Below are 259,208 nucleotides of genomic sequence, written 5' to 3'. Positions count from 1 at the left end.
CCCAGAGGCACACTTCATTGTCTCTTGAGACAGATGGATGCCAACAATAACAATAACACACAAAAACAGCCCACCAACTTTACTCGTTCCATGCAGCAATGGGAGTGCAACACCTCTTCTGCTCTTTAGAATGGACATCAACAATGAAACAGGTTCAGCCAGGTGTGGCTATAACAGGAGAGACTGGTCGGCTGGTATTGCCTTTTAGTCTGGTGTTCTGTTATCCTCTCAGCCAAGAACAGACATAGCACATGCTGAAAAGTCCTGATAGCAGTTTATTTAATTGAAAATATTGTTCATCCTGCCTTTCTGTCCCTCAAGACCACCAAGGCACAATATCAAAGCACATCCTCAAACAATTTAACAAAATAAAAGCAAACACAAATATTAAAGGAACCACAAAACAAAAGAGACACATCACTTTGGCAGGAACACCATAACAAGTGCCAGGAAATAATCCAGATCTATTTTCAAGGCTATTTCAGAGATTGCTGATTTATCAAGCATTCATCCTGATTTGCCTACATAAAGCTTACATAGAGGCTAGATTATATTGAGCAACTGTTTTGCTTTATTTGCAGGGCAGTTATATAACAATGAGAAGAAGAAGAGAAGAGGAGTTTGGATTTGATATCCTGCTTTATCACTACCTGAAGGAGTCTCAAAGCGGCTAACATTCTCCTTTCCCTTCCTCCCCCACAACAAACACTCTGTGAGGTGAGTGGGGCTGAGAGACTTCAGAGAAGTGTGACTAGCCCAAGGTCACCCAGCAGCTGCATGTGGAGGAGCGGAGGGTTCACCAGATTATGAGTCTACTGCTCTTAACCACTACACCACATTGGCTCTGAGCATTTGTCCTGCACTCATTCCGATTTGTTTGTGGGGTGTCTACATGGCAACCAAGCCTTTTGATCCACTTTGACTGAGCAAACCTAAAATTCCAGTACATGTTTGAATCCATCCCACAAAATAGTGACTGTCTCTGGAGACACCCTCAGTTGTTACTTACCCTGAAGACACCCTAAAACAGCATTTTCACTAGCTGGGTAAAAAAGGAGGGGGTAGATGGGGCTAAGTAAACTTCCCTTGGAAGGACATTCCAAAGGCTGAAGTGCCACCAAGAAAATAGCCAGGTCTCATGTGACCATCTACCAGATCTCTGATGGCAGAGGGATGCAGGTGGGGGAGGGTGGGTGGAGCTCTTATGTAGAGCTGAGTGCCCCAGCAGCTTCAGATTATCTACCCTTATGTCTTGTTAGAATGCTCTTTTTCATCCTCCTGGCATTTGCTTTGATCTTAGTGGCCTTTGCAATTGTGAGGGTCCCAATGCTTGCAAAGCAGCGTTAATAAGTGGCCCACATCTATTGCTCTCCAGGTGACAACAGATACCTGTGAATAAGGTGAGAATGGGTATACTGGGTGTGGAGAGTGCTAATGATATAGTTGGGCTGGTAAAATGTTGCTATGGTAGCTCACATAAATGGGCGTGGGGTGATTTTACTGGAGCAATCTGGGAAGAACGTCCCGGCAATAGATGGGAGGGCAGAAATAGGGTGGTAATGGTGGGTCAGAGAGATAATTTCTGCAGTAGAAACAGGGTAAAATGAGTGGTTTGATGGCTGTTCTCCCTGCAGGTGGAGAAATGGGAAAGCATTGCACGCTACCTCATTTTGAGCAAGGGCTTCTGGCTCTTCCTCCATCCCTACCTTGGACATTTTTCTATTGATTGTCACAATCAGGGCCCCTCCTGGAGTCTTTTTTTAAATTGCACATTGCTTGTGATACTATTGGGGCAGTCACATTGGATCCTGCTTTCAATACTTTTGTGCTGGCAAATGTTTTTGGGGCTGGTCATGCTGCTTCATTTCCAATCAGTGCCTGTTTGGATGAAAGTGCTTTGTCGCCCTAGAGCAAAAAAGAAGAAAGAAATGGACTTTTGTGGTTGGGAAAGTGACAGGGAGATTTGCGGAAAAGTGTGGGGTGCATAAACACTCCACAAGCAAATCAAGGTGAATGTAAGACGGAATGCTTATTGTCCTATAACCTTATTGAACAGTTACAATCTAACCTCCATGTCAGCTTTTTGTGAGCAAATCAGGATGAATGCTCAATAAATAGCTCATCTGGGGGAGCCTTTAACACTTCAGCCCTGCAACCTGTTTGGCCACTTAGCCTCTCTCTCAAATCTGGCCAGCATCCAATAGCTTCATTTGGTCTTTCTGGCCCTTTTACTTTCTGCTCCTTGCTCTGACAGTGTACCTACCTAGTGATGATGAATGATTTTTCATTTTGCTGGGAAAGTGGCACAAACAAGAGAGTTTACAAACTCGTTGCCTTTCGAGCCAAGACAATAACTCAGCACTTTGTCATCGCAGGAAATGGGGCTATGATATGGGCACTGATGATGGTTGTAGCAATATTTCTTATGGTTCCCCTGTCTCATAGCAAATCTGTTACTGGGGTATAATTTACCTGTTTAGACCATGGCTCAATAATAACACTGAACAGCTTTATGCATCTGTTGAGTCTCTCGCTCTGTGTGTACATCTGGAAGAACGCACAACCAGCAACACACTCTAAAAAAAAAAAATCAAAGCCAAGGTGGTTGTTGTTTTAAAATCACATTCTTATTCAGAGTTCATAAACAGAGTCCTCTAACCCCATTGTTCCACCATATTTATGGGTGTCTATAAAAACAACACCAAATCCATTTAGAAATGTTTGATCTGGAAAATGTTGGAATCATTGTGCCTTGTACATTGGAGGAAATTGCGTTGCAAGAATGTGTCTAATTGTAGAAATTTGCAATAAAATGAAATTTCAAGCTGGATTTTAAAAGGAAAGTCTCAGACTGATATGGAAATGTGAATAACTCGCTTTAGTACTGGAAAAATGAGGATCTGACAGCACTGAGAGACTGCAGTTGTACCCTATGCAGTGCCATAAGAATCTGCCTTGTCCCCTATGCTTTTTAATTACAGGTAGGTAGCCGTGTTGGTCTGAGTTGAAGCAAAATAAAAAAATTCCTTCAGTAGCACCTTAAAGACCAACTAAGTTTTTATTTTGGTATGAGCTTTCGTGTGCATGCACATGAAAGCTCATACCAAAATAAAAACTTAGTTGGTCTTTAAGATGCTTTTTAATATTATAGTAAAACTGCTGGCTGAGATCATTCAAAGGTCCAGGCTGAACCATCAAGCCCTCTGCAGTAATAGTAAAGGTCAAACTGTTTTGATGATACAAGGCTGTGTGTACTAGCCCTGCCTGCTCTACTCCCAACCTTGCTGCTTGTCGCAGTAGGCTCTGAAGGAGGTGTGCAAATGGGCTTGCTTAGACTTGCGTACCACACTCCCTGTGATCAGGAACCCTGTGCAATCCATGCTCCTGATCACAGAGAGACTTGTTGATGCACCCAATTGTTGGCAGGCACACCATTTCTTTAGCAAAAACTTAGCAGTGCTCTTCAAAACCTATAATGAGGATGGAGCCCTTTCATATTGTCCTGTCCCTGGTGGAAGCCTTAAGAGGGTGTGAGGTGTGGAATCTAAGACCTGCTGTGTCCCCTCAACATTTTTAGATCCGATAGTCATTGCGAAATAACCTGTCACATCTAACATAGGCCTAAATCACCTGTGACCCACCAAGGAATATTCAGCCCACCAGCTATATCCTGTGGAGTGGCTTGACTTTGCAGTCTCAGCCAGGTAACAAAAGCAGGAGGTTGCTGAAGCTCTAGGTGGGGGGGGGTCTCTCTCATTCATATGGGGGGGGGGAGGCTTTCAAGTTGTGCAGGTCTGGAATCGTAACATTTCCTCTCTTTCAGTTTGGTCATGGCCCTGAACTAGCCACTGCATGAATATAATCCTTTAGTGAACACCCCAGGAGTCACCCTGCCACTTAGAAGAGTGACTAGATGGTTGTCTCTACTCATTTTGCAACAGCTGCTCTAGGTCGGCAAGAAGGCAGGCAGGAAAGTGGATGCAGCACCCTATGGCACCAGGCTCACAGCATAGTCTCAGTGATTCCTGAAACTGCCCCAACACAAAAAACTTTGCATTTATACAGCTGCTTTAGAGTGCTCAAAGCACTTCACTTCTATTTCAGTAATCCTTACAACAACAACTTATTATTTATTTATTTATTTATTTATTTATTTATTTATTTATTTATACCCCGCCCATCTGGCTGGGTTTCCCCAGCCACTCTGGGCGGCTTCCAAGAAAATATTAAAATACAATAGTGCATCAAACATTAAAAGCTTCAGACCCACCATCTTTTAGTGGCTCTGCTACAATATTCTGCACTAGCCTTTCCCATCCTGGTAAACTCCACATTTTGGACTACAAGTAGGGATGGATAGGCAAATGTGCCACTTTCAGATAGTCTCTGTTGCTCATGTCTCCATTCTCCTCATTTCCACAACTGCTGGTTTTAAAGATCTCATGAAAATTCATCAGCACCTTAGTACAAATTTCTCCGAACATCCACATTTTTGTCTGTGGCTTTCCCTTACGCATTTTTACACTGTAGTTTTCCCTGGCTCTGTGTTATTTTTTACTATCAAACACACCTTTTAACCTTAGTAAATGTATTTCTGTACATGTTATTTGGCTGCATTGAAAAATTCAGAGAAGTGTGAATTGTGAAGTATGTATGAGTTCATGTTTCATACAGCATTAATTAGGTAGGCTCACCTTTAAATGTGAGCTGAACCGAATTTCTCCTCCATCCAAAACTACAACTCCCATTAGCCCGAGCCAGCTGATGCTACTTGGTGCTACTTGGTGCATTGGTGCCAACTACTTCCTGGGAGGAACAGATGCACCCCAAAGATGCCTGTATCCAGAATGAACTGAAGGAGATTTTTGCCTCTCCTCTCAGAGCTGAATACTAAAATTCTTTTTAAAAACCCCAAACAATTCCTGACAGAGGACGAGAAACAGAAACAAACTCTTTCTGAAGATGCAGCCAAGGAGAAATTGCTTGGAGCTTTAGTAGCCAGCAGAGGGAACTAGAGGACAAGGAAATGGTGAGCGATCAGCAATGTCAGCAACCCGCCCTTGTCTTTGTGCCAGCAAATCCCAGTTATCACATCATGTTCCTTATTATAGACCATCAATGGCCATATTTTTGGTCAGAGCCAGGTTACAATAACAGGAATAAACAGTCATATGTAGGTCTAGTTTAATTCATCGACCTCTCTGCCACTGCACCTCAGAATTTAAAGGCAAGAAAGCATGGATAAGGGATTAGTTGAACTCTGGTGCTAGCCCTTCTTGGCCATTAAATATTTGCTTGGTTCACAGATCATTCCCGTACTAGGCTGCCCCAACGTAGTTCTGAGGGTAGGGGAAGACGACGCCAAGGGTGGCTTTGACATCTTCTAACCTGCTACAAGGAGAACACAAGTACCTTCTCATCCTCACCGCTCATCTTTTTGTAGAGTAATGGATGCTGCAAGAAGATTAACACCTACAATGAAGCTTCTTCCATCTCTAGGCAATCCATGTTTTGCCTGCATCTTCTCTTTCCCCCTGCTTGTAGGTTACTGATTCATGGCAGGTGCCCATCTGTCATGACCTTGCACTTGGGACAGTCAGAAAGCCAACTGTATTAGGGGTTGGAGAACTGGCAGGGTAGAAAGACAATCCACGTGTGCACAGGCCTGCAAGGAAGATGATTTTCTACCACCCCACTTTGCATTTTGAGAGTTACTCTCTGTCCTGAATCCCAGGCCTACCTGGCAGTGAGCCAGCATGTGAAGTCCAAAGTTCAGGGAACGCAGTTCAGGGGTCAGTCCAAGTAAGCCAAGTCTGAAATCCAGCAGTCAGGACACAGTCCAGAAACAAAGCCGAAGTACAGTCCCCAAAAGATCCAGGAGCATCCAAGCCAAGGTCCATCAACATGGGCAGTTGAGCAGGCAAAGCCCCTCAGCTCTGCTTCCCTTTGGTACTTTGCATGCTGATTGCAGCATCTGGGCTTGATGAGGCAGGTGACCCTCCTCCAGCTGATTAGGCCCGCCCCAAAAGACACAACTCTTCTGTTCTCCATTTTGCATGCACAGGAAGAAGCAATGCATTCAGAGTGCTGCCCAGTGCCTACGTTGGGACGGATCCTGCCTCCAGGGGTGAGTGTTTTCAAGTCCTGTTCTTTCAGGTAATAAGAAGTGGACTCTTTGGCAGAAAGACAGGATAAAAATGAAACAACACAATCTAAGCATAGCCCATATTCCATAGACTTCTAGGGAACAACAAACCACCTCCTTTCATAGTATCCATTTAAGTAAGACTTCTGTTGCAAATGCCACAGAGCTTCTTGGTAAAACTGCCTTAATTTGGCCATATCTTATTATCAAGGTAGATTAGGCACAACTGTGGTTACTAATTAGAAGTCTCCCCAATACCTACCTCAGTCTTTAGTGTCATTCCTCATGATACTCACTCAGAGTTACTGCTAAGACAAGATTATGTTGGGGGACAAATTAGATTTCCTTTGCCCATTCCAGATATAATTACATTTCTTCCACATCCTTCTACGTTTCCCCCCAGGTAGTTTTCCCTCTTTCCAACTCTTGTTCTTGGGCAGCCTTTCAGCAGAAACTTCTTGCTGTGTCTGGGCTAGAAGCAGCAGAAAAAAGCACCACATTTTGTAGTGGCAATTTCAAAAGTAGGCTAGAAAGTGCAAAGGCCAAATGCTGGTTAAATCTGTGAAGCCAAATGGGAACTCAATAGGATTGAAGTGAGTAGGGGATTGGGGCTTTGGTGCATAGCTCAATACACTTTCTCTGTGACTAGCAGAAGCTGATGTGAAAAATGAGCAGACATACGCACATTACAGTATATCCATTGCATTCATCCAAATGAAAAAAACTAGGACACAATTTGGTTCACTTTCATACATTGGCTAGAAGTACAGGATTTAAAAGCATCTACAGTCCTAAGATTTCTCTGTTCTGTTTGGGCAAATTTTATTTATTTCAACACAATTTGGATACCGTAAATAAAACCTACATTGTACTGCATTGCAAAATCTGGAGAAACATAAATTTTAAAGGATGTGTGTTTGGGTTTTAGAATGCAAATTACTAAATTGGTTTGCCTTTAAATATTAATTGAATCAAATTTATCTCCCATCCTTAATTCTGATTATGACTTACACCCCGGTGTCTTTTTCCATACTTTGAAGTCCAGATAGAGTATTGTTTACATGTGGCACTGAACTGATATGAACTTACATTCTAAAATGGTTTAATGATGTCTTGATTGCTAATCAAGAAAGTGAGTAAGTAAATACTAACTTGAGCGCTTTAAACCCCATGAAGTCAACAAATTCAAAGTATTTCTGATCAATCCAAAAAGGCTCCATAGTCATGGTGTACTTCTTGCTTAACCCAAGAAAGTGATGCAATAAACTGGTGAAGGTAACTACCTACAAGTCCTGCTTGCTGCTCCCAATCCAGGGAAAGTGAGTTGTGCTTAACTCCCATTGGCCATTTTCTGAATTGCGGCCACTGAGTCTGCACATGTGGGATTTTGCAGAAGGAGCATTATCACAATAGGATGAATTTTTATGGCAAATATGAAACCTACCAGGTATTAAGGTTTATCACCAGAGACCACTGTTCTTGAGTTCTTTAGAGACAACCTGAATGGAAGACATAGAATCATAGAATTGGAAGAAACCATGAGGGCTGTCTACTAGTCCAACCCCTGCAATGCAGGAATCTTTTTGCCCAACGTGGGGCTCAAATCCACAACCCTGAATTTAAGTGTCTCATACTCTACCAAATCCCCTTCGACACATTTTCCTGTGGTGTGAAATACTTCCTAATGTTCGATGTAGGCTCGATGGAGGCTTCAAATATACCAGGCAAATGAAGGTCACCATTTGGATGTAATGTCAGGCTATGCAAAAGGGGGGCGGTATTCAATAATACATTATTCCATATGTTATCATGCAAAAGGGAGAAGAATGGATCTGGAAAACTCTTAAGGCGTTGCAGTTTGTATGGAATATGTTTCATCTGAATGTTCACTTGTAAAATATGTGGCATGGCAAGATGAAAGCATGTAAATGATGCTGGATACCAAATGGAAAGTATATTTTGCATGTTTATTAGAGGCATAGCTTAATAAATATCTGCAGAGGCTCATTATCAATAGTCAGCCAATTAACAGCACTTAAAGATGAGTGACATAAATTGAAATGGATGCAAATGGACAAGATAAGAATTCTGATATGTTAAAACTCTGGCTGTGCATAAAATGAGTAGTTTCCAAGCCAGCTGCTGAATATTAACAGCTTCATCTGCAAATTGATGCCAAAAGCATGACAGCAAACTGGTGACGACTCTGTTTGGGTTCACCAGACCATATGGCAACCCCCATCCCCAGGATCGGCAATTTGTAGCAGAGAAGACTCCTTTGCCATTGCCACAGGGTAGTGCTCTAAAACCACTGCCTCTCCAATCACCCATGCTCTTGCTGCAGCAGAGCTCCTCTAAGGTATTATTATTATTATTATTATCATTAATAATAATAATAATAATATTTCATTTATTAATTGCTTTCTATGAAGCATCTTGAAGCGATTTCATAATACAGTAAAAACATATATGAAACAATTGCATATAAAAACAGTTAATACTGTATATATAAACCTTGGCTGTGAGTCCTGGAAGACCTGTTCCCTGCCTTGCTGGTCTTTTCCCACCTGGCCGGGGAGGGCGGGGCCCAGACTGATTCCAGCTACAAAATCTGAGGCTGCTGATCAAGCTATTGGGCTGTGGTGTTGTTTGGGGATTTTTTTGTTGCTGTTGTTGATAATATTTTTTTTGTATCATTATTTTTCAGTCTTATGATTTATGTGGAAACTGTTCAATTTTGTTGTGTACCTCTTGGTGTTTTTTTATTTATTGTTTATTGTTTATGACTACTTTTGTAATTATGTAAATATTTTCATGTTGTAAAAACCCTGAGCATGGGTTTAAAGGCGGCATACAAATAAAATGATGCTGATGATAAGCCATTTCCAAAAAAGGCAAGTAGGGCTGCACGGGTACTCAAGGGAGGGGCAAGTTCAACCTGCTATTGCAGGCATCCCCAAACTGCGGCCCTCCAGATGTTTTGGCCTACAACTCCCATGATCCCTAGCTAACAGGACCAGTGGTCGGGGAAGATGGGAATTGTAGTCCAAAACATCTGGAGGGCCGAAGTTTGGGGATGCCTGTGCTATTGCCTAGCTCTGCCAAACCAGAAAGAGAATAGCCAGTGCGTTCTGGAATCCAAGCAGCAGACTTTGGACTGAGGGCCATTCTAAGGGGTTCTCTACTCAGCAGCAATATAGGTGGGTGACAGATCTGTGCCCTAGTGGCAGTGCCACAGGAGGCAGTTCAAGATGAGTGGGAAGTCATGGGACAAGTCAGTAGCCTGGGCGGCAGAACTGGTTGGGATCAAAGGGCACATGGCCAGGCAGTGCTGAGGAGCAACCAGAAGTCGGAGTGAGCAGAAAGTTTTGATAAGGAGGCAGGGACAAAAGGCAAGCCAGAGGTCAGGATTAATTAAAGGTCAAGGGCAGCTGGCAAATGAAGCCCTTTATTCTCTTTCCTGTCCTGAAGGACCTTGGTAGGCAAAGTCAGTCTAGCACCAAAAGAAGTTGTCATATGCTGTCCAATGGCTCACCACATCGGACATCTATGCACAGATCCAGCAGCCCCTGGCAGTAGCTCCAACAATAGTGCCATTGTAATATTTTCCAGTACTCAGAGCAACTGTTCTGAGGCCCATACGTCAAGCCTACCAAGAAAGTTGAGGTAACTTTATTCTTTTAACTGTCGTATGTTTTAAAGTATGGTCATATTTTTTTTGTGATGTTATTGTTTTAACTTTTTGTAAACCACTTTGAGCGGCGTTGTTTTTTTTACAATCAAGTGGTGTATGTTGTTGTTGTTTAGTCGTTTAGTCGTGTCCGACTCTTCGTGACCCCATGGACCATAGCACGCCAGGCACTCCTGTCTTGCACTGCCTCCCGCAGTTTGGTCAAACTCATGTTCGTAGCTTCGAGAACACTGTCCAACCATCTTGTCCTCTGATGTCCCCTTCTCCTAGTGCCCTCAATCTTTCCCAACATCAGGGTCTTTTCCAAGGATTCTTCTCTTCTCATGAGGTGGCCAAAGTATTGGAGCCTCAGCTTCACGATCTGTCCTTCCAGGGAGCACTCAGGGCTGATTTCCTTAAGAATGGATAGGTTTGATCTTCTTGCAGTCCATGGGACTCTCAAGAGTCTCCTCCAGCACCATAATTCAAAAGCATCAATTCTTCGGCGATCAGCCTTCTTTATGGTCCAGCTCTCACTTCCATACATCACTACTGGGAAAACCATCGCTTTAACTATACGGACCTTTGTCGGCAAGGTGATGTCTCTGCTTTTTAAGATGCTGTCTAGGTTTGTCATTGCTTTTCTCCCAAGAAGCAGGCGGCTTTTAATTTCGTGCCCTGCTTCATTTTGAACTCCAAGGCCAAACTTGCCAGTTGTTCCTTTTATCTCTTGATTCCCTACTTTAGCATTCCAATCCCCTGTAATGAGAAGAACATCCTTCTTTGGTGTCATTTCTAGAAGGTGTTGTAGGTCTTCATAGAATTGGTCAATTTCACTTTCTTCAGCTCCGGTAGTTGGTGCATAAACTTGGATTACTGTGATGTTAAAAGGTCTGCCTTGGATTCGTATCGAGATCATTCTGTCATTTTTGAGATTGCATCCCATTACAGCTTTTGCCACTCTTTTGTTGACTATGAGGGCCACTCCATTTCTACTACAGGATTCTTGCCCACAGTAGTAGATATGATAGTCACCCGAACTGAATTCGCCCATTCCCTTCCATTTTAGTTCACTGATGCCCAGGATGTCTATATTTATTCTTGTCATCTCATTTTTGACCACATCCAGCTTACCTCCATTCATGGTTCTTACATTCCAGGTTCCTATGCAATATTTTTCTTTACAGCATCGGACTTTCCTTTCGCTTCCAGGCATATCCGCAACTGAGCGTCCTTTCGGCTTTGGCCTAGCCGCTTCATCAGCTCTGAATCTACTTGTACTTGTCCTCCGCTCTTCCTCAGTAGCATGTTGGACGCCTTCCGACCTGAGGGGCTCATCTTCCAGCGTCATAACTTTTATATGCCTGTTGTCTTTGTCCATGGAGTTTTCTTGGCAGGGATACTGGAGTGGCTTGCCAGTTCCTTCTCCAGGTGGATCACGTTTAGTCAAAACTCTCCACTATGACCTGTCCATCTTGGGTGGCCCTACATGGCATAGCTCATAGCTTCTCTGAGTTATTCAAGCCCCTTTGCCACGACAAGGCATTGATCCAAGTGGTGTATAAATTGTATTAAATAAATATCACTGTGGGCCTACCGTTTTCATGGAGGGCAAGAATCCAAGCCTGCCCTGAGGAAAAGTATAGACATGTATGTCAAGATCCCAAGGAACAAATAATATGACACCACCTCTTAGGCTACCTTAAGGATATCTCGTAAGCATAGGGTTGCACCCTTTGAATCCGGCATGTGGTGGACAACAGTCCTTACATCACCAGTGCTGAATGAAGAGAACATCCAAGAGCTTATTGCACCACAGTGGTTCAATCACAGTCACATCATTTTAATTATTAAATGTAAAGCTGGAAATCAGTTTGCTAATACAGATATATCTTGACAGAGGACGTATCGATCCAGTCAATCAGAAGTGACATCACCTGTGATTTATCATTTGTGCGAAATTTACTGTTCTATGTTGGAATTTTGTTTATATGAAAAATAACTCACAAGAATACTTCTTTATCTCCCTCCTTCAAATGCCTCCTCAAAACCAACCTTATCTAGCAAATAGGCCTGCAGCTTAACCCCCTTGGGCCCAAGCTATTTGTGATGGTGGCAGGCCTGTGGCTGCCCCATCCTCATATAAAGCTGTAGTGTAGTGGTTAGGTTGTCAGACTAGGACCTGAAAGACCAGGGTTTGAATCCCTGCTCAGCCATGAAGCTCACTGGGTGTGTGACCTTGGGCCAGTTACTGTCTGTCAACCTAATCTACCTCAGTCAGGGATATTATGGGGATTTAAATGAGACAGGGAAGAAGGTACGCCACCTTGAGCTCCTTGCAGAAAAAAAGTAGAATATAAATGTAATAGCTAAACTATCAGAAATATGTGTGTGTGTAGGTGCAATTTAAAAGGAAAAAATGAGTATGACAGCGGTTTGTGTGCTGAACTCAGGGACAGCCTTGTGATGCAGTGAGATGAAGCACAGTGATGAGGCGATAGATAAAGGAAGGAATGGATGCCAGGACGATGCAGCAAGTGTTGAGCCTAGCCAGGCAGAGGCAGCATCTGGGCTCTGCTTCAGACACCAGTCTTAGGCTGGAACTGTGAATTCTCTCACTTGTAGCTCCCCCCTTTCCTTATCACAAGCCCCCCCCCACCAGCCATCTTATTTCTCCCTTCCATGATCACATGGGAAGAGGAGGGCCATATTTGCAGAAAGGAGGGGCTTAACCTCCTGGTGCCACTTTAAACTGCACATTCCTAAGGTTGTTGAGAGGAGACTCCAAAGTGGTTTAACCAACCACCCAAAGGCCTTTCAGGGGCTTGCAAGCAGGGTGGAAGTGAGGGGGGAGGGGTGTTCTTGTGGCACCCCACCTTTTGAACTTCTGTTTTGTTCAACTGTTACCCTCTTGACATTGATGGGAAAGATTCCAACCCCTGAGCTGGTCTAAATTGCTCCTCAGGTTTGGGGGCATGTCAGCAAACCGGGGTGGCTTTGGAACCTCTGGCTCATCCTAGCTGCTTCCACATCTACCCTGGCTTGCTCCTAAACTGCTCCCAGGCTGGGCATGGCCCCCCACTTTCAGTCCTTAATTGGGCCAGGGCATTGGCAGTTCCTAGTGGAGTGGGAGTCCAGAATCACATCTCCGTCTCTGAGGCTGGAGCTTTGACTGGCTTTAAAAGTGAATGTGTCCGGTTTGCATCTTAAGAAGCCCTGCATTTTGTTTGGGCTCCAGTCCTCATCGTCAGCTGAAATGAAGCCTGAGTAACATATTTATTCACATCCATTCCTGGATTGTTGTCATAGCTGCTGCTATTGCTGATTAGCCAGGGACGGAGGGATCTGTTAGTTTCCGTTCTCTGTTGTTGTTGTTTTATCTTAAATTCGATTGTCAACGTTTCTGCAGCAATCTGTCTGGGTTGGTCTTTAAAAAATCCATATGGATTTTAAAAATCCATTTATTAAAAATTATTAAGCACAGACCTGCTTCGCACATGCTTCTCTCCCTGCCCCTGCAACTTTTGTAAACACAATGCACATGCCCATTCATGTACTGAAGCTCCCTGGCTGCCTCTGAAACTGGAGGTTCAACTTAGCGATCAGTGTCATCTTTTACCTGCTCCTGTCATGTGGTCATGTGCATTCATTTATCATATTAAATATCTGTTCTTTTGGTGTCATAATAAAAATAGAACAGAGTAGAATAGTGAATTCATTCTTTTAATTCATCGTTTGTTATGCCTGTTATGTGGACATTGTTCAGTTTGGTTGTGAATTTTTAAATGTTTGATTGTTTATGACTCCTTTTGTTATGTTGTAGTTATGTATTTTTTCATGTTGTGAGCCGCCTTGAGCATAGAAAGGGAGCATACAAACTAAAATTATGTATGTATGTATATAAAGGTAAAGGTAAAGGTAAAGGGGCCCCTGACCATCAGGTCCAGTCGTGTCCGACTCTGGGGTTGTGGCGCTCATCTCGCTCTATAGGCCGAGGGAGCCAGCGTTTGTCTGCAGACAGCTTCCGGGTCATGTGGCCAGCATGACAAAGCTGCTTCTGCCAAACCAGAGCAGCACACGGAAACGCCGTTTACCTTCCCGCCGGAGCGGTCCCTATTTATCTACTTGCACTTTGGCGTGCTTTCGAACTGCTAGGTTGGCAGGAGCAGGGACCGAACAACGGGAGCTCACCCCGTTGCAGGGATTCGAACCGCCGACCTTCTGATCAGCAAGCCCTAGACTCTGTGATTTAACCCACAGCGCCACCTGGGTCATGTATGTATATATAAAACCCAATTAAAACACATGACTTCATAGAATCACAGAACTGTGGAGTTGGAAGGGACCCCAAGGAGGTCCAAACCCCTGCAACCCCCTGCAATTCAGGAATATCAACTAGATACAGAAAGCAGTATTCACTATAGCACACAATTAAAAACTGCATTCAAAACAACAAAAACATGGAAGAGTCTTTGCTTGGTTTGATTTCTTGTTTATTTGCAGGTGTGGGGTGTGTTACTTCATGACTTCCCCTTGCTCTGCGACAAGCTCCCTATATACGGGGCATAGCTGTCAAGTTTTCCCTTTTCTTGTGAGGAAGCCTATTCAGCATAAGGGAATTTCCCTTAAAAAAAGGGAGAGCTTGACAGCTATGATATAGGGGAAATTTATCCACCCAGCCAACCATTGTTCTGCAATTCCATTCCACCCCCCCCCCCCGAAACAATTAAAACAACAACAACACATGAGATCCAAATTGCAAACCACACATTTCACATCTAGCTTGATGTCCCCCATTCTCTCTCTCTCCCCCCCCCCCACTTCAAAGACAGGCAAGGACATGATTACTTTTTGCTGAGCCAAATCTCTTTTGGAGTTAGGCTATCCAAAGTTTCTCCTCAATTAGTGCTTTCTTCCAGCAGGTAAAACAACAAAATAGCTAGTGCTCAACTATGAGTTGTCTCCAACCAAGGCTGTGTACACAGTCTATGCTTAGAGCACAGTTGAAGCACATTCTTTCCTCTCAAAGAATTCTGGGCAATGTGGTTTGTTAAGGGGCCCTGGGAATTGTAACTCTCTGAGAGGTGAAAAGCAATGCCCAGGATTCTTTGAGGGAAAGAATGTGCTTTAAAGGTTTAGCGTATACACAGCCTGAGTCATACTCAGAGCACAGACCCATTAAAACCAATAGGCTAGGCTACCTTGATTCCAGTGGGACTACTTTATGACTTAATTGAAGATAACCCTCTATGTAGAATGCATTCTGTCTGTGTCCAGTGTAGTTAATGGCAGTGCAACAACAGCGGCAGTAATAATAATAATGAACCGAAATGAAAAGTGGCCAGATTGCTTGTTATCATCGCCCCAAACATGTTCTTACATGCATCTGAATGCTAATAATGTTTTGTGCATTCAGGGGATCGAAAGCCTTAACCTATAGCACTATATAAAGGACAGTATTGTTCTTTCTTTCTTTTATAATTAAACATACAATTAGGATCTTGCAAGAAAGCAAGCAAGCAAGGGTTAGGGTGTGTAGAAACAGGATCAGTCCATTTCCGAAGGGGCAGGCATACATTCTCCTCCTCGCCAACTAGGCCTGGTTGGTCACTGCCCGCCCCCATGTTGAACTATTTCTCCATACACATCCCAGCAATGTAAGATCCGTCCCCTCTCTGCCCGCAGACTAGCAAGGCACCTCCTGGAGGTGACACTTCTCTGAGAGAAGCCTCTGTCATCCTTCCCTCCCTCCCTCCTGCCGCCACCCCCTTCCCATCTCATTGCTATGGATGGTGGAGGCGATGATTTGATTAAGCTCTTCACCTGATGGAGACAGAGCAAGCCAGATGCAGTGGGAGCTGCCAGAACTGGGCCGAGGCAGGGGGATATATACAAACACATTTCCCAGGCCCATCTGTGCCATCCTTCTGTCCATTTTGCTTCCCATTATACCCTACAGTTCAGAACCCCACTTGGAACTGGGAATCTCTCCAGCCTCTGTGTGTGTATATATATATTTATATATATATATATGTCTGCTCCTTCTTCAAGGTGATCTGAGTCGATTAGTGCAATGTTGGCAGGGAAGGCCGTGTGTGTGTGAGCTTTCTGGGCCTCCTCTTCGCTCTCTCTTTTCTGCCTTAATTGGAACCCTCTGAGACCAGGCGAAATCGCATTAGCACCAGGCCCCGGCGTGCAAAGCCATCCATCTTTTTTTATTACAGCGTAATGGGGCTGCTCGCGAGGCGGCGTTCGATTTGTCACAGGCCTCGTTCGCTGATAACGGGCATTTGTCATCACTTTCTGCCTGTGTTAATGTCATCATCGGCGAGCTGACAGCCAGGCCCGTCGAGGGAGCCCCAGCGACACAGCACATCCGTCAAGCTAATATTTCCATGGCTGTGGGGACCGGGCGGGCTACGGACACACATTAAAGCGCTGAGGAGAGGACGGGAGAGAAAAGCGCCATTGTCATTAATTAAAATGTTAGGGTGGATATGAAGACGTGTGCCCGTGCTGCCTGCCCGAGTGTGCCACGCAGCGAGCGTGACGTGGCCCGTGAGTGGGCCGGCCGGCCTACAGTCGCACGTCCCCTATTAACAAGCACCAGCTTGGATCATGAAGTGCATTTAAAAGCTATTTGGGGCTGGGGAATCCAGAGCATGGTGAATAGGAAGGTCATTGTTAATAAGCGAGGGAGGGGCGTGCTCTTGTGTAACCAGCAAGCCACAGTGTGTGTATCTTATCCACTCCTCCCCCCCAGAGTCTGTTTGTTCCTCTGGCACATTGTGGTTGGTCATTCACAGACATCCTAGTGTCAGGTGCTTGTCAGCCATAGTGCCAATGGGAAGATGCCAATATAGGCAACAGCCATTTTACGTGCATTCAGTAGGTGTGCAGCTGTGCGCTCACGCATCGCCGTGAACCCGGGAGTGACTAGAAAAAGGGCAAAAACAGTCCTAAAAGAGTGCCGAAAGGGCAAAAATGGCCCAAAAACAGCATCTTGCAACCCCACAAGCCTTTACAAATGCAATCCCAGGAGCTTTTGCACCAACCTTTGAGGTCTGTCGAGACTTGGAGTTTGAGGAAGGAGTTTTGGAGGGAGCAATTGCCACCGTTCATGCCAGTCTGGGGAGTGCTGCTGGTTTTTTAAAGGGTTTTTCTAGGGTTTTCAGAAGTTTAGAGGTTTTTCAACGGGCATTCCCAGTATACACCATTTCACTTAAATGTGTGGTGTCTTGGAACACAACCCCCGTGTAAAATGATCATTGCCTGTACAGATCAAAAGGCTGTCAGCCCCAGAGTCCAAGGTGTAGGGATCAGGAGCAACTAATTCCCAGTCAAAAGCAAGCTGAATGTGTTACCAAGGCCATAAAACATGGGCGTACCCAGGATCAAAACTAGGGGGGGCAAGGGGAGGGGCCAAGGCACGGAAGGGGAGGGGCCACAAAGTGGGCGGGAACGGCGAACTCGCGCTCCGCCGGGCTGTGCCCCTCCCTAGAAGCAGGGCTGGTGGGCAGAGCCGGAGCCCAGCCCAGCGGAGCGCGAGTTCAGCGTTCCCGCCCGCCGCGCCGCGCTCTCTGGTTCCCCGCCGCGCTTGGCCTTGCCAGAGGGCGCGACGGGGAGCTGGAGGGAGGGCGCAGCGCGGCGGGCGGGAACGGCGAACTCGCGCTCCGCCGGGCTGTGCCCCTCCCTAGAAGCAGGGCTGGTGGGCGGAGGCGGAGCCCAGCCCAGCGGAGCGCGAGTTCAGCGTTCCCGCCCGCCGCGCTTGGCCTTGCCTGAGGGCGCGCCGGGGAGCTGGAGGGAGGGTGCGGCGCGGCGCGGCAGGAATGGCGAACTCGCGCTCCGCCGGGCTGTGCTCCGCCTCTGCCCACCAGCCCTGCTTCTAGAGTAGGGCAGCTGCCCTAACTTGCCCCGTGGTGGGTACGCCCTTGCCATAAAATGCTATGATGGGCTGTTACTGCTGTTCATGTCCTGCTTCTGGGCTTCCCTAGGTATCTGGTCGGCCACTGCAGGGACCAGGATGCTGCCCCTCTATAGGCCTTTGGTCTGTTCGAGTTGGCTCTTCCTTCACTCTTAATTTCACTCTTAACAGTGGTTGCAGGCAAGACAATGGGATGGGGGGCAGTATTAGGGATGCAGGTCAGGCTAAATGGCTCTTGTGGCAGAGCTGCTCAACAGTATACATGCTGGTTGAAATCTCAGCTCTGCCATTAAATGCACTAGGTGGCCTAAAACAAGCTGCTTACTCAGCTTCAGCAAACACTGTGATATGGGAATAATTATAATTTCTAACCTATGGGGTGTTGCTGGGACTCACTGGGGACAGCTAGGGCCGGGAATTCAGGCAGGAGCTGGAACCAATGATATCCAGAGCAAGCTAATTCTAGCATTGTTACCATCCTCTTCTTTGCTACAAGGGCAACACAGAGACTTTGAAGAGGGGAGCTGATAAGGGGCAGAGAGTAGTCCAGAATCGGAGGCAGGAGCGGAGGCAGGAGAAAGAAATGAGGCAGGCTGCTGAAGAATCCAGGAAGTCTCCTCCTGCTGCTGCAGCCAGCTTCCTTCCCTCCTGGTCTCCCAGAACACATACAATTGACATATTCCCAAAAAACCTGAACACGTTCAATCTTTCATTATTTTCACTATTACTTTTAACAGTCCATAACTAATAATCCTTTTCATAAATCTTCCATGCAATTTTTCATATAGTCCTCCTTACAAAACTTCTTGCAATCCTACTAGCATAGTCTGTTGCTTACAATTGATTTTCAAACAGTTCACATATTTACTCCAATCTTCTAAGAACCTCTGATCCCGCCAGTTTCGAATTCTCCCTGTCATCTTATCCAATTCTGCATAGTCCATTAATTTCATCTGCCACTCCTCTTTCGTCAGTAATTCTTCTTGCTTCCATTTCTGTGCCTTCTCCCAGCCATGTCATGCAGACATGGGAATTAGATTGTCAGTAGGCTCCTGGCTGCCGCACTGAATTGATACAAGGAGATGGCCAAGTTGCCTCATACTTCCCCCCTTTTTTGAGATGTATCCAGAGGTCCTGTCAGGCATCAGGTAGCTCCTGTTGATTGCTCCTTCTAAGAGTGTAAAGAGTGGGTCTCAAATTCTGCCTATATATATAGCCTATTCCTACTGCCTCCCCAAGTGAACCCTTTTGAGAATTTTCAATGTGTTAATGAAAGCTTGGCTGTGAACAGATGGTTCTGCCACGAAGGATTCTGAAGCATGTGATAGTGTGATGCACAAGACATCCCTTATGCATGGCATGAAAGTGCTGCAGCCAGGGAAAAGAGCAGCTGTTTAATCTGGTATCACAAATAGATTGGGAAATACTGTACAAAGTCAATTCTCTGTGAAAGGCCCAACTAGATGTGATATTAAATGTGTGTTTGTCTCACTATCAACCCTATATCTGCAGGGGCACGTTCAGTCTGTATTGACAGTCCCAACTGTAGGCTCACTATCACAAACCCTAACCCTGCTAAAATAAACAGGTCAGTTTATGAGAGGATACTGCTGGCAATACAGTAAGACTCAGACGAGTATTAAGGTAATTCAATATCAGAATGATATTGGCCATCTTTGCCAAGCAGGTACTCCATCCTCCCCATCTGAACCTGGGCCTGAAAGACTAAGGGAACTGTATCTGTTATGCCACATGTTCCAGTGCATTTCCCCCTAACTTTCATTATTGCAAGAAGTAGTATATTTTGGGGGAAGCAGGGTTTTGTTGCGCAAGACTTCCCAGTCAACCAGAATTGTGCAAGCTGGATTTACAGTACTGGTATATGATTGAACCCTACCCCAAACAGCAGGTCTGGAAGTGTCCACAGTCAGCAGGTGGCATTTGGTACCTCTTTCATTATGTAAACATCTTCTGATTTTCTGTCCCACAAAAATACAGTATGGTTTTATTAAGGCTACACAATTCCTTGCATGGGCGTGTTTCACTTGTGGGATGAGGATTATGGCCCGAGAGGAGCAAAATATTGTAGGCAAAGTAATGGTGGATTTGGAAATGGCTGCCAGCTTTTTGGGATCGGGATTTGGAAAAAATGACACCACAACATTAATCCCAGTAAGTGATGATTTGCCGTCACAAATATGGCTTATTATAACCTCAGAGGTGTCATGCACATCACCACATCATTTCATGTGCATCATGCCTGCAAACGTATAATTGAAGATGCACATTTTATTTATTCAATTACTAACCTGTTTCTTGCCTTGATATATCTTGACAGGACTTTGCTATGTGCTCTTTTCTATATGTTTGAAGTAGTCCTCAAGGCTAGTTATAAATACTTTAGTAACTATAAATGAGTAGTGTTTGAAACAGTTTTCAAATATTTGTCTCAACTGTGTTTAAAACCTCCAAACCAGCAGCCCCACAAGCCTGTTGACCGCTGGCACTGGGACATGGGCGTAGGCAGGGGGGCAGGAGGGGGCAATTGCCCCCCCTAGAAGCAGGGCCGCTGGCCAGCCTGCCCCACTGCCCGCCCGGTGCCATCTCCCTTCTCCCTGGCTGGCTGTGGAGCGGGCGGAGGGGAAGCCAGGCAACCGCTTTGCGCGGCTCTGGGGCTTTCCCTCCACCTGCCCCGGCGATTGCAGAGGGGGAGGAGGGGATAGGAGCAGTGATCCTGGCTCCCCCTCGCCCCTGCCGATCGCGGAGGGGGAGAAGGGAGTCGGAGCAGCCCGATATTGGGCTGATCCTGGCACCCCCTCGCCCCTGCCGATCGCGGAGGGGGAGGAGGGAAAGCTGGCAAGGGAGAAGGGAGCTTTCCTTGCCCCGCTGTGGCCCCTCCCCCCGCCCCTTGGCCCCTCCCCTTGCCCCCCTGATTTTCATCCTGGCTACGCCCCTGCACTGGGATGGAAATCATTTACACCTGGAGGCCCAACTAGCTAGAAAACAGCCTCCAAACCACACAGTCAGTGGGTGCAGTACAACCACTGTGAGTAATTTTGGTTGGCCCACCTGCTGGTGCTGTAATGTGACCTTGGGTGGTAGAGATGACAAATATTTAGGGTGGGATTCACCTAATGAACCCTGTTAGGGGACTTCTACTTGGGGTTTTCCTTTCTCTCCTTCTTTCATGCCCCCCCATTGGTTCAGGGTATGTGTGTCAGGAGAACTTTCAAAACAATGTGCTGGGGGGGGGGGAGCACTATTCCTTCTAGCAAGCTGAAATGCTAGTGCAGATGAAATGTTTGCAATAGCACAGCATTTAATTCCACCCTCATTTTGCCTACTGACGGACAGAAGCAAGATATCATGGTGCCTTTCCTCATTTATGATAGTTTGGCAGAGTCTCCGCTTAAAACACCATCTGAACCATTCTGTGTACCCCACACACCCAAAGTGGTGAGCTGTTTTGACCTAACTCGCTTTCCCCAGGACAATCAATCTCTTCTCATTGACTGTTTGAGCTTCACAGTCCAGTTTTAAGAGATAGGATAGCACACCAATTCATAAATTGAAAGGTAATTTTACTTCTCATCAGGCATGTCCATTTGTGGTACAGAGCAGCAGAGTAGGGGGGAGCTGCAGAGCAGTGTGTGTGTGTGTGTGTGTGTAGCCCTTCCAGTCCCCTCCTCTACCTTGCAGGGTGTGCTAACGAGTCCTCCCCCCTCCCCCTCCCCCAAACCAAATCCTTGGAGATAGTAAGCGCAGCATATCCCCAGACGGGGAGTGTAAATGCTTGTTCTTTGTAAATGAAGAACATAATTAACATTAAATTAAGGTAATACAAATGAAGACAACCCAGAGCCTGACAGGATGAGTGTTTGGGGAGGCAGTACAGAGAAGTGATTCATATTTTTAATTTACTGTGCAAATAGACTAGCAGGGCTTTGCGGAGTGGGGGGGGGGTAGGGGGAAGGGCGATCTTAAGTGGAGTGGGGATTTCCCCCCCTCCCCCACTGTTGTTTTGCTGTGCTTTAAGCACACAATGACTATTAAAGTCAACTGCCCATATAATGGGACATCTCCTACATGACTGAGCTCCGAGAGGCATCTTGGTGTAGCAATAAATCCTTTTAGTGCTGTTTGCCTGGTACACAACCTGGGGGGGGGGAGCAGCAAGAGATCACTAGGTAAATACACCTCCTTCCACCACCAGGATGTCCAGAGGATGGTGCCTCCGGCCTCCCATTGACTAGGATGGAGAAAGAAGAGACTCCCTACACAAGCCATTACAAGGCTCAAGATAGCTCACACAGGTAATGACTCGGAAATGTAGCGGTTCCAGAGATTCTTGGAATGGATACACGCCTAGCCTGGATGGGACTCTCTCTAGCTCCTGGTCTGTGGAACCCTAGCAGCAACACACGGCAAATGCCACCCTTCCAGAAAAGCGTGAAACTGTGTGAGAAGTAGCAAGATGTAGATGTGCTTACTCCAATGAATGGGGACGGAGGCACATTTTATGTGGCCCAGCTGTTCATGCCTTGCTTACCAAAGCAGATGTCCTTGTTTCTGTCAGAGAAACATTTGCAACCACCAGAGGTGCCATCTTTGGGAGAGGATTGAGGGGGCCCAACACAACGTCCCGATGTCGTGCGACATCCTGATGTCATTCTGCGCCTGGTTCAGCGTTCAGCTTCAACAATGCAGGGGCTGGCCCTCTCAAAAAAGTTTGAGGGGGCCCAAACAGCCTCGGCCCCCCAGAAGACAGTGCCTATGGCGACCATGCTGGCACCATTCTAGATGCCCCCCAAAGGTACTCTGTGGTTTAGAATAGTCTTCAATCATGAGCACATGGCAGTGTTTGGTTGGCATTAATACTAGGTAGGGAATATTCTGATACCACAGGAAGATCAAAGACTTATTTCAGACAAGGCCTTGGGATGTGAGGAGTCAACTGGCCTCCAGTGTTCATTTTGTCTTTTCTCTTTTTTTGCGCTACAAAGGAAATATTTCACACATATAATGTATTATTAAGCTTTCTCAATGCTCAGTAATCAAGCAACAACAAATAATATTGTTTTTAGTCATGGAAAGCAGTTATCTTCATTCATGGTTCGGCACGTTTTCTGGGTGCTGCTTCAGAGCACTTGCAACTGTCAAAACCACACATAAGTAGTTTTGCCAATTTGCCAGGAAAAGTTGGTTGGAAATTTTAAAAATATAAATACCAAGATAAAAGTATGCCAGCTACATTAAGTGTCAGCCAGGGTGTTCTATGGTGATTCCAGTTCTTTCCCACTGAGATGTTAGAGGGCAGCAAGGGGTCATTCTAAGTCCGGCTATTTTCCTGCAGTCAGTCGGTACCCTAAGTAGTGACCACTTCCTACCCTTTCCTCCTTCCGTTTTGCTTTAACTGTTAGTGTCCACATATGGATTTGGAAATTGAAAAGAGTTCATGACAGAGTTCACCATCACATATTCAAAACGTATTTGAGGAGGATGCAGGAACAAGCTCCACCCACATGTGTACTGATCATCCTCTTGCTAGCCACACATTCAGCAAGGACAAGAAAAGGCCTTATATTAGGCATGCCATACCAGGATTTCAAAGGTGGAATTGACGTCCGGGGGGGGGGGGGGATTTCCAAAAAGGTGGCACTTTGTCCCGGATCAATTAAAAAAAATATCACATTTTTGGTGTTTTTGTAAGAAAAAGCTCAGCGACGTTAGGATGTCCTGATTTTATTTTTTTGAAACATGGCAACCCTACCTTAAAAGGTAAAGAGACCCCTGACAGTTAAGTCCAGTCGCAAACTACTCTGGGGTTGCACGCTCATATCGCTCTATAGGCCAAGGGAGCTGGCGTTTGTCCGCAGACAGCTTCCGGGTCATGTGGCCAGCACGACTAAGCCGCTTCTAGCGAAACCAGAGCAGGGCACGGAAACGCCGATTACCTTCCCACTATAGCGGTACCTATTTATCTACTTGCACTTTGAGGTGCTTTTGAACTGCTAGGTTGGCAGGAGCTGGGACCGAGCAACGGGAGCTCACCCCGTCACGGACCTTCTGATCGGCAAGCCCTAGGCTCAGTGGTTTAGACCACAGCACCACCTGTGTCCCAACCCTACTTTATACTTTGTAAATATGTGGGATTCCTGCACATGACCAGTCGTGAGCTCTACACACACATGTGACTTGTGAGGGGTGAGCAGCTGGTGAATTTAAGCTACTACCACTCCTCTTAATGCATGAGAGGTGGACCATCTTTTTTTAAAAAAACTTATCCATTGTCACACGTTTATATACAAGTCCCATGGCCTGGTCTGAAGGCACACGATCTAACAATCTTGCAGAAATTAAGCATGGGGGAACATCAAACATGGGGGAAGAACGGGAGCTCACCCTGTCATGGGGATTCGAACCACCAACCTTCCAATCAGCAAGCCCAAGGCTCTGTGGTTTACTTTAGACCACAGCTCCACCCGCGTCCCGTTTTAATCTTACGGTAATCTCAACCAAATTACAGTACAATTTTAATCCGAAGACTAAGGTAGGACAGGGGATGATCCAGTTTTGGGGTGGGATTGGAGAAAACTTGTGTTAGCTGAGAGGATTTTAAGCAAATTCTCTTAATTCATTTGCTTAATTCACCCCCCTCAAAATTATAGATATTTCAGATTTAAAAGAATGAAGTGTTCATTAACACACTGCTTCAAAAAGTAATCAAGTTACCGGTACCAATCTTCCTGTGTTTAAGTCTCCACTAGTCACAATTCAAAAGCAGCATTTACAGTAACTATGTTCAAATTTCAAACATTCCACTTTTGATTGACTGATTGATTGATTCCCCAATTTCATTGCTGTCTAGTATCAGGGCTGCTGATAGAAGAGTACAAGGAATACCCATATACCAAGCCCTGAGCCAGCGGTGTTCCCAGATCCTTAGTTGCGTGTCGAGACCCCCAGAAATGTAGCAACCGAGTAATTTCGTTGTTTCCGCAATAAAGATGACAATAAAGATATCTTATCTTATCTTATCTTATCAAAATAAATTCAGACAAGACTCAAAATTTTGGTTTGGTTTTTGGCAGAATATAGGCCACAACTTTATTGATTACAATCAAGTGAGTGGTTGCATAGGCTCTGGCTCCACTAGCTACCTGCAGCCCAGCAGGCAGCAATGACTCTGGGCACCAACCATAAGTCAGCCTTGGGTGAACACCTGGGACAGTGGCAAGCAGGGGAGTCTGCTAGGCCTCCACCCAGATGAGCCCTGGACTCAAGCTCTGAGCACAACCCTGCATGGGGAAGACCAACCATGAGTCCGTGGATTCCTTCTTAAAGGAATACCCAATACATAGGGATGGCTAAGCATCCTGCCACCCCTATCCACCTGAACCAGAGCCTATCCGCAACTTTACAAGTTGTGACAATTTGCTATGTGGCAGGTGAAACCCAAGTGGCACCAGCCAATCGGCCAAGTGGGGACAATTCCTGTTGTGCCCCTGTCCCAATGACAGGCGACACACGACAGCATAGCAAGGTCAAGCGCAAGCCCTAAATATAGGGAGAGGTGGGTGGGTGTTCCGATGCACTGAGCCCAAAAGAGGAAGCTCAGGGACACATGCAGCGGTTAAATAGTGGTCCCTCGATTGCTTTGATTGGCATCCCTCAAGCCCAATTGCTCCCAAGATCGAGGGACCACCAATAGGGTGCATAGCTGCCAAGTTTTCCCTTTTCTCGTGAGGAAGCCTATTCAGCATAAGGGAATTTCCCTTTAAAAAAGGGATAACTTGGCAGCTATGATGGGTGTTGTGGCTGTTCCAATGTTCCCACCCACATCCCACAACACAGGGTCTGATTGCCAGGTCCCACCGCAACACGTGCCCTCTTGTTAGGGAGGACCCGATTTTTCATTTTAAAAGAAGTCAATTGGACACCTTTAAAGAAAGTTAGAAAACAAAATGTTCTAAGGCAGATACAGAGAAGCTGCTGTTGCTAAAGATGCCTAATCACCTAAGAAGCTAAGTTGTACTAGAGTGGATCTATTTAAATTAATGGCCCTATCTTAGGGATATTCATTCATTTCAATGGGTCTGAAGTAAAACTTAGCTGGATACCACTTTTAATCCCTGTTGCTATGCAATTACAGGAAGAAACACTGACCACCCCCACCTGGGACTCAGGAGGAGCATTTCCCAGAGCAGGAGGGAGACAGAAGACTGGCTGCTGCTGCTGCTGCTGCTTGTTGCTGCTAACCTGATGCTGGGTAAAGGAAGATAGCCTGTCCATGTACTGGGGTAAGTTTGTTCAAGCACTTTGCTCTGTGTTCACATTGTTTCATTTTGTGCTGTGTCTTCAGTGAAAAACACCAATGGCTGGCTTTGGTATGGCTTACTCAAAAGGAACTCCCATGAAATAAATGAGGCCTATTTTTTCCTGCTGAGAAAACATTGTGATATTGCTATGCTGTGTCCCTATGCAGTAACCATAAAGAAACATGTAATACAAAATAAATCAGAAAATATAACCAAAAAATCATCAAGCACCTTACAGCTGCAGCAAGTTAAAATTCCTATAGTGCTCTTTAACACAATACTTTTTTGTTTATCAAAGTTGGCAAAATGTGTCTGTGGGTTTGTGTTTTGCTGCGAGTTTTGTGAAACTGCACATAGTTAGAGTATTTATTGGTTAGAGTATTTATCTTCCTGTTGTTTATTAGTATCTTGCTTTACCCCCCAAATCAGATGCCAAAGTTATGAAACTACAGATACTTAGGTGGTGGTTTGCATCTTGCTATATTTATCAGGGTTGACAAACTTTTCTCTCGCTTTTTTGCTTTTTGCTAAAAATACCAGGACTGTGAAACGCGGCAGTTAAAGCAAGGAGGCTGCTTTTCTGGCTTTCTTTACATGATCTGTGAATTACATTATATATTTGTATATTGCTTTTGCTCCCATGAGTTCTAGGTTGGGCATGCTATCCTTCACTCCTGCCTTTTATCTTTGCAACAGCTCTGTGGGGTTGGCTTGGTGAAGTTTATATATGTATATAAGCAGCAGTTCTTGGCAAAAGATGGATTGTAGTATGTGTGCGCGCACAGGTGCTCATACAGTGTACCAGGATATCCTATTGATACCCCTTGCTTAGCATAGATGACCCTCCCTCAAAGCTGTAGTGACCCACTAATGAGCAAAGCAACTACCCAGTTGGCATGAGGCCTGGAGAAGTCTTGGAACTGAGTCTACCTCTGCCAGATTGGTCTTGTTTTTTAATTGCGAGAAGTGAGGTTACAGGGAACCAGACAGAGGGCCTTCTCGGTAGTGGCACCCGCCCTGTGGAACGCCCTCCCAGCAGATGTCAAGGCAATAAGTAACTATTTTACTTTTAGAAGACAACTGAAAGCGGCCCTGTTTAGGGAAGTTTTTAATGTTTGATGCTGTATTGTTTTTAATATTCAGTTGGAAGCCGCCTAGAGTGGCTGGGGAAACCCAGCCAGATGGGCGGGGTATAAATAATAAATTATTATTATTATTATTATTTATTTATTAAGTACTCGGTCTCTTAAGAGCTTGCCTCCCACTTCCACCTTCCTCAGTGGAAGGTATAAAGCACAGCCTAAGATCCAATAAGCTTCGGACTTGCAGGGAGGAGGAGAAGCAGGGAGGCGGCACCGGTTGGGAGGCAGCAATTTCCATTTTCCCCTTGGCATCTTTTACTGTGCTTGCTTTTGGGTGTAGAGTTCCCGTTTACAGGGGCTTCAACGTTACTAAATGGCAGCACAGAGAATGCTGGGCTCACTCTCGCAAAAATCAATAAATGAATAAATAAATAAATACAGGCAGCAAAGAGGCCTGAAATGATTCTCGTTTGCCGGGAATGAGAGACACCAAGTGTAATTTAGGGTTTGATATTATGAAAGCCTTGCTGCTCTAAAGCAGCAGGATGCTCAGCGGCTCATTAATAAAGGATAAACTTGGAGTCTATTTACAAGGCACTTTTTGGGATTATTTACACTCCATTATACATACGTAATGTTGTACATATTTACCGCTTGGCTTGGTGGTGAACAAAGGGATTTAGGAGAGGGGTTGCTCCTCTGGCACCCCACCCCTTCCCCTCTGAGCAAGGTCACGCTAGAGGGGACAGCCAGATCTTCAGGGAAGTATAGGCAAGGAAGAGAAGATATTAGGTCTATTTTCTGAACTAATATAGATTGGAAGCAGGCAATCTGGCTTGATGCCAGTCGAGCCAGTGGTATTCTTCAGGTACCTCTCTCTGAAGTGGAACAAACCAATTCTGTTGGAAGACACAGGCATTTTCTCCTTTCCCTATCTCATCAGCATGATTACCTAGGCATGCCAATACTATTGCAAATGCTATGTCTGTGTGATGTCATTGAAACAGGTTGGAATTTGGCCTAAAACGATACAAAACAGTTGTTTTGAAGGACAGTTCTGGTATGGTGGCACCAAGAACCTGGCCAAAGTTACAAATATGATCCTCGCCCCCATCCATGTCAGATTTTCCTGTGGATCAGTGATTCCCAATGCACATCCATGATGTGTATACTGTAATCCAGTAGCAGGATGCTATGGAGAAATAATAAGGAAAGTTTGTTTGCTAGGTGGGATTGCGGCTTGAAGGCAGCTGATTTCTATGGCCAGAAGATTGCTGATGTCTAGCAGTGGTCCTAACAGAAGCTGGCAGATGTCAGTGGGTAGATGCTGGCGAAGTTCACATTCAGAAACTGGTGGATGCTGCAAGGCTGAAGCAGGCTGATATCTGTGAATGTAAGCTGGTTGAAGTTCACCTCCGGGAGCCAGTTAACAGCAGCGGGTGGATATTTGTGGAATAAAGCCAGGGCAGAAAAGTAAATGAATGAGGGGTGGATGTGTTCACTGGTGTCATGGATGTTGGCTGGTGTATGTCTGAATGAATGAATGAATGGGAGCTTTCAAATGTGGTCAAGGTGAAATGCTGTGTACATGTGCATGAATGGGATGTGTGAAAGGTGGAAATTCATGAATAGATGAAAGCACTGGAAGTTGGCAGGCTGAAGTTAGCAGATGAAGTCACCAGGCAGAAGCTAGGAGTGGAGGTGCCTGGGCGATGCTGCCAGACAGCAGCTAGTCCACTCATTGTCCGTTTTTCTTGTTGTTGTTACAAAATCCCTTTTACAGGGATGTCTGAAGCCAGTGAGTTTTTTCTCAAGACCATCCATGAAAGCAATGTAGAGAAATGCAGGGCTTAAACAAGCCATCTTATATTTCTAAATGCATATACTGGTCATTCTATATTTTTCCTCGGGTAATGGGATATCATGCATTTGAGTTGGTATCATTAGACACGAGTTGGTATCATTAGACATGGGTGAGAAATAAATAAGAAATAAATAAATAAATCACTGTTTGTGTGCTCCTATGATTATCCACGTGGCCCACGGCGGGGCCTGACTGGCCTCATAAGGACTGCGGCTGCTGCCCAGCAAGGACTGGGGTACTTGGGGGCAGCTTTTGCTGTTGTTACTGACATTAACTGATATTACTGATGTTAACTTTTTGTATCTTTATTTTTATGTGGAAATTGTTCAGTTTGGTTATGTAGTTTTTAACGTGTTTATTTTTATGACTACTTTGCTACGTTTGTAATTGTGGAAATCTTTTCATATTGTAAGCTGCCTTCAGCATTGTTTTAACTGTGGAAAGGCGGCATACAAATACAATGATGATGAAGCCTGAGGTGGGGGGTTCGTAGTGATGCTTCCCCAGTTGTTGCCATTGACAGAGGACTGCCTGTGATCACAGAAGAACATGATGGCTGAGCAGGAAAAGGCAGTTACAGTAATAGTGGGAGGGAGAGTGAGTGAGGAAAAGGAAGTGAGTGAGGAAAAGGAAGGGGAAGTTGGGGCTGAGCCAACTATAGACACAGAAGGGAAACTTGGTTTGACTTCTTCCTGCTTGAGTTGCCAACCTTTCCCTCTCTCAGGGCTCCTCAGTGAAGCATGTGATAAGCCACAAAGACCTGGGTTTGGATGTCACTTCTGTTGTGCTCCCACGAAAAGGCCCCAAAGGGGAGAGGTGTTCTTCCCTCAGCTTCCATCCCATGTCCTGCCGCACTACAACATTAAGTCTTCCCTGACCCTGTATCTGAGATCCTTTCAACTGGCAGTGTTGAAGATTAATCCTGGCGCCTTGTGCACAGAATGTAGGATGCTGCCTCCGACCCAGTCAGGCCCCTGGTTCATTGACATGGGTACCATGGGTACCATGGCACCCACAAAGGCCCATCAAGTTCCCAGTCATGTTCTCCATCCTCCTGACACACTAGACGGAATTCAGGGTCTCAGGGCAAGGAATCTGTCCCAGTCTCTCCTTCCTGCTTGTCAACATCTCCTGAGGATTCCCCATTCTGTGCTGGCCACAGGAGAAAATCTGCCAGAATTCTGAATAGATGCTGGGGCTGGACACCAAGGTGAGGAAGCGAAAGAGGGAGAGAGCGCTGGGAGAGAACTGTAGTTTGATGCTTAGAGTTGTTAGGACACCCTATTCCCCTCAAAGACTTGGAATTCCCAGTCCCCTGTGAAGACGGATTGATTGTTAAAGCCGGAACTCGCTGGAATTGAGTTCTGGAATCTCTCAGGTGGGCCCATAGCTACCAGGCTTTCCCTTTTCTCGCGAGGAAGCCTATTCAGCATAAGGGAAAATCCCTTAAAAAAAGGGATAACTTGGCAGCTATGGGTGGGCGCCATTATGAGAGAACAAGGGAAGAAATCATGGTGAGTTTTGGCACCTCTTTTTCTGGAAAAATAGCACCGGGAATTGTAGGAGGTGGGCAAATAGGGGTCTGTTAAAGAGGTATGATACTGTTTTAAATGTATGGTGCAGGTGTAGGCTAGTAAAGTTAGGATTGCAGCTTCAAGCAGCTCAGTTTTACTGAAAGCATCCACTTGAGATTACTGACCAACAAGGACATCTAGTGGTCATTCATTGTAAATCTTTCCATTCTCTCTGTGTACAAATTATTTATTTACTGTGTAAAAGAAAGAAAAAACCACAAACCTACCCATCTTCCAGAGAGTGCAAAATGCCACATCTGGCCCGCCTTCCATTTTATCATCACACCAACCCTAGGAAGCAGATTTATATGAGGGAGCTACTGGCCCAAGGTCACCCAGCAGAACTTTGGGATTTGAACCTCCAAACTCCAACCACTACACCACTACACCACCCTCATGATAACATGATAAGTTATGATAAGTTCGGTTGGCCTCCATGAGGGACTGAGCCCTGTGGAACGCCTTACCTGCAAACTCCAACTGGAATTGTCCCTGCCATCTTTCAGGGGTCTCCTGAAAACTGCACTGTTTAGACAGGCCTTCATGACAGGATTTTTTTTCTTTAAATGAACCAGTATGTACTGATGTTTTTAGGTTGATTTTACTGTATTTTACTGTAAGCTACCTTGTTATATTTTATGAAGGAGTGGATTACAAATTTTCAAATAAAATAATAAATACAACTCCGGAAAGAGTTCATCTGGCTGAACTAGATGCTAAATGAACAATTCTACCTCTGGCTCCCACAAAAAAACCTGTTCTGGTAACAGGTGATATAAAGCAGAGAACCAGCAAGGGGAGGGTGTGCTTAACCCTTTCCCCACCCACCCCTAATTTAATTTATTAATAGGATTCCCTTCCATTCTTCCTTCATGGAACTCAAGGCAGCCTACATATGGTTCTCAGGTGATTCCATTCAAGCACTGAAAGGGCCCAGCTTAGAATAGAGAAGATATTCAATTTTGCTTGCATTTTAATGAAAAACTGCCTAATCTGCCATCTCGAACCAATTAATGAACCAAAGCACAGCTATCCTTCGAAATTCACACTTCTCAGAACACAAACCCAAAACATTCCTCTTTATTTTCAATCTCTAGGGCTGGGTTGGAGGGAAGCAACCTGGAAAACACGACTCCGGAAGCATTGTATAACACATCAGAATGAATCCAGCTGGTCTGGAAATAACCTCAGATTCTGTGGGGTGATGAGGGAACCTGTGGCCCTCCTGATGATGTTGGACTCCAATTCCCATCAGTCCAATCTAGCAAGGCCAAAGGTCAGGGGTGACCAGAGTTGTAGTCCAGCAACATCTAGAGTGCCACAGATTCTCCATCTCTGGTGTAGGCCATACTGAGCTTGATGGGTTACAAGTTCCCTATCCCTGGAATAGTTTTGTTATGAATGAATCAATCAATGTTGAGTGGAATGTCCCAGCAGTGTATTGCACTTGCTCTGTTAGGGAGTAAATCAGTGACTGAATGGGCATTTGACTTCTGCCTTTGCCTTTTGGGACATAGTGGCATGTGGAATGTGTATGTGCTCTTACAGATATGCAGGTAGGTAATGAGTTCGTCTTTAGGTGTGGTTCAGACATTGCTGTTTAGTTGCAGCACTGGCTGGGAAGACTTGTTATTGGTGATCTCTCAATAGGATTTTCAGCCACGTGTTGGTATGACTACCAGAAAAATCGGGAAGCAGGTGAAGAGATCTCCCAAAAATCCTCAAAATGCCTTAAAGGAAAGAGGATGAGTCCCATTCATGACATTCTGAAAAAAAACTGTGTGTATAAACCAGGTTCCTGAGGATAGCTATTCCTCAATGCTACTAATTTCCAGCCCTCAGAAGAAGACAGTGAAGGAGGAAGAATGGATTTGGGACAGAAGTGCACCCAAAGTACCTGGGGGCAGAGTCAGACTTCTTAGGTTTTAATTAGATGCTTCTCCCCAAAGTCTTCTCCCCGGTCCCTTTTGTACTGCTGAACCAGGCAAGATGAAAAAAGTTACAGGAAGAGAATCAATATTATTGTCTCCCTTTGCCATTTCACTGAGGCGGCTTCCCAACAATAGGAGAAATGAAACCCCCAAAACACTGAATGGGAGATCATCATGGAGGGTTGGATCCTGAGCCAGAGAGTTCCAGGGAGCTGTTCTCCAGGGCACCATAACCATTGAACTTGATCATCTTGACAGAATCTGGCAAGCTGGAGAGGAAGGAGGGGCGAGAGGCAAACATGTGGCTGATTTCCATAAACGTCTTGTTTTTGGTCTCGGGGATGATGAAATAGACATACAGTGCCACCAAAAGGCAGACGCCACAAAAGACCAGGTAGCAGAAGGCACCAGCAGACATCTGGGAATGGAAACAAAGAAGAGTTCAGATAAGCAGAGGGACGTGAACAGGCTCTACCCAGTCCTCATCCATTCGGTTGGTTCAGTGCACTCCAGCATTTAACCCTCTCTGTTAGCAAACCCCAGCATCTCCCATTCCTCATCATCACAGGTTACCTTACCTATTAAGGCCTCTTAGGAATATAGGAAGAGGCCTTACATCAAGTTCAGGCAATTGGTCTGTCTAGCTCAGTATTGTTTACACCCAGGGTTGGAGAACCCTTTTCAGCATTTCCTTTTGGAACCCACATGGAAGGTGTCGGGTGTGAAGAGGCAAAAGTGAGCGAAGCAACAAATATAAATATTGCCACTGTACACTAGGCTAGTTTCTGAACATACTTATACATCTCTCGCTATCCTCCATCCAGGCAACAAAAGGCATGGTCAGGGAATAAGCAAAAACACCCCAAGAGGTTGTGAAGCAGAGTTTGTGAGAGGCAGGGCATGGGAATAAGGGGTGTGGCTGGGGATCAGGTGCGGGCCAGGCAGAAATGCTTTGAGGGCCGCATTTGGGCCCTGGGACTAAGGTTCCTCACTCCAGTCTATGACTAGCAGCAGCTCTTCAGGGTTTCAGGCAGGGTTTTCCCTGAGCTCTACTTGGACATACTGCAGAATGAACCTGTGACCTTCTGCAACCAAATCAGTGGCTCTGCCACTGTGCTATGGCTCTTCCCCTTCCTCTTGATGTGTTTCCTTCTGGCCCCGAGGGGGATTTAATAATGTAGATCAGGGTGGTCCAATGCACGGCTCTTGAGGCCTTTTTTGGTGGCCCTCGGCAACATTTGATGCTCTCCCCCAGCCCTTTCCATGCCTTCTCAAATCCGGTTAAGTGAGGTGCTGGGCTTTGGGAAGGAGGTGGAAGGGCTCTAGGACCTGGCCAGAGCCTTGCACCTTATTCCCAAAGCCCAGTGCCTTGCTTAGCTGGCTTTGGGAAGGCAGCACGAGGGGGTGGGGCAAATTTTGGCCTCACTCCCCTCCCCCCATGCAACAAGGCAGTGTGTGGCCTGTGAGTCCCGTGTCAAACAACTATTGCAGCCCCCTTGCTATAAAAAGTTGGACTGCCCTGATCTAGATTACACAGTCCTAAAATTTAGTACCAGAAGACTCTTAATTCCGTGACTTAAGTGAATTAACATAGTTACATACACACACCTTCACCATATACCACTGGTACCTCAAGGAGTGCCAGATTACTTTTCTGGCCCTTCAACAGGAAATCTTCAGTTTGGCTTTCCAGTGCTGTTTACATAAGAGAAGGCCTGGTACTTTCAGACTGCAATGATTTCATGTCTTGGGGCAGGGAATGGCGTTTACAAAGCAATGGAATTGGTTTGCCATTTGGCGCATCCACGTGATCTGATTAGGGAATAACTTGTCAAGACCAGATGGCTTTGTTGCTGGTTCCCCCTCTCTCTCTGTGTGTAATGTGACGAAGAATACAACTGGTCTTGTGTTTCTTTAGAGCAGGGGGGTAGACAATGTGGTGGCCTTCCAGATGTTGCTGGACTACCGTTCCCACCATCTTGCTGGCCAGTGGCCATACTGGCTGTGGAGGGGAGTTTGACAACATTTGGAATATAGGAAGCAGCCTTTCACTGAGTCCAGCCATTGATTAATCCAGCTCAGAACTGTTTACACTGATTGGCAGAGGCTCTCCAGGTTTTCAAGTCAGAGCCACTCCTAGCAGGGCCAGCCTGAGACATTTTGCCACTGTAGGCAAAACACTCCACTCCCTCTTCCACAGATCCAGGTCCCCACCCCTCCCTACTGCCAGCCCCGTCACAGCAACAGCAACAGCAACAGCACCCTCACCTGCAGCTGTGCCCATGCTGCTGCCTCAATGCAGCAGTAGCAGCAAATGGGGGAACGACAAGGGGGTAATGGCAGCAGTGAGGACAATGGGGCTGGCAGCAGTGCAATGGGAAGGTGGGGAGGGCCAGGGGGTCGGATCCGCTACTTGAAGCAAATGGCTTCATCTTGTCTAATGTGTGGGCCCTCCCTGACTCTCAGCGCTACCTGGGACAGATCCTGAGACCTACTGCATGCAATGCACTACCCTTCCCTGGAGGACCACCCCTGCTTTATGCAATATATAATAAAGGTTCAATACTATACCCCTCTCATAGTTTCTTTTGGTACTAATTTTGTTGCTACCATGGGGGCACCAGCTTTGCGATGGCAGTCTTCTCCTATTTGGTGCCTCCCAGATGTTTTGAGCTACAGTTCCTGTCAGCCTCAGCCAGCATGGACCACAATGGTGGGAGAGCTTCAGTCCAAAATGTCTGAAGGGCATGAGGTTGGGAAGGCTGGTTTACTGCAACGTGTGTTTTCTGCCACTCAGAATGCTGGAGCATGACACCATCACCACAACCGAGAAAGTACTAAGCTCTTTCCCCATTTCTAGTAGAAAGTTCTAGGTCACGCAGAAATACAGCATGTGGTTCTCCTCTGTGCTGTGTCCTGCAACCACTGCTAGAAGGAACCTGCCATGAGAACCACTAGGCATTCTATTCTCTTGCCTTGCTGGTCAGGGGACCCTGGAGCCTACCAGCCGCTCAAAGGGGCCCAGTATTACCTGCAGGAAGGGAAACACAAAGCCAACAGTGAAGTTGGAGAGCCAGTTGAGGGACCCACCCACAATGTAGGCCGATGGCCGGTGCGATTGCTTGAAGAGTTCAGCTGTCATCAGAAATGGAACCCCAGCTGTATGGGAAAGACGACACTCAGAATCAAATAGGCCAGGCTAGGCTTTTAATCCAAGCTCCTGTCATAGCTGCCAAGTTTTCCCTTTTCTCACAAGGAAGCCTATTCCGCATAAGGGAACTTCCCTTAAAAAAAGGGAGAACTTGGCAGCTATGGCTCCTGTTAGTGGAGCCAGACTCTCAAAGCCAGGGCCTGCAAATAACCCTTGCAAGGGTGAATCTATTTCAAACCATTAGGTTCCCCAAAGTAGTTTATTATTATTATTTATTAAATTTGTATACCACCCTATACCCACAGGGCAGTTACAACATAAAAACACAAAATACATAATAAAAATAAAAACAACCCAGCAATAAATCTTAATTATTAAGATTGACATTGAATAATGTTGCACAGGAGGGGGCATTTATTTTGCTCATTGCTGCCCTCTGCAGGTACAAACTGGAAGATCACCTGTACAGACAACCACTTAAATTTAATCTGTTTTAGTATTTATTTATTTTTTTAGTATTTAGTATTTTAACTTTTGCATGTTTTAAAGCATGGTTGTGAATTTTCATCTAACATTTTTATCTTTTTATAAACTGCTGTGAGTTTGGGTTGTTTTTTTTTACAACCAAGCGGTGTATGGATTTAAAGAAAGAGAAAAAGAAAGAAAGAATTCTGCCGCATTTTTGCCCCCAGAACAGGGCAAAACACATAGTATACAGGATGCAAAAGCCATTAATCAAACTCCCTGTCTTCTACTTTTTGCACTTCTTTTCACTCAATCCATTGCTGCTTTGTCACTCAACTTTAAAAAAACACACCAAGCAATCTCAGACTATCATGGTTGATGCAGTAAAAGTGATGATGTTGGCTACATGGCAAAAACAGTGAGGAGGCCACACTAAGCTGCATTGCTCTAATCTGGCTCTATCTAGGCTGCCAGAAGTCACATGGAAATGTTTGTTTGAGTGCACATCCGACTGAGATCAGTTGAATAGGTGACATCCACACCTGAATGTGCACTTGGGTGCATACCAGGCAAGATGCACATCTGAGTGAAGATGTGGCCTGTCTGCACTACATTGCTCTCAATAGTAGGTTGCGAGCATGAATGCACATTCCAACACATGTTCTGGTGCATCCAGAGCTGGGAGAGGGCTTCTGAGTGAGGGCAAAGCAGCATAACTGCAGCAAAGCAGGATTGTCTGCCTAGTTTCCAAGGCAACAGAGATGTGGTCCCTCTCCCCCCCACAACCCATAAACACTTCTGCATGCTTTTGAGCACCCCCTCTAATTGCTGCAAGTGAAGGACTGCTTATCAAGGGGCATAAAGACGTTCACAAAACTGCTCTCTGGTTCAGCGCAGCCCTACACACTTGCATATATATGGTGATGCTGATGACAGACACTTCTTTAACAGAAGGAGCCAAGACCTTGTGCTCCTGCAACAGAAAGGTTTCAGATCTCTCTGCCCTAGTGCATCAAGATCTGCCCTCTTTACATGGTGGTAATTTATGCAGCATCACTTTCAGGAACACAAGGAACTGCTTCTTGAAGTAATAATAATATCTGTTGTTGCTGTTGTTAAAAATAACTACTAGCCTTAATAATACTGGGGGGAAATCCATCCAGGGATTGTTAAGAAAAACCCCTGATTGAGCATTGCTCACAGATCACCCAGAGTGGGAAGAGAGATATTTTTATTTTAAAAGTCAGATTCATCATTGTTTGTGAACAATGAGCCATTAAAATCCTAATTAAAGATGTAATTACAGCGAATAAATTCTGGGCCGACAATGAGTTATGTATCTGTTGGCAGCTGCACTAATACATCAATTGGGTAAACCAGCAGCCGCCTCGTCCATCATATTTAGAGAGCTCTGCTTTGGCCCTTTCGTTAGCAGAAATCGCAGGAGTTGCCTCTGAAATCCAAAGCAAGACACCGTTAGGCAATTCCTGCTGCACCAGTTTTAGGGCATGGCAGGTGGCGACAGGTTCAGATTCCCGCCAGTGGCCTGCGGACCATGATCCTTTGGGTACTCAAAATGCCAGAACCAAGCCAGGGTATGCCTCTGAATACCACATCCTGGGAATCAGAAGTGGGGGAGAATGCTGTGGTCGTAGCCCTCGGGTCCTGCTTGCGGGCTTCCCACAGGCATCTGGTTGGGAATAGGATGCTGTGAGAATAGGGTGCTGGGCTACATGGGCCATTGGCCTGATCCAGCAGGTCTCTCCTTACATTCTTAAGTCTATATTCTCATATTATTGGTTAAGAGCAGTGTAGAAGTGTTATCAAACAAACAAACAAACAAACAATGTCCTCAGCACTTAGGACAATTCAAATAATGGGGTAGGAGAGCTTTAAAAAAATCACATCTGGCAACCAATGTGCCCCTTTGGTTTCAGATAGTACCCAGGTAAAGGGACCCCTGATCGTTAAGTCCAGTTGCGGACAACTCTGGGGTTGCGGCGCTCATCTCACTTTACTGGCCGAGGGAGCTGGTGTTTGTCTGCAGACAGCTTGTAGGTCATGTGGCCAGCCTGACAAAGCCGCTTCTGGCAAACCAGAGCAGCACACGGAAATGCCATTTACCTTCCCGCCAGAGCGGTACCGATTTATCAACTTGCACTTTGATGTGCTTTCGAACTGCTAGGTTGGCAGGAGCTGGGACCAAACAATGGGAGCTCACCCTGTTGCAGGGATTCGAACTGCCAACCTTCTGATCGGCAAGCCCTAGGCTCTGTGGTTTAAACCACAGCACCACCCACGTTCCACTAGTGCCCAGGTAGACAAGTTTAAAAAGCCCAGGTGTCAAGTTTTCACGGCCCTCTAGCAGTTATGGTGGCTCATTTTCCAGAAGTCATGTATTTAGCATAAACACTGGAAGTCACCTAGAGCAAAATATACACCAGAGTAAACGCAAAATACATTACTTCTGGTAAATAAGCCACCATAGCTGCTAGAGGGCTGTGAAAATTTGTGTCCCCAGGCATTTTAGACTCTCAAACCAAAAGGGCACATTGGTTGCCAGACGTGAAATATACTGGCATAATATTCAGCTCTCCTACCTCGCTAAAAAGAAGAAAATTCATTGCACCACTCATTGCATCTCCTCTAGGGCCCAAAATAACTGAATTCTACCAGCAAATTTCTCGCATACATTCCCTCACAGTCCTGTTCTTGGGGCCCTGAAGCTCAGACCAGGTTTCCTGTGATCTCAGCCCCTCCACAGCTTTGCTGGTGCCCAGGGATCTTGAAGAGGAGCTTTGTCACCCTGTTATTTCTTTGGATGCCTCCGTCTGGCAGCGGAAACGTACCTGGTCCCATGCAGAATCCTGCAATGATGCCAATGACACATGCCACACTGACGTAACGCATCCAGGACACAGTTGCCTGTGGGAAGGACAGCAGGCTATTGAGAGAGTTTACACAAATGCAGCCGGGCCCCTTTGGCTCACTCTCAGCTCTGAGATTCCACCACTACATCCAGGCCTGCATCCTACAGCTCCATTGACCATACTCAGTCCCAGTCTGCAGGCTGCTAGCTGTGCCATTCCTGTGACCTTTGCTTGAGTAGGCACAGCACCCTGCTGTCATAGCTCCAAGCTTAGCTGTTTGCTTCCTAACTTAGCTGGTGTCCTCCACCTACCTACCAGAGATGGTAGTTCTCTTCCATCTCCTGATTCTCAAATAAACCTGCCCCCTTCATCCTGCCCCCTTGCACTCATCCCTGTTTCTGTGTGCGGTCACACCTGGAACTTGCACCAATTTCATGAACTAGGACCAAGCCTTGCCTATGTTTACACTTTAGCATTTAGGTGTGAAAAAGGAAACCAGTGGTATAGATAGAACAGGATAGAACAGGCACCCCCAAACTTCAGCCATCCAGATGTTTTGGACTACAATTTCCATCTTCCCCAACCACTGGTCCTGTTAGCTAGGGATCATGGGAGTTGTAGGCCAAAACATCTGGAGGGCCACAGTTTGGGGATGCCTGGGGTAGAGTTTCTGAGGATCCACCAGCACTCCTGATCCCACTGTGCAAACTGAAGCACAAAATCTTATATGCAATGGGGCGGGGGCGGGACTGCAGAGATGTTGTCAGCCATCCATGGGTATATAAGTGTCTATGGGGCTGTTCCTACCTGCAGAATCAGGGACAAGGTGATGCCCGCACAGCAGATGCCCATGAAAGAGAACCCAACTATGATGAGAGGGCGACGTCCCAGCTTCTCAATGGTGAAGCACTGTCAAAGAGAAAGGGGGAAATTGAGGAGACAGGTTGCTGGCTAGTTGTATTAGGGTTTTGCACGTGTCTCTGTCTGTAGTGAGATGGAGAATTTGTGACCCTCCAGGGCTGGTTCTACCATTAGGCAGAATGATGCAGCCTTGGCCTTTTCTTCTGTTGAAGGACAGAGTTGTGTGAGCCTTGCAGCCTGTACCTGCCTTTCTTGGAGGCAAGGAAGGACACTGCCTCATTGTTGGCATTGAAGTAAGATTCAGTTGCTGGTCCAGTTGGCCTCTGAACGTGGAATGGGAGAGGAAAACATTTTATACCTTGCCTCAGGCAGCAAAGTGTCTTGAGCCAGCACTGCCTGCAGATGTTGTTGGACTACAACTCCTATCATCCCTGACTATTGACCATGCTGTTTGGGGCTGATGAGAGGTGGTCCAATAATGTCTGGAGGGCCACAGGTTTCCATCCCTGGTCTCTGCGATTCCCCCAAATATATACACAAAGTATACAGACAAGCTTATTGTGTAGACACCAACAGTACTGCATGGAGCAGCAGCATCCTTAGCTACGTAGACAGTGCATGGATGCAGAACCATCTTGTCCCATTGCTTATACCAGTGGTGGCCAAACTTGGCCCTCCAGCTGTTTTGGGATTACAATTCCCATCATCCCTGACCACTGGTCCTGTTAGCTAGGGATGATGGGAGTTGTAGTCCAAAAACAGCTAGAGGGCTAAGTTTTGCCATCACTAGCCTATACAATGGGGCTGGAATGCCAACCATTACAAATTCTGGGTTTGGTTCCAGGACTAGGGGAGAGTGGAATCCAATATGGGATCCAGTATGCCCTAGTCATATGCAGGGCATATGTTTGTGCCCCAATGCAACATCTAGCCCCTGCCCCACAAACATTTGTTCCCTGCAGGTGTGTGAGAAGGAAGCCCCCCCTGCTCACGAGTAGGGGCTCCTTGTTTTTAGGGCACCTGGTTGTGCTGGTTGTACTGTATATAGGGCATAGCTTATATACTGGGCTTCTACACACAACATGTGGTGGTGATGGGGATCTGACATTTACAGCAAGAGATCTGACATTGTTGGAACATCCATGCAGTTGTTCCCAAGTTCACTTCCCAGCATCTCCAGGTAGAGCAGGGAATGTCACCCTGTCTGAAGTTCTGCCCATAGAGAACTGCTGCCCATAGACAGTGGCTGAGCAAGATGAACCAATAGCCTGACTGAGTATGTGTCATCTTCCTTATGCTTGGCATTGTCTCCTGCATTCTATCTTGCAATATCGAATACGGTAGTTTAGGTCAGAGGCAGCCAACATAGTACCCTCCAGATATTCTTGGACTCCCAACTCCCATTAGCCAGGGCCAACATGGCCAAAGTAAGGAATGATGAGATTTGTAGTCCTACTACTACTACTTATTATTTCTATACCACTTTATAATTTAAAGGGGGGGACAAAGCGGTTTACAACGTACATTAAAGCATCAAATAAAACAACCCAGAATAAACATTACTGAAGAAATTCAAATATAAAGAGTAACATAATTAGTAGGAAACTAAATATTATCTTAAAGATTTCAAAATACTGTAAAACATGACAAAGGAGGTCAACATATAGAAGGCACAGCATTAGCCTGGAAATGCACAATCCTGGTTTTATTCCTAGCTTTGGGAAGGGCTTTTCATCCACTGTATTATGAGGCAGCTGCCATTGAAAAGCAGAACCGTTAAGTTCATCCCTAAGAGAAGAAGTGAGGTCGTTTTCATTAAAGCTGATGGAAAGGGGGCTCAGGAACAAACTTTTGTGTATGTACCCCTGGCACTGCTCCAGCTATGGGAGCAGTTTGTGGAAGGAAGGAGGGTATCCTGGGAGCCAGAAGCCTATGGTTGTGATGGCGTGTCTGTGTGTGTGTGTGGAGAAGCTGCCAGAAGGAAGCCAAAGCAGGAAAGCTGCTGACAGCAGAACAAATGCCTGTAATTTTATAACCAACCTCAGTGCATCCATTGGGGGCCGTTTTTGTCGGCACTCAGGAGCAATCAGGCTGATGGAGCGATGAGCTTGCCGGAGTTAGGCATTGCTGATGGGCAGCAAAGGCGGTTGGTGGGCGGGTGAGCTATGTGCCTGTGTAATAGGGAGAGGCACAGGTCCGACATGGGCAGCCCTGGGTGATATTCAGCTGGAAATCTGCCCCAGCTAGGCTGAAATTTGGAGTCAAAGGGACGGTGACAGCTGGAGTGAGCACCCTTGTTGCAATAAGACAGCTACAGGATGCATTAGGTATGAGATCGTCCTGCCATTTATACCTCTCGTCTAACAAGCAAACCAACAAACCAAAATGCCATACTGGATGTGTCCTGCAAATCTGTTGTTTATGTAACTATGCTTGCTAGCGCCTCTTACACCCCTCAGAAGCCTTTGCTCTACCTGTCTGCTGTATGCAAACATATGAGCTATTAGCGATAATCAGAAGGGTCCTTTTGACTCATCTCCCAAGGCAAATCACCAGCGTTACAAATGCCTGGCTGTTGCAGGAAGCAAGCAATCTGATTAATAAATGACTTCTGTCCTCCTACAATACTGCGAGTCACTGTCCACAGACAGGAGGTGCCATTGATTATCCTCCTCTCTGTGATAAGATGACTGGGGGTGATGAGAGAAGGGGCTGTGACTAAGTCTGCGTAATGATTTAGCCCTTGAGTTTGAGAGACCAAGCTGAGGGAGGCTGGTTCTGTGATCCCTCTGGCCTCCCAAGCCACAAGGCAAAACGCCCCACTCTTCTGTGTGCTGCTCTTTAATCACAGAGAATCTAGCAGTGCCTTGTCTACTCAGAAGTAAGTCCCACTCTGTGCGGGACTAGATCAGCCTTTAGCCTGACCCAGCAGGGCTCTTATGACTACAACGCTCATCATCCCTGATTATGCTAGCTGGGGCTGATGGGATGTGGAGTGCAACATCTGGAGGTACCACACAGGCTGCCTCCATGTATAGGATTGCAGCCTATGGCCCAGTTCCCACATTGCCCACTTGAGGAAGAAAGGCATAGAACACAGTTCCCCTTTACCTATAAGTAGACTTGCTGCATGGTCCTCATTCCCTAGCTCCAGTGGAGAATGAGAGGCAGCTGGAGAGATCTTCCAAGCTGTTGCTTTTCATTCTGCCTGTGCCTTGACTGATGCTCTGTTAAGGAGAGCACTGCCACACTCGGCAGGAGAGGCCCAGAAGAAACATAGCTAGGACAGGAAGGAAAGTACTGCTAGCTTAGGCTGCGTACACACTGTACATTTAAAGCACATTCCTGCCATCCTGAGAATGGTAGTTTGTTAAGAGTTATGGGAATTGTAGTTCTGTGGGGGTAAACTACAATTGATGATGTACAAGTGATGTATGGAAGTGAGAGCTGGACCATAAAGAAGGCTGGTCGCCAAAGAATTGATGCTTTTGAACTATGGTGCTGGAGGAGACTCTTGAGAGTCTCATGGACTGCAAGAAGATCAAACCTATCCATTCTGAAGGAAATCAGCCCTGAGTGCTCACTGGAAGGACAGATCCTGAAGTTGAGGCTCCAATACTTTGGCCACCTCATGAGAAGAGAAGACTCCCTGGAAAAGACCCTGATGTTGGGAAAGATTGAGGGCACAAGGAGAAGGGGACGACAGAGGATGAGATGGTTGGACAGTGTTCTTGAAGCTACGAACATGAGTCTGACTAAACAACAATTCCCAGGAGTCCCAGGGGGTGCTTTAGATGTATAAAGCCTCATAAAGCAGTAAAGTGGAACCTCGGTTTATGAACACCTCGGTTTACAAATTTTCGGTTTACGAACGTGCGGACCCATCTGGAACGGATTAATTCACTTTCCATTACTTTCAATGGGAAAGTTCGCTTCAGTTTATGAACGCTTTAGTTTATGAACAGACTTCCGGAACCAATTACACCCATGCTTCGGGTTAAGTACGCTTCAGGTTGAGTACTCCGCGGACCCGTCTGGAACGGATTAATCCACTTTCCATTACTTTCAATGGGAAAGTTCGCTTCAGTTTATGAACACTTCAGTTTAAGTACTCCGCGGACCGTCTGGAACAGATTAATCCACTTTCCATTACTTTCAATGGGAAAGTTCGCTTCATTTTATGAATGCTTCAGTTTATGAACAGACTTCCGGAACCAATTGTGTTCATAAACCGAGGTACCACTGTATCTGGTGAGTGCTGGGGGCAAGTGAGCAGTTCTCTTCTGGTGGCTATGTTTGGCAACACAAGGAGAGCAGAGAATGAGTGCAAGAAAAGGCTCTTTGCTAGGACCAGGCAGTGACAAGCAACCTCATAGGTTCTCTTCTCCAAGAGCCCAGCTATGAACAATATCCTTCCAGTTGAAAATGGGTAGAGAGCATCCTGAAGGAACCAAGAGTATGCCCTCCACACTGGAAAGGAGTTAGGAAATTATTGCCCTGTCTCATTATGAAAAGTACACACAAATCTATTCTCTCAGTGCAAAAGGAAAGCAAAAGGATGTTGCCCTCTTAAAGGACAAGCCAAACTCAAACTAGAGATTTCCACACTTACGCCTATCAAGCCAGCAACAACCTCAATCGCACCCGTGCCGACCGTAGTGTAGGGGATCTCTGGGTCAGGGATGCCGGCATTCTCAAAGATGACATTTGTATAAAACCAGATCTGTCAATGAAGAGGAGAAATCATAAGCAGAGGGGGTAGATGTGGCTTAGAAGCGTAGGAAGGACAATGGCATACCTTGTGAGGCTGCAAGGAAATGCAGGGGACGGCTATGCAGGGAACTGCTGCAGAGTTGCTTGTGTTAGCACTCGCAGACCATTTCCTGCCTATCCTCTCCATTCATGCCAGTGGGACTTAGCAAAGACAGTTTGAGGGCCTGAGTTCAAATCAAAAATTAGCTGGAGGCATGCCACTTTTCTTCGTTCTGTAGCACACTTGTAAAATAAGAAAAATCACCTTTTTGGGCTGCTTATGGCTACCATTTGTATGCTGGTACTAACAGCACTTTTATTAAGATATGAGTGCCTCATTTTTAATCGCCCAACCCCTCCCTCCCGGGATTAATTATGCTCTACCATGAATTATAGTAAATCATTTTAATGCATGATGTAAAACATGAGTGGGGAGCCTTTTTCTGCTATGGGCTGTATTTGCTTGGGAGTAATCTGTTAAGGGCTGCATACCAGTGGTAGGCAGGGCTAGAGTGAAAAGTACACACGGGACCCTTCTCCCTCCCTCCATTTGCAAGCAGAGTGGGTGTCAGTAAGGCTCTATTCAAGGTGCACAAAACCTGGAACTAGCTTACATAACCCTAAAAGGCTTGGGACGAAAGTACCCAAGAATGTCAACCACCTCAGCCTGTTGGCAGTGCTGGGTGCTCCCTGTGACAGGGTCTCGGTGGTGGTAGCTCCCCACTATTAACGTTGTGGTGGAATTTTAAAACATTCCTGTTCCTCCAGGCATTTGGTGGCTGAAAAGCACTGTTTCCAGCAACCATGGCATTACTAGCTGTGAGGGGATATGACTGTTTTACAAGGTTTTAGATTTATTTGTTTGTTTATGCATTGTTTTTCTGTCTTTGCAATTTGCCTCCATTTTGGGAGGAAAGGCAGTACGGAAATTTAAATAAATATTCATGATTTGGGAGGAGCAACAGTAACTCTTGACTTTTGGCACCTAGCTCAGAGTTCTTTGGCTCCAAGCAGGGACATGGGGGAAATACGCCCACAGGTTTAAACAAGGGGAGAGAGCAGCGAGGTTGGAACACTGTTGTGCTTGAATGAAGGTGCAGGAGGCACAGGCCAGCCCAGCGGCCTTGTGGCAGGGGTGAAGAGCCTGGGCGTGATGATCGACCCTGCAGCCCTTACCGCGTCAATCCCCGAGAGTTGCATGCCCATGTTGATCACCACGACAGAGAGAAGTTGCCATCGCACAGAGGGATCCAGGAGCAGGTGCCACACAGACACCGTCTCCACAGAAGCCAGCGAGCGCTTCTCCTCCTGCATCTCTTCGATTACGTCCTGCACGTCGTACTTGCCCAGGAACCAACGCAGTGCTGTAGGGTTAAGACAACGCGGATGAGAAAAGTATCCGGGACAGGGATGGCCAGCCTGTAGGCTGTGGGTAGCTCTGCCAAGCAATGGCAAACTTTTCTGGCCCCTCATGGCCACCCCCCAAAATATTTCCAAGTGGTAAGGAATGAAGACCCTTGCACTTCCCTTACCATCAGTAGCTCCAAGGACGTTATTCTTCTCAATAAGAAGGTAACGGGGGCTTTCTGGAAACCAGTGCAGGAGGATCAGCTGCAGGAAGGCAGGAACAACCACCAGCGAGAGGAAGAGAGGCCAGTAGGCATCCTAGGAGAGATGAGAGGGGCTTTTGCAGCTTCTTTCTGGCAGCTTGTGAAACACAAAAGACTTGATAGATTAACGGCTCCTTTTCTGCAGCCCTTTCTCCATCTTTCTCCTCACAGGGTTATATAGGAAAGCCTACTCCTGAAGGGTAGGGACCCAGGTGGCGCTGTAGGTTAAACCACTGAGCCTAGGGCTTGCTGATCAGAAGGTCAGCGGTTCGAATCCCTGTGACGGGGTGAGCTCCCGTTGCTCGGTCCCAGCTCCTGCCAACCTAGCAGTTCGAAAGCACGTCAAAATGCAAGTAGATAAATAGGAACCGCTACAGCGGGAAGGTAAACGGCGTTTCCGTGTGCTGCTCTGGTTCGCCAGAAGTGGCTTTGTCATGCTGGCCACATGACCTGGAAGCTATATGCCGGCTCCCTCGGCCAATAATGCGAGATGAGCGCGCAACCCCAGAGTCGGTCACGACTGGACCTAATGGTCAGGGGTCCCTTTACCTTTACCTTACTCCTGAAGGGTATTGCTAGGGTTGCCATATTTCAAACTTTTGGCCAAAGTTGTTGAACTTTTTTTGCTGTTTTTGAGCTATTTTTATGGGAAATCGGCAAATAACACTGCCGACGTGGACTGCCATATGTCCGGATTTTCCCAGACATTTTCACAATTTCTGTCCGGATGCTGCTGCCGAATGCAGTATTCCAGATATGTCTAGGAAATTCTGAATGTATGGCAAACCTAGGTACAGTGGTACCTCTACTTACGAATAACTCTACTTACGAATGTTTCTACTTATGAACGGAGCTCCGCCCGCCATCTTGGATGCGGTTTAGATAGGATTTTTTCACTTACGAATTTTTAGATAAGGTTGATTCGACTTACGGATTTTTTTCTCCCAATGGATTCCTATGGGATTTGACTTACAATTTTTTCCGACTTACGAATATGCGTTCGGAACGCATTAAATTTGTAAGTAGAGGTACCACTCTATTGCATCACTTTGGCTGTGGTGGGTGCATGGTTAGAAACAAGAATGACCTGAGCAAGATACTCCCCTCCTATACCACATCTGTCTCCACACACATTCTCCAACATAATCCCTGATGGCTCCTATTTTCTCTATGGCAGAAACTTTTTCTCTGGTATAATGGCTGGATTTCTTTATAACATTGTTATGGTCTTGCTATCTGATTGCTGCTGTGGAGATTAGCATTTGTTAATGTTAAAGGAGGCAGAATGAGTTATTAAGGTTTGTTAATGGCCAAGAGGCCAAGCATACCAGCAGGCACATCTTCTGTTAGGGAAATTAGAGCTAAAATGGCTGGGAATGGCTAGGAAATAACTGGAGACACCTCTGGGAGGGGAAGCCCTCCATCTACGCCCCATGTTCACCTCCATCTATGGTCAACTTGAATATTTGTAAATCAATATAGCAGAAACATATTAACTCGCCATCCATCTCTTCTTCCCAAAGAGAATCAAAGATGGATAAGTCATTCTCCTAGAACTTCTCACCACTTGAAGAAGTGGGGAGCGCATTTAAAAAAAAACATGTTTGGATTCAAGATGGCAAAAGCCCACCTGCCTTTTCTAAACCAGAGGGATAAATGGGGGCAGTGGAATAAAATGCAGCTTTGTTGCTCTTTTTGACAGCAGAGGTGATGGTGTAATCTGCTAGAGTGGTATTTAGCAACAGTGTGAGCTCGAGGATTGGAGGACAAGTCTGTTAGGTAGGCTAGACTCAGACAGTGATTTGCCTTAGGTGATTCAGTGAACGTCATGTCTGTAAGTTCATGTCTCCCCATCCAAAGACCAACATGTTCATTACTACACCACCTTTTGCTAGCACACTCTTCTAGGACTCTCAGCTGTTCCCAGTGGTGCCCTTCCCATCCTGTCATCAGTTTACATTCTGACAGCAACAAAACTAGCAGGCCTGGGCATTCTATGCAGAGAGCGGCAGGCCTGGGCATTTACCTCTCCCAGCAGCTCTGGAAGGCCCAGGACTTGGGCAGAAAAGACCCCCAGACAGATGAAAATGCTTGGTACAAGGCCCAAGAATCCACGCAGGTTCTTAGGGGCAATTTCTCCCAGGTACATGGGCACCACACTGAGACAGATTCCTGGTAGGAAGAGGGAAGAAAAGGGAAGGAAGGTGGTGAATGACATGGCAATCAGCCAGCAGCCTCAGATATCTAAGGGCTAAATACCTTCAGGAACAACTAAATCTACATTAACTTCCCGCAAAGTAGCCATATGGGTTCTGTTGCTACAAAGAGGCAGAATAATGTAGGTAGCCGTGTTGGTCTGACGCAGTGGAAATATATATATATATTGTCCAGTAGCACCTTAGAGACCAACTAAGTTTGTTCTTGGTATGAGCTTTCGTGTGCATGCACACTTCTTCAGATATGAAGTGTAATTTTTTATATATATTTCTGAAGAATAATGTGTCATCTTAGCAACTAGTTTATTGTGGAACAAGATTTTATGGGCAGGGCCTAATTCAGAAAGTGCATGCAATGAATCCACATTCAATAATTTGTGAATATTCCCACTCACTCACTGTAGGTGGTAACTCAATTCTAATTCTCTGAATTAAAAAGCATGTTCTTTTGCTTTTCAAATCAAGCTCAATGTGAAATGTCATGAGCAAGAGAGGCAGCAGTGGCTCTAATAATCTATATATACAGTACAGATATGCTTTTTGAGATGAATACGTAGCTTTCAGTGGCTGTGCAATACCTGGACCCTAGAGGAGAAGGAACTACACTAGAGGAGGAGGAGACCCACACACAAAGTGAGGTAGTCTGGGCAGAGACATTTCTCTTACCAGAGTGAACGCCGGTTATGAAGCGTCCGAATATGACCATTTCAGGTGATTCCAAGTAGCGACTGAATCCCATTAACATGCCAGCCAGGAAGACGAGGATGTTGCTACGGACCAAGGTACCATTCCTGGTAGAGAGGTCATTGATTTTAGATGGTTTCATTGAATCATGGTACCATAGAATTGTAGAGGTAGAAGGGAACAGAGGGTCATCTAATCTCAACTAGAACATACATGACAGATGGTCATCCAACGTCTTTGATTACAAAAAGTTCCGAATCAAATATTTTGTTCCATCCCCACTCCTTGAGGACCAAGGCTGGCTCACACATGAGGCAGGTTGAGGTGGCTGCCTCAAGTGGATCCATAGGGACAGCTGATCCCGATGTAGTTTTTCCCTCCTTGCTCCTGAGGTAGATATTCACTCACCCATTCTTCCCTACCAGGGAGAGAGGAACCATTTTCTGGTTCGCCTCAGGTGCCAAAATATCTTGGGCCAGCCCTGCCTAGCACTCTGCTCTCTATTGCAACAAAATGCCCATCTGGCAGTCCCATAATTGCCCCTCTGCCCCCTTCCTTCCTTGGTGCTTCTAACTCCTTTCCCCATTAGAATTGCTTTGCCAGATCCTAAGGTCTGTAGTCAGAGGTGGACTGACTAGCCAAATGGGATGTAGATCAGAGATGGCCCTTCATACGTTACTAAACTATAACTTCCAGCATCCCTAGCCATTGGCTATGCTGACTGAGGCTGATGGAACTTAGAGTCCAGCAATGTCTGGAGGGCCACAGATTCTCCATCTCTGACGCAGATGATCACTGAGCAACCTCTCAGCTGGATGAATTGTTGTGATATCCAGAGTTTAAACAGAGACATGGTTGCTTGCTAGAGCATATGGAAATTGTTCTGATTACCATCAGAGTTGAGATTTGGCAAGTAGCCTCAACTCAAATTAAATCTGGGATGTGAGTTGAGAGGCAGGCACAAGGAGTGGATCTGTTTTTGACAATCATAGCGTTATCCCAGCTGACACAACTGTTCTACATTTCTTTCTATTATTTATACACCCTCTTTAACAAAATATGTTTCCAATGAGCTTCAGGGACAGTTAAAGTGTCAGCTTAACACATATTCAGAACAACCCACGGTAAAGAATAATCATGCTCCCAAGTGTTCATTCCTGATGCCCTAACAAAATAAATACTTTTAAAGAACATGTCTCAACTGAGATGTCAAAGAGGGCCATAAATTAACTGACAGTTTTTATATCTATCGTCTATCTTTGCCTTCCAAGAGTCACAGGTTCAATTCCCAGCATCTCCTGGTAAGAGACTGGGAGTGACCCTTGCCTGAAGCCTATGCTGCAGGCAGTGTAGACAAAACTGAGCTGGATGGAATAAGGCAGCATCCAATGTCTCACCAGTGTAACCAAAAGTCAGTCTAGTCAGTATCTTGCACTGTTGTAACCTCCTTGATCTTTTAACTGTTTGAATTCTAGAATCACTCCTCCCTTGATCGCATTATCCAGCTCAATTTTAGCTCTGTCCATAATTGTCATGATGTTGAAGGCTAATGAATTGGTCACATCCATGGGTGCTGCAGCTTTCAATGGGAAGAGAGAGGCAGTTTCTGGCTTGCATGCCAAAATGCAACTGGGATATGTAGTAGTACATTCATGCTGTCTAAACTCTACGGGGATTAATGTGTGTTTTGTAACATTTGTGGGGGGACTTGTGCATGATACCTTCTCCGGGCCTCCTCTCAGAGAATACCTATCTCCTCCTCACTGCTGTTGCCACTGCACTTTTGCTTGCACCTTCCCTTTGGCCACAGTCCACACATCTGTCCAGTGGGAGATGGGTCAATGTGGTCTAAGGCTGCTTCTTCTGCTCTTTCTCTTTCCTCTTTTGTCACTGCTCATTGGCTTAGGGACAGGAGAGCAGGCAATAGTGGCAAGGAGCAATTGCAGCAAGGCTAGGGGTTGTCCAGAGGGATGTGGGTGCTCAGCTGTGTGGAACTCAGTGCCAGCCATCCTCGCTCCCCTCCACATTGAATGGGTGGTGTATCTGTCAACACATCTTGGCTATGAATTGGAAATTCACTCTGTTTTTGGCCCTGCCCTTACCTTCCATATTGGGTTACCAGTATTCCCACAGGCAGGGATCCCACCAGGCCTCCCAGGGCAAAGACCGAGACAGTCAGTGAGTACATGAGAGTGAGCCGCCCTGGAGCCAGGCCCGCTCCATAGCGCTGCAACCATGTCGCATTATAGAAGGCTTTGATGTGCTGCAGTGGAGGAAGACACAACATGCAATAAAATCGTGGGAGTTCTAGATTTGTGTTCACCATCATCAGATTTTAACCACAGGATATTTGGAGTCTTGTGATGTCTGTGGGAGACAGTATCAACCCAAGTGAGGTCCTGGGAGGAAGAGAAAGGGGACAGTTCAACATGGCGTATCAGGCCAGGAAGTGGAGAGAGGGGCATTCTAGCTCAGCAGAGGATGGAAGGCTCTATGACGGTCAGTGTGTGCACTTTCTGTCTGAATCTTACCGCTGCTGGAGAGTTCACCACAGCCAAATTGTAGCCATACAGCATGGATGACCCAAACGATGACAGCAGCGTGACAGCCAGCAGAGGGAAGGTGAGGTGCTAGGAAGGACAAGAATACATGTCAGATAAGGAGGAGGTGGAAGTAGGTCATGAGACATACCAAGCATGGGGCATTGTTTTGCCACCAAGAGTTGCTATAGATTGCTATAGATACATAACATCAGTGGTTCAAAAGTTGGTGCAAAATTCCAGAGGTAGCAGAAGGCAGCAAAGATGCTCATAGGAAACCCTCCACTCCCCAAAAAGAAAAGAAACAGAAACATTCCTGGGCGATGGGCTTCGCGGGTTGGTGAATACTTCTCTCTGTGAGGGAGCCTTCCCAGACCCACTGAAAGAGGCGGTTATTAAACCGCTTCTTAAAAACCATCTTTAGATGCGGCCAATATGGCCAGCTATCGCCCAGTCTCAAATCTTCCATTCTTGGGCAAGATGATTGAGCGGGTGGTTGCTGAACAACTCCAGGCACGCCTGGAAGAAGCAGACCATTTGGATCCCTTCCAGTTGGGATTCAGGCCTCATCATGGGACTGAAACTGCCTTGGTTGCACTGGTTGATGATCTCCGGTGGGCTGGGGACAATGGTGAAAGCTGTTTCCTAGTTCTGCTGGATCTCTCCGCGGCTTTTGACACCATCAACCATAACATCCTTCTGGACTGTCTAGAGGGGTTGGGAGCTGGGGGCACTGTTATACAGTGGTTCCGCTCCTTCCTCCTGGGCCGTGTTCAGAAAGTGGTGGTGGGGGATGAGTGTTCAGACCCCTGGGCTCTCACTTGTGGGGTGCCTCAGGGTTCTGTCCTCTCCCCCATGCTTTTTAACATCTACATGCAGCCACTGGGAGAGATCATCAGGGGGTTTGGGCTGGGTGTTCATCAGTATGCGGATGATACCCAACTCTACCTCTCTTTCAAATCTGAACCAGTGAAGGCGGTGAAGGTCCTGTGTGAGTGCCTGGAGGCAGTTGGAGGATGGATGGCGGCTAACAGATTGAGGTTGAATCCTGACAAGGCAGAAGTACTGTTTGTGGGGGACAGGAGGCAGGCAGGTGTGGAGGACTCCCTGGTCCTGAATGAGGTAACTGTGCTCCTGAAGGACCAGGTGCGCAGCCTGGGAGTCATTTTGGACTCACAGCTGTCCATGGAGGCGCAGGTCAATTCTGTGTCCAGGGCAGCTGTCTATTAGCTCCATCTGGTATGCAGGCTGAGACCCTACCTGCCCACAGACTGTCTCGCCAGAGTAGTGCATGCTCTAGTTATCTCCCGCTTGGACTACTGCAATGTGCTCTATGTGGGGCTACCTTTGAAGGTGACCCGGAAACTACAACTAATCCAGAATGCGGCAGCCTCCTGTCCCGCACAAACAGTACTTCTATCTTGTCAGGATTCAACGTACTGGGAGCCAATGTAGATCTTTCAAGACCGGTGTTATGTGGTCTCGGCGGCCGCTCCCAGTCACCTCCCACTGAGACCACATAACACCAGTCTTGAAAGATCTACATTGGCTCCCAGTACGTTTCTGAACACAGTTCAAAGTGTTGGTGCTGACCTTTAAAGCCCTAAATGTCCTTGGTCCAGAAGGAGCGTCTCCACCCCCATCGTTCTGCCCGGACACAGAGGTGCAGCACCGAGGGCCTTCTGGCGGTTCCCTCATTGCGAGAAGCTACATTGCAGGGAACCAGGCAGAGGGCCTTCTCGGTAGTGGCGCCCGCCCTGTGGAATGCCCTCCTGTTGTTGTTGTTTAGTCGTTTAGTCGTGTCCGACTCTTCGTGACCCCATGGACCAGAGCACGCCAGGCACTCCTGTCTTCCACTGCCTCCCGCAGTTTGGTCAAACTCATGTTCGTAGCTTCGAGAACACTGTCCAACCATCTTGTCCTCTGTCGTCCCCTTCTCCTAGTGCCCTCAATCTTTGACATCTGATAGGAATGCCCTCCTATCAGATGTCAAAGAGAAAAACAGCTACCAGATTTTTAGAAGACATCTGAAGGCAGCCCTGTTCAGGGAGGCTTTTAATGTTTAATAGATTATTTTATTTTTCTGTTGGAAGCTGCCCAGAGTGGCTAGGGAAACCCAGCCAGATGGGCGGGGTATAAATAATAAATCATTATTATTATTATTATTATTATTATTATTATTATTATTCCTAAGCATGTTTGGTGAGAGCCAAGTTTGTCCAAGTGCTCGAGCTCGGTGAGATTTACTGAAGGATTGTTCAGCTGGTAAAAAAAAGTTGATGAGAATCAGTGGTGACTGGTGGCCCTTGGGATCAGAGGGGCAGACGGCAAGGGGGCCAACAAGAAACAGAGCCAGAGCCTATGACAGGCAGAGCTAGCTAAATCTCTATTCTCCTCCTCCCTTATTTCTACAAAGAATAACAGCTAACAAGCAATGCTGCTCATTGATTGGTTTTAAGTAAGAAGGCAGCAGGTGGGGGCTGACTGAGTCTTAATGGGCCAGCCTCCACTGATGAGAAGACATTGCACATGAACACACTTCTGGTAAGCCGAACCAGCGCTGGGGAGACTGTATCGCAAATAAATATAGGAGTGAACTAAGCAGCTTTCACCCCAGTGGTGACTAGTGAGGCATAATTATACTGGAGGACACCAGCACTGGGAGAGGAAGACCCAGCACCCCTACTGGGTGGCATTGCAAGGTAGCAGAAGGGTTATTACCACTGTTCCATGAAGAAAATCAGAATGACAGGTCACTCAGAAAATATAAAAAAGTGTTTCCAAATCTGCCTATGACTGCACTTTCTCCAGAGTACAGAGAACGGCACCACACCATTAAAGGGATTCAGGGAGTCGCTGTTTTCTTTAAGCCAACATTGTGCCCTCTGGATACTGTAACTCCCACCAGCCCCAGGCACTATGCCCAATGGTCAGGGATGATGGGAGTTGTAGTTCAGCAGTATCTGGAGGGCACCACTTTGGCTATCTCTGCTTTAAGCTATTCCCATGAATCATGTGACATCGAGGAATTATTTCCTGGGCTGCCTGTGGTTTGGAGCCGTTCCAGCCAGAAGCTGCCTTCCGCTAGGTATTGCAGAAGAGCCAGCAGGAAGAGAGAGAACTGGACTCCCCAGGATAGTTTAATAGAAAAACATTTACAATCAACATAGGGTTCTAACCACACCCATTAAGGACTGGAACCAATTAATGTTGCACAGTCACAGCATGTGAATGCCTATCAGATAAGCTTTTGCTACTACAGTGGTGCCTCGCTTAATGAATGCCCTGCTTAACGAAATTTCTGCTTAATGAAAGGATTTTTCGAGCGGAGGTTGCCTTGCTAGACGAATGTGTTTTACGAAAAATTCGTCTAGCGGATCGCGGTTTCCCATAGGAATGCATTGAAATTCAATTACTGCGTTCCTATGGGCAAAAAAAGTCGAAAAAAATTCAGTGCATTCCTATGGGATTCGCTAGACAAATTTTTCACTATAAGAAAAGACCCATGGAACGAATTAATTTCGTCTAGCGAGGCACCACTGTATGTGGATTTTGTAAGTCTTGTATACAAGAGAATATAAGCTATTGAGTGTCTAATAAATGTAGCAAAACAACATGGGGAAAAAACCCATCATGGAAATTAATAAAATTGTCGCAGGCTAGTCTATTGGAAAAAGGGTGGATTCCTTGGGGGGAGGATTTTTTAGAACAATTCATGGTAATTAAGAGCAACAGGACCATAATTAGCTAGCAGGAAGTGTGGTAGGAAGAGGAAATCACAGAAACAGATCCATAAAGGGATCTTAAAAATACTTCCAGCTTTGCTAGTCCAGGTAGGTCCTGTAAGGGAATGTGGATTCCAGAGAAAATGGAAGCTGGTAGGACATTAGAAATCAAATCATGGTGAATGCAGGCCCAGATTGTGACATTTAGGGTAAGAATATCCTGGGAAGGCATAATAAATTATCTGAGGTCAGATGTGAATGCCAAGGAACCTTTTTATATTTTTGCACAAGAGTTTATCACCCAGCCTCTTAAAGATTTATTATTATTAAAATATTTGCAATACTGACTTTCTATCACAAAAATAATTCAAAGTGGCTAGGCACAGACAGCAAAATGAGAAGACTCCATAAACACGCATTATTGAAAGTGAAGCAATAGGACAATACAGAAGAGCCCACATTGCCCCTGCGAAATAGCAGCATAATGAAAAGCGCAGCCCTGCAAGGCTGGTATGTTGTTGTTGTTTAGTCGTTTAGTCGTGTCTGACTCTTCGTGACCCCATGGACCATAGCACGCCAGGCACTCCTGTCTTCCACTGCCTCCCACAGTTTGATCAAACCCATGTTCATAGCCTCAAGAACACTGTCCAACCATCTCATCCTCTGTCGTCCCCTTCTCCTAGTGCCCTCAATCTTTCCCAACATCAGGGTCTTTTCCAAGGATTCTTCTCTTCTCATGAGGTGGCCAAAGTATTGGAGCCTCAGCTTCAGGATCTGTCCTTCCAGGGAGCACTCAGGGCTGATTTCCTTCAGAATGGATAGGTTTGATTTTCTTGCAGTCCATGGGACTCTCAAGAGTCTCCTCCAGCACCATAATTCAAAAGCATCAATTCTTCAGCGATCAGCCTTCTTTATAGCAAGGCTGGTATACAGGAAGCTTAACCTGGAACAACCATAGTAGCAACTAGAAGAGAAATTTTACAGCTACCTAAAGAGGAGGTAGATTCCCCAGAATTTCCACGCTGGTGAAATGTATTTTTATACGTACTGGAATAACTGGCTGGGATTCCCTAGCTTAGCTCATTCAAAATAGACCAGGCATTGTTCCTTTTTTAAGAATCAGGCAGAGAAATGAGAGGAGGAAATGACTGTAATCCTACAGTGGAGCATCAGAAGTTGCTTGGTGCCCACTGGGACTGGTGGGGTGGAGGGCAGAGAGCCCAACAGAAGGTGGAGCCAGAGCAAACTAATGGTTGCCCCCTTCCTCTTCCCTGCTGAGTTCTGTAAGTGCTGAGACCAGGGAGGAGGAAGCTGACAGCCAGTGCCACCCCTTGAACTGGTTTCAAGTAAGGAGGTAGGCAATTGAGGGCTAACTGAGAGCAGACTGAGTTTGGTGGGACAGCGCTCCAGAAACCCCAAATGAACCAACTTCCACTGCTATCAAGTCCATCCTCCTCAGTATTGCCAACACTGATGGGCAGTGACTTTCCAAGTTTTCAGGTAGGAATCTCTTGGTCCTTCCTGGAGATGCTGGAAATTGAAGTTGGGACCTTCTGAATGGATAGCAGAGCATTCTCCTATGGACCTTCAAGTGGTTCCTCCCATTATCCCTCTCTGTGTCATATGAGAGAGGAGGGCAGCCTAGTATGGATGGAGCTAAGCCATTAAGGAGAGACTTTGGGGTTGTTTCTGTGTTTACAGCAACATGCATCTCTCTCACACACAGTGAATGAGGGAGAAGCTGAGTTCCCCACCCCAGTTTTGGCCCTGATTCCTTAGGCCAGCAAAGCAAGCCCCATACCCTGGGAAGCTGGAAACTGTCACTCCACATATCCCAGAGCACAGTAGCTGAGATTATAGTCTTGGCCAGCCTTCTCAAGTCGTGTACAATTAAAATCCTAGCTAATCCCTTAAGGAATGCTGGACACTGCAGCACGCCAGGCTCAAGGGAGATAACCTTTGTGGCATATAGAAAGCTCTAAAAAAAACAGCAACCCACACTTACCCCAGTGATCTTTCTGTGGAAGTCAAAACGCAGGTTGTTGTCCATTTGGGCGATCTCTGTCTTTTATGTCCAGGCAGTACAATTAAGTTTCAGCAGGAAGAAGTGAAGTTGCCTGGCTGAGATCCACTTGCTCATTTCAGTGACCCATGATGGGATTGTCCAGGAGAGATGAAAAACTCAGCAAAGTAATACTCGATGCTGTAAGACCCTCTGGAGGTTCAAGCTACGGAAACGCAGACACACACCTCCCCACCCCCGCCAACTTACCAAATGACAGACAGAAAAAGCCACAAGCACATGGGCCAAGGCAGTAAAAGGAAGATAGGGAGAGAAAGATGCAAGAGACGGAAGAAAAGTTCTTCATTAAGCCCTTAGAGGCAGTGCTCAATCACATGATGGTTGATGTGATTCGCTTCGCTTGTTTAAGAAAGAGATACAGTACATAGTTCAGAACCTGGAGCTGCTAGGACCTTCCAGCATTGGCAGCTGCCCAGGGCACTGTTAACTCTCTCTGTACCTGGATAACGGTTGTAGGAGAAGGGATTAGCACATTAGAAATGTATAACAATACGGGCCATTGTAAAGTTGAAGGGTGGTATTCAATTCAGCCTTGTTTAGAGTAGATCCACCAAAATTAATTGGCTACCTTAGCCATGTTCATTCATTTCAATGAGTCTATGCTGGGGCTGATGGAAGTTTAGAGTCCAGCAACATGTGGACTTCCTGCCCTAAATGGAGAACATAGAATGGAATCCCTTTCTTTCAGGATTTCATGTCAGGTGCTAGAGGAGGAAGAGGTAGCAAGTGTGTGTGTGTGTGTGTACACATCTATATATCTATATACTGTATACAGATTTGGGAGAGATTTCAAGTGGGGGATGTAGTTTAACTCCTTGCTGATTGGGGAAGTCCACTGCTAGGTGGACTCTTAACCAATATCTCTAACTAAGGAAAGTTCATTGCTTTCCAAGGGTGTTGAACAGTTCATACCATCAGGCAATATTTATTAATGTGTGGTCTAAATCCACTCATTAAGTTGAACCCATTGGTTTTGATTCCTATCCCTACACTGTGCAGCAACAGAAGACAAACCTGGCTTCATCTATTTGAAGGTGACTTTTATATTACCTAATTGTGCTTCCTTCAGGCTAAACATGGCCAGTTCCTTCAGCCATTCCTCATAAAACTTGAGGTGCTTCTACGTGAGCTGCTGATTGAGCATTTATCCTGATTCATTTGTTCACAGAGCAGCTAGACAATGCTGACTTGTTAGTGAGCATTCATCTCTATCTGTGTCTCTATCTGTTTGCGGGGAGTTTGTTTGGACAATGTTGCATCAAATACTTTCCATAGTTTCCAGTGCATTTCCCCATTACTTTCCATATTTCCCAAAAATCTGATATTTTGGGAAAGTAGGTATGTTGTGCAAGACTTCCTGATCTACTACCCTGTTTCCCCCTTTTTAATACATAGTCATAAAGTAAGCCATGGCAGGGTTTTTAAGCATTTGAGAAATATAAGACATACCCCCAAAATAAGCCATACTTCCGCGCCATGGAAACCAACCCCCACAGGCACCTCCACTCACAGAGTCACTCCATGCGGCCAAGAGCTCTGCTTAACAGCTGATCGCGCTCCCGCCTTGCTGGCTGCATCCCCGTGCTCCGCTTGCCACCACCGCTTGCCACCACCGCTGGGCTCACTGCTTCTTCCTTGCCTGGCCCAGCCAAGGAGCTTGGAGCACCCTGCAGCGGCGGGGGGAGCGCCTGAGCCAGTGGCCTCCGCCTGGCCTGGCCAAGGACGCCTGCTGCCCTGCCGCCCGGAACCGGTGGCTGCTGCAGTGCTGAGCACTCAAGAGAGCACAGCAGCGCCCTGAGCCGTAAAAACCGTACCAGTAATTAAAAAATAAGACATCCCACCGAAAGTAAGCCACCCTGTGTTTTTTTGAGGAAAAAAAGTTATAAGACGGTGTCTTAAAAAGGGGGAAACACGGTATCACAACCTGAATTGGGTGGTATGTGCTTGAATCCCACCCCAAAATAGCAACAGTCTGCCTCCAGGCTTCTCAACATCTTTGCTCCTCTCCATTGTACCTGTTCCAGTTGGATGGTGTTGAAAGGAAGAGTCTGCTCTCCCAAACCTTTCCCAAAAGTAATAAAAAGTCCCTCCAACCACTAGCATAAATTTGTACCTCTCCCTACCCAATCACATTGTCCTTAAAAAAAAACAACAACACGGAGATTCATTTTCTGCCTGAAAAAACAAGTTGCCTTTTGTTCAAAAAATTATTTCTCCTGGTGTGATTAAATTTGCTCTAAAACCATGTTGGCACACCATACAGTTACACATCTGGAGAAGTGCCCATGTCTTTTGGGTTCACACCAGTAACAGCGGAGCTGTAAGAGTCGAAGGGCTGCAACTGACCCCAGCTTAAGCCTATAAACTTTGAGATGAGGCAGAAAACAGTCTAGGGAAAGGGGTTGATGGAGCCAGTATCTGGTGAACCTAAGATGAAATGGAGAATTTATTCAAGAGCATAAAAGCACTTTGAGTGGTAAATCCCAGTGCTTTGGAGAACCAGGAGAATAGTTCTGATATTTAAACCTAATTCCTAGACTCAAGAGTTCTTAAAGAACGTAGGAAGCCATCTTATACTGAGTCAGACCATTTGGTCCACTTAGCTCAGTACTGTCTGCACCAACTGGCAGTTCTCCAGAATTACAGGTCTTATCCCTTACCTGGAGATGCTGGCAGTTGTAGCTGGGTTCTTTTGTATGAAAAGTAGATGCTTTATCAATGCGCTATGGCACTTCCCCTGTTAATTTTCAGACAACAATCCTATACACATGTACTTGGGAACAGATGTGTCCTATTGAACTCAAGAGGATTTATGACTGAGTAGACAACGCGGGTGGCGCTGTGGTCTAAACCACAGAGCCTAGGGCTTGCCAATCAGAAGGTCGGTGGTTTTAATCCCTGTGACGGGGTGAGCTCCTGTTGCTCGGTCCCAGCTCCTGCCAACCTAGCAGTTTGAAAGCACTCCAAAAAGTGCAAGTAGATTAATAGGTACCGCTCTGGTGGGAAGGTAAATGGCATTTCCGTGCACTGCTCTGGTTTGCCAGAAGTGGCTTAGAGTCATGCTGGCCACATAACCCGGAAGCTGTATGCCGGCTCCCTTGGCCAGTAAAGCGAGATGAGCGCCGCAAACCTCAAATTATCTGTGACTGGATTTAACAGTCAGGGATCCCTTTACCTTTACACAAGTATAGGATTACACTGTAAGTGTATGTCTTTTGCACCAGGCACCAGTTGGTAGATCTTATGGTTTTAGTTATAAAAAAAACAAACAAAAAAACTATGCCCAGACTAGATCCTGGAACTCTGAATTCTTCCTACCCCTGTACTAGAATAATACAAGTGGCCTTAATTGACATTGGAAAGAACTGAACATTCTTACACAAAAAATATCACTGGTCATCTGTGGAGTATTTTCTCCTTTTGAAGAGTTCTGTTGATGCTCAGCACAATGCCTGTACCAACATCTTAAAGTCTTGAGTTACTTCACTTTGGGAGCAGTGGGAGATATGGTTATTATGCAAATATTCATCAATGGAGCTATTGTCTTGCCAATATTTAGGCTTTTAAAAGCATATTTCCTACAGGGTGTGTTCAGTATTAGTCTCCAGTATCAGGAGAAAACCAGTTGTGCAACACTGCCCATGTTACATGGAATAAAATTGGTTCATTCACTGCTTAGCAATGCCCAAGCAGTATTTGTGAACTGAGGAAACAGTGCCAGGGAAAGGTGATTTCTGCTCCTTAGAATCAATAATGTCAATTTCAATTCTCTTTGTTTCTCATTTTTCCAATCTTATACCCAGTTCTCCACATTTCCACAGCAATTTGCAATTTTAAAAAAATCCTCAGGAAAATTTGTCTGCATTTTAGTGTGAATTTATCCAAATAAAACATTTTTATGCCCTTTTGACTAATGCACACTTTTTTGCAGTTTCCTGACACAAGGCAATTTTGTATGTTATTTTCATAAATGTATTCATTTTTTATGCATGCTTACTGCCAATATATGCATATTTGTAAAACTTGGCTGGAAAACTGCATCGCAAAATGCATTTGTGCATTAGTTTGAGAAATGTGAATTAGTTTCACATTAAAATGCAAACAAAACCAAATTTCTTTCCCTGTTCTTTCCTACTCAGAACAAATACTTCCCTTTTGGAAAATGAGGCAGTAGAGCAGGTGAAGCAGAGACCTTCAGAATTTGGTAATGAACTGAGTTGGCAAGAGCAGCAAAGAGCCGGCCACAGTTATTCGATTTACGGTCAGAAGTCTTCCTTTTTGGGAGAGCTTGTGAGGCTGAGGCAGCCTACAAGGCACAAGACTGAAAACTCTTGGCAGCAAAAGAATCTTTTTTTCCTAGACTGGGTGGCCACCCCTTCCCACTAGCATGAAAGAACACTTTTGTATTCTTATAAGTTGGTGGGTGGAATTTGTTTTGCGGAAACCGGGCATTCTGCCAAGCTTGGATATTTCTTGCTGCCCCAGAAAAAGAATTTGCAGCACTTCTAGCTCTCCCACCTACCTGGTATACCAGCATTTGGGCGAAGATGCACAAGTATCTTCCTTCTTTTCAGTACCACACTAGTAACTGAGTGCTATTCCAGGTTCCAGGATCAATTATCCATAATGCCTTTCAACTCCCAGCTGACATGCTTCTCGCATTGTGGGCCAATTTCAGAAGAGGCACTTCATTTTCAAATTTTAATTTTCCCTGCATGATGACATTACACTCATCTGTGCAATGAGTTTTGAGCAAAACCCAAACTTTTGCATTCTGACATCGCAGCCACCATTTCTAGTGTGTAACATGAGACCTCAAGCAAGTCTCATAAACCTGTTGTGTCAATGCATTGCCCTGGCTCAAGGGATTGCTCAACATTGGATGTGCATCATGATGCAAAAGTAAATGAGATGCATGCCCATGGCTTTGTCCAGAGCAGATTTGGAAGGCGGTTGAGAGCAAGGAGACTCAGGACAATTTAAAGACACCCTCTACAATTTTAGTACAGCAATGCATGATTAAGGACAGCTCCAATGCATGGGCATCCCATAGCAGAGGGGTGGACAGAAAGTTGATCAGAATCTAGGGACAATCTCTGGGTGAGCTACTGCAGAGCTAAAGATTCCTGCATTGCAGGGGGTTGGATTAGATGGCCCTTGTGGTCGCTTCTATTATTCTATGATGTGCGGCCAGGAGTGTGGAGCTCCATCCTTCGTTCTGTCCAAGCCACCTGAAGTATTTTGTTTTGTTGGATTTATGTGTAGTGTGTTAGTTGAATTTTCTCTTTTTTAAACCAAGATTCCGAAAGGCCACTTTCAGTGGACTAAATGAACTGCCAGGAGAGCAAACTTTCTAATTGCAAAGAAAATCCAGGTCAGGGAAACAATGGACTGGTCATAAGCACAAATAAAAATATACCTAATGGGAAAAGTTAGCCAGAGGTGAAAGTGGCAAAGCAACATGGTGGGTCCAGTAAGAAGGTATAGTTTGAATTATTCTGTACGTCATCATCTTTGAACCAAAAACATTTAAATAGCTGTATTCTGTGCATCTTCTAATTAAGGGAAGGTCACAATTTTCCACTCAGATATCCTGTAGGATCCATTTAGGAGCCATTTACCCTTTTTAAATGCACTCCTTTTGCTGTCACACGTTTTGATCAATTTACAGTGCTTTAGCTAGAAGACATCATTAATGAATGGAACTCTTATAAAGTACGCTGAGATTTTATGAATAAGCTGCCCCAGTGTGAATGAATGACAGTCAATGCACTTAATGAGATGAGGTTGAAGTTCTGCACTACTAGTTCATTCACTGACACAGTGCCTGGGAAACAAATATTCATTTAAGATTAAAGAAACACACACGCTCAGCAGGTTCACAGCTTAATCTTATAATTGTATTTAAGTTATCTTCTGAACAGTTAAAATATTTTTTCTTTAAAAAAAACCACACATTACCATGACCCTAGCTCAAGTGAACATTAGTACGTTGTTAGCTACACATCACCAGAACATAATCACAAAAATTCCAAAGCACTCATTACTTTTAGAATCTAGAGAACAAAGAGAGCAGAGTTACAAATAAAAATAAGAGATCATGTGCTTTCTTTTTAACCTTCTGTGCCCACAGGTATCTGAGCTTCCTGCAGTTGCTAAAGGCATGCACTGGTCTACTGGGTGTTTGCTTTCAAAGGAGCAGCAAGCTGTTAAGAGAATAAATTGTCGTAAGAGCCAATTCAATTTTCCCAGATTTTAAACTTGCACCCCCACACACTAACGTGCTGTACAGAAAGATATTAGAATTAGCAATTTGTATTGTGAGCAATTCCTCTTGTATGGATTAACAGCTACCTTACTTTTCCCTACTCAACCTAAATTCATAATTTGGAAGTGAATTTTTTTGACCATCTATGACCATTTTAGTCCCAGAGAGATAAGGAGAAAAAAAAGCTCTGCTTTAACCAGTAAAGGCAGCCAATAACATGGAGAATTTAGAAAATGGTCCTCTGTGCCTTTCTGCTAAAGTATCTGCTTTGGGCATCATAGATTGGGCAGCGTGCACAATAATGATTTATGCATATTGGATTCCCGAGAACCCCAGCTTCCCTTTTTAAAAAGTAAGTTTCTAGCCCTCATTATAGTGAAAATACATTTGAAATCATGCAAGAACCATTGTGAAATGCTCAGGTCAAAACCTGAAGCTTTAGTTTCTTGAAGCCTACCCTTGCAACCTTGTTTCACTCACACAGCTTTTCACAACCCTCTTGCCTGTCCAAACTTTCATTGTCCATTTGATCTTGTGCAAGTGCCTAAATGCAGAGTTCAGAAGAAAGCATGCAAATCAATACAAATTAAGTGAATTTGGCTGTGTTTTACTGATTTGCATTGAGCAGTGAATTTTAGTTTTTTAACGTACACAAGTAGACCTACAGAACAGACCACTACTTATGCTTTCTCCAGAAAAGCTGCGTAGCACTTTAGGCAAAGCATTTCTGCATCTAGAATGGTGTCTGTAGATCAGTGAATTTGCACGAGCTCTAGAGCCAGGTAATAATGGTTTCTTAATGGGACTGACCTCATAGTTATGTTCCATTGTGAAGGTTATTGTCGATTTGTCAAAGGTCTACATCCTGAGCATACCTTGCATCACTGAAAGGTCACAAATTGCAAATCTCTGTATGATTACTGCCACTTTAGAAGACCTAAATTTGTGTGCTACAGCCCAATTGCATTTTGCAGACCGAAGACATCTCTCCAATGTATAACTATGCCCATGATATAGGATGCTGCAGTCCTGAAAAGAGCTCTAATTTTAACAAGCAGATTGAGGACTTGTTATCAGAATTTTGAAGGGGAGCCTATAAATAAAGCATGGGTCGCACCCATGTTTCATTCCAGCAGCCTTGTTATAAATCAGAAAGATGCAGAGGGTGACTTATAATACAGAAGTGGTGCTTCCAGTTCCCAGCATGCAGCATTTAAACCCAAGTGGAAACTGCCCGGGACATGATGACCTAAAGTGAGAATTGTGCTTCCACAACCAGTTGGCTCACTCTCAGCTGGATATGTGAGACTGATTTCAAAAAATGAGATTTACCCAGAAGTGCAGCTTGAGGAAAAATCCAAAAGGCTTCCTTCTTCAGGGAACACCCCTCCACCCAAAAAAACTCCTATTTGACCACTTGATTAAAGGAAGAGGAATGGCCTAGGGCACAGCTCAGCATTGTTAAAATGCATCATATATGTAGGCCACTTAGGGACAATATATGTGCCTTGTGCCGCCTAGAGTTTCCCCAATTCTTTCTTCCCGAATCCAAGAGAATTTGGGAAGGCATGCAAGCTGTATAAGCCTTTGTAACTAAAAACTACTGAATGTTCCTCCTACCCTCCTATATAGAATAGTTCATTCCTGGTATGAAGCAACAGCAGAAAACAGCACGCAAGTAGTCACTTCTTTTGATAACACTGTTAACTCCTAAACATGTCTGAGCATAGCAGGAGAGGGAAAAGACCCCCAGGACTAGAAGACCTCATTTGGAGAGGTACCAATCACATGAGTTCAAATTGGCAGATTCATATATGAAGCCAGAGAAGCGGAACACACATATGTACCACTCTCCTTTTCTTTTATGAAGTCAAAATAATTTGTTTTTTGCTGGCGGCAGCAGGGTCTCCCTCCCATCTTCTAATTTCAGAAGCAAGCGTAAAGTCTTAAAATAGTCATCAGAAGGTCCAACTTGTTCAGAAGCCTAATCAGGAATGATGAAAGTGGCTTACCGTTGCTGCAGGGGGGTTCCTATGCTACGTATTCAGCTGGGTGCCCAGGCTGAGCTTATGTTATTTAAACTACTCAATTGCTCTAGGGTTAGAAATGCAGTTTTACAGCAAGGTTCTCTCCTGTGGCTCAGAGCCAGTTGTGCGCTGCTTTTCCTTCTGTAAATACCTGCCTGTGGAGCTCTCTGCTCCACACCAGTGAAAGGCAAGGCTATTTGTGATTAGCAATTCCAAGTTAGCATTTCATTGCAAAGAAAGATATTAGGGCTCAGCCCCTCTTCAGAAACATAATTAAAATTCCCTTTTCAGCTTTCGCATCAGATCCATTTGGAATTACCCATATCAAATTAACCCTTGAAATGTCCATGTACGGAGATGCTTTTTAGAGCCTTTCTCTTCCAGTGAAGACCAAAGCCTTCCCCAAATGGTTGGAGATGCAGTAGGCTGTAAACTTCATGCAACTTGAGTGGGGTAGAAGTTGGAGGGAGGAGATCTTGCTTTTTGCAGTGGCCTTTCTCCATGCCAAGGCATAGTGGGTCCTCATTCTCTTGGAAAAGCACCGTTTCAGCTTCTTCCCTGAAATGACTTAACATGAAAACCTCACTTCTTTTCCCTTGGTGACAGGTTTTATAAATTAGAATTAATTCTCCAGTACCATGTTTGTACTGCCCCAAAGCAGTTAGGTGTGTTTGGGAACAACAGCAGGGAAGAGAAGGGTTATGACAATAAGGAAAGGCTGCACCAGAAATGACATTGTCTCTGATCTGATCTCCAACTCCACATAACAGAAACAACCCCCCTATTTGCTTGACAGAGCCACTGCCAAAGACACTTCCCTACCTACACACACACACACACACACACACACACACACACACACACACGGGAGAAAATACTGATCTCACAGCTCTGCCAGCGAGCAAGAGAAAATAACCTGTTGATGCTCCAGCTGTAGTGGATCTACAGTCCTGTTCCACACATTGTCAATACTGTACTACAAAGTATAAATGGAATCTGAGTAATAGTGATGAAACAGGGCTGGGGTGACAGTGAACTTTCAAACATAATGAAGAACTAGTATGCGGCAATCTGCTTCTCGTTTTCCATCTTGCTTTGCAATTCAGTGTGCAAGGCAACCTTTTTCATCCTCTGAAGGATAGCACAGTTAAGGAAAGCCTTCTAGCTGCAGCTCTGACTTCCTTTGCCTTTGCTCAAAGAAACACTTAAAAAGAAAAGCAGACTAAGATCAGCATGTTTATCCCTACCCCAAGAGAACAAATACCTCTGACTATGCCTTTGGTGCTAATGCAGCCCTGGATGATACACAGGCTGAGAATCCATGGGTAAGGAGGAACACTTGCACAAAACTATCACTTTTGAACCAGAGTAGAGAACTACAGGACAGAACCAGCTGCCCGTTTATTCTTAGTTTCCACTGACTTTCTGAGCCTGCCATGGCAAATACCAAACTTCACTGTGGGGAAATTGCTACTCCCAAGTGAATGAAGAGGACACAGGCCACAGAGGGGACCTGCTTAGCAGCATAAAAGTGAAGCTCTTTTCCCCTAACTTCCAAATTTAAATCTTGGCCAAAGAAGTTAACCCTTCCTTGTAGGAGACAAGCATTATGCTATTCCCACACAATGATTGGGGGGTGGGTGTAATTCTAAGTGTTTCCTAAGGTGGCGTAGGAGTTATGTAGTACCATGGGACAGGTTTGCTTTTGGTCTTTTCTGTCCCTAGTTAAGACCCCTCCACTGCTCTCTCCTACTATTATCTCTTCCATCACAAAATGACCTTGCAGCTTACAGACTAAGATGTGGAGTCACCAGAATCTCCCACTCTTTCACGAGTTCCCTTCCAACAGAGTATGGCAACAAAGCACAAATGCCAGCCAATGAATAATGACACAATCAGGTTAATAGGAGAAGTCTGAAGTCCTAGGCTTTTCACTTAATGCTGAGGGAGTAGTATGGTTGCTTCATTTGATACCATACTCTTCTTCGGGGGGGGGAGGGGGGTAGCAGAGGTGCAATACTGCACCATGTGAGGAGGGAAGGAAGAAGAACATGGAAATATATTCATATACTTTGATAGGAGAAATACTGCCCATCACCAATGATGTCACCAGTAAGTCTCACCTCTTAAGTAATATTAGACTTTGGCAGAAGAAAGCTTCACCTTTCATTTACTGGCATCCGCCGGATCAACTTTTCAGACAAGTGACTAACTGCAGAGGGCTTAGCTGAAATTATTTAGACTTCATCATTATCTCCTGACTGGTTTCTGGCCACCGGGGCCTTCATTTGGCATCAAGTTGGCCGTCCTTTAAAGTCCAAGGCCCATCTACAAAAAGTAGATGCGTCCTTATCACAAGTCCCTAAAGGTAGAGGCATCAGCCTGCTGTTCCCCACCTACCAACACATCACAAGGTGATTCTCCCATGGGAACAAATGGTGGCAAGGATTTTTCTCCTTAAGAGCGAAGCAAGAAATTCTGGCAACATGTTAAATATATTTATAGGACATCTGCACTCAGGACAAGAGAGGAAATGGGAGTGTGAAGAGGGGAGGTGTAACACATCAGTCATTCAGGAAAGATAAAAGGAATCTTCTGATATAGCAGCACTTGAGCAGTCAGCTGCGCTGAGAAGATCTTGTCTGAGATCAACCACATGCTGACTTGGTTCCAGAAGTGTGTCTGAGAGCCTCTCTCTTCAGTTATATCTGTTATGTGGATAATTCTTTTGCCCTGGCATTGGCAGGTAATTTAAATATCGCAGCTTAAATGAGTCCTAGGAAAGAAAAGACAAGAACTATTTGTCATCCACCTTTTTGCTAATGAAATTTTATAAACCATCAAAAGATGATTATAGGCAATCTAGATTTTTCAAAATGGATACATCTAGACTGGGTGTGTGTGTGTGAACCCTCAGCCTGTGAATGTGATCTGTTTCCCAAGTTATTTTTAACATTCATCTTATAGGACAGGGGGTGGCAGCAAGGAGGAAAAACCCAAATTAAGTTGGGGAGAGATCGTGACAGCACCTCCACATTGTTTATGTTGCAGGAGGCAGTAGTGCTGAGAAGTGGCAAGGAGCTGATTGGAGTGCCCAGGAAACTGGATGGAAAAGTCTGATGTTTCAAAAGTACTGGTGACGGCTGAGCACTTAAGGAACCTCACAAAAGATCACAACATTCCTTCCTGTTTCCTGATCACTTGTTTCTGCTCCTTGGCTGAGGTAGGAATATTGCACCTCTCAGGTAGAGTGCTAGAGTAGAGGGAAGAATTGGTTCTTCATTACAAATTTCAGTTTTGTTCTCTCCTCAACTTGTGCTCATTTACCTGCCTCCTTTAAATTCATTCTTGGTCCACTGCAGTTACACAGCCATTTCTTCCTAATGCTCCTACAGGGAAGGAAGTTCTGAGAAGCCAAAGGACAGAACCACCCTTGTCACCCTCCTTCCCTTTATCTGCAGTGGCTTTCAGTAATACTCTCTGTTAAGGAAGCAGCAAAACCTCCATTCACAAATCATGTCTATCCACCATGCAGTCTACCTGCTGCCTTAATGTGTTCTCTTCTTCTTCTTCTTTTTTACCTGTGCAAGTGTGAGGTACAGTGTAGTGCTATTTATCTGGAGATGTAAGTGTATGTTCTGGAAGGGGAGCGGTTAGATTCTGCTTGGGTAGCTGGATCATTCAGGAAGTCCCAGATGAGGATGGTGTCATCATGTGAGCTGCTAACTATTTGAAATTCGTCAAACTGGAGCCGGAAAACTCTGCCGGAGTGCTCCTGGATGGGGAAAAGGAGACAAGTCTAATTCAGAAGCATTAAGGGTTGCTGTGATCTTATCACTGTATGTTTCTGATTGCAGAAATGTGAGGTTTTAATACAGAAATATATACCTCCTCCTAAAGAACCAACTGCACAAACAAGCAGTCCTTTCATTACCTAACAAACCATTTCTGTGAAAAAAGCAGGAAAAGGTTTGTACTCATGTTCAACCTCTAAATACCAGAGGCTGGGAATACTTGACGGAGGAGGGCACTTAGAAAAGTTAGTTGTTGCTTTTTTGTCCCATTTGCGGCCATTCTAGACCAATCTGGCTGGCCACTGGTAAAAACAGGGTGCTGGACTAGACAAATCCTTGTTCTGATCCAGCAGAGCATTTCTTACTCTCTTATGTGAAATGAGTATGTATTATGTGGCCTTTCCTCTTATCATCTGGAAATTGAGAAAAGAAACAGCACACACTATGCTGCATTCATTGCAGAGACAGGTTTAATTTCAGACCCTGAGGAGATGCTTCAAAACAGCAAATGTTACATTTCCCCAGTTTGCAATCACCTAAAACTTGCACGTTTCTGCTCACCCTTTTGAAGGTAAGAGTATCGGACACAACTTTAATGAGGCAGTGAAATCTTAGGGTTTGTTTACAGTGGTGGTTTAGCCACGAGCAGCAGGATTCACAAGTCAGTCTCAGCTGAAGTGTGAACATAGTCACTCAGGGGTAATGAGCACTGACTCCCCCAGCACCTCATTAAGGCTTAATGAATTCTACACCACTTCATATATTTGGTCCTCTAGGATCAGAACAACGAAACAAGGTGGCTGCTTTTTCACTTATCCTCTGGGTCCTATGTTCTCTATAAAGCAGCACAACTGTATTTAGATATATATCAGGCAGAAGGGGTTGAGCTGGCCTATACCGCGTGAATTAGTTTGGAAAAAGCACAACTGCATTGCTACAACAATGGACACATTTGCCACAGTGCAGGCAAGCTCAATGCCACCATTAGAGTCTTTGTATTCTGCTTATTCTCCACTTTAAGGCATAGTTTTAAGGCAAGGCAAATTCAAGACAAACCTATATTAGGACTTCTTTTGCAAAGCGGCATTCTTTAATGGATTAGATTTGGTGGCATGGCTAAGGAGGAGCATATTTTAGTCTAACTCATTTGACAGTCCAGGTGAAGTTTTATTATGTATTAATACTGGGTAAATATATTCCCTCCCACCTGAGATCAATCAAAAGCCCTTACCACAAGAGTGCGCAGGCAGAGGGTTCCAGCAGGGGCACGAGGGTCCAGGGCAGCTACCAGATCCCACACCTTAATTTTCCTGGTGGTACGAAAAAGAAGGAAGAAGAAGGGTTTCATTAAAAAGAAAGTGCAAGCACTAAAGGTAAAGGGACCCCTGACCATTAGGTCCAGTCGTGACCGACTCTGAGGTTGCGGCGCTCATCTCGCGTTATTGGCCAAGGGAGCCAGTGTACAGCTTCCAGGTCATGTGAACCAGAGCAGCACACGGAAACACCGTTTACCTTCCCACCAGAGCAGTACCTATTTATCTACTTGCACTTTGACGTGCTTTCAAACTGCTAGGTTGGCAGGAGCTGGGACCGAGCAACGGGAGCTCACCCCGTCGCAGGGATTCGAACCGCCAACCTTCTGATCGGCAAGCCCTAGGCTCTGTGGTTTAACCCACAGCGCCACCCGCGTTCCTAGCAAGCACTACATGATATTAAAAAACTGAGTTATTAATCCATCTCAGCTGATCAATCTGCTTTATGGAGAAAAAAAATAGATGTGCATCTGTTCTTGCTACTTGGGTTTGCTGTTTTCTCTTGTGTTGGCTGGAGGTAGTATGGTTGATATAAAGATAACAGATCTTAATGGGAAGCGTACGGTTACATAAAGATAAATTAAAACTAAAGAGGTGACTGGGGGAACCCGGCCAGATGGGCGGGGTATAAATAATAAATTATTATTATTATTATTATTATTATTATTATTATTATTATTATCAATTATAATGGAAGGAATGATAAATGTTACACTGTATTGTACTGTGATATGACTTCAGTAATAGTAATAACATGTATAATTTGGTGAATCCAAGTAGTGTTTACCTCACCAAGCATGTCTTTTATTTTAGGTCCTGTTAATGGGACTTTTATAAGCAAATTCTACCTTCCACTAATCCAAATGAGGCCAGCAAGAAAGCAAATTTGATTGCTACTATAAGTGGTTGTTTTTGCAAAACCTGCAATGTATTTTAATATCTCCTCCTTTAAATGCTACTGGTATCTGTTCTTCTTGCATTTTATATTTGTAATGCTGAATGGGGAAAATTGATTCTCTCTTTCTTCTAAAAATCCAAATTGCATACAGGTTACTTGCTCAGTGAAGCACTGGATCTGTCAGAGTAAGGCATTTCTAATTTTCTAGCCTTCAGGGTAACAGTCAGTTTGGGGTGGGTGGGAGAGAGACTCTATACATCTCTATTTCATCACTAAATTTGTAAACTGCTCTGTGATCCTTGGATGAAAGGCAGGATAGAAATTTAATTAATAAGTTAATTAATAATAAATTCTCACCCATCATAGGCTCCGCTGACTATCCTCTTGGTATCAAAGCGAATACATCTCACCAGCTCTTCGTGGCCTTCCAGAACCCGCAAACATGCCCCACATTCAATGTCCCATAACCTAGAAGACAAGGCAAACAATCATTATGCAATTGCCTTAGAAAAATGTTTTGGAAATACAAATTGCAAATTGAACCTGCCTATTTATCCAGGAATGGGAGAACTCTGAAGAATCTCCCAAATTCTTCCTAAATTAACATTTTGTATCCAGAAAATTACAAATTTCAATGTGAAACTCTACTATTTTCATTTCCAATACTGTACATTTATGAGTAGTAGTGTTATCTCTGAATTACTGCCGGAATGTTGTTTGGGCTACATAAGAGACAACAAATTATAGATTGCATGGAGATGGGGGCCCATGTTAACTTGAAGAGATAAGATTGCTTGTTGCAGAAAAAATCAAATCCTTCCTATGACCTGGCTTTGCTATAGAAGAAAATCAGGTTGTTATCAGAAACATATTTCTTTCACATTGCATCTGAAATGTTAGCTTCTTAGAAAAAACCTGCCACTTCTCAACACATCTTGGTAACCTCTGAACACAGTTTACCAAAATGCACTAAATATGGGTATTTGTTAGGAGACTGTCATGACTGTTTAAAGTGCTATCATAGTGCCCTAAATGTATGGTATGAATGTGGCATAACTATTATACATGTGCCTCACTACTGCTGTAACATCTAGCTCAGGCACCCCCAAACTTCAGCCCTCCAGATGTTTTGGACTACAATTCCCATCTTCCCCAACCACTGGTCCTGTTAGCTAGGGATCATGGGAGTTGTAGGCCAAAACATCTGGAGGGCCGCAAGTTTGGGGATGCCTGGGCTAGCTTAACCCATAGGCAGCTGCCCCCCCCCCCGATTAAACAGGAAATGCCTCAGTCAATTAAAGCATGTTTCACATTACAGTGACAAAGCGGTTGCTAACAGAAGGTGAAAAATGTCCTTGCTTTTCTGTGTGGAAAGCACACATGATATAGGCAAATTTAAACAGTGTCAGCCCCTATCACCTCCAAAAGAAAACTGCACAATAATTTGTGAAGCCATTTACATAATTTTTTGTCATGAAGGTTTTGCTGGGCCCTATGCTTGTTCACCTGAGTTACAATTAAATAGGAACAGCAATATCACAGTGGGTTTCCCACCTATTGGTTACAGTTGCTATTTGAAATAATCCTACTTCATTCCACAGTGTCGATGCTAAAACTTTTGTGATTACCCACTGAACAAATGTGAATTGCTGTACAGAACACAGAAGATAGTTTGTGTGCAGGTGGTTTACACTCTACACTGAAAATACAGGAGGGGGGTGGGAGAAACAGCCACCCCAAGCCAGTTTTGAAAACTGATCTCTGGGAACTTGTGGGCCAACTGTGCACCTAACCTGCATTCTGCTGAGATATGTTGCCAACTACTGCAAAAAATCCAGCACAAGGATTTTATTCAGTGTAAGCATAAAAGTAATTGTATTCCTCTTTAAATTTATTACCATATTGACATTTATATTTGTTGGTTATTACTATGTGTAGTATTTGTGGTTGCTTTTCCAAGCTCTGCAGAGTTTAACTATTTCCTGTTTGGATTACTGTCAATGTTTGTGCTTTCTGAATTGTATGCTTTTTAGATTAGTTTTTGATGCTATTTCTTATGGAAGCAGTGGACAGTAGAGTGCTGGATCCAAGTTTAAGCTCATTTAAACTCAAAATTTTCTCAAAACACAGTTTGTCTTTTTCTTTCTCTGTCCAGGAGACGTTGACGCTGGCAAGATGGTGAACGTCCCCAAAACCCGCAGGACTTGCTGCAAGAAGTATGGGAAGCACCAGCCCCACAAAGTAACCCAGTACAAGAAGGGGAAGGAATCTTTGTATGCTCAGGGAAAGATGATCGCAAGCAGAGTGGCTATGGTGGCCAAACAAAGCCCATCTTCCGCAAAAAGACAAAGACCACAAAGAAGATCATGTTGAGACTGGAATGTGTGGAGCCCAATTGCAGGTCAAAGAGGATGCTGGCCATTAAGAGGTGCAAGCACTTTGAGTCGGGAGGAGACAAGAAGAGAAAGGGCCAGGTTATCCAGTTCTAGGCTGTTGCGGAACCCATTGTTGGTTGGTGTATGAAATGTTATAAAAGTCTTATTGGATCACAAAAACACCACCACCACCACAGTTTGTCTTATCTTTTGTTTAGTCATACCATGAAGGCACCCCCAACCCCCCAAATGTATGTGTGTCCTGGTTTTTCCCCTCAAGGAAAGCCATGGTGTTATTTGTAAATCTTTTGATCTTTACAAGGTCTTAAATAGAATGCAGCTGTTGAGTGAAGGTGATAATTGGCTAATGGCTTCAACTGTCCCCTTACAATTCCCCATGTCTCTCATTTAAATTGTCTGCTGCAGAAACCTGACTTGTTTGTTTTCATTACTCATGTTACTGCAATTACCTTCAGTAACTAGCTTTCTCCAAAAGCTACACTAGTCAATTACCAGCCTCTTAAGTCCCTTAATGAAAGGAATTGTTTCTTTGTTTTGTATCTTTATTTGGACACACAGTGATTCCCTACATTTGACCTTGGACCCAGAGAATTATGCACAACGGATGAGGAAAGATGATACCATTAATTTTGAGTGAGCTCTGTTGGTCTGATTAAAATGGATCCTTTACCCATTTTGTAATATCTGCACACTCACTAAACTGTATAGCTTTAGGAGTATGGCAACTTTTGTCTTGCTTGAATTGTTGCTGAGGACAATTTAAAAAGCAGGTCAATGCACTGTCCATGTGAGTCGGTGCTCAAACTGCTATGACCAAAGCTTTCGATTAAAAAAGAATGAGGATTGGGCTGACACATTATTTCTTGCAGGAAAGAAGAGCACATGAATGGAAGAAACCCTTTAAGCAAGTGCACAAATATTTGCATTGAAAAGAGGATTGAACCATGAAGCAGCTCATCACCGTAGTTCACAAAAAGAACAACTTGTAGTTTTAAATGAGTAAGGATGAGGTACACGGAAGAGTATAGGAAGACAGTACTTCGTACTTGCTCAGTTCTGATCAATCAATGGCTTTCAATGATATTATTATACTTTCCCTCTAAAAACTGTCAAATTTCATCCACCGCAAAAATACACAGTTCTTTGTATTATGGAATGGATCACTGCTTGGAACGTTTCCAACCAAGGGACAGCAAGCAGACTCCATGAGTCCAGGACACCTGTTACAAATGGTGCCTGAGGCTAAGCACCATGAGAAAAACTTGGTTGGCAAAACCCCAGCACTGTTTTGGGGTTGGATTAAAAACCCCTTGTTGCAAATCCAACTCTTCTAAGCAGAAACACAAACCATAAAGGGGAGCAGCCATGCCAGTGCTTTTACATATTACATTTTGAGAAGTTAAACAATTATTACCGTACTGTTTGCAAGTTCTTTGGCAAGTTCTTAAAGAAATGGGAGTGCCTGATCACCTCATCTGTCTCCTGAGAAATCTCTATGTGGGACAAGAAGCTACAGTTAGAACTGGATATGGAACAACTGAGTGGTTCAAAATTGGGAAAGAAGTACGACAAGGTTGTATATTGTCTCCCTGCTTATTTAACTTATATGCAGAATTCATCATGCGAAAGGCTGGACTAGATGAATCCCAAGCCGGAATTAAGATTGCCGGAAGAAATATCAACTACCTCAGATATGCAGATGACACAACCTTGATGGCAGAAAGCGAGGAGGAATTAAAGAACCTTTTAATGAGGGTGAAAGAGGAGAGCGCAAAATATGGTCTGAAGCTCAACATCAAAAAAACCAAGATCATGGCCACTGGTCCCATCACCTCCTGGCAAATAGAAGGGGAAGAAATGGAGGCAGTGAGACGCCTGCTTCTTGGGAGAAAAGCAATGACAAACCTAGACAGCATCTTAAAAAGCAGAGACATCACCTTGCCGACAAAGGTCCGTATAGTTAAAGCTATGGTTTTCCCAGTAGTGATGTATGGAAGTGAGAGCTGGACCATAAAGAAGGCTGATCGCCGAAGAATTGATGCTTTTGAATTGTGGTGCTGGAGGAGACTCTTGAGAGTCCCATGGACTGCAAGAAGATCAAACCTATCCATTCTTAAGGAAATCAGCCCTGAGTGCTCCCTGGAAGGACAGATCGTGAAGCTGAGGCTCCAATACTTTGGCCACCTCATGAGAAGAGAAGAATCCTTGGAAAAGACCTTGATGTTGGGAAAGATTGATGGCACTAGGAGAAGGGGACGTCAGAGGACAAGATGGTTGGACAGTGTTCTTGAAGCTACGAACATGAGTTTGACCAAACTGCGGGAGGCAGTGCAAGACAGGAGTGCCTGGCGTGCTATGGTCCATGGGGTCACGAAGAGTCGGACACGACTAAACGACTAAACAACAACAACTGTTTGCTTTTAGCTCTTACAGAATACAAAAATCTAAATAGCAGTTGTGTTAAAAAAGGAGATAAATAATTATGCAAAATAAAACTATACGTAGTACTATAAATGGATTATCTTTGCTCATTGATGATTTGGAAGCTTTAAACTCTGGAAAACTGAGGCAACGACAAAAGCTTCTTCTTACAGAAGCATTTTAAAACACACATTTTACTCTGCTGTCAGGGCTGTGGCCATTTTAAGAATACATGGAATAGGGTGCACTTTTGATTTTTGAAAATTCTACAAAGCTGAGAAATTTCTGTTCCTGGTAGCTAAAGAGAAAAGAAAATGGCAGAAAATGTTGCCTCATGGTTACTTTCTCTTGAATCCAAAGCACTTCCCCCAAATGTGTGCATTAACCTCCTTTCTTGGTTCCTTATGACTGCTCTTTCTAAAATACCCTTGGCAAAACATCAAATATTTAATTCAGCTGTATTATGTGAAATATATATATATATATATATATATATATATATATATATATATATATATATATATAATTCATTTTTGAACTCAGATTTTGGGCAGATCTTGACATTTCTAAGTATATGGCACCCCCTGCCTTTTTAAAACCTCATATAGTAACAATGAGGCCTGGTTTACGTACACCACAGAGTAAAGTGGTATAATCCTGAAGGGCTAGTGTGAGTCACATAACTTCAAACTGCAGGTGAGGGGTAAGGGTAAAGGTAAAGGGACCCCTGACCATTAGGTCCAGTCGTGACCGACTCTGGGGTTGCAGCGCTCATCTCGCGTTATTGGCCGAGGGAGCCGGCGTACAGCTTCCAGGTCATGTGGCCAGCATGCCAAAGCCACTTCTTGGCAATCAGAGCAGCACACAGAAACGCTGTTTACCTTCCCGCTGTAGCAGTACCTATTTATCTACTTGCACTTTGACGTGTTTTCGAACTGCTAGGTTGGCAGGAGCTGGGACTGAGCAATGGGAGCTCACCCCGTTGCAGGGATTCAAACCGCCAACCTTCTGATCGGCAAGCCCCTGTCTTGAATACTCCCCTACATTTAACCAAAAATAATAACGAACAATCTTCCCCCAATTTTATTTTATTTTAAAAACAGGGCAAAGGCACAGGAACAGGAACAGGCCTCTATCTGCTATACTAGTTTGTTTGTTTTTAAAAGAAAAAAAGCTTATTGTGTTTTGTATGCGGGGGAGAATTCAGAAGTGCAATCCTTCATCTGCAATCAGAAGCAGTACAACCTCAGTTTAATAAGTAGAGGGCACGTGGATGTGCTAAAAAGCCCATTACAATTGCATGCAACATTAGTCTAATACTGACTGCTTCTTTATAAATGATAAGATGCTGGAGCAGCGCCTTTGGAGTGGGAACAGACAAGAACATGTTTAAGTAGACCTTCACCACTGCTTTGTCTCAAATTGGCATTTTGTGAAAAAATGGCCATTTGAAAAGACTGCAAACATTGATGTGTAATGTATGGCTTGGCTCTGAGAGAGGCAGCATGCTGTCCAAGTAACGGTTGTGTTTCTTACCTGATTGTATTATCTGATGAACCACTCACTACTAGTCTGTCTCTGTACTGTAGACATGCAATACCGCGCTTGTGGCCGTTCAAGGTACGCACAAACTCACAGGTACTTGTGTTCCAGACCTGTAAGAGAGACACAAGTACATACAGAAGGAAATAATGGACAGGGATGTTGATGAGAAAGTAATAGATTGTTGATGGGAGACAATGTGGTGAGATTGTCTGAGTGTTGGATTAAAGACTAGGAGGCTCTGGATCACATTCCCACTCAGGCATAAAACTAAAAGGATGGCCTTGAGCCAGTCACTCAGCCCAATCTACACTAACAGCAGGATGATGAGAATCAAAGTGTGTGTGAAGAAGGGAACCATGCCCCCCCCCCAATGAAGGCAGTATAGGAAAGGTAGTATAAATGTATTGTGAAAAAGCAATAAATAAAATAAATGTCCAATGTCATCATGACTTCATGGTTTGCACCTTAATAGTTCTGTCCCCCGATGCTGATACAATGTATTTGTCATCGAAGTCTACCACATTGACAGCTGCCCTGTGTCCAACCAGTACCCTTCGTAGTGTGATGTCTGTCGGGGAGGCCATATCCCACACGGCAATGGACCGATCTTTGGAGCATGTCACCATCATGCCATTATTAAAACGTAGGTGCAGCACTGCTTCGCAATGATGGATCAGGGTGTTCAGCATCTCACCCGTATTTACATCCCACACTCTGGAATTTGTGGCAGAAGAGAGAAAAGCAGGGAAGGGGAGGAAAGAGATGTTTTAGGATTTTCCAATATTAAGCAGAAGGGGGAAATGTGATTCCATCGGTATAAAAACTGCCAAACATTCCTGTAAAAGATGTGCTAAATAACTAACTCTGTCCGCCTAATTTGGTAAATTCAAATTGTATTTCCATAAGAATCTAACTCTTCCTCCCAGCAACTTTGTGTGGTAGGACATTATTATATCCATTTTACAGATGGGGAACTGAAAATGAGAAAACGTGTAATTTGCTCAGTGTCACACTGTGAATCTTGGGCTTGGCTGCAATTTGAAGCAAACTGTCCTCCTTTGGGTTTAGTCAACAGCACAGCTACGGAGTCCAACAAACAAAAGTTAACACTGTAATGTCCAAACAGAGTAAGAAAAAGCAAGAACCTCAAAACAAAAGGATTTAACAGGAAAGAAGATCTGAGGACTGAAATCTTCTGCTGCATGTGTTGAGTTTCTGTGCTTGTGGGTGTAAGGCAACATCTAAACTAGTATAGAATTGAGTTTTAAAAATCATGTCTAAAAAGAGCAAGGGCAAAATTTATCAAAAGGCAGGGGCTTCTATGTTCCCTCCATACTCCCTAACCCAGGTCCTTCCTCAGCACATTTCACTCTTCTTAGCTTTCAAATAATCCATATTAACATATGTGTGTGTTGATATGTGTGTGTGTCGATAACCCTGGAATCAAGGGTTTAAATTGCTGACTCTGAAGGCTATTTTTACAAAAACTTATAGAAACAGCCTTCCATTCCTTGTGCATGCCTTCCACCGTCTCTGTTTTGAGGGCAAAATTTGAATAGGGCTTGCGGAGCAAATCCATCCTTCTTGCTTGCAACCTATTCTTGACCATAGGTAGCCAAGACACTCAGCATATAATCCCCCAATCTCAACATAATTTATTCCAAACTATGGTTTAACACTGCATGCAAACTGTTAACTTTTAGGCTTAATTTTCGAAAGCTATTAGAGGTATCTGATTGGTTAACTGCTTTCTGTTTATTTTATTTTATTTTTGCTTATTGACTGTTGGCTCTATTCTCTGGCTTTTATATATTTTTTCACTAAAATGGATTGTTTTAATTATGAGATAAACTGCCTTGGAGGCCTGTATTTGTTAGAAAGGCAGGAAATAAACATTCTCAATAAATAAATAGCTACCTGACAGTGGAATCCGATGATCCAGTGATGATCACCCGCTCATCGTACTGGAGGCAAAGGACTGACCCCGTGTGTCCAGTCAGAACCCTCTTGCATTCTAGCGTATTCTTGTCCCAAATCTAGGATGGCAAAAAGGGCACACATTTGGGATTTCACCACAAGGTAAACAAGATTGTATTGCTAGACTGGCTCTTTTGTTTTTCTGTAACACAGCATTTTATTTACTAAGGCGAGCAGAACTTCTTCTAAGTGGCACACAATGCACTTTGTATTCCACAGGCACTTTGGAGCAATATAAACTATCCTTAATATCTCTGTTTTTAATATGAACATAGTCTTTACCCTTCTCATTAGGGAACAGGAAGACTTTAATTACTGAAGGACCAATAATGTGGCTAGCACTGAACAGAATGCAAGAAAATGAAACAGATAATATAGATTTATCCTCCTTGTTTGGAAGAAAGGGAGGAAAACCAATGCAATTCATAGTCAGACTTGATGGGGGGCACGAGGGGAGGGAAAGAAAGACAAGGATTAACCTCATCCTTCTCAGTTTCTCTCTTGCAATAGTCCTCCTAAATGAAATTACACCTGCATTCTTCTGGGGAATGGATTTTGTGTTCAATCATTGCCCACTGGGGAGCTCTCACCTTGATGGTATTGTCTCGGAGGCCACTTACTATCTTCTGATCATCATATTGTAAACAATAAACCCCTTTGCTTGTTTCACTTCGGCAGTGGATTCGCTGTAAGCTGTGCCTTCCACACCGCCAGTTTGATTCTATTGTCTGGGGGAGAGAGAAACAATTATAAAGTGTGGAACAAACATCATGGAAATTTGCACCAATAAAGCCTGCTAGACTCCTGGGACAACAGAAGCAGCTCTTATGCTGAAATTATTTATCATTAGATAGTCCCAGAGCAAGTAGAAGGAAAAGGGACAAGCCCTTCTCCCTGCCACCTTCCCTAGCTTCTATAAAGTTTCAAATCCCTCCAAGATGATTCTAGTTATTACAAAGAAAGCAAATGCACATTGGATACAACCCAGTATGTTATTTCCCCTTGTGTTGACTGTCCATTAGGTAGGTTTTCCCCCTTCCCCCACACAGTTGGCCCTACAGGTATCTCTCCCTTCAGTGATCTTCAAGAATGCTGAACTGCCTGCAATTCGCTTCTCCAGAATTAAGGTCAACAGTGGGTACTGTAAAAAATGCAGGTGGCCTTGATTTGGTCTCAGTGACACTTGGAGAAGTTCAAACAGTTGTTTGAGTTGGGAAGACTTACAGTAGTAAACTATGCATCCCTCTTGATCACAAATGTGACACTGTGAGATGCTGTTTCAATTGAAAGGTTGACAAATTTAATTCAGTGTACTGTAATCATGGAAGTTGAACTGAAATGGAATAATACACTGGGATTTAATTGTGGTAAGATGGACAGACAGAAGAGTCCGTATCAGTCACTATAATCAAAGTGCCTGAACATTTAACTCCCTTCAAAGAAGGGGAGACTAAATATCAATGGATCTGGTACATATGACCCCTAAGTGTCTTTAAGACAGGCTACTAGTTTTTTTTTATAACAGGACTCAGAGGGAAAATGTGTACAAATATGTACACACTATCACATTCAACTTTTCTTTCATTCTACTGTAGATGCAGTAGGAAGCTATAACTGGCTGGCACCTGTGCAGGAAATTTGAATCGTTTCACACACAACAAAGGAGCTCAGATGAGGGTTTTACATACAATTGCATAGCGTTTTTTTCTGGCTTCTTACCTCTATATCCTGTATAATTTTGGGATAAAGTGCTCTGTAGAAGGAGTTGGGAGGGGCTATCCCATCGGGCGGCTTGTTCTTAAAAAGATACTGTCCCCTAAAAGAAAGAAAGAAAGAAAGAAAGAAAGAAAGAAAGAAAGAAAGAAAGAAAGAAAGAAAGAAAGAAAGAAAGAAAGAAAGAAAAGCAGCATTGCTCATTTACCCATGGCTATTTCATTCAAAGATGTGCAAGAGAGACTTGTAGAGCTCTTATGTTTGGTAGATGAAAATGGATGACTAGACGAGATTTAAAAGGGATGCTGTAGAGTCCGCATCAAAATACTGTTGCCTTTAGACATGTGGCAATTCATAAAGTAGTAGGCATCTAAATAAATATATGGCCCTTTTGCAAACAAAGGTGGGTAGATAAAAGGGTCCTTTAAAGGAGAGTGACAATAGGAGAGGACCTCAGCATGTTCCCCACGTTCTAATTGCTCCAAAACAAAAAGAAATCAAGCAATTCAAAGTATGAGCAATAGCATTTTACTGCTCCTCTAATCTTCTGAGTAAAATGCATTGGCTTCTTCCTCAACTTAGCCCGGTCATGGAATGCACATTTTTGCCAGAGAAAGGGAGGGAAACCCAGTGAACGGCAATCACTTCATGCTGTGTAAATTTTTTAAAATTCCTCATCCTAAAGTTAAGGAGCCACCTAACACTGTGCGGAAGCTAGTAAACCCCACCATGGGCGTACTAACAACTCTTCTGCCTGGCAACATTCCTTATGAAGCAGAAATGGGCACAAATCCTCCGAGTATAATCCTGGCATGTGAGGCATGGCATTTAGCCTAGGCCAGCTCTCTGCTCCCCCTTTCACTGTTGCATTACTTCCGACAGGTTTTTTCTATGCATTCCTTCCTTGCCACAAATCTGAAAATATACGCTGAGAAGTTTCCTTTTGCGTGAGGTGCCCTGGGCACGTGCAAGGTAAAACTTGCTTCGGAAGAGTGATTTGAATCAACAAAATGACTTATAAAAATATAGAGCAGTGTGATACAAGGGGGGAATATAGATACGATTTCAAACAAACATTTCTGGGAAAACTAAGCTCTAACAAGTCTCCCACGTTTTAAAATAGGGCAAGTATAATGCTTTGCCTACAAGAATGTTAAGCTTTGCAAACCTTCCCTAATTGTGTGTGTAGCTCAGCAACACCTTATAAGTAAGCAGTGGTACCCTCTGCAAACTAGCAGATTTGTGTCCCTAATGAGAAAAAGAACCCCAATGCTGAACTGTTAGCCAAGAAGGTATCAGAATACTCATTCCCCACTTTCTATCTTATGAGTAGGCATCATTTATCTCCCTGGAAGAGAACTCTATGCAGGCATCTTGAAGATGTTGGAAGCAGCACATTTGCATTACTGCCTACTGTAGACATTTTGTCAGTGTGGTGTTTGACATGTTAACTATGACCCACCAAGATATCCGGTCAGAAGTCAGTTTTGCTCACTACAGATTCTGAAGCGGAAAAAGTAATGTCTGTGCCTTGCTTCTGCCATGGGAAAGTAATCTGGGTACCTCTAGAAATCAATACTAAATACAGAACTGTATTTTAGGTATTTTTTGAAGCGCTGAAAGCATTACACAAACATTTTTCCTGCCCTCATAATCTATTAAACTGTAACATATTTCTAGTGCCAAAGCCCTTAATAGAATTTGCACTTGGCAAGTTTCTGGCCTTATTTTTAATTTTTGTTTTAATAGCAGCTAAAATGCCTTAGCTGTCACCTTTGTCTTGTTTATGAAATATTCATACCCATTTCCTCGCAGACAACATACGAGGGAGGCTCCTTGGATAGAAAATTATGTATTAAGGGGATTACCCAAGAGAGCGAAGCATCTAATGAAATGTTAACAGAGCAGCTCTAGACTTGGGGAAAGTCTTGCATAATAGAAAAAACTATTCCGTCTGATTAACTAATCTATCTGAATTTCTGCATGCTTGCCCTCAGTGGTTTGTACTCTTGGCTTTATGGCTAAAGATAAAACAGGTCTCTAATTGTGAAAATCTGCTGAGGAAAACAAAAGTGACCTAACACATTCATAACATGTAAAATGCACCTACTTTAGTTGTACAGCGAGTACGTAAACTTCTGAAAGTCTAATGAATTAATATATCAAAGACTGCTCTAAGTAATGGGAGGGAAGGATACTGTATCGTTACACAGACTTATGTTGCTTGTTCACCCACCCAAAAGAAGGGCCATCACTAGGTGGAGGGTTGAGGTGAAACAGAGGGACCACCCCGGACTCTGGACTTGGGCGATGGTCCACATCTGGCACTGGCAGCTACAACTGGCAGCCCTGCTACCTCCCACCCAGCAAGGCTTTGCAACTTTTCCCTTCATACAGCAAGGCAGGGAGAGAGGAAATGGGGTTGGAGGGCCTTTCCAGCACATCTGCTAAACCAGCAGCAAAAGAAAAAAAATGTAAGCCTCTCTCTCTCTCTTGTGTGTGTGTGTGTGTGTGTGTGTGTGTGTGTGTGTGTAGAGAGAGAGACTAAAGTCGCTGCAAATCACCTGACAGCAAAGAAAAAAGATTGACTTCTATTATCAGATGGCTCTGCCGTTTGTTTCAACTTTACATTTCAACCACTGATTGATATAACATTGATAAATGCTGAAAGGCATTGGGTTTATTGACTGATTGAGTGATTATATTTATATCCCATCTTTTCCTCCAAGGAGCTAAAGGTGGCATACATAGTTCTGCTACTGCTCACTTAATCCCCACAACAACCTTATAAAATAGGTTAAGGTTAGAGGCAGTGACTGGCCCAAGGTCACCCAGTGAGCCCAATAGCTAAGTGGGGCTTTGAATGCTTGTCTCCCTAGTCCTATCCTGACACTAATCACTACCCCATAGTGGCTCTAAAAACTCCATACAGCATCTAGGGATTTTTCTCCTTCCCTTTTTTGGGAAAGGAAAAACAATTTAGATGGGGGAGAGGAGGGGCTGGCACCACAACCACCGCCATTGCCATGAAGAGAAAGGGGGGCAGCAGAGGCAGAAGAAAGGTGAACACAAGTTCACCTGTGTTCACCGGATATATGAGAGGACTTATCCCCTGTTCCTGTGACTAAGCTTGGCCAGTCGTCTCTGGAGGTAGAACTAAATTACTGGATTGTGCTTCTGGATCAAGGGGAAGTGCCTACCTGCCCCAAGTTAGGAAATAATACCGGTATATACTCCCAAAAAACGGCCTCAAAAAAAATGGTAGAATTTAAAAGACAATCTTCAATTTTCAGATAAAATGAACTGTCATACTGATGACCTAGAGCTGTTTTCAATTTACTTGTTTTGCTAGGTCAAGTCAGTGCAAGGATTCCTGTTAGCACAATGGGACCTTTCCCATGCCATCCCCAAATCTGTTCTGGAGGGTCTGGAGAACCCACAGAACAGCAGGTGATGGGAGGCGATGGAAGATCGTTCCATCAGAGAAGTAGAAATTCTTGCACTGATGGAATGATCTCCTTAGCGTTACATTGAATACCATACCATTTAAAAACCATACCACTGTAAGTCGTAAATTACCAGCACCTACTCCCTCACTGAGCAAGGGAAAAGATGCATGAAAGATGCTCTCACCATCCTCTCCGCTCTGCCAAACCCCTCCACAGCGAGTCTGTCCGGACCATTCTCTCAATCAGCTTCTTCCACAGCATGCCGTCAGATGTCACTCGGTACCATTCCTTGCACACCAGCTCAACAGCACACAAAGACTTGGCATCAAGGTATGACAGGATATTCTCAGCGATGTGATCCAGGCCGCGAGCTGGGAGGGGAAAAGTATAGGCAATTAATCAGCACTGGAGAGTTCGTGAGAAGCCCATCTCTGCTAAGACATTTTCACCCCCACTGTTGCTCATTCCCTTCCCTGTAATGCAGAGCTGGGATGACTGGGCAGAAAATAGTCTCCTGTGAAGTTCTGAAGCCAGCAGCTTCTTATGGATAAGAAACAGCAAAGCATTAAAGATAAAAGTGGAAAGCGTTAGAGATGATCAAGAATCCTGGAAGTAATTTCCAATCTATTTCTATGGGTTTTAGCACTAGGGGGACGTTCTATGGAAGGCTTTTCTCACTTGATGATGCATCCCCCAAAATCTTGCTATATTAGGACCATTTCTCATTTTGCTACTACAGCTGTTCTTGTATTCCACCAGCTCAGAAAGCCACTTTTTGATGCAAAGAATGGAATAAAATGCGTATCTATTCCTAATACAGTATGCAGCCTGAAGGGTTACCTGTGTTCGTTCTCTCGCTCATTATATATGTGTGTTTGTGTGTGTGCACATACACACAGAAGTGTGCACACAAAAGAGGAAGTAATAAAGAGTTTTACTGGTGCCATTAATTTTACCCGGTAAAAGACATGCAGCAAAAACAGTGAAAATTGCTAATGTTTTCCAGCATTGCTGTTAGAACAGCCAGTGAGTCTCATCACAGCTGCCATTTAAAAAAAAATGGCATTGACTAAAATAGGAAAGGGGCATGGCAGTAATAAGCTGGTCAATACCACATAAACAAATAAGGGGTTTAACCTTGACTGCTTGAACTGGATGGGTTCCTCCATTAACTGAACACCTTACACTAAACCTCAGTGTGTGCAGTGGCCTCAGAAGAATAAGAGGACTTTAAAATAAGATGATTTCACTAAGAAAGCTTCACTTGGTTTTTACTGTAAGGCACAAGGGAGACTGTCAGGAAGACATCTCTTTTTGCCATCTGATTTTGGGCAGCCATGTAAAGAGGCAATGCATTAGGGTGGGCAAAAAAAAGGCTTTCTGTTTACTGAATACAGTCAAACCTCGGTTTACGCCTACTTTGGCGAGCGACCGCTTCGGCGAGCGACCGCCACGGACCCGAAAGTGTTTACATCCGGGTTCCGCAGCGTTGAATGCACAGAAGCGATCTGCGCAGTGAGCGTATGCACAGAAGCGTGCCTTCGGCGAGCGACCGCCTCCGTGGCACGGATTGCGGTCACAAACCAAGGTACATGTGTCAAAATCTCAGCATTTATTTTTAAATCAATTTCGAGGAGGAGATCAGACACAGTCCTGGAAGCAGAAATGCAACTGTTATGTTACAAATAGTGATCAAGAAGGCACTTGAGTAGCCCCACCTGCACCCTACTCCAAACACAGCTGGAGTAGACAGAGGTTGTCTGAAATGTAGACCCAAGTTTTATCAGACAAAAGTGGAAAGTAGCAACCCAGTCAGATGGGTGGGGTATAAATAAATAAATAAATATTATTATTAGTGAAGGGAGACTGGATATTCCAGTTACAGAACCTAAGAGGTCCAATTATCACTTACAAAAAAGGGGGGAGGCATTACTACAGGACTAAAAAGTTTTAGGAACAGTGGGAGTTGCCATATACATCATTGGGTCCATCTAATTCAGTATTGCCTACAACTCACAGTGGAGGGGTTCAGAGAAGAATCTTACCTGGGAGATGCCAGGAACTGAACTTGGCATCTTTTTGTATTCAACCTATGTGCTCTATCACTGAGCTACAATCCTTCTGCCATGTGTTGGAAATTGCTGGACTCTTAAGGCTTATATTATAACTCAGGCATAGGCAAACTCTGGCTATCCAGATGTTTGGGACTACAATTCCTATCATCCCTGACCACTGGTCCTGTTAGCTAGGGATGGTGGGAATTGTAGTCCCAAACATCTGGAGGGCTGGAGTTTGCCTATGCCTGTTATTACTGAACCAAGAACATAGAAGTGCTCCCACATTACAAATGCTTTTCATATATGTAGTTCATATCATAGAGCTGGCACAGAGAAGACCTAAAAAATACATGCACACAGATCAAAGTGCTCTTGTGGGATCTTGAGGGAAAGATCCCTCCCTCGCTCTCAAACTGGAGAGATGCTTCTGTCTAAAGTCATAAGGGATCATCAATGGGAATTGTGGGTAAACCATGACTTCTTGTGGCATCTAGTGAATACGAGCTACTGGGTTTTTTGAGTGGGTAGATTAATGTTCAATTTGCAAGGCTACTTTAGTTGCCTGATCAAATCCACCCCATCCCCAGTTTCACTTGGGAAAGAGTCAAGCATGCCAGATTAGCATAGCAGGCAACTTTTCTCTCTCCAAATAAAAAGCTACCAAACATCCAGAGAGAGATCAAATGCTTCATTTCCTGCTCTTGTTACAGCTGCCCCAAAGACTGAGCTTCATTTGTCAACAACAGAGGCTGAGCGTAGGAAGCCATGAATGCATTTTGGGATGGCTGGGGTCACATGTCTTACATTTAAGCACACTATGCAGAGTGAGATGCCTATCAGGTGATTCTGATCAGGATTTACAGAGGACACGCTGTACCAAGACTTTGCTGCTGATAAGCAGAAGACCTCATAATGAGCTTCATGTGTATCAAAGTAATTTTTCTCCCTCCATATTCTCAGGGCAAATTCATGAAAAGTAATTTTATAAAGAAATGTGATTTCTAAGAGACAACTCTTTCAACCCTGACACTCCTAGATGTGGGGAGAGAGTTTCCTAAAATGAAAAATAAACCAAGCAGCATAATTCCACTTGACAAGCAAGACTAACCTCAGCAAGCAAAAGAAATACTCAACAGACCAAACAAAATTTTGCTGTTACCAACACCTTTTCCAAAGGAGTGGGGCGCTCTCCCTTATTTCTGTTACATCTCGAATGCAGCACAATGTTAGGAGAGAATCTGCTCCTTTTTTCAGCTCTGAGTTTGGAGCTGGGGAGGGGCAGAAAGTAAGCTCCCGCTTGCCCACAGCTCATTGTTAGGACAGAAGCTTGCTTTCCAGTGTGTTCCTTGGGCGCTAAAAGCTCAGAGCACATTCAGGCACAGAGACAAGCTGATGGGCCTCTACCTTCCCACTTCATCTCATAGTTGAAGGCAGAGGCATCCTGACTTAATCTGCCTCTGTGTCCAACAGTGGCTTCAAGTTTGGAACACCCCTTGGGCGCAGAGGTAAGCCCATCAGCTTCTGCCTCCAATATCCACCTCCAACCTGAAAATGGAAGGTGAAGGCACATCAGTTTGCTTCTCCATGTTAGTCCCAAGTTTGGGCTCACCACAGCCCAATGTTCCTTTTGCCACAGCGAGGCAGTGATGGATACAGATTATTTCTCCAACACCAAAAGCTATTGAAGAATATACCTAAATATAAGCTGTGGTGCTAAGGCTTTAGATTTTCATCATTCACTATGTTAAAGCTAAATAAATTGGGCAAAATTCCATGCAAAAAAGAAGAACTGCCAAAACTTTACCGATGAGCATATGTGGCAGGTCCAGCGTGACTGCAGAACATGACAACCACCACCTTCTATAGAGCATCTTTCTTTTATACCACAATTTAGGGTGGTAAGAATCCCTTCTAGATGGCAAGGAGTTAGGTTTTACTTCCCTTACCCAGGAGCTTCTAGACCAGGGGTTGTCAACCTGGTCCCTACCGCTCACTAGTGGGCATTTCAGGATTCTAGGTGGGCAGTAGGGGGTTCTATGGCGCAAGCTGGATCCTCCTTCCATCGAGCACTGGTGGGTGGTAAGGAAATGGTTGACTACCCCTATTCTATACTGAAATGAACATGTTGCATAGGAAATAATATGCTATATAGAAATGACATGAACTTGATGACCCCCGCCCCCAGACCCTGCTAATTTCTAAGATCCAAAAGTCCAAATCCTGTTAACTGTTATGTGCCCCCAGTAAATGAAAGGCAACTAACCAAACATCACAAGTGCACCTAGGGGGAAGGGGACCATGAGAGCATACATTTTATGATAGGTGACATATCCTCAAATGGCAACTCCTTTCTAGGACTCCAGGGACAGAACACCCTGCTACTGAAGATGGCTGATCGAGAGATATGAGAAGTAGAGGTCTTTTTACACGTTATTGAAGCCTGCAAAGTCTGTGTGTTTGCCAATAGATTTTCAGACTACCTGGTAGTGCCGTGATGAAGTCTCTCTGTAACATAGGTTTGAGGTATGAGTTGATGTGCCCGTGCTGATAATGACACATCTGGGAGATGAGATGTTCCACAAATTCCACTTGGTCAGACTCCGACCACTGCTCAAAATACTTGATACAGAGCTCCTTCTCCTTTTCATAGCTTGCAGATAGCTTCCTTTGCTTTGGCACAATCATGCTTGAAGTGCCATTGGCAAGTTTTGTCTATGGAAGAAAAGAAGAAAATGTACAACACTGAATTTTTCAGGGCAGAGAATTTGACATCCTTAGAAGACAATACATTACACATAAACCTACCCATGTGATGGAACAAACAAATGCATCCAGCTCTTAATTACATGTTATACAGTGGCACCTCGGGTTAAGTACTTAATTGGTTCCGCATTCGCACCCCAAAAAGTACTTAATCCGAGGGGTGATAGCGTGCGTGTGCGAAGCGCCGATAGAGTGCTTCTGCGCATGCACAAAGTGCACAGATAGCTTCTGCGCATGCGTGCGTGGCGGAACCCGGAAGTAAACACTTCCGGGTCCGTAGACTTAAACTAAAAGTACTCAAACTGAAGCGTACTTAACCCGAGGTATGACTGTATAGCCTAAACTTCTGCCAGTTTCCAGCCACTTTAGTGCATAATACATGCCTGTCTGATGCTTCACTTCTAAAACCTTTTTAAAAAGTCCATTCTGGACTGCTACTAAAATTGTGAAAAAATATATAAGAAACAAAAGAGGAAAAAATTCCCCAATGCTTTTCAGCATCATGCAGAGTATGAAACAAATATGTCTTATTCAAAGACTATGAACATGCAGTAGTGAAACTTTAAAAATAACATTTTATAAAACTATGTGTTTTGACTTTCTGGTTTTATAGTGCTCCTCAAAGACAAATTTCAGGGACAGATATAAAGTATGAACCTCTTCTATGATAGTTTCAAGGAGGTGGGCTAATTCAAATGTTTTGTTATCAAATTTAAATAGATTTAAGTACCGTAACAGTATCTTGTTGCTATGGAGGACATCCTATGATGTCCCATATTGTACACTACCAAACTAAAGGTCCTTTAAGCATATGTTGTCTCAGACATTTCCTTCCAATAGACTGAAACCCATCTAGGAAGGACAAATGTGCATGTCTTGAAGACTTCCAAGAAGTTAAGGCCATCAAAAGTTTAGATAGTGCACATTTGTTATTAGACATAATTGTAATAGTCCATTAAAGAATAGTGCAGTGACTTGCTACAGACTGTTATGCATGGTGATAAAAAGAAATAACTCAATAGTCCAATCTTGATATTGTAAAGGCACTGCACCGAAGAGTAAACTCATAGGATCAAACAGTTCCCTCTGCAACTGCTGGGATCTAATCTGAATTGCAGCATTTGATCAGGCGAACCAAGTTATTGGTCTTACATGGCTGAGTGTGGAAAGAATATAGATGGGCACAAAGCTCTGTGTCCTTTATACATAAAGACTTGCACCCTGATAACTAGAAGCCTCACCCGTATGCCCAAATGCCTATCTTCTAGAAATACTTCTTGTTTTTCTAATATACAGTACTATATGAAAGTAGAGGATGTGGGTGTTTTTTGTTTGCAGAATGAGGGTTAGAATGAAAACAGATCTTACATAGTTTTTCATATACCACTAGGATCCGTATGCTACACAGGCAGATTCTATGCCATGCAGAACAATCATACCTATGATTGATTGCTAATGCTCCTTCAGCAATTGACCGACAAGCAAAATATTTGGTTGGCAAACCAAGAAACATCATAAACAAAATTGGATTCTCGCTCTCTATTGAGGCCTCAACAGTCTTTATGGAAATGATAAAACATAGCTCCTTGGTGTAGAAGTGCTGGGTTTCTCCATGCACAAATGTTGTTGGCGATAGCCTAGCATTAAAGCATGAAGGTTGGACTCTATTGAACACTGGCCTGGAGGGATTCTGTGGCTGTTTTCACAGCAGTTCAGTTGTTTGCAGAACGAGAAAACCAATGAAACGCTGGATTAAGATTTAGATAGTTGATAAATGGTGTATTTTATAAGCCTGACCTCATTTCATTTCCCATTTCATTTGCTGCACAGCCAATCTTACAGCAGGCCGTCTTCATCCAGCATGTTTTAAAAATCATTACCTTCTGCCTTTTTACCTACTCCCTTCTCAGAAAAACATTGTCTTTAAATTTTGAACACAAGTGAGCCAAATCACCAATCTGCATAAGCAGCAATGTTACAAGTTAGGATGCAAGGGTGACCTCTGGGGACCAGTCTATATACCATCAAACATCCTGAGATGATAACTCCCAAATTCCCTTAACCTCTAAACTGTTTCCATGCTGAAGTGCTCAATGAAATACTAATGTGCTGGGCATCTACAACACTGGGCAACTATTTTACACAGATTTAAACCATATAGTAATAAAAATAGAGCTATCTCAAATGAAGTTATCCCATCATTTTTTATTATTGCCCATGGTGGCTGGGGGGTGATGGGATTTATAATTAAACATCATCTGATGGATACCACGCTGGCCTTAAATTACTGGAAATCATAGGAATCCAGCATGTTTCAGATGATATATTTCCTTCCCATGTGTACAAGGTGGACTAAATATGAAGACAATTTTGTTTCATCAAAATAATCTGTGGATTTCTTGTGCATTCCAGCTGAATGCACTGATCTATTTTTAACCGAATAGAGCAGGCATCCCCAAACTTCGGCCCTCCAGATGTTTTGGACTACAATTCCCATCTTCCCCAACCACTGGTCCTGTTAGCTAGGGATCATGGGAGTTGTAGGCCAAAACATCTGGAGGGCTGCAGTTTGGGGATGCCTGGAATAGAGCAAGGGAGTGGCTTTGACTGCCTTGAAGGTGGTGGCTGGAGACACCCTAGTTGCTATTCTTCCCTCTTTAGATGATCTATATGAACAGATGGTAGCAAATTCCTGGATTATTTGGATTATCTAGACCCAGTTTGGGAACTGAGACTGCTTTCTTCACCTGGCTTGACTACCACAGTCAGAAGACAGGGGAGTGTAACCCTTTTGATTCTCTTGGACCTCTCAGTGGCTTTCAAATACTATTTATTTAAGTAGTTACTTAAGTAGTTACTTTGTCCTGTCCTAGCATGTCTCAGTGATCCCAGGAAGGCCAGGTCAAAGCAGTGGCACTTACTGGAAAAGTCAGCTCTTTACTGGAAAAGTCAGCTCTGTCTAGAAGAGTGGAGTCACATCTGGTGGGGCAAGCCTAGTTTGAGAGAGCAGTATCAAGACGGCTATGCATGAGCACAACTGACAAGACAAAACACCGTCTGTCAGGACCCTGGACAAATCACAGTGGCAGGATATGGCTGGAACTCACCCAAGGAGTGCTGTTTGTCTCAGCAACAACCTGAGGTATCCTGGTGGGACTGAACCTGTCTTTAAGCCTGCTCTCCCCGAGGCGACTTCTTTTTCTAAAGGAACCACTGCCCAATTCTGTTGACTGCTAGCTCCTACTGGGCAGTGAGAGCTGCAATGGAGGTATGCTCTCTGAAGTCTGGAAGGTCCTGAAACAAAGGACACCAGCTCTTTGAGTGACGTCTCCTCCCCTCAAGTTTTCATCTGAGTCAGAAGGAGAATTGTTTTGAGTTTGGCTCATAGGCTGCTGGAATGGTTTTGCATTTCTGTTCTCTGAACTGTTTTTTAGGATTTATACAATGTTTAAGCACCTTACAATTTTGGTTGGTTGGGATAGGTGAGAAATTCACAAGCCACTTTTACTCATCTCTACCTCTTTTGCAGTGGTGGGCTCCTTCCAGAAGGCAACACTTTCTTTCCCCTAGGATAAGCAAGTAAGCAAACAGCAGCATAGGAACACAAGCAGCTGCTTTAATACTGAGTCAGGCCATTCATGCATCTAGCTCAATACCGCCTACACTGACTCCAGCAGCTGTCCAAGTTGTTTTACCACTGAGTTATGGCCCTTCTCTACAGTCCCACAGGAAATAGCAGTGCTGTTACTTCCAACATGCAGTTCCACGGAACTTGTGAATAAGCCAAAACAGTCAGCATGGGATCACTAGTGAAAAAACCATGACATGCCTTGCATGTGTAAGGATTATCACAGTGTGGCAATATTTGAGCCTTGTTAACAAAATTCTTTGAGTACAGTGGTACCTCTACTTACGAATTTAATGTGTTCTGAACACACATTTGTAAGTCGGAAAAAATTGTAAGTTGAATCCCATAGGAATGCATTGGGAGAAAAAATTCGTAAGTCGAAGCAACCCTATCTAAAAATTCGTAAGTAGAAAAAATCCTATCTAAACCGCATCCAAGATGGCAGACAGAGCTCCATTTGTAAGTAGAAACATTTGTAAGTAGAGTTATTCGTAAGTAGAGGTACCACTGTATATATTTCCTTCACCCATAGAACCCCCATTTTCTGTCCCAGCGCTTCTCTTGCTCCTCCTTCCTCATTCCAATGTGCAGCTTCCTTCTATGACTTCAAATCAAACTCACCAATTGAATTGTAGCATACTCTGCTGCACAGTACTGAGAATGAGATGCTGGAAGGAGATAATAATTATATGGGAGGGAATGTATGTGTGAGTATGCATGCCGGAGGGGGGCAGTCTGGAACTGAAAATATCCCATTTGGTTCCAGGCTGTTCAGTTTGTGGCTTTGGGCAAGTCATTTCAACCCTCTCTGACTTAGTTTATGGAAGGTGCTATGTAATTTCTAGGCAGTATAACCCTTTATGACTACAAAAAACATCCCTACTCCTATACATATAAACTTCATTGCATGTCCTTTAATCTCCACAGAAGCTGTAAAGGCAAAGCTCCCCCCCCGTTCTAAAGCATTCAATTAAAATATTTTGAAGCATCTGTTGAAGTCTAGTAAAACAACAAAAACCTAGAATCAAGTAGTGATTTCTCAGAAACCCACTGATGACTAGCAATCGCAAAATCATGACAAAACTATTCCGTTTTCCGCTAGGAGAAAATGACTCCTGCAATATTGGGTGTACCAAACACCTGCATCCTCACTAAAGAAAGAAGAGGGAAGCTTGATTGTCAGGTCCAAACTATATGTGATACTGGCAAATTCATGATTGTAAAAGCAGGTCTGCCCATCCACATGGAAAATGAGATGATGTTTAGGGAAGTTTTTAATATTTGATGTTTTATCGTGTTTTTAATATTCTGTTGGGAGCCACCCAGAGTGACTAGGGAAACCCAGTCAGATGATGATGATCAATCATCATCATCATCATCATCTAGCTGTTTGAAAGAGCATAGAGGTAGGAATGCTGGCCCCTTCCCCACCTGTGTTTCATTCCACACATTTTCCAAAGCTGTGACAACTAGTGATGGGGTGTAAAGAATACACAGTTGCTCCAACTGTTGAGGGGGAGGAGTCCCTATGTCCTTACCAATGGATGTCACATGACAACCATGGTGGTTTTACTACCCTCTGCCTCCTGCTAGTGGCTGGCCCTGCCATTCTCTCACATGGGCTGTCCCAGGATGCAAACACAGCTACTAGAAAATGTATGGAGAGAAGAACTGCAGATGGAAGAGAAGTGGGGATAGGAAGGGGGCTTCAGGACATTCTGTCTGTGTAATCCATATGGATTTCCCTTCACTTTTCAATAGACACATCTCCAGAACCTAAAAAAAATAAAATTGGTTCCTCTAACCTAGCCCAAGTGCTTAGCTCTTTTCTGCTTCGATTTCTGATGTGAGAAAAACTTCTTATAATTTACCGTAACTCAACAAAATGCAGCTTTGCTTTATCTGAGTGTCTCAGTGGTGTCTTCTGGAGATCAATTGAACAGTCCTGAATACAAGGGCATTCTATTGATCTCAACGAGGGCACACAATGTTTCTGCTGAGCTGTCTATTAGAAGATCCTTTAGGTAAAACAGTTAATGTGGTGGTCGTACAATATTTACAATGAAGCAAAGGCTAAGATAAAAAAGGATAAACCCAATGTGCCAAAACTTTTGAGGAAGTAGTATGTTCTAATGTCCTGCTGTATCACCAAACTAGGACGTTCCTATTGGTAAAAATCACAATGATTTTCTGTCCCAGTATCATAAGCATTAAAGATGCAATCTTTGGTCAAGGTCCAGATAAGGGTGTGTTTCTCGCACTCTGATGCAATGGCTCTTTCCTCAGAAAAGCTGTCACCCATATTAAAAGCTGTTTTTGAACTCAGGAAACCTTCGAACACCATTCATTTGCAATGCAGCCTGGGTAGTGAAAAGTATGAATTGAAACTTTATTGGATGTGCAGAAGAATTTCCACGAGCTTACCAGGTTTACCCAACTGTTGCCAACAGCTGTAAAAAGGTAAAGTTAAAGGACCCCACAGTTAAGTCCAGTCACAGACGATTCTGGGGTTACAGCACTCATCTCGCTTTACAGGCCGAGGGAGCCAGCATTTGTCCGCAGACAGTTTTTCCGGGTCATGTGGCCAGCATCACTAAGCCGCTTCTGGCGCAAGCAGAGCAGTGCAGGGAAATGCCGTTTACCTTCCTGCCAGAGCAGTACCTATTTATCTACTTGCACTTTGATGTGCTTTCGAACTGCTAGGTTGGCAGGAGCTGGGACCGAGCAACAGGAGCTGACCTCATTGCGGGGGATTTGAACAGCCAACCTTCTGATCGGCAAGCCCAAGAGGCTCAGTGGTTTAGACCACAGCACCACCCGCACCAACTGGCTAATAGCCAACACTTGATGGGAAGGATTAAGGCCAAATGTTTCGCTATTAGGCATACAGGGCGTGTAGGATGTGTAATGGGAACTGGTGTAATGCAACTTATCTGTGGGCAGCTTACTTAAATAAACCCATACTACATCCACACCATAAATAGTATTAACAACAAACCCACACCATCCTCACTGGCAAGCACAAAATTAATAGGAAGAAACTGTGGTCAGTCAATTTGGTGCCCTATAGATGCTGCTGGAGTACAACTCCCATCAGTCCCAGCCAGCAAACGTTCATCACACAGTTCAGCTTTGTATGCCTGGGAGAGTATGGATTTGCAACAGAATATATGATGCTGCCATTTGTCCAAGTAGTCCAGTACCATCTACTCCGACTGGCAATGGATCTCCCATGTCTCAGATGGAGGTCCTTCCCATCATCTTTTCCCTGATCCTTCCAAATGGAGATGCCAAGAATTGAGCTTAGGACTTGCCATATGCACAGCATATGCTGTAGCACTGAACAATGGCCCCTTCATCCACCTTCCCATTCCACACTATTTGCTTGCGCAAATAGTGCCTTCCATTTTCCACCCTGCTCTGCAGCCATAGCATTCAACTAGGCAAGGTCAAGCTTGTTTGCGTGGATGCAGTTGACTTTTGCTTCCAGCACATACGGAAGATCAGCAGAAGGCCTGGGACTCAGGTGTTGTAAGGCTCTTACACAATGTCAGGGCAGGACGGCTATCTATGCAAATGCTAAGTGTTATTACCATCATCACCGCCACAGGGAAGCCGACTGCAGCACCCAGTGCTAGCTTTGAGACCCAATTAAGATTTGGCAGTATTCGTCCCTCAATGTCAGCATCAGGGTCGAACAGATTCATGCAACCCTCCCCTGCACTCCTCATCTATAGCTGCCTCTGCTCTTTGCTGGTAAACATGCTGATCTTTACAGAGCCACCTTAACAGAATTTTTGGTTGGGCCCAAGTGAAGAGAATTGGGGAGGGGAGGGGGAGAGGACATAATGTTTAATTATAAGAAATGATTGAAATAGGCACAGACATACCCCGGGTGCCTCTGCACTGCAGCAAGCTCTAAACTTGTTATCGTTAATGGTTTAAATTTCACTGTGCTAATCATTTCAGGACACAAGCCTTTCTTGATAATCTAATGAATTATTCCAACATCCTTCAGCAAAAAAAAAATCCTCCATGACAGCACTAATTACAAGACGTTTTCCCAGTGCTTATGTAAAATATGACAGAGCAGCAGCTTAGGGAATTGCAAAAAAACTGCTTCTAATTTCCACTGAGAAACTGACAAACACCTCTCTTGCATCTCTCCCAGCTCTCAAGTAAGATTTAACTTTCTCATTTAGTTAATTACCGAGTGAGGATCATCATTTTCCCGGATCGGAGCGGCACAGAGCCTTTATCGTGTTAACTTGTGAACTTGATCGATGGCTGCTGCTAAAACTTAATAACTTCACCCCCTGGCAAATTGTAAGATAAATATAATAGGAGAAACTCTGACAGTAAAAACCTGCCAGAAATGAGAGCTGTGTTTATGTTTCTTTGCAGGCAGGGGAAAAAAAATACCCACACCAACAAAACAGAAACAAAACAAAAAAACGCAACCAACAGCTTATTATTTGGTGTGTGTTACTTAAATTCAAAAGACTTGAGGCAGTTAACTTCCTGCGTAGTGTTCTAACTTTGCTGTGAAGTTAAAAGCATTGGGGACATTACCTAAGCAAAGGCAGGAGGAGGAGAACAGGCAAGGGCAGAGAGACTTGGGGGTGGGGGAAGAAGAGGCAATACAGTACTGAAATACAGTCAGACCTAAACACTGCTTTGTGGTTTGGCAACCAAAGAATCAACTACACTGAGTAGGTTAGCTGGCATACAAGCAAAGGGGGCTGATCATCCTAGAGGGAGCAACTTGAACACTGCAGCAAGAGAATGGGAGGCAGTGGTACAAGCGTAGCAACAGGTTTCAGTGCAGGGAAGTCATGGTAGATGAAAATACCAAAGTCCAATACCTTTCATGTGTATTCACAGTATGATTAGTACTGAATGGCAGCAGATTGGATGGTTCATGCTATTTGGGACAGCAGTGGCGGGGAGAATCAGGCATCCCCCTCACTGCAAGACTTTGGAACCCAACTGAAAGGGCTGCAGGGAGTGCGACATTAGATAATCTAGCAATGAAATGACCAGAAAGAGCAACAGGATACAATGTGATTGATGACAACAAGGAAACTCTGGTTTACAATGTTTCACCATTTATGATTAATCCGAACTAGAACACCTTGGTATCAATAATCCATGCTCTTGGTTGGACTATTGCAATGCACGCTACATGGAGCTACCCTTGAAGATGGCTCCAGAAACCACAGGTAGTGTCCGGCTATTATGTGGGGCAGTGAGAAGGTAAAGGGCAAATTCACCAAGTGCAATCCAATGTATTGTTGATGATGTACCAAGTTCTAGATGCCTTCTAGAAAGGAATACCTTCCTCAACACCAGCCAGCATGTAAAGAACAGGAGAGAGTCCCAGCTTGTGTTGCTGTCCATGGGCATAGCCCATAGGGCAATGACATGGAGCAGGGCCTTCTTGCCTGTGGCTCCCCAATCTGTGAAGCTCCCAAATGAAATCTGATTGACTTTGTTAATTAAAATCATATTTCTTTAGCAAGGCCTTTGGAACATAACTGAATTGGAAACTAAAAGTGAAAGCTTTATTGTACACTGGTTAATGTTTTAATTATCGATACAGATTTGGTTATTATAATAATTGTTCTACTATGTTTCTTATCTTGTTGTTGCTGTTGTTGTTAGCTGCCCTGGAATCCTGCAGGAGAAAGAGTGATATATAAAATAATAATAATAAATAAACTGCCAATGGAAAGAAGACTGCAACAAAGGCTCATAGATGGGAAGAACTCTAGGATGGTATCGAGGGCAGAACTATATCCCTCCAGGAATGGACGACAGACATTCATTTTTTTAGGGGGAAAGTAAAAATATTCATAAAGAATCACCACTGCAGTGGTAGCTAAGCCTGGAGTTCCTAATTTCTGCAACTGAAAATCAGGATTTGTCCTTTCTTCTTTGTGTCCTATATTGCAGTATGTTTATTTTATCCAATACAATTCAATAAGGGGGGCACACTACTGAAAATTGTGCCAGTCTCTATCAGTATACTTACTACACTACGTAACCTGCATTAATTTCATCTGCAGAATGGATCTGCAGAGTGGAACACATTTAAATTATGTCTCCAGATTTCAATTCATACATTTCCTCAACAACAGACACATACAAAATGGTTACTACAACAAATAAAAACATATTTGTTTACAACTAAGTAGAAGCTTTATATTAATTACACTGCTGAACTTTGTAATGATCTAGTTTGGACTATGAATTTGGCACTCCCAAAGCAAGTAGTATTCCCAACAGGGCCATGGCCCCCTCCCCCAGTTTTTGAAGGCTTGAATTTTAATCAGAGCCAGAAAAGGCCAACTTCTCCCTCTTCCCACTACTTCACTTACTTCGCAGCAACAGTGGGGTGCAGATTTGGTGTGGATCTGAAATTAACCAAGCTATTTCCCTTAAAATACAATTTTAAAAACTCAGTTTGGAAAGCTAAATCTGATGGGTATCATGAGATGGCAACTCTGCTCATCAGTGCTTTAACCCCCCACCCCAAGACCATAATCCAAAGTCTTTGATCATGCAGTCTATATGCTTTCTGCACTACAGAATTTATAATGACTTAAAAGGACAGATGTAAAATTCAGGATTGATTTCTGTTTGGTTCTCTCTATACTGATAAGGACACTAAGCAAGATCACTTACTTGAAGACTACGTTTCCAGAACTTTCACTTAGCCCGGCTGTTTCTGGACACATTAGCATTTCTCTATCACAGGGTTGCTTGGTTGACGGAGTCAAAATATTCATTATCTGAACAATACTAAAATAGCATATGATATTTATAATGCTTTTTAAAAAAACTATATTACAGTATTCTTTTAAACAGAGAAGAGAAGCTTTAGTTTAAAGGACATGATCCCACCAAAATCAATAGGATCCTAGAAAACAGATTTTCAGAACAAGGAAGAGAGAAAGAGACATGTTGGGAACCAATTTTTTATATGTAATACAAACTTCCCCTCCCCTGGCCTCTGTCTCATAACGACAAGTGTATCCCAATATAACGTTTTGGGATAGGCCTCAATAGCATTTTGTTTGTTTGTTTGCTTGTTTACAAACTTTTCCCAGGAACTGTAATACATTCTAAGGGACCAAGTGTCTTTGTTACCCTACTCTTTTATCTGTTAAACTCCAAGGCTGTTGTTAAGAGTGATTTTCTTAAAATGTAATTTTGAAGAAGGTACAGATTCTTCTGTTATATCCAAGAAGGACTGAAAATTTAACTTTCGGCTTGCGGAGGATTGCTGGGACGGAGTCTGAGAGCCACTAGCACTCTGCTCTGGGCAAACTACTGACTGAACAATATTAGCTCCCTATAGGGTTGCTAGACTCAATAGAGGACAGAACTTCTGTGCCTTTAATTGCCCTGCTCTCTTTTGAGTCTGGAAGCCTTAAAGAGAAACCAGCAGACCCTTTGTTTAATTTCCAAGCAAATGGTCTGCTGGTTTCTCTTTAAGGTTTCCAGACTCAAAATGGGAGCAGGGCAATTAAAGGCACAGAAGTCCTGTCCTCTATTGAGTCTGGCCACCCTAGCTCCCTAAAGATGGCATTCCCATACTTTAAAATGTTTAGGCCACACACAAAAAAGGAATCACATTTCTTGACTTTATTGAATGAATTTGTCTTGCTAACATGTCAGCTGGCAGACTCAAAGTGAGAGAGCTAGTTTTTCAAACCACTCAGTCCATTTACTTTTATTTCAGAAACTCAGTTTGCAAGCTACCATTTTCAGTCTACCTCCCTCTACCAGCCCAGCTTGTGCAAATTCATTCCAGGAGGTTAATTGATGAAGGACTTGCTCAACCAGTGCTGAATCACCCTTTCCACATTGTGAGCTCACTGAAACATCTAAATATCCAGTGCAACTTAGAAGTAAATCACCTGATAGTGTCAAAACAACCACTGTGAAAAGATGCTAAAGATCTCATTGCTATTTTATTTCAAAAAGTAAATACAAAAAGTTGCACTGAAGTTAATCTCACTCTCCCTACCGAAAGACTTATTTATTACATGCCCACATGTGGTTTCTAATTATGCAGCAATAAGTTTGACAAAAGACACATCTCAACAAAAAGGCTTGTGGAATTATGCTGAAATGAGCAACCACTCCAGTAAACTATAGGGACAGCATGGGTATAACGAGCTAGACCTCTTGCAGGTTTTAGCTTTCATTCAAAAAAGCAACTTTCTAGTCCTCAACCTGTTTTTGGAGGGGGCAGCATCCTTTGTATTTTGCCCACCACTACTTCAGCCTCTTTGTCAACAATTTCAGCTTTTGCAAAACGCCAAAACATTGCCAGGAGGTTATTTCTCAAAATAAACTCACCTTACATGTATGTATTTTTTTGTGATGGCAAACTCTGAATCTTACTCCAGTAGAACGTAAGTGACTACAATGAGTTCAGCACACAAGATAAGGAAAGGATGAGCACCATTTATTCTCCAATACCTTAAATCTTTAGATAGGAATATGTGAAATCCTGCTTCCATTACGTAAATTAAAAAAAACCTGAGAGTTAAATAATGCATTTTAAGCTTATTTGCCCTGTTTCTTCTAAACCTTTACAACAACATAATCAAACTTCTATCTGGAAATACAGGAGGATAAGAAACACTTTTTTTATGAAACAAGTCAGAATTCTTGCAGTTTTAGCAAACACCTATGAGCTACTTAAAATGTTTCTGGAGCCACATGTACTTAATCGCTGACTTAAGAGGAACAGGGCAAAAGACTTTCTTCGAGACTTTTGAGTCACCACATTTAGGGACTAATTTTTGTTGCACCCTGCAGTGCACTACCGGTACATGTAGTCCAAGAATACTTAGACCAGTGACTAAGGAAAATGCATTCCTGAAAGAAAAGAGTTGTGCCTCTCCCACACTGCTAAACAGTAAACAGCAACAGGGAGAGAAAATGAAAAACTATTCTTTTAAGAGGTACTACTTTATGTTTCAGACAGACAAATAAAGTTTAATTGTCTGGAATCTGGTGACTCTTACTGTATAACTTCCCTCTGATATAGGTCTTCCATTTGGATTTTAAATGCTGGTGAAATCACTGAAATAAAATTTCTGTGAGGTTGAGAAAGAATAAGAGAGAGGTTTTCCCAACTTTTAAACTTCAAGTTTATCTACAGAGGTTGATCTAAAATGGATTCAGCTTCTGGTGATAAAAGAGAACCATGAGATCGTGGCATGAGAAGCCTAGGTAGCTTAAATGACTAGATTAAAATCCGTAACCTATGATGCTTCAAAAACAGATAATGCTTTTAGTGAAAGGCTTTTTGAAAAGACTCAGGTGACCTGCCTGAAATGAGGCAACAAGGAACTGGACACTTGACTAGGGGTGTAAGGCCCTAGATCAGGCACCCCCAAACTTTGGCCCTCCAGATGTTTTGGACTACAATTCCCATCTTCCCCGACCACTGGTCCTGTTAGCTAGGGATCATGGGAATTGTAGGCCAAAACATCTGGAGGGCTGCAGTTTGGGGATGCCTGCCCTAGATGCTTCCAGTTTACAAAGTTGGTTCACATGGTCAAATTACCTCTATGCAATCCTGCCTCCAGATTCCCTGCCCCCATGGACACCATCTCTTCCTCTCTCAGGACAATTCCTATTACTGTAGAAGCAGAACCTCGCTTCTGCAAAGTAGCAGCCATAGGACATCCTCCATGGGGATGCATCACAGGAGAAGGGCAGGGAGACAAATCTGATCATGTCAGTCAGCCTTCAGATTTTGCACCTTTCTCAACAGTGAAGGACACATCCCTTTTTAATCTACTACAAACCAGAAGAGCAAGACCAAACACAACTAAGACATCCTGGAACAGTGCAATGCACCCCTGAGAGTGTCAGCTGGGATTGTAGGAATTGGGGGCGGGGGGGGGGGGACTACAATCTTCACTCATGCCTCCTAGTACAAATATGTTACCTGTCCAAAAGATGGTAACAAAAACATTTGAGTCTGAAGCATCTTTTACATGTACGGTACATAAGTCACTAGATACAAAAGATGCTAAAATTAAAACACCAGTTGTAACAATTATGCATGCTAAGTTTGTTGTCCATTCTCTATCAAGGACATATTGACAATGTTTTGCAGTGACACAACCAGATAGCTGGTTACCCACTAGATCATCTAGCCTTCTGAAAAATATATCAAAACCATTTCTTTGATACATCATAATTTCCCTCCTTGATCAAACTACTCTCTAATCATCATTTCTGGCTTTACTCTGTCAGTTATAAAGGCAGAAAACAGAATTGTGCTTTTGATTAACTTCCAAACAGTTCAGCCTTTTGGAAGTTAAAGAGCAGTTACAATTTTAATGTGAACTGAAATTAAATGTTAAAAAGGAAGTTCATTGATTAATTTTTTTAATACCCACAAAATTGTTATTCTAGAAAAGTTTTAGTGTTCCCTCTACCAATTTCTCTAAGAGAGAACTATATATACAAAAAAATTATAATTTACAGCTGCTCGTGAAATGTTACACTTCTGTTTTTATTTTTAATTTGCTTTTATTTTATTTTTTGTTGCCACATGAAGAGGCTATTCCCACTAGTTCCACTGAAGTTCAGGTTAACACAGGGTACTGCTGGTGGTGATAATAACAAAAGCCAGAAGCCTAATGATCAAATCTTGTTGCCTTGTCGTTCCAAAGATAGGGTACTTCAGAAAGGCCAAGCTTGGAAAAGCATCAATGCCACACAAAAGTCAATTAAAACAGGCTATTGATAGTTCAGAATAAAAAGAGTTATCTAAGGATTTCCAAGATAGTACAGTCATACCTTGGTTTAAGTACGCTTTGGTTTGAGTACTTTCAGTATAAGTACTCTGCGGACCCGTCTGGAACGGATTAATCTACTTTCCATTACTTTCAATGGGAAAGTTCGCTTCAGGTTAAGTACAGACTTCCGGAACCAATTGCGTACTTAAACCGAGGTACCACTGTACTGCAAAAGAGCTATTGCTATCCAGATTCATAGGGAATAAGGTGAAAAAAGAATAGGTGATATCAAAAAGTTATTCAAGCTTTTGAACAACATAAACTCAATGCCTCAGAGTATTATTAATAAAATGATTATAATTGAGGATTAACTATTTTTCCCAGCCTGAGACAAAGCAAAGAAATACTTCCATTATACCTTCAGTACAGTTAAATAGGCAGTTTTCTACCTGAAGTATCTCCATGTATAAAAGTTCAAAAATAACCTGTCTAGAAGAGAGAAATGTTTAGAAATAATTGTCAAGAATTAGTTCTTCAGCAATGAAGATTTCTGTAAATTTGAATGCTTGCACATTTTTGAAATCAACAAAAGCTGGTATCCTAAAAAGATATATCAAACAATGTTAGCATTCTCCTTCTAAGATTCCCAAACAACGGGGCCTTTTAAATGTTTTTTTTTTTTGCAAAGCCTTTCTTAAACTGTTATTCTTCCTGCCCCAACTCCTTACTGTTATTACATCCATACAGCTTTCCTCACCATGTTGATATGTGACCATTCTCTTCTTTCCCTCTCATTGCTTTCTCCACATTTCCCTCATGTGTAATCCTTGACTGTAAAATCATCAGAGCAGGGACCTCTCCAGTGCTTTATCTCTGTAGAGTGTTATGTTCACTGATGGCACCGTATAATAAAGTATTTCCCCACTCCTCTTAGTCAAGTTGGAGCACGGGCATTTGTCATGTACAGAACCAATACTAATAGCTCCAAGCTCCTTAACTCAAAATGGCAACCTGTATAAGGTTATACCGGAACGCATTATTTAAACTAAGCCAGCCAATCTTCTAGACTGTTGAGCAACTAAGACCTGATCTCTAAAAGCAAATGGCATACCGTGTGTTTTTCATTGCTGAAGTTCCATGATTCTTCCTGATAGACACACTACATTCTGACAGCTGCCTTAAAATCAATACCAATATGAAACCAGCTAACAAATTCCTGGAGTTCAGAGAAGTGCCCTAGAGAGGCAGCACTTTAGTAAAGTTACCTTACTTATCACAGCAAGTTCGATATTTAACCACCAGGGGATTTCCAAACTTTGCTGAGTTTTTGAAGTTAATGATTAATATTTCTGCCATCTGGAGACAGAGAGAAAGCGATAAGTACAATAGGTTGTGTTAGGATAACCACAATTACATTTTTCTTTTTTCCACCCCTCTCAGGACTTGCTAGGAAGGAAGACAAGTGACTGAAAACAGCAGCTAAAACCAAGCCTTCCAGGAGACATTGTGCTGGGTGGAGAGACAATGAAAACTTTCTTCCACAGCACTTAGTACTAAACTAAAAGCAACATCCTGACCCTTCAGATGATTCCACACCATCGTGCCCTGCAGATCTCACCCTCTATTAGTTTGCTGTAAAGGAGAGATTTAGTGGCACGTACATGGAATGTGAAGATGAAATTGCAGATGAAATTGCAGATGAAATTGTACACACTTGTCCATAGAGCAGATAGATGAAGCCAGTGTAGACGCCAATAGAAGCCATTATGCTCTTGCTCCCCCACACAGCTTGTTTCAATCCCTCATTGTAGAAATCACTCTTTGCATGAACACAATGCATACATTGAGGCTGGTGTACCCAATTGTGTTTTTGTTTTGTAAAAGATATGAAACAAAAAAGGGATATTTTTAAATATACCCACCATGGATGTTTGGAATTTACTGCCAGGAACCAACCAATTGGTTCTGCATTTCCAAGAAATCAATCTCTAAGTGTGCCAGTGCCTACACTTTGGAACAATTCCCTGGCTGCTGACATCAGGCAGACACCTTCATTGTACTATTCTTGATGCCTGCTAAAAACATGTTTGTTTAGGTGAGCCCACTCAGATATGTAGAATGTTCATATGCATACTGTTTTAATCTGTTCTTAGTTCATTGCTGATTTAATTTTTTTAAAAAAAAGAGTTGTTTAAGTATTTACTGATTATTTTGCTCTCTGCAAACTCCTTTGAGGCTTTTCGCAATCAAGCTGTATATAAATTTCATGAAATAAAATAATAAATAAACATACATTTTTTAAATGGAAAGGTCAAGACAAATTAATTGACGATTTTTACAGCCCATTCTTCTTCTAACCACAGGTTACTTGACCCCTTGCCAAGGGTATCCAAAAGCTTTACATTGTAGGAGCCCTTAGTGTTCAACAGGAATTGGGAGAACCGTACTAGTATACTTTCATGGTAAAGCATATAGAAGTTTATCGAGCTGGATGAGCTAACAGACCTCTTTCCCTTCTCCCATTTAGAAACAGACACGGTTTCTTGTATTAGAGGAGGGTACAAAGCACAACTCATTTCTTTTAAACATATGACAGTAAGAGCTGTTCGGCAGTGGAATTTGCTGCCAAGAAGTGTGGAGGAGTCTCCTTCTTTGGAGGTCTTTAAGCAGAGGCTTGACAGGCATATGTCAAGAATGCTTTGATGGTGTTTCCTGCTTGGCAGGGGGTTGGACTGGATGGCCCTTGTGGTCTCTTCCAACTCTATGATTCTATGGTCATTTTTACAGTATGGTTTTCTACAAATGTTCCTTGTGAACCAGTCCCTACACTCTGCCTGAGATACAAGACAACTTAGAAAACCAGATCACAGGCTAGGATGCATTAACTTACTGTGAGGTTTAATTGCATTTTTTTCTGAACACAGCATTCAGATGCATCCCAAGTAATCAATATTGAAGAATACAAATCATGACTTCAAATGGAAGTGACAGTCTTAAATTAACAGCACAGAGAAGCATTCTGGTTCAGTTCTTTGATTTACTCAGTTTTGTAAAACCCAAAGCTTCAAAAAGAACTCACACTGGCATTAATTAAACAACATTTTTATTACCTACTATCAAAGCATTACAAGGAGGGTTTACTAGTCAGCTCTGCTAAGGAATTACAAGCTTCACTCAATTAACAGTCTAACTTTTTTGTGGTGTCACTGCTAATTGAGATATTTTTCATTTTTATATCTTCTAAATTAATGTTGTACAGGAGAGCTCAGTCCAAGCACACAGGCAATCAGAGGAATCAACAGGAATCCTGAGGTCAGGAGAATTAACAGTGAAATATTTTAGTCATTAACTAAGTTTCAAAGATGCTGGCAATGACAAAGGGGGCTTTATTTTACCCTGTGATGTGAAGATCCTAGGTCAATAAGAGGTCAATAAGAAGTAACTATACACAAGAATATTTAAATCTCCAAATGCAAATCTATTCTCATAGAATTAGTCCAAATGGACTGCCATTTCCAGAAATAATGAAGCAGACATAAGAGGCTACGTTGCCTTGGGTATACAAGAAAATGTTTGAGTAAGTGGAGACATGAGTAATTGAAGACAATGCCCTAGATGTTCTTTCATTAAAGTTAGGCTGTATAGTATACTATATGATTGATTAATTGATAAAACAATGATAAAATAAGATATAGCAATGAATTATTTCAGTTTTATTTTCAACTAAAGGTGTTATACAATTTTTCAGTGGAAGTAGTCACCAAGCCGACTAGGAGCTGCAGGTTTCTCACCCCAGATATAAATGCTCACACAGCTCATGTTATTTATTTTGAAAATTTCAATATATGTATACACACACACACACACACACACACACACACACCTACCTTTCAAACTTCCTATGATATCTTGATATAATAGGATGTGTTGTATAGTATGACAGTCTTATATTTGTAATATCGTTTAGAATTTGCATGGCACATGCAATGTTCACAGTTTTAACATTTCACAGCAACACTCACGTTGAGTAAGTGAAGTCAAGAACAAAGGAGTCAAGTTCACAGTTTTTTGAAGGGAAAGTGTCTTAGATGAAGGCTTCCCTAAGTACAGATTCTTGCATTTTAGGCAAACCAGATAAGACATTGTTCACACAATTAGCAATTGTGAACGTGTCTTTTTAAAAATAAATAGTTGGTGGATCTGGAAAGTGGTCCTTGTAGGGGTATGTAGTTTAATAATCTACCATCTTCTGTAGTCCCAAGATATACTACTACTACTACTACTAAATTTTTATTTATACCCGCCCTCCCCGGCGAGGACCGGGCTCAGGGTGGCTAACACCAAATATAAATTACAATAAAATATAATAGAAAAAACCACAAACAAACAAACAAACAAACAGTTAATTAAAATATGTTTTAAAATGCAGCCTCATTTTAGTAGTAGCCCATAAACCAAGACCATAAAGGGAGGAAACATCAGATATTCACCTGAGCCAGCTATCCATGCTGGTTCTAAATGGGCCAACAAAAAAGCCAAGGGGAAATTTATACTCCCAGGGTGAGTCTAAGCCGAAGGCCAGGCAGAACAGCTCCGTCTTGCAGGCCCTACAAAAATATGTCAAATCCCACAGGGCCCTGGTCTCTTGTGACAGAGCGTTCCACCAAGTTGGGGCCAGTGCTGAAAAGGCCCTGGCCCTAGTTGAAAACAATCTAACCTCCTTGAGGCTCAGGACCTCCAAAGTGTTGTTATTTATGGACCTTAAGGTCCTCCGCGGGGCATACCAGTAGGCGGTCCCATAGGCACGAGGGTCTTAGGTATATTGTTTCCCCCTCCATTTTATTCACAGCAATAAAAGTCCCCCCCTCCCTGTAGTGCAAAAGTCATAGAATCATAAAGGTGGAAGGGATCTTGAGGGTCAACTAGTCCAACCCCTAGCAATGCAGAAATCTTGCCCACAGCCATCCTTGGGTGGGCTCAAACTACCAACCTTCTGGTTAATGCACTGACCCATTGCAGGAGAAACCTAATCTGGATTGGGACTGCAGCAATGAGCAAACCCTTTATAGAGTTTCAATCTGGATCTTCCTTTCTCTATGCCTGTTATTAACCTTTTAAAAACCACTCATGCAATTGCTAATGGTATGAATGGTGTCTAAGCGAGTTTGGCTCTTGGTATAATGACTTCCATATAAAAATCAACTAGATCGAGGGCAGTGGTCACCACACATTGCAATAAATTATGTATAACAAAAAGCCTATACTAATGATCACAGCAATTACCTATAACTTTAACTGCAATGTATCATGTGACCCACCCTGAGATCTACAGATGAAGGAGAGTAGACAAATGTTAATAATAATAATGATGATGGCAATAGTAATGATGATGATATAGCCACCCAGACTGACTTTGAGGAAAACATATCAGTTCCCTTAAGTACCAATTACAATAATAAAATACTTTTAAATAATTATTCAAGTAGGTTGTGCTAAAAATGGCACTGTCTATTTAGAAATAATATTTTTTTTCAAGGTATCAAAAGGGAGTTGGATCATCTTTCCTGCCCTTGACCACTTTTTGTTTAAGGTTCAGTATAGCCAGTTTCTTTCATATTTTGAATGCTATGCTTTTAAAGCAAGGCTTTGACTTTTTGATGCTTTCCTTTGCATTATTAATTTATTATATTTCAGATTCTACTGATGCTCTCTCTTTCAGAGAGAGAGGGGGGGGGAAATATGTACAGTTAAGTTTTGATCAGTGAAATATTAAATCAGTGGCACTGAATTGAGTGCACATTTGTTTTCTAGTATTATAATGAAAATTTTAGATGACCTTCAGCAATACATAGTGTCATTTGTTTATTAAACAGAGGGCTCAGAATTCCTCAAAAAGGCACCTAAGCTGAGGACTTGGTAGTGCCAAGAACAATGCCACTTCAACTGAGGTGCTGCCACTTCTGGGGCAGAACGTGTAATCACTTTGTTAGAGAGCATTTTTAAAAGCAGAAGTCACTCTCTCCAGGAGAAACCACAAAAGTCAATCTCTCTAGTGAAAACTACAAAAGTAATTTAGGTCGCAGAATGTAATCATCACGAGTTGAATTTGGCCAGAAGAACATCAGGGTTAATAACCTCACTCTTGCGATAAGCACCAAGGGATCCTTAATGACCAGTATAAATTGAACTCCTTCCTTCCTCTTTATTAACATACTATGGGGCTGATTCAAACCTACAAAAGCAAGAAATTAAGAAATGAAACTGCTAAACTCACCCTGTTGTGCTTATATGTTGAAGCTATCAAGATTGCCTGTTGTGAAGCAGCCCTGACACACAGCCTCTACAATACTAGTTCATGATGATGTGACATGGGGAGGAGGGAGATGATCTTTAAAGTTGGACTTTTAAATAAAGGAAGTTACTTTCTCTTGCTGCTTTATTCATGAACCATGTGTTCTTAACATTTTAGTATAGACTAACGTACATCTGATGATTGTTAACTGTCTTGAGGTCCCAAGTTGTATGGAAAAGCGGAACTGCCACCACAGCACTCATATGGCTGACTTAAAATCATGGCAAACGCATGAAAAATTAAAAATCCAGGATAAACTTGAATCACAGATGAACCAAAATTAAGAAAAGAACAAAAAAACAATGAGCCCATTTGTCAAAGCTGTGAAGCAGATTCATAACCGCTCTCTGGCTGCACCTGTGAGGTGAGATAATTGACCTAACGTATGAGAGAAGCCTAGTTATATCAGCATAAATGCACCGTTTAGCTAATTTTTAGTTGAATGTTATGCTAGCGAAATTGCTTCAGATAAACAGCTCATTACATGTTGGCATCTACTATGCAGTGTAGTTCATATTAGTGGCCACTTTTTGTGGCTGCATTCACATGCAGCATTAAGCTGGAGTTTGGGGCTGATTGTGGAGTGCTGTGAAACAAATGGCTTCCTGGTTTGTTTTCCCGTTATGTTGTAATGGTTGTTAGCCAACCTTCAGCTATGGTTTGTTGTTGCCTTATGGATCCTGGATTGTTAGGGAGCAACAAGCTACAATCTCTGGTTCAGACTTAATGAAAACACAAGGTGCACTGGTTTGTTTATCTCACTTGCACCAGGAGAGGAACAAATTGGGAGTGATTGGACAGCATGCACTACCACATTGCACAATAAACCACGATAAGCAGAGTCACTGGCATATCATTATATGCAAACACAGCCATAGCAACCAATTTTTTAAATTATAGGTTATTATACAGGGCGGGGGGAGGGGGGTCACCTTAAACTTAAGCCTTGTATTTTCTGACCTGACTATGTAAACAAGAATTACTTTCTCACAAAAGTGTTTTAGAAACTAACAAAATAACATTTTTCCAGACTGATACAAAACAGGGGGAAATGTTAATACCTTGCATTAAATATTTTATACTCATAGTCTTCTGCTACTTAATAGAAAGCTACAGCAATTATTTCCTTCTCAATTTCAAGCTAAGGGTAGGGAAGGGATCAGCCAAACAGAACTGGCATGGAAATAACCATGGATGATAAGAAAGCTGCATAATGCATCCTTCAGCCTCAACATACCCACTAACAAAAATAAATTCCTTGCATTTGAAAAGAACAGTAATTCTTTCAGAGACTCTTTACAGTCCCACACATGAGATGCCATGTTGAGTCTCAAAGAGCAATGCTTTCAAGCACCAAATTGGGCCCAAAGTCCAAACATGAGCAGGCAAAGAATGTATGCTTAAAGTTCTATTTATGTTAAAGAGTGGTTTCCCCATGAAGTTTTCTACAAGTAGTCCCAGGATAAACAGTATCACCAATCATGTTTCATTACATTCACTACAGAATTTAAACGCAACACCAATGTGTCAACAGCAAATGCGTTCAAACAGACATTTATTCTCCATGCCTATAACTTCCTCAAAATAAAGTTATCTGAGAACCGAAAATTCTCATTTAGCCACAGCCCACAGGTAAGTTGCTTTCTAAAGAATACAGTGATAAATTGGTTATTTTAGTTTTACTGAAAATAACTTTAAAAATACTGTAATAGAAAACTTCCATAAGGGGAGAACTCTTCATAAAGGAACATTTGAAAAATAATCTAGTGTTTGTTTGATGTAAATCTCCAACCTTAGGAATACCTTTGTATTCGTAATACCTTTAACCTTTTGAAGACAGTCAGTTTCTTAGACAGTATTTAGTCATGGTCTCCTGCATCAAGGACAAATGCTTCATTTGAGCAGTTAAGACTAGGCCAATTGAGTACACAACTGGTTGGCATTTAAGGACTTTGTGAAGGAAAGGTCCTGTTTTACTTTTACCCCAGTACTTCCAGGTAGCACACGATGCTCAACAAATCAAACAGAAGTTGTGTGCAAACCAAAGGAGGCAACCACACATTTACAGTGTTGCATAAAGTTTCAGTTCATTGTCCACAATTAGCACAGATGCTGGAAAAATCACCAAGCACTGCTGTTGTGTCATTTGAAGTCCCAATACAGAAAGAGAACGGGCAAATTTAGCAGATACAGAAAAGAAAAGCTATTGGGGGGGGGAATAAATGCTCTATGTGTGTGCATGTGCACACAAGAGACAACAAGAGCACCACTTTAATGCTTAATGATAGATGTTTGTTAAAATGCTGGTTGTTTGATTTCTTAAAAGAGTATTAAACTGTGCTTTTCTCCTCTTCCGCAACGCCATTCTCTCAGTATTGTCCTTTGCCTTCTCTGCTTCCTTCAAGCCTCACTCAAAAAGAGGACCTGGACAGGAAGTTATTAAACTTCAACCCGCAACACATCTTCTGCACACCGCGAGGCTGAACTTTTCACCCACAGCCTACATTTCTATGACACCCTTTAGCACAGCCATAGTGAGAAAAGGCACAGCAACTCGGACAGCAGGATAGTGCCACAATTCATCGCCAACCCCATTTGACACAAATAAACGGTGTGTCAGTCCTTTGAACGGGAAAGACTTATTATGAGGCAGCTGCTGAAAAAGCAAAAGGGGCACATGGGCCAGGTTGCTACCGAATAATGACCCCTCTCTGGTTCAAATGTGAAATATACTAAAACTTTCAAAATCTCATTTTCCCCACGACAGGAGTGGTCGCTGACACAAATGCTGGGGAGTGAGTGGTTTAGACTTTAAACTTTAGAGTATTCTAATAAACGTAGGCATTGTTTGCACAGCTCTGAGAAAAGGGTTCAAAACAAAGCTATGCTGGTGGTGGGCAAAGAGCACAGAGCAGGATAATTTAAAGCGTGTGCTTTTCCCTTCCCCTTTGCAGGAGGCATGCCTGTCACTGCGCAGCTGTGCTGCCGGCGTCATCACTCCCTCTGTCTCCCGTCTTGCTAATTAAAAGGTTGATCACAGAACAATGCTCTTCTCATTAATTTCAGTGTTCCGATTGGACAGGATCCCCGTTTGCTCCGCCTGATCTTTTCCATGCGGTTGAAGTTAATGTGACAGGAGTCCGAAGATGGATTACCTGCTGCCATATTGCCCATCGCCTCCAATCAGGAGCTATCTGTGTAAACTGATTGTTCTAATTTGCTCTCATTATTTTTACAATATCAGGAGAAAATAACGCACACAGCTCACTGTCAAAGCCATGAAAATCAGTCATTAGTTAAACCTAGACACTGAGTGGCTTTATTAGGACACTGCAGCTTACTGATGTGCAGCTCCAGCAAAGTAAGATAGCATTTTCTTTTCAAACGGAAAGAAAGAGGCTTCAGCTGAAAGGTAGTATTTATTAGACTAATTCCAGAAGCAGCAGAAAGCTTGCTGCCCTGACACAGTTAATTGGCATCTTGATGTGTACAGCAGATTAGGAACAATGAAAATGTTGCAGTTCGGGCATTAGGAAAGACCATCCAGCAAATCTAAATGTGAATTTGCACACAATACTGAGGGCGGACAACTGTGCAACCTTCTGACCAGATTTAACACAAATGTGCTTTAAAATTCAAATATGGCAATCAATAAAACAACCAACACAAAACCCCCGGCACTTCTGCAACTCAAAATATTGTATTAAGCAGTATCCTAGCACAACAAGGTACACAAGGCACATCAATAACGTTCTACATTCTCAAGAGCTGCTCCCAAGGTCAGACATCTTGTTCTGAGTACCCAGCAGATTCTCTGAAGGTCAAAAGACTCTACAGCTTCATTTGATCGATAAGGCAGCAAGTTCAACCAGGACCTTCTGCAGAGATGGCTTTGTGCTGCGACCTGGTGCCTCAACAATACATGGAATACATGGAAAGAGACCTTCTCAGAGATTAGAGGAGACTATAGTTCCACAGCAAAGCAAAGTGCTGATATAACTGACTCATGTTCTGTACCATGATTCAAAGCTTCCATAACCATATGACTAAATGAAGCATTTGTAAAGAAACAAAACAAGAATTCTTATATGCCAGGCATATCAGTTGCAGTAACAGTCTTGTTCTCACTGTGACAGACAAGACATGAAAATGAATTCTATACAAATATCTAAATTAGCTGTTTGTAAAGGCTCCGACAGAACAGGTAGCATGCACAATATTTCACTAAAAAAGTTAAATCCGACCAGAGAAATTCAAAGTTACAGTTCCAAATCTATGCACAGCAACGAGCAACAAAAATACAAATTGGTGGATTCCAGAGAGAGAGAAAAGCTCTCTTGGGCAGTTTTTACTCCTTTAGGGCACCGTCTCATTTTTTAGTAGAACATAGCAATCTCTTGTGTTAACCATGATTTTTAAGAAATAAGAAGGGAAAAAAATCTGTCCCAGGCTTTTCTTTGTTGTTTTTGACTAATTTCTTTTTTACAAGCTGTTTTGAGTTTTTCTACCATACGGGGTAAATCAGAGCAGTATGGTTCTCTGTACTGCTTGGCCCCTCCTCTCCTAATGGACTCCTCTTTAGAGAGGCTTTGCCAAGCTTTACTCCTCAGAATTCCTGCATGGAAAATGGTGCGCCATGCCACAGTCGGAGAAACGTGCTGATGGCACAAATTACAAGCCCCCAGCCGAATGCTCCAGCCCCCACCATTCGGGCAGATTTATGTGGGCTCTTGCCGACGTTATTACAAGTCAGAGTTTATTGGGAAATTGTTACATTATGCGGAGTGTCTAACAAATTGCTTATGCTGCTATAATTGGATTACAACAGCCGCTTGCTCCCACCGGTAAGATTAGGCAAGTAGGACTCCTGCCGATCTCTGAGCGTTAGCAGTAATTTTATTTGCCTTGCCTCTCTCTTTCCTAACAACATGCCTCTCTCCCTGCCAGCTGTCTGCTGAAAAGGCACAGGCTTGTTCCTTGGCCCTAACAATGCAATTACAGCCCTGCAGATCGCACTGTTTGTGCATTAACTACAGAGCCAAAACGAGGCGAATTGATCGTTTGACTTTTGGAGTGGTCACATGATCCCTGTGTGCGGGTGATCCGGCATGCATCAGCGGGCAATGCTGCAGTACATGCCTGATGAGGAACTTGCTTCTCATTATTACTCCTCCTAGGGACAAAGACACAAGAGCCTTTCTGAGCTGATCCAGACCAATGTAAACTTGCTCTCAACTTAGCCAAAGAGCGAGTAAGGATAGAACACAGTTTCCCTTCCAAAATTCTTCACTCAGATTTCTAGGTCTGGGTGATGTTCCTGCAGCACACTAGGCTGTTAACCAAAAAGGTCACTCAAATGTTGCAGCTTGATGACCTTACGCCAGGAAGTGGATTTTCGCCAGCATTTCATGAAATATGCCATTGTTCTCCCCACTTTACAGATGGGAAAACTAAGGAAACTAACAACGTCTCCACCCCCATCACTCAGCCCAGACACTGAGGTCCAGCGCCAAGGGCCTTCTGGTACTTCCCTCATTGTGAGTAGTGAGGTTACAGGGAACCAGGCAGAGGGCCTTCTCGGTTGTGGCGCCCACCCTGTGAAACGCCCCCCCCACCAGATGTCAAGGAAATAAAGAACCACCTTACTTTTAAAAGACATCTGAAGGCAGCCCTGTTTAGGGAAGTTTTTAATGTTTAATGCTGTATTGAGTTTTTAATATTCGGTTGGAAGCTGTCCAGAGTGGCTGGGGAAACCCAGCCAGATGGGCGGGGTATAAATAATATATTATTATTATTATTATTATTATTATTATTATTATTATTATTATATAACTTGTCCACTGTTAGTCCATGAATTCCACTGCTGAGCTGTGGTTTAAATCTACATCTGCAAGGTCAATAGGTGGTGTTCGGTTCAGAAGACCACAAATGGTACATTACCAATGAAACATGCATAAATATCACCCTTTTTAATTATGCTTGCTTCAAGGCATGTCGTTAAATAGACACATGATCGTTGCACATGAGGATGTGTATAGTTTCTCCCTATGATCACCAAGGAAAATCTTGACTGTGTTAAGTGACTCACAGATAACTGCATATTTTCCTAAGGGATAAAAAAGTGGGTTGAAGGAAGACTGAACCATTATATTTTTTTTATTTCTACCTCCAGCTTTATAAGGTTGAAAGCTTTAGCATGCCACTCTTTTGCTACTCATTTGTTAATTCAGTAGAACCATTAATGGCAAAAGTGGCTAGGTATCCCTAGCATTTAAGAGGTCCTTGGTTGAAAACAGGCTGGGGGAGGGTGTAATGGTTTGTGAAAATTGCTGGAGTGGGGGTTGGGGGTGGAGAGAACTATTTCTACCCTTATTTATTTCATGATGAACCCAACATGTAAAGTAGCTTCCAAGACAGGAGGAGGCTAAAATAAAGGCAACTGATATACAATGTGTGCATACTGGAGAGAGAAAAATGCCTGTTTACATGTAGTTTAGCACTCAAAAGAAACTCTGAACAGCTGAAATACCTTATAAATAGCTCAGACCCAGAGGAAGTGCAAACGTCTGCATTGTGAATTGTAGATCTTAATTACAGACAATGGCTGGTACAGCAAGTACTACAGGAAAAAAAACCCAGTGAAACAGTTGCAGTGTTCATGGCTGGCAATAACTCTTCAGGAAAATATTTACTATCAATCAGTTATGAGAAAAGGGACTCCGTGCTCATAAAACAGCACGTTGCTTCTCATACCAGCACCATTTTGATTCAGCATAATCTGAATTTAAACGGCTTGTTTCCTGCGGATATAATTTTGGAAATAAATAAAACAAATCTTCTATCAAAATCTGGAGAATGTGGGAAGGGGAAAGGGAGGGGAGACATGCACATTCTTTCTTCAATCCCTTTGCAAATAACTCTGACTAGGGGTGGGGGAAGGGGGAGACTGTGAAAATGTAAAATATTCCAGATTAAGGCAAAATAGCCTCATACTTAGATTATGACCAACAAGCCACTGTAAAGAAACTGAAAAGCCTAACCCTTTGGATGATTTTAATTATGTTTCAAGGAGGCAGAATACTTGTGGGTATTAAGTAAACTTCATCTCAGTTTTACATTACAGTGGTGCCTTGCTAGACGAAATTAATTCGTTCCATGGGTCTTTTCTTATAGTGAAAAATTCGTCTAGCGAATCCCATAGGAATGCATTGATTTTTTTAAATTGTTTTTTTGCCCATAGGAACGCATTAATTGAATTTCAATGCATTCCTATGGGAAACCGCGATTCGCTAGACAAATTTTTCGTAAAACGCATTCGTCTAGCGAGGCAACCTCCGCTCGAAAAATCCTTTCATTAAGCGGAAATTTCGTTACGCAGGGCATTCGTTAAGCGAGGCACCACTGATAACACTTTTTATTTCCATTTAAGAAATGTGTACTCTCTCCAAAAGATAGGTTTGTTTGTTTGTCTGTCACACACACACACACACACACACACACACACAGAGAGAGAGAGAGAGAGAGAGATTGGATTCTAATTCCACAAGTAAAAAAAACACACAATTTTGAGCCAAGTACAGCATCACGATGGAAATGCTTCAATTCCTGGAAGGCAGTATTAGGTTTGTTCAACCATAATTATAAAGGAAACATGAACCTGGGCACAATATAGACCATAGCAGAGTCCAACAGAAAGAAAAGCAGAAAAAATCCCAGTACTGAACACAGAAATGTCACAATAGATAAATGGTACTTCACTTAAGAAAAAGGTTGGCAAGACACCTCCAGGGAGATCCCAACAAGACTGGTCAAGACCTTATGTGCACATCGAAGGGCCTGAACATTTTCAGGGTCTGAAAAACTCAGGAGCACTAAGAGTTTCTCAAGCTAGTGTTTTCGATTTCAGGTCCACCTTCTAGTATAGTCTACCTTCTGCCCACCCACCCCCACCAGCCAACTACCTACTCAGAGCAGGGCGTGTGGAGTCATGTGCACAAAGCCTGCTGCGCATGTTCCAAAGATCTGTGAAGTAGGACACTAATTCAACACATGCATCAGAATGAATGACAGAACAAGAGATATCCAACTCCTCTGAAGCAAAGCAACTCCTTCCAATTCATATTGGGATGATGGAGCAAGTGGGAAAGCAGTGACTTCCTTAGAGTCAATGCTAGAGAGCATTCAACTCAGCCATGTCTTGGATGATGAGGGGAAGGAAAAGGTCTGTCTGAGAACCCCATCCCCTTTCTGGAACTTTTCATATCTGTCCAGGTGTTCTCCATGTCCAAAGTGGGACATTTCACTAACAGGCATTTTTAGCTGTGTACCATTCTACCAGATAGCTAAGTGATCACAATTGCCAATATGTAGCTTGAAGAGCCAAGCTTACTAAATAACAGAACAGCTGTCTGCCTGGCTAGCTTTCACTGTGCCTCTTCAAAGCAGCACCTTGCCTGTCCTTGAGCTCCAGTAAAAAGTTGTGAGGATGCCTTATCAAAGAAAGCTTGGCACAACAGCCAGTCCATACCGTTCTAAGGTGCTGAATTAGTAAGACAGAGAAGTATGCTGAAACGAAATGAAAGGATCCTTTAAAGGAGACAGAGGAGTCTACAACCTGAAATTCATATCTCCTATAATCCTAGGAAACCAGAAACTGGCTCTAATGCCTGGTCTACCTTGTGTCTGATGGTAGCTATAATTTTAATACTGCCAACATGCTGAAAGGCTTCTGCAGTTGACAGATGCATGCTGATGGTTAGATACCAGCTTAAACTCCATCTGAGATTTTATATCCCTTTTAAAAGATTTGGCAGACTGGGTTTGCAGATCATTACCAGCTATATAGCTACTTCATTCTACTTTAAATCTTCTTAGAATCTTCCTATGTCAACAAGTGTCAGGCATTAACTATGGCTGCCTTCAGACAGCACTTTATTCCCTTTTCCTTACCTGATAATTTTAGTGTTTTAGGTGATCTTTCACATGTCACTTCAGGAAATCTAGCAGAAGTTTAGCACTCATTTGCACGCAAAATGCTTCCAGAAAAAAATCTGCTTGTAACCCCATTAACCTGGATAATCACAGGAGTTTTGTGCTGAAATTTCCCTGTGGTTTTCACTGCTGCTTATGTGATGAAATTTAGGGCAGTATTCTGGAACTCAGTTCTTTCCTGCCAGCTTCCTGGGTGAATCACAGGGGAACAGAAGAGTGCATGCACATAAAAAGTGGTGGCATGTTTGATTATGTCCACTGTTGTGTCACACCATGTTCACTGGTGAATGGAATTTAGTGTAACATGGCAGTATATGGAAAGCCACAGTTCCATAACACAACAGGTAATGCAGTATAAGAGTAACATTAGAAACAAGGACGTAAGTGCTAACATTGTAACCATAAAAAGTAATGCAACAATCCCCACATCTAAATGTACCCTAAAGGTAAAGGGACCCTTGACCATTAGATCCAGTCGCAGACGACTCTGGGGTTGCGGTGCTCATCTTGCTTTACTGGCCGAGGGAGCCAGCATACAGCTTCTGACTCATGTGGCCAGCATGACTAAGTCGCTTCTGTTTATAAAAATGCATTATTTGGGGCCAGTTTTGAATATCCATTTTGGGGAAAAGCAGAGTGAGGTTGGGGGCTATAAAAGGGAACACATTCCTCTGTACAAAGGGAGGCCCACAAGAACTTTAAGTTTCAATTTACACCCACTGAATTTCACCTATAAAGCAAACTAGTGAGATATTCACAGATGCTACAACATTAGAATCTCTGCAAAGTGGTTTGTTTAGTTTTCAAGATATTTGACAATACATATCCCATGTCAACTCCACTTTCAAAAGGTTTTGAACTAGTAATGCAGTTCTCGTCTATACACACCATCATGAGAAATATCTACTTCCTATGGAAGTTCAGTGCTTCCCCACACATTTTAAGAAGAACACCACTCCCAGCAACTTGCAAAATATGCAAAATATGTGCCCAAGAATAAACACTCTGGTGCAGCAGTGCTTGGAAGGACCATATCTTTTATCAGAGATGAGGATTCATTACCTAATTTTTGTCTCTGGCTTTCTTCTCATAGATGTTTGTCAAGATCCCAGGGGAAATTAACAGAGTTCTAATTTTTGTGGGCAACCATTTTGAGGGCACACCTTTAATTAAAGGTGCTACAAACTACTTTTAGTAAGTGCAGCTCCCTCGTGATTTCCTGCCAGCCACACACAACTTCTGGTCAAACGAATGAGTTCTGCGTAGAAGAAAAGTTTACTGCTAGAGGAAGCACATGCAGGGAAAACTCTGCCAAGCTATTTTATAATCTCATGGTGAGAATTTGAAACCAAGAACCTGAAGGGGGTTTCCAAGAAGGCAGCTATATGCTTGCAGATAAAGGGGGGAGGGAGAAACACCCATCTGTAGAAAAATAAGTGTGCTGCTTGGGCTTGCCAATCGGAAGGTCGGCGGTTTGAATCCCCGTGACGGGGTGAGCTCCCATTCCTCAGTCCAGCTCCTGCCAACCTAGCAGTTCGAAAGCACGTTGACGTGCAAGTAGATAAGTAGGTACTGCTCTGGCAGGAAGGTAAATGGCGTTTCCGTGCGCTGCTCTGGTTTCGCCAGAAGCAGCTTAGTCATGCTGGGCACGTGACCCAGAAAAACTGTCTGCGGAAGCAGACGAATGCCAGCTCCCTTGGCCTGTAAAGCGAGATGAGAGCCACAACCCCAGTAGTTCGCGACTGGACTTAATTGTCAGGGGACCCTTTACCTTTTAAGACAGAAGTAAGAATCAGGGCATCACTTTGGATACAACACTACACAAAACGCTTCTCAACTAAGAAGATGCATTTTGCATTACAGAGCTGATGTCCCCCATCTGCCATAGAAGGACTGGACATTGCTGTATTTTTCAAAGTATTAGGGGAAAAACAACCACAAGGCCTCCATCCCCCCAAAAAAATTATGAGCCTGAACTCTGACTCTGTATCATCACATTTTAATTGTTCCACTGGACTCATACAGCACATGGAACAGGGACTGCAGAGACTTGGGCTCAACCAACATTTCCCGAGTCTTTCTGCAAAAGACCCACCATGCCACAAAATCACCTACCCTAGCTGCACCCTAAGCAATGCCCTTTGCACTCACTTGCCTGATATGTATGTCATAGCTTGCACACTCTCTCCTCATTCTACTGAGAACACAAGGACGGCACTGGAAATTTCTGTTACTGTTTTATGTTAACCACAGTTTTTGAATCACCTGAACCCTAAACCATGGTTAATCTTAAACTGATGGTCCGCAGAAATAAGCCAGCTTCACAAACTACTGGTTGTGCATTCGGTATTGTGAGTCCAATTCTGAGGAGCTCCCTCCAAGCTGAAATAGGGCAGCCCGCTCCCTGATGCTTGGTAAACATTTTATGCTTGGTAAAGACTTTCAGCAGGCTCCCCTCCCCCGAATCTTATGGTTTATTTTAACTATTTTTATGATGTATCCCTCCATAACACTTATTGTACACAATACAACTGCAGTATTAAACTATGTATAAGTTATTAGAATTAGATTAAAAATAATAATAAATAAGCCATAGTTAAAATTGACCACAGCTTCACAGAGGTTAGGCAACAAGGCAAGCTGTGGTTAATCTAAAACAGAAGCAAAAACCTTCTAAACTCTTCCTTGTAGTTGCCCCCGAGGAGAAGAGGGAGAAAGCAAGCATAAGGCCCGCTGAGGTTTGCTATCACAATACTAAACTATGGCCTAGTCTTTTGTCTGACCAGCTCGCTGAAGCTCCTACAACACTGAGCTGCAAACTATGCAAAAGCATACAGAGACGGGCACAGTTGTACAGAGGGTGTGACTCCATACATACCGCTTGGTCCTCCAGCGTAACATTATGCACACTATTGAATGCCAAAATTCAAACGGAGGTATCTATCTGGCCTTAGGGAGAATTTCATTCTGTCTGGGGTTAAGCAAGCTTCCCACAGAGTTATGCACCCTGAGAGATTGCTCAGACTGCTCACACATTGGCACCATACATAAATGGATGTTGGATTCTGTAGAATGACACACTTGAGGAGAAACATTGTATGCGACAGGCAGTTTTACAGAAAAGGTGGAGAAAATTTGCGTGGCATTATTGTCTGCCAAAGGGATTATTTTTTATATTCAAGTGAAGTTAAAGAAAGGTTTCTTGGACATAGCATGTATCTAGAGCAAGAATACATATTCTGGGGGAAAGGCATTACAGGAAGAAATGCCAAGGAATGAGGAGAAGAGGGTAATCATTTCTCTACCAGCCATTTTGTTGGGGGTGGGAAGAGGGGGGGGGAGAGATGCTGCAAAAGCGCCAGCTGGTTTTGCTAACAGATGGCTGCATGCACTGATCTGTCCTGCAGGGCTATCCTGAACTTCCTTCCAATGGAAACATGAAGCTTAAGCAAGGCTAAACATGCCCTTTTTATATACACTGCATCGTGGCTGGAATGTTTTCCAGTCATTCACAATCCCTCAGACACGGTTCTTATTTTATGGGAGTTATATTTAGTTGCAGGGGAAGCCAAAGACAGGATGCACATTTCCCTGAGAATGTCTCTTTTGATGTGGCAATGCAAAAGGGAACATACCCGACCCACCATCCCTTGGAAAGTGCTTTGTTTTAAAATCAGAAGCGTCTTCAACACTGCTCTTCTAACCCGCTGACAATGTCTCCATACTGCAGTAAGTATGTGAATCAAATTCCCCACCTCGGCTCCAGTTGTGTGACTTGAGACAGTGACCAGCAGGGGGGGTATGAGAATATCATATGCTCCCCTTCTAAAATTGCAGGGGCTTAAATTCAAACTTTCCTTAGGGAAAGGAGGCAGGGTTGCAGCCCTACAATCTCAACTGCCTCTCTCTGCTGGAAGCAAACATGGACAACTTGTTTGGACAAAGACAGCATAAAAATAAACAAACCACCAGTTGGATTTGCAACAGTTGAGTTTTGCATTTCTCATATGAACATGGCTATTGTCAAGCTACACCTAGTGGAAATTTGGAACATATTTTCCTTAGAAGGGCCCAATAAATCATGATACAGTATTTTTAAAAAACCAACAACCACTGGGATTTTCATTTCTAATATTTCACCATATTATCAACTTAATTTCAAAAACTAATGATTATTGTTATAATTATTACATTTATTTATATCCCACCTTTTTCCCTTACAGGGAGAGAACTAATGAGGCAGGGATTCTTAGGATTAAAACAAAAAAATGTGCATTACTGATAAAGGACTACATAAGTTCCCATAAGACCCTATGGACTCAATTAGGTTTACATGGATACATTCAGAAAGCACAGTATTAAATTGCCTCTCCAATGAAGACAGAATTTGCAGCTTATTGGCCTGGTACAAGAATGACAGTAGCAGCTTTACTTACTTTGGCCACACAGTTTTCAGTCTTCATAGCAGTGCTCCCTAAGCAAACTGCTTCCTGGTTGATGCAGAGCCTGGCACAGCTATTATAGGTCTGTGAAGAGGAAATGAAATAATGGTTTTTATAATGGAACTGTATTTATTCTAAAGGTAAGGTGTTTCATGTATTTAGCGCAGTTGATTACATTCCCGGGCTTCTACTTTTAAAGCAGACCATATGCATTATATAGTCATATATCATATCATATCTTATCATATCTGATGGTCAAGTCTGCCTTACAGGGGTTTGTACTGCTTAAATCAAGAGCCTTACATTTCAAGGACCATGAAAAAATAATGCACCTCCAAGTTCTTAAATTAAGAAATCTAAGGGTGGGGTGGGGGAATGTTCCCACTCCAAACTCTTCTACAGCAGTGGTTTAAAGCAGAGACCCAAACTCCCCACCACCACCTGCAAAAGCTCATCTTGTCAATTGTTAAAAATGTGGGGTAGTGGTAACACTCTGTTCTCCACATTTCCCTGGGGAAGAGAAGCTATTGTACTTAATTTCTACAAAGGTGTACATTCCAAAAGTATTTCAATGTGGTTTACAGAAAACTAAAACACACAATGGAGCACAAATTTACATAAAAACCAAAAAAGTAGTAGACCCTTTTTGCCTTCAACCCCCCAAACCCCAGCAGCAACAAGAAGCAAAAGTGCTTTTAATATTCCTGTGAAGGAGCAAACATTCAACGCATGAGGAAGGGTGCTCCATAGTGGATTTGGCTCCTTCCTATTTCACTCTGGACAAAAAGAAGCACTGCCACGTAAACTTTTCTCCTTCTGGGCTCAATGATTCTTGAGGAAGCTTAAACAACTGCTTATTTATTTACTTACTGCATTTGTATGGCTGCCCAATAACATATGTTGTCCACAGAAATTTAAAAAATAAAATAAAATATTAAGAATAAAATGTAAAATAATAAAAGTAGCATAAAAACATGCTTTCTCGAAGAGAAACAATAAAGCATGGATCCTAAGGCTGAGATGGCCAGATTGAACAACTTGTGTTTCTTTTTAATGGCCCGGATGCATAAAAAGGCTTCACATGTTGCCAAAAAGGCTGCAAGGCTGACACCAAGCAAGTCTCTTTATAAAGCATGTTTTATAATTGGGCGCCACCACTGAGAAGACCCTCTACCTAGTAACTGTCTGCCTCATTTCATTTGGTGACAGCATGAAGCACATGGCCTCTGGGAAGGATCAGGTAGGTAGGTGTATATATATATACAGAACAAGGAGATCTTCCAAGTAACCTGACCCCAAGCTGTTTGTGGTTTTATAAAATTTAACGGTAGCATCTCTATGAGAGTATGTCGTGAGGATAATATTGCATTTTCAGCCACAGTCACAGAGGAATAGACACGTAATTTGTTCTTGAAATTTGCCCACATATGTTGAAGCAGGCAATATCTTGTGCATCCCCTTCTGTGTGAAAGATTAGGAGGAATGCCTCTACTAAGACACAAGCCACAGTGTTTAAAAAGGCATAAAAACATTTTCATTAAATCTGCTGCCCAATTAATCAGGGGCAGCTTTTAAATTGATTAGAAGGGTTCAATTTTTAATCACCCAAACACTGCCACCCCTATCATTACCTCATGTTGAATTCCTTTGTGAGATTCACAAAGGATTGTTACACTATTGATCATTCTACAGAAGTCCAAACTCGGTGTTTTGGCTATAAAAGGATTTCTGATTCAATTCTAGTTCAGAAACCCGAACTGTCCAAGCATCTCCTCCCCAATCACCAAGAGAGGCCATTTCTAGGCCACAGGAAGCACTGTTTGAAATGGCAGCCAGATACTGAGCCAGAGGCAGATAGCTTTGCGTTGGAGTGCTTTAATACGGTTTTATACTGCATATAAAGAATGCAAGCATAAACCAGTTTGTTGAAAACTACCCTTTTGGTGAAAGCTGGCTATAATTCTGAACAAGTTTTCAATTTTCACACTGCTGCTAGGGTAAAACATTTTAAAGAGTTTAATTTTTACAGTGGCTTCAATGACACAGGATTATCCAACAAAGTAATGGCTAATCAATAGAGGGTTTAGTTGTCAGGTGAAACATATAACACACTAAAAGGGATTGATTGCTAGGCTCCTCCTTATTTACTGGAAGGTATATATTTAAAATGACACAAACTTGTTACCAAGCCACATTCCTTTAACCTTGCAAAAGCTGTTTGAGATGAGTGTTAAGCAGCCTATAGCAACACACTAATGGGAAAAAAATATCTACCGACGTATGACCGCTTCAAATCATGTCAGGAGCAGAAATGCAATGAGAGGAGCTTGGAGATGCAAAGCAGCGTCTATCGCCAGACAAAGGTCCAAATTACCACCTGCAGATGCAGCTATGGAGGTGGAGAGACTCTCTAGAGCAGGCATCCCCAAACTGCGGCCCTCTAGATGTTTTGGCCTACAACTCCCATGATCCCTAGCTAACAGGACCAGTGGTCGAGGAAGATGGGAAATGTAGTCCAAAACATCTGGAGGGCCGAAGTTTGGGGATGCCTGGTCTACAGTACCACTTAAAAATTACATGAAGTATAAAACATTGTATTTTCATTATCTGCAGGGGAAATCAGAATATTTTGAGGTGGACTGAGGTGGTAAGGAGGGAGTATAAAATACAGAAACAATGAACAAAGTATGAAATGGATCTTTCTTCTTTTCAATAAACACTGTAATGCTTGGCCAACCTTCTCTCTGCAGCCAGAAGGACTAAAAATTTACCTCCATAGTAAAGGGACCCCTGACCATTAGGTGCGGTCGTGACCGACTTTGGGGTTGCACGCTCATCTCGCATTATTGGCCGAGGGAGCCGGCGTACAGCTTCCAGGTCATGTGGCCAGCATGACAAAGCCGCTTCTGGCAAACCAGAGCAGCACATGGAAACACCGTTTACCTTCCCGCTATAGCGGTTCCTATTTATCTACTTGCATTTTTATGTGCTTTCGAACTGCTAGGTTGGCAGGAGCTGGGACCAAGCAACGGGAGCTCACCCCGTCACAGGGATTTGAACCGCCAACCTTCTGATCAGCAAGCCCTAGGCTCAGTGGTTTAGCCCACAGCGCCACCTGGGTCCCTACCATAGTAGGGACCATAACAACTCTGTATCTTTTTGACTGACAAACATCTTAAGGTCTCACATTTTTAGGTTATGCCCAAAGGTAGAAAGGATGAACATGACAAACATACACATCGTATCACAACATTCAGAGGACAGGAATTGGTGCAGCTCTCTGCTGAATGTGTTTACCAAGCCCAGCATCGCTTCCTATGCAATGAATAAAATGGTCCACAGGTCCTTCCAATGTCAGGAACAAGTGGGACTACTCTTAATCCTTTGAACCCCTGAAGGCTTCCAAGTTTTTCATCTATACCAATGGACGGCTTTTGCAATTGCATGGTCTAAATAAAAAGTTATTTCACAATTCATCCAAAAGATCCCATCTTTCAGCACACCAGCAGTTTAATAGGATAATCTAAATGTTCAATAAGATTTCTTTCCCACCCCTGTAGTCAATAATTACATGATTTATCAGAGAAAGAGAATATTGTAGTAAAAACACAACAACGAAATCCAAGAGCACAATCATCTTCCCCCAAGTCATTTCCAGAGACAAGATTATTAAACTCTTTTTTTCATTGTTCAAACAAGGGCTTTTGCAGCAAAGCGCCAATTGCCAAATGGTAAGAAAATAGTTATTAGACTCTGAAGAATTCAGTGGAAGTGGGAAGTTATACGAACAAATCACTCTTGCAGATTCAGAAAGATCGCTTTCATCTCACTTACAGGGCCTTATGAGACCTCCATTAATTACCCTTAAGGTCTTTCATACAGAGTATTTTTTTTTAAAAAAAGGCAATTTATTTATTTATTTCCAATGAGGTGCTTCTTCCAAAAGTATTAAATAATGCCTGCAAATTTAAAAGCGTTTTTATAAACAGGTAATTAAAAAAAGGAAGATGAGAATTAAGTCAAGCTGCAGAGCATTACCCAGATTATCGTTTCTATATTTAAAGTAAAATGTCTAGTCTCTGTTGCTCGGAATGCTTGTGGGAAGGGGAAAAGATCTCTGCAGGAAGTCAGCAAGAAAAAATATAGACTAGCCAAGCCAAAACCAAGAACATTTACAGAAACCAGAAACGTCCCCAAAGCTCAGTTTGTCATATTGCAATTACACCTTGCCTACTGTGGAGCCAGAGTCCCTAATTTTGCCACTAGAGGGAAGAATTGTCTCAACACATGGTGACGGTAAATGGGGGAATGGGTTTTCCTGAGCAATTTCCATAACAATGCTCCCTTGGCTGTATGTACCTTCTAATTACTCAGTACAATTAAAATAACTAACCTAAAAACAAATGGGGGGGAAGGAAATGCTCAGCTCGTTTCCAACATTTGTGTCCTCTTTTATCAATCAAAACAAGGAAAAGGACAATGCTACTTTGTGTCCCATTCCCGAGCCACTGAAACTTATTCAGTAAAACAATATTGACAAAAGCAAGGAGTACTGAATTGCTTGTAAAACAAAAACTGAAACAGGAAAAAAAAATCCAAACAAAAGAGAAATGTCATGGTATTTAGCCATCTGGTAGCAGCTTGAAAACAAATTGTCCTCCAAAGAGCAGAAATACAGTATGCTTTCTCTCAGTTCACTGGCTTATGAATATAGCTCCCCCTCCTGCCTTCTCCCCTAAAGTAGATAAGCTAATGCTGGATGTGAGGGGCTTCCGCAAACTTTTTACACTTATACCTCATTATTCAAAGGTCGCCCTAGCCAACTGGGCTAACTGCATCTTTCCCCCCCAAATGGCTACTGCATATGCAGCACCTCCTTAAAATGCTCTAGATTTTCTGCCTGCCAATGAAAAGCTTGCCCTGAGGTTGCTGATCTTCCGAGGCTTAAATCCTTCATTTTATAAGGCTAGTCATTAAAAGGGAAGATGGCAGGCTAGTCAGTCATTTTTCTTCCCCATTGACAATTGGTGACATTTCTCCAGCAGCGCACAAGGTGTTGAAAACCTGGCAGCTGTTACCTCCTGGGAAGGAGCTCCTTTTTTATCCTCCTCTTGACAGCTTAACTCAATGGGTCAGCACCTTTAAAGACTGCAAAGTATCAGTGAAGTAGATGGCCAGAGTTGAATTACTGCACCCTTCCTAATCAATGTAAACCCTCACTGCAGGTGAAACTCTTCATCTATAGAGGTGCATGGGGGAGGAAAATGTAATGCCCTGAGCCAGATGGGTTTCATCTTGTGGTTTTTTTGTGGTGGTTTTTTTTAAAAGAAAGGAACAAGCTAACAAGGGGACAGCTACTTTGTTAGCTTCTTGGCCTCTCTCATGGCTCCGAGGCCCCAGGGTTCCAGCCACACAAGAGAAAAGAATTCAGCATACACGTAAACACTTAAAGAAATATAACTAGGGAGATGGCAACATGCTGTTTTCAAAGACTTGAGAGTCCTGCTCAGAGCTTTATTTATCACTACCCACGTTCATTGGCCTGTAAGTGGACACGGAAACAAAAGGTCAGGACAATAGACAACGCAAGCAATTTACTCCATTACGGGGAATGCAGAAATGCCACACATCTGACAGACCCGATTAGCATTGAAGCAGGGAGAGGGGGCACTGAGTTTTTAGGCTGCAAGACAACGTTTCTGCTGAACAGTCAAGGATTTTAGCACAAGTGATATTTGGGATAATAACTGGCCTCAAGTACAAATGAAATAAAACTCTGGAGGATTTTAATAGTGGATAGGAAAACACAAAAGCAAATTACAAGCACATTTGAAGTAACTATTTCCCCTTCATACTGGGTCAGTTTTTCCTAACAAGCGTTCAAGATTGATACAAATTACATATTAGACACCAACTCTTTTCCTCACACAAACATCTACAGCCTACTCTACAGTAACTAGGAAGCAATGTTGCCTCTCTTTTGCTCTGGCTTTCCCATACTTTTAAGCATCCTGCAGCACAAAATGTCAGAGGCTTTGTATGTCCTCCACAACCTCTAAATGTTGCAGCTCTGTGTCAAATTGCTGAAGGAAGAGTTCGTGAAAGTGCTGGGTGGCTGGGACAGGGTGGGGTGGGGTGTTGTGGAGAAGGGTCTTGGGTGCCTCACTTTCCTTCCATCGGGAAGCTCTTAGGAGAGATGATCCCGATGAAAAGTGCAGTGCACATCATTGCAATCCCGCTGCCGTCAGCACATCCCCTTTTGACACGATTTCCTCTCCACAGAGATCCACCCCCAACTCACCCCATAGAGCAAGTCTTGACAGCAAAAAGGCACTTCATTATTACCCCATTTGAGCACAGGAGAGAGAAGCGTTCTTTAAACAACCTGCATTGTGCCAATATTTTTTAAGACAGTAGGGTAATCAAGTTCAGGGCAGCCCTGGACAGCTGCCCTGTGACCTATGCCTGCTGACCCTTGCTATTCATCACTTTCCTTTGGAGGATGAGGGCAAGCTCCTGGGGAGTGACCACTACAATAGACAGATACAAGCCAACAATAATATGGTTCCTACAAAAAAGAACGGGGAAAACCCAGATGGCACTGCAATAAATTTACAGATCTTCATTCATGGCTCTGTTTAACACAACCAAAAGCCAAAAGGCTCAAAGGTCCCTGGGGAGCTTCCCCCTCATTGGTTTCTAAAAGCGATCTCTCTCTCTCTCTCAGCTACTAAGCCCCAACTCTTCAGAAATGGAGACGAAGCACTTAAAATAACAAATGCCCGACCTAATCAATCTACCATTCGAATCCAACACTAAATGATGGCTACTGAAAACTAATTACAGTTTTTGGCAAGAATGTTGAATTTAAAATGGAAACATACAGGTTAAAAAGGCACTGAAGCATTTGAGGGTCTGTTTTAAAAAAAATGCACACATGCACAAAACAGGACTCAAACCAGGAGACTGATTCAATAATTCACACATTTATTTTTAAAATGAATCAGATTAGTCCCATGTGTGACCTGCCGGTCCATCTGTATTCACTGGACTTAATGGGCACTCTTTTCACACTAGCTTCAGTTTGAAGTATGAGAGAGATAAATTTAGTTTAATTTTCAACAGATCAAGCTATCCATTTTCCAAATGGACCATCTGGATCAGCCTATTAAAATTAATTTATAACTTAGCAGTGAGAAAATTCGTTTGTTAGCTTAAACATAGTTGCCAAAAACTTTGTCCCCTTGTCGTGGTTTTCCAAGGCTGCAAACACACATCCACCCAACTTCCCCCACCCACTGCCCCCAGCATTCAATTTCCCCCCAAGTCTTTATTCACAAAAAACTGTACATGCTAATAAGACCTAATTATATTTACTTCTCTAAATGGTACATGGCTTTAAATTAGGTTATGTTAGGTTATATTAGGAAGAGGAGTGTGGGAGGAGAGCACCGCCCCCGGCAGCGCAATCCCAGTGGGGTGCCATCGTGGCTGCCCCCCTGCCCATGCTGGGCCCCTGCCCCCGCAGGCGGCACACCACGCCCCCAGGATGCACACCACGCCCCTGTGGGCGGTGCACTACGCCCCCAGGCTGTGTGGCAGCCCTGCCCTTGCCTGCTCCCCCCCCCCCAGTGCCAGAGCATGAAGCTCCACCACTGCTTCTATGCAAGAGTAATGGGAAGTGGTCAAAGGTACACACTAAACCTTTGAAGTACATGACTTCCCCTAAAGATTCCTGGAAACTTTAGCTGTAGCTCTGTAGGAGGTCAGCAACACTTCCCAAGATTATCTGAGAGAAGTCTTACACTTTAAATGCACGGAGCCAAAATAAAGGCCACCATAGGTTACATCTCCATGTGGAAATGTGTTTTTATTCTGCAATGCATAATAAGCAGTGCTGTATACCTGCCATGTGTACACAGATCAAGCAGATGACGCTTCCAAAAGTTCTCTGCCCCATGTGTCCTTTCATGAGTGAGAATGATTGTTGTCAATTTTAGGGTCTGTTTACTAAATAAAAGGACAACACGGAGTTTAAGGAGTGGCTGGATGGCCATCTGTTTAGTTGAGATTCCAGCACTGCGGGGGTTGGACTAGATGGCCCTTAGGGTCCCTTCCAACTCTACAATTCTATGATAACAGCCTCAAAAGTAGGCTTTAAAATGTTGCTTTTTAAAAAATCAGAAATTAAAAACCACCATCATTCTTTCTTCTAGCTTGATTCCCCCCCCCCAACAAATGTGCCCTCTCCTGAGCAAAGGAGAACATAATATACATTTGTTTGCATTCAAAGAAGAAAATAGAAGTGTTTCTCAGAAAAGAAACACATTGCTTTCTCAATTCCTTCTAGGTCCCTATGGGACCATCCAGACAGGGGATCAATTTACCAACGGGATATTGAGATATCACAAATGGATCAATGGCAACAGCTTTATCCTTTATGCAATATTACATACACAAAAACCCCTAACATTGGATCTTTTCCAGAAACGGAAAATCTAGATTAAAGGGAGGGTGGGATAATAATATTGGTTGAAATGTTGGTGCCAGCAGTGTTGTGTGGATCCTGCAAAAAAAGAAGAAATAAGAAAATGCATATCTGAGGAGCATTGATTTCACAAATACATGGCTGGAAGCATAACTGATCTTAACTGATCTCAAAGATATATATAGCATGCAGGCCAATTTGGACCAACTTTGCTTTTCCAATGAGTTCAGCCAAGTCATACCTCTTCTTTATTTATTGTCCAAGAAAATCTCAGCTGCACCCTGTTGGTGCCAGCTACCAGGCCTCACTAACCAGAATGCTACTGTCTGCAAACTGGTAACAGCAGCTGAAGGTTAAGACTATGGCATAAACCATCAATAACCCTTGTATGTAAGGGAGTAAGCATCTAAATTCCAAGAATCGCTTTTTAAATTAGCAGCCAATTCTGTATTAACTGAAAAGCCTATTAGCTCACCATTCTTCTGTTCTGGTTCAAGTTTAGATTAGGCATGTAACTGAATATTTGTTCCTTTAGTTATGGCCACACACATAAGAATCAAGGCCTATTGGTCTGAAAGCTTGCCTGATAGCAATACAATCTTGCTATTCCCCAAGAGGTCAAGGGTGGTTGCAGAATACATGGATCTCTTGTACAGCGCATAACAAGGAATTCAGTATCCATGCATTACTAGCACAGCAAAGAATCACACCACCTGCTTGACCCACAAGATTGGACTCTAAGGCACATTACTGGAGCAATGTACGATACATAAGAAAGTAAGCTTGCATACTGCTCTAGAACGATGTAAATTAGCTCCAAGGTGCCTTCCAAAGAATGCCTGTTGTAACTTGAAAGCTTATATACTCTTTCAGGAAAGAGGGAGGGAGGGGGAGAGAGAAAATATTCCTTTATGTGTTTTGCATCTTTCCAAGTTGCAAGGGATGTCAAAGGACTCTAGGTCATTCAAGTCAAGGGGCTGGGTGGGTTTTGCACGCCTAAATTCAGTGCATACCTGCCTGAGTGCATTCTTCTCGGGAATGATCTTCCTGGGGGGCTCATCATTGTTACAGTCTTCTCTTTCAGATGAATTCTATGCAGATGAGAGGGGAAAAGGTGGAAATCATTAATTCAGATATTTTCCTTTCAACACTGATCTAAGAAAGCAAAAAATCTGATGTTTTCAGCAACATTACCTATGAGATTTCACTTCCTTAGAATTCTTTTTGTTAAGAGGGGTTAATATTTTTTATTTTGTTTGGCACACAATTGTATAAATTAGAATGAGTGTCCGCCATAGGCATAGCCTGTGACATATCCAGTATCATGGAAAACAGCAAGCCACTATAAACAGACCCTAGACATAATCCTTCATGACACATATCCGTATAATTAAACAAGACTTTCAAAATATTACAAATTCAGATTTTTTGGTATTCCTAGCATGTGTCCAAGCACTTGCATAATGCTGGATCTGAACTCTTCTACATAACTAAAGTGGGATGCCCTGGCTCACAACAATACTAGGGTTTAATACAGGCATTCCTAAACTGCGGCCCTCCAGATGTTTTGGCCTACAACTCCCATGATCCCTAGCTAATAGGGCCAGTGGTTGGGGAAGATGGAATTGTAGTCCAAAACATCTGGAGGGCCAAAGTTTGGGGATGCCTGGTTTAATACAATGGAATTACTTCCACCTCAATGACTTTGATAAAGAACATTAAGAACCTAAGAAGAGCCTGCTGAGCATTCAGCTTTGTTATGTATGAGGGAGGGAGAACAACTTTTCTCTATCTATTTATAAGCTTCATGTCACCTCTTATTTGCCTTCTCTCTAAACTAAGGTAAAGGGGCCCCTGACCATTAGCTCCAGTCGCGGACGACTCTGGGGTTGTGGTGCTCATCTCGCTTTACTGGCCAAGGGAGCTGGCGTACAGCTTCTGGGTCATTTGGCCAGCATGACTAAGCTGCTTCTGGCGAACCAGAGCAGCGCATGGAAACACCGTTTATCTTCCCGCTGGAAGGTACTTGCACTTTGATGTGCTTTCGAACTGCTAGGTTGGTGTGATTCACCCCGAGTTCACCCCATTGCGGGGATTTGAACCACCGACCTTCTGATCGGCAAGCCCTAGGCTCAGTGGTTTAGATCACAACGCCAACTAGAAAGTCCCAAATACCACAGTCATTTGGTTGCCTTTTTTCTGAAACTTTTCCAACTCTACAAGGTCTTATTTCGTGTGAGGAAACTAGCACTGCACACAGTATTCCAAATGTGGCTGCACCATAGATTTGTATAACCACCTTATTTGTTTTCGATTCCCTTCCTAAATATCCTTAGCATGGAATTTGCCTTTTTCACAGCTGCTGCACACTGAGGACAACATCTTCATTGAGATATCCACTAGGACCCCTCATTCCTGGTCAGCCACAGACAGATCCCATGAGCATATATGTGAAATTATGATACCCCCCCCCCGACTTTACACTTTGCATTGAACTGTGTTTTCCATTTCACTGACCATTCACTCAGTTTGGAGATGTCCTTTTGGAGCTCTTCACGTTTTCTTTTTGTTTTAACAACCACGAGCAATTTAGTATCATCAGCAAATTTGACCACCTCTCTGCTCACTCTAGATAATTTATGATCAAGTTATAAACAGGTCCTAATACTGATCCTTAATGTTTCCATTAAGACCAAAAAGCTTGGACAAATAAAAAATGTCCTGAAACTGTTCTTAACCTGAAGCACCTCTTTAGCTAATGGGGCTTCGTGCTGCTGCCGCACCGCCGGAACAAGATTTCTGTTCTCATCCTGAAGCAAAGTTCTTAACCTGAGGTACTATTTCTGGGTTAGCGGAGTTTGTAACCTGAAGCGTTTGTAACCCGAGGTATGGTACCAAAGTATTTTTATGGGATTTAGAAATGTACTATGCAAACAGCTCCTGAAAGCAGTGACTTTGTGGAAAGACCCAAATTAGTCCTGTGTGTTGCAACCTCAATACTAAGAGGAACACAGAGGAACTCCAAAATACCTGCCACTGTTACAATAGAGTTTAGTAAGCTGATATATTTGTTATGTACTGATGCTGTTCAAGAAGCTCTTTTACAGTTGAAGACTTTGGTATAAATAAAGAACATTATAGAGGATATAAAAACAGACAGGATTTCTACCAAACAGGTATTTTGGCTAATCCAAATGGTAAAGACTGAGTTTCCATGAATGGAGTCTGGATAGGAAAGGGTAGACAAAGCACCATCCACTGTCTTGGTCAATCTACTTATAGAGTACGGTATGTTTCAAGGAAGGATCTGAAACTGGAAATAGATTGACTAATAATGAACGACGTAGTCCATGAAAAGGTTAAAATATGGGTGGGAAATATGGAATTAATAACACTAGAGAAGAAGAAAAAGTAAAACTAGGACATACATTATACCGTACTTTTAGGGTGAATATTAACAAGTGGCAGCACCGAGTATAATAACATATATTTGAAGCGCATGCTCCCTTTTTTCTCTCTCACTCGCCTTCCTTCTAAGATAAACGCATTACCAAATGCCATGGAATTCAACAGCCTTTATGTTGCCTGTCCCAACATGCTTCAAGTTTACCAATTTCTTCCTTGAAACTAAAAAGCTAATTTGAAACCTTTGTTTTATTCATTATCTTTATAGGTGGCAAGACTAAGAGGTTGGCTGAACAAAGACCAGACAATGACTGCCAAGTGCATATGGTGGCTCACAGCTTGCCGTCGCCCCATTCTACTGCACCAACACAGCAGACTATTAAAGAGGAGCGCTGCTCATGCACTTTTGTCAGCAAGTTAAGTTACGCTTGGCAAAGGATGAAAACTGGAAAAGATCATGCTCCTTAAGAAGCAGCAAAGATGGAACCGATTGCTTGGAAACTGGAAATCTTGTTTCCATGTGGACAACAAGCTTTAGGACACAAAAATTCCTTGCAATCTTTAGATTCCGCTATGCATTTTAAAAGTGAAATAAATAAGTACATCTGCAGGCATCACTCCTCACTGAACTGCTCATCAGGTTTTCATAGCACTTTTTGGGGCCCAGGGTCTGGGCCCTTGGGAGCAAAAATTAGGAATTACTGGTGCCCTCTATTGACCAATAAAGGAATGTTTTGAGTAAAATTCTAAAGCAGTGAATACAGAATACATCAAGGAAATCAAAACTGCAGTAAAATCACATGGGAGGGAGAAAGCAGAAGCCTCTCCACAGCCTACCCCAAAAGATGTGGATGAAAACCCTGACAGTTCTTGATCGTACTAAATTGAATGCTTTCTTTTCACCAGGCCGCTCTCATTTGACAAATATTTTTACAAAAGCAAGATGTGTGGAATCTCTCTCACAAGCAGGCACGAAGCACAAGGCACAATTAATCAGGTCTTTTTTGAGACCAGTTTACCTCATAGTATGTGCTCTGGTAATCTTCCCCCACATCTAGCACTCAGCAAGCCAACATTTCCAGAATGACAGCTCAACCCACATGGTGTTAGTAGAAGGTAATGTTTGTAATTATCCCATGATCACCAAATGCTTATCAGAAAGACAATGGGATTATGTGGGGCAGTGAAGTATGGAGGGGACACACACACACAATCCCACAATAAAAATGCCTCCTATAAGCAAGCATTGGATATGTAACATAACTGTAAGGAAAGTCTGAAAGGAAGTATGAACTTCTCTGGCCTCTCTCGTGAAACAACATTTCCATGGAACTTAATCATGATTCTACATGATTCTACAGAATATAGGACTAAAGACAATAAACCACCAGAAAATTCTGGGAAAGCTGAACATGTGAATGGGGTTTGAAATGCTCATTCTTATCTTAACAGTTAGGCACACTTGAACTATCAGCAGCGAGGTAAAGATCACTTCTCTTTTACAAAGCTAACAGGAGCATGTTTTTGAGACAATCCTATGTTCTAATCTTAGACAGTCAAGAGACCCTTGACAAATCCCGTTTGTGTGAGAAGACTTGTAATTAACAGAATTCACTTGCATGGCAACATAGCTACCCCAACGCCCGGTACTACCCCTAAACCCAATACACAATTTATTAATATCAACGACATAGGAAACTCAGCCACCACCCCTACCTAAAATGTCCTCATAGCTGCACTGAAGCAACTTAACTGTGATATTGCAACTTTCATGCATATAAACCATCCAAACAAATGCTGGAATCAGATGTAATGGATGGATGAAAGCATTCCAAAGGACTATCAGCTGAACAGAACCACCTTTTAAGACAGCCCCTCATCTCACAACAGATATCACAATAACCATGCCAACTTCTTCTTCTTATGAGGGTGAGAGGAGGAAAAGACTGTACTTGCCAGCACTAATTATAAAGCCATACAGATGCAGCACTTTTTCAAATGTCTATCTGTGTGTGAGAGAGGAACCACGTCTATGCAGAGAGCACTTTTTATGCTTTCAAATCCTTAATCCTGTTTGGAGCTGTCAGTGGGGGTTAATGGAAGCTTTGGATAGGAGAATTCCAATCTGGTTGGCAGATGGATAGGTTGGTTATAGCTGCATAACTATGTCTTGCCTGCAGGCACAATTCAGAACACTGTTAAAGCAATATAAAGTCGCTGTCAAGCTGAACCATTTGGATCAGTAGCAAGGAGAAATAATAATAAAAGGAGTTCATTTCTGGGCCTTGTGCGTTCATGCTAGTATGCAGAAACTGATTAATTGTCGTCGTGTGCTGGTCGGCTGTACCTCCGATTCCTACTTCTGGAGTAGATTTTGCATGCTAATATAATCATTCTCCCTCTTGAGACATTAGCAAATAATCAAATGAAAAACAGGATCATAATTTACTGAGATTCGGGCAATTCTCTATGCAAATTTGACTTGTTATTGCTGCTGCCTCGTTAATCTGAATGCCTTTGACAAACTCCTTTGATTTATGAACTCATGACAACTCCAATGTGTATATATTTTGCTAGATTGACATTATCATTAAGAGTGGGTGGACTGAGCTCACATGAATGGCTGATTTTATTCGCTGGTGTCGGCTGCTCAACAGCTGAGCATCTCCTTTGCACAAAGCCCCCAAGCGCAAGGCTCTTTCCATCTACCCATCCATTCATCATCTCGATGTTAATTGGCCCAGGCTTTAAGCAAATTTTCAACACGATTTAAAGGCATGATGACACTGATTACTGACCCTCTGCCATACGGTGCCTATTGATTAACCTGACAGAGATGATGAGCTTGAGGGAAACTAGGTGTGTGGAGACCTCAAAGGAAAAATATATATTGTTTATGCAGGCAAAACACTTGTCATTATCCCAGAGGCCAGAATTGGTCTTTTAAACATCCTATTGCCTTTAAAACCTGCAACCAATAAGGAAAATTGCATGCTTGCTTTTGGGGGGGAAAGCAGTTACAAATGTCTTGTCATGTGCATTCCCTATTTTAGCAGAGCTCCTGGTGACAAACAAATCTCTTCCAAACAAGTAGGACTTATGCAAGCCAACGTATATGAATAGGCATTAGTTCAAAGACAAGGATATCTGGAACAGGGGTGGAGGGAGAAGAGAAGAGAAATGAAATGAGATGGTAGGGATTAAACATGTATAGCCTGACATGAGCGTTTCTGGTCTATAAAACTGAGACACAGCAGCAGCGGAGTCAGTTTGCAACTAATTTCGTAAGTACCTCAAGGACAATCTATAAGGTCAAACACAACATTCCAGGCACTTTGGCAGGCTCATGTTAGGTTTCCTGGTAGTCCAGGAGAGAGGTTTTTGTGCCCAAATTGGATTTCATGATCTTGTGGGACACTGCAGGGGGTAAGCAAGTAAGGGCTGAAAAATTCATTTGAATTACTTTTGTGACACTGCCACAGTATGAATTAAAGAGAAGGAGGGAAATAAATGCCAATCTAATGGTTGCAGGAGAGTAAAATTCCTATAGTCCCTTTCCAATAACCTTTGTAAGTGATAGATGAGTCCAAGAGCCTTGCTACTGTAAAGGGACCGTCAGCATCCCGATTTCATAAATGCAGTTTGGCAGATTATAAATCTCAGCTCCTTCAAAAAGCACTGGTATGAAAACTGACACAGCTCGTGCAAAAGAAATGTAAACTTCTTCACAAAACTATGGGCTCAACATCCAATTAAATCATTTAACAGACTCCATTCTCTCATCTCAAGAAAAATAACACACCTTTGGCCAAAACACAACTTTTGCAATGTTAAGGTTTTGAAGATAAGAATCAGGAAGCAATGCCAAACAGAAACAAACCTCAGACTAGTTCACCAAACTATAGAAAATGGCTTGACCCCAACAAGAGAAGTGTGTCAACGATCTGCTCTCTGAACATTCAAACACACTGCAACAAACCAGCAATGCAAGCTGCATTTTCCTAGCTTTCAAGAAGTTGCATGTTACTAAATATTTTATTTGTAAGAGGCTTATGTTTACACAAATATGGCACTAATTTGCATTATCTTCAAGCTATAAGCTAAGTATAAGCAATGGTTTTCCCAGTAGTGATGTATGGAAGTGAGAGCTGGACCATAAAGAAGGCTGATCGCCAAAGAATTGATGCTTTTGAATTATGGTGCTGGAGGAGACTTTTGAGAGTCCCATGGACTGCAAGAAGATCAAAGCCATCCATTCTTAAGGAAATCAGCCCTGAGTGCTCACTGCAATGGGAATGTAAAAATCTTTACAGGTAGTCATCTGATCCAGTGCTATAGGAAATGAGTTTGTTTCCTACAAATGAAAAATACAGGCACTCATTAGCTTTTAAGGCAAGTTTTAAAGAAAAAAATAAGCAATTCCTATAGGGGTGGTGGAAGGGGACAATAAGAAACTGTAATTTTCTTACCATACTGAATCATAGTATTGACTTCATAATATAACCTATCTATTTATTATTTTTAGCCATATCTAAAAATGCGACAACAGCATGTGTCACTGCAGAGATGACGATCAAAACTTCACCAAAACACAGAGCAAAGTCAATGCCCACTTCTTTTTCTTAATTTCTTATTATTCGTTTATTGAAAAGATTACAGTAAAAATACCGTACTGTACTTCAGTTTCATACAACGGCATGTATAAAAGCCCATGTGCGTGAAAATGATAAAAGATTTTCAAAATCATCTAAGATTAATATAGCCAGATTCTTTTAGAATAAAAAGAAGTAGCCTAGATTATTTTGAGAAGCAGTAAATTTTATCTATTAAACATACAGTAGTCTATTAAAGAAGGAAGTCCTCCTGACTCATATTTATTTCCTAGGAATTTAAAAGGAATCAAAAGTGGTACATTTTAAAATATTCAGTTTCGTACCTTGAAAGCTAGTTAACTAGTTCACTTCAGTAGCATCTTATTTATACAAGTATATATCCAGAGAGCCTCTGAATATAATTTCCCACATATTAAGTGAAGAACATTTGCTTCTGCTAATCAGGGCATCTGGTTATTTCTTTAACTCAGACATCTAAATTAAGCGGAGCTGTTTCTTAATTTTCCTAACAAGAAGTTAAGATTAGAACTACTGAAATGTTAAGGAATTGTTTGTGGGTTTCTTTTTAAATATGTACTTTTGTTACCTTTTTTGACTGTACAATTTTACGGCTAAAAGACACTAAACCATATTTACCAACACATTTTTAGAATAATATAACAATAGATAAACTACAATACCAACCAAGAAATGTTTTGTCAGGTGACTAAAAATAAATTATTATATATCAAAACCTCTATTTCTATTCTCTACATTACTCATATGTTCTCCCTATTGTGTTGTCCCTTTCCCCCAAAGTCACTCTTTAAAGTTTTATGTAAATACAGCTTTGGCTTTCTATAATTGCAAAATGTTAGAACGTACAATTTGTGGGCTCCACTTTAACTTGCAACAATACTACATCAAAGAGGGAAACCAGGTCACATGCAACTGGAATGAATCTTTTGCTTCTTTGGTCCACTTTCATTTCTTTGTTTAAAACACACAATACTTTTAAAATGCTGGATTCCAGCCTAGAAGAAGCATCAAATCCAATAATTGGTCACTTTCATTCTTCCCTCTACAATGTAATTTAAAACTTTCATGAGAAAAACAAGTTGTCTAAGAACATTTTCCGAGTAGAGAAAGAACAGCACAAAAACAGACTTTGAAGCAATAGTGATATGTCACAGGGGTATCAAAAACATATTTCTATCACTAACAAGAGCCAGCAGGAGCCAAAAGGTCTGGGGAGGTATTCTTTTTTAAACACTTTATTTATTAAAATTCTCTAGACACAGATTCTTCTCAATATTATGGCTTAATTTGCATGGGAGCTGTAGGCACTTGAAAAATGCATTATGAGGTAGGCTAGCTTCACTGTACATTCTGTATCAATCTTTCCAGATATAGCTTTCTAACTTCTACTCCAATATTTGCATCTGCTATACAAAGGCAGATCCAATGTCTCTTAAAAGTAGCTGAACCCAGAACTCTTTTACCAACCCTACCCCCGTAAAACATATCCAGCATTCCTTTTGACAACTCCGTAAATCTTATACTATCTTTACTTCCCCGTGATCTTGCTATGCCAGGCATCCCCAAACTTTGGCCCTCCAGATGTTTTGGACTACAATTCCCATCATCCCTGACCACTGGTCCTCTTAGCTAGGGATCATGGGAGTTGTAGGCCTAAACATCTGGAGGGCCGCAGTTTGGGGATGCCTGTGCTATGCAAACCCACTTCCCTGCTTGATGACCTAATGTCAATATCACCTTCAGATCCATGGGCATTAACGGGCCTGACCCAAGGCGACCCTTTGAAAACAGCAACCAGTAGGGAGAAAAGTGAGAGTGAGTATTCAAACTTAGATCTTGGTAAAACTAAGTGATGGAAATGCATTAACTGTATGATTCAAGAACATATGGCATCCTTTTGAAGCCTATTACTTGTTTAACCTCTTTCATTGCCTAGGTCTTTGTAAGTCACACCTAAGGACTTGCGGCATAGTCATCTGAAGAGCTGAAGTAGCCAAGAGAAATATTTTTTACAGAGCTGATCGACAATGTCTTGTGGCTCCTTGCTGGAAATAAGCACAGGGATAAGTTCCTCTTGAGGAGTTCCTGGTACAGAAGCTTAAACAATTCCATTTTTGTGAATTCCAATATGACCCGCTCTGATCTGCACTTCCTGGATTAATGTGTGGAATGGAACAGGATTATGTTTCATATTTTGCATGTCTGTGAATTTTGTAATGAAGTTCTCAATTCAAAAAAGTACCAAAATGCATCAAAAAGTATTTTAAAATAGCATACATTTAGAAATGTGCACACTATAATAAAAATGTATTTAAAAACTTATTTGTGATAAAATAAATATTTAAATTCAAATTTTAAAGCGTATTTAAAGAATTGCCCATGAATAGGGAATTGGGACAGATTTTTGAATCAACACCTGCAAAACTGATACGGACTTGAAAACAGACCATTCCTTCCATTCTAGCTTCTTGCTGACCCATAAGCTCCTTTCATTATTATCTGAACACTTGACCCACACCAGAAGCTACCCTCTATGCAAAAATATGAAGCACTCCATATCTTTCAGCTGTTGTTCCCAGTTTCTCAACTTGTGGTGGTCAAACAATGTGGGGTGGTCCAATTCCTCTCCTCCCACCCTTCTCATCCATCCCTCTTCCTAATGAAGCATACTACCTGCTTTCTGCACCAAAGTTACTGGCCATCACTTAAGTGTGTAATTATCACTCCTTCAAAGCTTGCAGTCTAGAAATCAGTCCTGCTCTTTGAAATAAGTACCGGTAGTCCATTCCCTACTGTATGCAACTCTATCCCATTCTGATGTGTGTGTGTGATGACCTAACACAGGAGAGCCACCTAAGAAGTTTTATAAGAGGGTGAAAGATCCCACAGTAATTTAAGATTAACCGAGAGACCTGCTATTAAGAATGGGGGACAGACTGAGGGGGAAGCTACTACATATCATTAGAGAACAGAACTACTGTTTCACCTTGCTCATTGCCCAGTGATTGAGAGAGGCTGCTTGCCCAGGTTAAGGGAGCAGCTGACCCCCACACCCAGCTACAAAGACAGCAGACTACTAATGCATTGTGCTAGGGGGATGTGGCAGATCACCACGGCAAAAGACACAGGTTTTTGCTTACAGGCACATATACAAAGCAACCACAGAAACTTTGCTTTGTTTCTTTGTTTTTTGTAGATTTGTTTGCTATGTCGAGTCTGGTTTGCATTTGCACAAAAACTCAGTAAAATAAATAATAATAAAAAAGAAACCACAAAACACATATGTTCCTGTTCTAACATACTGTACTCTGTTTTCAGGATACAGCACATGGATGATTCCAAAGCAAAAGTTGTGGGGGGAATCAAACATACTTCACCCAGCATGGAAAAAAATTCCATGTGAATCAAATCATGTTGCCAACTTATGATGCATCATTCCTCTATTGTGCTGTTTATCCATCACTATTTTACTATGGTGTACCCCTGCACATCAGTAAGATCAAATCCTTAAAAACAAGGGTTTCAATTAACAAAATCTAACTTTGGAAAGCAATCTATCTATCAAAAGAATGGTTTCCAAAGGAATAAACATTTCCTCAATGACTGAGACAGGGATGTTAGTTTCCCTTTGGTTCCATCAAACTAAAGCAACATGGAATATTTGCACGGAACAGCTCTTGCACCTAAAGGCCAGTCAGATTTTTGGTTTTTAAAGAAAACTGTACAGCTTTAAGCCAGGGTGTATTAAAAGCCACTATTCACACTCCCTTGCTTGGACATGAATGGCCTATTAAACCTACAACATATCTGTTTTAGTTAACTTCTGGGTGGGGAGGGGACCAGGAGAAACAAAATGTACTTAAATGCAGGGCTCCCCCCCCCTCCCTTGGGCTGAATGCCTTTCATCCAATAAGACATTCAAAGCAGTGACCCAGCAAATGGATTGAAAAAGCAATCTTCCGTCTGAGTGCCACATTATCCTTCCTATTCAGTATTCTCCAAGAGAGATCTCAATCAGCTGGGTGCGTGTGTAAGAGACAGCGCAGCCCATTGCTGGGTTAATTAAACATTTGACTTTAACACCCTCCCATCATTAAGCAAATAAAAACAGATAATTCAAACCACACTTCATACATAAGGTACACAACAGACGTCAAAAATTTAGAGAGGCCCAGGCCCCCAGGGGAGTTCCACTGGGGAGATAATCAGTTTAAATCTTAGCTGGTTTATCAATTATTCTATTGATTAAAGTGGAGTGATTATGCAAGACTCTGCTTTGCCACATGGGATAAACGTCAGAGCAAGACAAACTCGGAAGGCTCAAAACCGTTTTGGAAAGCCAAGAGACCAATATGAGTTCATTACAACTCACTTGAGGCACACAGAGGAGAAAACTGATTATGCTTTGTTTATTTTAGGGTGACAGAAGCATTTCTGATCAGAACACGTTCTGTGTGGTTATCTCAGCTGAAGCTTTACAAAAATGCATGTCATGGAATTTAGACATCTTTTCCTGCACATTCAAATAGAAAACTAATCCTGGAATACATTTAATAGATGCTGGTTCAATAATGAAAGATACAGAATTTCTTGTGCCCAAACAAGCACTTAAGTATCTTACAGCACTCATATGTACCTTATGGTCATTGGGATTCTGAATCAAAAATTCACATGCCTAATACTGCAATTTGGGAGCGGGGGAAACCTGAGCTTTAAAGTTGATCAGATTTTAGCAACAAAGTGACATCATAAAGTAGCTGGGGGCAAGAGCAAGGCAAAAATGAGAGCTATATAGTCACTGTACTGCAGTCCAGGAAAAAAGCAGGAAAAGAGGTTCTATTCACACCACCATTTTTCTGAAGGCCAAGGAGGGGTTGAGGGGGATTAAATTTAGAAAATCTGGAGAAAGCAAAAAATAAATAAACCAGAAACTGTGTGTCTTTCAATGTACAAATTCCAATCAGAGGAGAGATAATCTTCAAACACACACACACACACACACACACACACACACACACACACACACACACAGGTTCAAGATGACTAGTTTTGTCTGCAATTAGTATGACCATTACTAAGTGATGGCACTTTTTGTTTAAAAACTTAGTGTGATTGCTATAGCAACATTGTACGACAAAATATTCATTTAATGTGGTATGTTAACTCCTTTTCAGAACTTCTCCATGGCCAGATGTTTCTTTCATTTGGGCAAGGCCATATTGAGGTCTTCAGTCTATTTCTACAAATAAACACATACTGTATAGACCTTCCTTTCTGTTTATAACAATATAGATGACTTTCACTTTCTATTTTATTTTCCATCTTATTTTCTAAATGGTTAGATAATGCACTTAGGTACCTGAGGAGTGCAGAATTCCTTCTCTAACACTAGGTATATTTGTAGTTATTGTTCGAGTTTCTTAAAAAGAAAAACCTTAAAGAATCAGTATAATTTAAAAGAAATGAAAGATATCATGTGCTACCTAAATTATGCATAACTCATTTCACGTTCTTATTTGCAACATACGTTATTACTGTGTTAGATATACAGTGGTACCTCGGTTTATGAACACAATTGGTTCCGGAAGTCTGTTCGTAAACCGAAGTGTTCATAAACCGAAGCAAACTTTCCCATTGAAAGTAATGGGAAGTGGATTAATCCGTTCCAGGCGATGAAAAACACCCCCTAAAGCAACACAAATTTTACTGTCTTTTACACTCCTGGCAGAGGGGAGGCACTCTGCAGGCGCTCAGGGCCCCTCACCGTCGCTTGGCGGAGGGCAGGGCTGGAGGAAGCGAGCGGCTGCCCAGCCTGCCTCAAGCCGCTTAACGAGCCGCCCCGCCGGCCACAGCGCGCCCGATCAGCCTGCATCCTGGCCGGGCTGCTGCTGCCACCGCCGAGCTGTGCGCCAGGATGCGGCTCCTGCCAGCCCCGATCCCCTTGCTCTTCGCCATGCTGCTGCTGGCGGGAGAGCCCTGGGCCCGCCAGGCGTCAAGCCGCGCCGCCACCTTAGCACAGCAGCAGCAGCCGCCCCAGCGGGTGAGAGCGGCGCGAGATCCTGGCCCTGCCCGGACATGACTTTCCCTGACTGGCAGCAGCCCGGCAGCAGGCGGCCTCTTGCCCCCAGCAGCAGCAGCAGCTGCCCAGCCCGCCTCAAGCTGCTTAAAGAGCCGCCCCGCCGGCCACGGCGCGCCCGATCAGCCTGAGTCCTGGCCGGGCTGCTGCTGCCACCGCCGAGCTGTGCGCCCGATCAGCCTGAGTCCTGGCCGGGCTGCTGCTGCCACCGCCGAGCTGTGCGCCAGGATGCGGCTCCTGCCAGCCCCGATCCCCTTGCTCTTCGCCATGCTGCTGCTGCCGGGAGAGCCCTGGGCCCGCCAGGCGTCAAGCCGCGCCGCCACCTCAGCACAGCAGCAGCAGCCGCCCCAGCGGGTGAGAGCGGCGCGAGATCCTGGCCTTGCCGGGAAGACCTCAGCCCCAGACATGACTTTCCCTGACCGGCAGCAGCCCGGCAGCAGGCTGCCTCTTGCCCACTGCAGCAGCTGCCCCAGCAGTTCGTTTAAACGTGCTCCCGGTAACTGCACCTCCGCGAGGGGATAAAGCACATGGAGGTTTCCCTGAGGGGATCCAATTGAGCCGGATTCCTACAGCCTCTGCCGTTTCGTTTCTCCCTCGAAAGAATCCCAGGCTCTGCGCTTTATCCCCTCGCGGAGGTGCAGTTCCCGGCAGCACTTTTAAACGAACCGCAGCGCCCTGAAGAAGAAAGTGCTTCCTTCGAAGGCCACAGCCTCTGCCGGCGGAAGCTGCTTCAGGCCAGGAGTTGGCAAAAGCTTCGTGTGCGCCGCTTTAAGCTTCTGCGGGGCCCGAGGTATGAACAACCCCCCCCAATAAATAAGCCCGGCAGTTAAAAGTAAAGGCCCTACGCGCTCTTTTTTTCTTCTTCCCTTGCCGCCGGGGGACTGAGCAAGGCGGGCATGTAGGAGGCGAGCGCCAGGGTCGGCGAAGGAGGCGGCAGCCAGGCACGCCGGATCAACTCCAAGCAGGGCGGGCAGGTGGGCGGGTGGGCTCGGTGGTGGCGGAGGTGATTCGGGGGTCGGGGAGCGGCGTCGGGAGCAGGAGGGGAAAGCAGCTGGCACCCTCTGGGCGCGCTTGCATCGCTCCGTGCTCGCGAAGGCATCGGAGCACCTCCGCAGCTGCGGCCCAGGCCTCGGAAACCTCGGTTTACACTTCCGGTTTATGATGGTTCGTAAACCGAAAATTCGTAAACCGAGGTGTTCGTAAACCGAGGTTCCACTGTACTTCAATCCCACCCATTCCCAAAATGTTAATAGCTTCAACGTTACCAGAAATTTTACATCTTGATTCTGAAAGCTATATTTTAAGCTAAATAATTCATTGAAGACTCACACTTCAGCAAGAGGATATCTAGCAGATCACCCAACACCCAAATGAAGCTTCAATGTGATAACCTTGGCTGAGTCAGCCTCATTCTTTTCAGGCTTCTTCGTCTCTTTTTTCTTATTCTACCATTTCTGAATTTAAAACTCTTAGGAATAGTAAGCTTCCTCTGTTGATGAAGCATTGGTGCACATTTTGCTGTTGTAAATCAATTTAATCAGTCCAGATTAAATTTAAGAAATCTATAATCTCAGTAAGTCCCCATCTTCCCACTTGGAATCCAACGCTGAAAAGCACTGAACAGATGCAAGTGCAATTCATTTCTATAGGGATGCATCAGCTGATCACCTTGAATTGCCATGTGCAGAAACAAATGTGCGGGAAAGAAGTTAAATTAGCCAGCTGCAGCCAAAATGACAAAATTGTGCAGGACTGAAAAAATAAACAAATTTGGTGTGGCATAAGCATTTGTAGGCCATAGCCTGCTTCAAATGCAGGAAGTTTCCTGGCCACAGAGTGTATCTGATGAAGTGCAACATGAGCCTTTGTAGACTCCAATCAATGTCATCAGATGAGCACAGTAGACAGGAAACTTCCTGCATTGAAAGAAGGCTGTAGCTTACAAAAAGCTGCCACAATAAAGGATAACCTTCTAAATGTCTTGGTTAGGTATGTCTGAAGGCACATGAGACCCCCACCTTGCAAAGGAGGTCTGGGCACCATGGTGGAAGGCAGACAGTATAAATCTAAGAAAAGAAGGTGCTTAAGGTGCCTTTTGAAATGGCTGATACTGGGTACAAGATCGTCTGACACTGTTTACTTGCTAACCTTGTAACAAATTATATGTGCAATGTTGTCACTGAACTGATAAAAATGAAAGGAGTGTGGTTGAGGACATAGACAGATAGACACACAGTTGCCTCCATCCTATTCAGAAATACGAGCACACTTATCATGGTGCAATTTAATGTAGGCTACTGCTCACTATATAAATTGCTGTAGTGCTTTGAATGCTAAGACTATTCAAATCAACGCTCCACCCAAGACAGGTCCTACCACGAAACAATGTGAAGGACTCCTGCAAACAGCAAATTCTAGAACAGGTGCCATTTTTCTGCTTCTCATCTGTGTATATTATTAATGTACAATCACATTTCACTGGGGAGGGAGTAGGGAGCCACCAGGCAGAGAGCCCTGCTACAGGTCACTGCCACTCTTGGGAACTGGCCATTGGTGACACCACCAGTAGAGTCCCCCCCACAGATCTTAAGGCCCAGGCTGGTCTGTATACATAATAAAATTACTTCATGTACATTTTGGCTATCAGTTCGTTTTTTCATTCCAAAAGCTAAGCAGTTATTCAGAAGGCACTCAATGTCCACAAGACTAAACATAATTTATTCTAATGTATGAAATATGTGGTGGTAAGCATCTGGTTGGATACTGTGAGAGCAGGATGATGGACTACATGGGCCACTGGCATGATTCAGAAAGCTGTTCTTACGTGCTGGTGCTGTCAAACACCACTCCATTGTTGTTGCTGTTGCTGTTGTTTGGACATGCCCAAAACTGGAACATTGGAACTCAGTCTTGATGGAAATAAGAGCTATCACTGGATGCAAATGACCAAAGACCCTTCAGGCAGCAGTAGATGGCATCATTTGCGGGGCCGCGCCGTTCAACTCCTTCTTGCTGAGTCACTGCAGCATACCGGAATGGAAAAAGGGAGGCGTGCAGCAGCAGCAAGGTCAGTATACTGCAAACACGCCAGCAGGACTGGTTCCACTGTTGTGTTTGCACCATCATGCACTTGTCACACGCCTCATCCTTTCTGTCCTCATAGGCTGCAACAACTCAACGGGATGGAGGTCAGGTGAGTGGTGCAGTCCCACCACACCTTTAGGTATATTGTTTAGATGCCACACCACAAGATGATATTGAGATGACAACCCATCTATTAACAGCAGCCTAGATGACCATACATCAGGAATGGAAGCCCCAGCTCCAATAGAGGCATTGGTTACAAGAATCTGGAATACTCTTTAATTGTTGTTTTGAATTTTGAGTCACTCAGTTATAAATGCTTAATTACCATGATGAAATTTAAGAATGAAGTATTTAGAACAATTGTGAATGTAAATTAGATCAATGTATTTAATATGGAATAAGAGAGACTGGAAATTATCCTATACAAAGGAAATTATTATGTAAATTGAAGTAGCTGCAATTTATAATAGAGCTATGATGCCTAACGGATTGAGAATTATTATGTAAAAAAAAAAACACCCTGGAATTTTATGAAACTTTATTTAGGTATGTTATCAGTAGGCAAGATATCTAAGGCTAACAATGGTTTCCATCTTACCTAGCACCTTGCATTTTCAACTGTAGTTCCTATACAGAGCAGCCCACAGGCAGATCAAAATTTACTTAGCCACTGTACTATTCAACGTGATCTTAAAAGATACCCTGGTCTTCCATCCTCCAAATTACTCTTGCCAGAGCAACTAATTATACTGTACTCCATTGTACAAAGCAACCACTAGCTGCACTTTTGCCATTAGACCCAATACATGACTGAGTTTCATCTAGGACTAGCTGGGAACCTAGAGGAAAAGGTGTGACAATGGCAACACACAAACATGAGCTTGTGCTTCCTCATATAGAGAACAGGGTACACATGCAAGCTGCCTTGGAATTACATGCAAATCCAATTATACATTTAAGGTCTCCGTCCCCCTGCTGTTTCAGATCTCCAATCTCTTGCAAAGCCAACTTTAAAAAAAACCCCACACAACAACTTACATTAACATGCTGTATTTTACCCTCGCCACCAGAAATACTAAGGGTGCTATTTGTAATTGTATTCTTTTAAGAGGTTTGTTCTCTGCAGCTGTTTTCTGCTTGCAGTGTATTTTGTGTAATCAGCACATCATCATAAATACATTGGCTGTTCCCCTGAGGGGAGCTGTCAGTGTTTAATTTACAGAACAACCTGGCCAATGTGAATTCTAACGCTACAGCACTAAGGCAAGGAGTTACCACACTCAGGGAAAAAAAACAGGTTTCTATGAATTTTCATATCAAGAACTGGTCCCAGGACAATTTAGGTTCAGAAATAGATTATTTTAAAAAGCCTTTTGCAGTGTATGAAATGGATTCTTTACCACTTACAACTTAACTCTCCCCTACAGGCATTAAGGGGCCTTGGACTTTCTGTAGAAAATACTCATTTCGGCAGGAGGCAGTGAGGCTTCCTTAAAAAATAATGTTTCACTGAAAATGAATGATACCCATGCCAAATACTATTCTGCTAAATGATGGAGTAATAAGGTGCTTCAACTTTACAACTCATGTTTTACCTGTAGGTTCCACAAAATTAAGATTGTATTCTTGAAGGATAGCACTATAAATATACATTTCAGATACCCTCCTTTAAAAAACTGCTTCATGCTATTTACCGTATTTAGGATTGGTAAATTAACATTTCAACTTAGTGACACACAGGTTTTTCAGAGATTTCTCTTCCACAAAACCCTATGCAAATAGAAACCTGGAAACTGTGTTTGTTGATGCACCATTTGAAGGGAGGGAGAGACGTATAAACCTAAAGTAACGTTTGAATGTTGAAAATTAATCCAACAGAAATTTATTTAAAGCAAATTTGGGAAAGAAATCCCATACATTTAAAACTGTGGCTAGTGCCTAAGAATCTACACCCAAGCAAGTGTGTACAGGGCCTAGTTCTCACTAAATTGGTAAGCTTCTGCCTAGACCGTACGTACCATACTAAAATTGACTCCACATACGGTAGCAAATTAGATGTTAGGAGAAGGGTTTTAGCCTGACCTTTTCCCTGACATGCTTGTGTCCTGTGTGAATGGACGGGGGATAGAAGACTGTATAAAGTTGGCATGATTCAGTCATGTGAAGCCCACACTTGCAGTCTGCAGTGGTACGACCTCTGAAAGAACAAGGCTTGCAGTATTTACAGCCTTAGGCATACTTTATAAGAAAAAAGTACCACTGAACTCAGCTGAATTTCCTGTTTTTTAAATGTTTAGGGCTGGTTTGAAAAGGAAACCATCGAAAGTCTGAGTAATTCTGATTCTAGATCATCCCACAAAATGAATCATCCATTAAAGTTCTACTTGAATGAATATATCAGCAAAGCTCAATTCACAAAAGTTTGGAACTGCAACTTCAGATTTTCATTTACCAACCTTGTGGTAAACACAGAAAGGTTGTAGATTTACAATGCTTTATACTTAGGTAAAGGTAAAGGGACCCCTGACCATTAGGTCCAGTTGTGACCGACTCTTGGGTTGCGCGCTCATCTCGCATTATTGGCCGAGGGAGCCGGCGTATAGCTTCCAGGTCATGTGGCCAGCATGTCAAAGCCGCTGCTGGCGAACCAGAGCAGCACACGGAAACACCGTTTACCTTCCCGCTGTAGTGGTTCCTATTTATCTACTTGCATTTTGACGTGTTTTCGAACTGCTAGGTTGGCAGGAGCTGGGACCGAGCAACGGGAGCTCACCCCGTCGCAGGGATTCGAACCGCTGACCTTCTGATCAGCAAGCCCTAGGCTCAGTGGTTTAACCCACAGCGCCACCTGGGTCCCTTTCCATAATTATAATGTAAAATGTAAAACTTGTAGAAATGAAGCTTTACCATTGCAAAGCCTCTATTAGATCCATTGAAAGATTATTTTGCAAGAACCATTAATCCAAGAAATAGCATTGTGGGAATGAGCAGAATTTCCCATTTCACACTGCAATTACTCAATTATCTTAAGTAAATCCACAAATATATTAAGCTATTTTTGCATCAAAACCAACAGCTTTGAAGACACAGTCCATTAATAAGACAAGTGTGACTATATTTATACGGTAAGCTGAAAGGCTCGGGAAAGTATACTGTGAAGGGGTTCACTGACACCTAGATCTCATCTGCAAGAAGAAAGCTACAGTTTACCCACATTTATCTGTACTAGTTTGGAATGAGGCATGATGTCAGTTCTATATGGAACACTAAATCTGTAACCAACCATGACTTTAAAGGAAGGACAATTAAGCTTGATCAAAACTTTCAATTTGTGGTAAATTTAAATTTTTTAATCAGTTGTCGTTTCATCAAAGATTTAAGGAAAAGATACGCTTCCAATTATAAGCAATGTCTTTAGCAAACACGTTAACAGAATGTCCTGGCACTGGCTTTACTGGCAGGAGAACAGGGTACACCTATTTATGCATTTAACAGGAGTTTTCCATGTAGCACATGCCAAATCCATTTTCCGCTATGAAACATAAAGAACTGAGAGCATTTAAGGCGATAAATATTTGCAAGAATAGGGTAGTCTACAATCTAAGGAAGTACATGCAGTGCAGCTACATTTTAAAGGCAAGGGTTTTTTAAAACAAAAAACTGGTGTAATCACTAAAGCCCACTCTCATTAGTGAAATGTGAAGTTCAAAAAACTTGTGCTGGAATCATTGGATCATCAATTCTGCTACTCCTTCCTCATGTTAAAAGGACAAGGTACGCTCTCTTTCTAGCAGTTGCACAGTACCACAAATGACCATTAGGTAGCAGCACAGTACGCATGATCTCTCCACATGCCTCTCCCTCCATTCATTTCCTGCACAGCTTTGCTTTTGCTCATTTCTCTCTCTCTCTCTCTCTCTCTCTCTCTCTCTCTCTCTCTCTCTCTCTCTCTCTCTCTCTCTCTCTCTCACACACACACACACACACACACACACACACACACAAAATAGCTGGTTCTAATTCAATTAGCACAGTCTGCAACTCCAGAAAAAGAGTAATTCAATTAGTGCATTGTGGGGCTCTGCAATACCTCTAAGCAGATGTTCACCAATCCTCGGGAACTCGGAGCTAGCTTTAAGAGTACCTGTACCCCATCCGGTTGGCACTACATATGTCATTTGTCAGAATAGCTTTCTGACTTCTAACAAGGAAAGAAGGAAAATCCACTCTTGTGGACACAGGAGGTTTCCTTTTAAAAATGGTCAAGGTCCCCTACTAGCAAGCCCTTTGAATTCAGCATCTCAGGAAGAACAATGCATATTATACAAGGCTGGCAATTCATGAAGGGTTGAAACTGGGGTTATTCTATTGGAGAAGCCATCTGTATATTATTGGCTCTTTGTAATTTGTGCCTGTGCTTGTGTGGGTGTGGAGGATTTCCCTAAGAACAGGTCCCATTTTTACCATTACATTTAATGCAAAATTTGTAACATTAGAGTTGAATTCAACCAGGTCCTACTCAGCACAGACACATTGACCCAAACTTAGCATGTTCATTAACTTCTATTGGTCTTCTCTGAGGATGTGTTGAATACCACACTAGTGTTGAAGAGATAAACATGTGGAAAGTGATCTGGAACATGCTAGTTGGAGGGTGGGGCAGAGGTAAAAAAACTGTGAGCAAAATTTTACTTTTTAGAAAAGGCATAGCTTACAACTTTGATAATATAGTGCATGGCTGGTCACTTTGATAAGCTCCTGATCTTTTGGACTAAAACTCCCATCAGCCCCAGCCAGCATAGTCAATGGTCATGTCTGTGTTTTTCAACATCACACAATCCAGAAACAATTACGTCCCCCTCCTTCTTCCAAATAGCAGCTTATCTATCTTGGAATACACTACCTTGGCAAAACTGAACATTACAGAAGATTCCCTCACTATGGAACAACATATAATGTGGAATTCTTGGTTGTGAGCCAGTATACAGAAAGTAGTCAAGGTCAGGGAAGTAGCAACATAGATCAGTAGCTACTGTACGATTTTTGCATCTTGAGTTTTTGACACTAACAGATGCTATAGTAGGTGATTTTCTTGCAACATATAACAAGTTATGCCAACAGATACTGCAGGGTTTCCTGCACTTGTCCTAGCTTGGCAAGAATGAGAACTGAAAAGGAAGGAAGGAAGGAAGGAAGGAAGGAAGGAAGGAAGGAAGGAAGGAAGGAAGGAAGGAAGGAAGGAAGGAATCCCACCCACCCCACTAGAAGTGCTAGAAAAGCACTTGCTTGCAGTGTACCTTTCACATGTGTCATGTCTGCCTAGTGAATTTCAGAGAGGGTAAAAGTAAAGGGTATAAACCTCCCCCCCCTTTATTATTCTTTAAATAGCACAGCACACGCATCTCAACTATACATTCCCTCGGGCAATGTATTCATTCATTTTGCTCTATAAACTCCTGTACCTGTACAGCTAATCTTTAGCCACCATGGATGTGTTTAGGTACAAATATCAAACTGCTGATTTCGTTTCATTTCTGTCCTTCACAGTTACTACTTTCAGTTGTGTCAAGGAGGGAGAGGGGTTTGTGGGGGGGGGGGAGAAAAAAGAGAATCTCCCAGCCTGAAGAGTGTCCCTTTCAAACTAAGACCATTGCTTAAAACTGAGTGTCACACACTATGGCAGTTCAATATTTCATAGCCAATACAAGGAATGAACACCACCACTGCAACTTTAAATCTTGGTAAATCCCCTATGTCAGCCTCTCCCTCTCATTGAAATGCCAGAGGGAGCAGCAATCAGAGAGGAGATGTTCAACGTGATAGAGGTCAGGACACCAGTGGATCAACGTACCAGAAACACGACCTTGTTTATTTTTTTCTCCAGTATTATTGTTTACAGGGTGCTTTGTTCATGTACCTTGTGGTTCTTAGCTAAAAGATGAAATTACAGCCCAGGATGGAGCGCTCAGGCACATATCCAATTTGTGTTTCCATCTCAGAAAACAAAAAGCTTTGGAGGCCCTCAGGCTGCCATTCAAACTTGGAGAGGCTGACATTTTTAACAGCATGAACCAGAGACTGGCAGAGGGAATGATCGAATGCATTTCTAACTTGTCAATCAAAGATCTCACCTCTGCTGTCTTGTAAACAGTTGGGAGCCACCTAAGTACATTCATAAATGGGGGACAAGCTAGCCACCAGCTTGGGGGCTGAAGCCATGAGCTTTAGCTGCCAACCCTCAAAATTAAGATTTGGTTTTATAATCTCACTGTAAATATCCTGCAGGTACTTTACTAGAACCAATGGAGCAGAACCAGAGTTGGAAATACTCTATGGATTTCAATCCACTGTGTTTCTCCTAGGTCAATGGATCTTCTGACTATGGAGTCATCTTGCTTCCAATTATGGGCAGAAAGCATTCTGTTTATCACAACAGGTCACTAAAGAATTTCTTCAAAAGATGCTTCACTACTATTGGAGCCTTAGAAATATACACAGCAGAATATGGGGCTTTTTTTACAATCAGGTGGTATATAAATTTTATGGAATAAAATAAACAAACAACCATATGCCTGTTAAGTCTGTTATGTCAACAGAGATTTGTTTAATATAAATATGCACAAGAGAAAGTACAATAGCCAAATGAATATTCTACAAATTCAGAAGAAAACAGCTACATTTGAAATATAATTTAGTGCTGTTCCCTTATAATTCTGCTTTGCCACTTTCATAGTATCCACTATCAGATGGCAGGATGAAACCTTCCTCACCTAAAAGCCTGTTCAAAGCTCAAGAGCCCTGCCAGATCAGAACAATGGCCCAACTGGCCAAGCATCCTGTTCTCAGAGTAGTCAACAAGATAGGGCAATAATTCTGAAATCATAGACTGTAATCAACCTTTGCAATGAGGAAAGTCTTCAGCCTAGCTTCTCGGTATAGCAGAAACTCTGTGGATTTCACTTCCCCTTTGGGGATTTGAAGCAACAGGTGGAGCTCAAGCAAAGTCATCTGACAGCTGTGTTTCTAGCTCTGTTGTTTTTGCTACAGTTTAGAATCTCTCTGACCTTCCAAACTGGACAGTAATTTCATATTGCGTGCTACATATAAGCAGATTTCCCCTTTTAACCAGAATATACTGCTATTGCAAATAATGCATATACATCTAGCTTGTCACAGCCATCTCTGGAAATTAAAACACACATATAGTTTTGGCAGGAAAAACAAGCAACCCAACAGGAAAAAATTGTTATTAGCTTTAGCAGACAAGCAATATACTCACATGCTACCAAATCCCTTACCTCTGAATTCTAGTTTGGGGAAAGTATAACCTGAATTCTTTCAAACTGTACATATCAAGGAAGAAATGTACTGAGGAAATTTAAACTTGTCCTCCATTTCTGAAAATGAAAAAGGATACACCCTCTTCTTCCTATTCCCTACAGCTTTGCCAGATGTCCGGATTACTGAGAGGGTGCATTCAGAGTCCATCAATGCCAAGTATTGGCTCAACTAGGAGAGCTGCTGCAGAATGATCTAAGATGCGTCAGCACTATTTTCACATCACTCAAGGCAAGAAGCCAGATTTAAAATTAAGTCAAATCACAAGTTCTTGGCCACAAACCTACGGACTCATCCAGCTGACTGTCACGATGATTCATGAGCCTTAGGAGCATGCTGGAGCAGCTATTCCATAAGGTTCCCCCAGGTGCTGGTACTCTGCCCTGCTATTTCTACAGAATATTTATTGTTCTGAAGCAACAAACCATGCCTATTTTTCTTGTGAGCCTACATATAGTCACTTAGGTCCTCACAACTGGCTAAGATCAGCTTCCAGGATAGTCTCCTTACACCGATCCTTAAATAGTCACCATGGTATTTCACACATACCTCTAATTCGGTGTTTTCAAAGGCGTGAGCTGGGATTATGAAGTGTGGACCAGGATTAATATCATTTTGTAATACTAATTAAATGCCAAGTCTGGTGTAACTGAAAAAGTTTGAGATGAATTAAAAATATGAGCTTAGTCAAAACTGGTCCAGTGTTAATGCTGTGGGGAGTATTATAGAATTCCTAGTAGTGTCAAAGCCCAATAAACAGGACATATATGTGGTCAGCCTAGAAATTCTCTGTTCTTGTCTATGAGAATGATAATAAACCATTTTTTCTTCTGAGTAACACATCTGCCTCTGAGGGCTCTTTGCATGATCTGGGTGTCCATCTCTCTGTAACCATGAATACTGACCCCCTAAAAGCCATGAATTGGGAGTCTGTAACCCTACTTCAAGGACAATTGCCAACACTCCTATAAATTCTGAAAGATTTCAGCACAGGTTTTATATGTACAGTAGGTCCCCATGACTCAGCAGGATCTTTTCAGTTGTGATGAGGATGAAGAAATATCCCCCTGAGAGAAGGCTGCTTAACTCCCATCTCTGCTTTCCTTTTGACCAACAATGAAACCGTTGCCCCTTTGGCATTTGTATTTGCTGATCTGAAACTGTATTTTAATGATCTGTTTAAAGTATTGCTAGATAGGAAAGCAGGATGTAAATTCTTTGAAAATATGTCAGCAAGAAACCTGCTGTAAAGGATTTTTTTGTTTTGTTTTGGTGTCGTGGATTGGAATTGATGGTTGGAATCAAAGACAATTCCCATGGATTCTTCTTATTTTAAATGACATAGTTGCTCTCATCCTCTAATGCATATGATAATGTCCAAAAGAACAAGCCACACACATTTCCTGAACAGCAGAACAACTTGACCACCTATAGAACTAGTCTGGGTAAATCAAAGCCTGAATCTTTTTTTCAAAGAAAGAAAGAAAGAAAGAAAGAAAGAAAGAAAGAAAGAAAGAAAGAAAGAAAGAAAGAAGCCCTTGACCCTCAGTTCCAAGAAACAGAAAAGCCATCACCCCCCCAGAAGTACTTAATGTAGGTGGGAAGAAGCAAAAATTAAAAGATCAAAGTTTGCTGTTCTGCTTCTATTCCCCACCCCCAAGCCCTACTTTCTTCTATGGCATCACCACTTTTTCATGCAGCTAGTATGTGTACATGACAGCAGCAATAGGCCAGAGGCTCAACTGGCTTAAATACAAGGCACCAACTGTCAGTGTATTCCTATCCATATTTAATAATCAACTACATACCACCACCCCCACCACCCCCTAAATGTATAGTAAAATTAAGGCATCAACTGTAGTACATCCAGATCAAAGTGAGCAGTAATAACCAATCTTGCATTTTGGTCCAAGCATTCTTACTACGTAGAACTGAGCAAAAAGTTTCCAATTCTAATTGTATGTGACATTGTTGCATTAGGGGTCAACTGTGGTTCTATACAAGATGTGGATGGCATTTATTAGTCTGGACAACATAAAGGAAACACAACTATGAAGCAAATACTACCACTATTACTATTACTACTACTACTACTAACAACGGAAGAGTTAATGACAGCAAGCAAAAGCACAGGCAGGAGACACACCCAGAGAGAGAGAGAGAGAGAGTACCTGGAAAGCTGTGAGTGCGCCAGTCCCTGGGTTATAGAGGCATCGCAGCGAGGGCATGCTGTCCGCCAGGTTGGAGCAACCCAGCCACAGAGACCGGGGCATAGAGCACTGCAGAGAAAGGACAACTATGAGATGGGACTGTATGAAACAGGATGGCACAGATTACAGGAACTTCTGGGGCTGATGTTTTCAGAAGAGTTATAGCTGACTGTAAGAGATTGGAGTAGCTTCCACATATCCACACATTACCAACCTGAATATTCCCTTTAGAGAAAAGCTGGAAGGGAGGGTGGGAAGGCATAGGAAACACAACACACATGTCATGCTTAAGATCACATCAGCTCAATTAAGTACTGTATCTTGAAGACATGTTATACCATTGGTCACAAGAATGTCCTAATGTAAGGTAGTCAACTCAATGCTTTTAGTGGATTTTTAAGCATTTAACTAACTGATTAAAACAAGTTTTACTTTAGCTAATGTAGGCATTTATCATGCCAGTCCCTTAGCCATGGTGTACTACTTGCTCTCAATTGTACAAATTTGTCCTTCTCTTCCCATCCAGGTCTTAATCACAGCTGGTCACCATCATGTCTACAACTACCGTATTTACTCAAATCTAATGCACACCTTTTTTTGGCCAAATTACGTTGCAAGAATTAAGGTGTGCATTAGATTTGATGGCACATTTACATTAGTCAGCAAATACTTTTTTGGTTTCAAGGTTCTGAAAATTGAGGTGCGCATTAGATTCAATGGAGCATTAGACTCGAGTAAATACAGTACGTTAACTATAGCTAACACTAAGGTTTGCTCCAAACCAGGGTTTAAATTCAGCAGCACTGAAAAAAGTTAAGGTTTGTGAAGACATTACTGGAGACAGTTACAGGTAGGTAGCCGTGTTGGTCTGAGTCGAAGCAAAATAAAAAAATTCCTTCAGTAGCACCTTAAAGACCAACTAAGTTAGTTGGTCTTTAAGGTGCTACTGAAGGAATTTTTTTATATTACTGGAGACAGGCAGCAGAGGAAGGATGAGATTACTAGTTAGTCTGCAAAGGCTGCTCCAACTCTATGGTTCTACAAATGTAAGAAAGGGAGCAAATACCATATTTTTCTGTGTATAAGACTAGGTTTTCCCCTCTAAAAAATAAAGTCCAGAATTTGGGGGCATCTTATACAAAGATAGATCTTCCCCCATTTTCTTAAATTGGAGTCCCCCAAAATAGGGGGTGTCTTATACATGGGGGCGACTTATAGAAGGATAAATATGGTATATTCCATAGCCTGATCCAGCTTCCTTAACCACAGCCAAGGGATGGGCAGCATTTTGTGTGTACTAGCGCAATATGTCAACTTAGTTAATATTTTAAATGGTATTTAATGAAGATAATAGTTCCTGTTAACCAAATGTCACAGATAATTTACTCTTTGGAAAAGCGCCTCAAAGATATTGCCTATATAAAGAGATTCACGCAGCTGTCATCTGCCCTCAACACGCTGCATCCTTTTCTAACATTTACAGATATATCCATTCATTACACCAATTAATCGATTAATATTTTCTGCCCTGCTCTAAGCATAAGGGCTCCAGTTCACCTGCTTTCTTTTCCCATGCAGAGTCACTATTCAGCATGGGGTGAATAATTCTGCCATGTAAGCAGAATGAAGGGTGGAAACATCACACTGCATACAAAGGGAAAGGGGGGGGGAATAGAATGAATTAGTAAGGAGATTGCAAGGAACCTGCAGCAGCCATATGGTTCAGCTGGCCTTGCTTAGATATTTTTTAGCAAGAAGGATCTTCATCTTTCTATGCAAACTAAAAGATGTGCAAGACCACCAGAAGGGTGTGTGTCTATTTTTAAAGTTACATCTAGTTTTCAATAAACTGTACTAGTTAAGTGAAAAGTAAAACTTCGGAAATGACCATTTTAGCCCCGAAGGGACTTTAATATGAGAACCCTATAACACTTATTGGCCAAGCTGATCGTATGCTGAGCCATATGTGGAAAGATAGGGCCATGAGAGATTAATGACTTGAGATTTTGCCTATGAATCTTAATCTGAGCTGTATTTTTATATTTTTTTAAAAGGTATCAAAGGGAGTGGGAAACAAACAGGTTCACAGCTGTCTCTGGTCTATCCCAGGTGTACACCTGTCTTCTGCTCTGGAAGTCTTCCTCCCACTCCACCAACCTTGCCAGCCTAATGGTTACAGGTCATTTAAAAGGTGTCAACTGCTATCTGAAAATGCCTTAGAATAGGCCAGGAGAACCTGCTGACCTCCAAATATTGTTAGATTCCAACTCCCATCGGCCCCAGTCCGCATGGCCAGTGATCAAGTATGAGAGGAGTTGGAACCCCAACAGGACCTTGAAAGCCACAGATTCTTCAACCCTAACTTACAGCAAGTAGACACCACACATTTAAGTTAAGCTTCCAAACAAACATAATTTGTTTGGAAATTGTACCTACATCAAAAATGGGTTCAGAAAAATAAACAAATTCAAGGCCCATCATCTGCAGCACTGTGAAAAACTGAGTTAATAGATAAATCACTATTTTAGACAAGTACTATTGGAGCCTAATCTGTGCGGCTTACATGATACCAGGCCCTATATTTTCTTTGTCTCAATCAAGTAGGCCAAATTTTAATCATTAATATCAAATAATCTACTTAGGCTGCAATTCTGTGTACATTTACCTGGGAGTAAGCCTCAATTATCAGAGAGAAAAAATACATGCTATAAAGCTTGTAGCCTTACTTTGAACCTTGTTTAAAAATTAGGTCAAACTGGAAGACCAAGCCTGTCCACTCAAAAAAGAGGGTAATTTCCAGCATGCAGTTATCACAAATAAATTTCTCAAATTTCTTGGTGATGAGGGAAGTATGAACTACCCACCAACGATGTATTTCACAATCCACTCTAGGTCACAAGGCCTGTCAGCTATCAATATTTTAAAAGTTCTGTGGTTTAAACTTCAATTTGAGAATTGGCACCGAGTCACCAGTAATATCAATACTCCACAGAAAATGTGAGCAGAAATACTAGAGAGCCTGATGATCCCAAAGATTCAGTCAGAATCATGTGGCTTCTTCCTTTACAAAGTATGGCCTCCTCTCTTTGTCCTCATAGCAAAAATGCTGCTCCACACTGGTCATCTCTTGCCTTGACTGGTGAAAACTCCTCCTCTCTGGTCACCTTAATCTACCAATATCTACTGCAAAAATTATTCACACCATGCCTTAAATCCTCAAAAACTTCTGCCTGCTTTTTGCTCAAGCTTCTTATTCTTACCTTCAAAATTCACTGTGGCTTTGCCTCGCATTTCTCTGTGTGCTTTTATCCTTCTGTATCCATCTAAACCCTAGACTCTTCAAGTTACAACAACAGTCTTGCTTTCTGAAACAACTCCTTTTCTCCTTCCTGCCCCTAGTACTGGGAACTGCCCCCAGAACACTTACATGAGGATTCCCCACCACCCCCCCAATTTCTTCCTTCAGATCCATCCTTTAAACTCACCTCTTCTGTGAAGCTTTTGAGACAATTCTTTAGTCTTAATACCCTACTTAACAGACTTGTCACAGTGCTTTTTTTCCCTGAAATTCATTGCCATTTGACCCCCACAGCTTACAATTTTCCTCTGTACACCCACAGGCAAGCCAGAGAACACATAATACATTTGATCATGTGTCCTCTGGTCTACAAAAGCGTATGCGGTAATAAATCTGTTAGCCTTTAAGGTGCTACAAGATTCTTTGTTGCCAATACCCTACTGAAACAAATCCAAAGTGTGTGTGTGTAATCCCTCCATTTCCTTATTCTTCATCTGTTGCCTCCCTTGTGTCAATTTTGATACTGTACGCCCCTTGGGGTAGGGACCTGTCCTCTCATTCTCGGTACAAAAAATGTAAAATAGCTGACACTCAGTAATAATATGCCATAGGGAATTCCCAATCCTTTACTCCATACCACCAGCATATTTATCCACCCTCTCCAATCTTTTTCACTCTGCAAACACCTTTTTCTTGAGAATGGAGGCAGTTTTCCTCTCTTGCATTTTAAGAGTCAACCTAAAGTAACACAACTTTTTTGAGTCAGCTGGAGTTACCTGCTTTGCAAGCTCCTCACTTTGGTACACATACTCTCTGCTTATAACACACTGTGCTCTATAAGAATAGGTGGGTGAACGGACTGTGCCTTGTGTCCCAAATGCAGGGGGAGAACCAATGCCGTTTTAGTTTCTTTCCATGCTAAAGCTTCAGAATATGCACTTGTTCAAATATTCTTCATGGCTCTGTCCTTAGATGCATGCCACATACAACATATGTTTGCCGCCACCATATATACATAAGATGGGGAGCTGTGGCCTATCCAGCTTCATTGCACATTTATCTATATAATACATACGATGGGTGTATACAAATGTTTTTACATGAACATACAAAATGTGGCACGGCCCTTAAAGGAAACTGAATTCTGCTCACCCTGCAAGATACCCAAAATTTATGTGAAGGAAATCAGTATCACTACATGGAAATAATTACACAAGAATCCTGAAAGTTCAAGGTAAATACACATATATGTAGCATATACATTATTGGGTAACACTGTTTCTTCCATCAACTAATTCATATACTTAGGTTTGATGCAGTGATTCATAATTTTTGTCATATACGTAACAAAATTCATATTTACTTCAAGAGGTATGGCTTTTTTTCTATTTCTTCAAAGGAGGCAACATTTATTATCTTTTAAAAGACCAACCTATGAATGGAAAACATCATTCCTGTTCTTGCCTTCCACCCAAAGAAAGGACAGGCTTTAAATTGCTAGTGGGGTCTGAAAGAAGCTTATTCACAAACTCAAACAAAAGGCCTCAGGTGTTTCAACAGAAACACAATGTGTGTAAATTAGAGGAGCGACCCAACAGGACACCTTCATTTACTGCCTCAGTGCTAAGAAAGCTCAATAGGCACTTCTTAGAACTCCTGGTCAAGCTGTGTGCTTCAAAAACTCACTACTGCACTGACAGCTCCACAAACAAGGACCACATTGTTTATCACCGAAATAGTGATTGACAATATCTCCTGCTTGCACCTATGTCAACTACAGAGTAACACCCCCCCCAAAAAAAAATCCAGACGAAATAATGCAAGCCACGGTGTGGACAGAGTTGATCATCAGGGAAGAAAGATAATTAATCAGTGTTTCACCTGGTCTGAATGGTGCTGAGGAAGACATTGTGCCCTCCAGATGTTGACAAGCTACAACTTCCATCAGCCCCAGCAAGCATGGCCAATTGCCAGAGATTATGGGAGCTGTAGTTCAGCAACATCTGGAGGGCCATGCGTTACCCACACCCGAGACCCAAAGAGGAATCAAACTCTAGAACAGGGCGGTCCAACCTCTCAGACCAAGTGGGCCGCAAGAGTACATCAACACAGAACCCAAGGGCCACACACTGAATTAAATTTGAATATCGTACAGTGTTTGCAATATAGTTGATATTATTTAATACACACAATTAACATATATATGTGAATATGTATAATTAAATACCAATGTGTGAAATTCGCCAGGCACCAGGTGCACTTTGTACCTGGCTATCGACCACTTGCAACAAAGTGAAGATGCTCCAACTCCCTCCATCATATTACCTGTTAAACTGGAAGATGGCTGTTTGCAGCTGGGAGTCTGCTCTGATGTTGTAGGCTCCCTGCAAATGTTAGAACCCTGCCAGTGAGAGACGGTTGCCCACCAACTCACAGAGGACAACGGGAATGCAACTGATGAGGCATGGCACCCCACTTCCTCTGACACAATTAATATCATGTGGCAGAATGAACACCCAACAGGCCTCTTGTTGTCTTCTGCAACATGTGAGAGAATGAATACATAATTTTCACAAAACAACGATTTCTTTTAAAATCTTTTTATTTATTTAAGCAGGAACATATACTTCAGCAACATAAAAGAATACAGAAGAAGAAGAAGAAGAAGAAGAAGAAGAAGAAGAAGAAGAAGAAGAAGAAGAAGAAGAAGAAGAAGAAGAAGAAGAAGAAGAAGAAGAAGAAGAGACAATGCACTACAATTACATTAACATTAAAACATTCACACCCAAAAAATGCAAATTGGGTTGTTTCACTCACAACTCACAATCCCTGGGGAAAATAATTATTATCCTTGGTGTTGTGGGATAGTAACTTTTCTGAAAAGATTTGTTTGATATATAAATATCAGGATAATGCGCTCCAGGTCTTACAATACTGTCACTTAAAGCTGAGAAGTTACTAAGAATTCAGTATACTAGCATATTTCACAGGAGCTGTTTGAACATTGTTAGCATTATTAATGTACATAAAATCAATTCTTGCCGCACATTTGAAAATGAATCTTTTTTTGTTTGTCCACTAGCATATCTTAATTTTGAGTTAATTTTTCAGCAAAAGCTATGGAACAGATTTGACTATAACATAAATCCTGATTAAACCTTCTTGTGATAACAATCCTGGGGGCTAACAAAAAAATACAGAATCAACTTTTTGTCCAAAAGATCTTCACTTGGGCTCATCCCATATGCCCAGTAATGCGAACAAAGGGATTGATATAAATTCCTCTTTTGTTATTAAATTAATTTCTAGGAACACCATCTCCACAAAAGCTGCTAGGGCCAACACTCCCAACCTAAGTGGAAATATGTACCTTTTTGTTTTTAACAGCACCAGCATTTGGGGGATGGACTTGGGTCATTATGTGATAAAATCACTGATTTATTGTGCCACTAAATATTATTTTAAGAGCCTCATTAGTTTGTTCTGAAGTATTTTTTCTGTCAGCTTCTTCTTGTGCAACACACTATTTGCAGACTTCTTGCACTCCTTGAAAGAACACAATCTACATCTTCCATGCAGGAGTACTTTTCACTCTATTTTATTTTCTAAGCAAAGGATCCTACATGGATCCAATTCATGTAGTTCCAATTTCAGAATTTCCAGAAAGTCATTGAAGTTACTGTTGCAGCAAAAAAACAAAAGCTATGTAGCATCTTATAGTCTAGCAAACAAAACTGTTAGTCTTTTAAGGTGTCACATGGCTGTTGGCTTTTATAATTCACACTGTACTTTCACTATAACAGGCTAGCATATATATCAATGTCATTTCTATTTCAACCATGTTTGAATTCCAAGGAAAACTTCTCTCAGTCACTACAATGGTATGCAAGACATTAAATACAGTTACCAATTAAATACAGTTTTTCTTGAACTCCAACTATGTGCAAAATGAATTTAGTGATGTTCACTCATATCTCTACCAGCAAAGAATGCCCATTCCCCCACAAATTTTCCCAAGTGCCTGAACTAAACAGCAATTGTCATCTGAAATTTATTTTGTCACTGCACTGCTCAATTTCCTAATCAAAGGGTACTGCCAAAATTAATTTGGAGTTCAGACTACCCATCCAAACTCCTGTATCACTACAACTTGACCTTGTATTCTTTTGCATTCTCTCTGTCATGGGATAGATAAACCATGACAGGGCTTTTCCTTGTCTGACAAAATTACCCTGCCAGGCTTAGCTTATCAAATTAGTAATTATTTTGGTTCCTTTCAGCATGACTCTTCTATGCCAAGACATTTTAAAATATTATTAGTAAATTCCACTGAGGTAAGAGTTGCATCCCTTGTGTGTGAAGCTTCACGGGGAAAGGGAAAAGCAAAACTTTGAAGAGCATCTTGTTGTATAATTATAAACTATCATCCAAACCTCAGTTGCATAGAGACCACAACTTTATGCATTTAAGGATGTGGCCCTTTAGAGTCTTGCCTCAAAGTAAAACTGCAATCCTAAGCACACTTACCAGGGAGTGAGTCACATGGAACACAGTTGGTTGTAGAATCATAGGCTGGATTCAACTGAGTTCCACTAGTGCAAGCCAGCACTAGGTCTTCTAGCACCACAGGCCCTTTTGCTCTTCACTCCACCTCCATCCCTAAATTGGGCTGGGGGAACCTCCAGAACAGCATGCCAGGAGAGGAAGATTGTTCTGTCTGGAAAGCTAAAAAGATTCCACTGATGGAATCATCTCTTTAGCACTACACTGAATTCCTCCCATACAAATTGGAACAGAACTCGGTCATCTAGGCCAACAACTTGCGGATGAAGGAACAAAATGACTACAGCATCCCCAATAGATGGCAATCCAGCCTCTGCTTAAAAGCCTCCAACGAAAGGAGAGTCCAACAACTTCCAAGACAGCCTATTCCACTGTTGAACAGCTCAAACCATCAGAAATTTTTCCTAGTCTTTGGTCAAAATAGTCTTTCTTGCAATTTGTACCTGTTAGTTCAGATTTCACCCACTGGATCAATTTGGGAGTGGACGGAGTACCATAATCTACGTAAGAGAGCCCTTCAACTATCTAAAGAGGCTCTCTTTTCACCTCTTAACAATCTCTTCTTCAGACGAACCCAATTCCATTTTTCTTCATAGGACTTCGTTTCCAGGCTGTTTGTCATCTATGTCACTCTTCTCTGTACATTTTTCAGTTTGTCAAGTTGCTTCTCAAACTGCAGTATCCAAAAAAGGGGTGTGTATTCTAGGTGAGGTCTGACCAAACCAAAACAGATTTTACTTCTCAAGGTCTGGACACTATACTTCTATTGATGCAGCCTAAAACTCCCTTGCCTTTTCAGCTGTCAACCTGAATTGCTGCCTCATATTTAGCTTATGGTCTCCTAAAATCTCTAGATCATTTTCACATGTACTGCCATCAAACCAGATGTCATCCATGCTGTACTTGTGCCTAATTTTGCCTACCTAAATGCAGAACTTTCATTTAACTGTTGAAATTCATGTTTGTCTTTGCCCAATTCTCCATCCTGTCAAGTTCATCTTAAATTCTATTTCTGTCTTCTAAGCTACCCTTCCAATTTTTGTCCTCTGCAAATTTGGTGAACATTCCTCACTATTCCTTTGTCCAAGTCATTAATGAAGATGTTGAACAACAGTGGACCAGGGCAGAATTCTGCAGTACCCCACATGTTACTTCTCTCCAAGCTACTGAGGTGCCAGCGATGAGCATTCATTGAGTATGATCCATCAGTCAACAATAAATCCCTCTAATGGTAGCATTGTTTATCCCACATTTTACCAGCTTGCCAACAAGAATACTGTATAGAGGATACTGCCAAAATCTTTGCTCAAATCAAGATAGTCTATGTCTACAACATTCCTTTCATCTACCCAACTAGTAGCTCTATCAACAAACAAGAAAATAAGGTTAGTCTGGCATGACTTGCTCTTGAGAAACCCATCCTAGCTCTTTGTAATCACAGCATTCTTTTCTAAACGCTCACAGACTGACCACTTAATGAACTGTTTTAGACCATTCTGTGTAAACATGTACAGGATTATGCTGTTATTGAATGACAAATGTGAAAATCACAGGCTGAACTGCAGGCACAACCCCAGAGTGTTGTAAAGTAAGATTTTTAAAAATGTGCTACTTGGAACTATTGTAACAAGGAAAGCAATAGCTTAGTCAAGACAGATTTACACAAAAGAATTTAAGAAGCATGAGGAAGATCTATTCCATTTTTTATTTTAAAAAATCCTAAAATGGAAGTCAACAGTGCTAAATTTACAGCTTCGGAACAGGATAAAAACAGTAGCCAGTTTTTGGTGAATGGCAGAGCAAATCCTCAATCTATAAAAAACAAAAAGAGGAGTAATTTATTCATTGCTATTAAGTATCCATTAACCTTGAATGCAGAGGTGGAAAAAATACTTCAAACACTTCAGTATCACCAGAATGAACCCATTAGGTACCTGGGTGACAAGGTACTTCTGATTCTCCTATTTTAATCAATGTTAATTATTTTCTACAGAAGCACAAAATCAAAACATATATCAGCAGTATTAACAGAAGTAATCTTATAAAACCTAACAAAGTCTGAAAAATCCACTGTGGTGCCTAAAAGTGGGAAATAATTCTTTAGTCCTCCAAAAAGTTGTATCTAGATATCTAACAGTGAGATTAGGCTTTTCAGAAGCAAACATCTAGAATTATATACAGCACATTTAAAGACATTTAAGAACCTTGGCAACCCAATGCAAGTGGAAATAGGATCTGGTGCAGAATTTAAATGCAAGGCTTTCAGAATGGAACTAATCAACAGATAGCTAAAAATGAAACCCAATAAAAAGGGAACCCATAGAATTGTGGCACCCCACTTTCCTCCCTTGTCCTTACAGAGAGATCACACCCTCACTTTGGCTCTTCATGCTATAAGCATCACCCAAACAAGCTGTGTATACTCTATATAACACTTCTGTGATGCAACAGGGGTCCTTCTCTTGATCACCTTTTAACTCTTTACTAGCTTAAAAAAAACACAGAACATTAGGATATGGCATACGGTAATCTGAAAAATGCTGTATGTTAGTGGGGATTACAGAAGAAAACAAACAAGAACAATTAAAGGGCTCAACTGGATGATGCTAAACAGGAAAAAGTAAGTATTCCTATCTAGTCTTTTTACAAAAAAATCCTTTTTATTCTATACTGGTCTCTGTAGTAACAACCGGGTGCCTATATTATTGTTATAACTGCCTTTCCCTTTATAGAAGGACAAAGGTTAATTGCTTTTCTGGAGGTCACTCGGCAAGCCAACATCAGAGTCAAGAACAAGACCCAAACTTCCTTATTCCGACACATTATTTAACCATTTCGTTACCACTCCCTTTCCCACCAGTGCAAAAAGCTTCAGGTTCCATTCAGATTCTTGAATCCAGTGAGATTTACTTGGTCACTTAACCCCCATATGCCACAAGAAGTAACTAAGAGACTTCAGGTAATTCAGTGTGGCTTTCAACCCATCCTTTAGGAATACGATTGTTTATGTAAGTTACTTTGAGAACAAAAAATAATAAGAACCAACAATAAATACATCAAGCAGCAGCATCTACTGTTTCGCAGCCATTTCATACCATAAAGTCTTGTGTGTGTGAACAGGTATCTTCATCAGCCTCTGGAAAATGGCAATGAATTCCAGAGGAGACACCACTTAGAAAAGGATCTGTTCTTGTAGCCACCTAAATTAGAATACGTTTTTTTTTATTTAGGAACTACTGTAGATCTCTTTTTCAATTACTTCTGGCATCATCCATTTATGATTTCAAAACTGTCACGATGTTGAATTCTGCTGAGAAACTGGAAGCCAGTTCAGTTTTTGAGTCCTCATATTATGTTCTCCCCCAAACCAGTTCTTAATGTCACAGAGAAAAACAACTACCAGACTTTTAGAAGACATCTGAAGGCAGCCCTGTTTAGGGAAGCTTTTAATGGTTAATAGATTATTGTATTTTATTATTTTGTTGGAAGCCGTCCAGAGTGGCTGGGGAAACTCAGCCAGATGGACGGGGTATAAATAATAAGTGGTAGTAGTAGTAGTAGTAGTAGTAGTAGTTGTTGTTAATACCCTGGCCACCGCATTCTGTACCGGGTGAATTTTCTGAATGAGTAAAAAAGCCCACAAGGATTGCATTACACTAGCCCAATTTAACACCCACACACCCACACCCAAGGATCAACTGCCAAGCCAGATAGAGATGGTAAAAGGTATTCCTAGCAATAGATGCCACCATAAAGTCAAGAAGGAATGCTTTGTCCAGATCTCCTGACTGCTGATCCACCCCCAGAGGGATGCTATCTGGTTCACAACAGGTCAATCACCTATCCCCCACATTAACAGAATCATCCATACCAGCATCTCCAACTCAACTGGTCTGAACATCAGTTTATTTGCTATCATCCAATCCATCAGGATCACTGGGATTGAAGGAAAAGAAGTAAAGCTGGACACCATCAGCATTACAACATGGCAAGCAACCTCTCCCTGTGATTTTACATAGTTGTTATATACACTGTATAATAAATAGCATAAGATGGATACTCCACAATATCTCTCTTTATATCACCCTCTGGAACAAGTTAACCATTGCAACACAGTGCTGCTGACCCCCAGTCCTGACAAGTGGTCCAGAAGGATATTAAGTCAATAGTATTAAACACTGCTGTGAGATCCAGAAGAATCAAGATCAAAATCCATTAGCTGGCAAACATTGTCCGCCAAGGTGACCTCAGCAGTCCGAGTGCCTGTATGGGTCCTGAAGCTAGACAAATTCTAGCAAGTCTGATGATCAACTGTGAACATCCTGCAGACTTCTGGCATGTTTGAAGTCACCACCCAGGAATAAGCTTGCTAAATAATAATCTATGAGGAAGAAGTCACCAAACCCAGTTTTAACTTGGGCAACACATTTTTCCTTGGCTTTTTTCAAGACTGGACACCTGCTATGTAAACATCAATTAAAAAACTGACAATTTTATTTAAAAATTAAGCAGGTTAGATTTGCACAATTTCAGCTGCTTAAATTGGGGATAACAATTGAACAGAACCTGTGCAGAGTTGCCTACATTCAATATTATAACCTTTTGTCCTTAATAGCAGACTGTGTCCAGTCTTGTAAAAAATCCATCTTCCTTCATCTCATTTGTAACACAAACTGTTTTAAGATCAAATTAATAGACTTTCACAAGGGCATTTTATGCATTCCATTTAAGCCAGGCACAAGATCAAGAGTGTGCAATACAAAGGGGAAACTCCACAGCCATGACAAGAGACTGCTGCGATGACACTGGGGTTTGCACACAAGCCAAGGTTTTCCAACTGCTAAAGGACCAGTCAAGGTTAAGAAAGAAATGCTAACTCTCTCTATACTTTCAGATGAAGTAAGATAAACAATCATATGCATCCAGTTGAGCTGAAACATCACCCAAAATGTTTAGAGTGGGATGATTTATCTCCATTTAAAATTAAGGTGCTTTTAGGCAGTGTAAGATGTACCATCTCTGTTATTCAGGTGCACTGTTAAGCAATTCAGGTAACATAAACAGTTGACGTTAGTCCTATAACCATTTAACTTGACAAATGCTGCCACTGCACTGTCAGAGGTTGTATTACCACAGTTAATACTTCAAGCAATGTAAACCTTTCCCACCTAGGGCTGTTTTAAATATTCCACTGTTTCTGTTTTTGAGCTGAAGACAGCAAGGGGAGGGGGAGGTCAGGAAGATTTCCTGACAGTCCTTTTAACTGTGATAATATTCACTCTTTTTCAATATTGTTTTCTGCCATTTTTTTCCCTTGTGACCAACTATATCTGTTCACATGACTTGGGGCAAACCAAGCCAACTGAGAGAAAGGGAGGTAAGGTAAGGTAGGTAAAGGACACCTGGACGGTTAAGTCCAGCCAAAGGCAATTATGAGGTGCGACACTCATCTCGCTTCAGCCGAGGGAGCCGGTGTTTGTCCAGAAGGCTTTCTGAGTCATGTGGCCAGCATGACTAAACTGCTTCTAGCACAACGGACCACCATGACGGAAGCCAGAGTGCACAGAAACACTGTTTACCTTCCCGCCACAGCGGTACCTATTTATCTACTTGCACTAGTGTGCTTTCTAACTGCTAGGTTGGCAGAAGCTGGAACAACAGGCAATCATAGAATTGGTACACCTTGACCATGAAAATCTAGCTGACGAAGAATTAACGAAACAGGACCTTGTCCTGGAGTTTATTTCAACTGGAATTTGTCTCATTATCATAAAAAATAAAACTGCTTGAAGACTAAAATTAATCTCTCTCCTGGCACGAGTTCTTGGAACTTTTGCATTTGATTTCTTGATATCACCAAGAACTCCAATTTCTACAGAAGCTGGAACAGAGCAACGGGAGCTCATCCCCATCGCATGGATTCGAACTGCTGACCTTCTGATCGGCAAGCCTAAGAGGCTCAGTGGTTTAGACAACAGCGCCACCCACGTCCCTAGAAGGGAGGCAGCCACCCCATTGTAGAATAAGGCTACATGAAAAGAAGAGATAAAAATTTGTTTGGCATTGCTGATAAAATAGTCTAAATAGCAGGCGGAAGTTTTCAACACTACTGAAAACATTCCTGAAATACAGCAAGTAGTTTCATCCCAACCCATTTATTCCCCACATTTTCAACCAATATATATATACAAACTCTGCAAGTCCTAAGGGTGCAACTGCCTCTGTGCCTGGAAAAATAATTCCCCAGTAAGTCTGCATTTAATACCTGGTGATGGTAGATGAGTCACTGCCTTTGCTGGCTGAATGCCAAATCCTTTTTAAAAAATGGGTAAAGTACATATTCTGTTCTAAACTGTGCACTGAACATTGTATTAAGCACTTTTAAGGTATTAACTGTGCCTTGAATATTGTATTAAGCACTTTTAAGGTATTACCACAAATCCAAAATATGTATGCAGTACATTTTAAAGGGGAAATGGTTATATTACAGTGGTTACCTCCGGTTATGAACTTACTTCGTTCCAGAGGTCCGTTCTTAACCTGAAACCGTTCTTAACTTGGGGCGCACTTTTGCTAATGGGGCTTCCTGCTGCTGCGCAACTTCTGCTCGCATCCCTGGGCAAAGTTCGCCACGAAGAGCATCTACTTCCGGGTTAGTGGAGCTCGTTACCCGAACCCGAGATACAAGTTTGGGCCAGCAACTCATGCACATTGGCAAAGCATTAAAGGAATGGATGGAACTGAATAGGTCCCTAACAGTTTTCAACAGAGAAGAGGGAGGGAGGGAGAGGGAAGCTAAGTACTACCCATTCATATATTTCAATATAATACTGCCTGGGCAGAGAGTATGGTAATTAGGTCAGTAAATGCAAAGACAACATGAGTACTTCAGTCAACATGAAAATTAATGAGCAGATTGAGGTTCTGATTTCAAGTGATAGTGGCAAAAGGAGCCTTTAAGAAAAAGAGACGGGGAACTACTTAGGACAGAATGTATTTCTTAGCAGTTCTCCTAGCCAAGGTCCTGCACAGAAAAGAACAAATCTATTTCAACAATGATCTTGCTTTCTATTGCACTAGGGATTGATTCTAGTATCCTCACCTGAGCTCTTGTTGCAGTCTTGTTTGTTACTAATAGTTTAGAGAAGTGGTATGCAGATGAAACTAAAGACCTACTATAAGATTTCCTTTGTTATTTTTCTTCAAGATCTTTTCTGCTGATCTCCTCTCTGTAACAATCCAAAATGTTTTGTGCATAAAATAAACTAGTCCTTGAGCTGCTGGGCTGCTTGCAGAGCAAAGAAAATGAGACACCCCAAGATTCTCTCCTCCCACATAAAACTTTAGGTTTCATTATTTTATTTCCTCCTACTCAGTTCAAGGAGTTCTTTATCCATTTGTTTCATTAGACGCAGAGCACCAGAGAGACTTTCATTCTAACAGTCGCCTTCAAAACTGTAGTTGCCACAACAACCAGATGCAGCTTAGCTGCATTGTTCTCATTTGTTAGTACCGTGACACAATCGTTCCATCTTCCTACAATGGAGCAACTTTTCATTTCAACTTTTCAAGGATGTTACATTTCCCCACAAAGATACAGATGTGCCGTGAGTGTGCATGTGTCATACATGCAAAGTTGAAAACAAGATTCTTTTGGGAGAATTGTTATACTAGATTTGTTTTGAGATGTTGACAGCAATTGCTAGAGCCAGGCTGCTGAAACATCTAAAGCTTGGCCTTTAATAATCACCAAAGTAATATAGCGCCAGACCACATCTGAGCAGGGACTCCCAATAGTGTCAGATTGTGTCAAACTGCAGGATTGTTATGGGATGCGAGCAAATGTCCACACTTGTTTTACCCAATCAAATCTGAATTAGGCTCTAGATGCAAGCCTCCTGTGTATTAACCCACTGGCCTCCCTGTTATTACCACCACCACAGACCTTCACATTTGAAGGCTAATTTTAATTCAGCAATTTGAGTTGTTGCCGCAGATCTTGCTATACATTGCCCCACTCTCCCTTCTGATGATCCTTGTTTGAACTTTTACTCACGAGAAGTGCAAACAGGAGATGCACACAACATGCAGACATACAACACTCACAAATATATAGATGTAGTGAATATCTGATTACACAGCAACATGAGGGTATTGAACTGTATGTGTACTTGACCAATGAAACAAACACAAGTTTTCTGGTGCAAGCCCTCACAAGAGATGAGAAACAGTAACACAGTCCAACCTGCTTTAGCCATGCTTGGTATCCAGAAGATGTAAGTTGGAATCCATCTTTAGGCATGTGTATTCTGGGCTAGGAGAGAATAGACATAAGAGACCTCCTTTTACATTGAGACCTGGCTAGCCTATCCTTATTTCCAGGAGAACGTAAACACCAAACACACTCTCAGCCATACACATAAAGATGCATTCTTCAGGGGAATTGCAGGGAGGCTGCTACTCTATATAGCATAAATAGTAGAAACTTAGGAAAAGAAAGATTATAAAGAATGCCCCCAAGTCACACAGGATTTTGCACAGGTAAACATCTCTAGAACAATTAACCAATGTAATAGAGCTATAGCATGGCCCACCAACACCCGAGATCGTCCATTAAGCTTTTATGAGGAGATTCTTTATAGCAGCCATGGGAGGATAGGTAGTGTGTTGTTTTTTTAATAATAAAAAATCCTGTGCATTCACCATCCGTGTATAAGACGACCCCCAATTTTTGACTAAAATTTTAAAGCAAATTATTAAAGCAAAAATAAGCAACAAAAAAATTGGCTTGTGCATGGAAAAATACAGTAATTCACATACCATGGGTGGGGATCATTGTATGCACGCTACTTAAGGAGAATTTCTTAGGTGATGGCCATATCCCCCCAATCTACTTTATACACGTACAACTTCGTCTTCAAGTTCATCTTGAGAAAATCTGACCTCTTCCCAGCCTACTGCTGGAAAGGGTAAGGGGTTCAAGCAGCTAAGTGCTTGTTCCTTACAGCCTTTTTTGTTAAAGGATGCATATATGAGCCTATACAGCACCAAACCCCTTCATTTTCTTCTAACATGCCTGATCTAAAACTCTATGCAAACAGGATAAGCACAATTAGAGCCACTTTTTGATGTGGGAATTCTACTTGAAGAGCACAACTGCCGTGTTTCTCCAAAAATAAGGCACAGTCTTATATTTATTTTTCCTCAAAAAAAAACAAAACACGGTGGCTTATTTTCAGGGGGTGTCTTTTTTTTTTTATTAAGTACAAGGTTAAACTGCCTATCACTATGGCTTATTTTCGGGGTATGGCTTATTTTCGGAGAAACACGGTACTCACAGAGCATCAGTTTAGAACAGTGATTTTTCCAAAGATGTTCTGAAGAACTCTGAGGGTTCCTTGGAAGCTTGTGGGTGAATTCTCAATGAGAAGACCAGAAAAGACAGGCAAGCTTCCTTAACAGTTTCCCCCACCTATTATTAATTATTACTATTATTATTTATTAAATTTATATCCTACCCTTCCTTCTGAAGGAGTCCAGGGCAGCACCTTCCCCTAAAATGCACAGCCAATAGTTATATGCATCCAGGGTGCACTGTAAGTTCAGGCAGGGCAATAATAAGGCTTAGCAGGTTTATCCAGCACTCCACAGGTATTGATTGTAAATTCTAAAATATATTCCAGATGCTCAACAACATACAGAGAATGAGCGGGCATTAAAACGGCGAACACAGTTCAGTGTAAGCAAGTGTAAAATGATGTACAATGGGACAAAAAAACCCTAACTTCACATATGCACTTGGGACAGAATCGGCCGTGGTCGCTCAAATGGATGATCTTCTTTCTGAGAGGGACTGAGGAAGTTTACCTTTGTTGCTCTTGTTGGCTAAGGTATCCTCCTAGATACCAGAATATCAAAGGGTGGTGAGCAAAATATGGGCATTTTCTGCTGCTGCCCCTGTTCTGTGGGTTGCCCTTCCCTCTACCATACGTGAAGCAGCAACCTCAGTTGCTTCACACATCTTTTTGCTCAGGCTTTCCCTGACCCATGAGATTTATGTATGCAAGTTTGTGTTTTTGGTTTAATGGCTATTGTTTTTGTATGATATGCACATAGTATACATCACTTAAGAGGTTTTGAAAATATTATGCTGTTTAGAAAAACTTCTAAATAAACAAATGCACTCATGTGGTCTGAACTGGCAGCAATGGACCAGGAAAGAGAGTGTCGGGACTTAGCAGATAACTTGATGAACATGTCGACCCAGTGTGTAGCAGCTGTGGGAAAAAAAAGGTGCATTCCGTGTTAGGGATCATTAGAAAAGGGACTGAAAATGAAATGGCCAACAATAAAATGCTGTTATACCAATCTATGGTGCAACCACATTTGGAACACTGTAACACAGTGTGTATAGTTCTGGTCACCACACATCAAAAAGGATGTTGCAGACCTGGAAAAGAGGTTTTAAAAGGGCAGCCTAAAATATCCAGGGGCCAGAGCAACTCCCTTGTGAAGGAAAGTTATGATATTTGGAGCTCTTTTTTAAAAAAATGCATGAAGGAGGTATATAAAATTATGCACGGTGGGTAAAGTGGATAGGCATCTCTCATAATAGCAGAACCAAGAGTCAACTACAATCATACCTCGGGTAAAGTACGCTTCAGTTTGAGTACTTTGTTTAAGTAAGAAGCAATCTGCACTGTTCACACATGCGCAGAAGCGCTCTATTGGCGCTTCGCGCACTATCGCCGCTCGGATTAAGTACTTTTGGGGGTGCGAATGGCACCCCGGAACCAATTAAGTACTTAACCCGAGGTACCACTGTAATGAAGCTAAACAGTTTTAAAAAGCATCAATATTGTGTCTGATGCTGTCCATATGTGACTGGTGCAGACTTACATTCTCACAATTTCACCTTCTCCACCCTCAGCAAACCCTCAAAATCTGTTATGGAGGGTTAAGATCCCCTCTGGAGCAGCTTTCGGGAGCATATGGGGGGCTGCAGGAGGAAGGAGAAATCCCGCTGCATGCGTGGAAGTACTTCTTCATACAGTTCACAGTTATGGAATTTGCTACAATATGCAACCTTTCTATACAAGTTTTACAAGCATAATCCCATGGGAACCCTCCCCACCCCATCAGGCAGTGTATTACCCAGCCTAACACCTGCCAAATTCCAAGTCTGTAATGTGCTGCTGCAACCCAAACATTGTATTTAATATGTAGCTTACTTCTAGGGCTGCCTTCTCAACGGTCTCCCTCCCACGATGTACTAAAGTCATTAGCTTGTTCTGATTTCAAACTGGCCATCTTTTCCCTGCAATCTTTAACTGACTTTTTGTTTTATTACCTTCCTTTACCCCTTCTTCCATTTTTAACTTAATGGATCTAGCAGTCTCTAGTGAGGTCTGAAAAGGCTGTTTTCTCAGAATGAGTCAATATTTTAAATTCTATGGAATGCATTTGTTTCCCCCCTAAAAAATAAATATAAAAAAGCAGCCTTTAAAAGACAGCCATTAAATTACAGACCTCAGTTTCTATTTTCTAAGCCTAATACAACCCCTGAAGGCTTACAATATTTGAATCACAGCTGGAGCCATGGTTACCATACAGTTTAAATATCAGCTTCTTTACTGTGCAATTTGTTTTAAAAATCAAATCAGAGGCTGTGTCATAAACAAGTGCTAATTAAGTAGCAAGCAAGAAGAGGGCTTTCTGTGCAAGAAAGGTTCTTAAATATCTGCCTCTCCAATCTTGTAAAAAAGGATAAATAAAGCCAGCTGGGAAAATTATGGGCCAAAACTAGCATGAGACATACACACACAAACAAAACTGTGGCTGGCACTAACCCTCCAGTGTTATTCCTTCAGATGAGAGTCAGGAGGCTACAGATTATGGTAAACGTCTTGCTTTAGGTGAACAATGCCAAGTTAGCATGGCAATGTGAGTTTGATCACATAATTCTGTGAGGGCATAAGCATATTCCTACGCAGCCTCTATGCTTCAAGCCACTCAATTCTGAAACAATAGAAATCAAAACTGCAGCTCCCTTTTGGCACCACAGAACTACTGCTGGGATGGCAGAATATTTATTATTTTTATGTAGTCCTTTGGACAGATGCATTTTGTTAACAACAAGAACCCTGTAATTTATTACAATCCCCTATTTGGTAAAATTCATTTATTCTTAGCTAAATGCTTAGCTAAGAATAAATGAATTTTTAATACAGTTTTTAGAAACACTTGTCACTGCTTCAGCATTTCCATTTAGTGAATAGGACTGATGTTTCTCTCAGCAGGGGGTGATATTTTAATGATGCAATGCTGCACTTCCTAGAAGACAGACAAGCCTCATGAGGCAGATTATAGGACTAAAGAAACTCAGATCCTATTAAAAGCAGACAGCTCCAGACCATTTTTAAAATTAATTTTGTTTAATGATAAAATGTGCTATAACAGGTGGGTAGCCAATTGTAAAATTAACCAAAACATAGTTAAAGGAACAGAAGAATGTTAGAAAAGCAAACACAATAATGCTCCCACTACCAATTTACCAGATGCATCTGTGGAAATATTGGCACTTATCAATACCTCATTTTCTCTGTCTACAAAGCAGGTTCAGTGCCTACATTCCTTTAAGCTTACATCAAGTCAGACCATTAGTCCATCTAACTCAGTATTGTCTACACTGACTGGCAGCAGCTCTCCAGAGTTTCAGACAGAAATCTCCCCTAGCCCTATCTGGAAATGCTGACAATTGAACCTAGGACCTTTTACCACTGCACCACAATTCTTCCTTGCTTTATCAAAACTTGAAATGTTCAGAAACATTCACAGCAAAAAATATATTTGAATGAGTTGCCTTCAATGAAAGCTTGATGCAAAGAGGCTTTTGCTTTTAGTTAACCATGGCTTCCCATTTCATCCAAACTGGGAATCATGATTTAATATTAACTACAGCTGCTTCAGTTCTTAAAGAAATGGGAGTGCCTGATCACCTCTTCTGTCTCCTGAGAAATATCTATGTGGGACAAGAAGCTACAGTTAGAACTGGATATGGAACAACTGATTGGTTCAAAATTGGGAAAGGAGTACAACAAGGTTGTATATTGTCTCCCTGCTTATTTAACTTATATGCAGAATTCATCATGTGAAAGGCTGGACTAGATGAATCCCAAGCCGGAATAAAGATTGCCGGAAGAAATATCAACAACCTCAGATATGCAGATGACACAACCTTGATGGCAGAAAGTGAGGAGGAATTAAAGAACCTTTTAATGAGGGTGAAAGAGGAGAGCGCAAAATATGGTCTGAAGCTCAACATAAAAAAAACCCAAGATCATGGCCACTGGTCCCATCACCTCCTGGCAAATAGAAGGGGAAGAAATGGAGGCAGTGAGAGATTTTACTTTCTTGGGCTCCTTGATCACTGCAGATGGTGACAGCAGTCACGAAATTAAAAGACGCCTGCTTCTCAGGAGAAAAGCAATGACAAACCTAGACAGCATCTTAAAAAGCAGAGACATCACCTTGCCTACAAAGGTCCGTATAGTTAAAGCTATGGTTTTCCCAGCCGTGATGTATGGAAGTGAGAGCTGGACCATAAAGAAGGCTGATCGCCGAAGAATTGATGCTTTTGAATTATGGTGCTGGAGGAGACTCTTGAGAGTCCCATGGACTGCAAGAAGATCAAACCTATCCATTCTTAAGGAAATCAGCCCTGAGTGCTCCCTGGAAGGACAGATCGTGAAGCTGAGGCTCCAATACTTTGGCCACCTCATGAGGAGAGAAGACTCCCTGGAAAAGACCCTGATGTTGGGAAAGATTGGGGGCACTAGGAGAAGATGACGACAGAGGACGAGATGGTTGGACAGTGTTCTCGAAGCTACGAACATGAGTTTGACCAAACTGCGGGAGGCAGTGCAAGACAGGAGGGCCTGGCATGCTATGGTCCATGGGGTCACGAAGAGTCGGACACAACTAAACGACTAAACAACAACAACAGCTGTTTCAAAACAAGCTGTTTCAAAACTGTGGTGATGATGACCACAGTTCCCAGTCCAGACAAAACAGCAAATACAGTAAACTAGAAACTGAAGCAAAAGCTTCTGAACTCCTCCTCTTGGACATGTATGAAGATGAAAGGGGAGCAGGAGAATGTGTGATCCCGGAGGCAGTTAGGCTCGTTCATCATAGTGCTAAACCGTGGTTACATCTGAATCTTGCACTGTCTTTTTCATCTCTATCTTCCCATAACTCCTATCTAGTCAAAAACTTAGCAGCTAGTATTGTTTTGATTTACTCCACTAACAAGAACTATAATTTAGCACTAACTACTCATGAGGAATTATAACGCTGCTGGTTGGTGAGCAATTTGCCCTGGAAGACCAGTTTAGCCACTTAAAATAAATATCCACCTGCATATACTAGCACTAATCAGGGCGTGAAATTAAACTTTTTATTCAGTAGAAAATAACTGCTGCAAGGCGGCGATTTAGTGGAAAGCAAATATTAAGGTCAACCTATTCTTCCCAGTGCCTACAGTAGATATGCTAGGAGAGAGGGCATGGAGCACCAAATTCCACTTTTCTAAGTCCATGAAGCTAAATACTTCAATGATGCGTTAGCAAATTTACCATTTGCTTTTACTAATTGCATATATTTAATGAAGCAAACAAAGCAAAAAGCTAAAACAAAATGCTGTTAACTTGAACCCTGCACTCTCCTTGCATTGCCCCCCTAAAGCAACTAAAGAATTGAGTCCATTTGCGCACCCCTAAAGCAATTAAAGAATAGAGTCACATCATGAGGACTCAAATCATTCATTTATGTACCAAATTCACAATATATTTATTTCTCTTTCTCTCTTTTTTCCAAAAAGGCTAACACACAATGGTATCCATCGGTACAATGTGCACATCTCTTGAAAGGAACACTGATTCATCATGTGTGAAGTTCCTTGACCCCAGAGAATTTCCCTTCCACTGCAATAAAGAGAGCTGGTCCTTGCACACGTGCTAAACAGCTCCCTCCTTTGAAAGAAATACAGGGATATGGATTGAGGTGACGATTAACGTTGCCTTTCAAAAGAACAAATGTTCAGTTATTGAATACAGAGTAGCATATGCTCATTAGATATTTGCAAAACATGTAGTGATAGAGTGTGATATTTATTCAAACCCAACTGTTAAAATTTATATTTACAGCCCACTCTTTCCCAAAAGCTTGGGGTGAATAACAAATTTAAAAACAAATCTAGAATTCCCATTAGAAGTAAAACAACAAAGTAAAAAAGACTTCCTTGCTCTGAGAATGTAAAATAATATTCCTCAAAATATGGTTTTTTAAAAATGAAAAAGCACATAAGAGGCAAGCCAGATGTTGTCTACAGAGAGACGAATCTATTTTGGCTCACAGCAAAGTGTTATGACTACCAAGGGAACCCATTTGCTCAACTCAGACATTTTGTATAGCTTAAGCCAGCCTTGTATTTAACCACTCGCCTGGTCACCATGGATGACAAGGAATTACATGCAGATAAGTAGGCTGAAAGCTGCCAGAGGGAGAACAAGCAGAACATGTGTTCATCTGACAGTCCCTGCATTTCTATGCTGGGTGTGAGGAGAGAAAACCTTCTCCTTCATGCCCAGCATGCAACACTTTTTGCTAGCCAGTATTTTACATACAAGTGGGGATGGCAGAGGAGAGATGGAGTGTTCCATCCACCAGTCCTTCTCATGACTACAAAACAGGCTAGCAAATTTTTTTTTGCAGACTAGTCATTTTGGTGGCCTTATTTACAAGGCTGGCTCAAGTTCTAAGAGTTATTTATGACCCAATCCTTTCTGTTGCTGCATGAGCAAACAAGCAGGTGGAATCAGGCCCCACACCTCTTTATGAAGCAGTGCCTACACTATGAGCTGACTCAAGACATCAAGCCAACAGTGTGGATCAACCTAATTGTTGTAAACAGGCACCGCTGTCAGGTGTGGTTTAGTGGCAGAGCACAAAGCCATTACTGAGCATGGAAAAGGGCTGAGAGGCATCAGAACTGGGAAGGCCTGAAGACAGCTTGCATGCTACTGTAAAATCCGTAACAGAACCAGCTACACTGGTGTAGTCCTACCCATCCAATACCCTGTAGTAACTGACAGGCAGCACAACAGGATAGACTTACCTCACTTCCATCACACAAGTGCAAGTTACATTTTTAAATGCTAATCTCTGCACACACACAAATACACAAGTCTATAGGACCACCATGTCAGTCTATCAAGCTGACTTACTAAAGATCAGGTCATCAACTCAAGCTGCAGTGCCAGTATTTTCAGCGATGCAGTGAGAAAGCTCTCTGTTTTGAAGAAAGTGGGAGCAAAAGAACATGGCACATTTCATAATTTGCACTAGCTGAGTCCCTGAAAGGAGACTCCATGTCTTCTACATGGGGGGGGGGGATACTCTGCAACAGTGGCTATAAAGATACTGTCTATGAGCTGGTAAAGAAAAGAGAAAATTTAAAAATTATGAAAATAAAATATTCTAGCTAAACTCTGTTTAGATCAGGCTTCCTCAACCTCAGCCCTCCAGATGTTTTCAGCCTACAACTCGCATGATCCCTAGCTAGCAGGACCAGTGGTCAGGGATGCTGGGAACTGTAGTTTCAAAACATCTGGAGGGCCAAGGTTGAGGAAGCCTGGTTTAGATCACCAGGATTTAAATCTCCTGAAATCTAAGTTCCTGAAGAGTTGGGGTTTTTTTTTTAGAATGATACCCTATAAGATTTAAGTGCTTTGGGTGAGGAATGAAGGGATGGCACAGAGTTAATGTCTTCTCATTCATTACCCACAGCATAACTCTTTTGGCAAAAATGCTGAATATTCAAAAATGCCAAATTAAAAGTAACACAAGGAAAAAAGGGGTTAGAAATGACTTGCAAAGGTATTTAATTAGAACTCTATAATAATAAGGTTTAACTCCATGCACTGGTAATTAGATTAAGCTGAAGTGGTTGCTAGACCATTCATGAAAACAGATGTTGCTTCACAGAACCTTGATATCTTTCTTAAATACCTTTGAAAACAAGGATCAGAAAATATGAACTCTTATAAAAGGGGCTTTATTGTGTTTTTATAGCATATTACATACCTTGTAAGAATCAGTTTGTTAAGTGTGAATGTCAGTTTTATTCTCTGTCCCCCTTTTTCCTGGCTATTTACAAGCTTTGTAAGAAATTGTTCTTTAATTAAGTCTAAACATAGTTTTATATAAATGGATTCCTGGAATTAAAAACGTTCAGACTTAAGAAATGATTGTTACAGAGACTGTAAGAGGCCGTAAAAAAAAGAATGCCACTTTAAACAAAGATTTCTCATTTTAATTAAAAAGATAATCATCAGAACATTCCTACATTTAACAGAACCATTTGAAGCTACTTTGGGGGGGGGGACCCTTCTTTTTGATGCAGGCATATGTAGTGTAGTTTAGATGATATTTAATCAAAGTCCCAGCCAAGGCTATTCTATTGTGTTTTTAAGGACTGTATCTGCAATTTTAGTAGTTTAGTCAAATACATACATTGCTTATTAAACTCATCCATTGTATACTTGCAAATGGTTGCAACATAATCCAAAACTAATTTAAAGAATCATCTTGGGTTTTGTGGATTTCCTAAATTAAAGACTTCAAACAGAACATTTGATTCCAATATAACAGTAGTATTCACCATCCAAGCCACAGACTTGGTTTACAGCCCACATTTTGGCGGTGGCGGCTTTTCTATATTGATAAGCATCCATTGTTTGGAGATGTGAAAATCTAGCAAAGCTTTAGGCAACTGGTACTCACATAACACTTATTCTCCCTTATTCAGTTTCCCCTGAAAGAAGCATCAGTCTGGCTTGGTTCACATGTCATGCTAACCCAAACCATGGCTTAGTGTGACCACACAAGCCCTCAGAAAGAAGCTCAAAGCCATTTTTCTCCTCACCAGTCATTTTAGGCTGCTGCACCATTGTTTGGCTTAGTGTGTCATCCAAACCTGGGCTCATGATTTAGCTCTCTCAGATTAACCATGAGCTATAAACTTTGAATGCAGCTTGTGGTTAGTCTGGAGCAGTGGTTCCCAACAGGGGGTCCGGGGACCCCCAGGGGTCCGCGAGCTATGCCAGAGGGGTCCGCAAGATGCTACTAGGAAAAAAAAATTAAATATATTTCGTATGATAACAGATTTTTTGTTTTGGCCGCTTCCTGCATGAGCAGAGTCTAGCGCAAAACTAGAATTAGATAGAGGCAGTAGTTCTGCTGTATGCCGTTAGGTGGCGCTTTACAAACACTACTGTTTTGCAAAGAGGCAGTGTGCGCATTCTACTAACGCTCACCTCCCCAAGATGCTTTGCGTGTGTCGGCTTCATTTGTGCGCTACTGCGCAGGTACACTGTCTTCTCCATTCCCCTCCCTCCTCCCTGGTGCACGCTGCCTCTTTGCAAAACAGTAGTGTTTGTAAACAAAGCGTTGTTTTTCGCGGAAGCTACAGTTCGTGTAGTTAAAAATGGATCGTTGGTTAAAAAGTGGTTTGTTAAAACGACAAAGGCCTACAGATGAAGAGGAAGAACTGTAAAAAACGTATAAATATAAAATATAAAAACTCTTAATTTGGCTCTCACTTTTTAATTTTAGGATTAGGAATTAATGGGGGTCCTTGTCACAATAGCGGCTCGATGAGGGGTCCTCGAGAAAATTTTGTTGGGAACCCCTGGTCTGGAGAGAGGAAGAGAGTTCTGATGACCAGGAAACTGCAAGAGAGAGCTTTCTTGTGGTTGTTTGGGGAGCAACGTAGCTTGTGTGGGTATTATTACAATCTATTGCAAGCCGCCTTGAGGATCATTCAATCAAAAAGCAGGGTAGAAATTGTCTATATTAAAAAAGTGGACTCAGGATGCTGCAAGACTATGCAGTATAGGAATGGAAACTATGATTGACTTTTCTTACCAACCCAAAATGTTTATTCTGCATAATATTGAGCATCAACACTACATCCTCAGAGAGTAAATATGTACTCTTTTTTCCAGTTTCCAGCTAGTTTTAGTAATTTCATAGTGTGCATTGGAATGATTTCAGACTATTAATGCCCTTGATTATCGGTATTTCCTGTGGTGCACTGGTCTTCAAATAGTGGGTCAGGACCCACTACTGGGCTGTAGTCTAATCAAAAGTGGAGCACTACCACCATGCAGATATATAACATGAACAATTAAGAAATAGGGCCCAAATCTCTGCTTGGGTTAAACATGGGTCCCTGGTCTGAAAAAGCTAAAGACTAGTCCTGTAGCATAATTTCAACTACTCAGCGGCAGAATCTAAAAGACAAATTTGTTGAAGTAAAAAACAAAAAACAAATTTACCAAAGGGTGAAGTTAATTTTACCATTACAACAACAGATTTGTGGCTATGATGTTTTCAGAAGGTTCTAACACATTTTGCAGAAGACAGTGCTCCCAAAGCTACACACAGAATGCAAGGGAGCAAAGTTACAATTATTAGACATTCAGACCTTATCAGAGAACTTTTGTTCTCTCTCCTATGGGACAGAATCTCCTAAGGAGAAACCAATACAACTGGGAAGTTTGGGACCAGTGGCCTATGGCATCTATTATCCCTTTCCTATTCAATGTGCAAAATACTTCCAATGCTTCATAAAGTCCAGTAATCTGAAGCAAAAGTATAAATCTTATCTATTATGCAATCTAAAAATTAGCACAGCCAGTTAATACACCCATTGTGTTAACTATACACACACACACACACACACACACACACACACACACACACACACACACACTATATATATATATATACACACACACACACACACACACACATACATATAAACATTTCACCAAATAGGTCTCAAAGTGGCTTACAATAAAAATATACAATTCAACTCAATTTTGAGTGATTCCTCAAACCAACATCTAGATCAGGGTAGCTATAATGTGGTGTCCTCCAGATGCTGTTAAACTACAATTCCCATCATCCTTGGCCTTTGGCTATGCTAGCTGCAGCTGATGGGAATTCATGGCCTCCAGATGTTGTTGGACTACAGATCTAGTCAGTCACGGACTGGTGGAGGGAGAAAGAAACTGGAGGTGAATCACTACAAGACAAAAGGGTGCTGATCTTATAGATGAGGAAAGGGAAAACCAGTGGCCCTCCTACTGTTGTCAGTCTACAATTCCCATTAGCCATTAGCCACAGCATGGATGGTGAAAGGGAAGGGAAGATACTGTTGTAGCCCAATATCATCAGAAGGGCCAGAGGTTCCACACACTTATTATAGACAACTTCATAAAGGATAAGGCTATCAGTGACCATAAGTGCATACTACTGTACTTGCAAGATCAGAGGTAGCATGCCTCCAAATAGCAATTGCTAGGGGACAACAGCAGGAGAGAATGCTATGGTCCTTGTGTTCCGTGTCAGAGTTTTCCAAAAGAATCTGTTGGCCACAGTAGGAAACGGCACGCTGGATAAACAGGTCTTCAGTATGATCTGGCAGAACACTTCTTACATTACAGTATTATGGTTTGCAGACCTCTGAATTGAGGGAGTTCTGGGACCCTTCACTGTTGTGTCTGGATTCTCAAAAGGCAGCAGTGGCTAGGAACTGCCTTTGTTCACTTTGGCTGGCAAAGGACTCTTGAACTCATCTTGTAGCTATTATTAACATATTGGTATTTCCCAACAGGATTATGCAAACATACTTTGCATGAAACTGCCTTTAAAAAACACCTAGAATCTTCAATCAATGCAGAATTCTATGGCTTGCCTCTCAATGGAGTAAGGACCAAAATAAGCATTTAACAGCAATTTTAGTTCACCTGCAGCTGCCTCCAGTGCTGATTATTACTTTAAACTCCAATCCTTTACAGACATACCTGGAAATAAGCCCTGCTAATCACAGTAAGACTTACTTCTTAGTAAACATGCAAAACATTGTGGTTTTTTAAATCTGTCAGGCCAGTGCATATCTTTGATTGTCTAACACTCCTAAGAACACGTTCTACCACATATACCTTCCTACTCCTTCAAATTAGGGGATCATTGTATCAAATTTTATTTTGCCTTTAAGTCACTTTATGTGCTCCTTACTGGAGCAGAATCATATATAATAGGTAAATGAATAAATAATGTTTACTACCTTTTGAAAGGCAGCATAACTTTTGCCCAAGCTTTCCCTGGCTCATAAAATAATACCATGTTATTAATGAAATTCTATTTTACCTGTTTTTATAATACTATTTATGTCTGCATCTCCATTTTTATGACACAGTTTTCTTGTTTTTATGTTGCAATCTTGTATGCTGCTTAAGAGGTTTTTAAATATCAAGTGGTTTAGAAATGCTTTGAAATAAATATAAATAAATAAAATTCTACTCAAGTGTCACCAAAGCTTCACTACATAATTAAATAAATGCTGGGTTAATCAAATTCTATGATGATGCTGAATGCAGATTTCTGCATTACAGAAGTCATTAATCTATAATATCCATGCTTTAGCAAACATGGCCAGTCACTGCAAATGTTATTTATTATTTCTTAAATTTTTAATTTACTAAATGCTATTTATACTGTTCTTCGTTCAAGGATCACAGGTCGGTTTACAATATAAAAACACAAAAATATATAACATAGTAACAAACAAAAACAATAAACCCACTTGAGGAGGTTAGGATACATTTTTTATTACTAAGGTAAAGGTAAAGGGACCCCTGACCATTAGGTCCAGTCGTGACCGACTCTGGGGTTGCGCGCTCATCTCGCATTATTGGCCGAGGGAGCCGGCGTATAGCTTCCAGGTCATGTGGCCAGCATGACAAAGCCGCTTCTGGCAAACCAGAGCAGCACACAGAAACGCTGTTTACCTTCCCGCTGTAGCGGTTCCTATTTATCTACTTGCACTTTGACGTGCTTTTGAACTGCAAGGTTGGCAGGAGCTGGGACCAAGCAATGGGAGCTCACCCCATCACAGGGATTCGAACCGCCGACCTTCTGATCAGCAAGCCCTAGGCTCAGTGGTAACCTACAGCGTGCCAATGAAGTTGGTATTAAGCACTTGCTTGAATGGGTGTTATTACTCTTCAGCATAGTCAGCTATGCTTAAGAGCAGGGGTCCCTAAACTTATCCGGCTTCAGGCCAGTGCCCGCTGCGCCAATTGAGCGGTGGGCCAGAGCGCGCGCCCATACATGATTTCCCGCCCACTTCCGGGTCAGAAATAATAATAATAATAATAATAATAATAATAATAATAATAATAATAGAATAAATACTAACCTCACTTTTTTGTGTACACTATGACAATACTCTTGGACATTTAAGTTCAAAAACAGCTTAGCTGGAATCTTTCCTGACTTGGCATTCCAAACTGTAGTATCTAGGTAATATGGTAAAATTCTAGTTTAGATAAATATTAGTTTGATAACTTTGTGTTTCCTTCCTAATCCTTGTGCTGCTGTTCCCTTCAGAGACTGAAAAGGATAGATCAGGCATCCCCAAACTTCGGCCCTCCAGATGTTTTGGGCTACAATTCCCATCATCCCTGACCACTGGTCCTGTTAGCTAGTAGGCCAAAACATCTGGAGGGCCGCAGTTTGGGGATGCCTGGAATAGATAGTCTCTAGAAAGGCCCCCTGACCCCTGTAGAGCTGGGGAAAGAAAGCCTTCATTCCTGCCTTTGCTCTCAGATGACACCATGATGCACTTATTCTATATAGAAGTCATAAACTCGCTTGTATATCTGACAAGATTAAACCACTATAAAATAATAGTCACTGGATCTTAATATAAACCTACCAGGCCTAAAAGGGTAATGCTTGGTCACCTTTCAACTGTATAGTGGAAACAGAGTTTGAAATCCTAACTAAATACTAACCTCCTCCAGCCCGGAAGTGCACCGGAAATGACGCTTGCGCTTGTGCATGCGCAAAAGCTATTTCTGGCGCCTTTCCGACCAGGAAGTGGGCTGTCGCGCCGCGCCAGTGAGAGCGAGTGGCGGCAGTGGCCGGTGGGAGTTGCAGGGGGCCTTAGTTTGGGGAACCCTGCTTAAGAGGAAAGTAAAACTAAGGTTGAAATAAGCATAACTCCTCACCTCACTACAGCTATTCTCTTCTAGCTGAATCTGAAGACTGTTCTCCATTTCAGTGTTCTAAAAATACAGTCAAGGCTATGTCCAATTTATGGGCCAACGCAAATGAAATTCAAGGCCCCCTTCTGTTTAACAGGCAAGTAAGTAGAGAGCAAAGGGGTAACTCATCCACCACCCTCTTTCTTAAAAGAAGCTGACTCATACAGGAAGGGTATCATCAGGTCTAGAGTAAGAGGGAAAGCTGGAAGGGGATTATTCATCCACCCAAAGGAAACCCAAAACACACCAGTTCCTAGAGCCTTAAGAGACTGTGAGAGAATGCCCTGGGGCAACATGTTAGAACTGGGGTCTAACAGGGCCAGGGGAAACAATGGGAGCATCTCTGTTCCAGCTAGATCACACCAACTTGGGGTCCCAATTGGGGACTGACTTGTGGCAATGCTCATGAGTAGGTCACCATCTGCACCTGCTCCTTCCACATCCCATGGATTTTGAACAGGAATGTGAGCCAAAAAGAGGAGCTGGTCTCAGAACTGGAAGAATCTAAGTGATTGGCAGAGATAGTCACAATGTCCATAGCCACTGATTGGTTGTTCCACCAAATGAAAAATTGTTGGAGAATTTCTTTCCCATTAACTAGAGGCAAATGAAGAATAGAAAGAATCTGGGTCCCCAAAAACTACCTCTTGTGTTCAGAGACATCCAGCAGGGGAAGCCTATTCTGTGTGATTTGGGAGGGGCACTAGGGTGAAGGAGAGAAGGGAAATACTGCTGCTTTGAGGGGAGGGGAAAGGCATTGGCTGTGCTCCCAGTTATAACTTGGGAATAGCAAAAAGACCCTTCTCTCTTTTCAAAAGCAGAACCAGAGACCTGAAACTGAGAAGGTTCTCTCCTCCAGATGAGCAGTCAGTTTTGCTACCCCTGCTTTCTGTTGGTGTTAACCCTTTGTTGCCTGCTCTCCAGCCAGCTGAATAAGAAGTACTTTTTCTAATTATTATTGAAAGCAGATGTTAAAAAAAAAAGAGCGAGAGTGCAATCATATGACAAGAAACCACATCATAGTCCCCTAAATCCAATCACATAAATACTGTTCCAGAGGTAAAGCAAGTCATGTGTAGCAGTTGATGACACAAAACTGCAATGACAGTATGTTGTGAATCAAGATATTATGTATGGTGAGCAACCAAATGCTTCTTATGTCAAGTACCAAATGGTAGCTGTAGATAATATTCTTTAGTAAATGAATAAATATTAAATAGATTAGCCACTGGCTATCAATTATTGTCAAATAATTAAAGCTTTACTTTTAGAACAATTGAAGAACTGGGAGAATTTTGCCAATTGCAGAAAGTATTGCTTTCCAAAACAATCCAGTTCCTCCCAGACATTTTACACCACCCTAAGCCAGATCACATGGAGCTCCCTCCTTCCCACAGCAAAAGCAATACTCAGTAGGCACTTATGAGCTATGCCATCTTTTGTAAATAAACATTATTGACCCTAGGGCTGAGTACCTCTGATCATATGCTGACTTCATTGCCCCCCAAGAGGAATAAAGAATTTCAAAAATAATGGATGTGAGGGGAAAATGTTTCCTGACATATCTAGGACGAAAAAAGCCAATATTCCATGCCTTGCCTTCAACTTGCCTACTTAAAGTGCGATGAAAAATGGAACTTCATGTGTTGCTTGCATGGAGCCAAGCAGTCATTCAACTGAAGTTCTCTACTATCTGGGGGTTCTGCTTTGGAGAGATGTGTGAGACCACTACAAAGCCTTGTGAAATGCATCATACAAGATGATGTCAGCCACCACCTTGGTTTGTCTCTTATGGCTCAAAGCTGCCTGAAGCAGCATGTGTTGGCATTTGCAGCACAAAGCTTTTACACAATATTCTTATGGGTCTAAAGAATCCTGCATTGCAGGGAGTTGGACTAGGTGACCTATGTGGTCCCTTCCCACTTGACAGTTCTATGACTATGTGTGCTAGACTACCAGCCCCACGTCTTTTTTGTGTACATTATGACAATACTCTTGCACATTTAAGTTTAAAAACAGCTTAGCTGGAATCTTTCCTGACTTTGCATTCCAAACTCTAGTATCTGGGCAATATGGTAAAATTCTAGTTTAGGTAAGTATTAGTTTGATAACTTTGTGTTTCTTTCCTAATCCTTGTGCTGCTGTTCCTCTTCAGAGGCTGAAAATGATAGATGGTCTCTAGAAAGGATAGATGGTCCCTGACCCCTGTAGAGCTGGGGAAAGCAAGCCTTCATTCCCGCCTTTGCTATCAGATGACACCATGGTGCACTTATTCTATATAGAAGTCATAAACTCCCTTGTATATCTAACAAGAGTAAACCACTATAAAATAATAAGCAGTCACCTGATCTTAATATAAACCTACCAGGCCTAAAAGGGTAATTGCTTGGTCACCTTTCAACTGTATAGTGGAAACAGAGTTTGAAATCCCTCCCATAAACAGGTCCCACCTTTACTGCAATGTAATGTTTCAAAGCCTCTGGCACTCACTAGGTCTCCTTGCATTTACTAACAGAAGCCTCCATGTAATTATTCACTTTGGAAACTGAATTCTCCAGGACCCTTCCCACTAACTCTCAGCTTACTAGTTACAGGTAGGTAGCCGTGTTGGTCTGACGTAGTCGAAACAAAATTAAAAAATTCCTTCCAGCAGCACCTTAGAGACCAACTAAAGCTCATACCTATGACAAACTTAGTTGGTCTCAAAGGTGCTGCTGGAAGGAATTTTTTTATTTTGTCTCAGCTTACTGCATACTTTTGTGAGAAGACCTGCATTCTTCAAAAGTGACCCAACATAGCTACCCTTGCTAGCAAAGTCCGCCTTTGAAACCAAAACCCTAAGCCTACTCCAGGCCTTTAAGAACACCTAGGTGCCCACCTACCACCATCCCTTAAAAAAACACACAACCCAATCTAGTCCAGCTTTTCCTAGACCCTCCATCTTTTCCATCAGTCCCTCTATACAGGCCTTCCCTTCAGCGTTCCTTAAGTGTGTCCCCAAGCCTCACAATATTTTCTCCCCTCAAAAATTCAGTCGCATTCTTAAGCCCCCCCGTTACCCAAATCCCTCGGGTTGTTTTTTTTTAAAAGGCATCCTCTCTCTTTCGAAATCAACCCCACATAACAGAAGCTCAAAAAAAAAGACCCAACCCGAAAAGGAAAGGTATGACTCGCCTGCCCCCCTTTCCTCCCCATACATCCCGCAGAATCCTCAGCTCTCAAAATGTATGCCTTCCCTGGTCCTCCCAGTTACCTAAACCCATTTCGCAGATATTCTGGGGTTGCCAGCGGGTTCCATATACACCACAGCCTCCGCTCTCCCTTTCGCCATAGAGCTTCCCTTTCCGAATATTCCTGCCCCCCGCCCGCCATCCCCCTCCCGCCATCCCCCTCCTCTTCCTACCACAGCAACCAGCAACAGTCACCGCCAACTCCCCGCCGCCTCACCGCATCCCCCCACCGCCATCCTCTCCCCGTTCTTTCCCTCCTCACCATGAACTTGAGGGCCTTCTCCTGCACCACCGCCTCGGCGGGGTCCATAGCCCCCCCGATCCGCCTCTGCTGTGGCTGCTGCTCCCCCGCCAGCTCCGGGCCTCAGCCGGGGCCTGGCCGCCCCCCACCCCTTCCCTTCTCCCTCCCTCAACGCAAGGCCGCAGCCACCGCAGAGTCAGGAGAGAAACCTCCGTTTTCCTCCGGCTCAGGTAAGTGGGAAATGTAGTCCCCGGCCGTTCTCCCGAGAAGTGCCCGAGTGGACATCGCGGACTACAATTCCCAATAAGCCCCGCGCACAGGGAGACGGCGCACCCGGCGCTGTTGCTTCCGAAGGCAGCGAGAAGACGGGGGAAGTGGCGGCGCGCTCGGGTGGGCCGAGCTGAGCTGGGTTAAGGGGAAGGGGGAGCAGGGAGGAACGGCTGCCTCTCCCAGCTGGCGGGAGAAGGGGCTGATGGAAGCTGTAGTTTCCGAAGGGCTGCAGGTGGACGAGCCGCAGTTGCTTTTCCTTCTTCCTTCTCAATCTGGGAAAGGAGAGCATAGGCTTGCAACCCGATATGCAAAAGATGTCGCTGCTTATTAAGACACTGCTGTGATTTTAGGCGTGGAAGTTTGTAGGTTTCCAGATCGCAGCAAGGTATGCATCTTATGTGAAATAGGAACCAAAGAATTGTGCGGTTGGAAGGAACCCAAAGAGTCATCTAGTTCACACACCCCTGACCCCTGCAATATAATTTTTGACTGATAGCATCATACTTTCGTAATAAGGGATAGGGCTGCTGGGGCCAGAGGTCAGATCCTTTGGGCAGCTGCTGAGGGTCCAGCATTCGTGGGGTGGGGGGCACCATACACTTAAAGCACCATATATCACTTTTAACAGTCATGCGTTCCCCAAAGAATCCTGGAAACTGGGAAGAAGAATGTCACTCTTCCAACTTCCCCCTTCAGCTGTATACATTTTACAGGGGAGAAAAAAGTAATTGCATTTTCTTCCAAGGGAGAATCTGTGGCTTTGTGAGCACCAAGGGAAGGCCTCAAGGGCACCTTTGTGCCTGCGGTCACCATATTGGCAACTCCCTGATATAATACATTTCTGGAATGCATGCTGATTTGCAGCATTATATTACTGAATGCTAAACACTGGAGAGAAGGGGATTAAGAAGTTTGCGGGGCTTTGTACCCTATGTTTATCATAGGGATTGCATCTGACTGGGAAAAGCCTGACTAGTTATTTTGTTTGTTTTGTTTTCAGTCTTCTTGCCAAGATACAGCTCTTCCCACCACTACCCCAATTCATTTTAAAGGTATATGGCAGGAGCAGCTAACTTCCAGATGTTGTTGGGCTCCAACTCCCATCAGCCCCAGTCAAAATGGCCAATGATCAGAGATGATAGGAGCTGTAGTCCAACAATATTTGGATGGCCACAGTTTCACTGCACCTGCTATACAGTACGTATAGACATTTTGTGAATAGACAGCTTCTGGCCATGGCTCTGTTCTTCATGTGGCAAAATCAACTGGGCTCCACAAAGCACTAGCTCTGGGCTCCACCTCAGACAGCAGATGTTTTGATTTCAGGAGTTGGTAACCATAGATTAGAAACATTGTGAAATATGAAATAGACAGTACAATTAGGTTTTTTTATTAGTAGCCATACTCTTCTCAGAATATTGGACTTCATGTGAGCTTGTATTATTAGTGTTATTGTTAGGTTTGCAGCATGACAGTAGATGGCACTCGACAGAAAATGATAACCCATTCAACAAAAATGTGCAGGTCCCTGCCCTGAGGCGATTACAATGTAAATTTCAAATTTCAACAACGGAATACAGCAGAGGAGGCTAAGGAGAAAGAAAGTCAAGTTTAGCCAAAGGAGAGAGCAGAAATAACAGTTGCACAGTAAGGAGGGGTTATTGTAAGCAAATTCAGACACTCATACCTTAACTTTGTTTCATCTGGCAGGTGCATCTAGAGAGGGCCTGGATACAAACCTTAACACAGCTATGTACTAATTGACTGGCCTTGGGCATGCTGCTATCTTTCAGCCTCAGCCCATCTGTCAGATTAGAGAAAAAATGACATGCTGCAGGAACAAGTCTATGAACAAGATAGACTGTAATGATAGACTGTTGAGTAAAAATGTTAAATAATACTACCATACAATAAATAGCCTCCCAAAGTCCTTACAGTCTGGTTAAACTATTTAAGTTGCTATCAGTTTACCCTCTGAGTTTCAAAACTGTGATCATGTTCATCCAAGACTCAATCCTATTTGTGGATTTTTGTGTGTGACATTTCTCTTCCTCATATCATCTAAGTCCCCCTGGCAGTTTAGAAATGGACCTTGTAGCAGTGGAACATTTTTGGAGATCAGTTGTTAATTTATATCAGTTTAACTAAATTAATTGAGAGCAAGTCTAGTGGCTAGGAGCATGACCCAGTCACCCTTCACATCCTCTCCACCCCTTTCCATATATAGGATTGTTCTTCTGCCAATCACCTCCCTCGCTATAGCGGTCATCTAGCTGGATGCCTGCCTCCTTCCCCCACCTCCTCTCTCTCTTTCATGGAAACATTCCTGCAGGGCAGTTGATGATAGAAGGGAGAGGGAGCAGTCCAGATGGCATGTGCTCTGATGTGGGCCACAGTTTTCACCCAACAGCTTGCATAGGAGACTGAATTTGATCTCTAGAGTGTCAGCTGGGAAGCCCCTGGTTCAAATCTCAACCATGAACTCACTAGGTAGGCTTTGTCAAACCTCCTGTCTCTCATCTGCATAATGGGGATAATATAACTGATATGCCTTACCAGTTATTATAAGGTTAATTATATCATCGATATGAGGCACTTTCAATATTTAGAAATTGTTGTGCAAAGAAGCCAAAGAAGTTTTTCTTATGGCACATACACGACAAAGAAACTTGACTGAGTATTCGCTCCTTTCCAAAGTCTTCTTAAGAATTCCAGGCCTCAGGTTGGAAGACCTGCTCCTTCTCCAGAGAAGTAGAATATCTGCTTCTGTCTAGAAGCAGCTGTAACTGGTCAAGATCGCTTGCGGTAGTGCTGAAATGTTCACATGGAACATCTGTGACAAGAAGCGTCCTTGGATTAATCTGGGTATATCTCTGCAGTGACTGGCAAATACGTTTTTTATAAACAGATACTTCTATCACAGATTCAGGGGTGGGGATAGTGTAATTTATAAAGCCATCCACACCCTGGGATTTCATAACCTTTGAGATTAACTCTCCCTGCGCTCATCTTTGGGGAAGTGAAAACGACCATTTTCCAAGATAGGCCCGCATCTATGGAATTCCATGCTTCCCCAAGAGAAGTTGCTAAGTACAGTATGTACAGTATGTGACCCATGGGGTCACGAAGAGTCGGACACGACTAAACGACTAAACACACAGTATGTTGTTAAATTATCTTGCTTGTGCAGATAAGGATGTGGGTGGCGCTGTGGTCTAAACCACTGAGCTTCTTGGGCTTGCCGATCGGAAGGTTGGTGGTTCAAATCCACACAACATGGTGAGCTCCTGTTACTCTGTCCTAGCTTCTGCCAACCTAGCAGTTCGAAAGCATACCAGTGTGAAGATAAACAGCGTTTCTGTGCACTCTGGCTTCAAAACATAGCGCTAATTTGCCACTTGCATTTTTCAATCATCTGTGCAACTCAAGAAAAAGGCTATTCACTCCTATAATTGTCCCAGGAAAAATCCATGTACTGTAATGTCATTGTCTTGGTGATTTTTGCAATAGAATATCACTCACTGCCTCCAAGACTTTATCAGCCAGTATCATCCCTGGCGTGCTCTGGTCCATGGGGTCAAGAAGAGTCGGACATGACTAAATGACTAAACAACAACAACATCATCATCCCTGGGGTGAATTCAATGTCAGTAGATAGTGGCAATAATCAATTTAACAAGGAATAGTGGCCACTTGATTTTCAATGAAGACTACCACGTTTCTCACCCTTGTTATGCCTCCTGTTTTTACATTTCTAGTGACTCTTTGGGGAATCTGTAGAATCAACCCTTGAAATAATGGAGATCTTCCATAATTTCAGTTCCTTTGGGCATTATCGCCTGAATTATAACACTTTAAATAATAAGAACGATGTGTTTAAATTAAATTTGCAGGGCTGGCAGCTGCATGCATTCAGACTTATTACTATCCTTACTGACAGCTTCTTGGGCTAATTCTTTCCAGGCTGAAATGAGAAATGAAGGGAGTAGTTTGTGGTGGAAGAAGAAGTTAATAGGATAGTTTCTTGCAATGCATATTGTGAGGGGGATGTGCTAATTGTTCTGCACTTGTAGTCCGTACTAACCATAAGATATAGGGCTTTCTGGATTATAAAGAAGGCAAATTATTTAATAATGTGGGTGATTTGAATAAACTGGAGGGGGATACATGTCACTTTCACTTTTCAAGACACAGCATAAAGATAGAAGACAAATGCAAATTGAAGGGACAAGCGTAAATGTAATGGGAGAAAAGAAGACGGAATGGACTCTGATGACAGGGAGGTTGTGGTTATGAAACTATTAGGGCTTTAATGTTTAGAACTGGAGTTTAAGGAGGTGAGTACTGTACAGTGTAAGAGGTTCAATGTTACCAACTTCATCTCGAATCCTGTTTTTCAGCTATATCATAAACACTCTGCAGTTTCTTGCTCTTCTATGAATAGCCCATGACCTTGTTACAGAACGCCATCTCCAAAATCTGCTAGAATCCTTGAGTCAGTATAGCAGAGAGACTAAGAGGCTGAGCTGTAAACCTCAGCAAGTCTGAATGTGCCATGATTCAGTAGCTTTAGACCATGCACCCCCAAACTTCAGCCCTCCAGATGTTTTGGACTACAATTCCCATCATCCCTGACCACTGGTCTTGTTAGCTAGGGATCATGGGAGTTGTAGGCCAAAACATCTGGAGGGCCGCAGTTTGGGGATCCCTGCTTTAGACGCACCACTCATTATCAAGCTCGCACACCTACAACACAGAAATAGCAATACCTACCCTACAGCAAAGATCATATGCACATCTGCAAAACAGAGGATGTAATGTGGGTCACACACACACACCCCTTGCAACCTATTCTAATGGCTGTAATGGAATGTTTTTAAGCCGTGGAAAAGGACCCTGTTGATGCTAGAGAAGGCCTCTATAGGTGCATGGGGTAACCCCTATCTGAAGCCAGATAGAGCTCTGCATGTCAGAACAAGCACCTTGAACTTGAGCGGCCGCTTTTCTCGTTTGCATTGTGCATGAATGATAATGGGCAGCCTTATGTGGAAATATTTGGGATTTCCAGTGAGGGCAGCAGGTGTGCAAAACTGGCTGTAGCCCTACGCTGTCACCTGATGAGGGAGTCTGGCCCACCCCACATGGAGTATTGTTTGGGTAGGATTATTATAAAAGAGTGTAGGGTATTTAATATTTAGACGACCAAATGGGAGTGGATGAAACAACATGGAAATGGCAGAAACGGGGGAAATGCTTTGCTTTCTTTTAAAATGGAGCACAGGAAGAAGAAGAAAGAAGCCAGCTCAGCCCAACAACTCAAAAAACAACCCCAACAAGTCCCTTAGAGTCAGAAGAGGCTTTTTAAAGCCTCATGAATATTTAGCTTGTCCTCATGTAAAATATATGACTTTGTGTAAGGATCAGGCGAAGGAGGTGCATGATTTTTTTCTGATTTATGGGCCCAGTGACGGATTATTCATAGCAGAGCAGCTGTGTGGAAAGATTCATCCACTGCAAAATGTGATTGTACATCAGGCAGTCTGAGGGAACGGAGCTATGACTAATGGCTACTTTACATATAAATGAGAAGGTTTGCGCTAGGAACTGTTAAAAAAAATATAGTCGCTCTCGCTGACAGGGCCTGGCCTCTCTGATCTGCACAAGGCACAGGGGCTAAGATCACATGATGAAGGGCAGGGTTTTTTTTTGTTTTGTTTTTTAAAGCTTCCTAACGTAACTAAAATAAATAATGTCTGCCTTACCTCCTCAGTAGTTGCCACGTTGCTAACAAATTAGGGACAGAGCCGGTCACTTCTTTTGGTAATGTGCTTCAGAAGATGCTCAGCTGTGGAGGAATGCAGAGCTGGCTGGTCCCCTTTCTAGCCAGAGCAAGAGGAGCCGCAACCACATGGAGCTATATTTACAATTTACGCACTGCGGGAATTATGCACGCCAGGTAAGCAGGCCTAGTTGTTCATAGGAAACTGCCTTAAACTGAACCAGACCTCTGGTCCATCTAGATCAGTACTGTCTACACTGACTGGCAGCCACTCTCCAGGGTTTCGGGCCAGGTTCTCACTTACCCTATCTGGAGATGCCAAGGATTGAACCTGGGACCTTCTGCATCGTAAGCAGGTGCTCTGCCACTGAGCTATAGCCCTTTCCCTTCAGGTGAGAGAAGGTGTGAAGGGGTGGAAGAAGAGGTGGTAGCAGCAGCAGCGGAGAAGACTATGCTAAGAGCTTATTATGCTGTGTTGATTAGAGCATTTAACCTTGCCTGAAAAGCCCTGGGTTAAAATCCCCACTCATTTGTGCCCTTGGGCCAGTCACTCTCTCTTAGCCTAGCCTACCTCACAGGGTTATGATGAAGATAAAGTGGTTTAATATATATCTATGCCAGCCTATATTATGGTGATGGGAAGAGGCAGCTTGTGTTGGGAAGAGTGTTTTAAAGTAGTGTCTATTCTGGGAGCATTGTAGTGACAATGTGGCTGTGCTTGGGGTTTTTAAATGCATTGGCATAGCACTGGGGCCTATATTGATCAATTGTTTAAATAACTTTTCACGTTCTGAAAACCCTCTTAAGCAGCCTACAAACCTGCCCAGGTTGGACAGGAACTTCATCCCACCAAGCAAGAACAGAGACGGGTCTTAATTTTGGATGGAAACTGAATGTTAAATCCATGGGGAGTCAAGCTTTTTGCATGTGTGATCCTTCCTCCCTTTTAGGCCCTCTCCCCAACACACTCACGACCCTTTCCACACTCTTATATTTGATACAAACTGTCTAGACACTGCAGATGTGGGCAGATGTTGGGCCCGTAATTTATAACAACGGCCTCCAGAAGGCAATTCCAATTTGTTTCGCTAATGCTTTAAGTTACAGACGCTGAGATCTCCTGTAAATACTCTTGGCTTGCATATTAACTACCATTCTGGGTTTGCTCAGCAAATGCTAGCTAACTACATCTCTCTTTTAGTCTCCGATGGAGGTTGTAATGCCATACGGTACTACATTGTCAAGCTCAAAGTATGGGGAGTTGGAGATGTAGACTGCAGCCCACAGGACACTGATATTCACAGAGAGTAGATCTACACACAGAGAACCCCATGCCTTCTGCACAAAGAATAGCATTTGGGGGCTTCTGCTTAGCCCCATGGTATTTGTGCTCTGGGTTTCCTCAGGGTTCCATTCTGTTCTACATAGTTTTTAACATCGATAATGAAGCTGTTGGGATAGGTCACCTGGGGATATGGAGTGAAGTGTCATTAGTATTCCAATGGTTCCAGCTCTGTCTCCTCATTCCTTGTATATTAGGTGTGGCTGCACAGGTGCTGGACTAGAAGCAGCAATGGGCTGGATGATGGCTAATAAACTGAGATTGTGTGCTGAAAAGACAGAGGCGCTCCCCTTGAAGGAACAAGCATATAGCTTGCTGGTACTTCTGGATCCAGCATGGCCATCGGAGGCTCAAGTGGCCACAGTGGCTAAGGGTGCCTACTCCCAGCCCAAGCTAGTTTGCCAGCTGTTGCTGTTCCTGGACCAGGACAACCTTCCAACTGTGATCGACTTGCCACTGTGATCCATGCCCTGGTAATCACATGTTTAGATTACTGTAATGGAATGGGGCAATCCTTGAAGATGGTCCAGAAGTTGCAGTTGGTGCAGAATGCTGCTGCTTGGTTACTGAGTTGCACACTAAGTAAGAATCGTATTTCATCTATTCTTTGTGATCTGCCTTGTCTGCCTGTTTGCTTCTGAACCCAAGGTAAGGTTTTAAATGCCTATGTTGTTGTTGTTTAGTCGTGTCCAACTCTTCATGACCCCATGGACCATAGCACGCCAGGCACTCCTGTCTTTCACTGCCTCCCGCAGTTTGGTCAAAGTCATGTTCGTAGCTTTGAGAACACTGTCCAACCATGTCATCCTCTGTCGTCCCCTTCTCCTAGTGCCCTCAATCTTTCCCAACATCAGGGTCTTTTCCAGGGAGTCTTCTCTTCTCATGAGGTGGCCAAAGTATTGGAGCCTCAGCTTCAGGATCTGTCTATGTATAAGACCCTAAACAGCTTGGGGCCCAAATGCTTGCAGGAATGCATCTCTCAGTATATGCTAGCCTAGATATTGCACTTCTAGTCCCACCACTGGACAATGCACAATACATGATGACCAGGGGAAAGGCTTTTTCTGTAGTGGTGCCCTGTTTATGGAATCTCCTACCATTGGAAATGTGTCATGTATCAACAATAGATCAATTTCTTTACCAGCTTCAGATGCACCTGTGTATCCTGGTGTTTAAGAGCCTGTGATACCCATTTTCTGAATAGTCTGTATCATATGTGCTATTCTATGGTGGCTAGGAATCTTTCAACTGCCACTTTATTTTTATAACCTGTATGTTTTAATAGCATTTGCTTAATTGGGTGTTGTATTTTATGCTTTTACTGTGGAAACTGCTCTGTGATTGCTGTGAAGAGTGGTATATAAATTAAAATCATCATGAATTAAATATTTTTGGAATATTGAATGCAATGGAGCTTTTGGAGTAAAAACAGAACCAGAGTTGCAAACCTACATATCACAGCAGGACTTATTCCGATGTTCCTGCTAGTTTTCATTATCGAATCAAGCTTCAAATCTGGGTTTTGTAGCATGGCCACGTGGTTCCCCAACCCTGTGAAAGACTCGTGAGCCATGTCGGAAAGAAAGCTGGTGAACCAAGTGGGTTTCTTGGTCCCTTGCTGCAACTTGTCTGTGCCTTACTCTCTGATGTCTCTGATGTGCCTTATTCTCTGCCTATTGAGAAGCAGCATATTCTCCAAACTGTCCCTTGAGTATGTAGGAGCCACCCTATAATTCACTCTATGCCTGGATTCCCTGCACCACTGTGGGAGTTGTGATTCATGCATTTGCCACAAGCCTTTTGTGCTTCCCTAATGTTTTCCTGGGAACGGAAATCTCTCCTGTTTGGGTGGGAGTCTAACACATCTCTGTGGTATTTTTTCAAAGCATGACTGCTGGCATTTTGGCATGTAGCCGTGGAATGTGTGGGCTCTTTGACAACAGTGCTGTGTTTTAACATTCATGTTCTGTGTATTGCACTGCTGCAAGAAGTCCTGGTCTGGGCATTGTGGATGTCAACATTCTCACAGCCTTTCCGCACTTAAAACACTACCCGCTTCTGAGCTGTAGAAGAAGGCAAAACTGCACTATTTGTGTCCTTTGAACAGATGCAACATCAGAGTTGTATACCAGTGCTGGAACAAGGTGAGAGACTAACCATATTGTGGCAGCATAAGGACAGTGAGAGCCCAATTCTATGCATATTTATTTGGAAACAAATCACATTTAGTTTGTTGGGATTTGCTTTCTAGTAAATACACTATATTATTCACACTTCGCTTGACAGCATCTCACATTAATTTTTGTAGAGATGCAAATGCCTCCTGTATGAATCACATCTGTGACTAAAATACAAATGAAATGAAAGATATTACACAGCTATATCACCAAGAGATGTGTGTTAGGATTCCAGAATTAGTGGTCAAGTTATCTTTTGCCATAATTAATAGTATTCTCTCATATCATCATAGGCTGCATGACTCACCTGAGGCTATCTAGGGTGGCATACATTTAAAGCAACCACACGCCACTTTAGTTAGTCCCAAAGATTCCTGGGAGCTATAGTTTGCTAAGGGTGCTGAGAGATTTTAGGAGAAATTACAGTTCCCAGGATTCTTTGGGGTTAGCCAAGACTGTAAGCAATATAAGAGTGCTTTAAATGTATGGTGTGGATGTGACCCAGGTTTTTACAAGGTCACGTGGGAAGTGATGCTCACACCCCGATCCTGAAGACCTATTCATTGATTTTGGTGGAAGCACTTCCAAGTACATAATAATAATAATAATAATAATAATAATAATAATAATAATAATAATATATTATTTATACCCCGCGCATCTGGCCGGGTCCCCCCCCCCAGTCTGGGCGGCTTCCAACACACATTAAAATACATTAAAATATCACAGATTAAAAACTTCCCTAAACAGGGCTGCCTTTAGGTATTTTCTAAATGTCAGGTAGTTGTTTATCTCTCTGACCTCTGATGGGAGGGCGTTCCACAGGGTGGGTGCCACGACCGAGAAGGCCCTCTGCCTGGTTTGCTTCTCGCAGTGAGGGAACCACCAGAAGGCCCTCGGCGCTGGATTTCAGTGTCCGGGCTGAACGATGGGGGTGGAGTTGCTCCTTCAGGTATACAATGGCAGTAGCGGAGAAAGGTGGGTGTGGCCAACCTGGGTACCATCCTTGAGGGGGTGGTGACATTGCCGCGGGCAAACATTGCAGCTAGCTCCGCCTCTGTACAGTGGTACCTCGGTTGTCGAACGTAATTCATTCTGAAAGACCGTTCAACTTCCAAAATGTTCGACAACTGAGGCGCAATGGGCAGTCGGCAAGTTCCATTGAGAAAATGGAGAAACACACCTTGGAAGCTGTTCGACTTCCGAGGTGCGTTTGAAAATGAAAACATTCACTTCCTGGTTTTCAGCGTTCGAAAACCGAAACGTTCGGCTTCCGAAGCGTTCGATATCCGAGGTACCACTGTATATCAATGTTCATAATCCTACTTACTAGGAAATAAGTTCCATTAAACTCACGAAGCATGTTTGGGAACAGGCTGCAAGTATGTTTAAGATTACAGACCTGTTTAATTGGAAAATTTAATAAAAAGTATTATAAAAAAATAAGATTACAGATCTGATGCATATATTGGCCTTCACAGTTGCTAATTCAGGATGAAGGGATTACAAAAAACTAATTGAGTGCATATGCTCCTCATACTGTAGGGTGATGAAACAAGATGCTGCTCACCTTATCTGTTTACGCTAGCAATAAACCCTTTGGTTGCTGAAACAAAAGGTTGCAACAGATAACTTTCCTGGTGTGGATTTAATATTCTTGCCAAATTTGGAATCCAGGTTTTGTTACCTGTGTCGGTGCATGAAAGCATTAAAAAGCAAAATGTAACAAATCCATTTTAAAAGCCTGAAATGGCCCATACTTTTACTACGGTACCATGAAGCGATAAAAGAAAGCCAGAGTTCAAAATGTCTTTCACTGTTAGTGGAAGGCATCATCAGTTAATTTGAAATGTTACATCCAAGCTCATAGCATCTAAGTAATTTTTCAGTCGCAAAGCTGCCATTGCGTAGGAATGAAATCAGGGAGAAAAAAATGCCTCCTCAATTCATTAGGGGCTGTACAAGATGTGTCATCAAAAAGCAATGAGAAGAAGATGTGCCAGACTGCGGAAACAGGAGATAGATGATAATTTACTAGGTCAGAAATGTGCTATGATGAACAATGGAGGCGGAGAATGAAACCTCGAAATATAAAGAAAGCCAAATTGATCCAGTGAAAATAGCTTCCCTTTGAGTCCAAGAAACCTGAGTGCAAAGGCTTATACAGTTACGAACTCATTGGGTGGCCTGTATTTATTTTTCAATCAAAAACATTTTTTTAAAAAGGATTTCCATCCTGTTCCAAAGAACAAGAGCTGCTAACGTGACATTATATAAAATATACACTTTCCTGTTGCTAAGGGACTTGTAATCCAGGTCAGACACTGATAGAAGAAAGGGAAAGACCAAAAAAAAAAGTGGCAGGCAGTTTCAATTATTGTTTTATTTATTTATTCACTACATTTTAAAACCACCTTTCCTTCAATGCACTCAGATCAGTTGGCAATATAAAAAAGATATCTTATAGTCTAATAGACATGATACACCACAATACACAAAGATAAATGGAAAGCAAGAGAAGAGAAAACAAGCAAATTCAGGTACCTAAAGAGCTATGGTGGGTATTGCCCTCTTCAGACAGGGTATGATTGATTCTGGGACCAATTGATCCATTATATTTTATTAGATTTTTATATATCCTGTCCTATTGTGAAGGCCCGGAGCAGACAGTAGTGTCTCCCCATGACCTTTTACAGTTAGCACCTCTCTTTCGGTTCCAGCTTGTCTCAGTTTCTAATCTGAAAAATGGGAATATTGGTGTTTTAGGGCCTTTCTTCACAACATGGTGAACAATAAATGCTCATTTGTTTCCCATTTGGCATGCGCCATTCAAATAGCTCCCCTCACTCTAGGGGATGAGTGATTTGAACTCTTGTAACCCTACATGCTTACTGACATTTTTGGGATTAAAAATCATTTTGTTAGAGGGGAGTATACTCCTCCAGTGCACTATTCATATGCAGGGGAAATAATTAAAGCTCTCATCCTACACAGATTTACTTGAGAGTAAGCTTCATTGAACTTCGGTTCTCAGCAAGGCTGCAATCCTTACCCCATGCACCTGGGAGTAAACTCCACTGAATTCAATGAGTAGACACAATTAGGCTTGTGCCGTAAGCATGTATAGATTGTACTAGCCCTGTAGCTATTCACATGTTTTTAAAAATGCAATTGGCTATCTGTCCTGCATGAACCTTTAACTTGATTTTGCTGTAATTCTTTGGAGACTGTCCACTTCTTCCCTGCGCAACTTTTACTGGGAAACACAGCTCTAACATGTCCCTTGTCAGGGGGAGAGTGACTTACATACACTGAGAAGGGATTGTGAAATCAATGTGACAGAAGAGGCCCCTAAACACAAGTAGCCTGACATGTTTGAAGTTAATTAAATACTTTTCATGTAACCAATCAATAATTGCCAAATGCTCATCAAATATGGCAATGACTTTCTCATTCACTGGTCAAAAACCAAACAGGAACCCCAACCAGATTTAATCCTTATTGACCTATTGGCTGGAATTGTGTTGTGCCTGAACATTTCCCCTTAAAGTTCTATAAAGTAGAAAGGCTAGAAACTTATTTTTTTAAAAAAACAAAATCTGAAAATTCAAAGAAGGGGCATGGAACAAATATTCTAGAGAAGATTGCCTGCCTCAGCCTCCCCTTGGCTACAGCACTGCATCTATTCAGATTGTATAAAATCTCTTAAATATAAGATGGATATTATGATTTCATTGCTGTAAAGGACTTTGGGACATATTCAGATATATGGGAGACATCTAATATAATACTTGTACAGAAGAGGGATTTTTGACAGGTGCCCCTTGCTGCGCAGAGGTGAGAAAAACGGAGCCTGCTAAAATTCCCTCTGCTACGCAAAAGTTAAATGTACAGGAATCCTGCCCTCACCACTGCATCTAGTATCACTCTATATGTGGCGGCTATAATGCCCTTGTAGCATGCTGTCCATGTTTATATGTAAAGGACCCCATAGGTGACACTACTGTTGCAGGGTGAATGGAGAAAAAAAATGTAAAGGCCTTCACTATGATTAAAACTATAGGGCCACAGTTGTAATAGCGGAATTTGGCTGAATTGCAGCCTGCCACAATAGCAAGAAACAGGCGGGCAGTAAGTTCTACAGCTTATAAAAATGTTCAACAGACTGATTTGAAACTTGGCTGTATAGGAGAGGTACATTGGTTCAGGCTTAATTTGGGGCTATATTCACTGCCAGTTGGGCACTTGTAAAGTGGAATGGTTGTGGCCTTTTAACAGCTGTAATTTCCCAACATTTTGGAGCTTGTGTGAACATGGGAAGTCCTTAAGACAACATGTTAAACTGAAATGGGTTTCCTCTTATTAATTAAACATTTATTACACTTAAAATATGCAGTCGTGGGTCCTGAAGCCACTGGGAATGTGGCACAGCTGCCCATATGAGCCATCTGAGGGGTATTTCTTCCTTTTGTATACATTTTCCTGCATCGGCTTTAATAATCCAGGCAATAAGGCCCAAACCTACAATGCCTTGATCTCCTCCTTGGAGTCTTGCTCTTTGCAACTTGACCTCCCATGGAGGAGATGGGGCGGTGGGTAAGGGGTTTTTAGAGGAACTTAGCAGGACCCTCTTTCACCCCCTCTCAGCTCACTCATGCTATTTCAATTAAGCGCTGCAGAATTTAATCTCCTGCTCTTAATAAAGTTTATTGTTGTCTTGCCAACTCGCCTCCGGACACCAAAATGCTATTACTCTGAACGCAACGGGAAGGGCTATTTTACTGCTGCAAACTTTCTGACTGAAGAGTCAGGGAAGAGAAACTCCCATCCCACAGCAGGCTGCAAGCCATTTGGATCCCGGGGAAATTAACGGCAAGGAAATGTGCAGAAGGCTGCAGGAGTGAGCCAGAGGGCAGAAGGGTACTGCAAAGGCACACGCATCCCCGTGCCATGATGCAAGTGCGCAGCCAGAGAAAGACACACACTCCAAATTGCATGCAAATGGTTCCTCCTGCCATCACACCATGTCCCAATATGCAGCCATGGAAGCAAACTCGCTGCAAGGATATGTCATGAGAATGAGAAGATATTCAAGATATTCAGGATTCTCCTTTCTTGTGGGGCAGGGCACACTAACTCCCCTCATTGATCGGGATGCGCCATTAATCTCCACTCCTTTGAGGAAATTCCCAACACTTCCACAGAAGATGGAGGCAGGCAAGGGCATACTTCTTTGAGTGCTTCCACCCAGCAGCTTATTGTGGAAGCTTTCTATAGCGTCTGCGTTACTTCATTCTCTTCAAAATGCCACCTCACATTTCCTTCCATTTAATCCAAATGTATGTTGCCAGCGTTATCTTGTAAAAAAAAACACAAGCAACCTTATCCGGGGCAGGCGGGGTGCAGTGGCGGTGGTGGTGGTGAAAAAGGCAAACCTGGAATAAATGAGGGGAGGGGAAATATGGGGTGGCATTTTGAAGATGACAATGTTACAGGGATGCTGCACAGAATGCTTGTTTGTGAGCAGCACCAAGTCCACAATGAACTGCTGCATAGAAGCATCCTTGGTCACTTTCACAACACCTCTCCGATAGTAGTTGCACAGGTTATATATAATGGATAGGTTATAGCTGTATTGTGGGCTAAAATTTACCGTGCGAGAAAGCAAGGTGGGTGTAGTTATGCCTGTTTTGTCATAACAAAATCTGCAGATGAACAGCTTCCTTTTTTATTTGAGTGGAGCGTTTCAAGTTTCTATCTTTATATTTGGGGTGCAGGGGGAAAGTATATTTCTCTGGTCCTTCTCCTCTCTTACTGTTTATTCAGAAAAGAACAAGGACCAGGGGAACATACTTTCCCCAACATCCCAAATAGAAGCAGCAAGTTGCTTGCTGCCTTTAAACTTCATTTGCTTAGAATCATAGAATCATAGAGTTGGAAGAGACCACAAGGGCCATCCAGTCCAACCCCCTGCCAAGCAGGAAACAGCATCAAAGCATTCTTGACATATTCTTTCTGGATTTGCTGTTAAGTGTTACACACACACACACACACACACACACACACACACACACACACGTATTTATACTTTTTGCACACCACATGAGCTTTTGTGACATGTCTCAGTGATACAAACCCGCCACCAAGTTGCTAGACAACCCCATACCTGGCTGGTGGGTAGGTGTGTTTGTTTGTTTGCACCATTCTCACAGCAAAGAGGTTCTCTGAATCACTTGACAGAAATGCAAAGCACTGTTGCTGTTTTTCCAGGCCAACACAAACCTTCTTAGACGTTCTGAATTTTATTGTGGCGTCCAAATCCATCATTCATACGACCTGTTCTCTCTACCCTGTTACCAGCCACCTTTCATTGATATGTTATTGGTAGCTTTTTTATGTACTGTAATTGTGGTAAGATCGTGTTCTTAAGTTGCACATCGCCTTGCTAGACTTGCTAGATGTGTGGTTTGTGAAAATAGTGAAACAAATGAAACAACCAACGTTGACCTGGTCAGGAACTGTGGAGGATGGAGAAAGCGTCTGTCCATGCTGTCCATGGTTGTGTGAACTGCCCCCCAATCATATGTGCTAGCAAAGACACCCTTTTGCACATATCTATGTGCACACGGGCACCTTCCATTTGCCTGCCCATCCCCTGTGATGAACTCTCACACCCGCTTCCCCCCACCCCACCAGCCCCAAGTAGCATCTATAAAATCTGGCTTTTCCCTCCGCCCGCCTCCCCTCTGCAGGCCCCTGCTCAGCAAAGCAGGCCCCGCTTTCCTCGGCTCTCCTCTGCCTGACAGATGCCTCAGAGCCCGGGGCCGCAGTTAAGGTGACAAGATGCAGCCATTCTTTATGAACATTTCATTCCCGCTCGCTACACGACGTAAATTAGATTGGTGTGTTACATTCGGGCTAGAAGCAAGCGATGTCACCGCTGCGCCGGCCCATTGGATGGAGAGGCTAATCCTGCCGTGAATTTCATTACTGCTTTTATACCCTCGGAATTAGCCGGGCGGCGGTGAGCCTGATTGCCTTTCGCTGGGGGTTTGCTGGGGAGCAGAACGGATGCCACTTCCGACGGGGAGTGACCCCCAGCTCCCCAGCCACGTGGATCCCAGGGCCTGGCCTCTCTTTTGGGCAGGGTGCGGTGGGGGTGGCAGGTTTTATATCCAACCTCCCCTCCCACCCACATCACCCGCTGCCCTGTAATGGAAGGGGAAATGGAGGCCCTCCGTGAGAAACGGCCGAGGCCCAGACAGCAGTAATTGCTCCCTGTGGGGTGCAATATGTCAGTGGCTCCTCTACCTTGCACACTTGCAGTCTTTAACTCTGGAAACTCTTCCTCCGCTCCTTGATTGTTTCTCAATTACACCTTGGGCCCAGCATGGTAATTTCGCTCAAAATGCTCCGCTTGAGAGGGGAGAGTCTCGTCTCTTGAGACGCTGAGGTATCCACACGGACTGCAGCGTCTGTCACACGGGTGGTGGACACCAAAAGATGGCTCAGCAGGCGAATAAAAATGAGTAAAGTAAGAATGTGTGTGGTAGGGGCACTTACGGTCTTACTCCAATAAAGGAGGCTGTTGTCCTCCTCCTCCATTTCCTTGTTGACTCCTGGCTCCCTTTCTGACCTTCTCCTCCTTCCTCAGCTCCTGCCTTCTATACTATTTCCATTCTATACTATGTGCCAGTTTCCAGGCTCCCTTACCTTACATATGCGAGGAGGCTCTTTCTTGCAAGCAGGCCCTTACTCCAAAAAGCAAGCAAGCAAACAAAACGAAAACAGGAAAAGTTTCCAGCCACCAGAGTAGGAAAGTCTTGCTCTTTCCTTCCTGAGCTAGCCAACAAAACTAAATACTGTACCTGTCACCTCCAGAACAGGTTGGCTACTTCCCCTTGTGGATGTGGCTAAAAAACAATTTAGCTGCACTTCCCTCCCTGCCCCTCCTGCTTTCTATTTACATATGGATGATGGCGCAGGCACGTTGGACAAAAGATTCCTGTATTGCAGGGGGTTGGACTAGATGACCCTTGTGGTCCCTTCCAACCGTACAAGTCTATGATTCTGTGCTTTGGTAAGTCACCATGACTTGCAACCTTAGGGCAAGAATACCCATGGAGGGTGCAAAATTGTCACAACATTTTCAGGGGAGGAAATACACAAGCAGAATGCACATTTCCTTGTCCTGTTCATAGATATTTCTTGCAAAACCTTCATAGATCTTTTTCATTCTGACATACTGCTTTTCAAGTGTGTTCCTCCACAGGTATTCTTCCATGGATGAAAAACAAACAAATATGGAACGGAGTCCCAGTTCAGGCACTTCTCGGAAGTAATGACTGTCTAGCAGAACCCAGGGCTGCAGGTGACTGTAAAGTGTGGTCTCAAAGAAAACAATTTACCAGTCACAGCAGATAGAACACTATGAATGAGCTCCCAGTGTAATGCTGTGCCAAGTGCAGCTAATATGATGCATTATTAAAAGGAAATTATGTTCAGGGATGGAAAATGCTTGCACTGAGGTGCAGAAACATAGCCGAGAAGTTACTAGAGTCATGTGCTCCATTTGCCTGCTCACATTTATGGAAAAGACATCAAATAATGGGTGCGCAAAGAAAGAACTGTGAGAGTGATTCAAGGCTTCATAAATAACATGCTGCAGCTAATGGCTTATGGCTGCTTGGCATGATATTGCAGCAGCATGGATGTTTCCCAGTAATGCTTCTGTGTGGGAAATGCTCTGGCTACTATGACACATGTAAGGAACTCGCCACATGGGTCAGTGCTTTCAAGTGAAGGATTTTACCCACATCAGCAGTTCCTGTGAAATTAGAGAGGTGCTGGCATGGAGACAGTTTTTTTTTCAAACAACAGTACTTAACCACAGTATGAGGTCTTTGCACATGTTATGAAAGCCATTGCCACGTGACGTGATGATGTTCGTTGATGGAAACTGTGACACTGTGATAATGTAAGAAGTGTCCCTGAGGTCTTTGCATGGTTATGCATAAAGAGAAGCCACTTTCAGTTCAGAACTCACACATGCATAGGCAAGGTTGCAGTTTCAATGGGCAAAATCAGTTCAGTTTGCAAACAGGGGTAAAAGAAGAAATTAGAAAAAGAGATGACATAATGGATGCTGGCCAAACTAATATGGAGGAATTAAGTTTCAACAGCTGGACAAATTCCAGCTAGAAAATACTTATTTGTTTGATGAATTTTCATCCCATCCTTCAGGGCTTACTGCCCTTGCAAGGCAGTTTAGAGTTTATTTTTATTTTTCAAAGAAAACATCAAAACACAATATCATTAAACAACAATGCTACAAAATATCATTTCAAAATTTTAAAAAAGTAGTGGTTACAATTTCCCAGCCCGGCAGTTAATTCCCACCACACACACACACACTTCAAATTAGTTGAAAGTGAGCTGGTCTAAAACCCAGCAATGAAGACATACATCCTTGAGGAGGAAGTCCCAAAGATGTGGGGCCGTCACTGAAAAGGCTGTTCCTGCTACCCACCACCGTAATAGTTTGATAGCTCTTACTAGGAGTTCTGAGAGCAAGGCATCCAACGCTGATGTCAGATCTTGGTCAGGCTTCTTCTGGTGTGGCTGGTCCTTCAGTTAACCTGGTCCCAAGCCATTTAGTGTTTGAAAGGTCAAGATCAGCACCTGAAAATAGTCCTTGAAATGAATAGGCAGCCAATCTAATTCTATATAAAGAGCTGGTGCTATATGATATAAAACACACTTAACACTGAGGATCATAAATGCTGTGATGGAGTCACTTAGAGAGGTAATGTATATCACTGAAATAATGCTAGACAACATTCAAGTAAGAATGTTTTAGCCAAATAGGTGAGTGGATTTATGGAGTAAAACATTGAGAAGATTCCTCTCAGGCTGGATGATGGTATATTGGGGGTTCTTTTGCTCCTTAAATGAATGAATCCAGATGTCTCCTTTAGCTCATGAAGGGCTAATTGGCACCCATGGCCTGAATGTGGGCCCCAATGCAATTTTTTTGGCTCTTTGTGGCCCCCTGAAAAATATTTCCCAATTGAAAGAAATAAAGATTCCACATTTTTTATGTTAAACTAGCTGACCCGGCCACACGTTGCTGTGGCGTTGTGTTTGAAGTTAGGAAAATAGGAAGTAAGTTAGTCAATGTTGGATAGGCTGTTGTTGGGGTTAGCGTTTCTTCTTTGGATGTTTGCCTTTGTATTCTGGTGTTTTGTATTTGTACGTGGTTGTTGGAGTTCTTGTTGTGGCTGAATTGTCTTCGTGGTAGTCTTAGGATGGCATTGTTGAAGGTATTGTTTGAAGGTGATGGATGTTGTTGATGGTCTAGGAGTCATAGTTTTCATTGTGGTTTTTGATACTGTACAGTGGTACCTCGGTTTATGAACACAATTGGTTCCGGAAGTCTGTTCATAAACTGAAGCGTTCATAAACTGAAGCAAACTTTTCCATTGAAAGTAATGGAAAGTGGATTAATCCGTTCCAGACGGTCCGCAGAGTACTTAAACTGAAGCGTTCATAAACTGAAGCGAACTTTCCCATTGAAAGTAATGGAAAGTGGATTAATCCGTTCCAGACGGGTCCGCGGAGTACTTAAACTGAAGCGTTCATAAACTGAAGCATGGGTGTAATTGGTTCCGGAAGTCTGTTCATAAACTGAAGCGTTCATAAACTGAAGCAAACTTTCCCATTGAAAGTAATGGAAAATGAATTAATCCGTTCCAGATGGGTCCACGGTGTTCATAAACCGAAAATTCATAAACCGAGGTGTTCATAAACTGAGGTTCCACTGTATATGAAAATATAATAGAAGAGAAAGAAAGGTTAATAATTTGTTTAAGGAAAGTTTGGTTGTGTTCTACGAATAGTATAGTGTTGGTGTTTTGTATTGTAAGGTCATGGCAGTTTGTAGTTGCGTATTAAGAAGGAGAAAGTGGATTTGTTAAGGGGTGTTGAATTTGTTGGTGGTGGTGGTGGTGTGGGTGAGTGGGGGTAGTAGGTGATGTGTGGAGTTATGTTGGGGGGTTTCCCATTGATGGGGAATTGGAGGTGTTGATGTTTTGTAAATTTTTATGTTTTCTGTGTGTGTGGCTGTTTAGGGGTGTTGGGTTTATTGTGTAATGTGAATGGAAGCAGTTATGGAGGGTGTTTGGTGTTTGTGACTGAAGGAAAGATGGAGATGGGAAGTTGTATGGGGGTTGTAGGAAACTGTGTGGGTGTGGTGTGTGGTGTGAGTGAATGTAATTGAGGTTTGAAATGGTTGTGCTTACCTGAAGAAAGAAGTAGATTGGTGATTTGAAGAACTTGGTTGTTTTCTTGTGTATGTTGTGGTTTGTCCAGAGAAGTGGTTGTTGTTGTTGAGCGGCGGCAGGGTCCGATCCAGCATTCGGCAGAGCTCCAGAGGCGTTGGGAAGTTGCTAGTGGCAGCGGTGGGGTTCGATCCGGACTTGGGCAGAGTGTTGGAGGCGGCGGGAGGACAATAGTGACGGCGGGAGCCTCGATCCAGCCTTGGGTTGAGTGCTGGAGGCTTTGGAGATGGGGTGGGAAGCTGCTAGTGGCGGCGGCGGGGTAGAGCGCTGGAGGCGACGGGGCCCAATCTGGTCTTGGGGGAGTGACGGAAGCGACGGAAAGTCGCTAGTGGCGGTGGGGGGGCCTGATCCGGACTTGGGTGCTGGTGGCGGTGGTGGGACAGTTAACGGATTGGAGGGTGGCGCTGTAGAGGATCTGGGTGGAATGGGTATTGAGGGCCTGTGGGGGGGATCTGTGATTGTGAGAGGATAAGGATGGGAGGATGGTGAGAGGATTATGAGGATGATTGAGGGAGTGTGAGAGGGAAAGGTTTACTTTTGGAAGATTTAACGAAGCTGGTAGGAGGGAAGGACGTTGATGTCGTGTGTCTCTGCTGAGGTCTTCGACACCTCTGCCGGATGGATATATGTGAGTGGTGGATCTCATGGTGGAGGCGGGGTTTGTGGGTGTGGTGTAGATTTCACAGGAAGGGAGGGGGTGTACTGTGGAAGGAAATCCACTTGAGGGTGCTGTTTGACTTTGTTGAAAAACAGGTTTTTACCCATGGAGGTGTGAGATGTGTGGGTTTTCTTTTTCTAACAACACTCGGGGAGTGGCCTGGATCATTGTGTCAAAATTTCAGGGCGATCGGTCAAGGGGTTACGGAGAAAAGTAGAGCCCGCACTTTCATGATTTTTACATTTATATATATAGATAGATCAGTGCTGTGGAATCTCCAGCCAGCTCACCTAATTAGGCCAGCAAGACATTACCCCATTTGGTCCACCAAGCCATGCCCACCTGCCAATCGCTTAACATCATATATGACATTAGGTATATCAGGTTTTTTAAAAAATAGATTTCATTAATTTTCTTTCTTTTCTCCAAACAATCGCTCCAGCGCGGAGCTCGCACGGAGTGCTGCTGTCGCAGAGGCGGTAAAACCGGAAGTCCCAGGTATACAGTATCAGGTTAAAAGACAACTGGGTTGGGCTTTTAAAGCGCTGCTGGCCAGCTGATCATTTGTGCTTCAGCAGCCCCACATGCAGTCCTTCTTAAGTCCCAATAGTCAACTGATGGGTGACATTTCAGAAGCCCCAAATGCTTGCAAAGTGCCCTGCTTGCAGACAGCCCTGCATAGCACTTTGAAGTTCCAACGAACAGCTGATCCTTAGGATTTCAAAGTGCTGTGTCACCTGATGTGGTTGTGACATCGGTTTATTGTCAGATGGGTGGGCTTGCCCAGCTGTCAATTTAGGGTCGTAGATGTGGCAGGGGAGATAAGAGATCTGGCCGTTTCGCTGGAGCCATATATATTAGTACAATATGTTAATGCTGGGCCTGAGCACATGTTGAGCACCAGAACAGCAAAGTTCTTACAACTGCGCGCTTACATGATTATGTAACCACTCACTCACTCTTTGAGACTACGGCAGTTGATAATCTCTTCCCTAAAATACAGAACAATTTTTTCCCCTACATAGCTTTGTTCTTCAATCTGGAAAGTTTGTTCTGAATACAGGGGCCTGCATTGAAACTGTGCAGAAAGAAGCTACAAAACTGCAGGAACTCACCATATTACCTCAACAACAACAAATTCCAGAGCATAGCATGGTTTGGGTAACTCTGCCTGCGCACTGCACACTGCACACATCATCCTTAACATTCAATATTTGCTGCTTAATCTCCTCCACATCTGTACTGACGTTTAATGCCCTCTAAATGACAGATGTGTGCTGAAACACTGAGGGAAGAGCCCCAAGGGCTTGGAAAAGACACATACAGTAATACCTGCAGGCTGGGACTAATGGAATTTGGAATCCAACATTTGGATTCTACTCCTGACTTAGACCTTCAACATGTGAATCAGAGATGGATTTGGAGCAGCGTGACTGATTCCACCTCACTGGGCACCGAGCCTAGGGGATGCTACAGTGTGTCACAATAATTCACACGATGACGTAGTGAATTGAGCCAAACGTAAGGCTGGGGGGGGGGGACGCCAAATTTGAGCCTTGCACGGAGCATCACTGAAATCTGAAAGCCCAAAGTCTGCGTGCGAAGAGTGCTTCTAGACATGTGTTCTAGACATGGTGCTGCAGATTAATGGTGGAAGTTCTGGAAAGGTTTGTGGCCACCGACTTAGGTTACAGAATGTTCTGATGAATGTGCTCCTCAAACCCTCCACTCTGCCCCCCCCCCCGCTATGTATGAGGAGACAAGGATGCACCAGGAATCCAATCAGCTGTATGTGGAAATGGAAATGGGAATTTGAATCTGGGTGTCTAAAAGTGGATGTGGAACTTCTGCTTAGAAACAGGCAGGGTTGGCCTATCATTAGATAACAGGCAGTTGCTTCAGGGGGCATGTGCAGCGGGAAGAGAAAGACAGCAGCTCCCTTGTCCATTTCTCCTGTGCTAAAGCTCCTCTGCATGGATAGGATCAGGCTGCACAAATAATTTCCTATATACGTAAATTCAGGAAAAAAAGGTGGGGGGGGCAAAGCATACATAAACCCATAAGTTGTACTGTACCTTATAGCAAATATTCATCTCTGTACCCACTTTGCTTCTTCAGGTTTGGTGGGTTCATATATTTAGCCCGATGGGAAGAGGCAGGCAAAGCAGTACTAGATACTATTCTGAAATAATGCAAATGCATTCCTTTAGAGCCAGTTCTATGCATGATCAAATGCAGTGCTTTTTTTCCCTAAAAAAAACGTTTAGGGGTACTCTCATTTTGACTCAAGAAAATCACCATTTTATAGTTTAATCGGGGGAAATAAATACAGTAAATGGACAAAAGTACAAAGATTCACAAAATGTTTAGGGGTATGTGTACCCCTACGTAGTAGCGGAGCTTTAAGCTCTGGTAGGGGGGCAGAGAGCAGGTAGGGGCATGGCTGGCATGTCCCGGAGGCATGGCACGCGTCCCAGGGGCGTGGCACACTGCCCGCAGGGGCGTGGCGCCCAACGTGGGGGGGGGCAGCCACAATGGCAACCCATCAGGATCATGCCGCCGTGGACGATGCGCTCCCCCCACCCCTATTCCTCCATCAGTGCCCCTGCGTCCCCCCAGAAAAAAAACACCTATCAAAGGTATTATGTTCCTTGACTGTGGTGGGTAAGGTTCCATTTGCTGTTCCACCCTGGGCAGCAAAATGTCTTGAGCCAGATCTCAAGTGGGTTAAAAGCATCATGTGGCGCAGGACAGCATGACATGGCTTTGAGGGATGGTTGGCTGAAGAGTATATCTGCTTAGTGCCAGGACCAGTGGAGAGAGAAAATGTATTTTGAACATTCTTTTCTCATTTCAAGTCACGGGGAATAGTAGCCAAATGAGAACAGAACAAGTACAGCCAGCCCTTTCCCAGCTCCCATTATCCTTATTAAAGCCGTCCATTGTTAACATTGCTGTTAATTCAAACTTGGTTCAATAGAAATACACTTTTGAGGATTGTGGATCAAGATTTCCAGACAGCAGCCATTCAGACTTGCCCTATAGAGCAGTACATTATTTGCATGCAGAAGGTCCTATGTGTAATTCCTGGAATCTGCTGCCAGTTAGAGCAGATAGTACTAAACCAAATTGACACATAGCCTGAGCTGGTGTAAGGCAGCTTCCTTAAAAAATAAAAATACATTAATGGGGGGGGGGGCAATAATGTGTGCATAATCACAACATGTGAATGCAGGGCTAGCACGAGCATTTGCTGCCCAAGGAGGAGGACTAGATGGTACACACACACACTCCACATACAGAAGCCAGCTAGACTGACAGCTAACTCTTATTTCAACACCAGGGATAGTGTCTCCCTCCATACATGAGGGCAGTAGGCTAGCTTTGGTAGGGGGTGCAGGACAGGACTCTCCATCACTCTCCACTCCCTCTTCTCTTCCCAGCATCTTCCCCACTCTAGTTAATGGTAGAGCCGGCCCTGGATAAATAGTGTCTGGACAGCCTATCTGTCTCTTTGCCTTAACCCCACTATGAATGCAATGTGCCTGACTTCATGGAATGGGCATTCCTTAGCTTCTTCATGTTACCTCTGTTGGAACTGCAGGGGCGGAGTTCCTGTTTATTGCTGTTACAGTGGTACCTCGGTTTATGAACAACTCGGTTTATGAATTTTTGGTTTACGAACGCCGCGGATCCATCTGGAACGGATTAATTCACTTTCCATTACTTTCAATGGGAAAGTTCGCTTCAGTTTATGAGCAGACTTCCGGAACCAATTGTGTTCATAAACCAAGGTACCACTGTAATTGTATTGTGTTTGTGTATGTTGTAACCCCTAGTAAAGTGTGGTAAGAAATATAACCAGTCAACCAATCGATCAATAATACACCCAACTGCAGTCCAGTCTATGATCAGGGGGGAGATGACTTGTTTTTATTTTTATTTTATCACATAAGCCTGCCCAATAACTTAGTCCTCTGTTCATAAAGCAGCAAGATACTATTTAAAAATATGGTATCATAAAATCGCTGGTTTGGTTTTTTCCAGCATAAACTCTCTGTCTCAGCTCTTTTTTTCCTTTTTATTAATTCTCAGATTTTCACTTCTACCTTTTCTTCTCCGCATCACAGCATTACCCTTGCATGACATTTCTTACAATTCATTTCTTATCCTTTTAGAAAAGACAACAAGGATTGCTGGAGCACCTTAAATCATAGCTGCCAAGTTATCCCTTTTTACAGGGATTTTTCCTTATGCTGAATAGGCTTCCTCGCGAGAAAAGGGAAAACTTGGCAGCTATGCCTTAAATACAAGCAAATTTATCACAGCAGAAGCTCAGTTGTTTTTGCTGCAACACTGAGTAACATGTTTCGGCTATCCTTCTTGGAAGTTGCTACCCATTAGTGAACGAACTTGTTCAAACTGATGAACAGAAGGAGGAAATTTACTCTGCTGGTTGGATTCTGAAAGAGGCTTTATGGGAAATCCTCAAAGGGAATGAGCCACCAGAAATGTATTTTGCCCAGCTTAGTTTCTTTACATCCAGCATCCTGAGGAAATAAGAACCACAAAACTGTATCTGATTAAGGATATGATGACTTGATAGTTTTGCATGAGAGAGTGTTGATAACCACATATGTCAAAAAAGTTATTGCCTGCCAATAATTATTTTCAGACAAGCTATCTTAGATCTCTCAGATAAGCAATAATTAAAGCAACCTTCAGCCACCCTTGGATTCTCCAGATGTTTTGGACTACAACTCCCATCAGCCCCAGCCAACCACACTTTGAATGGTAATTTGGGCTAGAATAGATTAGGAAGCACTCAGACAGCTGAGAAGCACAAGGGTTGACCTTGAGTCAAGGATAGCCCTTGGCATCTGAAGATTTTACCCTATGGCGGTTAAAAAATATAATAATAAACTATGGCTGCAGTCCTAACCCCACTTACCTGGGAGTAAGCCCCATTGAATTCAATAGGACTTGCAGCACAATTCTATGTTATTAATATTAGCACTCTCAAACACAGCTCCTCCTGCCGTGCCTTGGAAGAGCAACCATCACTCGCAGAGAAGGAAAGCGAAAGAGAGATTGCAGAAGCCAGCACTTTGGAAGGGGGGGAGTCTAGAAGTCATCACTTAAGGGGAAAAAGCTTCACAGTTGGTCTTATCGACTCTGCCCTGCTGCTGTTCTGTCATCTCTAAGCTGGCTCCAGGTGAGATGTGCAGTGCTAGCAGATGACGCCCCTCTCTCCATCTGGGGCAGGTAAGAGCCGGAATAACTCTCCAGTGTAGCTGAGCGCTGCTGAGCTGTCATTAGTATGCAAAGAATGTGAGGGGAGTGAAAGACAGAGAAAGTGAGAGAGAGAGGGAGCCAGTTGTTTTATTCATGGCTGGTGATATTACAGACTGAGTGAAAATCACATTATCGTAATGGGAAAGTTAGAGTTGCTGAGACGATGCCCTGAAGCCTGCACGCTGATTGGGGTGTGATTGCTATCTGTATTTATATGTAGAAAGCAAAGTTCACTCTCAGTTCAAGATGGTGGCGCCTGCTTCCCTTCATGCTACATAATTCTTTTGCAGGGAGAAGGCAAGAAGAGAGAGGAAACATGAGTGCCTAACCAGCCGTGTGTGTGTGTGTGTGTGTGTGTGTGTGTGTGTGTGTGTGAGAGAGAGAGAGAGAGAGAGAGAGAGAATTTCCAGAGTGCACAGCAAACCCCTCCCTTTCCTTTCCCCCTCCAACATTCCCTCCCCAGTTCAGTTGTAGTTGCCTTGATACACACCCACCCTAAGGAACTACAGGAGAATGGTAGGCAGCTGATGGTAGAGGAACGCTGGAGAGAGAAGAGCAAAATTATTATGCAGCAGTTCCTGGAGAGGTGTTTGGACATATTACATAGCTAGATGCAACTCTGAGGCAAGATGCAAGCGGTCTACCCTTGATACTTTCTCCGACAAGAGGATCCTGATCAAACTTCCACAATATTATCGCAAATCAGTATACACCTGAGACTTCATAGAGCCTTCTCTGCCCTCCCCTAAAAGTCATCCATAGGTATAAAATTCCACAATGGCCACCTCTGAAACCAAGAACTGTCACCTGGAGCTTAGAGCCAGGAGAAGCAGCTCAGTTTTCTGTCCAGAAGAGGGCACTGTGGCACTAGGTAGCCAGGGTGTGGCCATATAAGAATAGCCCCTCACACAGAGGTGACAAATGACTCACTGGCATCACAAGGTTTGTATGTGATGGAACGGAGAATGCGGTCTCTTGCTTAGGCTAGGACTTGCACTGGCTGTCTTGGTATGCCCCACAATACCATTTTTGTTACCTTCAGGTTCAGGTAACATGCTGACTAGCATTTGTCCACCACTAAACACACCACTAGGGGACGTGGGGTGGCGCTGTGGTCTAAACTACAGAGCCTAGAGCTTGCCGATCAGAAGGTCGGCAGTTTGAATCCCTGCGACAGGGTGAGCTCCCATTGCTCGGTCCCTGCTCCTGCCAACCTAGCAGTTCGAAAGCACGTCAGAGTGCAAGTAGATAAATAGGTACCGCTACAGCGGGAAGGTAAACGGCATTTCCATGTGCTGCTCTGGTTCGCCAGAGGTGGCTTAGTCATGCTGGCCACATGACCCGGAAGCTGTTCGCTGGCTCCCTTGGCCAATAAAGTGAGATGAGCTCTGCAACCCCAGAGTCGTCTGTGACTGGACCCAACAGTCAGGGGTACCTTCACCTTTACCTTTAAACACACCACTGCTGCCTATTCCCACTTGTTAAAGGAATGCAGGGACGGTGGGAATACAAGGATGATGGAAATTAGCACAGGTTCATTTTCCTGCTGCTCCAGAGGACAAGACCCAAACCAATGGATTCAAATGGCATGAAAGGAGTTTCTGACTACCGGTAAACATAAGGAAATACTTTCTGATGGCAAGTTGCTGGACAGTGTTAACAAACTGCCTTGGAAGGTGGTGGACTCTCCTTCATTGGAGGTTTTTAAGGAGAGGTTGGGTGGCCATCTGTCATGGATTGTTTAGCTGTGATTCCTGCATTGTAGGCAGTTGAATGAGATGACCTTTGGGGTCTCTTCCATCTCTACGATTCCATAGGTCTTGCACAAGGCAGAAACATTTCCCCCAGAAAAGAATCCATAGAGCCTTCTTGCAGTACCCCTAACCTTAGTGGTCACCCACAAACACCAGCTCTTTCACCAGATGGGTTTCTCACCCCTTGATAGTACAGGTGCAAAGAGCCTGCAAACAACCACCCACATGGGCCCCTCCAGGTGTCTATTTCTGTGGTGTATCCATAATGATTTGTGCTCATCGTTTGTGCCTGCAAAAGTTTCAGGGTGGACTTTCACGGGGGTATTTCATGCTAAACCACCTCTTTTGCGGGCAACCCATCTATACCATTGTTGGGGGAGAGGGGCCAGGCCCTGAGCAAGCACAGGCTCTCCAGATAAGAACATAAACAGAGACCTGCTAGATCAGACCAAAGGCCCATCTCGTCCCGCATCCTGTTCTCACAGTGGCCATCCAAAGGCCTATGCGGAGTTTGCAAGAGGTGTGGGGATTACACGAGGAAATTGTGCAGGCATGTGTGGGAATGACTGAGATCTGGTGCTGGCAAGCCACACCGATCTGCGAGAGTGTGGGCATTAGCACGGCAAGCCGGCTAATGTCAGAATGGGAGACACGTGAAGAAGGACAGGTCAGAGGCTCAGGGCAGCAGGGCAACAGGTCACAACAGAGCTAGAAGGATCAAGGAGGATCTGGATGGAACTGGATGAATCAGGACAAACCAGATGGGTCAAGCCAAGGAGGGTAACACAATGGGAACTAGGAGGGGGTGTTTACAGAGTGACATGTGCTTGGAGCATGGACAGAGGGCATGGCAAAACAACACATGGGCTATGGAGGATGTCTTAGGGAGTGACCGGGTGTGACGTTACAGGAAACATCACCTTGTATGGGACTGCACTGCTGTAATTGGCTAGAAGTTACACTGTGTTGTAATGATTAACTGTCATCCTGAGCTTTCAATAAAAGGAAGCCCTCGAGCTCTGCTCTTGGTCGCCTTCCCATTGAGTTCAACCTGCCTCGAGTCGTGCCGTCTTTGCCCCAGACAACAAAGAGGGACCTGAACACAAAAGCTTGCTCTCCTCCTGCACTTTCCAGCAACTGGTTTACAACTTAGTCTACAGGCACCAAGAGTGGATCTTCCTGGCTGGTGGCCATGGATAGCCCTGTTTTTTCATGAAATGGTCCAACCTCCTTTTGAAGCCATCCAAGTTGCCAGCCTCTTATGGGACCAATTTCCATGGTTGCCCTGGGTGGAGAAGTACTTGCTTTTGTGTGTCCCGAATCTTCCAACATTCAGCTTCATCGGGTGGCCCCAGGTTCTAGTATTATGAGAGAGGGAGAAAAACTCACTTTCTAGACATTTATAGTCCTAAAATTAGAGCGTTGATGACTTCGCTTTTACATTGAAAGCTGCTCTTATAGACTCCACCTTGGGCATTTTATCCATTTCCCCAATGGTGCATTTCTCATGGGCTGAATCCAGGTCCTGGAATCAGTTTGCTTTTGCACCAGCCAGTGGTAAATTTGTATTAGAACAAGCCAGGTGGGCAGTGTGCGTTAAGGCACAGGCAACCATGGGAAATCTGCATGACTGAACACATGGAAATGCATGCAAATTAGACATGGCTAAATACTTCCTCTCCTCCCTCTCCTCCCTCCCTGTAGGGTGGCAACCCTAGCTGTGTGCAGATGGGGGATAAATGTGGATAATGATTAACCCTGTCTGTGCTGGAATGTGTTAGCTCATATTAGCGTGTTGAGGCCTGCATTCTGTTAAAGCCTATTATCACATCTCCCTATCATAGACTATTTTAGCCATCAATCATGGACTTTTACTAACTTGCTACTGAGTGCTCGATGCAATCTCTCTTTCTGATGGTCAAAGTTCTTATGGTCAAAGTTCTACCAATTCATCTTCAAACCTTACTCTGCCCTATATGGTAAGGAAGGAAGGAAGGAAGAAAAGAAAGAAAGAAAGACATGTGGCTGGCTATATTGGCTACCACAGTATTGAACAGGGTAGATGTATCTGTATGCACAAAGGTAGCAAAAAGCAGGGCATCCTGAGCCACAGTCCCTTGGTATCCAAAAAGTGCAGAGGTGAAGAATGGAGGAGAGCATGGTGCGGCTCCAGTGGCTGGTTCCTTCTTCTCCTGCTGTGGAGGGGAAGGGGGGTTGAAGCAGCCTCCCACTGATGGCAGCACCAGAGGAGGCAGAGCAGGAGCCAATGAAGCCATGTGGCCCCTGCCCCAGGCTCTGCCCCGGCTCCTCCCAACATCCTGATATGCGTGCGATGTTGTGCAGCCCTTGCAAGCTGGCGCCTCTAGCACTCATTATACAGTAGTCAAACATTAGAGGGACCATGAGAAAGTAAAAGACAGATAAGGCAGATGATGGAGAAATGAATGGTGCCAGCTTTCTTATGCCAGTGAGACACAGGTTTGCTACCCTTGAACACTAGGGCTAGGGGTGCCATATTTCAAAAAGAAAGAATCAGGACACCCCAAAACAGGCACCCCCAACCTCGGCCCTCCAGATGTTTTGGGACTACAACTCCCATCATCCCTAGCTAACAGCACCAGTGGTCAGGGATGATGGGAGTTGTAGTCCCAAAACATTTTGAGGGCCGAGTTTGGGGGTGCCGGCCCCAAACGTTGGTGAGCTTTTTTTTTTAAGTGCCAAAAGAACCACTCTGATTTTTTGATTGATACAGGATCCAGGACAAAGTGCTGCCTTTCGGAAATCCCCCAAAGCCATCAATTCCACCTTTGAAATCCTGGCAATGTCCTGGAAAATCCGGACGTATGGCAGTCCTGGCTAGGGTTGCATCTACAGTAGACACATCAAAGAAGCATTTCAGTTAAACACATTTTAAACTTTGTATGAGAAATCGCATTGCCCAAAACAGAACTCCATAGCGCCATCTAGTGCCACAGCGTTGTAGTGCATATACAATGCATGCAAAACACCTTTTCTTTACCAATCTGGCTGAGTCCTGGGACTCTCTGGGTGGAAGCAGCTTGAGAAAGGAGCTCAAATGATTGACTAAGTTAATGTGGCTCCTATGGTGGGAGGTAGCTCCATGCATAAGGAGCAGGACAAGAGAAAGGGCAGAACCTGGAGGAAGAGGTCTTCAGATAGTTCAGGCTGGCAGAGAAAGATGAGTGAAAGCCACAGGGAGAGGATGTGTTGGGATTGACCAACGCTGCTTAGAAGTGTATTATGGCATTAAGAAATAAATAAATAGAGAGTTAAGGCAAGTAAAGATGAGAAGCTTGTTCAGGACCTGGGGATAGGAAGCCAGGGTAGTGATTTAAGATTACAGTATGTATTATATACAGAGTAGCCAATGGAAAAAGAAAATACCTAGTTATGCATCATTTCAGCAAGGGCCCATTTCACCATGCTACAACAGAGGAATTAAACTTGTGCTTGTACACATTACACTTTACATATGTGCACCATGCTAATTCACATACAAATTTAACAAAGAAGCAAAAGAAAATAGGAATAAGGAGAGAAAAGGAAAGGGAAAAAAAACTCCAATCAGCTCACATTAAAAATACAATAACCACCAATACAGTCCTTTTAATTTAAATATATAAGTTGATATAAGCCACCCACATGTCCCTATAGGTATCCTCACAAGCTTGATGTTTATATGAAATATGTTCAAATATAGCAAGGGTGTTAGTGCTTTGAACTATTGTGCAATAGATGGTGGGTGTTTATCCTTCCTACCATGCTAATTCCTGCATGGTATACCATCTGCATCTGTATTTTGTAATGTGCCAAGATGCCCTCTGAGCATATATCTTACTAAGCCCAAATACTACAGAAATATCCGAGCTATAACTGATTCAGAATAGGTGTTATGGTGAAGCAACAAGATGCACTGTAGCTCAGTGGCTCTGCCTTTCCCCAGCTTACCTTTCCGAACAGCCCATCTATAATGTTAAAGCAAAAACTGAAACAATTTACATGGAGTTTAAAAACCACAAAGCACTTTACGACCATTATCTCATCAGTCTTCACTCCTTTTGCCCCTTGGAGTATATAGTTGCCACCTGGCTGGTTTTAGGCTAGCCTGACTGAGTCTCTCCCCTCCCCTTTTTTGTAATTAGACTTATTTTTTTAAATCACTGTCTGACTGCTAGGCCATGGGCAATTTTAAATGTGCATATGTTTAAAGGAAGTAGCATATACAAATGAGTTTGCAATCCTATTAAAAGCAGACTCCGGGTGCTTCCAGACGACCTGTTTATTGAACATTCATCTGGATTTGTTTGCAGGGAGATTAAATGAAGTTGGCTATTTAAGGAGCATTCACTCCTGCAAACAAATCAGTCTGCAGGAAGGCTAGACGGCGTTGTGGCAAAGCAAGTGCTATATACCTTTGCTGCTTTCTAGTGTATTTTCCCTGTCATTTACCTTAACGCAAAAAGTCCTGATATTTTGGGGGAACAGGTTTGCTGTGAAAGAGCTCAAAATCAGCTTTAATTGCACAACCTGAAATTGCTGGTATGCGACTGAATCCTACCCCCCCCAAAATAGTGACAGCCTGGAAGCACCCTAAGTCAAAGTGACTGTTTTTAAAGATTTTTCTTTTTGTAGTGCTGAAAAGTGTTTAAATTTCCCAATTGTTTGGGGGATGGAATGCCTAGCGTTCTCCCAGGAAGGGGATTCAATCAGCTCATGGTGCTTGTTTTCCTTTGTCCCATGTGGCAATATTAAGATATCAGTGTCTTCATGAACAAATGTGAGCAGAAACTCCAGTCCAGTCCACTTTCAGATCTGTTTAATTTTTTTCCTAGGGAAGGGCCTATATCAGGGGTAGTCAATGAGGTGCCCTATAGATATTGTTCAACTCCCAACATCCTCAAGTCTATCGGCCTCGCTGGTTGGGGCTGATGGGATTTGGAGTTCACACCACACTGGAGAGCACCACATTGGCTATCCCTGCTTATACATTCCAAATAAACTTGCTGCAAATATTTTTCCTCCCTTTTTTTGGTCACCTCATGCAACTTTTAGAGGAAGATTGCTGCCCACATGGGCCAGTTGAGGCACATGTAGAGGCACATGTAGGTAAAGGCACATTGCACTTCTGTGCCACATTGCACTTATTTTTCAGACAACCTCACCTACATTTCCAGTTTGCTACTGGAGCACTGAAAGGCAAATTCCCCTGCAGATGTGCAACTCAACTCATTGCTCCGTCTTTTGCAGGGATCAACCAAACTCCCCCAGCTTAGCTCAGTGGGCACCCCCCTCCCAACTTCCCTTCTAACTTCATCTCTGCTTTCCATGGTGTAACCAGACTCAGCAGCTTCTTACACCTGCTGCTACCTGCTTCGCTGACTCCGCTGGAGCCCACAGATGTGCGCACGTGATTAAATGCGAGAAATGGAAGCTTAGTGGAGAAATGCCACTGAGGGGGCCCTTATGGTTGTGGAGCAAGCACTACAGCTGGAATGAGATTTTCCCCTGCTCTCCTCACTGATTTGCATGATCACTGGAGGGTTGGGGGAGGGAGGAGAGATATTAAAGAGGAAGATGCTAAGTCAACTTGGCATGAAAAAAGAAGATACAAACAAAGGTTTTGCACTTTAGCAAAGGATGGTCTGAGTTATTCCAGGTCAGCGCAATATCCTGCAAGGAGTAGAACCTGGAAATTAAACTGGGGAAACTGTGCTGTGGAGGGAAAGAGCTGAAGTTAATAATTCCCAGGCTCACTCATTAGCAAATAAGTCCTACTGAACGCAGTGGGACTTGACTTCTGCATAAACATGGTTATGATAGAGTTGCAACCAAAGGTTCCAAGAGAAATCTGCGCCCTGTTGCGGAACACTTGGCAGAGTGGAGATGGGGCTTTTAAAGACATTCTAAACTAAGGGACTGTTGCCCCCATGGCTCTTGCAAGCTACACTACACACACTCATATACGCAGTGACCTGCGAGTCCATCCCATTGAGCTCAATGGGAACGTACATCAGAGTATATATGCCTAGGACTAGCATCTCTGGAAATTCAGGGCACTCAGTGGAAAAGAACCAATCATCACCTGCTTCGCCTCCAAAGACAGCTGCATTGGGGCAGGTTTGTGTCAACACCTTGCACATGGGAAGACAGAGGCTGAAAAAAAGGTGTGTCTTACCAAAGACTTCATAAGCGAGCTCGTGACAGAGACAGAATGCATACTGGAGACTTCCAGATCTGTACCTCAGCCTCTTAGGCTCAATGCTCTACTGTCTCTCTTAGCCACTGCCATCATTCTTTGTGGCTGGTCCAATTGTCTTGCACTGGGACATGGGTCACCAGACAGCCAAAGAACGTGTTAAGCCTCAGCAATGTACATGGTGTGTCACAAGTAGCATGGAGTGCTGGTGGTGGTCAGAACCTATGTTTCTTCTGTGGGAAAGGTGATGGAAGGATGGAGAGGTAAGGGAGAGAGAAAGGTACTAAGACAACAGAGAAATGGGAGGAACAGGAGAAGCAAGGGTAACAAGGCAATTGCCATCCGCAAGAGGACTGGATCCAGTGGCCTCCACCAGCAGCCCCAGAGAGGAAGCAATAAATTGCAGAAATGATAAATAGTTTAATGTCCATATGTCTGTGAGCATAAGGCTTCAGAATTCCCAATGCCACACACCTGCTCCCCCCCCAAAAGTCCTCTCCTTACCTCATTAGCAAAGGTTATGAGTGGGGGGGTCAGGATTATATATCAAAATTCAATAAGAGATTTTGAGGGTGGGGATTCAGACACGATCCCAGGCTCCCACACTCTTTCCCAACCACCTTGGGAAAGGGCATGAAACTGGCAGCAGGTCCTGTATTAAGCTCATTCTGAGAGAGCCTCCCCCTTTTTCTTTTTCTTTTCTTTGGGGAGCGTATGTGGCATTCAGGTTCCCTTTCATTTCATCAAGAATTAAAATGTCCATGTCATGTCACCACCTGACGAATATTTCAAAAACTGATTTGGTGATGATCTCTGAGCATGTACTTCTCCTCCAACATCACCCACGGTCCAGACCTTCCCAAGAAAGTAAGCAAGGATCCTTTATAAGCAGCTGCCAATCTGTCATCTATCCGTACAATTACTGTAGTGAGATGTTTTCTTCTATTGGTTTCATCCTCTCTTTAATCCCTGCAAACGCCCACACAAAGTCCTTCAATTTCCACCAGCTTCAGGTGCCCTTCTGCTTATACCTTTTAGCACGAAAAGTTATTAAGCTCTCTAATCTGCCTCCTCCTCTCATCTCCTATGTCCTGCATCTTCCCACCCTACCATAAATCTTAATTGCATCTGTGATTTCCCCCCCCTGCAGCATTAATTAATCATATTTAGGCCTCTTACCAGCTGTTGCTACAAACCAACCTCCCCCCAGCCCAAGGCAGGTGCCTATTACTTTGCATAAGCCCAATCAGAATGTGTGTGTGTGTGTGTGTGTGTGTGTGTGTGTGTGTGTATGTATGTATGTATGTAGGGGGTGCTCTCTCTCTCTCTCTCTCATTCATCCACCTTACTTGTTAACATGCTGTCTTCTCTGTCTTGAGATGGGTCCTCTACCTTCAGTCTGCTCGCTCAGGATTTCAGGTCATGTGACCCATTTGGAAAACACAGCAGTGGAAACAATACGTTTGTCATAAGAGCAAGTGCTCCAAATGATGGAAGCAAGGTTTTGAGTGGCACAGAACTCCTCTTCAGGTGTTCAAAGCAGATAAACAGGGTATGGGGAAAGGAGCTATCACATATTCAAACTAATGTTTACCTGGGTAAAATGAAGGATTTAAAATGTTTAAATGTTTATAGCCAATGGAGTGCACAATCCATCTGGCTTTGCTGGAAGGAACAGTTTACATCCTTTCGGAAGGAAAGAAGGGAGCAAGCAATTTCAACAAGAAAATAGCACGAAAACAACCAGTTGAAACAACCACATCTGCTGAGAGCGAAGGCAGAAAGATTCCCAAGACTATAGATCTGTGCTTTGTTCCTTTTTTCCATATATCCAGTTGGAAATTATTACAGCCTTAAAACCAGCCTTGAAATGTGTGTTGCTGTGATTGCACTGCAAAATCTAATGACTCCAGAACCCTGTGAATTTCTTTCTTCCGGCCTGTAACTGTCCTGAATGCCCAGAAAGCCCTGGAATGACATGGGTGGTGCCTGCTAACATTGTAGAAACCAAAGAATGGGTAGCTGGGGACAGCGGGAGCTTCAATAGTCGAAGAGTCTATCCTGATGATTCCAGCCCCTTGCAGCTATGCTCCTCTGCTACTGAATATTTGGTAAACTTATAACTGTACTATGAACAGAGGGAGCTATGAGCAGAGGTCAGCAAATGTTTCCAGCAGGGGGCCGGTCCACTGTCCTCAGACCTTTTGGGGGGCCGGACTATATTTTGAAAATAATAATAATGAACGAATTCCTATGCCATAAAAATAACCCAGAGATGCATTTTAATCAAAGGACACATTCTACTCATGTAAAAACACGCCGATTCCCGGACTGTCCGTGGGCCAGATTTAGAAGGCAATTGGGCTGGATCTGGCCCCCGGGCCTTAGTTTGCCTCCCCATGGCTATGGGTATTTGGGACTTTGAAAGGTAATGGAGGAAGGTGGGTTGAAGAGATGGAAAATCATTGTTCTGAAGCAGGGCTGGCCTCGGGCGGCAGGATCTACAGGTGTGGCAGTTCCAAGGAATGCATTGCCTACTGCCACTACATGCTCCTTAGAGGCCGGATCTTCCACCTTCACAGCAGCTTCTCAGTGAATAGGAGGTGCTGCTGTTCTCACCCTAACCCTAGAGAAGAAATGGTGGCAGCTGCCCTCTCGGGTCTCCTGGACTCTGCACTTGCCTTGCAGGACTCATAATGGGCACATTTCCCCCTGTGATGGCCTTTGATTCCCAGTTCAACCATTGGGTAAGGTTGATTTGATTCCCTGATGTAGATCTTCGCTTCCCCTTCTTCGCTGGCAAAAGGGGAGGGCGCCACTTTTGTGGTTCGCCTCGGGTGCCAAAATGCATTGGGCCAGCCAGCTCTGTTCTTAAGTCACAACAACCTGTCTTTCCCGATTTGTAGTGTACCAATCCTTGGAAGAAATGATAAAGCCAAAACTTTGGGGAAAAGGAGAAAATCAAAGTTTGTCTACTGGGACAAAACTTAGAAATAAGAAATAACTTAGAGTTTTCTGTGTACTAGACTCTTGTTGCATCCCTGGATTTAAATTCATAGCAGTTCACTCTGAGGCAGACATGATATCCTGAAATGCATCCTGCTTACACCCCCGTGTAGCACCCTTCATAATCCTTCCTGCTCTTGGCTGCTAATATGCTATAAGATATTTGTAGCCTGCTGTCATATCCCACACTGACTCATTGTTCCCATAAGCAGTACTTAAAAAAAATAAATAAAAATCTATCTTTGTAAGTTATCCTCTCCAGCCCACTCGTCCACTAGATGATCTCTTCGCTCCAGCATCTCTCACTCTGAAGGACACCAAACATTTGGCAAATCTGTACCTACCCTAGAAATGTGGAGAGTTGAGAAGTGGGTTGTGTGGGCTGAGAGCTATATGTGAGCAAAAGGGATTTTTGAAAGGTAATTAAGGAAGGTGATTAGAGCTGTCAGAAGGATGGACAATCAATGGATGCTTTCTCTCAAAGCGAGTGGAGCCAGCACTAATGCGCTGGTATCTTTCTGGTAAACAGCATGGAATGTAACCCAACATTCTAAGTTTAGCAACAGGGAGGCTTAGGGAGAGGCTGGGGAAACCCAGCCAGATGGGTGGGGTATGTTGTTGTTGTTTAGTCGTTTAGTCATGTCCGACTCTTCGTGACCCCATGGACCATAGCACGCCAGGCACTCCTGTCTTCCAATGCCTCCCGCAGTTTGGTCAAACTCATGTTCGTAGCTTCGAGAACACTGTCCAACCATCTCGTCCTCTGTCGTCCCCTTCTCCTAGTGCCCTCCATCTTTCCCAACTCAGGGTCTTTTCCAGGGAGTCTTCTCTTCTCATGAGGTGGCCAAAGTATTGGAGCCTCAACTTCACGACCTGTCCTTCCAATGAGCACTCAGGGCTGATTTCCTTCAGAATGGATAGGTTTGATCTTCTTGCAGTCCATGGGACTCTCAAGAGTCTCCTCCAGCACCATAATTCAAAAGCATCAATTCTTCGGCGATCAGCCTTCTTTATGGTCCAGCTCTCACTTCCATACATCACTACTGGGAAAACCATAGCTTTAACTATACGGACCTTTGTAGGCAAGGTGATGTCTCTGCTTATTATTATTATTATTATTATTATTATTATTATTAACATACATGTGGAATGCTCTCCCCAAGGAAGTTCGCCTTGTACCTTCATTATACACCTTTAGGTGCCAGGCAAAAACATTCCTCTTCAACCAGGCCTTTGGTTGATCTGATTTACATCCTATGCCCTTTTAAAATGTGCTTTTTTGTAGGGGGAGATATTGTGCTGTTGTTTTTATTTTTATTATGCATTTTGTGGTTTTATATCTTGATATTATGCTGTGAACTACCCTGAGACCCCCGGGTATAGGGCGGTATATATTCAAATAAAACAACAACAACAACAACAACAACAACAACAACAACAACAAAGTATTTTCCTTTAAAATTCTAGAGCAGTTCTTGTGCACTGCCTCCCTGGGTTTTGCTTCAAACATTAAATGTTTTATGGCTACATATGCAAAACATATTATGTGGTTCTGCAAAACTGTAACCCATGCACGTGACAAAGGTCTGTTCTCCACATGCCACCACGAGGGGTGGCTCTTAAAAAGACTGAATTAACACCGGTTAGAAATTTGTTGCATTAGCTAAAGGTCAGAGCATCAGAAAGCCAAAGAATATTGCTGCAAAATGCAAGATAGAAAGTACACAAATAGCATTAAGAGTCCTGTCCATTAACAGTGGCTTGTTCTGTTCAATAAAGCTATTGAGGCTGTGAGTGCAGAGGAGGCAACATTAACATCATTTGGAAGGATAAAATACAAAGGCTGTTCACCAAGCGATGATTCACCATTCAAGCACTGAGGGCAGGAAGAGAGACAAATGGCTCCACTGCTTTCTTTGAGAGCGAAAAATGGATGAAAAACCTCTTTTATTATTTTTTCCAGCACTGGCATGTACTCTTAGACATATACTTCCATGAGCACTCAAAAGAGGGATCCTGAGAAGCAGAGAGATTGGCAGCTGAGTTCTTGGCAAGTCTTGGTTCCAAGGCTTTTGGACTTTATAGAGTGCAAATGGGAGCTCTGTGGTTAAGGCAGAGAAGATTTTTTAGTGTTCTAGCATTACAGTAGTTTGAGTAAGTTTGTTCCCTACAAAATGAAGATGCTTTATTCTACCAGTATGAAATCAGATAAGATGGTGGTATTTATGTATTTATTGATCATTTGATGTATATACTGCATTTTAGCTGAACTTGAGCTATTAAAACATCAGCATTATAGAACTACTCTACTGAGGCTTGGGGTCCCAGGGGAAGTGGCAATAATTGATTACAAAGACCTTGCCAAATCAGGACCTGGCATCTCCCGGTGCTAGCTAACATAGCTGCCAAGTTATCCCTTTTTTAAAGGGATTTTCCCTTATGCTGAATAGGCTTCCTCGCGAGAAAAGGGAAAACTTGGCAGCTATGGCTAGCTAGCTTAAGGGAGATGCTGTGTTCCATTTGGGGACCAGCCTCATCTAAGGGCTTAAGCAGGCTGGCAGGGCCTTCCCTTCCAGTGGCCCCCTTAAAAGTCCTAGAAGCAATACTTAAAGAGCCCATACCCTATTTTGCAATAGGATGTGTCTGCATAGAAGTGGAGCAGGAGAGACTGAAGGTGACTGGTCCCCAAACTCTGAAGATGATGGGGAAAGTCCGTCTTCAGGCCAGGGCCCCATAGATGCTGATGCTGATGACTCCTCTCTTCAGTGCTGCAACTAATGCATCATATGAATGGGCTTTAAAGAAGACTACAGTGCCTTCTGAAGATCAGTTTGGAGATGGAGACTACTCTGGGTTGCACCAGTATGAATTTATGGGAGGAGGATGCTGTTTCGCTTGACTATTGAAGCTGAATACAGTTTTCAACAGGTCTCTGAGCTTTAAATGAAGTGGATGTGCTGCCTGGAAGATGAATCTCATTTTCCAAGGTAGAAAGTGCCGTAATTTGAGTGTTGGGAAAATGCAGTATTCCTGCATACAAAGTGTGACCTCAAAGGACTGACGTGGGGACTATGTGCAACAAATTAGTTGCAAGCGTGTATTTATTGTACAAAACGTCCCATGTGGAAAGGAGCCTGAGCAGGGAGCCCAGGGTGACGCAGCTTCCACTCTTGCTCAGGAGAAGCCAGCCCTTGAAATTGCACCACACTTGGCCTCCTCCAGCCCCTCAACATCGAGGGGGCTTGGCCCTGTGCCAGAAAATATTGAGGGGGGTCCTGCATGCCTAGGAGTTGGTGCACCTGGTTCCCAGTAAACTCAGACTGGGCTGGGAGAGTATCCTGTTGACCCTCTCCCAGTCTGTGCGGACAGTACTAAGCTAGATGGCCAAGTGGTCTGACTCTGTACAAGGCAGCCTACTAGGTTTCCTATGCAAGTGTGGTTAGGATTGCAGCCGTGGCTGTCTTGTTTTTAACTGTTTAACCAGCTAATTAAAATATTACAGCAGTTAAGCCAATTTGACATTCTGAGGCTGTAAAATAAAGGCTGCAGTTTCTCTGTACTACGGCACATAGATTAGTTGTGTGAACAACCATCTTAAACTGCATTGCCTCACTCAAGGTGCGAACCTAGTCTGTCTGTCTGTCTGTCTGTCTGTCTGTCTGTCTGTCTGTCTGTTTACTACTGTGTCTGAATCGAAAAGCTTTTCCAGGGGGCAAGTCCAATTAGAACCTGAATAAAACTGGTATTTTAAATTTGTGGTGAGTGTGTCTAATCAATAAATAACACTGGTGAATAAATAATTCGAGAAAGATTCCGTCCGTTTCCATCCATATGACAGATAGCTCTCTCATGCTGCTTGTGATAAAATATCCTGTTTCACATTATTCAAAGCATGCTGGCTATGATGACTATGCAATAATATCAAATTAAGAACATGGTGGGTACAAAACACCCAGGGTAAGTTCTAAAGATGTGACAAACCAGAGTATCAGTATCAATGCAGCTGCCATTTTTGGATGAACTCTGAGGAACCAAGTATGTTTGGCGAAGAGTTTTCAAGCCTGCTTTGCTGGCAACAGACAAAAGTCAATGATCACACCCACCCACACCCCTTGCCTATTGTTTTTTTGTGAAAGTATAGCTATATTCTGGTTCTAATGTAGCCATCTAACCATGTGTAGACATAGTTCATCTCTCCTAGAAACCTACAAATCATTGTCCTTGAATTCACCCTGAGGCAGCGAATCCTTTTAGCTAATTAACACGGAGTCTGAGAAAGTAAAACCTGCTAATTCACTTAATTTTTGTGCAGGCCTCTGCTCCTCAACAAGCAGGGATCAATGGTTTTTGTTAGGACCAGATACTCTTGAGTGCTTTTAGGCACAAGAACAGCAGAGAACAGGATGCTGAGCTGGATGGGCCATTGACCTGATCCAGCAGGTGCTTCTAATGTCTGTATTTTTTTAAGGAGAAGTTTGGGTCACTAGGTGCTATGGAGAAGGGATTCAGCCTGGATCTGTGCTAAGGGACTGGAGTTTTAGGGAAGTGTTGAAACCCTGTTTATGGGCACTGGAAGTGTGACCAGAAGGAGTCTCTTAGTCTACCGCCCCACCTTTAGCAGATTCTCACAGATTCACACAGATTCACACAGAGCCAATGTGGTGTAGTGGTTAAGAAAGTTGGACTCATAATCTGGGGGACTGGGTTCGCGTCTCCGCTCCTCCACATGCAGCTGCTGGGTGACCTTGGGCTAGTCACACTTCTCTGAAGTCTCTCAGCCTCACTCACCTCACAGAGTGTTTGTTGTGGGAGAGGAAGGGAAAGGAGATTGTTAGCCGCTTTGAGACTCCTTAGGGTAGTGATAAAGCAGGATATCAAATCCAAACTCTCCTCCTCCACCTCCTCCTCCTCCTCCTCCTCCTCCTCCTCCTCCTCCTCCTCCTCCTCCTCCTCCTCCTCCTCCTCCTCCTCCTCCTCCTCCTCCTCCTCTTCTTCTTCTTCTTCTTCTTCTTCTTCTTCTTCTTCTTCTTCTTCTTCTTCTTCTTCTTCTTCTTCTTCTTCTTCTTCTTCTTGTTTCCTGCATCCAAGTGTACTTTTCAAAAGAATGAAAACAAGACATTCCTGACTCTCTGAAGTGCACTATGCTCTGTGGTTGGAAGATTGATTCTGTGTTTCGCGATGTGATTGCGCCAACATTTCTTTCTAGATTTCCCTGCCAATAGTATCTTGAGGACAGGGCGATGTACAGATGGAACGGTGGCGGGGTGACTGATGACCTTCCTGACTTGACTTGTACCACTGTGGGCAAAAAGACAGGTGTGATGACAGGGAGCTTAGATGGGAGGGTGGCAGGACTGCTGCAAAGGGCAGGGACATCAGAAAGGCAGGAGATGATAGACGCTGGTGTCATCACCAACTTTTCCTCTTAGCCTCTTGCTGAACCCAATTACCTTAACTGAAAGGAACGTGTTGTAATATGACAGAGTTTTCACTTTGATTAAAGACCTCCAGCCTCTTTTGCAGGTGGCACATCTCATAATTCATGGTGGAGATGGCTGAATCCTATAACCAATGATAGGCTGGGCTTGCTCTCCTTTTATTCCCTCCCCTCCCCTCTCTCCCTCTCTTTCTCTTTCTCTCTCTCGTTCCCCTCCTTCATCCACTTTCCAGTCAAGACCAAACTGGGTTTAACTAGGCCTGAATAATTTAAGAGAGTTATTATGCTCCTGTGTTTTTCCCTTACTGTCAACTGTAAAATCCATACAGTAGCTTCAGGAAATGGGGGTAATTTGAATTGATAATAGGAAGCTCTAGAAAAAGTCATCTATTGCCGCGCAATGGTGGAGCAGATGCGTGCTAAATCTTGTATAATGAAAGAATATGCCGATGTCAATTATGTAAGAAAACGACTTTACAGTGGTTTGAGGCAATGGGTTAGCATTCTGCCTGATATTATCACATAAAGAAACACCCATCAAAACCTCTCATAAATATGGAACGGCAAGTAAGATTACATTATAAATTTGAATGTTATGAATGTGTATGAGCAAGACAGATAGAGGCAAGGAAGGAAGCCCACCTCACAACTGAATAGTAAAGGAGGGCTGTATTTCAGAATTTACATAGAGGCATTAAGAAGAGCACAGAGGAGACAGCAAAAACTCCAGTACTGCGATCTTCCAGCGTTACCAAAATACATTGCTTAAAGTTGGCGTCTTTAAATAGACTGAAGTCGCACCTTGGTGGCACACGAGCAAAAAGTAGCGGGAAATTAACCTGGCGAGCACCATTGCTCAATTAGACGGATGTCTGAATCCGACTTCCACTGCCGGTGTTCCCTTTCTTTCATTTTAAAATGCTCTGACATTGCCTTTCATCACATTGGCAAATCGTTGAGAAACTCCTCTGTTGGTAGAACCAATCTTTCACTGCACGAAGTTACTTTCCAGGAGGGAGAAGGACTGTGCACTGCTTGATGTAATGGCTAAATGTTAAACTGATGCTCTCGCAGTGTAATGCTATGTAGGTTTTCCTTGGAAGCCAGTCCCACTGCATCCAATGAGGATTATTCCTGAAAGTAAACCCACTGAACTCAACTCAACTCAACTTAATTTTGAGTAGGCATGTGTAGGATTTGCTGCCAGAGCATTAGGAGAGGGTAGAGCAGGCATCCCCAAACGTCGGCCCTCCAGATGTTTTGGACTACAATTCCCATAATCCCTGACAGCTGGTTCTGTTAGCTAGGGATCATGGGACTTGTAGGCCAAAACATCTGGAGGGCCACAGTTCGGGGGTGCCTGGGGTAGAGCCTAGGTGAAATGTTTTGGAAAATTGTTTGTTTCTTTGCATTAATAGCCCACGTGTTTCTCCAAGGAGGTCACAGTGCCATGTACATGGTCCTCCCCCTCCTCATTCAATCCCCACAACAACTCTGCGAGGTCGGTTAGGCTGAGAGGCAGGGATTAGCCCAAGGTCACTTAGTGAGCTTTATGGCTGAGTGGGGATTTGAACTCGGTTCTCCCCAGTCTTAGTCCAACACACTTAGCAGTACACCACACTGTGAACAAAAGATGGCAATTCCAGGCAAAATGGACACACTACACCAGTGTGGTGTAGTGGTTAAGAGTAGTGGGCTCGTAATCTGGTGAACTGGGTTCGATTCCCTGTTCCTCCACATGCAGCTGCTGTGTGACCTTGGGCCAGTCACACTTCTCTGAAGTCTCTCAGCCTCACTCACCTTGCAGAGTGTTTGTTGTGGTGGAGGAAGGGAAAGGAGAATGTTAGCCCCTTCGAGACTCCTTAGGGTAGTGATAAAGCAGGATATCAAATCCAAATTATTCTTCTTGTGTAGAAGCAACCTGAGTCAGGCACCCAATCATATAGCTGTACAATCAGGCGTTATCTTGGGCAATAGCTAAAATCAAATTTGAGGGGAAAGCAAATTTCTCTAGCAAGTACTTGCCCTCTGCTCTAGGCAGCCACACAAGCTGCAGCCAGAGGGTCTCAGGTCACATGAACTAGATCAGGGTTAGCCAATGTGGTGCCCTTCAGTGGTTGTTGGTTTTTAACTCCCGTTATTCCTCACCTTTGGCCATGCTGATGGGATTTGGAGTCCAGAAATATCTGGAGGGCAGCACATTGGCTAGCCCTGATTTAGACACATTGAATTCTTGTGCCCTTCTAATGGGTGCAGTTTAAGGATTTTGCAATTGTGAATCTGGGGGTGTGAGATGACGACACAACCTGACAGCTCATCATACCTTTGAATGCTTTATGGCTTCAGATTGCACCTGCCTTTATGAAGATAGGGGGAACATGGGGTAGGAGGGAGCTGTTTGCATCACAGCAGAAGGATATTTAGGGCTCTTCATACCTGGTTCTTAAATGGTATACACACCATATATTCAGTGCACCCCCAAGAATCCTGGGAATTATAGTTTGTTAAGGATGCGGGGAATTGTACTGCTATAGGGGGTAAACTACAGCTCCCAGAATTCTTTTGATGGGAGTGGGGAGAAATGTGCTTTTATTGTATGGCATGTATCCAGCCTTAGGCCCATTACAATAACAGTGTTTTCAGCTGCAATCCTAATTCCACTTACCTGGGAGTAAGACCCACTGAATTCAATGGTTAGGATTGCAGCCTTAGAGTGAGTTAAAGAGTTCACTGAGAAATAATTTAGTTCAGTTCTCTTTTACTCTGGTTATAGACAGTTTGCCATAGGAGATTTCAGGCCTATCATCACAACAGGGGACTCATTGCTTATTAGTAAGTCCAGTGTGAGCAAGCACTTTAAGCCTTAAACCTAACTACTCAAAAGAGAAGACCATTAGTCTATAGCTCTACAGACACTAAAGGTGGCAAAGGAAGTAGGACACAGGGGTGAGTTATTCTCTCACTTATACACAAGTCTTCTGTCTGCTGTGGGGCAGTGAGTCCTCAGGGTCCCTTCATACATTTTAAAGCCAAACACAGCAGTGACCTGGTCTAGAATATGTTGGATGGAACTGGTTACATGGCTCTCCTGAGCACACTACTCCATAAGCTGCTATCAGCAGTGACATTGACCCAAGTTGCTTTTAGGTTGGTTAAAGGTAACACGATAACAGGATCCAAGCCAGGAATTAGCCTGTGAGACTGTTTCAGGAACTCACTGCAGGGTAAAAATTTAACATTAAAGCTGGTTCCCATCATTCTGTCCCACCTTGTCAACAATATGCCATGACATGACCAAGAAACAGCACCCAGAAGGTCTATGTAGATAAGAGATGCAGAAGTGGGGCAAACTGAACATGAGACTGAAAAAATTAGAATCGGAGAGAAACTGAAATTGCCTGATCTTTCCATTCTTAATGTAGAAGAGGGGACAGGTTTGATTCTCAAGGAAGTCTTAGGTAGATCACCAAGCGCCTACCTAGAAGCCACCAGCTTCACCACACTAGATGGGGGCACATGGAGCAGGGGGTGGAATGTAATTTTGCAATTTTTGTAAGTTGCTATGGGCTGCTTTTGTGAGGAAAGCAACAAAGAAATAATAGATGATAGATAGATAGATAGATAGATAGATGATAGATATAGATAGGGAAGAGAAGCTTCACAACGCATAACTTTGAATTAAAATATACAGAAGGGAGGAGGAGGAGGGGATTGCTTTGAACTCCCAGCCAGGTTTTGTAATGCAGATTATGTGGGATGGAACACTGGGGCAGACAAGTCACAACAGTTCCTAGAGTGTCCACTAAAGGAACTTACCTGGAGGGACACCTGATTAAGTTCCTGTTCCTAAAGACATGCAAATGACATGGTTTAGCTGGGACAAAGCCTCTACCCAGTAGCCACTCTCTCTCTTAGCCTTCTATCCTTCGATGGGAACACATCTCCAGAGAATCTCCAGTTAGGATGGTTCTCCCTCTTGGCCTGCTGCCAAGAGTGAGACCAAATGGAGCCTTACTTTACTAAGTAGTCTCCACATGTATATATTAGTAACTTTTCTAAGCAAGCCTGCCTTTCTGAGATTATGCTGTTAACTCAGGATGAAACTGTAAGTAAACTCTATCTTATTTTATAAACCCTGTGTTGTGTATTTCTTTTAAGAGGGACAAAGGGGACTTTGCCAGGAAGTATAATATTGAAGTATAATATATAATATTGTTGTAGAGGTTCTAGCGAACCTAACGCACACGCTTTGCTGCACACAAAAGGGGAATGTCACTCTGCTGATATTGGAAGCTTGCTAACACAAGCTTGGATAGGATCTATCTAATAATATATCCTAATCCACATCCCTTACATTCCCACAGATTAATCTTCTGCTTGCTGCCTGTTTTGGTAAATTCATTGTCTGTATCCCAGTCAAGATAATTCTGCCAGTGCTGCACAATGAGTGACCTGCTTATGTTGTACTGATAGGCCAGCTTCTCTATTTTGCTGCATTCGGGTTAACATGAGGTCTGTCTGGCCCTGCAGCCGTCTTCTTTATTCCATGAGGAGCAAACACGGGACATCCTATATAAAGACATTTTGGACTGACTTGGGAGATACCAAACATCATGTGGACTGCTATCATTAAATGGGAATGCAAACATCTGTAAACACACAGTAAACTCTGGTGTGGAAAAGCCTGTGGAGGATAAATGCATGGCAGTTCTTTTGGCACTGCTTTTGGGAACTGGCAGTTGTTACACAACATAGGATTGACAAAATGTGGTACTGATGCAACCCAGCTGTGCCCAATGCAAAGTATTCAAAATCAACAAGAAACTTGAAATTTGGAACATGCATTTCCCAAGTCTTCCTGCTTTTACGTCTTCTACATCATTTACGTGAATGTTGGGCTCTTCCGATGCAAAAGTTAACTGTCTCCCATGATAAGTCCTCAGAATGAGCATCACTTCCTGACTCCTGGAATCATGCCGCTTGTTTATGGGCTGAGTTTGCACATCTTCAGTAGCCACCCGTTCAAAGCAGGAGCCCTCCATTTCTCAGCAAGAGCCACCAGCTCTTCCAAGACCCAGCACCGGCCTGATTTGCAAGGCTGGCAAACTGTGGGGGACTTTAATCTTGGCTGTGACAAATGCAATAAAGGGAGCCATTTGATGATCAAACACAAGGAAGACACATTTACCAACCTGCAGCGGAAGGAAGGTTGGATGAGACTGTCAGAACGGCCGTGATTTGTGCCAGCGATTGGAAGGGGAAGAAAGACAGCTCTGGCTCCCTCTGGTCCTCTCCTGTCCCATGTCTCTCTCTTTTCTCAGATAAAACAAAGATGTTGGCTCTTAAATGTAGCTAACTTCGACGGAGAATGACAGCTTATCTGTCAGGCTAACATACGACCTTGTGTAGCAGTTATTGCCGGCAGCACAAAGCTGGATAATTTAATATTCTAATAGAATTCGAACGGCCCTTAAACTAACAGGGATAACAGCTCTATTAGCTGGTACACTGAAAGGAGGGGAACAGCAAAAAGGCACTGGGAAATAACCAAGGATGCATCAAACTGACTTTGATCAAGGGGCTCCCCATCACTAAGTTTGTCCCCAGCTCCTTTTCGCCAGTACTGTACCTGGAGAAAGGACAACCTTAAGGAGTAAGTGCCACAACACAGTTGCAAAATCAAGAGTCAATATTCCGGGTCCCGCGGGCAAAATGCAGATGTGGTATAATACTGGTGAAACCTTTCCAACTTCAATTAAGTGGATGTTCTGAGCCCCACAATCCCAACTGCTCTGAGTTGGCAGCTGCTGTCTGATGATGAGGAAGGTGTGGAGGATGACATAGATGAGGAGCCTGAGAGGGAGGGAGGGGCTCCCATACTTTTCCTTTGGAGATCAGGGAAGGGAAGACAGTCACACTTGCTTTCTGTCCTGCCCCATCCCCTAACTCAGTGGTTCCCAATTAGCTAATTACTGAGAACCCCCTATTTTTCAAAAGCCAAGCCACGGACCCCCTACTTTTGAAAGTTTTGATAACTCTATGGTAGTTACCTCTGCAAAGCAGTTTTTTGAACAAAATGGGGGGTAGCCCTTAATAAGCAAAGGATTTTAGGTATATTGTACTGAAAAGCAGACTAGGGTTGAGTGATCTCTGGTTTTCAACACCGTGATGTATCAACAGCTAAACATCACAATATTCTGATATATCACAATGTCTGAAATTGGAGATCAGGTGTGGGGATAAGGGAAGGAGCAGCCGTGGAGATCGGACAGGTGGGGTAGGGAGAGGAAGCAGAGTCGCCTCCACAGCATGGTTTGAGTGGAAGGGGATGGGTATGGGGGCATAGCTGCCAAGTACCCCATATTTCCCGGGAAACCCCCGTTTTTCCTTACCGTTTCCTGGCGGTCTCCTGTTTCAGCTCCTCTCCCGTTAATCTCCCTTATTTTGGCTCCTGTCAGTGGCCATTTTTCTGGTGCCGCTTTGACCATCTATGGGCACCGAAAATGGCTGGCGCCGGCGCCGAAAGTCGCATCTATGCATGTCCGGAAGTGCGTAGACGCAACTTCTGGTGTCGCTTTGCCCATCGATGGGCATCGAAAATGGCCGGCGCTGGCACCGGGAGTTGCGTCTACGGACTTCCGGACATGCGTAGACGCGACTTCCGGCGCTAGTGGCAGCCATTTTGGGTGCCCATAGATGGGCAAGGCGACACCGGAAGTTGCGTCTACGCAACTTCTGGTGTTGCACAGCTGCCGATCCCGGATTTCTCCACGAGAGACTTGGCAGGTATGTTTGGGGGATGCATCAAGCCACCGTCAGTGGGGCAGCCAGTCATGGCAGCCAGTGAAGATGCACGTCCACTGTGGCTGTTGCTGCTTTCCTGCTGACTGAGAAAAGCTGCTCTGCCTCAGTGGCAGGGGAAGTAGTGCCACGGTGCCTTGAAATGAGGGCGATCAGCTGCCCTGGTCTCCCTCAGCATGAGGGAAGGCAGCCCAGATCAGTAGCATTATCGGCTGAGATCACTGTGCAATATGGGCTGCCCTGCTACTCCTCACGTGAGGGGCGATATATTGCTGCCCTAACCACTGCCCTAACCAATAGGGGAAAACATTAAACAGCCAGGAGAGGCAGCTGGAGAGATGGAGGATGAGGAGCCAGAGGATCTCACCCCTTTCTTGTTGCTGAGAACTCAGAGCTGTCTCTGTGGTTGGCAGAAGACCATACCCCTCAGAGAAGCATGTGCCTCCAAGCACACCAATCTCACAGGGAGAAAGAGTCCCATGAGTGTGTGTGCCTGTCCCACCTTTAAAAGCTGATGGGAGGGGCATGACTCATCATTGAGGTATCTATGTAGCTTTCATCTGGTTTTGGACCCCTGATGTTGTTCTTGAACTCAATAGCCATGCCTTAGTTCAGGATTGTCTTTGTCCATTGAGTTTTCTTGGCAGGGATACTGGAGTGGCTTGCCGGTTCCAGCTCCAGGTGGATCACGTTTAGTCAAAACTCTCCACTATGACCTGTCCATCTTGGGTGGCCCTGCACGACTTCACCGCATTTTCCCAGTAGTGATGTATGGAAGTGAGAGCTGGACTTTTAAATTAGGGTGCTGGAGGAGACTCTTGAGAGTCCCATGGACTGCAAGAAGATCAAACATATCCATTCTTAAGGAAATCAGCCCTGAGTGCTCACTGGAAGGACAGATCCTGAAGCTGAGGCTCCAATACTTTGGCCACCTCATGAGAAGAGAAGACTCCCTGAGAAAGACCCTGATGTTGGGAGAGATTGAGGGCACAAGGAGAAGGGGACGACAGAGGATGAGATGGTTGGACAGTGTTCTTGAAGCTACGAACATGAGTTTGACCAAGCTGCAGGAGGCAGTGGAAGACAGGAGTGCCTGGCGTGCTCTGGTCCATGGGGTCATGAAGAGTCGGACACGACTAAATAACTAAACAACAAGTTCAGGGTTTCCCAAAGTTGGATCTCCAACTGTTTTTGGACTACAGTTTCCATCATCCCTGACCACTGGTCCTGCTAGCCAGGGATCATAGGAGTTGTAGTCCAACGGCTGGAGACCCAATTTTTTGAAACCCTGCCTCAGATTATCAGTAGCCGTCATCTGACCCATACTGTTGCCACACAGGCTTCTGTTAATGCTTTGGGATGGGAGTCTGAAGAGTGTTCCTTCTCAATAATACAGCAGCAGCAGAGGAGTGACCTGGGGAGCAGGTGGACAGGCGAGCGGGCTCCTAGCTACTCTAAGCCAAAGTGGAGAGGCACAATTTTTGCACATGCACACATGTGCCTGTACCCTTGGTAGGGGCCAACCTAGCCAACCCTAGGCCAGCCCCTGCGGCCAATGCTGAGCAAGATGGACCAAGGGTCTGATTCAGCATAAGGCAGCTGCATTCCTATGATCACTATCTGGATGGGAGATCGCATGCTGAATGCTTTGCCCTCTCTAGAGGAAAAAGCATAGTGTAGGGTTCTTAATGTTGGGAATTGGTTGCTGAGATATTGCAAGTGGCTTGTTGGCAACAGGTTTAATTTATTGGATTTTCTCCAGAATGGGGAAATTCAGATTAAATGTGGTGGTGGTGGTGGTGGAATACAAACCGGTATTTTTATAACATTGTGTGGATTCTGTGAACAAACAAACTTTGCATGCACAAGGAGCGCTGCTCCACCATTTAACTCCCATCTCAAAGCACCCATAATAAATAAACATATTTGTAATCTTTCATATTTTGCCATGGAAGCATGAAATGTGCTGTAGAAGTTCCCTGATGAGTCTTTCTCTCCCCTCCTTCTACCCTTCCCTAGTTCTCACATTGTCAAAGAGAGAAAATAGGGACGGCCTTTACTCACATTCCCCTCTGTATCACCTGCTAGAAGTCCACATTGTATAGGAAAGCTAATCAAAGAAGGAGCAGCATAAACCATACAAAATATAATTTTACATAATATTCTTTTGAACCATGAATTTGGATTTATGGGTCACAGAATTTGGATTGGAGGTGGGGCTGTGGGCTGTCATTATGGAGGAAGAGGTGAATTAAAAGCTCTTTGCACCTGAATTTCCAAAGCAGGATGCTGCTGGCAATATGCTGTAAAGATGTGGTGTTCTTTTGCATAAAGAATAAAATTGTTAGCAATGTTAGCCACAGTGTCATAATCTCTGAGCATCTGTATTAACACTATTATGGAGATGAATGGAGCAGCTTATGCCCAGAGATATTGCAACAGGCTTTTTGAGGACACACACATTCTAGGTCAAGCCCATTAAACTAAATCACCTCTTTTAGCTTTGGTTTGCAAGGTGCAAGTGATGGAGAATCTATTCCCTTGGCTGTGCCAACAGTTAATCAGTGTCCCTGAAAAAGAGAGACAGGGAGAAAAGTAGCCAATGCCACTTATTTGGACAAATTCTCTTGGTGATTTTGTTTTTTAATGCTTGGGATTTCACCAGACTTCATGGGAATCTTGTCAGACTCACACTGAGTTTCAATTAAAATCTATCCGCTTTAACTTCCAGATTTTGCTTCCTTCTATTTGAGTCCTCTATACCAGATACCCACCCCCACTATGGCTGGATCTAGACACATAAAAAAAAAGATTCCGGAAAATGCATTATACAACTCATTATGGAAAATAACATTGCCAAAGGATTGAACTCTACAGCACCATCTGGTGTTATGGTGTTATAACACATTTAGAACACTTTTTAAAAAGACACCTAATGTAGCTGAGTCCTAAGTCATAAAATCATGTTTGAGTTTGTTTGTGCTTTCTCAGCTGCTCTTCAGCCTTCATGTCATTCCTATATTTAAGGAGCGGGGAATCTTTGGCTCTCCAGATGTTGCTGAACTACAATTCCCATCACCCTTGGCAATTGGGTGGGAACCGTAGCTTAGCACCAGCTAAGGGTTCAAGGTTCCCCTCCCATTATATTTTCCCTGCCCCCTCTCCAAATTTTCACAAAATACTATTAGAAAAACAGAACAAAATACTAACTGAGGATACTATTCAATGGAATTTTACTGGTGCTATCTGCAGAAGTCACTTCTTCTATGAATTCCTAGAATTATATTAGACCTCTCTGCTGTATTCTTTCACCAGGGCTTTGTGTTTGGCAGTCCACCCATTAGAATACCAATCAAACAATCTTTATTGCGGTTGAATGCCCTAAGACAGGGATGGGGAAACCTGTGGCCCTCCAGCTGTTGTTGAACTCCAAGTCCCATCAGCCCCAGCCAGCATGGCTAATGGTCAGGGATGATGGGAGTTGTAGTCCAACAAGATCTGGAGGGCCGCAGGCACCCCATCTTCACCCTAAGGCCTTTTCGGGATCAGTGGGTTCTTGGATACAGCAGTTTCAGTTGTTTCACTCTGGGTTAATTTTTTTGTACTTGAATCCCAATTATGGTAACTAAAAAACTCGCTAGAGTTCCCTAATGGACAGTGCAAAAAACTGAATCTTCAAAGAGCTAGGAGGCAAGTGGTTCTTCATTGAAAGCCTACAACTTTGGAAGTCTTTGTCTTCTTGGTCTGTTGGTATCCTGATCCAGGCCCGGCTCTAGGTATAGTCCCGGTGGCGCGGGGCGCCAGGGCGACGGGCCGGCAGGGGGGGCGCTGCGCGGCAAAGCCACGCGGAATCCATGCTGCACGCTGCAAGGGTGGGGGCGCCGGAGCGATCTCCGCCCCTCAGCGCCAGGGCGCCCGACCTGCTTGAGACGGCCCTGTCCTGATCTTCTTGACCTTCAGAAGATTGTCAAAAGCTTTCTTAGAGTAGCTTGCACTATATAGTAGGGCAGGGAATCTGAGGCCCAAGGGGGTAGGCAGCCCTCTAGTCTTCTCCATCTGGCCCTCAGGACTCTCCTCAGGCCCCTGCTGCCCTACTTCACATCTTCCTTAAGTGTTTTTGCCTTACTAAAATTTGTCTTTGAACTCTGATAATGCCTCTTGCATACCCGTCAACTGTCCTGGAAAAACCGGAACTCCCCCTTTCTCCCCACAAGAACATGGTGGCCATTTTTGGCGCTGCAATCTCACACAACTTTGCACTGGAATCTCGGTCCAAAAAGTGTTTTTTGGGGAGTCGTGATCTCGCATGGGTCATGTGATTCACACAGGAGTGCAGCCCTGGAAGATAGCATCCTGGGTTTTTTTGTCGCAACATGTTGGAGGCTATGCTCCTGGATCCCTGGCTGGAAGATGCAGAGAAGCGTGTGAGTATATGTAGAAACTCTACAAAGGAAACATTTCCATTAATTGCGCCTCCCACTTTTCTTCTGCATCCCCACCCACCACTGGCATGTGCCCCCCAGAAGATTGCCCAGAAGGCAATGTGGCCCTCAGGCTAGAAAGCATTCCCCACCCCTGCTGTAAGGGCTGGAGCTCTATTACAAAGGTCATCTCTGATGTTCCATATGCCATTGTAATGGTGCATGCATGAGAGATGGTGGAGGCAGCGGCAGCAACATCCATGGCCTAAAAAAATCCTTTGAGCACAGCACAGGATGTCAGGGGACCACCTCCAGGGGTCAGCGGAGAGCCCAGCCGAGTGGTGCCAGGGCGAGATGGTGCAGGAGGAGAGGGATGCTGAGGATTAAGAGCAGCCACAGGAGAGGTCGGGAGCATCAGAGCGCAAAGCTGCGGAAGGGGAGGTTCCTGGGGAGAAGCAAATGAGCAGCTCAGGAGGGGAGGGGAATGTTGTCCCTCCACCCCCCCAGTTACTCGGGTGGGGTGGGGTGCCGGGAACAGAGGAGGAGATTTAGGGCATCAAGGATGCTTTGCTGGAGGCGGTCCCGACAATCGGCACTTCCGGATTCTGACTCGGACTGAACGGTCATGGACTTTTTTGCTCTGCCTTGTACATTATGTATATAATAAAACTCTGTAAAAATCAGCCACCGAGTTTGGAGCCTCTTACTCGTGTGAAGCACCCTAGTATAAATAAATGAAATATCCTAATTGAAACCACATGATTTTGGATTGTGAATCAAAGCAGGTGCAGCAGAAGCAGCAAGTGAAGGTGAACAAGGTCCCCCAGCAGGTAGGTGGCAGAGCCAGGAAGAGAATCCAGTTGCTTAGTGTCGGAACCTCCCATGCTGCTAATTGGACCCCCACGGAGCTCTCCTTTGCTCCTTTACAGGCACAGCGAGTGCTTCTGCCTGCAGTTTGCATTGCAGAAAATGTGAGATGCCGTCTGAAGGTTAGAAAGATGCAAACTCGCACACAGACAGATCTCTAGGTGTGTGCACAGCACCCATAAATAAGGGGAATGCCACTGGATGTGATCATTGTTGTGCCCCAGGGAGGGAACGGCTATTAGAGCACTTACTGACATAGCACTGTGTTACCTTGATAAGCCTGCTGGAGCTAGCGGTGGCTACAAGAACCAGAAAATTGCTGATTACTTCCTTCCCGCTGGGGCTGTTTGGAATTACCTGCCAATGCATCCTTGCAGTGCAGAGGGAGCGCTGCTCTGCATGGGGAAGGAGAGGTGTGGTGGAAGGAAAGTGTCTCACCACTCCTGCACTCCTGTGATGAATTGCAAGCGAAGATTCTCCCTTGCTAATACTTCTGTTTGGCACCGTGGCGTCGCTTTCCCCCCTATAGGGCAGTTGCAGCCCAGCAGCTTTGGAGGAAAGGAACGTATCAGCGGCGCTCACCTGAGGGGAGATGGGTGGGATCTTCCTAAGGGGCTTTCCTCGTGATTACAAAAGAAAAAGACAGAAAGAAGGCCCAGCCAGGTGCTATTCCTAGTGTGATACTCCTGCAGGCCCCAGTCTAGCAAAAATAGTACAATTTCCTAGCCCTGTGTAATAGATGGAGAGAACAAAACTAATTACTCTGGGAGCTCAAATTCAATAAGTAGCTTTCAAGGAAAACATGCTTTCCAAAACCATTTCCTTGTATGTGGATGTCTGATGGGGGAGGAAGAAGGATGTGCCATTGGTGTGCATTACTGAGAAGTTCCTCCTCACTGATGGCACCCATTTTTACAGACTCCTTTGACACAAGGCCAGGACTAGATGTTGTGATATTTACATAGCTGCCGCCAAACAGAGCACGTGGTTCTTCTCCCCCTTTGTAATGTCACAAGGAGCTTAGCCATGTCCTGATCTCTGGTCATTGTGTGTTTCCCCACACCCCACATGTCATTGCCGAGGGTGCAAAGCAGGCCACTCCTGAGGTGTTGCTGAGATGGCATGCATCACCACCAACACAAAGTAAGTGTCAGCTTGTACTTCAACACTGCTGTTCAAACAGCATCCGCCACGACACTGGAGAGCAGCAAGCTAGCTTAGGAGTTGCAGAACAAGCATCAAGGGAACTTGGGAACAAAGGAAGTGACCTTACATTGAGCCACACCAGTGGTCCATCTAGCTCAGTATTGTCTACACTGACTGTAGTGGAGGCTGGTCTGTTAAGGCAGATGAGGTACGGCCCCACTAACTTCAGGCTGTCTTTAGCCAGTCATGCACTTGCCTGCTTTCTTAAGCACCAGTCTCCTCATTAAAAGCAATCAGTTCCCAAAAGCCTATTACCACCTCTAGCACCAGCCTCCTGTGGAGGCCACTTCACTCTTCCTAATAGTAAGGCCAAACCTGGTACAAGAAAGCCCATAACTGCTTGACATCTGGAAATGGGTAAGTTGTAGTAGACGTTATTGAAAGTGAAGGGGAACGAGAAATATGGGCTTTGTTTTGATGGCAGCTGTACATATATATCATAGCATCATCTACTTGCAGCCTAAGTCTTTTTGAAATTCGCCCTGTCTTGGTGAACAAAATACTCTTGAATGGGCCCTGCAGATACAAGACATAAGTTTTATGAACAGACAGGAGATACCACAGGAGAAGGGGGGCCCAGAAAAATATTTCATTACTGCTTCATCTTGATACTACTGTATCCTGACAGACGGTCAGAGGGAAGAGTTTGCTGCAAGGGCTAAGAAGAATGTACCAGCTGGGTCAGAAGGGAGTTTAGATTTGCCTGCCCATAGTTCAGAACTGAATGAGCAGGTTCTCGGCAGGACACCTGGAAAGCAAAGAGTGTGCATGGTGGCAACAGAAACACCCTTGGAAGCAGGCTGCAGGTGAACAAATAGCTGGGCAGGGAAGCTGGTCTCAGTTTTGGAACTGGTATCCACAGGATAATAGATCTCGATGTGTGGTGTGGTCCCCTCCAGATGTTGCACTACAACTCCCATCAGCCCTGGTCTTTCGCCATGCTAGCTGGGGCTGATGGGAGTTGTAGCCCAGCATCACTTGGGGGACATCACACTGGCTTCTCCCATATAGAGTGATGGGCTGGGACCTGGGAGACCATGGTTCAATCCCCGTCAACCATGATGCTCCACTGGGTGATCTTGGGCCACTCACTGTCCCTCAGCCTAACCTACTTCACAGGGTTGTTGTAATCATGGGGAGAAGGAGAATTCTGGATGCCAGCTTGAGCTGCTTGGAGAACAGGTGGGATATAAATGTAACAGTAATAGCAACAACAACCATGATTAATAATATAGGGAATATTTACTGGTAAGTCTTGAAAGCTGCCCATAAAGGCCAAGGGAAATGATAGAAAGGCCATTCTGTGTCCAGGAGCAAAAAACTCCCCTCCCCTCCCTATCCACTGATAGAGCCAAGTGTCACTTTACAGGCTGCCTAATCCCTTTGGTCATGCTGCTCAAGTCAGGGGCCACTTGGGCCAAGACCAAGGTTTTGACAGCTCCTTGAACGTCATGCACTGTGTGCATCAACCCCAGGGATGCCTGATTGACAGGGGCTTGGGACGCCTGCACCTGGGACCTTGCACCTGGGATTCTCTGAGTCCTGCCTCCTCTTTTCCAGATGGACGTCTTGATTTCTGTGTGTGGAACCCTCCACAGTTCTCCTTCTTCCTTGTTCTGGGAAGGACAGCCTGTTTTTTCCCCTGAACATCTTGCACCCTGACAGGTGTCATTCTCAGGTCTGGAGATATTTATTTGTCCATGTGGGTGGCTTGTAAAAATAAAACATGCCCTGCTAAGTAAGCTCTTCTTTCTGCCTTTTTGCCTCCACACAGAAGCCAAAATGCAGTTTGCTCCTTCCTTGTCTCTGGTACCACTCCTTAATCTGGCCCCTGACAGTGAGGGACAGCAGCTGCTCACATTTACCTATAGGAGGTAAAATCCAGCAGGAAATGCCATTGCACCAAGCCTTTATTGGGGACTTTACTAAACTGCTGCACCCCACAGCGACCAACGTAATACTGGCTTCACTTTCCCAGAGCCCAGCTGCGTGCTGTTGCCTAAGAACAGCCTCATTGCCCTATACGGAAGAACCTGGACCGCCAACCAGGCGCGCTCAGAAATAGAAGCTGATCTGGGTGGAGAGATTGAGTGACAGGCATCATTCTTGGCAGCTTGGGCAGCTGGTACCCCCAACTGCGCGGCGGCCGCCAGTCACATGCCTGCACATGATTCCCATAGAATTGGAGCTGGGCGGCAAGTTGCCATATGACACAAAACTTGTTTGACCTTGGTAGAAGAAAACAGAGCAAGAGTCACAGGTACTGGGCTGGAATGGATCCTCAAAGTGGCTGCCTCTTTCCAACAGGCATGTGAGGAAAGAAGAGAGAGAAAAGTGATATGAGGGGGTGCCTAGCAAGGACACAACATTTACGGTAGTAGCACTGCAGTGAAGAGTCCACCATAATGGAAGTTCAGCAGAAGGTTGGAGTTGGTCACAAACTGAACACAACCTGATGCTATTCTGGAGTGGAACTAAAGAGAGCACTGCTTGAGTGGCTGCAGTGGATCATTTCAGTGGCTCCACTTTCACCAGCCATGGCTAGGCTTCTGCCACACTTTCTGGGTCTTGGGCCCTGCCGTTTGAAGAAGATGGCCTTTCAAGGGTCTAATTCAGAAGATGGTCCCAATGAACATGCACTGTGTGGCAGCTGAACTCTCTTCCTCCAAGCTCCCATGTGAAGGCAACATTCACAAAGTGTGGCTGTTTAAAAGGGAAATGGAAAGTCTCAATGTTGTGAATATTGGGTAGCGGCCACAGTCTGTTCTTGTTCCATGCCTTTCTCCATTTCTCATGGCACAGAAGATCACAGCCTAGATCCCAAAGGTAGACACTGAAATCCATGGGACTTGTGTTTTTTTGTTATTGTTCCTGATAGTGATTCACAAATTAGAATCGATAATTTATTGCAAAGTTTCAGGAAAGCTGTGGAGTGAGTCCATCATCTGGCTCACACAGCTTGCTATGATGACCCTGTTTTATCATAAGGACTGCAGCAGTCCAGTGGCCCATCTAGCCTGAGAAAAAGAAGAGTCTAGACTTGTTCCATCGGTGAATATGGTGAAACATGTGGAACTATGCATGGGTCCACAGTCTTGTAAGGAGAGGTAAATTTTAACTGGATGGCATACAATAGCTTGGGGACCCAGGTGGCGCTGTGGGTTAAACCACTGAGCCTAGGGCTTGCTGATCAGAAGGTCAGCGGTTCGAATCCCTGCAACGGGGTGAGCTCCCGTTGCTTGGTCCCAGCTCCTGCCAACCTAGCAGTTCGAAAGCACATCAAAATGCAAGTAGATAAATAGGAGCCGCTACAGTGGGAAGGTAAACGGTGTTTCCATGTGCTGCTCTGGTCTGCCAGAAGCGGCTTTGTCATGCTGGCCACATGACCTGGAAGCTGTACGCTGGCTCCCTCGGCCAATAATGCGAGATGAGCGCGCAACCCCAGAGTCGGTCACGACTGGACCTAATGGTCAGGGGTCCCTTTACCTTTACCTTTTACAATAGCTTAGCTATTTATTTAAAAGCACTTGTAAACCATGTAGTGGTTTTTTTTAAAAAAAAATCCAAGTACTGTAGTGTGCAAGATAACAATAAACAATATCGGCAAAATAAAAAGGGAAGCCTAAAGCCAGTATAACAGAAGTATAAAATCATAGTAAAAACAAATAAAAACAAGGCCTGATCTTATGGCTCCGAAAAGCCTGGGCAAAAATAAAAAAGTTTTCACAACACATCTGAAGCAATTGATGCCTTCTGCTTTATGAACGACATAGGAAAGGGCATTGCATAGTATAGGGGCAATAATGGAAAATGCCCATTTGGGGGTGAACCTCCACCATTATTTCGGTGCAGTGCATGAGCAGAATTTCTCCAGATGATCTGAGTGATCTTTCAGTTCTGTACAGGAGAGGACAGCTTTTTAGTATGAGGTGGGGATGCATGTTGAGTCAGCAACTGCTGTGGAAAAACTGAAGCCACGATCAGTTCTCCCAAATACATACAGTCCAGTTCATACCGACCTGCATTTCTATGCTGCCATCTATAAAAACAACCTGGAGGAATTTAGCAGTGTGAACCAGCCCTCTGGAGCCCTTTCTTTCCTCCAGCTAAAGCTGCTCAAGGAGGAGTCTTTGAATCTAGTAAAATTCTGATAACGTCAGGGAACTTGTCCAGTAGACGTCAAATGGAAAACATTAAGCTTTGCTACTTGGTGTTGTTTTAAAACCGCACTCTTTCTTCCCCTTCCTAAGCAAATGCTGCTATTTAGTGCCCAGCGCTGCCCTTGGTCACTCTGCATTCCATCTGGAGTCATCACGGATTGTTAGGGGACCTCTCCTGCCTGCCTGTGCCTCCAGCTCCAGCCCTTCCAGAATTCCTGCCCTTTGACCTTCAGTGTCAATTGATCTCACAGCTGCCCAACACGGAAAATGTCAATTGTTTTTCCTGACCTGCTTTAAGCCTTCGGTGGAGAGATTGGAAGAAATTAATGAGCACAGACGTGAACTTTGCCAGGCGTAGATTGCTGAAGCACTGAACGAGGGAAAGCAAACAACAGGAGATGGGATGAAAGTCAGCTTCGTTCTCTTCGGAAGCCCTCCCTAGGTCTGGTACTTGAGCAAAGCAGTTTTGGTAATCCCAGGAGCGTTTTGAAGATTCTAAGACATTCTGAATGCTCTTTCGAGGTTCTTCGTCTTTCACCTCCCAGCTAGAGTGACTGTACATTTCCTGTGTGGCCCCTTCCAAGAACTTATGGAGAGACTGCAGGATCAGGCCAATGGCTCTTCTAGCCCAACATCTTGGATCAAGATCCAGTATTCAGCCATGTGCACTTTCCATAACTACCTCCATTGGCCTCCCACCACAAGCAGCTACATAACTCTCAATTCCTCCTCGATACAACTGTGATCCTCTCTAGTACGTATGCATTGATTGAGGAAACATGCCCCACACCATCTCCTCTAGGCTTGCCGTCAGTGTCAGATCCAGGCCTTTGGGCGAGTTACATTTTGTGCACCCCAGCTCTCTCAGTCAGTCCATTTCTCCAATGCAACAAGTCCAGGGAGGTCTTATCAGTGGGGCCTCTCCTAGGACGTGTGGGCTTTGGGCAGATGCCCAATATTGCAGAACCTTTGGTGCTTGCCCTGCTTAGGCCTTGGTGTTTTATTTATTTAAAGCATGCATTTATCAACCTTCCAGCCTATGGATGTCGAGCAGAGCTGAACAGGCACATGGACCTGCGAGGGTTCTGCTGCTGATTGGCAGTTAGTACGGCCTGGCTCAGCTGGTGGCTTCAGTATTTTGCCCATGCAAGGAGCACCTATCCGGGGCAACTGTGTTATTTTAAGTATGTGCCTCCACTACTTCCCCAACATGAATATCTTTAAAACATTTTTAGAGGTTTAAAATGCTTTTAGATAATTTTATTTTTTAAAAAATATTTTAAATATGTTTCTGTTTTATTTTAAATTGTATCATTTTAACATGCTGATGCTTGCCACCTAGGGCTTCTTTCTGATGATGAGCAGGATTCATAGTTAATGGATAAATATGTAAGTGTCTTAAGGAGTCAACATTCTGTTCCAGACATTTTGTGCCCTGAAGTGAGTACAGATAACAGGCTTGGCTGTGGGAGAGAAATGCAGGGGCCTTCTCAGTTTATGATTGGGAGCAACTGTGAAGAGCGTTTCCTAGTGGACGTGGGAAAGGATTGACAGTGGGAAAAGAGAGAACAGGGCAGGAGAACCTGCTTTTGTTCCATTTAAAAATTCTGGAAAACTCATGGACAAACAATTAATTTAAGATTGGACAGTTTCAAACATGGGGCAGCAAGAAAATGAAAAATTAAGGCTGCAGTTCCATGTGAGAAAGCCCTGTTGAAAAGAGGAGGACTTACTTCTGAGTAAGCACACAAAGGATTGTGCTGTCACCAAATTCTTAGTCAGTGGCTAGTGCATAACTCTGTGCTTAAGATCGGTAATCATCCCTTTTGAAAGAAACTACTTCCTGGTATGAATTATAAAGCCTTATTGATATATTTTAGATCTCGCAGTTTCTCCTATCAGATTTTGTCGCAAGCTTTGTACTGTTGCACCACTTAAGCAAGCTTGTTTCCCATACTGAAGGCGGCGCAGCTCTGATTCCTTCCAGGAGGTGGCAGCAGCGGCATACTAAGACCTCCCAATGAGTCTGCATTGTGCCCCACAGTATGATACCTATGCCATTACAGTACCACCTTGTGGCAAGGCGATGCACTCACTGAGAATGCCTCCATGGCTTTGGTCTTCCACTGTGTTATGTGTGTTCAAGTAACACCAAGAGAGCTCCCACTATGTTTGCAAATAGACAGACGTGCATTATGAAAGCCAGCTGCGTTCTGGAAAGCTGCTGTAGTACAAGTCAATAAAGAAAAAGGGTAAGACAGAAAAGGAGGGAGAGGCAGAATGCGACCCTAATGAAGCCTCAACACTGGAATCTGCATCTTCCAAGGACCCGGCACAACGTTTGAACCACTGATGCTAAGCTAAACATAAATGCCACCATTCAAGCGTGTTTTAGCTGCAAGTAAAAGACCAGTTCACACGTCTTCCTGGCATGTAGGTTATACATATGGCAGCGTATAGGAGCAGACCTCTGGGGTCATGCATTTCATGGATGTAACTTTCAATGTGAACCAAACTCTGCATGTAGAAATGTTTGTGGCAAAGGATTTACTTCCTGCAAAAATAGTGGGCAAGCCCCTGCAAGCGGACAGCCTAGGAACAGGGGCGTCTTACCCATAGAGGCTAGTGGCGCGGGGCGCCAAGTTTTGGAGGGCACCAGGGAAGAGGTGGAGGCTGGACGAGGTGCCTCCCAGCATCAGCTCGCCACCCTCTCCTGCCTCTGCCATGCCGCGCTGAAGCAGCGCCGGGCCTGGAGCCTCCGTCTGCCGTGGCCACTGCAGCACAAAGCGGCCAGCTGAGCCGGGAGGCGTGCGTCCAGGCTCCGCCTTTTCCCCACCGGAGGAGCCACCCTCCAGTTGCTGCCCGCCTCCTGTTGCCTCGCCAGCAGCGCCATCCTGCCTAAAAAAGGGTGGCCAGCTCTGGGAAACAGGTGTGTGTGTGTGTGTGCGTGTGTGCCATAGATAGCTTTGCACCACTGCGCCGGATATACTTAAGATGGCCCTGCCTAGGAACATAGGGAAGCTGCTTCCTGTTTGGATGTGAATAGATGCTAGGAGAGGATATATCTATCAGATTTTATCCTTCCTTCCTCATGCATGTGAGTTCAGCAGAGTGCTATCCCTTTGCAGCTTAAAGGGAAGCTTAGATAGGCTAGTTTTAGCCTTTTAGCTTAAGTAATCCAGGATGCTTTAAGGCAGACTGGATTCTTCTGGTATTTCCCTGTTTTCTCCCACTTAATAATCACACAAACAGTCTTGTAAGAGGAAAAATAATAATATTTACTCACTTAGAATTGTAGTGTTGAAGAGTAGCAGATACAGCAGCTTTGTTCAGGCAGACTTAAAATGCTTACAAAGGCATACTTAGGTCTAGCTTAAAATGATGTCTGATCTTGGAGCTCAGACTTTGTAGATGTTCTCAAATTGCTGACAGAGCAGAAAGAGATGGAAAGAGGAGAGAACGTGCAGGTAAGAGAATATATGGAGAGTCCTCTCTAGCAAGTTTACAGGAAAATTCCGTGAGCTTTAGCTCCTATCAGGTGCCTGTCTAGCAGAACATGAATTGTTGGTTTGACTGCGCTTTAAATATCCCACGCTTCATACCAGGTCAAACTATTAGTCCATCCAGGGCAGTACTTTGACTCAGTGGCAAAGCTGCATGCTCGCCATCGGGGAGGGGGGCGGAGAACAGGCGGGGGCATGCCTGGCGCACACCCCGGGGGCATGGTGCGTCACCCATGGGGGTGTGGTATGCATCCTGGTGGCATGGCGCACCGCCTGTGGTGTCGTGGCGGCCAGCACGGTGGTGGTTGCGGCACGTGTTGAGGGTGGCCGCGATCGTAACCCCCCCGTTGGTGACGGGGGCGGTGTGCTCCCCCCGCCCCCCGTTCCTCCACAAGTGCTTTGACTGTCAGCAGTTTTCCAGGCAGAGGTCTTCCAGATCACCTACAATTGGGTCCTTTTAATGGGAAAGGTCAGCAATTGGCTTAAACCTGGGACCTACTGCTTTGGCTGCCCCCTTCTCTGAACAGGCGCTATCGTGTGTAGCTGGTTTGTGTGATGCAGGGATTCACATTTTTCCAGGGCCATGAAAGCATTCGGTTCTGGAGGATGGGCAAATAGACAGTAACATCTGCTGTACACATCTGTGATGACCCAGTTAGATACAAGCACAGGCCTGCGGCTAGTGAGGACTGTATGTGTGGGGAAAATATCCTGTAGAGCTTAGAAGTGGAATGGCCAATGCATACACTCATCAAGACCTTCCTTAGGACCTAAAGCGTCTCCTCCTTTTTCCTTACCACGCCTACATTTAGGTTGGGGGGGGGGGGTCTTCTGTTGGGTGCATCACCCCTGACCCCACCCAAGGCAATCAGATTTGAAAACTGACTCCAATAGAAGAGGTTCCCCCCCCCCAAGATTAATTGTTGCAGGGTGTGTGCTATACAGGGTGATTGCA

At 43.3% G+C, this 259,208-nt stretch overlaps 2 protein-coding genes, 1 long non-coding RNA gene and 1 pseudogene across 19 annotated transcripts; 2 read left to right on the top strand and 2 right to left on the bottom strand.

Moving 5' to 3' along the window:
• Window positions 1–31,978: 31,978 nt before the first annotated feature.
• LOC118094035 (solute carrier family 2, facilitated glucose transporter member 9) lies at window positions 31,979–60,434 on the bottom strand. Its single transcript, XM_035133993.3, has 12 exons — window positions 57,388–60,434; window positions 51,649–51,747; window positions 51,220–51,380; window positions 49,100–49,224; window positions 48,244–48,389; window positions 46,140–46,272; window positions 45,784–45,971; window positions 44,468–44,578; window positions 39,802–39,903; window positions 38,974–39,049; window positions 35,540–35,667; window positions 31,979–32,926 (listed from the first exon to the last, which is right to left on the bottom strand). The coding sequence occupies exons 1-12, from the start codon at window positions 57,430–57,432 to the stop codon at window positions 32,681–32,683; spliced, it is 1,560 nt and encodes a 519-aa protein (XP_034989884.3). The 5' UTR covers window positions 57,433–60,434; the 3' UTR covers window positions 31,979–32,680.
• Window positions 60,435–67,750: 7,316 nt separating this feature from the next.
• Window positions 67,751–196,058, bottom strand: BTRC (beta-transducin repeat containing E3 ubiquitin protein ligase). 17 transcript variants are annotated; one of them, XM_088669659.1, is made up of 17 exons: window positions 194,043–194,253; window positions 175,616–175,684; window positions 159,471–159,578; window positions 150,120–150,224; window positions 133,776–133,853; window positions 124,269–124,358; window positions 89,804–90,035; window positions 85,451–85,637; window positions 81,824–81,920; window positions 80,695–80,832; window positions 80,045–80,163; window positions 78,592–78,841; window positions 78,119–78,237; window positions 72,123–72,233; window positions 70,786–70,864; window positions 69,342–69,535; window positions 67,751–68,536 (listed from the first exon to the last, which is right to left on the bottom strand). In XM_088669659.1, exons 1-16 carry the CDS (start codon window positions 194,088–194,090, stop codon window positions 69,374–69,376), a joined length of 1,992 nt encoding a protein of 663 aa, XP_088525785.1. In that variant the 5' UTR covers window positions 194,091–194,253; the 3' UTR covers window positions 67,751–68,536; window positions 69,342–69,373. The 17 variants fall into 17 exon arrangements, with proteins under 17 accessions (XP_088525785.1, XP_034989577.2, XP_034989575.2 ...); XM_035133686.3 differs by lacking the exon at window positions 150,120–150,224 and adding an exon at window positions 189,701–189,800 and having other exon boundaries at window positions 194,043–194,189; XM_035133684.3 differs by lacking the exon at window positions 150,120–150,224 and having other exon boundaries at window positions 194,043–194,565.
• On the top strand, window positions 73,922–74,304 carry LOC118078140 (large ribosomal subunit protein eL42-like; annotated as a pseudogene).
• A 4,006-nt stretch (window positions 196,059–200,064) lies between the features above and the next one.
• LOC148685681 (uncharacterized) lies at window positions 200,065–202,798 on the top strand. The gene is made up of 2 exons (XR_015950010.1): window positions 200,065–200,247; window positions 201,610–202,798. It is a non-coding gene; the product is annotated as an uncharacterized LOC148685681 (long non-coding RNA).
• The last annotated feature ends 56,410 nt before the right edge of the window (window positions 202,799–259,208 follow it).

This window comes from Zootoca vivipara, chromosome 5 (assembly GCF_965207765.1).
Source record: "Zootoca vivipara chromosome 5, rZooViv2.hap1.1, whole genome shotgun sequence".
Lineage (NCBI taxonomy): Eukaryota > Metazoa > Chordata > Lepidosauria > Squamata > Lacertidae > Zootoca > Zootoca vivipara.
This window is presented reverse-complemented; position numbering and strand designations above follow the sequence as displayed.

Coding starts and splice junctions, on each gene's coding strand:
- BTRC (XM_088669659.1), bottom strand. CDS start 194,090: ATGGACCCCGCCGAGGCGGTGGTGCAGGAGAAGGCCCTCAAGTTCATG. Junction 85,638..89,803: donor CTTCATCACGGCACTACCAG/GTAGTCTGAAAA, acceptor TTCCCCTCCCAG/CTCGCGGCCTGGATCACATC. Junction 78,842..80,044: donor TCATCGGATTCCACTGTCAG/GTAGCTATTTAT, acceptor CACAAATTCCAG/AGTGTGGGATGTAAATACGG.
- LOC118094035 (XM_035133993.3), bottom strand. CDS start 57,432: ATGGACAACAACCTGCGTTTTGACTTCCACAGAAAGATCACTGGG. Junction 49,225..51,219: donor CTGGTAACCCAATATGGAAG/GTAAGGGCAGGG, acceptor CCTCTCTACCAG/GAATGGTACCTTGGTCCGTA. Junction 46,273..48,243: donor TTCCAGAGCTGCTGGGAGAG/GTAAATGCCCAG, acceptor CATCTCTCCTAG/GATGCCTACTGGCCTCTCTT.